Genomic DNA, 207,161 nt, shown 5'->3' with positions numbered 1-207,161 from the left:
GGATCTCGGTGGATTCAAACAGTGCTGAAATGTTTAGCCACAACATTAACTCAGACCTCCAAACTTCATGAAGCAGCTTATCTAAGCCTTACCTAACGAGGAGGAAAGTAAAAGCAGTAGTGGCATTAAGTAGGCCACTGGATTCATGGGTAAGTCCCCACTGGGTGGCAGCGGCTCCAGATTTGGCTCATGCAGAGGGAACTCTAAACGCTGCAGCATAACAAGCAGAGGTGTCAAGTAACAAAGAACAAATACTTTGTTACTGTACTTAAGTACACTTTTTAGGTATCTATACTTTACTCCATTACTTATTTTTCTTCCTAATTCTGACTTCTACTCATTACATTTTCACACAAGTATCTGTACTTTCTATTCCTTACATTTTTTAAACAAACATTACTCGTTACATTTGGCTTCGGTTTAATGTTTATAAATATTTATTTCACGTCATGTGCTCCATCCAAAGCAGATCATTGGCTCCATCCACATCCAGTGAAAACTAGTGTAATTGGATGAGTCATAGAATGCAAACACTCATTGGTTAGCTAAAGGAAATCATCAGAAGCAAGCAGGTGTTCTTAAACTGCAATCGTGAATTATCTATGCCATGCTACGATGTAGGATTCAGAAAAAGATGCTGAAATGTCTGAAAGGTCGGACACAGGCGAGAGCGTATCGGGAGATGGAGACCAACAAGACCTCCCTCATCCTTGGCCCTATCTCTAAGAATTTTTCTAAATAGTCCAAACATTGAGTTTTCTGTTCATATAGTGGCATCTGGCTGTTTTTTAAAGGTTACTTTATACTTTTAGTTTTTGGAGCTCATACTTTTTCACTTTTACTTGAGTAAAGAGGTCAAGTTGATACTTCAACTTTTACCAGAGTGTTTTTAAATTGCAGTATCTATACTTCTACTTAAGTATCAAATGCGTGTACTTTTGACACCACTGATAACAAGACATTATCATTTTATGCTCCCAACCTTGTAGGAACAGTTTGGAGGTGGTCCCCTCCTCGCAAAAACAAAGGTCCATAGGACATTGATGAGTAATTTGCTGTAGTGGAACGCAACAATCTTGTAAAAGACATAAAGACACGTTCAGAGTAGCATTCAGCAAACCCAACAACTTAATGTAATGGTGGGACAATAGTTTTACTGGCATCTTCTCCAAAACCAGAGTTTTTTTCACACTCAGGGCACAACATCTTTATGTTTCAGCAGTTTTTTCCTGGTTCAACACACTGGATTTGATTGGTTGTTGGGTCAGAGGCGCCGTATGGAGGGGAAAAGTTAGGAAGATTCTAAGGGCCCTTGACTGAGTGGGCCCTAAAAGAAGAAGATAAGATTTTTCCCGCTATATTTTTCAAATATAAAAAAAATCCATCAGTGAAATAAATTATCTTTGTGTTCTCCCTAATTTTTCAGCAGTAAACAACGAAACAAAGTATGAATATATTGAATATATACTATTTTTTTACCGTTGAAATATTATACTATTAAAAAATATCTATAAATTTCGATCATTCTCATGAGCAGCCTGAAGCAGCCACACCTAAACTACATGTATTGTCAATGTCATTACACGTAGGCTATACATGGATGAAAAAAAGGCTCTCAGGGGCAGCATAAAAATAATGTGTCCTTTAATAAAGTTATAGTGAAACCTAATAGAAATATATTTTCACAATCCAAAACCTATTTTATATTCATGTGTACATAGACACAGCTGTGCTTTTTGTTTTAAATTAGCTGTTTTAATAGAATGTAAATATAAAGTTTAAAGTTTTTTCACATAATGATAATTTTCCTTTGTGGAAATTTTACAATAGTACCCTGAGGTTGACCGTGATGCTTGTTGTGGAGACAGGCATTGTGTGCGTCAGGTCATAAAATCTCCTGTTGTGGAAACTTGATAATCTCAAGATGAACTCTGCTGCAGTTCTTTAAAGTTTTAGCCTTTATAATTTCCTTTGACTTTCTATCCTTTTAACTAAACATGATGAAACAAATGAGTATCTAGCAGTTATTTATTAGCTGCTTAGGCATATGCAACAACTATTGGCACTGTGTGTTCCCTAGATCCTTCAATTTGATTAATAAAACCTCAAATTGACTAACCTGACTAATGGAAACCTTCCGTTGAAGTAATTTTGGGAAGGGGCGAAAATACTGGTTAGCTGATTGGCCTATGTTGGTGATAGACGGGCCAAATAAACCAATCAGATCAACGAAGCATATGACGTACTAACAGAGCGATGACGAAGAGGAGCCAATTGATAGATCAAACTCTTGCCGAAACCACTCGGGAGAAGAGCAAAAACATCTTTTCCTCTGAGAAAAGCATCTAGTGCAGTGTTTTGCTCTTCTTTCATGGAACAAATACTCTGTAATTCCGATAAAACTTGCTCGATAGCCACACTAACGCTAGTTTCCTCGGCTGAAGCCGCCATGTTCTTTAGACTGAACTGTCGCGCTTCTCGTTGCGTCACATCTCAACCCGCCTCAAAGCCAACGCTGATTGGACGTTCGTTTGGTGAGCGGCTCCAAATTTTCTTCAACGGAGAGTCTCCAGACTGATTAGCGAGTGAAATCTTGAAAGCTCGGGAGATCAGGATGGTCTCACGAGGCTACAAATTGACAGCAGCCTATTATATATCTCATAATAGGATGTGTGAACCATAGTTCTGTCACTTGTGAGATCCTACTTAAAGAGCCATCAATTTTTCTTGGATGTATTTTGGCCTGTCACAAAATTCGAAGAAAGCTTTGCTTAATGAGATATAGGTCATAGTACCTTTTAGTTTTGTTATTTTATTAGGATATTCTTTTTTTGGACTCTTAAAATCAGATGTACTTTAATCTTAAGCAGGGAAAGTTTCCGATTTTCATTTTGCGGGGTGCTTAGCATCAGTGGTGGGCTTTGGACACATTTTGATCAAAACTAGTGCATTTTAATATGTATGCACTTGTCTAAACCATCGCAATACAATGTTGTCAATATAATGCATTGATGCTCCTTCACCTTCTCAGTATCTTTCTTCTACAAGGAAATTCCCTTTAACATCCAATTGAAACCATAGCTAGTCTGATAGGCAACAGAGGCCTCTTCTCTATTAGCTCTGCTGATAGAGAAGACCTTTTACCGTAGGTATTGCATTAACAGTAAATTCAATAAAAAAAATTAATTAAAATTTTATGAAATGTACACTGTAGTCCCGGAGGTCAGAGGACAGGCAGGAGATCAGAACCGAGCAGACGAAAGAAGGCAGGAAAATCCAGAGGACCGAAGAGGTAAGTCAATCAAAAACACTACGGTACACTAGAGAACTCTCACCAAAGCTCAATTAATCAGGCACTGATGACTGGCTGAAGGCTGTTTAAATAGAGGCTGAAGCAGGTGGATAAGAACGTAAATGAGAACTGGGCGGAGCTAGGCAGGTGAGTGAAATGAGTAATCAGGACAGTCATCAGCACCAAGATCATGACAGACCTCGATTTAAATAAATCATTTCGGGTCTGGGGTATGTGAAGTTTTTCTGTTTTTGGTATAAATGTTCAGTTTCATCGTGGAGCTGTGACATACGGAAGCAGAGAGTGGCCGCGTCCCTCCGATACTTTTTCACGGTGGTTTTCTCGATAACGAAAGCCGTTTTGTGGTGATAACGAGATGATTGGGGTGTGTTAAAACTGAAAACATGCTTCATCCTTCAATACCGCAACACCAGGAGAGGAGTTATAAGAGTAACAGTGGCAGTCTATGTGTTATTTGGTTGGTTTGATGATTTGCTTCCACATCTGACTCATAAGCCACTAGACCTGGGCCTCCGGCTCTCTCAGCTATAGAGGCTTCTTCTCTCAACATCCCACAAACTTCAGTCATGTTGGGCCGTTTTTACATTGAAGAAACAGTATAAACATGTGCACACATGCATATTAGAACAATGTATGCTGATCTGACAGCATATGCTTTTCTGAACAGCCTGTAACAGATATAAGTAGCAGTAACCCCTAAAATGACATCAAATTAAAGATTTTCATTTAAAAAACTGTTTTTTTCTTCTGTATTCCATGCAATCTAATCATCCACCATGAGCTGACAATGAGGAAACAAAAAACAGATTATTTGCACACACAAGGTACTGCGACTGCACACTATGGACACCGCAGGCATGGATGGACTGGGAATCCAGACTCATTCATCACACACACAGGTTTACAATAGGAAATAAGCCACATTTATTATATTTTCAAACCCAAAAGGTTAACATAATTTTTTCCTACAGAAAGTGATAGTAAAGACTGCTCCATGGGTGGTTCTACAGAAGGGCCAACAGGGGCCAGTGCCCCTATAGTACGTTGTTTATTTGAACCACAGTAATTTATATTTAATTAAACCAAAGCCAAGGGAGAGAATTTAGACATTTCCTATATCAGTTTGATTTTAAATTAAGTATACAAATGAAAATTTAACTATTTGGGCCCGGGCTAAAGTTCCCAAATTTTCCAGACCCTACAAACACCCCTGCACTATTTTACCATTATCTTGTGTTGTGCTGTGGGCAGCCACTGAGTAGATAAACCTAACAAATTAAAATTATTAAGTTTTCATTTAAAAGGGAATAAAAATTGTTACATTTTTTTTGCCAGTGCTAGACTGCATGCTTAAAGTCGTAGGGAAATCATATTTAAATGTAAAATCATTCTGGCTTAAACATGTATATAAATGTACTCCAAAATTAAAAAAAAAATGTATCTAAAAAAAAATCCTGTGTTAAAATCTGTTTGTGTTTTTTTTTTCGTTATCTTATGCAGGCTAGTTAGTTATACCTCACCTAAACACTCACCGCCCACTTTATTAGGTACACCCGTCCAACTGCTCGTTAACAGTTAATTTCTAAGCAGCCAATCACATGGCGGCAACTCAGTGCATTTAGGCATGTAGACATGGTCAAGACAATCTCCTGCAGTTCAAACCGAGCATCAGTATGGGGAAGAAAGGTGATTTGAGTGACTTTGAACGTGGCATGATTGTTGGTGCCAGAAGGGCTGGTCTGAGTATTTCAGAAACTGCTGATCTACTGGGATTTTCACGCACAACCATCTCTAGGGTTTACAGAGAATGGTCCGAAAAAGAAAAAACATCCAGTGAGCGGCAGTTCTGTGGGCGGAAATGCCTTGTTGATGCCAGAGGTCAGAGGAGAATGGCCAGACTGGTTCGAGCTGATAGAAGGGCAACAGTGACTCAAATAACCACCCGTTACAACCAAGGTGGGCAGAAGAGCATCTCTGAACGCACAGTACGTCGAACTTTGAGGCAGATGGGCTACAGCAGCAGAAGACCACACCGGGTGCCACTCCTTTCAGCTAAGAACAGGAAACTGAGGCTACAATTTGCACAAGCTCATCGAAATTGGACAATAGAAGATTGGAAAAACGTTGCCTGATCTGATGAGTCTCGATTTCTGCTGCGACATTCAGATGGTAGGGTCAGAATTTGCCGTCTACAATATGAAAGCATGAATCCATCCTGCCTTGTATCAACGGTTCAGGCTGGTGGTGGTGGTGTCATGGTGTGGGGAATATTTTCTTGGCACTCTTTGGGCCCCTTGGTACCAATTGAGCATCGTTGCAACGCCACAGCCTACCTGAGTATTGTTGCTGACCATGTCCATCCCTTTATGACCACAATGTACCCAACTTCTGATGGCTACTTTCAGCAGGGTAATGCGCCATGTCATAAAGCTGGAATCATCTCAGACTGGTTTCTTGAACATGACAATGAGTTCACTGTACTCAAATGGCCTCCACAGTCACCAGATCTCAATCCAATAGAGCATCTTTGGGATGTGGTGGAACGGGAGATTCGCATCATGGATGTGCAGCCGACAAATCTGCGGCAACTGTGTGACGCCATCATGTCAATATGGACCAAACTCCCTGAGGAATGCTTCCAGCACCTTGTTGAATCTATGCCACGAAGAATTGAGGCAGTTCTGAAGGCAAAAGGGGGTCCAACCCGTTACTAGCATGGGGTACCTAATAAAGTGGCCGGTGAGTGTATTTGGCCAATCAAATTTCAACGGTCATCTGTCAGTCACATTTTTTTTTGGTCATAGCATCTTGATTAGTTCAAAATCCCAGTAGAGGTTAAAATCTTTGTTCTAGGAATACACCCAATAGAATTTAAACAATCGCAGAGGACATAGGACTACAATGATAGATTAAGATAGATTGATAGATTAATGTCAATGCAACTGTTGATTGATGATGATGATGATGTTTATTGGATCGGATATATACTTACCTGTTGATGACCTTGCAGACACACAAGTCAAGTCAGTACTGATCAAGCGGTAACCATAGTGACCACTGAAGGTCCAGATTCACCTCAGCAAACAGTGGCAGCAGAGATGGCTGAAAATGAAGATGATATTGGTCCCATAATGGATTTTGCAATGGTATCCGCTCCTCAAGCAGTGTGGGATGTCTTACAGAAAATAAAATCCAGACAATATTGCTGAAAAGCATACTATTGTGATTCGGCAAGGATACTGTGTGATAAGAACATCTTAGATGCTGATATTTCATTCCGACGTGTGGTTGAGCATTATGAGGTTGAGGCTGGAGTGGAAAGTGGGATCATTGGAGATATTCTCACTGATTTCTGGAATTGCCATCTATCCTCTTCCGCTTATCTGTGGTCGGGTCGCGGGGGGGTAGCAGCTTTAGGGGAGGCTCAGACGTCCCTCTCCACAGCCACTTGGCCCAGCTCCTCCCAAGGAATTCCCAGGCCAGCCAAGAAACACAGTCCCTCCAGAGTGTCCAGGGTCTCCCTTTGGGTCTCCTCCAGGTTATGCCTGGGACATCTCACTAGGGAGGCGTCCAGAAGGCATCCTAACCAGATGCCGGAGCCACATCAACTGGCTCGGGCATCTGGAGAGAACAGAAGTAAGTTTCCAGTTTTTTCCAAAATATTTTGTGGGCGCGGCTTATAGTGAGTTTGACTCTATTGTCCGAAAAACACGGTATATTATTCCTGTTACTTCTTGCAAAAACTTTTTATTGGTATTTTTCACTTTTTTTTTTTTACATATACAGTGCAGATGAACATTTGCAGAAACCTTTTTTTTTATATTAAGATGAAATATGAACTGGTTGTGAAAGACTCCAAAGTGAGTTCAGATATTGATGATGACAGTTGAATGTTACACTGGAAAAAAATGGAAATCTACATAAGTCATTTTTGTCTTAAAATAAGTGCATTTGTTCTTGGATTTAAGAGGTAAAAGAGACATTTTGCTAGTTGAACAACAACATTTAAAATAAGAAAACACAATTGCATTGTCTCATTTAAGAGAATGTTATCTAATCATCTTATTTTCAGAGTAAAAATAATCATTCCATTGGCAAACTATCTCATTTACCTACCCAAATCAAGGGTCAATACACTTAATTTAAGGAATTTTATTTCTAGATCGTTTTCCCCAGTGTATTCTGTGCATAGTATATATGATCTCTCTCCAATCTTAAAAAATAGACAATCCAAACAAAATTTACATAAAATGTTTAAACTTTATTATTGCTACATGTGCACATTTCATTAGGAACACAATGCATATCTATAACAGAGCATGTGTGGTTGAGCACAGAGGATTTAAAGATCCCTTAATGTCAGCCAGTACGCATCAGGCTGGCTAAAAGATTATTAAAAATATCAGATTATTTCAATGATGGGATTTCTCACTGAACATGTCTATAAGCCAAGATATATTCCCTTTCATTTCCATGGGGTACGTTCGTAATCAAACGGTTTTCAGCTCCTATAAATAACACATTTATAAGGACTATTAACTTGTACTTAGGGCAACTAATCAAACGTCCATCTAGACCATCATCTTGAAATGCCGTCAGGCCTGGACATCAGGCCAATACCCAGGTTCTGCAAAGTTATGGTTTCTGAAAGGTTCTGTCCTTAAAGTAACCTGAATTTTCCCCAAATGGTTAAAAGCACGATACTGCAAGGCTTCCCCTCCCCCACCGATCAGTCGGCTGGCGGAGAGTTGGCTTCTAGAATTTTCTCTCCTATTTTTCAACAGAAAATTTCAGCTCTAGCTTTGGAAAAACAAAAAAAACTGATGGTCACAATAGATAAATGATCATTCAAAACTTTATCAAATACAGTTTGCTTGAATTCATTATGCAGTGCTTTTACCCAACGTTACCAAATGGTTTTGATTTCACAGCAGCCCATGCCTACAAACTTTATTAACAGTACATGCAGCTGTATTACTGCTTCCTACACTAGTTTTGTTCTCTAATGTCCAGCTTTACATTACGTTGGCCCTTTCAGAAACATTACAATGTGGATCTATTGACGTGACTCTTTACATACAATGAAAAAAAAAACACACCAAAAAGCAAAGAACATATTAAATACACAGAACTATGTTGTACAAAAAAGAAGCCATCTTTGTATATAAAAGATTTACAAAGTAAAGTCAAACAATCTCATGTTTTTCAAAGATTTGCTTGCAGATAAAAACAATCACATTATGTACAAGAAAAAGGCCTCGAGATTTTCATCAGCAACATATTCTGTCAAAAACGTTCCTCTTGTTTCACCTCAATAAATTCACTGTGGAAGGAAAACTGGGATAAAGGGGAAGTATTCTGGTTTATAAATTGAGCCACTCATACACGGACTGGCCTTTCCTCGCTGCTAAATGTACATTTCAGGGAATCGTTTTCAGATTCTGTGGATGACTGACTTTTCTTTAAACATCCTTCAAATAAAAATGGTCGAATCAGGTTCAACTTTTTCTTCAGGACACCAGTCATCTACGTATTTTACTCTGAGGGAATCTTCCCTGAAATGGTGATTTCACAAATATTTCAGCTTTTAAAGCTTAAAATAGAGGTTTGAAAACAAGAGGTTGAATGAGAGGAAAATGAGCAGCTCAGTATCTATTTTATTTTGCAATGTAAACAATGTCACTTCATGCATAAATAACAACCAAATAAATAAAGGTCAACAATAAAATGTGAGTGCAAATAAAAAAAAAAAAAAGATTGGGAGCCGTAAAGCAGACCACATTCAAAGCTCCATGGAAAAGACAAATGGAGGGATGGAGGACGGAAGCTGGAGGAAGCCCATTTCTTCTAAGATCATTAGTGAAGCATAACTATGAGCTTGAAACTCATAAGTTATTTTCATAGGATAACAAACTCCTAAATATTTGCCTCATTGTCTTTTTTATGTATTTTTAAAGACATTATGGAAATCAAAGTTATAATTTAAAAAGTTTGACACAGAAATGTCTTCAAAAGGGAACCTTTAAAAGTTTGGTTTGATATTACATGTAAAACCTGTTTATGTCAAATTACTTTAGTGGCCTGTCATTTATTAACAAAATAGCACACATTCTTTTTGTATTTATGTCCATTTGGGATGGGGGTGAACTTTGGCTGATGGACTTTGAAAGTGATCTCACCCACCTCACTGAAAGTGTGAAAATGGATCACTGGTAATGCTCTTTTCATTTATACTAAACAGGTATTTTTCTGTTTTTCAGTGACATGAAATCAGAACAATGAAGAATCCCAACGTTCTGGTTGGAGACCTCCAGTGTCGTAGCGCTCACCTCATGGTGTTCATCTGGTAAACTGTAATGCTCTGCCCTTATAAAATAAAACTTCACATTACATATGTTCATCTTTTTTTGGGGGGGTGATAAAATGTCCGATGTTACACCATATGCTGGTAGCCATCATATATTGTGACTAGGGGTCTTTTTTAGATTTTTCTCACCAGTTTCTGATGTACTAACTCTAATTTCACAGGACCCTTATCTAAAACATTTGAACTTAACAGACGAAAACGTCTCACCACCTGACATTTGATAACCCCCCAAAAAATTAAAAGGTATATGTAAGAAAATTGGGTATGGCAAGCCATTAAAAATGTTATAAGTACGTTTAAATATGCAGATTTACCATTATGGATGTCTCCAATGATATTTTGACTAATATTGTCATTAAGGCTGCTAAGATATTTCTTACTTCTACAACATGGAGCAGATAACAGCAGAATGAATGAAAACAGTAGAGATGAATTGATCCAATACCGGGATCGGATATTAGAAAAATAATAATAAATAACATAAAATCCTTTTATATTTTAGTTAATTTGTGCCTTTTCTTAATACTGTTTATGTCCATGCTAAAGCTTTCACTCACATGACGAGATATATGGTTAATTAATTCAACAGGATTGTGCATCTTAAGAAAACAGATTATTTAGGGATAAATGGGTCTTAATTCAAAGGTATTTCTTAAATCAATCTTCTCTTATTCCTAAAAAGAGAGAAAAGTGAAAGAAAAATAGAGGGAAGGAGAATGGAAAAGAAAGGCTCTGATTTTAAATTATGGACACTAGAAGTACCATTGACATGTTGTACCCATTACGTTTCACTGGATCATTAAATTTATGCAATGTTTTGTACTGCAGTACTTAAAGAAAATAAGTAAAAAAAGACATGAAGACATTCTCTAAACTGTTTTTAGAGATATCTGTGATCCAGTTTTGTCGAAGCAAAATTAGGTTGCAGTTATCATTAATGAATGCCCAGTCAAGCTATAAAATAATAAAACTGTTTTCCTTAGCAGGTGCGGTTTAGGTTCATCAAACCAGCACAATGAGATGAGCGCCATGACTCAGGGCAGGGGTGCAGCCCTACACTCTTGGACTCTCGGCAGGCGATCGGCCAGACAACTGTGATCGGTGCAATATCAGTCGGTGCAGACTGATGTCGTTTGGATTTAATGTGTCTGAATTTGTGTCACCAAGCAGCTTTACTGTTGAAATTGTTACCTGGAAGCTGTTCAGGGGTTTAAAAAAGAAAGTCAGAGAGAAAATCAAGGTGAGCGCTGTTAAACTGTTAAATTCGTCACTGTGATGGACTTCAGCGCCTCCTGTCTGATCACAGCTCAGCTTCGCAGAGTCAAAGCGACGAGCGGAAGATACTAGATTGAGGAGTTCCTTGTTGTATGAAGTTTGCTGTTGAGGTGTAAAAGTGGCTGTTATTTGTGCGTTGAAAGGAAGAACTGGTCATCAGCTGCTCTGAGGGAGGCCGTCGCTTGTGCGTAGACCACCTCCATCAGGTCACCGGAGCCTGCTCTGTGACATGAAGAGCAGAACCTTGCGAATGCCGCTGAGGCGATCCTTCAGGGAGGTGAGGGCGAGGAACGGCAGCTGAGCGCGGCCCTCTAAGGGGAGAACAGCCACTAACCACCAGCACCAGGAGGGGCCGTTAGGGCTAGCCTGCAGGGACAAGAGAAACAGCAGGTGATACGGAGGCTCTGACTGCGGCTCAGAGGGTCTAAAATGCTTCTGCTGTCGCCTCCTACCTGGAGTTCAGGGTCTTTCTTAGGCATTGGTCCAAAGTGTCCTTCGATGCGTTGCTTCTGTTCAGCTTTGAGAGAGTTGACCCAGACCAGAGCCTGGTCATACACCGCATCGTGTAGCGACTGCAGCTCCCGCTCTGCTATACCCTCCACCTGGAAATATGGATAAACACGCCTTAGAGCTTTAGCCTCCTCCGCTAGCTCTCTCTGAAGCCGTTCCCTCTTTGTTTGCACCCACCTTCACGTCCTCCAAGTACTCCACATCCGCCGTGGTGTAGCCGTCCCTCTCACGGTGCTGAATGATCTTAAACCTCCGTCTACCAATCGTGTCCACCACCGATCTGCCGTCTGAGAAGAATTTGACATTGCGGATCTCCAACAGACACCCATAGCCGGCGAACCTGCAGGGAAAAGTGAAGAGGTGTTACATTTCAAAGGGGAGCTAATATAATCCCTTTAAAACATTTAGGACGGGTCTATGAGCTATAGAGATAACATTCTAGGCTTGAAATCATTCTCAGATAATTTGATTTCTCTCCGTTTGAGCTTATTTATAATGAGGTAATGTAAATAACCCAAACCTACAGATCAGGATTAGGACCACTGGAAAAATAAAAAACAGTTAACTGATTTTTAAATATTATTCAAGTTTAATATATGAAAAAAGTCTGAATTCTGACTTTAATCTCAGAATTCTGCCTTTAATCTCAATATTATGACTTTTTTCTCTGAGATTAAAGTCAGAATTCTGACTTTAATCTCAGAATTCTGCCTTTAATCTCAATATTATGACTTTTTTCTCTGAGATTAAAGTCAGAATTCTGACTTTTTCCCCCATATTAAACTGAAATATTTAAAAATCAGTTAACTTAATTTTATTTCTTCAGTAGTACTAACTATCTTCCGTTGGAACCCTCTCAGTGTTTCAGGTGCATTTAATATAGAAGAAAATGTAGTTGTTAAAACTCAATCTGAAAAAGTGAAATCTCCAAAAATAAATAAAGCACTGATAATATAAAGACAGATAAATATATATTTTTTTCATGTACAACTTACATGAAAAAATAACATGAAAAATAAATACAAAAAACTAAATAAAAGACATACATTGGAAATGAACTATGAGAAAGAAAATGTGGAAAACAGCAAAGTTACTCTCGAAACTTTTTTTTTTTCATGAAAAAGTTTTATAAAGTTTATTGTGTTTTTAAGGATTGTGTTTTGTAAATTTCCATTTACGAAATGTATCCTTTGCCTGTAACAATAATGGAACAAAATTCACCCCATAGTTTCAGGTTGTTTCTCCTTTCTAGATCTATTTCTTTTTATATTTAGTAATTAAGATTATATTTAGGTTGTTCTAATTTTCAAACATATATCAATAAAAATCTGATAAAAAACAAAAAAAGACTTTAATTGTTTAAAATTGAAGGAAAGACCTCAATAGAGCTAATAACAGTGGGATTTTCAATGCAAGTTAGCATTGTGCTAATGAGTTGTTGTGAGTGCTTTTCAGGTGCAGTTAAGCGTGAGTGAATATATATAAGCACATAGCTCAGCATGTATATGATGCCAATTATAACTGATTTATTCAGATAATAATTATAGATTGAAGAGTTTGTAAAAAAGTTGTTTGTTATATTTTTGTTTGCATGCTACTGTTTTTTTTTTTTAAATAGAAACAAGCTGCTGTACTGCCTCGGCCACTAACCCTTTGAGGTCGTCTCCCAGACACATGCCGAAGCAGTTGGTCCCGGTCTCCATGCACCGGCGAATCATCAGCCTGTAGCAGGGCTCGAAGATGTGGAGCGGGCACGGCACAGTGGGAAAGGCCATGGTGCACACAAATATAGGCACGCTCTTGTTGAGGCTAAACAGAAACCAGGAGGGAAAATGAGCGCTAAGTTTATGAACGACTAAAGGAAAGCAGAGGGAACAGGAGCGGAGGGTGTCTAATAACTCACTTGGAGAGCTCAGCCATCTCCTCCTCGTGCATTTTTTGTCTTTCAAGGAACGCAGAGGAAAGATACTTGGATATGAGGTTCTCCATCAGTATCGTCTTACAGTACTGCCTTTGGACCAGGTACTGATACAGAAACAGGAGGAGAATGAATGAAGCATTAGCATCACAGGCTCCTTTTTTTAACTGAAACGTCCAGCTGTGATCAGACACGTACCTCAGACAGCTCTTCTTTGCACAGCGGACACATGGGGTTGTGGTCCAGACATCTCTCCAGGCACTGCAGGCAGAAAGTGTGCCCGCACGGCGTCGTTACCGGCTCATAGAACAGTCTGGACAGGAAACACAAAGACACACCATGAATCCCTGCGCATGATGACCATCAGATAGATTTATTGTCCAAAATGCCTTCATGTGTCCTTTTCTGCTTGAATTCTGCAAAATTTCCCACATTTCTTTAAATTACAACCACCAACTTCTACGTAATCCATAAAGATTATACGTCATAGGCTGTAAATAAACATGTGCTGTTGAACAGAAAACCCCTGTTGTTGTCAGAGTTCCTACAGCATAAGGCAAGTTAAATTAAAGACTTTTAAGTCTTTTTAATGCCACTTGAAATAAAAATTTAAGACCAAATTCACAAGAAACTTGCTTGCGACAACTTAACCCAAAGGTTTATTATAACATAAACCCCTGCACTAATGTTTCAAATTTTGAAAAGCTTCCCATACAGGAAGAAAGCTAAAAACACACAAATGACAGATATATTTTAGCAATTATTTAACTGAATTCACAAACTTTGTTTTAGCAGGGAACAAAACAATCAGGTTTAAAGCCACAACATAACCAGTGCTAAGTCTTTTTTTCAGCTATTTTTCTTTGTATGGTTTTCTTAATATGTTTGATTTGGTGATAAGTGGAGGCGTTGCAGAGACAAGGGTGGAACAAAACTAAGAAATACCGGCTGTTTCTTTGTGTTTGCACGCTTGGCATGTGTGACTCCACTGCTAAAATTCCCATTATCCGAGCTTGAATCTCTTCTTGCACAAAATCCACTGAGCCTCATGTATGTTCCCTGGTTTTAGCCATGGAGAAAACTCTTGGTTGGAGCCAATTTTGGTTACATTTACACTTGCTCATATTTTCCAGACAAAAAGTAAATGGCGCATCTCCCAAATGTCCTGGCTGCAACAACGCTTTTATTGGTTCCGCTATCGGGACAGAACCAATAATGGCAAGCTTTTTTTTTTTTTATAAAAAAAAAATTAAATTTTAATGTTTTATTTAGATTCTAAAAATAAATCGTAATAAAAATAATCCTTTTTATGAGGTGTTAAAATTAAGACCAACGAAAGACTGATTTAAGATATTTTTTAAATACCAATTAAGGCCATAGTTTTATTATGAAGAATTCAATGCCTTTTAAGACTTTTTAAGGACCTGTGAGAACCCTGGTTGTGGCCATTTATGCTAAATTTTAGTAATCTGTTCTTCTATCAATTGTCTTTTGGTACGTAAAATATATTTAAGTTCATTTAGTTGTTAGACCCTCCCATTAATTTGAGTGATTAAGAGCACACCAGGTTGTTGGGGGATGGTGTGGTAAATGTCTGATGTGGACTTGAGGTTTTGAAAAATTATTTTTTTTTACCACTTTTTTGGGAGCTTAAAACATAAAATTAAATTTGGTTTCTACTAAGTTCCAAGACATTTTTAGTCATTTTTTTCCTTTGCTTTTACATTTAGTCAAGCTGGAAGTGCTTGCAAAACCAAAAACCACCTATTACCACCCACCCATCACAATTTTCTGTGTGTGACAAAAAATATAACGGCTGACTCCAAGTCTCACCTCATACAGAGGGAACACTCCAGATCTGTTGGGTCCAAAAGGTCCCTGGACACAGATCCCAAGGAATCTACAAAGAGATATTGTTAGTCGGTGAGAAATATATGAATACTGTTAGCAGGAGCAGCATGGTTTAACTGGAGGGAGGGGCTCACCACATTTGACTTTCTTCTGGTGGCTGATTTCTACCTCCTCCTCCTGTTCCGAGCTCCTTCGTTTCCGTTTGAGGAGATGCGACCCGTCTGACCTCTCGGATGCCGAAGGAGGAGATTCTGCAGGCAGCGAGACTGAGCTCAGGGTCTAAACGCATAGAGGAGAAGAAGAAAGGAGTAAAAACAGGAGGCTGTAGAAACAACCAACTTTGCGTCAAGAGATCGACAGATGCTGGATTTATAAGGCCGATGCCGACACCGATTATCAGTCTGTCAGGTTGTTTTTAGGCTGATATTTCTTCTTTTCCCTCCATTTACATGATAAAAATGACATCAAAATAAAAAGAATAATGGATGTAAAATGGAGGGAGCAGCAGGGCATGGCTGCTGAATCCACTAATAAACTGACTAACACAAGCACATATCAGCCGTACAAGGAACAAAAACAAAACTCTAAAATCAGCTCCTAATATCAGCTGGTCGATGTATCGGACCATGTTTAGTTGTGTTGGTGTTGAAGCAGGAGCACCTTTACCTGGACAGGTTCACTGAAACCCTTTTTGATGTTTGCTCTGGAAGACAGGAAGTTGGAGCAATCAGAGATGTGTTGAGGAACCTGATCGCTGACTGGAGCCAGAAAGTCACTGAGAAGCTGCAGGAAGGCAGAGAGGAGTGTTAGAAGGACTCAACAGTTATGAAAAAAATGAATAATGCTGGATTATTTTCAGCTAGGATTATTGAATCCGAAGCCATGTTGGTGATCTTACCCTGTGAGCCTCAGCCTTGGCTAGTCTACAGTCGGGCTCTATGGACAGACAGATCAGGTACTCTCTCAGAGCATCCTCAGTCCTGCCCAATGACACCAAAGCCTGGGCCTTACGAACATGACCCTATCGCCACCGAAACACAAGATTAGCTTCTACACCAACTGTGAGCTACAAAAATACCCAAACAAATGAAACTGCATAAGAAAAGAGAGGATGACCTTACCTTGGACCAGAAGGGCATCAGTCTGCAGGCCATCTCAGCATCCCTCAGAGCCCGGTCATGGTGCTTCAGACTGGAGTGGATCTGAGAGCGGCCCCTGAACAGGATGTGGTCTGTGGGTGCTGAGAGACAAACAGCAGTCAGAAATGTTAGGAAACAAAAGCCCAGGCTTTGGACGGACCCAGAAATCCCACGTTCAATTCAAAAGGTAAATGTTGAGCAACATGTGCCGCAAACAGCAGAGCTCCTTGGAAGAAAACCTGTTCGCTGCAGCTGCAACGGCGAGTGCTTCTAAAGCGGCCGACCAGGGTTTGAATCCGGCCTGTGGTCCTTTCCCGCATATCTCTCCCCCTCTCTCCTTACCCCCTTTCCTGTCAGCCTACTGCCAGAAAAACGAGGCACTAGTGCCGAAAAAACTCAGAACCTCTTGGATCCAAGCACATTGCCCTAACCACTAGGCCACCACTCATCCGTTTATTTATTTCTTTATTTGAAATGCGTTTTAAATGTATTGTTCATTATTTAATGGATCATTTAATAATTTAATTGCAAAAGTATATCTAATATTCAAATAAACATAAACAAAATCTACATCTACATATTTCACGTTTATGTATTTTCTGCTGTATGTGACCCTCCATTTACCTCAGGGATAAATTTACAGTGATGGTGAAACCACCCTGTGACCCTACAGGGGGTTCTGACCCGCACTGTGGGAACCCCTGCTATTCTGCTCTCACATAGGATCAGCAGTTAATTATTTTTCATACATATGTGATCTTTTGTTTATGTCTTATATCTGAAACTACATTCTGCAGTCTTATCTGGTTACCAGTTATGTGACTTTCTAAAAAGAACTGATACCAGCTTCCACATCATGTTACAAAACCATGTGCCACTATCAAGGTCGCCCATACTGCAGGTTTCATAAGTATAAGAACTTATGCAAATGTAGCAGCCGGCCCCTCGGAGAATGAAAGCGAAGCCTTCCTGCAGCTGGTGGAGTGTGCTTGCATCTTAATTCACTCACACCGGTGAGATAAAGGACCTGAAGTGCTGGAAAGGTCCGGAGGCGAAGGGGATTATTTATACTAGCGGCTCCGTTCAAGTAGGACACAAGAACATATTGATTAGCAGCAAACTGCCTGCACAGACTTGTGCTAATTAGAACCAGGAGGCCACTAAATACCAGACTCGCCCAAAGCGCAGTGATAACAGCTCCATGCAGAAACAGAAAGCCGTCAGTAACCCACATCCAGTCCTGAACCATCCGGTTTCAGATGTTGTTAAGAATGTGTTTTTGTAAATGGAAATTTGAAATAAATTAAATCCAGAAATGAATAAGTGAAAATATTCTTAAGGAAAAAAGGCTTTTTAGAGTAAGTTTGCCGTTTTCCTAGAATTTGATTTTTCTAATTAAGATTTTTTCTCATTCAGATTGGAGTTTTTTCTCAAATTGCATTATTTTCAAATTGCGTTTTACAGACTGTTCTCAATTCTAGGGCTCGAGTTCTCTGGAGAGAGGAGCAAAGAGGCTTTTTTATTGGTCAAGTACGAGCGTGTGATTAGGGCTTGAAGTGGAGAGAACGTGATCTGTAGTTCTGAAACAATAGGATTAATCGATTATTAAAACAATCGTCAATTGATGAATCGTTAACTTGAGTATGACAGAGCAACGCCCTTAGAGTAGTGGTTACACCAAAATTGGGAATAGATATATAAATATTTAACATTTAAGATTTTTTTCTCCTTTGAATATACTCAGAAATCTAAAAGTTGAATAGTTTTAGTTTCACCTGGTTTAATTCAGTATAAAATCTTCTTTAAGGAACCTTTCGCTATCCGATTATTTTTTAATTGATTAATCGACAAAAATTATTGACAGATTAAACGATTGTCAAAATAATCGTTAGTTGCAGCCCTAGTGATCTGTGAAACGCAATTTTTGTGTAAAAATAAAATAAAATCTATAAATAAAAAATAAAAAAAAGTAAATGTGAAAAAGTTAAATGGAAAAATATAAATTTTTACATCCACAATACATTTTTTGTAGAAATTTTGATCTAAGAACACAGCAAAGGTTCTTTTCTGGATTGCATTTCTTTTTTTCAAATTTCAGTTTATAAAAGCTGGTAATTTTAGTCCACAGTAATCCAGAATAATGAAGCTAATCATAGAAGTTTATAATAGAGACCAAATAGTGCTAGTGAAAGATGTTGTTTTATTCATTATTAACACTAAACATGCAAATCTTTCTTTTTTTTGGAAAGTTTGCATCTGAGCAACACATATCATCCTTAACAAAATAAAGTTAATGCATGTAAAACTTTCCATTTGGAATCTAAAGTAACCTATTTGGGGAGACGACTGTTCATTTGGCGTTTGTGCCAGTCAACTCCTTTTAAATTATATAAAAACCTGTTGCATCCTACTGAAGACAATCACCAACATTCTGATCTACCAAAAATATTCATATTCATCTGGATCGGAACTGATTTAGCATGGTACCGATACTAAAGACGACCGTCTTTTACATCTTTTACTGATTTCTGGATTATCTGAACAATAAAAGAACATTGCCTTTGAAAAACTTAAAATATTGTCCAATTGTACTTTATTTGGGTCATTTATTTTGCATTTTTTTACACACCTAACTAGCATCTTTTATTATGTTGAGAAAGCATTTTGAGATTGAAAGAAGTTTTCACTTTAATAAAACATTTTTATGACTATGTTCTCATGCTTTTATATCGATAATATTGAAAATATTGTCAAGTATTGAATATTTTTCTGGGTATCGATGTCAAATTTTTAAACTTTAGTATAATGATAACCTGCATCTGTTTTAAGAAGGATGTATATGCTTTAGTGACAGGAAACCCAACGTTTCAGAGACATCATGTACGTTTTTTATGGAAATATCTTTCTTCTGTAGTTCAGCATTATTCATTTATAAGCCTGTAGCCTATTTTGTGTCACTGTTGTGTCACTGTTTGTGTCACTTTTGTGTCACTGTTCTGCGAACCTGCGCGTCCATCTTAAATGGGTCCAATCTAGTACAATCAAACGGTTAGTCAAGATGGATTATGAGGATGCTAAGAAGCTCAACTCAAGACCCCCAAAAAACCCACGTAAGATGAAAAAAGTAAAACAAAAGACCTGTCAAGCACAAACGTGAGCTATGAGAACCAGCAGAAGACTGTTGCAGTTCGTTTTTTGGCCAAAGGGGGCAGCATATTTAGAAAACATTTTGTTTTTGCTTAAACAGCCTCAAAAAGGAATCCTCACCTCCTAATTTAGTTACATTACAATTAAGGATGTAACCAAATAAGCAACCAATAAATTGACAACCCTGATAGATTTTTGGTGTTGTCACTATCCAGTAGGGGGCGCCGTTTTTATTCTTAAGCAGAGCCTCACTGGTATTTGCAACAGAATTAAAAGCAGAGCAGAACCATGAATGGATCCAGAGTCCGGTCCTGGATTATTTTACGTGTTTAATGGAGTCATGGATGCAGAATGGACTTTATCTGGTTCTGTTGGTAAATATAAACACTGGATAAGTTCCTTCAGTTTTAACCTAAATAGGCCCACTTAGCTGAGCTGCATGGAGGAGCAGCAGAACTTATCTGCTGTTCTTAGGAAGTGAGGATGTGATGATAGAAAGAAAGACAGTGGTTACACTTTGTTTTAATTATTTGTAATGTCACTAAGATTAAGTAACAATTTGTCGGACACTATGTCAGAGTGACATACTCTCTCTTTCAATGACAGTTCTACATTTGTTTCATTCCTTTTTTTCAGTAACCTATTAGGTTCCTTTTTATCTTACCAAGTTTAAGAAAGTGTAAGAAGACATACTTCAGTTCTTTTAACCAGTATTTAATATAGCTGACTAATTAAATTGTTAAAATATAATGTTTATCTTTTCAGTATATTATAAAAAAATATTTAGCACTTCATCTCATGGAGAGATCTACTTGAAGACTTGTGTTTTTAAGAAAATTGCTTCTTATCAATACATTCTTGGTCTAATTACAATCACAAACTTCAACTGTTTATTGCAATTCAAGTGGGAGATTAAAAGAGACTTCTAAAGAATGGAAATAAAAAATGCCTGGACTCTATTTGCAAATTTGATGACCCCAGAATGCAGCTAATTAGGCTGGATTATTTCAAAGCAACACCGTGCCAGAACTGACCCTCTCAAGTTACACAGGATATTTTTAAGAAGAGCAGCCTGCGCAGAGTATCGATACACACCAAGTGGATGATTGACCTGAATAATCACTTAATTTGTCACAAAGTAGGCTGATATGTGCTGTGGGGGTGCTTTTCCGGGAGAAAAACGTTTTAGAGGTTGGAAAAAACATGACTGGATAGGAGGTTCATCTTTCTGCTTCCTGTTCCAGCCTTTTTATCAAGACATGCAGCTATAATTAGAGGAAGAAGTGGGTCTCCTAAAAACGAGACCATTTTCAAAATCATTGCTGTAACGCAGTTTTTATTACTGCATATTTAAAAATACAATGTATCACAGAAAACTGAGTTAAAACACTGTATAGGTTGCAAATAATATGCCTGCATAAAACAGTATCTACTAACATGCTGACTGGAATGATGCATGCAATTAACCTCCCATTACCAAACCGGCTATCAGTTTACATAAGTTCACTGCTGGCAATTAAAGGAGGTCAGAGCAAGTTTCCGAGTCACAAAGGACCTTTGCATACAATAAACAGAGACTTGTTGATCTTTTAAATGTGTCACTAGGTTGTAGTTCAAACATAGCAACAACAACAAAAAGATATCTAGAAAGCAAAATAACCTAAAATGCATTTAAAAAAATTTTTTTTTTTACTTTTATAAAATGAAATCTGAGCCTCATAGGCCCCATAAAACTATGTTTACATGTATGGTTAATACAGCTATTACTTATTTGTGCACATTAATTAAGCTTTTGATAAAAATCCATTCGCTAAAATGCCATTAGAACGCTTTATTGAGTGTGTCTCAGCCCCCCTACAGTGTCCACCATATTGGATCGGTCCATTTGCTGCACATGTTCAGAAAGGTCCAAACAGACAGCAGCAAACCATTTGAAAACGAACCATACAAAGAGCAGTGTTGCCAACTTAGCGCATTAGTCACTATATTTAACGAATTTTTAGACCACTCTTGCACTTTAAATACAAAAAAGCGCTTAGTGCCAAATCTAGCGACTTTTTTTCTGCTACTGGAGACTTTGGCGACAACATATAAAAGCACTGAACTCTGCTCTCCAGAGCAAGTAGATTGGTAACCCCCGCCTCATATTATTTCATTCAAATAAAAATGGAGAACAGATAAGCAGATCATGGCTTGTCTACAGGGAAAAGAAAAACTATGTTATCTACTTTTATTGTCGCCTTTTTGGAAACACAGGAAGGCGCAATCAGCTAAGTGATAATGGGCTTAATGATTGGAAAAAAATCTTTCATTCCTTTTGGGACACTTAGCAGAGAACATTGCCAGAATTCTCAGAATTCTGAATTTAATCTCAGAATTCTGGCTTTAATCTCAGAATTCTGACAGCTAAAAAACACGTTAACATCAAGCCGTAGCCATGTCTGTTTTAAAGACTAAACTATCTCTCTTGTTTTAATCACCTTCTGGTCTTCCATTAATAAAATAGCATCACCGGGGACCCCTCGGGTACATAAAAAGTCACCTACTTCCATAATTTTCCACCAGTGTCTTACTGGCCCTCCCAAAAAACCTGCATCTTTGTCAGGGAAGCTGAGTGCTCCCACATCTCTTCATTCATGATGCCCATCTATAATAAGATCCAACATTCTGAGATTAAGTCAGAATTCTGAGGTTAAATTCAGAATTCTAAGAAAAAATTCAGAATTGTGAGAAAAAGTTAGAATTCTGAGATTAAATTAAGAATTCTGATTAAAAAAAAAGTTACAATTCTAAGATTAAAGTCAGAATTCTTAGATTAAAGTCAGAATTCTAACATGTTTCTCACATACTGAAATAAAAGTGAAAAATCAGTTAACTTTTTTTACTTTTTCAGTGGCCCTAATCCTCTTCCGTAGGTTGTTAATTTTCTTTATTCGGATGTTTAATTGTTTACCCCTGCTATAAATGTTTGCCTCCTGTCTCTGCCTGTGCTGGTGTGACCTGTAATGATACCCTTGACCTATATTTACTGTCTCATTGTTTCACGTTACACAATGAGCGGGGCGGGGCTACGCGCTTACGTCATATTTGGTCCACTAGCCTGTTATCCAACACACGGCGGCTCGCGCACAGATGGCTGAGAATCTGACACACTTTCCACAGTCCCTCTGTTTTATAACACAACCGCCGCTGAATGCGGTTATAAACTAGTAAAAACAACAACTTCACATTTTTGTTTTGTCAAACTTTTCTTTCACAAACACATTTAATGGCCCCTACCTGTCAGTATAGCTTGGTTGTACTTCTCCAGCGCAGCTTCCACCTTCCTCTCGGCGAACAGCCCGTTCCCCTCCCGCCTCAGCCGCTCGGCCTGCTGGTGGAAGGGGAACCACTTGGCCAGCAGGCTGCTGAGAACCACATTAACCCTGTAGGTCTGGAGGTCGGCCACCTTGGAGAGGTCCCTGCACTCCGTGCACATCACCGGCCGCTCCTCCCTCTCCAGGCATCTTTTACAGAAGCAGTGTCCGCAGGGTAAGGTCACCGGCTCGAACAGGAAGCTCAGACACATCCCGCAGGTGAAGTCCTCCAACCCCGGGCGGCAGCGCTCCTCCGCCGCCTTCCGAGAGCTGCCATGAATCCGGTCGTGTCTCCGGATACTGTCCGACAGGTAGTTTAGGAGCTGGGACAGGTGAGCGGGTTGGAGTTTATCTTTCTCGGAGGCTTGGCGGTACACCTCGAAAGCTTCTGCTATTTTGCCCCCAAAGGCCAGCGCGTCAGCCCGCTTCACCATCAGCTCCAGCCGGCTCTCCGGGTCTCCGGCACTCGCCAGCTGGCACTCGTAAATATCCGCCGCCAGCTCGAAGTTGTTCGCCTGGAAAGCTTCTGCTGCCAGATGCAGCATGCTGTCACACTGCGTCCCCATACCGGACTCATCTGTGGAACACAACTGCTGCTATGAATGAATCTACGAAACCTTCCGAGAACTAGAAAAAATGTTACGTAAAAAAAATGAGGTCACATGACCCCAGGCCGCTGATCTCATTGGATGAGTCTAGAAAAAAAAAACGGTTACAAAACAAACCCGCATGTAACAGTTTTTCTCTGTCGGGGCAGGTCCTCCAGGAGCCTGTCTGACCTGCATTTAGCAGGTCATCGCGCCTTATACTGAAACTAACCGATACATGACACTTATTTTATGTTATATATATAAACTTCACAAGTGACAGATATTGCAATGGCTGAATAGTATTTCTATTCTCATAAACACCAGAGGCGTAGCCAGAAAATCCTAATAGGGGTGGCCAGTGCCCCAAAGGCACCAGAACCTCAGGGTCAATCTACACTGAACCAACAGGAATGAGCACAACATCCATGTTTTCTAAATAAAATCAAACTATACTTTCCTGCAGCCTTTACTAACAAATAGACGGATATATTTAAACAACTTTGCTGTGTAAAGTATAGTGGACAAAATTCTTTCAGGTTTGAGTTCTGGGGCAAACATATTTTGTCATTACCTACTTTTATCAAAAATCTTTCTGCAAAAATGTGATATTTAAATCTACTATATCCACATTTAATGAATTTTTAAGTTATTATTAAAGTAGTTATTTATCTATGATTTTAATGAAGACTCCTAGATGACTTGCAGAGGTACATAATTTTATCTTTACCCCAAATGATTAAAGATTTTGTTCTGAAAAGAGCATTAATTCTGTATCTTTCATCCTTAATGTTTTTATATTGATGTGCCTAATTAACCAGTGTTTCTGTTGTCAAGTAGTTTTTAATATATTAAAAATGTATTACCGCTGCCACCATCTGTATTAGAGGGAAAAAATAATTGGGATGGCCACAGGGGTTGCCAATGATTGGCTAAAGGTGGCCATGGCCACCCCTTGCCCCATATCTAATTCTGCCCCTGATAAGCACTAGATGTGCAGTTTATCCACCCAGGAGCAGAACCGTTAATTTAGAAAAAGAGCTTGGAAGTGGTTTTATTATTTAGGATATTAAATTCGTAGGGAAATCATTTAAGTTCGTTGTTTAAAATAATAAACCTGAATAAGTTGGGAGTATACAATTATACTCCAGACAAAAAATAATAGCAGAAGGCTGTAGCACAGGGCTGGATTCAGTCGAGTCTGGGCCCCTGGGCCTCAGGTTCTTTTGGTGCCCTACCCATTCAGTTATTTCATGCATGTTAATAATAGTAACTTCACAGTTTGTTACACAGTAAAAATGATAGCTACAAGTTTAACTTGCTGTCATTCAGTACTGATTGTCCACTTATGCTCATGCCATTCTTTAGGGTAGCATTAGCAAACATTTAAAGTCGTAGGGAAGTCATATTTAAATGTCAAATCATTCTGGCTTAAACATGTTTATAATTGTACTCTTTATCAGACGATATCGTCCCAAAATGTAGAAAATGTCTGTTAAAAAAAAAAAAAACAAATCCTGCCTTTTTTCTGTTTTTCTGTTTTTTGTTTCATTATCCTATTCAGGCCAGTTAGTTATACCTCAGCCTGAACACCTAAATTCGGCCAATCATATATCAACAGTGATTTGTCAATCAAATGTTGGGTCTACGCTGTATTTTGACCATCCAATATTCAAATCAGGGCCCTCCTGAAACAAAATGTAATGGTGGTGTTCCCTGACCACAGTACATTTGTCCATAGGCTTGCTGTGTCCTATCCCATTCAATTGGTTAGGTAAAAATAAAAATAAAAATTTTAAAAAAAGGACATCCATGGATTTCTCTCAGTGTTGGCTTTCTTCTTACTTTCACCTGAGCTTTGCATCTCTGCAGCTCCTCCTAAGTTAAGATGAATTCCATGCCCTGGAAGGGTTGCAGGTGTACTTTAGCCTATTTACAGATGGATAGCTTAAAGAGTTTTCTGTGAGATGTTCAAATTGCAGGTTGTTCAGATACTGAAGATCAAAATAAAATGCTGCTAAAAGACTTCCATGCTACACTTCCAGAATAAAAACAAAAAAACATTATTATTACTATTTTTCCTACCTTTCGACAATCATGTTTTTAAGATAAACTGAAGGCTGTGGTGTAAAATCACTTAAAATGGGTATGAATACTTCTGCAAGTCACATTAGACCCCCAGTCTAAAACTATAAGTTATTCAAAAAATGTTCACTTGTAATCAGGAAATATTTTCCACCGTTTAATTGTTATGAATTGCACCATCTGTATAGAGGACACACATGCAGGATTGTGACTCAGACAGTGTAACATAAGGTGATGCAAAGGGGTAAAGCAGAGCCAAACATCAAGTTATCACCATGAGACAGGAGGTAGAGAATCACAGGTTTTATAACAAACGACTCAGCAGCACTGTGAAGTGTGGCCAGTCTTTGTTGCATAATTACTGAAAAGGACTCTGTGTGACATCTTACTTAACAAGCACAGTTTCCTGTGGAATTTTATAGGAGGTTCTGGCACAAGACTCCTTTATTGCAGCCGTAATTATTTTATCTTGATATTCCTCCACAAATGAATACAAGTCTGATTGTTAAACTGCCAAAATTCTACTTTAGTCTTTTTCTTCAATGTTTTATTCCAAATTTATCAGCAGCAATCCTTGTAGGAAATTGCTGGAAGTGCCTGTGAGTGTTATTTAAACCCCTCAATGCCTGAATTTATACCAAAATATTGATCTTTGGTGTTTCTGCTTTCAATCAGTAAAATAGATTATTTTTATTATGAACATTCCTGTTATAATAAGTGTGACTTTATTCATATGTCTCATACATGCCATGAATTAAGTCAAAAAACCAATTTTTGAACAAACACTGCTTTTTAAACATCGTCTTAGCGTATAAAAAATGATTTATCTGTGGAAAATTGACTCAATACACAGTTCCAGGAGCTGTTTGGTCGTTCTTTGCAAAAAGAAACAAAGTTAGGAATTGATCTACAATTTTTTTTATTAATAATTACTGTTTATATTTTTAAAATGCTTCAAATTTAGAAAAATATTGAAAAGGAAATTATTTTTGCTGCACTTTCCTTTGAGCTGCTATACCTTTTTATACAATAATTTAAGTTACTGTTACTCAGTGTTTTCAAATTCAGCTAAATATTGAAATTCCCTTTAGAATGGGGGCCAACAGGGGCCAGTGCCCCTGTAGAACTGGTATTTGCCTGTATTTGCCCTCTGTAACGGAGGCGTAACACTAAATACATTTCTTATCTTACATGCTATGGCACACAAACCGCAACTAATGTTCTATACTTAATTTTTTATTTTCAAAACAGCACAAACCTCATATATTATATTCTGGTTGCCTTTCACTAAGCAGTCTTCGAATGTTTGCAGGTAAACGTTTGCTTTTTTGCTTTGTGTAAAATCTGTTTGCAGATCCACCAAATCATGAATTTTCAGTATTTTTCAGTATTTGCTCAAGTGAATAGTTAATTAGTTGCATGATTGCATGAAGTTATTATTGGAATATTTTTTTCTTAGGTATAGTAAAAGAATTTAGTTTTACATTTTCTATAATTATACTCAAATTATACACATTACTATCTGTCCCAATCTTCATTTCTTAACTGCATAGTGAAGCTGACAAAATATGATCAAAATCAGAAATAACTTTGAGAATTATGATCAGATGTTCCCCATTCTTATAGTTTTAAAAGACATCAATAAGTCTGTATTTATTATTTTTCAGTGCATAGTCTATCTCAGATTTTTTTTTTTTTTGAGGATAGTGTTTAGTTCACACCTCTAACCATATAAAATCATATATTATTGTTTCCTCAGTTCAGAGACATGAATACAATTGTTTGTGTTATGCATAAATCATGTTTGCTGTATTCAGAATGGAACTGATATGAGGGTAATCATCCAAGGGGTGAAAAGCACTTACGAGGACAAAAAAGAAACCAATCTTAGCTCTGATCAGATAATTGAGGCTTTACAGCGTCAGTCTTGCAAAGTTTTTATTTTAATTACATTACTGAAATGTTAAACTCATGTAGTAGTGTCAGAATTAGAAACGGGTTACGGGTTAAATGGCCAAGTTGATGGGATTTCCCTTTGGATGCGGCTGACTGTCATAGCCCATATAATTAGCTTCTTCTTTAACCCATCAGCGGTATTTACAGCAGTCCCCAAATAAAGCCTGTTTGCTGAAGGGAGTTCAGGTGTGTGTGTGTGTGTGGATTACATTCCACCAGCACCCGTCTCAGTAACTCCGGGTAATATAGGTCAGCTGGTCTCGCCCGTGAACTCAATCCCACACACAGACACAACCGTTGAATCATATACAGACAACATGACACACATGGAGAAACAGACAGATTGACATATATTCCAAAGAGGACGCCTGCAGAATCTTATGCAAGCAAGCAACCACCCACACATACACACACACACACACACAATCATGCACTTTACACAGGAGATCCTAACCTAAACGTTGTACGCAGGGTAAACTGCTGCCACAGACTGGGTGGACTTTGTATACCAGGATGGGACGGCCAGTGACCATTACAAACGTTCAAACAGATATGTCTTTCATAAGGATTCTATGGAGAGAAATCTGTACCAATATCAATAAAAGCAAAGTACAAGGGAAATTATAGGAAAATGTGTAAAATGGAACAGAAAAAAAACTTTTTAATTAAAAAAAATGTTTTTGAGCAATTTATGTGTATTCAAAAGATTTATATTTATATTATATATCCCACATTAGATTTTATTTTCCTAATTTTATGTATGAAAAGGAACATTTTTTTTAGATTTTATTTTAATTTTACTTTTTGAAAATTATTTTCTGACTTTTTTGGGAGGGGGCTGATTTTAAAAATTGTGTTGTTTTTTTTCTTCAAATACTAATTTACAGATTTCACCCTTTATGCTTCTGAGTGGTAAGTGTGTGGGACCAATAGAAATGCTTTTGCCAACGTCCTCACAGGGCAGACTCATTTCTATTGGTCCACGGAAAGACCACCCAGAAATATAGACGGTGGAATCTGTAAAACAGGATCTAAAAAAAAATAAAAATAAAAAAATCATGAAATTCTGTTTCCCCAAAGAATTATACAAAATAAAATCTGACAAAATAACTTGAAAGAACCGAAAGTGATGAATTTGAAATTGGACAAAAATCTGGGGAAAAAAAATGAAATAAAAGAATAGAAGACAATTACATTTGGAAATAAAATCTGAAAAATTTTGGTGTGCAGAGTTAGACACCTTTCTTCTAGACTGGTAAGTAATGCTACCCTAAAAGTTAGCATCAGCATTAGTGGACAATCAGTACTGAATCACAGCGAGTTAAACTTGTAGCTATCCTCTTTACTGTGTATCAAACACAAATTACTATTATTAACATGCATGAAATAACTGAATGGGTAGGGCACCAAAAAAACCTGAAGCCCGGGTCCCCGGCTCAACTGAATCCAGCCCTGTGTTACAGCCTTCTGCTATTCCTGCAGAGGTAACAATTATTTTTTGTCTGGAGTATAATTTTATACTCCACAACTTATTCAGGTTTGTTATTTTAAACAATGAATTTAAATGTTTTAATTGATAAATTATTTTATTATTAGTGTGTTACTAGGGAAACAGCACATTTTTTTAATGTTTATACAGAAAAGAAATGGAAGGGAATTTAAAAATATGCAATTTTGAAAGTGATCCAAACAAGGGCAAATACATTTTTTTTTGTCTGGAGAATAATTCTATACTCCCAAACTTATTCAGGTTTATTATTTTAAACGATACAAACAGGTACAAATGTTCAGTCTCAGGCAGCATAGATATAGGTCTACAACATGGTTGGCGTCTTGATTTTGGCACAAATCTCTAAGAATATACAGGATGTCCATTAGAAGTTACTGCTTGAAAAAAAAGGAACATTTCCAATAACATTGTAGGCATTGCTCGCTACTTAAAATACAAGACAACAAAAAAAGCTGTATTATGTTGGATGCCAACACAATCAGAGCCCAAACTGAAGACGTGTGAAGACACCTGCTCCTCCTTCAGTATCTGAGAACAGCAACGGCTTGTTTGTCAGTCCTGGATCTTCAGAATGCTCCTTTTTTCTAAATCGTTCATTTCTTTTAAAATCAAAGCAACGTTGTAACGCAGCTCCTGGAATTTGGACACAGGAACCTGGTTATATGAGAAAAAAAGAAAAACAAATCATGAAACATGTCAGTGTGAACATGGAAAGGCTAAGCTGTTGTGTTTTATCTGTATTTCCTCTCATGTGTGCATTTTCCTGCAGAAAAAGTTATCTAACAGAGAACAGAAACAAGCTTTTGTATTTGTTTTTCCTTTCCAATCTGCTCTCAGGTCACTCCGGCTGACAGATCAATCCACTGAACGTGGAAGTCGGATGTTGTTGCTTCAAATCTTCTAATTCAGCTGTAATCTAATCTTCTTTTATAACCGCGGTGAGGTGCACAGCACATCTGCAGCAGGAGTGCTCCCCCCCATGCCTCCATCCCTGTTAGAAGCTTTCATATAGAGTCTACAGTCTGGCGCCCCCTGCTGACTAAGACCAAATACTACAACAACTCTTTCTGGAATTTTTGCATCTGACATAGGGAGTAACATTTGTTCAATTATTTAGAGCAGGCATCCCCAAACTCGGTCCTCGAGGGCTGCTGTCCTGCAGGTTTTAGAGGTTTCCTTGCTCCAGCACAGCTGATTTTAATTGAAAGCTAATTAACAGGCTTTTGCTCTACTGCAATCATTATAATCAGCTGTTTTAAAGCAGGGAAACCTCTAAAACCTGCAGAACAGCGGCCCTCGAGGACCGAGTTTGGGGATGCCTGATTTAGAGAAAGGTAAGTTAAAGAAAATGCTTTTAAGAATGTAACTTCTTTTAGAGTTTTTAGAGTAATTTCTAATGTATAATATTTGCAAAAATTCAACCAATATCTTTATAGTTTTTTTTTTTTTATTTCCAATTATTTCTGCCTTTTTTAGGATTTAAGTTTAAATATTTATTTTTTGATTTTTTTTTTTTCTTTAAAAATTTCCCTCTATTTCCTTTTTTTACTGTTTTAATTGTCTACTCTTCTAAGTGGAACAGCATTTCCCATTTAAACAATGTGTGATTTAAAAAAAAAAGTTTTAAAATAAAATAAAAACATTGAAGAAATAAACATTGAAAAGATCTAAAAAAATGGAACATAAAATTGAAAAATAAATATGCACAAATAGTAAGAACTGTTAAAATACAGATTGAGCATGTAAATGCACATTATAAATTATAAAATAAATATCAACATTTTATTTCAGAAACCTTCTTTCTTCAAATTTCCTTTTTTATGTTTCTTGTTTCAACAATATTGTGACAAATTTCTCTCCATATACACAGCATTAGCATTTTTTAGCATTTACTTCTGCTAATGAGTTTATATGGACCCATAAAACAAACCAATGCCAGAGATGCAGCAGGTGTTTTTTATCATTTTCTATAAGAAGCAGAACAGGGAGAATAATTTAGAGAAAAGAAGTGAATGGATGAATGATTAAGCTGCACTGAGCAAATGTTGCTTAGGTTATTATCCAGCTATGTATCAGCTGACACAGACAGACATACGTTTGTTGGCCCACAACCAGGTTTAACTTTAACTTACGGGCTAAATAAAGTGTACCGCAGAACCAATACTGCTCATAAAGACTTTATATTCATTCATACCCCTTAAAGTTTTGTGTAATTTTGTCTTTGCCTGCATAAAATTACACAGCAGAAAAACATAGAGGTCGGGTCCTCGGTTTCTTCAATGGCAGCTATGCTCATGGGTTTCCACAACTTAGGTTGTGGCCAAATACCAGTCCTGGTCAAAAGCTACGCTGCAGCATCCAAACCATCACGACTGAATAAGTAAGTCTCCATACATTCAGATACTAAAGTAGAGTAATAGTGAGAAAATGTGGCACTGATTCAAGCGAAGTATTACACTGGGACTCTGCCTTTTTCTTTGAGGCTTTAAATCTTTTTTCTACTACATACAGTAAAAAAAACGTGTTGCGGGTGATCTACAAAGATCGCTAAAGATGTGTTTGGAGCGGAACCAAACTGTGCAAACCGCTTTGGATCCTTTGAATCGATCAGATTGTGTGTTTGTATTGCTAGTTGAGAGTGGTCCTAAAAAAAAGATCTTCTAAACCGCATAATGCAGATAGGAGTTAAAATGACAAAAATCATTAAAAAATATATTTATAATATTAAATAGTATTAGTATACTACTTTACATATAAGCCTATATGTAAGTGCTACGAAAAAAGTAAAAAAATGGAATGTTAAAATAAAGTTTAATATGAAAAGGAAATATAAAAAATTAGAAAGTTGCTTTACTTGTTGGTTTTTATCTCCCACTTGCATAGATACTTTTTCTTTAGAAATACTGTTCTATTTTTGCAGCTTTGGTCTGTTTGAATAAAGAAACAAAAACTAACATGATATACCTTAATGAGCCGAATACAGTACGACCCTGATTATAAGATGACTCATTCTTTCCAGGACCAGTTTTTAGCAACAAAACAAAAAGACCAAAGAGATATATATATATATATATATATATATATATATATATATTCTAATAAACTATTTTATCTTGAAGTGCTGACAATTTCATTTGAATATTATTGCATTGAAACACTTGTGCAATTAAACAATAAAAAGTTTTTAAAAAACACAGTAATGACCCATTTTATTTAAATCTTGCTACCCTTTAACTTGAATGCAATCTGAATTTTGCTCACAGAATGTCTCAAAAACCTGCATCATGCTTTTACTCACATGCCTCGCTGCGCTCGCTGTCACTCCTACTCTCACCCTGCAGCTCTGAAATCTTTTCTTTTGCTGTTCGCATTTTTCTGGTCTTTTTGGACGCACCGTCTTATAACGTTGCACTCTGTAACTCTGTATTTCTTTGCTGCCTGACAGCTGTTTGATGCCTCGGCTGCTTTGACCACCATTATTTTAAAACTGCCATCATAACTCCGCCTCAAATGTGTGAAAACTTGTCTGAATTTTGATTCACTTCATTCTGGGCAGCAACTCTCCATTTCTAGCATCTTTGTCACTTCTTCTCTGTTGTGATAGAAAGATGACCCCGGCCATAGTGAGGTCACTGGCTTTGCAAAATAAAACTGCCGCCCTCTGCTGGTGCATTCGTGTCGCGACCCAGACAACTGTTTGCCTGCATAATTGGTTATGAGTAGTGTTGCACTGATGCCATTTTTAAGCCCCGATACCTGGATGTGCAGTATTGGCCGATACCATCTGTTTGAAATTGATGTGTGTGTATATATGAAAAACTGCATACTACCTGGATGTAAAATAATTGCCATCATGGCTTTGTCAAGCTGCTGCCTGCCTTTGTGAAGCAGGAAAAAGACTAATAAAAAAGTGAATCCGGTAGAACTTTTTATCGCCTACCTGGAATGGGTGACAATAGTTGAAGAAACTTTTGGCTCTCTAAATGGTATCGGTGCCCTATTTGTTGGTACTCACTGATACCGATATCAGCCTTTTAGTGCTGGATCGGGGCCCTGCCCCATACTGGTATCGGTGCAACACTAATAATAAGACAACCCCACAATTTCACATCGATTTTAACAAAAAAAATACGCCAATACGGTACTTTGGTGGTGAATTTGATATAGAAATAGTATCATTTAATTCAGTACCTCAAAGCGCTGAAAACTCCCATCTGACAGCTTCAGCTGCATGAGAACAGACGGCTGCAGGGCTCTGGCCAGTGAGCTGGGTGAACACAGAGACACAGCTTCCTGATTAAACCACTTTGTAACTTTGATTATGTCTGCAAATAACAAATATCTTGCACTGATTAGGAATATATATATATATATTTTTAAAAAATCAGTTATGTGAGAAGCTACTAGATGTCATCCCTTACGGACTGAGAGGGTTGGTTACCTTGTAGAAATAGAAACATCCACTCTCCATTTAAATTCCTCCATTGAAGGGAGGTGAGGGTCGCTCTGTGAGGAAGCTGCTTCAAGAGCTGCACGCCTGGATGTAGCACAGCACAGAAAACCGTGTTCTGACAGACTGGAAGGAACCTTAAGCGGTTTTAGATTTTAGAAATCTAACTTACCGATTTCCAAAAACCACACTGGAGAAATCTGTGATGAAGTCCTCTGGTATCCTAAATGAAAACAAGTTCTCAGAGTTTGTGAGGGAATCAATGCAGTTTGTAAAATTATTTACTGATGTTTAAAGGGACATTGTGTAAAAAATTTTCTTTTTTTACCACCTGAAATCTATGACTGCACTGCAAAAAACATCTAGAAATAAGTCGACATTTCTTAAATTGAGTGTATTTGCCTTTGATTTGATCAGGCAAATAAGAGGATCTGCCAATGGGATGAGTATTTCTACTCTTAAAATAAGATAATTATATAAAATGCAATTAAAATAAGACAATGCAATTATTTTTTTCCCCCCTATTTTAAATGTAAATTGTCTTATTCCATTGGCAAAGTGTCTCACTGTCCTCCTCAATTCGAGACAAAAATCACTTATTTTAAGAAAGAAATTACCTTTTTTCCAGTGTGCATTTACATTCGTGTTATTATTGGTGTATTATTACCTCCACTAATAATCTGATGCATTTTCATATGTGAAGAATTTTATATTAGTTTATACATAGGGCTGGTTATCCGTTTGTGACGCCCATTGACGTCTGGAAAGTACACAAGATAAAATACTACCAACATGCGGAATAATAACGTGTTTCCCACCTTGCTGCACTGCAAAAAAATTTTAATCGAAATAAGTAATTTTTTCTTAAAATAAGTGCATTTTTCGCTGCATTGGGGAGGTAAGAGAGACACTTTGCCAATGGAACGAGACAATTTACATTTAAAATAAGAAAAATGCATTGTCTTATTACAAATGCATATTATCTAATTATCTTATTTTAAGAGTAGAACTACTCATTCCATTGGCATATCATCCCATTAACCTACAAAAATGAAGGGTAAATACGCTTGATTTAAGGCCTGAAGGGTGTTGGAGCCATTTCATTTCATCTTATCCTACACTATATTGCCAAAAGTATTTGCTCACCTGCCTTGACTCACATATGAGCTTAAGTGACATCCCGTTCCTAATCCATAGGGTTCAATATGACGTCGGTCCACCCTTTGCAGCTAGAACAGCTTCAACTCTTCTGGGAAGGCTGTCCACAAGGTTTAGGAGTGTGTTTATGGGAATTTTTGACCATTCTTCCAGAAGCGCATTTGTGAGGTCGCACACTGATGTTGGACGAGAAGGCCTGGCTCTCAGTCTCCGCTCTAATTCATCCCAAAGGTGTTCTATCGGGTTGAGGTCAGGACTCTGTGCAGGCCAGTCAAGTTCATCCACACCAGACTCTGTCATCCATGTCTTTATGGACCTTGCTTTGTGCACTGGTGCACAGTCATGTTGGAAGAGGAAGGGGCCAGCTCCAAACTGTTCCCACAAAGTTGGGAGCATGGAATTGTCCAAAATGTCTTGGTATGCTGAAGCATTCAGAGTTCCTTTCACTGGAACTAAGGGGCCAAGCCCAGCTCCTGAAAAACAACCTCACACCATAATCCCCCCTCCACCAAACTTTACACTTGGCACAATGCAGTCAGACAAGTACCGTTCTCCTGGCAACCGCCAAACCCAGACCCGTCCATCAGATTGCCAGATGGAGAAGCGCGATTCGTCACTCCAGAGAACGCGTCTCCACTGCTCTAGAGTCCAGTGGCGGCGTGCTTTACACCACCGCATCCGACGCTTTGCATTGCACTTGGTGATGTATGGCTTGGATGCAGCTGCTCGACCATGGAAACCCATTCCATGAAGCTCTCTGCGCACTGTTCTTGAGCTAATCTGAAGGCCACATGAAGTTTGGAGGTCTGTAGTGATTGACTCTGCAGAAAGTTGGCGACCTCTTCGCACTATGCGCGTCAGCATCCGCTGACCCCGCTCCGTCAGTTTACGTGGCCTACCACTTCGTGGCTGAGTTGCTGTCGTTCCCAAACACTTCCATTTTCTTATAATACAGCTGACAGTTGACTGTGGAATATTTAGGAGCGAGGAAATTTCACGACTGGATTTGTTGCACAGGTGGCATCCTATCACAGTTCCACGCTGGAATTCACTGAGCTCCTGAGAGCGACCCATTCTTTCACAAATGTTTGTAAAAACAGTCTGCATGCCTAGGTGCTTGAATTTATACACCTGTGGCCATGGAAGTGATTGGAACACCTGATTCCAATAATTTGGATGGGTGAGCAAATACTTTTGGCAATATAGTGTATATTAACCTTGTTTGTCTTTGTATTTCTTTGTATTTCCTTTAGTAGACTCTTGTGAAAGTAACCCTTTGCAGGTACCAGGACCTGAATGTTCTTCATGTGTATAACTCAAGGTTGCTGCCCGCATGCAGAAATGTATGTGTATCAATATATCATGCTGCATCTTAACTCCCCACGCATTCCTTTAGCGTTCCAGCGTGATCCATTGTAACTAGGGACTCTGTATTTCCAATAAAGAGCGAGGAAGACAGCAGAGGGGCTTCAGAGTGGTGGGAGATTTTAACTGAGGACATCTCTGTCGGCTCTGCTCGCAAGTAAAAATAATCTAATGTCTCTTGTCCTTTTCCCCCAGGTTTTTTGATAAGTGTTTGGGTGTTTAAACCTAACAAAGAGCATTTGGAGATGTTACCCCTTAAACTGAAAGTCTGCCGCTCAATGCAGGACCATGCATACACAGCAGAGCCAGAAGAAGAAATGGTTTCACCATTGCCCAAAAAAATGAAAAAGAGAACTTACAAAGACAACTAAACCAGAAACATAAAAAAAGATAACAAGTATAAACAACCCTTCTCCAGGCTTAAGAAGCTAATTAAGGAAAAACACTTCAAAAGGGTCGTTGACAATGCCATGTTTCTCCTCCTCAAGCAAGTGAACTGTGCTGCCTAAATTAGCATAAAGCTAACTTTTTCTATTAGACAGTTTTGCTTGTAACCATAGAAAGCATAACATTAGAGTGCAGTGAGAACAACGTGCATCGTTTAACCTCGCACACAATCCCTCAACAGCGGTCTGCAGCTCACTAAACTCTAACAAAGGTCATATTGATGATTACTGTAACATTGTCTCTACTTTGGATAAAAGCGTGTGCTAAATGCATAAACACAAACTATGCGCGTCATCTCTACTCTCGCTTGGCTCCACAGTATTAACTGATATAATTTTGTTTACGGCTGCGCAAGACGCTTCTTCTCTGGGCTCATCCGCCACTGTCTTTGTTTATGCTTCTGACTGCACTGGATATCTAGAAATCATCTATCTAGAAAAAAGTAAACATTTCTTAAATTGAGTGTCTTTACCCTTAATTTGAGTAGGTAAATGAAATAGTTTGCCAATGGAATGAGTATTTTTTTTTACAGATAATTAGATTATATGTACTTGAAATTAGACAATGCAAATTCATCACCCAGGCCTACATGGAAGCTACTATTGCCGGAATACATGTTTGAGGCAGTGATTTGTTCCTTTAAGTGAAGTAACCCGATTTCTCCACTAGATGGCAGTAATTCTAACACAATGTCCCTTGAAAACAAGATTATAATCCTTACCTGAGCTCTCTCAGATCTTCCTTAAAGGTCTAAACAAAAAATAAAAAATAAACCAATAAGGTTCAGTTTTTTAACATTGGAAAGCTCTAAAGCTCTAAAATAAAAAAATAAATGCATTACATGACTATCCTCATTTTTGTGTCAAAGCTTTAATAATTGCCAAAGTATGGCAAATATTAAGCTGAAAGACGCACATACTTTATGTGTGTTTTTATTATGAGATGTGAGTCCTTAGTTGTGATGCATTTTGAATCAAACAAAAATGTTTAAAATATTTTTCAGGATTTTACCTGATAATTAGCTTTTATTTTGATTCCTGGTTAATACGCTCAATTGACACATTGATGCTTCCCAGAAGCAACAATGTGTCCCACCCAGGAAGCTTTTTCAATTCCAAAATTGAATTTTTTCCCATCCATTAAGCTTTTTCCAATTCAAAAAAAAAAAAAAAAAAAATCCCCCCAGGAAGCTTTTTCATTAAAAAAATGATTTTTTTTTTTTCCATCCAAGAAGCTCTTTCAACTTATTTTTTTTTTTTTTTTTTTTTTTCACCCAGGAAGCTTTTTCAAATAAAGAAAATTTCCATTTTTGAATTGAAAAAGCTTCCTGGATGGGAAGCAAAACATCTTCAAACTTGGAAACAATTTCCAATGGATGTTTTTACCTGTTTTTGGAGTGACTATGACCTGGATGACTAAGAATCCTCACCAAAAAACAGATATAAACTTGTTTTCTGTGACTAAATTGAAAGCACAGCAGCTCCATCTGCCTGCCTCAGAGGAACACTCACCTCCTGTTTGAGTGAGGACGCTGGGAGGCGGATGGCCTCTGAAAGCACCCTGTGCATCCCAGCGATGATGTGACTGAGCCTCTCCTGTGGGATGACACTGCTTTCAGCGATCGACTTCATGATCTCCCTGCAGTCTTTTCCCTCCAGTGCACTGACCACAGCTGCACAGAGAACAACACGAAGCTGATCTTTTCTTTTGTAAATAGAAATTACAAACTCAAAACTTGAACTTGTTTATCTTGCAAGAAATATTAACATAGCTGCGTAAAAGCTGCCCAAAGATCGTTTTTATAAAACAAATTGTTAGTTTTTTTTTTAAATTGTATTGTATTTACCTTTGAGAAGTTTTCTAAACAACTCTTGATCCACATCCTTCAGATTTTTCGACATCGACTCTATTTCTGGTGGTATTCTGCCCCCCAAGAAGCTAGTGTCTTTTACGTTGCTTAAAGACATGGCTAAATGAGTCGCTATCGGAGAAAAAATGCACAAAAGAGGCAAGATTGAAGGAGAAGAGAGTGCTTGTTTTCATTGACGTTAGAACTTCCGACTTTAGGTCACATGACATGTGACGGATGGCAGTTCTTTTCGCGTTGTCTAGAGTCTCGCGAGAACAGCTTAGTTGGAGACAGGAGGACAGAAGAAGAAGAAGGTAGCAGCAGGAGACGAGGAAGGACGTGGGAGGAACGTTGGTCGTTTGGTGCATGGCGCGTGTTTTGAAGCTGCTCTGCTTGTGGAGAAATGTCCTGGGCCGTGAGTAGTGAGGAAACAGGAAGCGATTCTTGTGGGATGGAAGAGGGAAATAGTGACAATGAAGGTTGGAAGATAGCAGCATCAAAAAATGAGAAAAAGCGGAAAAAACAGAGATCAGTTAAAGGGGAATCTAGTTCAGAACAATCCAGTGATGATCAATCCATACATTCCACAGCACAACAAAATGAATTCAAAGTCATATTCAAAGTCGTTAATCAGGCAGACTCTTTTACAAACTGGAATCCGGTTCACTTAACAAAAACCATCAATAAACTTGTTGGAGAAGTCAGAGGTGCCAGAATTCTGTACAGTGGAGACCTGCTAATTAACTGCAGAGACAGCGCCCAGCAAGGCAAAGCAATACGTATTAACAAAATTGACGGGATAAGAGTTCAGTGCAGCCTAATGGAGAACAAAAAGATCAGCAGGGGAGTCATTGGAGGAGTTCCTCTGAAAATTTCTGAAAAAGAGATTCTGGAAAACATAAGCGGTGCAAAAGTAAAAGAAGTAAAACGGTTAAAAACAACAAGAAACGGAGAAAGATCTGACAGTTTATCTGTACTAATTAAATTCGAGGAAGAGCAATTACCAAGCAAAGTATTCATCGGTTACATCAGTTACAATGTCAAAATCTACAATCCACCACCATTGAGATGTTTCAAATGTCAAAAATTCGGACACATTGCAGCAGTTTGTAAAGGGAAACAGAGGTGTGGAAGGTGTGCAGGAGAACATGAATATGGTAAATGTGGAAAAGAAGCTAAAATAAAATGCTGTAATTGTGGTGGAGAACATACTGCTGCTTATCGCGGCTGTGAAGCAAGCAAAAGGTCTGAAGAAATAAAAAAAATGAAATTTGAGCTTGGAATAACTTATGCTGAAGCTGCAAAAAGGATCCCATCTCAGTCAGAAAAACCCAAACCTACAGTTCAACACACGGCAAATTTCAAACCTCTAGAGAAATCTCCAAAAATTGATGAAGACTCACTAATTGTTAAAAAGACAAATTTTGTTCTTTTCATGGTGGAAGTGATTAATTGTACTGCTCAGACGACAAAAAAAACAGAAAAAATCAAAATAATAGTGAAGGCTGCAGAAAAATATCTGGATGTTAAAGATATGAACTGGGAGATGGTTGGAAGCATGATGGAAAGACCAATGGGACCATCAGAAACTGGCAGAGGTACGATGACCTAGAGTAAATTAAAATTATACGGGCAAATGTAATTTAGTATAATTTAGTATTATGTGGGTTTAAGTTACACAGGTTATTTTATTGTATTTTTTTTTTTTTTTTTTTTTTTTTTTTTTTTTTGGGGGGGGTGAATCGTTTCCTGTTTCCTTGCTTTACTCCATATCAGTTGGTGGCGGTAATGCACATTTCACAAGTTTGCCAACCGCCATAAAATCTCATAAGAAGAAGAAGAAGAACAGCTTAGTTCGTCAGAAAAGAAAGGATTAGCAAATGGAGGCTGTAGCCATGGTCGCTGTGTGAAAACTAAAGGTTTGTGCGCTGATGTTCGCTTTAGTTTTTACTTGAAACGTTTTCTTTTGTTACTTTTTTAAATATTTTTCATCATAAAAGTTTTTTAGCTACCGCTGTGTCGTTTGGTTACCGTTAGGTGAACAGTTGTTTCACTAGCATCCAGCTAGCGGTATTAGCTAATGTTATTGTTGTCACAGGCTAACGCTGTTTATCCTTAATGGTTCTACACTGTGATTAATTTGCCTATATAACTGTACTAACACGCCTTGTATTCACAGTATATTTAACGGATGAGTTATTTGGTGATTGCTAGTTCAGCTGTATTGAGCGATTTCCTGGCATCTCATTTCCAGTTTACTTGTTTTCAGTAATTCATTATATATAGATAAGTTGTTGATGATAATTTGACATGTAGGTGTTAATTTTTATCGATATTGTAAATTTTGTTCATAGCTTTATTTCTAAAGTTTAATTCGTCGTATTCTCTTTAATATTAAGAACCCGATTATTTTCCATTGGTTCAGTTTGTTTTTAACCAATGTATTTCTCTACTTTTTTTTAAGTGATAAGATTTTTAAATTGCAGGTTAAGTTTAATTTTGTAGACGTATTTGCTTGTTGTTACTCAGACACACGAATCGATACTTTTGCAGACGTGTCGATGCATCGGATCATCGGCTCTAGGATCGATGCATCGATAAAAAAAAGATAGATATTTACACCCCAAATAATAATTAATTAAAAGCAAGTATTTAATTAAACAAAATTGGTGCATTGAAATGTTAAAGTTAGAAATGTTCTCAACAGACCTTTCCTGTCAGTGTCCATTAGGACCGATACTTTGATACTAGTTTAAAGATGTGCTGCAGGTCCTTTTAACATTAGAATTAAAAAAATAAATGCATTACATGAATATCCTATTTTTGTGTCAATGCCTTAATAATAGTCAAAGTATGGCAAATATTAAGCAGGAAAACATGCATCCTTTAGCTGTATTTTTATTGTGAGATGTGAGTCCTACGTTGTGATGCATTTTGAATCAAATGAAAATTTAAAATCTTTTTCAGCATTTTACCAGATGATAATTTTACTGCTAGATGGCAGTAATTCTCACACAATATCCCTTTAAAACAAGATTATAATCCTTACCTGAGTTCTCTCAGACCTTCCTTAAAGATCTAAACTAAAACGATAAGTTTAGGTTTTTTTTACATTGGAAGGCTCAAATAAAAATGTTTAAAATCTTCTTCAGCATTTTGCCCAATGATTACCTATCATTTTTGATCCCAGGTTAATACGCTACATGTGCTAACACATTGATGCTTCCCAAAAATGACTTTTGAGCTGATTGAGCTGTAAAATTCCTGTGGTTTCAGTCATTCGCTGTTCTAATGGTTCCTTCCCATTGGTTGTTATAGTTATTTAGACTATTTGCAGATTTTGAGGGATCTTTTCCATGTTCCCTGCTTATTTCGTTTCTAGCAGCTATAATGATCACGCAGTTATTCCAAAAAAGAAAATTAAAGACAATTCGCTGGACTTTGTTTTCACATTTGAAGTAATTTAGCTTCCTAGCCAGGAAGCTTTTTCAATTAAAAATGCCAGGAATAGCGTTGATTTTTAGGTTTTTCTTTGTTTTGTTTTTTTAGATTTTGGTATTCTCCTGACATCTTGAATTGAAAAAGCAAAATGTCTTCAAACTTGGAAACTATTTCAAGTTGATTGTGTTTAATTTTCTTTTTTGGAATGACTATGACCTGCATGATTGAGAACCTTCACCAGCAATATACAGAAATGTTTGTTGCTCCATGTCAGTCACTAAATTTAACAGAAATTCACCATTTAAAGAAACAAGGGTAGTATTTATTTACTAGGCTTTAGCTTTGAAGCCAACAATAAATAGATAATGAGGCTATCCCTGTTTAGGATTATAAGCTAGACTTTAAGTTGTTTTTCTTTAATATCTAAAACAAAGTGTGTGTGTGTGGGGGGGGGGGGGGGGGGGGGTCACTTTTCTGGTAACTTTAGTTTATTCTTTGTCAGTATTTAATAACTTAACTCAGGTCTCTTAAGTTATTTTTCTTTAAAACAATTCTGTTATGGTTAAAAAAGTTGATTAAATAAAGATTTAATTGGAAGTCTGTGTTTGTGTTCTTTATTAAAATTAAATCATTTAGCAATATTATAAAAGTCCAGGCAGAGCTGCACATAAAATATGGTTTCAAATCTTTTCAATAATTATCGATATCGATCAATATGCATTTTTTTTATCGATAAGCTTTTTTTCTATATCACCCAGCCCTAATTATGACCTAATTCAATGCCAGAATCAAAAAAGAAAAATGTCTTGTAAAAAAAAAAAAAAAAAGTTACCTTGTGCCAAAATGCTGATTTGTTGTTTTGTTTTTCTCTCCTTCCTGTATCAGTTGTAGCGAGCACAGCAGCCATGTCTGAATCTCTGTATGAGAAGTTTCTGGCTCCAGAGGAGCCTTTCCCTCTCCTCTCCCAAAGAGCCAACCTCAGTGACGTAGGAACGCTGGATGTCAGCGAGTTCAGCTGTCAGCTCTCGTCATGTCACAGAACAGACCCTCTACACCGTTTCCACAGCAACAGGTAAGCAGGAAGTGTCTTTATGCATGTTTGGTATCTTGGTCTCCTACCTGTTATCTTACTTCCTTGTTAAAGCAGCTGTATGAGGAGGAAACTTCCAGTATGTGTGAATCAATATAAAACTTAATGATATATATGTCTTTGTTTATAGTTTAACTGTCTTTTCTACAACATGATGGAATAAATGGACCAGGTCTTAAGTTCCACTGTGTTAAAACCTTTTTTGCTCTTTCGCACTTGTATTGATATTGTTTATAAGTATGTGTTGCCTTTTTTTCTGTTCAGATGTTGGTAAACAATATATTGAGTTATAGTGTATTTAGGAATAATGGGTCTGAAAATACAGGGTGGTGAGGGGTTTGCTTCTGGATTATCCAGAGATGAGCCCAAAGCTTGATTTATGCTTGACGCGTCCACAAGGTCCCCATGGCCAGATTACGTCATTTAGGTCTTCCACGCCCCTCTGCACGGACCTAGGAAAATTTGTAACTACGCAGATCAAACCACGCAGAAAACATGGCCAGGTTTCGCAATTGTAAACATCTGGAGCCATTCCGTGATTTAGATCATAAATACCACAATTAACAGAAGATTGTGTAGAAATAGTCAATACACACTAAGTGTCAGATCAGCAAACCCCCTTTATCCTTTTAGGTTATCCCTTTAGCTTATCCCCGGCCAGAACGCGGAAAGGTGCACAGTGTATAAATGCTGTAGACGCTGTGACGGGCGGCTCATTTACCGCACGGATAATCCGTGCATCGAGCATAATGAGCTCTTAAGGGCAGATGTGCTTCCCTCAGTTCATGACGAAACAGGTTTCTGATGCTTGATGGTTCCCACTTGAAGCTAACATAGATTCCATTCTATAACTGAAGGTCATGTACTTTATCTTCATTTCAAGAATAATTGAGCTGCGAAAAGAACAGCCTTCATTTTACAACTCGGCTACTGAGCAGCGTAGTTCCTTGTTTACAGTGCATTTATCTTGAAATAAGAGGAGCAACTTTTCGTGCTATTATTTTCCCACTGGCTGTAAAGCCTGGTTAATCCCAGGAACAATTGGCTTTTAGTGGCAGTGGGAATAGCTCACTGATGCGTGACCTGCGTTAAAATCCCCTCTGCTCTGATTGGCATGCTGTGGAAACACGCCATACTATTGAGTGCTACGTACAAACGTCAACACACCGTGCCAGTCACTTATGATTTAAAAAAAAAACTGTTTTCATTCGATAAATGTGGTACAGCAAAAGTAAGAGCGTTTGGGACAGATAAGCGAGCGAAATGATACAGAACACTGACTAAGCACCAGGCTCCTTCTATGTTGCTCTCCATTGTTTACTTTCCTGATAACTGTCAGGAAAACACACATCAACACACATCAACAGGGGGGACAGAGGCCATGCAGCTCACCGGCGGGGGGTTAGAACCAGCTTCTATTGCCAAATGTCGATTGTTGGCGGTTTGATCCTTGTTTGAAAACCTGTCTGAAAATGATGTGCCATTAGGTTTTGTGGATATTCCTTTTAAAATCCACCGGCTCTCTGTGCAGGTGGAACCTCACATCCTGTGGGACGAGCGTTGCCAGCTCGGAGTGCAGCGAGGAGCTTTTCTCCTCTGTGTCTGTCGGCGATCAGGATGACTGCTATTCCCTGCTGGATGACCAAGAACTAACGTCCTTGGATTTGTTTCCGGAGGGCAGCGTTTGCAGTGACGTCTCCTCTTCCATCAGCACATACTGGGACTGGTCTGACAGTGAGTTTGAGTGGCAGGTGGGTTTTTTGGAGATTTCTTTAACATTTACCACTTGTTCCTTAGTTTGTCCTTAAGGTCTATGTGAAATTTTTTTTTTTTTTGTTCCAGTTGCCAGGAAGTGACATCGCCAGCGGGAGTGATGTCCTTTCTGACATAATTCCAAGTGTGCCAAGTTCACCGTGTCTGTTTTCCAAGAGGAAACCAAAGTCTCACCCTCATCGCAACCTGGATGAACTGCCTTGGAGTGCCATGACTAATGACGAACAAGTAGGCAACGCCTCAAAGTCTCCATATTGTCAGCCATTTGGAACAAAATAAAAATGTTTGTCTGTTGTCACGTCTAGGTGGAGTACATAGAGTACTTGAGTCGGAAGGTCAGCACAGAGATGGGCCTGAGAGAGCAGTTGGATATTATCAAGATAATCGATCCCTGCGCCCAGATCTCTCCCACCGACAGCGAGTTCATCATCGAGCTCAACTGTCTCACCGATGAGAAACTCAAACAGGTGAGCAACACCCTGAAATATATACAGATTACAGTGATCAAAAGCTTCTTCTTCTCACTTAGCTATCAATTAATGACTTAAAGGTCAAATAGAAAGGAATGCCTCTAGAGCAGTTTTATGGTGTGTTATGGTCGTTTATCCTTTCACGCTAAAAATGCTCCAAGTATTAAAAATTGCCAGAATTTTACAGTGTGCTGGGCGCCGCTAGGGATCCCCAGCTATGGCGTCAGTGTGGTCAAACATCCTCTCACAGCATCAGTTGGTTTTACATACCAGTGGCTTGTTTTCTCTGTTGTATAACTTTAAAAAAGTGCCTGATGGCAATAAAGCTGATTCAACTTTTTATTTTTTATGAATTATTTTATTTCATAAAACAACAACGATGTATTTAACAAGGTAGTTTTTTGTATTAAATACTGACTGAAATAACAGAAATTGATTTCTTACATATTAATAAACTCATTTATTAGATATAACAACTGGTTCCTATTAGGTCACTGAATATGAAATACTTGCGACTTCCAGTGAACAGAGATGTGAATCTATCATTGGAAGTTGTGCTAACATACCGTCAGACTATTTTCCACTTTGTTTCAGTAAAGTAGCTGGTAAGTGGGATTTAGCTCTGTTTTTAGTCTAATCCATCAATCAGTGCTGGGACAGACTTTCAGGTTTTAAACAGCTGGTTCTGGTTTTGGTTGCTCTTTGAGGAATGTTAAATCTAGGCTCCATGAAGTCATTAACTCACAAAAACCTTCTACTGTGCTAATTGCTATTATGTCTTTTCCTATCCTGTTAGAAATGTTTTACCTAAAGTCTCTCTTTTCTATCATCGCATTCTCACCTTTCAAACACAGTAGAGACGTTATGCTGCCACGCAGCGTGGCTAAATAGAAGCTACTTAAGAGAACCGTTGAAGTTAATCCAGTTTTTATATTTACAAGCAGAACCCCAGATAGTTCATTTTCCATCATTATGTCCATTAAACAATGCAAACAATCCCGGACCAGATTCTAGATCCATTCATGACGATTCTGCTCCAGCATGCCTCCTTCCACCCTGGTATCACTAGTCTTGCCTATTCTAGCGAGCCTTTGTTTAAGAATGGACAGTGGGGCCCTCTACTGGATGTCTGCAACATTACAACACAAATAAATGCCTTAAACAGATGTTATTAATTATTGGGATGGAATAGATTTTATTCCAATAAACAATAAATCCACAAATAATCGTATGTTTATTGTTTTCTTCTATACTTAACCTTCTCAGACATTCAAATACACTTTAAGTTTTTCTGTTTTCTTTAAATACTACAAAGTAGGTATGAAAATCAGGAAAAAACTAGATGTATCACAAAGATCTCCTATAATGAATTGCGGAAACAACCATGTAGCTCTGGTTTGAAACAAAACGAAGTGAGACGGATATAGTTTTCTTCCCCTGTGTGATGCTTTCAGGTGCGTAACTACATCAGGGAGCACAGCCCCAGGCTGAGAGCCAGCAGCACCAGAGAGGGCTGGAAGAGGAGCAGCCACAGCAGTGCCAGCACAGGTGGGGTCAGCGCAGTGAGCAGCAGCAACGCCAGCATGGTCAGCTCCGCCAGCTCCTCCACAGGCTCTACTGCCTCCAACTCTGTGGCAGGTGAGGCCCAGCCAGGACGTTTCTACTCTGATCGGAGTTCTTCCTACAATGCTCAATGCTACATCATTCCACACTCTGATTTGTTTACTCTTGACATATTTAACTGGACAATAATGTTTAAAAGCCTCTTATTTTGACCTAAAACAATCTTTACCAGCTAGTTGAATTTTTCCCAGATGTTCTGTTTCCTTTTTCCCCTTTGGGATGGGCGGTTCTGATTTATCTTGCTGTGTCTCAGGTGGTACAGCCTCAGCCTGCAGTGGAAGCAACATCAGCAGAGCCCACAGTGATGGAAACCTTTCGAGCGCCGCTGAACGGATCCGAGATTCTAAAGTAAGAAACTTTTGTTTTGTTAAGATGGATTATGTTGATTTTCTGTTGTTTTTCTGTCTCTCAGGAGAAGACGTTTTACTACCGTAATACATGAAATAACTAGAAAAACACCCTGAGAGTGCAAACCTCTGCCAAGCAGCAAATTGTATCGCATATTATGACTTCCACCTATAGCTACAACTGGCACATGATCTGAATCATTACCAAATTTAAATGAATTGTTACTTGGAATGAGGCACGACTCTGGCAAAAAAAAAAAAAAAAAAAAAAAATGATCCAGTCAGAGGTTTCAATTGATCCTGCTAAAAAACCAACAACTCTCCCTTTTCTTCAGTATAGTACAGCTGAGGCTGTAACTACTCACTGCTCCCACCCTCTGGTTTAGGGGGGAACTGCTTGTTTCACCAAATATGCCTATCTCTCAATGCAGGAGAATCTTTTAAAACTTCCTGTAACCAGATTATGATTTGGATTATCACCAACAACCTCCAATAAGAAAAAACAACCTCCTTGGCAGAAGTAATAATCTTCACCATTTTGGTGTGAAAAGTTAGCCGCCTATTTAGGTTTCATAATATTTCTTAGTTATAAAAAAGGAACAATACATTAAATGACATGCAGGAATTTCTTCTAGGAAACTATCTTTTTGGTATGACGGAGTATTAGGTCCAGGCTAGAGATTTTTTTTTATTTCGAGAATAAATTCGTAATATTATGAGGAGAACATGGTCACAGCGTTACGAGAATATGGTCACACCATTTTAATAAGGTCCAAACATTACGGGAATAAAGTTGCAGCGTTACGGGAATAAACCAATTGTAAAAGTAATATTAGGAGCATAAAGTTGAAAAATGTTTAGTTCAACCTTACAGTTTTTTCCATTTGGAAGGCCTCCTTGTCATCACTCTAATCTTTAGCTTCCTATCAGATCCAACTCTAAACTCTTTGCTAAATGTTTGTATTATTTCCTGCGAGAAAAAATGTGAAATTAAATTTAAACCTTAATCTGCTGAAGGTAATAAATGATTTGGTGTTCATTGTATGGAAAATGCTGGAACAATCTGGGAGTGTGACGTCTCCGTCTTGTTCAGCCCTGGTTTCCATGGAGTCGTCCATGTCCAGAACTCACCTCTCGTCTCTCCCTCCTCACTTTTCAGAAACGATCAAAGCAGCGTAAGCTCCAGCAGAAAGCCCTCCGCAAGCGGCAGCTGAAAGAGCAGCGGCAGGCCCGCAAAGAACGTCTGAGCGGCCTGTTTCTGAACGAGGAGGTCCTGTCGCTACGGGTGACGGAGGAGGACGATCACGCCGATGACCTGGACATCCTGATGTGACACCAGTGAACCAATCAGTGCTCCCTCTAGGCCTGCAAGCTCCTGCCCAGTCCGATGCTTTGGAGCCCGTAGGGTCTGCTGACGTACCCCAGGCTGCCTCTGCGCTCCTAAAGCGATTAGTCACAGCAGTGTGCTTGGCAGCATTTGCTTGTAGTGGCTATAACTTAGCTCGACATAATACTGAACATGCTAGTGCTTTACCTGTCTCCTGCTGCTACGTATCCCTGCTAATCGCTGTGATGCTTCGATCTCAGTGCAGCCTGCTTAGAACGAGAGGCTGGCAGGTCTGCGTCCGTTAAACTAAGATCGATCCTTTTATCTGTCAGCTGCTGCTACTAAAACCACCTCAGACAGGAGGACAGATCAGTCACTTTTTATTTTGGACAAAATATTTCCATTGTTTAAGAAAATCAGCTCTTCATTTCTCACACTCCTTTTTGCTTTGTTTGTGATTAGCTAACTAAATTTAAGTTGTTCTTAGAGGTGAGCTGGTCTGTCTTCCTATCTGCTGAGCGTTGTGGCCTCATTTCTCTAAGGCTTAGATGGAGCACTGAACCCCTGCATGTTTAAATCGCTGCCCCCACCAACACCCTTCAGGGGGCAGTAGTTATTAACCTGCTTCTCAGTTTATTTTAATGTATCCTTCACTAAAACGACTCGTCTCGGTTGTAAATAGTTGGTCTCATGTCCTGCTTAGTGGCGTCAGCTCAGTTCGCTCTCTGTTTATTCCTCCTGGGAAGTTTTTGGTTGTCGCAGCCGAAAGCCGCCATATTTGTTCTGTCTTATAATTCTTTTTATCACATTCTCAAACTCAGATCTTTGTTTCTGATCTGAGCTGATCTTTGGATTCTACAAAGTGCATCTGCTGTATGTTTTAAAGCTGCAAAATGATGTTACACCACAAAAAAAAACCTAACTCTAACAGGATTGTTTTAATTCTTTTGACATTTCTAGATATTTTTTGTTTTGTTTTTTCTCATTAAGCTGAGCTAAACCGCCGCAGTTAGCGCCACAAAGCCTGCTGCTTTTACATGTACTGTTCATAAAGAAATATATTAATGACAACAGTTATGTTTAAAAAAACAGGTTTATGTCTTCTGTAGCAATGAAATATTAAGATTCTATTTTGGAAATTTAAATAATTTTGAAACAAGTGTGATTAAAATAAAGTTTGTGTGAATAAGGTACCAAGAACTCCTGAAAATAAATGAATTTAAAAGTGACTTCTGTGTAAGAATTTTATTTCTAGGAGGATTTATTTACAGTGTGTAACCGACTGGAATTCAGACTATAAAAAAATCATGGAATTAAGGTGAACTCATCAAATATATCTGAATTTTAAGAATAGTACATGTTGGCTTTATTGCAGCATGATGGGCTGTTTTTGTTTTTTGGACATTCAAACCGATAAGAAGCTGGGCAGACATCGGACCGATTGACAGTCTGTCATGGGGACACATCCCCTGCTTAAGCTAACGGTCCTGTTTTGGACTAAGAGGATAACAAATATAAAACCATATTTTATATAAATAGTCATTTATATTACTCTGTAAGCTTCTCTTTGTTTCTTGTAAGTGCAGCGTACGTAAATTATTTGATGGCTGGAGAATCACCCAAATATACTACAGGATGAACAATTGTCCTGTTTGCTTTTCTTGTGCTCTATAACCCCATGACAAAAAAACCTATTTATTTTCCCATCTTCTAAACCTCAAAGTGTCTGTAAGCCTACTCCGTCGAAAAATACCTTTGCTATACAAAGAGAAGCTGATCTAATGTTTTATTTAATACAGAAGATGGCAAATTATTCAAGCAAATAAAATCAATTCAACATCACTAACAGAATAAGTTCAAATGGAAGCAAATACAGTAAAATAGTCGATGTTAAGCAGCAATAAAGATAAAGGCTATAAATTATGATTCCAGGAGCTTATGAGAGAAAAACCATCACAAACATTTAGCAAATGGGATGTGACCAATATAAAATAAAAACAACAAAACAAGTAAAATAGGAGCATTAAATCCAAATTTTCCAACAGAGATGATAATTTGACTGCACCTTTAGAGTTAACCAGTTTCAGATGCTTAGAATATAAGTAAAAATTCTATTCAGTTTATTTCTATAGCGCCAATTCACAACATGTCATCTCAAGGCACTTTACAGTTCACCTAGATCATACAGTCAAATTAATCCAGAGTTTTCTATCTAAGGAAAACCAGTTGATTGGATTGACTCCTTGACTTCAAGGCAATCCCTCACACTAAGCATGCTTGTAGCGACAGTGGAGAGGAAAAACTCCCTTTTAACAGGAAGAAATCTCCAGCAGAACCAGGCTCAGTGTGAGCGGCCATCTGCTGAGGCCGACTGGGGTTTAACTGTAAACCAGCTCCACAGGTGGCCCCCCGTCCAGGAGACATACACTATATTGCCAAAAGTATTTGCTCACCCATCCAAATTATTGGAATCAGGTGTTCCAATCACTTCCATGGCCACAGGTGTATAAATTCAAGCACCTAGGCATGCAGACTGTTTTTACAAACATTTGTGAAAGAATGGGTCGCTCTCAGGAGCTCAGTGAATTCCAGCGTGGAACTGTGATAGGATGCCACCTGTGCAACAAATCCAGTCGTGAAATTTCCTCGCTCCTAAATATTCCACAGTCAACTGTCAGCTGTATTATAAGAAAATGGAAGTGTTTGGGAACGACAGCAACTCAGCCACGAAGTGGTAGGCCACGTAAACTGACGGAGCGGGGTCAGCGGATGCTGACGCGCATAGTGCGAAGAGGTCGCCAACTTTCTGCAGAGTCAATCACTACAGACCTCCAAACTTCATGTGGCCTTCAGATTAGCTCAAGAACAGTGCGCAGAGAGCTTCATGGAATGGGTTTCCATGGTCGAGCAGCTGCATCCAAGCCATACATCACCAAGTGCAATGCAAAGCGTCGGATGCGGTGGTGTAAAGCACGCCGCCACTGGACTCTAGAGCAGTGGAGACGCGTTCTCTGGAGTGACGAATCGCGCTTCTCCATCTGGCAATCTGATGGACGGGTCTGGGTTTGGCGGTTGCCAGGAGAACGGTACTTGTCTGACTGCATTGTGCCAAGTGTAAAGTTTGGTGGAGGGGGGATTATGGTGTGGGGTTGTTTTTCAGGAGCTGGGCTTGGCCCCTTAGTTCCAGTGAAAGGAACTCTGAATGCTTCAGCATACCAAGACATTTTGGACAATTCCATGCTCCCAACTTTGTGGGAACAGTTTGGAGCTGGCCCCTTCCTCTTCCAACATGACTGTGCACCAGTGCACAAAGCAAGGTCCATAAAGACATGGATGACAGAGTCTGGTGTGGATGAACTTGACTGGCCTGCACAGAGTCCTGACCTCAACCCGATAGAACACCTTTGGGATGAATTAGAGCGGAGACTGAGAGCCAGGCCTTCTCGTCCAACATCAGTGTGCGACCTCACAAATGCGCTTCTGGAAGAATGGTCAAAAATTCCCATAAACACACTCCTAAACCTTGTGGACAGCCTTCCCAGAAGAGTTGAAGCTGTTCTAGCTGCAAAGGGTGGACCGACGTCATATTGAACCCTATGGATTAGGAACGGGATGTCACTTAAGCTCATATGTGAGTCAAGGCAGGTGAGCAAATACTTTTGGCAATATAGTGTATGTCCAGGCCATCTATCATTCCATTCATCTGGACTCACAGTCCAGTCTCCCCCAAACACCATCTTACATCAGGGATAAAGGATTTTAAGCTCCATTATGAGATTGGTTATACTTTCCAGAAACCCTTTGCTTTGAATTTTATTATTGTTTTTACAGACATAATAACTTTTACTTATTTTAATCTGTCTATTTTAAATATTTCTTATTTTGCTCTCTCTCCTGTAAACAGTTGCACAGCACGAAAATAATTTCTGATTCTTATTCATTCTCTGATTTTAAAAACCACAGTTACCCAGTTTTAGGCTCTATGTGTTAAAATGTCCAGATAGAAGTAGGAAGATTTATAATCACACGTATCCAACCATTGCAAGTAAATCACAGGTGTTTTGTTTGGATTTATTGATGCAAGAACGCAGAAACTGTATTGCTGCAGTTCTTTTGGGAGACTCTAGAGGGCAGCAGCGGCTCCTGGTGTCTATGTCAGAACTCCTTTCTCTACGGCTCTATCAGGAAGTGACGCAGTGTTTGTTTACAGCCGAGTCTTTTGGAGCTACGTCTACGGAGGTTTTATTTGTTTGCACCGCTGCTTCTCCATGGGGGGCCATGGGGTTGTGGGGAACCAGCCTGACTCCATAGACTACTCTGTGCATGAAGCCTGGAATGAAGCTACCAACGTTTACCTGCTGGTGATCCTGGTCAGCTTCGGCCTGCTCATCTACGCCAGGAAGTAAGCTCACACGACAAACTCACATTTTAATGGAGAAAATAGTTAAAGGCCTCCACAACCAGCACCAGTTTATTGCCCTTGGTTTTTTAATTCGACATTATGTAACACTTGTTATACGGCTGTACAATGGTAATCAGTTGGGGGTGTTTAAAATATATTAATAGGTTGTTTTTTTTATGTATTTTTATAATAACTGATTTTATACTTATTATGTTTAAGCTATAAATTCTACTTGTTTAGAAAAAATAAAAATAATAAGCACAATTCAATTTAGTTATAGCGCCAATTCACAACACGTCATCTCAAGGCACTTTACAGTTCAACCAGGTCATCCAGTCAGATTGATTCAGTTTTCTATTTAAGGAAAACCAGCTGAGTGCATCGACTCATTGACTTGAATGCAATCCCTCACACTAAGCATGCTTGTAGCAACAGTGGAGAGGAAAAACTCTCTTTTAACAGGAAGAAACCTCCAGCAGAACCAGGCTCAGTGTGACTGGGGTTCAAGGAGACAGAAGCAGAGATACTATGGCAAGCCGTTTTAACATAGATTCGGTTGTACCACCTTTACATTCAAGATATCTCAAATTGTTTTATGACTAGATATTTTAGAGATATAAGATATCTCTAATTATATTTTGACTAGTCAAAATACCTATTCAGGATATTTACAATTACATTCTGACTATTAGAAATGACGTCGGATTTACCATTAACTTGTATGGAGACGTCAATTTAAGATATCTACAATGAATTACTGACTATCTGAAATACACATTTCAGACATCTACGATTAAATTGTGACTAGTCATAAATTAATTTTAAGATATCTCGATTTTAGTTTTGACTTGTCATAATTCTAATTAAAGATATCTCAAATACCACCATAGTTCATAATATCTTAAATGTATTTTAGGACAGGAGATATGCAGTTTTGAATAGTGAAAACTCAATTATGGATATCTTGAAAGTAAATAATGACTAGACAAAACAAATTTAAAGATCTCTTGAATTGTAATTTTGACTATTCGAAATTCCTTTTAAGATATCTCTAAATGTATTAAAGATTTTTTGAGTTATTCAGCTTTTCCATTAAAGATATCTTAAATTGGCATTCTGACCAGTCAAAATGTGTAATGATCTTTTTAATGGGCTTCCAGGAGGATCATTGCTAAAAAATTCCTTACTGTCAGTTTAATCCAAAGGAGGAAAAGTTAAATCAGCGTGTGACACTTTAAATGACAAATCCGGTGTCGTAATTTGAGATATCTTGAAAGGAATTTTGAATAGGCAAAATGTAGTTTAAGATATCTTGAATTATTATTCTTCCTAATTAGAATGTAAATACACATATCTTAAATTACCATTCCGGATAGTCAAAATGGACGCAGAGAGATCACTGTGGGGGAAAAAAACTCTTTAATGAGAGAGAGACTATAAAACATGACCGCAGGTTTACCAAAATTAAATTTTAGACCAGAGAAATGACTCGGGTTACATACAGCCGACTTTAACAGGCGTTCGTCATCATCATCATCAGGAAGGGCCCCAAATTAGTTAAAAGAAGCTTTTTATAAATCTGTCACATCTTAAACATGTTTTAAACGATGAGACACCACTGTCTCCAGCCTAATCGACGTAATAAACATGTTCTAAGATCAAGGTCAATCAAATAGACACTACCAGAGCTTTTATCTGTTAAGAATGATCAACTCTGTCTGTTTGCTACCAGTTCATTTCCAGAACCTTCTTACTTACATGATGAGAATTACTTTTATCCTGGCTGAAGAAGTGTCTTAACTGCGAAGAGATCTTGGGGAAACATTAGCTTGACACAGGGGTGGGCAATTCAGAAACAGGGGTGAAATGTTTGAACATAAAGAGCCAATTTGTCAACTTTTTTTAGGATCTGGACTCTTCCATCAGCCCTTGTTTGAAATTTTAAATACCTAAACCAGTCAAAGCAGGACAGAAATATTCTACAAATGAGCCACCATAAAAAAATTGCTAAAAAGAACTTAAGACTCACTTTTTTCTTTTCTTCTAAAACATTTTTTACACTTTTCTGAACCGTTTGTCTGTGATCCAACCAGAAACAAGAGGAAGATCATGCGGATCTTCACGCTGCCTCCCACCGTGGGCAGCAGCCCTGAGCCTAACTTCTACGACAGCCTGCAGAAGGTCCGCCTGCGGCAGCAGCTGGAGATGTACTCTCTGGGTGAGCCGAGCGCAAACAGAGGGTTAGCTTAGATCACTGATACAGGAAGAGGACAGAGTCTCTGCTAAACCTTCACTGAACCTTTCAGCGTATTTTAGAGCCGCTTTAATGTATTTTAATGTGACTGATCTTTTTTCCACATTATTTCATGGCTTTTGAACAGCAATCATGTCTTTATTTAAAAACCAGCTTAGTGTTTTGATAGTTTTTTACATTTCTCATCATCTCTGTGATTTTTCTCAAAAGTTAGCATTGATCTGTGCATTAGCTTATAACATGTTAACCATGTTTTGTCTTTTAGAGTAGTGTTTCCCTAGCCTAGTAAACTAGCCCCACCCGCCAGCAGCCAAAATAATTTTTGCCTGCGAGTGGTCTAGCCTCCATCAATGCCCCCGGCCCTAAATCTCCAGGGCCAATCACAACTTAGAGGTGTGTTTCGAATTTCTGGATGCAAACCGGGCGGGGTTTTGAAAGCGTGACGACAAAACTGTGCGGCACTGGAGAAAACACAACAAGGAACTAAAGCTACCGTGCACAACTGTGTTAGAAAATGAAGCAGATAGATTTGCCGTCACAGGTCCTAATTATATACTGATAATGTCAACTTACCTCGGCTATATTCTGTGAAAGTGCGACAGATATCCTTGCCTGTGTTCTGGCGGAGCTTCTTCAAGTCTTTCAGTGTTTTCGAGGGAGTAGGCTCCCGAGCTCTCTTTTCAGCAGCTGTTGGTTCTGCGGGGGTTCCTGCTTCCACCTCATTTTCAATCCACCTCCAATAAATTGGCAGAATCTCTTTCCAGTCTATTCAACACCGTTGTACAAGCTCGACTGACTCGATTGTATTTCCCTGGTGTAATCAAAACGCTCACTCCAACTTTCTGTTGTCTGTCTGCCACTGACAACGGTTGATTTGAACTTTGGAAAAGATGTGTACAGTGGTGTAGTACACCGGCTACTCGCATGTCTTTTTTTGCCCAAACGACAACAATAGTCCAACTCCATGATCTCAACAACTTATCCACTGCGACATCACAGGCTTCCTGTCACGCTTTCTAGGTCACAGTCAGTTGCGCTCATTGGTCAGAGCAATGGCCAATAGGCACAGACATGGTTTAAAAAACAACGGGTTGTTCTCATCAACAATCTTCCAATGTCTCATTCATCAGGGCCAGACTAAATTACACATTTAATCTCACATTTAGTCTGGTTTATCAGGCTAGTGTTTCCTAAGTGCGGTTTTTTGCACCCCTAGTGGTCCGCGAGTGTATTGCAAGGGGTACAAGATAATATATTATTTCTTAAGACGGGCTTTGAATGTGCAATTTTTCAATAGTTGCACGCAGCTACAGCTCAAACTGAACGACGAAACTGCAGGGTTTAAAAGTTCACAGCTCGCGATGCATGTTCTCACGCTGTGTGGCCCGACGCTCAGATGCGATCTTACGACGGGCGACTGAAATTCAAACATTTTTTATTTTCTCCTCGTCGCGAGAGGCTGATCGCCAGGCTGAAAGGCGGCCTGATCCAAGGATTTTCGCACCACTGGAAAAACGATCTAGAAATAAATAGAAATTTCTTAGATTAAGTGTATTTACCCTTATTTTGTGTAGGTAAATGAGATGATTTGCCAATGGAACAACTATTTTTGCTCTTAAAACAAGATATTTAGATAAAATGCACTTGAAATAAAAGTGTGTTTTCTTATTTTAAATGTTAATTGTCTTGTTCCATTGGCAAGCCTTTCCTTTACCTTCTCAATTCAAGAACAAATGCACGTTTTTAAAGAATAAATTACTTATGGAGATTTAGATTTTTTCCAGTGTGCAGACTGGGCTCAAAGGAAAATATAGTACAGGGTACGCCCGGCTTTAGTTAGACAAATAAAATAGAGCTGGGATCGGTTTTGCTTTGTGAGGACCCAGTTGAAAAATTAAACAAGATTTTATCAACCAAAAAACTTAGTTTTTCTTTGAGTTCAACCTTCAGCTGTGACACACGTGAGAACCAAGCAGAGGAACATCCTGGATGTAAAGAACAGCCTGGGATCGGCTGTTTTTCACACTGAGCTATCGGAGCTCATCAAAGCAACTTGAAAACAAAATAAAACTATAAATAATAATAATATAAAATAATCTGGATATAATTTTTGTTCTGTATTTTATTCCCAATTCACCAGGTTTAAGTGTGATTATAAGGGAGTCACTCCAGTTTTATAAATACAGGTTTATAATAGGATTTTATTTTGTATGTATTTCGATTCCTAACTTACTTCCAGGAAACATATTTATGTTTTTTTTTTGAAGTGGAAAGAATAAAATTGCAAAACTTAAATGCTCAAATTAAAGATATAGATAATAGGATAAAACCCACAAGATTACATTAAAAAAATTATGATAATAATAAACAAAAACTTTACGAACATTAAACTGTCCAATTGTGGCTGGGACAAACGATCTTCTCTATCTCTTCTTCTGCTTCTCACAGAGGTCAGTCTCGAAATCTTTATTTCAGTTTTTGTACATTCAACATTTGGACAATCATCAATACTTTTAACTGAGGGAGGAACTTATGGTGAAACAAAATCCCGAAAGGGGAACAAAAGTCAAAAAAGGTTGGGAAACACTGTTTTAGAAAATAAGCGCAGATGTTTTATGATCCATTTGTTCTCTGTAGCCAGGAAGTTTGACCAGCAGCAGCAGCCAGAGAGCGTGCAGCTCTCCATGGAATGAGAGGAGGAGGTTTCACGCTTCCGAGGATCCGGAACAGATGGAGGCGGACTTCAGACGCTCCTCTTGAAGAGGTTTTCCCAACTTCCCGCCTGCACACACAGCTGGATGGATGAAGGGACTTTTGCAGAAGCTTCCAGCTGTGCAGCGTTTCTCCACCTTTTAGGAAAAACGGCTTTAAAAAAACGTTAAGAGGGAAAATCAGAAGGAATTTAACAGACCTGAATATTTCGTTTATTGTCAAAATATTAGAATTTAGTATTGGAATGATTGAAACTTTGCTGAGTAATTAACCTTTATTGCTATTATTTAATCAAGTGTCAGTTTTTGAATATCTTAGTTCTTGATGGTTGGACTGAAACGTCTCTAACAGGCTGGATGCTGGGAGGGAAAACAGTGATGCTGATATTCCAGTAGAGGAATGATGGGAAGCATGAAGAAAAGCACAGACAGAAACTATTAACACACATCTGTAACTGCTACTGTATAGAATAGATATAAAGGCATCATTTTGCTATTCAGGTCATGCATATCAAATACAAGGTGTTTTCTATTTCATTGTGTTTGCTGATAAATGTAAATGTTTAGCCAGGAAGGAAAAAAAAATATATCAGAATATTGTAAGTTTCCAAATCTAATTTACCCCAAAGTTCATTATTCATCCCAAAAATGTATATAAATTTGAGTAATAATTAGCTAAAAGACACATGGATCTTTATTATATTGATGGTAAACATCCTTATATAGGGAGATGGCTTCTGGATTGTCTATAACAACAAAATTGACTTAATAAAGATAAAATTCTACAAAATTTGGGACCCTTTTAATGAATATATTGCAACAAAGTATCTAAAAAAACACAATAAATGAAATGATTTATGAAATTTGGTCTCTTGAACTCTCCAAAAAAAATATATATATAGTAAAATCCAGCAAAATGTTTAGTTCTTTTTTTATGCATGTTCCAATCTGGAAATACAGCTTAAATATGAGTTGAATTGAGCCCTAAATGTGAATGCAGAAATACAGACCATGTTCTTTGTATTTACATGTTTAAATCGTATGGAATCCATTTTTCTAAAATGTTTGGAAATGTGCCGTCATCGATGGATGAATCCCACAGAATGAAGCTGATGTCAGATTTGGTTTATGGCAGTAATATTCCTGCATCATCAACCTTCTCTGCAGCTGAGATGTTGGACTTTCTCTCTGGATCATGTTTGCTGAGCTTTGCAGGTTTTTATTTGTGAATGTCTGCAGAGAATCTGTATCTGCTTCCCAGAGGAGGGATAGAAGTTCATCTGCACGCTCTTTAAACTCTGCTCTTTATTATGTGAATGTGGTTTAGACTCATGCATTAATAAAATGTTAATAATACTCTGCTTTACTGCTTTCTGGTGTCATTTTCTAAAGTTCTGCTTTATGTAGGAGGATTAAGGGTTGTTTAGTTTGTCGTGAAGGAAATAGGAAATCTCATGGTGTTTGACAGACATCAGCCGGTTATGTGCATTCCTTTCTTTTAAAAGTTAAACTCAATCCTGCTGCTTTCAAGAAAGAAAAGACACGATGCTCCAAATGTTTAGAATTGGGGACCAAATCAGAAGTGAGCTCCAACATTTCTGTCCCAATAGTGGATAAATAATCAACCAGAATTAAGGCAGGAGTTAGTTGATGGCAAATTCTCCTGCTTGGATGCACACGTTTGAGGATGTGTGTATATTTACAGCCAAATGTGGAGGAAAACCAAACAAAGTTAAACATTTGCATCCAGTTCCTGTTTTAAAAAATATTTGAAGCTATTAATTTGTTTTTAAGTTGTGAAAAAGAAGAGTATGATGATCAATTTGGTAATTAGGACATAATAAGTAGGACTCGGTTTTATTTTCCTTTGTATAGTCCAGTATTGACTCATACAAAAAAAAAAAACATAGATATATATATATATATATATATATATCCTCATGCACAAATATTTTGAGACAGTCAAAGCACTCAAAATGAATGTCATGAGTTCAGCTTGTTTATGATGGTTCAAATAAAGTATTACACATGATTAATACAAATATTTATAATTTTACTAATGCACTAAGTTAGGATTATTTCTTCTGACAATGTCCCCCATATCCAGTTCAAGTTAGTTCTGTGTGATTATATCCTTTACTGAATAGAAAATCAATTAGTTTTAATAATCTGATCAAATCTATAACAGAGTTAAGTCCTTGTAACAGTGACATCTAGTGGCCATTGCAGGTAAATGCTTTCTTTGCTACATTGCTGTCGGAAAGTTTTTTCCCCTTTGTGGATTTAGTTTTTTTTCTTCCATATTTGTGAACATTTTCAGTTTTCCATATTCCATATGAAACGAAGCAAAGGCTCATGTTTGCAGAGTAAAAAAATATCTGTAGGAAAGTTTCCCCGACTGAGACAAAGATGGAGTCCCAACTTTAACCAGTAGGGGTGCTAAACCTCAGTTACAGGTTTAGCACCCCCTGAAGGCAACAAGCAGCACTGCAGTGGAGCTAACTGAACCAGTCTCCAGTTCTGGTAGGGTGACCAGGTTTGGGTTTCTGAAAAGGAGGAAACTTTTTTGGAGGGGGCGGCTGCTGACTGGACCGGACCAGGCCCCAGCCAGGGGACAGAGCGACCAAAACCTGCATTAGAGCCGCCTTTGTCTAGGATACCGTCACCGGGTCGGGTTCGGTCGCTCAGTCCCCCGCTGGCTCCCTGTTTCGACTACGTGCTGCACTTTAGTCGACCAAAATCACACAGGATTTTGAAATTCCCCACAAACATTTTTTTTGTTCAGGTATGAAAAGTAGGACATGTCCAGGGAAAAGAGGGCGTCTGGTCGCTCTAGTTCTGGTTCTGATACCAGACCACTTTAGACCAGCAGATTAAGAAGTCATGGTGTTTCTGGTAAATTCAAGGCCACAAAATCCTACCAAAAACCAAAATATGCCTGATCCATGGGCGATTCTAGACTGGGGCCAACAGGAGTACCAACAAATAGGGCACAGATACCATTTTGAGAGCCAGAAGTTTCTTCAACTATTGTCACCCGTTCCAGTTAGGCAATAAAAAGTTCTACTGGGTTCACTTTATATTAGTCTTTTTCCTGCTTCACAAAGGAAGGCAGCAGCTTGACAAAACCATGATGGTAATTATTTTACATCCAAGTAGTATGCAGTTCTTCATATATAGACACACACATCAATTTCAAACAGATGGTTTCGGCCAATACTTCACAGCCAGGTATCGGGGCCAAAAGATGGCATCGGTGCAACTCTACTGAAGACATAATACTCAAAGGAATTCTAATGATAATATGCGCTGAAACAGAGATGGTTACTGATAGGTCCTTTACATTTAATTTCTTTTTCTTAACAAATTCTGTTTTACTTATTATCTAAAAATAATAAGGTGATAGCTTCAGTAGAATTGATATAGGATCCGTTTCCATCTGCTAAAATTCAAAGCAAATAAAAGCTTTATGTCAGATTTTATAGAAAACAGTAATTCTAACTTAAATTAAGTCAAAAATATGTAAAATTCCTAAATTCTGAATGTATATTGACCTAATAATAAATTAATTAAACCTAATTCAATAGAAATTTCACTTTATGCAGCTTAATATATTTGAATCCCTTGCCTTTTTTTTTTTCAATTTCATTCTTTTCTGTGCCCCCATGAAAACATGCTGGCCCCATCGTGGCCCCCGGTACATTTGGTCTAGAACCGCCACTGATCTGATCTGTTTGCCAACAACTGTTAGCTTAGTTAGCTCCACTGTTTAAGGGAAGCTCAGACTGCCATAAAGCAGTGCTATGGGTAACATGACTGTAACGGATCCACACCTCTCAAGTTACTTGAGTTTTTGATGAGAGCAGCCTGCATACAATCTGAATAATGTATACTGACGTGAAGAATTATTTAAAACATTTCAAATCATGCCACTACTGGGGTCTAAAGCTGCAGAAAAAGCTCATTAGAACGCTCAAACAGGGAAGGGGTGTCATGGTCAGGTCCTCAGCAGAAAGAGAAACAGACATTAAAACTTTTGCATTGGAACGATGAATAAATCCCTTTTCTATTTGACTGAAGTATCCAGGTGGAGGAGAAACGATCATAGAGAAATCACAGCCGATTCCTTTGAGCAGAATTTATTTTAAAGGAAACAGTTCGTCAGTGATCCATTGTTCCAGCTGCTTCCTTTGTTCGACCACACAGCAGCTTGACTCCTGTCTGCTTTGTGACAGGAAACGGACATCGTTTATATTCAAGAGGAAAAATTCTACCGAAAAATCTGGGCTTCTTTGAGCAACTTATTTCTTATAAATGGAAAACTTAACAAAAAAACAAACACATAAAATACTTTCCCTTACACTCATTTGTACATTATTGATAGCCTCTGCAGTGTAAACAATGCTCTGGTGCATGCACCTCTTTGGAAACGCCTCCTTGCATGAAATCGTTTCAACTTGGCAAGGCCGAAAAACTGGCAATATTTACAGAAATTTCCAGAGATGAAACGTGCAAACTGATCTCTTTTGTTTTCCTCAAGAGGAATCAGGAGCATCAAAGCTACTAGTTTGGATAAAAAACACAACGCAATTATATACAGACAAAGCTGGCAGCTAGCAGCAATAAAACAAGAGGCAACAGTAAACCCAGCTGTATTTGGTCATAGCAACAATATTTGCATATTTAAGTGGTTCAGCAAAGCGGAACGCTGATCTAAAAGGCATCGTGCTTCACTGAGGGATGCAGCCCCTCAGCTGCGGCTGTGGGGACAGACGTCCACGCTGTCAGTGGGTAACGTGGCGGCGTAGTCAGAGCTCCAGTCTCTCAGGAAGAGTTCCTCCGCTTGGCTCTGCAGAGTCTGCTGGCCCTCGTGAAGCTCGGCGCCTGTCTGGTTCACCACCAGGCCTACGCCTGCTGTGTGAGTGAAGTAGTTCTCAGACCAGTTGGATGTCCCTGTGAACAGAAACACCTTCAGTTTGGATTCTCCAACAGGTTTATTCTGGTTTTTTTCTCCATCTACCAGTTTAATAAACCTACCGATGTAGAGCGCTCTGTCTGTCACCATGTATTTGGCGTGATTGACACGTGCAAAGGCGATCTTCATCTGCTCCGCTGTTGAAGGCACCGTAAAGATTTTCTGCAAACAGAAACGGAGCTGAGGTAAACCTTCTGTTTCTCCTCTCGTTAGGAGCGTCTCGGCTGCGGAGCTGATCGTCGTCGTACCACGTCAACATTGCATTTCAGAGGAGGCCTGCTGAGCACCAGCAGGGACTGCAGGAAGGTGAACATGGAGGCTGGCGAGTGCTCCCAGCAGCTGACCATCAGTCTCACCTGCACCCCTCTGGTGCAGGCTGCAGCACGCAGGCTGGAGTCGATGGCGGGCCAGAACCTGAACCAACAAACGGAGATAAAGCTCCTCATTAGGATTAGGATTTCTGAAGGAGTGGAAAATCTATTATTTATTAAAATAAAAAAAAATTGCTGCTAAAAATTTTTCTTTATACCTGACTGGCTCTGTGTACTGAGACAGAGGGAGGTAGTCAATAACAGAGATGTGAATGAACCTCTGGGCGTCTTCGATGACGGACAGGATGGTAGAGAGGTCATCGGAGCGTCCACGCGCTGAGATCGGTGGCGGTGCGCTCTGCAGGAGGACAGAGTCGGCACGGTGTGTAAAAAGGGTCTGTAAATCTTTAAAAACTTGACTCGTTGGTGGGATGGCGAACTTACAGACAGGTAAACCTGGGCAGGGACTCCGTTAAGCTTCAGCTGCAGAGGGTTGTCGGCGCTGGACAGTGCAGAGAGCCGAGCGGGCCAAAATGGTGGGAGGGTTCCTCTGTTGGCGCCTCCGATGGTCCAGTACACCCCGAAGATCCGGAAGGCATCCTGAGCCAGGCAGCTGCAGTCCTCCACCGACAGACCCACCTCCTTCACCTACGGTGGCCAAAAAGCGTAGATCAGCGTGTGCAACTCCGACACAGACTGGTCTGAATCGGACACGAGGTGAGCTGAACTGGTATCGGGGGTCAGATAAGGTCACCAATACGATCACCGCATATAGACATGATTACTAGTATTTTCCTTTAAATAAGATTCCAATCAAATCTAGATCCTTCCTGTTTCTTTTTTTAACAAGTGGCTCTAAAAATTGCAGATACTTGGACAAAGTGGAAATCCTTGCCGGGACCCTGGTTCTGGGGGGGCTGTGCCTGAAAGGCCATTTATTTTGATCTGTACCATTTGAAAATTAAATTTCCATATCAAACAACTGATTTTATATTAAAAGCCAAAACACTGCAGAACCAGATATAAATATTCCCAAAGTACGCATTTAAAGCCTTTTTCAGCTTCAAAACTAAATGCTAAATGACAATTTGCTTATTATTATTGTTGAATATTAGAGATTTTGCAGAAATATTTTTATACATTGTTTAGATTTACTTATATATTTCTACCCCCTTTATAGAATAGAAAATCCCTTTATTGTCCCACAATGGGGAAATTCACAGCAGCAGAAATATAAATAATAATATAAAAACATAACAGGGAAGAGTTAAAATATAAACAAAATACTGTACTGTAAAGTGTTTTAACAATATCAAACTGTGCACCTGGAGAATAAATAACCAATATGCAGCTACGGACATTTTTACAGTAATGGATGTTTGAAAATAGCAGCAACATCAGAGATGTGCAAAATGACAGCAGGATGTTATTTAACTGACTATGGTTTCTATCATTACATTTGACATTTTATTTGTTCCTGCTCCCGGTGGTTGGAACCTTTATTCCACTCTGGATTCTGATGAGTGTAGTCTTTGTTCACTTTACAATAAAAAAATAAAAAATACAGTTTTGAAAAGTTTGGTATTCATTCTTTTCCTGCTTTGTGTGTCAACTGTCATGGTTGCTAAGCGACAGAGTATAGGTGGTAAAAGCCGCTGAAGGCTGGACCCGTTTGAAATCACAGCCAAAACTCTTCCAGTCTCCTTATTTTCAAGGCCTGCAAAGGATCCAGTCCAGGTAGATCGCGTCCTTGGAGGACGCAGTCCATGAATTCAAACACAGCCTCTGTACTCTTTGAGCCTCCCCTACAGGGTATCATAACAGACACAGTCGAATGCCTCTTTTAGGTCCACAAAACATGAGGGCAAACTCCCATGAGCCCTCATATGTAAATGTGTTCAAATGAGGTTTAAAAACATAAAGGTTCATGTGAAAATTCATAAGATTACATCAGAATTCATTGGTTTGATATTTTCATATTAGTTGAAAATAACTATGTTATGATTTATAGTAACGTTCACATGAAGTTAGATGTTCAAGTAATTTAATTTTATTTAGCTACTGACTCAATTGGTTTTGTCTCCTTTATAAAAACAGAATTATGGAACAAAAGTTGTAGCCTACAAAATAAGGAGTTGTGTTTTTTATGCTCCAATAAATGGTAAAGGGCATATAAACTAGCATATGGACCTATTTACAACAAAAAGAGCCGCAGCCTATAGGTAAGAGGTTAAAGTGGTTTGGTTATTTATGGAAGACATAAATCTGAGATAATTTACCAAACTAACCAGCTGAATGATCCAGCACAAAGTTTTGGTCCGACCAAAGGATGGGCAACTTAGTGTGATGGTATGTTTGGTTTATTATAGCATTTTGCATTAATTCCTTATAAAGAAAACATCCATAAAGCTCATCTGCCCTGCAGCAGTCATGCATCTAAACCTCTATGAAGTGGAACATTTCTGTTAGCCGCTGTACCTGACTGAGAGAGCGCCAGTCCATGTTAGCACTACCCAGGTAGAAGTGCTTCTGGTCCACCACCCACAGCTTGGTGTGAACGATGCCTCCAGTCACAGCGTTGAGGTCCACCTCTCTGACTTCAGCACCTTCCACACACAGCATGGCAGATTATTCTCCAGATCTCCACAGCTTGCCTCTACAGTGATGAAAACCTTACCTGTGGCAGTCAGTTCTGCTGTGTCCTGGGTTGATGTCTGAGGGGCGTTTACAGCAATCTGGAGTTTTACACCTTTGGATTCAAGCTCCTTCAGCTGCTCAAAGACGTTTCTCCCCTGTGAAATGAAAGACCACAGAAGCATGGAAACTCCCACTAACAGGTGAGGCATTAATGCCAGAAACCTGTTCATGCTGCTACGCTCACCTGTGAGTCTGAGGGGTCAGAGGATTGGACATCGCTGTCCCGTAGTGTGAAGTAAAAAGCAGCTATGTGGACGGAGCTGTTGGCCTTGTGCAGCAGATGCAGCCAGCTGTCTGCGATGCTCGGCCTGGATGGCGAAGAGGACGGATACAGACCCACAGGGATGCTCTCCACCAGCTGCACTCTGAACAATACAGAAGGACGTCTGCTTACACCTCAGGTTATCTTTCATCTATCCAAGAATCTCATAGAATATAAAGGCAAGATAACCATAAAAAAAACATATAAATAGGTGTCTAAATTTGTAAATCCAAGTCAAAAACGCACTTAAATTTCTAACATCCATTTGTTCCCGGTTGTCAACATACTCTTACTTAAATTTTTGATCCGTTTCTAAATATTTACTCATAGGTTTGTGATAAGTACACCCTGTCTACTTTTAAGGCTACAGTAGGCTTAAAACATTTTCATAAAGCTTATAGTCAGAGTGGCTCAGGTTATCCTGAGCTATCTATACAGTTATGCTGCTATAGGCTTAGAATCCTGGAGGACATAGGGACCCCTTTTCATCATTCTCTCTCTATTCTCCTATTTATAACTTTATGCTCTCTCTGCTTTTCTCATCATAGTAGCTCCATCTATTTTTTTTTAAATATTTTTTCACCTGTTTTGCTGTGACATCATCCTGGAGAGAAATATCAGCTGGGCGGCTGCCATCTACAACTTCGATTATAGATGTCAGAGGTGTTTTAGTACAGTTTCTATCCTAGACATAGTTATGAGCTCAGCCTTTACTGTCACTAACTGGATGCGCTCTTTCTTCCCTTTGATAAAATACTGGCTCAGAGCTCATTTGCTTAACCGTTTCTTTTCAAGATAGTGTCACCAATGGAGCTAGCTTACCTTTACTAGCATAGAAAGTAATTATAGATTAGTGCTTCTATGTTCCTTTTCTACATCAGCTTCTGAGTCCTTGAACCCCAGTGGGCCACTGGTTCTGCTAAAGATGACTTCTTGTTAAGAGTTTTTCCTCTCCACTGTTGCTGCAAGCATGCATGCACAGTGTGAAAGTCAGAGACACAATGAAAGCGAATGTCTTCTGCGCCACAAGCCAATCCAGGAAGAGTGGATTTTGTGAATTCAATGACTGGATGGAATCAGCTGCTTTTTGTTAGATAGAAAACTTTGAACCAATCAGACTTTATTGAATTGCCTCTAAACAGCCGTGAGGTGACGTGTTTCGAATTGGCGTGTTAGAAGTAAACTGAATACAAAGTTTTCTACTCATAACTCTCTGCTCATAGATTTTTTGATTTTTGCTCATTTGTGAGTTGTAATTGTATGTTTTAAAGTTATAATTTTGTTACTTATTACTTATATTTGTGTAACTTAACTTTTAGTCCCAGATATGAAAAATCTGAGGTCAAATCAATCAATGAGTTACAACAGGAAACAATCATTATTTACATTTAATTTACAAATTCAGACACCTACACATAGGCTTTTGTAAACAGTTATCTTACCCTACTAAAAACTGCTTAGAAATGTTGGGTCTTTTATTTATAGATCTAACTTGCCTGCAGTCTGAGGTACAGGGCTCTGGGAACAAGCCAAGGCCCTCCAGCCAGTGCAGCTCTAGCTGAGCCATGAGATGGGCAGATGTGGGGAGCCCGTAGCGCCAGACATGCAGACTGAGACCTCCCAGCAGCAGCACGAAGAAGAGAGTAAAACAGGAGCATATCGACTTCTGTCAAACAAAGAGAGAAAACAGCATGGAAGGGATCAGCATTCCACAGCTGTCCCTGCAGGGCGTGGTCAGATTCCTTCAAATATATCTGAGACAGCTCAATCTGCCAGGAAAGCATAGCTGATCTGTTCTGAAAGGGAACCGCTGGGTTAAAAAAATCTGTAATTTATTTTCTAGTTTGTGAATCCAGATGCTTGCAACCCTTCTTATTGTGGGAGTAGTTCAGATGGGAAGAGAAAGTCAAAATTAGCCACTTTCACAATGGGTGAAGTCGGAGGAGGATGTTTTTGACTTTCAGCAAATTTAATCTTCTCATGTAAGAAGCTGGATTTGGGAACTTTGGCAGCCTTCTGGAAACCTCGGGGTTACGGTAATTCATTGCAGGGTATCTCTATAAAACACTGCTGAGAGGAACTCACCTTTGTGGACTTGGCTGGTTTCCTGTTAGCCGTCTTATCCTGAGCCACAGGAGAAGTAGATTCATCCAGGTTAACCTTTTGCACCTTAGGATCTGGAAGCTCCGTCTGGCTTTCTAACTGAAGTTCTTCCACCTCCTCCGAGTCGTGGCCCTCTGATGCCTCACTTGCCAGGTCGTCTTCACATTCTGCTTCCGAAGAACATCCGCTGCCCCTCAGTTCAGCCGTTTCCGCGGGCTCCGTCGCCCAAGGCGGTTCTTCGTCAATAATGGCCTCTACCTGGCCAACCTCCGCCACGTTGGACGACTCTTCAGACTTCCCTCCGTCTCCGGTGGAGTTGAGGTTCACCCAAGTCTGCTTTTCTTCTGATAGGCTGAGAGAGCTTTCCTTTGGGAGGGAACTCAGAGGACCGTCTGCTGTGCTGCCTGCTTCGGTTTCTTTGGCGTCCTGCTCTAGTCTGAGAGGAGGTCTGGGGCTGGCGATCATGGGTCCCTCAGCAGACTCAGACAGACCCTTGCTTTTTGGAGCAGTTATTCCAGCTTGTTCCACATCGCTGGACACCGAGGGTGAGACCAAACTGATGCCTTGAATACGTACCGATGGCGGGGGGAGCGCCGTTCCTCTGACCTCAGGAAGTTTGGACTTTAAAACCTCCACATCTCCACCTTTCTCGGAAGGTAGAGCTGCATAAACGGTGGCGTCTTTTCTGGGAGCAGGAGGCTCTGGGGTCTGGCTCCCACCCCCGGGTCGTTTCTGGAAAGTCGGGATACGAGAGACGGGTTTCCCACCTTTCCGATTCATGTCTTCTTTCTCCTCGAGCTCTTTCTTGCTAGATCTTTCATCCATGTGGAGACGATCCAGGACGACGCTGCAATCCTTCAGTTCCTGGGAAGGGGAGTCGAGAGTTTGACTGTAAGGCTCTGAGTCCAAACATCACCAGGGTAAGACATTAACATTAACACAACAGCTTCACCGTCTTCCACTACTGCTGCTAGGCTTGCTCTGTGTGTGTTACCTGCTGTAACAGAGGAATCACTGGAATATGCACACACCCATTCAAATGAGCCCAGCGAAAAAGTCCTCCACCCTGTCAGTGTTCGTTTACCCACGTGACACTGCCGTGACTACGGGACCAATTCATTCAAAGTTCTCACAGGCATGAAAGCTGGCTCTGCTTCTGACTGTAACATTTCATAAATACACAGGATGCTCCATGGCAACCGCCACACACTGCTCCTACAGAGCGTCAGCCGTGTGAGGTCGGATTTCTGCACACCCGTCCTTCAACCGCCAGCCGGCATGGCTGTTTGAGCAGAATACCTACAGCTGGGAAAACAAAGGCAGGCAGAATATATGCAAAACATGAAAGAGGAAGAAACTCCCTCAGGTAATGCTGAAAGGATAAGTATGAGAGTATCAGTGAGCTAGGTTATTGGACCAGCTTTTGGAGCGTTAAAAAAAAAAAAAACTGTTTCCTTCATATCTTTCCTGGAGTTCATGAGAAACTGAAAGTATCACTAGAAGTATCACTAGAAAAACAAGGCTTGATTTGGTCCTCTCTATAAAGCCTCAGAGGCAACGCTATTCCTGACATTTTGAATTGAAAAAGCTTCCTGGATGGGAAGCGAAACGTCTTCAAACTTGGAAACAAAGTCCAGTGGATTGTTTTTTAACTTATTTTGGGCTAAAGAGTAGATCACCACTGCCCCCATGGAATGAAGGTAACGCTGGCTCCACCCGAATCAGGCAAATTATAGCTCCTCCTATATATTAACATGCATATATAATGCAGTTTTGGCCTAATTTCTATCCTTAAAGGGTGTTTCCTTTAACAGATTATAGGTGATGACTGGTGTTCCTATAGTTTATCATCATTAGTACTACAAGTAATAGTCATGTTATGGATAATGCAATATAAATTCGATGTAGAATAACTTAATTTTGTTCATTGAAAGGGTGGAATTAAATAAGCATTGTCTTCTTCCAGTCTTTTTAACAAAGACTTGTCTTTTTCAGTGGTGTCTTTCTCCTTTTGTTTTTTAATTATTGTCTTAAAAATGCATATTTAAGAGTAAGTATAATCCCTTTACTAATTAAATTAATTATTAATTCAATAATCAATTAATAGATATTAATTTATTGAGTTTTTTTCAGACCTAATCAATGTAACTACATCCAGTTACAATGAATACATGTTAACGATAAAATCCTTTTATCAGTTAATAATAAATATATTCTCTGAAACTATAGAAATAATTCTTGCATGTATTTTAAATAAGAAAAATGATACATGTTTATTTAGTAGGTATAAATAATCACTTAAGAGTTTATACACCTCAGCACTAGATCCTTTAAATTGGAAGGTATCTGTTCTAAGGGCTAAGCACCAAAACTGAAACCATCCAACAATCCCTGGTTTGGAGCTCATTTATGAAGTCCCACTTTTTCTCTTTCCATTAATCAAATCAAAAACTTGATTCTGAACAACTGCACGTCTTTGGGCCTAAAACTGGGGTTATTGTTTTTTCCTTTACAGAGCTGATAAATCCGCCAACAGGTGAGTGTCCGACTGACTGAGATCTGAAGTGAAGCAAAACAAAGCAGATAACTGGGCAAACACTGGGCTCCCTGAACAAAGGGCCGGCCTTCGCCGTTCAAAGGGAACATGAGCCGATGGAGACGGATAGCACAGCTCTGTTTGTACAGGTTTAAATAATAAAGATAAAATCTGTCTTTGAACCACAGTGCCTGCAGTTTACAGACAACAGGTAAATGTGAAAAGGAAACAGGGTTTTATAACTCAATGATGTTACAAATTTCAGAAATTGGCCCACACCAGCTCTATTAATACAGCTCTTAAAATGATTCAAAATAAATAGCTAATGCGGATTTATACAACACCAGTAGACCTCAATGGGTATAACAGGGATTATACGGTTTTGGAAAGAGGTAAAGGATAAAAAAATTATTTGCAAACAAAAAATTTTTGAGCCAAGGTTGTTAGTGTTTGGATTATACCCTGAAAAAAATATTTACACAAAAAATGAACGAGTGTTTATAAACTTAAAGGGGAACACAGGTTTTTTTTACATTGGGCCCTTGATTTTACGTTATTACATCATGTTCTACTCACCCATATTAGTATAGAAGATATTCCGTTAGGTAATATCCAAGTAACGTCTTCCTATGGGCAACGACTTGAAGGCACAAACTAAACTGTTCATAATTGATCATTTATGTTACGCCAGCATTCATAACATGTAGGCGAATCACTGTCCCTCAGACATCCACAGTTATATTTTTTAGATTTATATATTTTTTTTAAACAAGCGGCGCGTGTATGACGTCATCCGTCATATCTTTGGAACAGCTCCAAATGACACAAAACTAATATGGGTGAATAGAACATGATGTAATAACGTAAAATCAAGGGGCCAATGTAAAAAAAAACGGTGTTCCCCTTTAAGTTTGCTTAATGCAAAGAGATGTATACCGTATTAATGCTTTGGAAAAAGACTCACACACCAACTATAAACCAATGGCTGCAGCAGCGATCTGCCATCCCTCTGGAATAAATTATGTATGTCAAGAATTTGAATATCTCAGAAGACGGTGCAAGTGATTGAAGAACATGTGAACTGCAGTTCCCAAAGACAATTTATTTGAGGACTGTTAAATTTAATTCTCAGTATAAGAGGTGAAGTACGAAATGTGATGAGTTGCATTGGACCCAATATTGTGTGAGACAATCTGTTGTCTTTTTTTTTTGTATTTTATTTTGACTTGAACAGCAACACTGCTGTGGTCATGTTTTGTATATTGTTCAAGATGTTTGTTTGAACTGCTAAAGTTGTAAGAAACATATTTTGGGGGGGGGGGGGGGGGGGGATTTGAAGTGGTGATTTCAATTTTCTCTCTGAGAAATCAAACAAACTGAAAAACTGATTCAATAGATTAATATACCTCATGTATTAATGTGTTCTCGGTTTACAGAGCATAACTACAACCCAGTTCCTCTGAGCACTAGAAGACTACACCTGACGCAAGCGTTTTTTAACATATAATTATTGACATTCACCACAAAGATGTGGTGTTCCAGCAAATTTAATAGAAAGTTGAGCGGAAAGAAATAATTCTAGAGGAGAGGCACAAGTCTGTCTTTCTTTCAGTGAGAAATTTCCATTCAATGATTATTTGGGGTGCTGAACTTTTATTACTAGTTACTAAATGTAATTACTAATACATTGTATTTACATTTACAGTATAATTGAAAAGAATTTTAAATAAAAAAATAAATTTCCAAAAATCAAACTCGATTTTTGGGCTCTTTATCTGTTGATGTTTTGTCAGCTCAAAACGCAGCAAAAATGGCTTCAGTTCATGGATGTTACCGTTTAAATGGAGGCGAAACACACCTGACCAGCAACGATCACCTGAAGGCCACTATTAGAACAAGCTGGGTTCCTTAAAACCTCAGCAAAGCCAGATTCATTTGGCCACCATGCAGCACTGCATTGTTGCAGTACTTCATGCAAAATGAGTACTATTGCACAATATAATAATTATCATAACTTTCTTATACATAGTTTGTTTTCTATTAGAAATATTAGACAGCATTGGATTAATTTCCACTGTTATGCTGATGATACCCAGCTATATCTGTCTATAATCCAGATGAAACTAACCCATTACATAGATTACAGGCATGTCTGAAGACATTAGAACCTGGATGACTCTTAACTTTCTCCTTCTGAATGCAGACAAAATAGAAGTAGCCTTTTGTAATAGAGAGGCAGTAAACATCATTGCCTCACATCCAGAGTCTCCCCCCTCACAGATTAACAGCTGTAACTTGGCTGAAGTAAGAAGCTTTGCCTCGTTGCTTAAAAAATCCTGTTATCTGGATATTCTTGACTCCATTTATTTTTCAAGAAGTAGATTTAATAAATAAGAAAATACAAATAGTCTTTGGACCAGAGTCTTTTAAGAATAAGCTGATTAGTCAGTCACTTCATTTGGATGGGATTAAACTGATTTCAAAAATCTTGGTGTTACTTTTGATCTGGACCTGTCATTTAAATCCCATATCAAAGAGGTTTCTAGAATTTCCTTCTTTCATCCGAGGAATATTTCAAAAATTTGAAATATCCTGTCCAGAAGTGATGTTGAGAAACTAGTCCATGAATTTGTAACTTCAAGGCTGGACTATTGTAATTCTTTACTATCAGGAAGTCCACAAACTGTAGTTAAAAACCTTCAGCTGATCCAAAAAGCTGCAGCCAGAGTTCTGATGAAAATTAAAAAGAGAGATCATATCTCTTCTATCCTGGCTTCTCTTTATTGGCTTCCTGTTAAATCCAGAATAGAATTTAAAATCCTCCTTCTCACATATAAAGCCTTAAATGGCCAAGCTCCATCTGATATCAGAGATCTGATTGTTCCTTATGTTCCTAACAGAGCACTTCGCTCTCAGTCTGCAGGTTTACTAGTCGCTCCTAGAATTTCTAAAAGTAGAATGGGAGGCAGATCTTTTAGTTATCAGGCTCCTCTCCTGTGGAACCAAATACCATTTGAAGTCCATGAGGCAGACACTCTGTCTATTTTTAAGACTAAGCTTAAAACTTTCCTTTTTGATAAAGCGTATAGTTAGAGTGGCTCAGATTATGCTGAACTATATAGGTATGCTGCTATAAGCTTAGACTGCTGGAGGTCATAGGGACCCCTTTTTCATCATTCTACTATATCTATATCTTCTTCTAATATCTATAGTCTCCCATTCTGCAGTATTTGCTCATTGAACCCATAACTTTATGTTCCCACTGCTTTTTATCATCATAGTAGCTTCATCTGGTCTGTTCCAGTATGGCTGTGACATCATCACAGAGAGATATATCAGCTGTGCTGCTGCCATCAACACTGCTGCCAGTCCTGTTTCTCTCCTAGATATAGCGATGGGCTCAGCCTTTCCTGTGACTTAACTGGATGTGTTCTGTTTCTTGGACTTCACCACTGGCCCCGAGCTTGTCTGCTTAACTGTTTCTGTCCTAGACAGAGCCACCCTTTGGATCGTGTTAGTTAACTGTTACTTTTTCTAACACACACAAAAGAAAACTTATAGATCGGTGCTTTAAGTTCCTTTTCTACACCTGTTTCTTTCTCCCTATTACATTGAGCCTTGTTCTACTGGAGATTACTTCCTGTTAAAATAAAGTTTTTCCTCTGATGCTGCTGCATGCTTGCTCAATGTGAGGGATTGCTATAGAGTCAATGACAATGAAAGTGAAAAGTGCTGTCTCTGTAAAATGCTCTGAGATGACATGTTGTGAATTGATGCTATAGAAATAAAATTAACTGAACCGTAAGCTTTAAATCAGAATGAACTGAATAACACAACATGCAATTTTGACCTGGGTTTCTTAAGTACTTTCCTTATTTTTTTCAATGTACCTGCATATAGAGAAAGTAGCTGTTTTCACAGCTAAAGCTGTTCCACACAGCAGAACAATCAACTCTTTGGTTCAACATTAAAATCGGTTTAAACTCCAAACAGAATGCAGATAAAAACACTTCCGCTCTAACATTACTACATTTCCTGTTAATGACTACCAGCTGCTGCTGCAGAGCTACAGACCAGGTTACAAAGCCTGGATTGTTTCAGCGCAGGTCTCTGCAAATAAAAAGCCAGCTAACACCCAGACACTGCTCTGCTTTCCTCCCCATCTATCCCTTTAAAACAGCATCTCCCTGACAGCCATGGGAGCCAATCCTTTGCCCCCCCAGCGGCTCCTACCTTTGGATCAGCCTCTGCAGCGTCCTCTTCCAGCTCTGCCTCACGTTTCTCCATCAATGGCCTCGGGATGGCCTCAGGCTCAGACTCATCGGTTTCCTAGCAGAAAAAAACCGATGGATTATAATCTGTTAATGGGGAGGGGAAAAAAGCAGCCAATATACTCTATATTAGTCCACAGCGTTATACTTACAGCCTGGTGCTGCTTGAGACTAAGTCAATAATAAAAGTTAGTGCAAGCACTGATACAGTTATAAGGAAAAACTACCGCTTAACTTAAAAAAAACAACAACAAAAAAAACTCACCATATTACGGTACTGTACGGCTAATGAGTTTGGACTTTAGCAATTTACGCTAACCGCTTTACGTAAACTAAAGTGGAAAAAAAAAAGAATTTTAACGTAAATATTTAATTAATGTAGCGGGCATCAGTTAGATGAACATTACTCAAGTTAAAAAATAAATAAAAAAGCTAAGATAATGCCAAAGTAGCGGCTACTAACGTTGCTGTCGCTAGCGAGCTACGTGGCCGACAGTCCTCCTGTTTCTGTAGTTCTCAGCAGCGGAGGAAGAGGAGGCGGAAAGACTGAGTAATAAAAGTACCCACCTCGTAATCCCGTCTCTGCTGCGGGCGGGTCGGCGTCGCCTGTAACTCGATCCCACCCCGCCGGCCACCGAGGACCGACCGCCTGGACCGCAGTACCATCGGCATCCCTTTAATAACCTAGAAGCAGCTTAGCTAAATGAGATGCGTTAGCAGGTAGAGCTTAACGCAAACGGTCGGCAGTTTACAAGAAGGAGCCGACCTCGGCTAAAAGCGAATGCTAACTGAACTGCAGAGATAGGTCTAACGGCGCGAATAAAACACCGCTGCCTATGGGCCGTTGATACGACGTTCTCCCAGGTGGGATTTGAACGTCTCGTCCTTCAGATACATAAACAACAACTTGAAGTAACCGCGGATTCCTGCCAGCGCTGATTGGCGGTTAAAAGGAAGACTAGTTGACGCATTAACGTCCGATAAGGACGGCGCGTGGCCGCCATCTTGTGAGTGGCCAGGGCTGCGAACTTTTCACCCAACCTTTGGGTGAATTTTGAAATAATTTGGACATGTAGCCCTTGTCAGGGTTAGATGAGGACAGGTACAGCTATAGGTTGTAGGTTTTTAGAGAATTTAACTGAAACAAAGTTGTGAAATGTTGAATTTTTATAGCACAGTAAATGTTACTGAGTAACAATAACTGATCTGTAGTTATTCTAGAAAAATTTCACACAATATGCATTATTTTCTTTATACTGGTGACTTTCAGAGAACTGAATTAAAGAAGTAGGGTCCCCAATAAAATAATAATTAATAATACTTAATTGTAAACAAATAATTTCACAACTGTGTTTATTAATTATTCTCTGCAGTTCAAGTAACAACCAATGGGGAACTAATAAGTTATTATTTGATTACTGGCACTAAAACAGAACAGCTGAAATCGAATCCTGTGCAAACTACATTGTGTATGAATATTTGGTAATAGACTAAGGATTATTATCTTATTAGTTTTTTTTTTTTTTTTTTTTTTCCAATTGACAAAACAGTTAAACAATTCAAACCTTCTAGGAGGCTGTAGATTTTATAAAAACCCTCAATGACACAAGACAGTTCTTCTGTGGATGTTTGATTTTGATAGATGTGATGGAAATTAAGTTTTAAACATATTCAATGGACCAAAATAAGAATAAATGAATAAGATAAGTAATAATAAAATGAGAACATCCCTGTGGTTCCTCTTATATCAATCCTGGATAACTGAGCTGTTCTGCTCATCCTTTCTGAATGTGGTTGGTCTTTTGTTTGGGTGGCTGATCTTTTGAAAAATAAAATGCAAAGGTTCTTTTTCTTTTTGTGGAACTCCTATGGGTTTGTGAGGAATACCTGAAAGCTCTAAGAATGGAGTTTAGTTTAGTGTTGGTTTAATTAGTCCTAAAATCCAATGGGAGATTTAACTTGTGAGCAAAACATGGACTAAAACTGGGACTAAATCAAGTGGCTAAATTAGAAAGAACAAGTGGTAAAGCTCAGTTTAAAAAAGCACTATGTATAGAGAAAACAAACCTTTTGATTTGATCCTACTCTTCATTCCCCACAATAATAATTTAAGCTAAATGCTGTATATTTAATTCATATTTACTCAAGTGCTAGACTGTTTATAATCTTCATTAATTTACAAAGAGAATTACCTAGTCCAGATTTAAAAAAAAAAAGATTAAATTAAAATGACATACCTCGTAATAACTGCTCAGAAATCCTGGTATTTTTTTAATATCTGGCTCAGGTCCCTCACCTCTGCTGCTCTCAGAACACAACAGTGAAGATGCAAAAATAGGAATGGATCTGAACCTGGCATGTCTTTATGTGTTAGCACTAAGGTTGTGTTAAAAACGTGGACTGGATTTTATCACCATGGTATTTTTATTTATACATATTTATACATACTTTTATAATACAAAAGTACACACATTTGTTACATAGTAGAAGTATAGATAGTGCAGTTTAAAACACTCTGGTAAAAGTTGAAGTATCAAACTTGACCTCTTTACTCAAGTAAAAGTTGGAAAGGGGTGAGGGACATGATCAATAAAATGACAAGTATTAATCTGCCATTATCAGTAAAAATATTTGTTATGCACTTATACCCTCCTGAAATGCATTTGAAAAGAAAGGAATATACTTTCCTTGACATGTGTTTGCTACAAGCTAAGCATCTTATAGCTCTTTTTTGGAAAAACATTCAAGCACGAAATGTAAATGACTGGCTGAAAGAAATGGCAACTAACATGGTCATAGAATAAAAGAAGTTATATATTGAAAGGTAAATGTAAAAAATTGAGGAGATATGGTATCCATTCTTATTCTTTCTGGAAAAGGGTGGAGGTGGGATGTCAAGTGTAAGCCATACTGATACCAGCTGAGAAGCATTTTATTTATTTATTTACTTAGTTTTTTTTTATATATATATATATTTTTGTTTTTTCTGTTATATTGTTGTAATCTTAATTTGGAGTATGTTTGGATTTGTTTATAAATACTGTGCTGTACTATCCTTCAGTGTGTTAAAATCTAATAAAAATATTTTGGGAAAAAAAAAAGTGAAAACGTATGTGCTCCAAAAACTATTTAAAGTATAAAAGTATAAAGTAACCTTAAAAAACAGCCAGATACCACTATATGAATTGAAAGCTAAATTTTTCGACTATTTCTAAAAATTCTTTGAGATAGGGCCAAGGATGAGGGAGGTCTTAATGGTCTCCATCTCCCGATACGCTCTCGCCTGTGTCCAACCTTTCAGACATTTCAACATCTTTTTGTGAATCCTCCATTGTAGCATGGCATAGACAATTCATGTTTGCAGTTTGAAGAACACCTGCTTGCTTCTGATGATTTCCTTTAGCTAACCAATGAGTGTTTGCGTTATACGACTCATCCAATTAAACTAGTTTTCACTAGATGTGGATGGAGCCAATGATCTGCATTGAATGGCGCACATGACCTGAAATAAATATTTATAAACATTAAACTGAAGCCAAGAGTAATGAGTGACGTTTGTTTTAAAAATGTAAGGAATAGAAAGTACAGATACTTGTGTGAAAATGTAATGAGTAGAAGTCAGAAGTAGGAAGAAAAATAAGTAATGGAGTAAAGACTTAGACTTAGACTTAGACTTCTTTATTTGTCATTTTGTATGCACAGGGTGCATACAGAACGAAATTGCGTTACATACAGCTTATGAACGTTGCATTGATATTTCAAATGGCACGAGTTATAGAAAAATACAAAAAGTGCAGCAGTGGTCAAAGTGTGAACAGTGCAGAGGATAAGAGACAGTGTGCAAGTTGCAGTGGTTCAGTGCAAAATGGCATTTGTGCAAAAAATGCGTTGTTGAAAAATACAATGAGATGAACAATTTAAAGGGCTAAAAGTTAAAAGTTCAGCAGCATTTGATGCCCGATAATGTGCAATAGGTGCAGAGTTCGGATTGTGGATCAAAGGTTCAACAGTCTGATGGCAGTGGGGAAGAAGCTGTTGCACAACCTGGTGGATCTGCAGCGGATGCTGCGGAACCTCTTTCCAGAGGGCAGCAGGGAGAACAGTCCATGGTGGGGGTGTGAGGGGTCTTTGATGATATTACGGGCTCGGGACACACAGCGCTGTGATGAAATGTCCTTAATGGAGGGAAGAGGAGCCCCAATGATTCCTTCCGCTGTCCTCACCACCCTCCTCACATTCTTCCAGTCAGAAGCTCTGCAGCCTCCACACCACAGAGAGAGACAGCTGGTCAGAACGCTCTCTATGGTGCTTCTACTAAAGTATAGATACCTAAAAAGTGTACTTAAGTACTTAAGTGAAGACACTGAGATGCATGTGTCTCACACCCAATGGATGAGAGTTGACAATCCTGTAAAATGGAGGACTTCAACAGGGGGTGCACGGCTCCTAGGGGCTCCACAGAGGTACTGAATTGGGGTTGCGAAAGTTTTGGTTGATTAGACTTTTTCTTTATATTCCCCCTGCGATTTTTTCCACTAATTGAAATGTCTTTAAATACACATTAACATGAATTGAACACACTGTAATAAACAGATAAATGGAGGCAGAAGATGTCTTTCAGTCATCAATGCACACATTCAGCGACACACAGGAACTCTTTCAAGCTGGACACGGTTTTATTCACAACACCTGTCCCATCAACCAGGAATCTGAATCAGAAATACTTTAATAGTCACAGGGAGAAATTACTTTCATTACATTACTCCATCTGTAATAGAGTGACTATAGGACCAGTTTTATATAATTAGGGGGTCCCTGCTCCATCTTGCCATCAGTTTGGGGGTCGTTGGCCTGGAAAACATAGAAGACCCCTGCTCTAAAAGAAGGGTTTTATAGATGGTGATGAGAGCAAAATTGCAATAAATATGACAGAGTATTAGGGCCAGGCTAGAGATTAACATTTTTTTTTAATATTGAGAATAAAGTCGTAACATTACAAGAATAAAGTCATAATATTACGAGAATAAAGTCATCATACAACAACCTGTTTCAGAAAGAAAGCTTGGAGCACCGACCAGCAGATGACGGCCAACCAGCTCCACCAATCAGCAACCTGAGTTCACTTTGACATCCTGCCCAATTTGATGCTGATGCTAAAAGATTTCATTATTTGTCAAACCAGAACCAAAGTATGACTTCACATGATGCTCGACATTCCTCATTTTAGGGAAGAAAGAGCTTCTTGTGAGAGTTGTCATGAAATAGAACTTGTTTCTTGTAATTTTAGGACTTCTCGTAATAGAAGAAAAAAAAATCTCTAGCCTGGCCCTAATACTCCGTCATACAATAAATAAATAACTGAGGAAATAATGATTTAAATGGAGGCAGACTTATATGAATAACAATTACATGGGCCTCATAAAAAAAATCATTTTATTTTAAAAATAGAATATAATTGATTCACGATTTAATTAATTATTTCATGTTCCTGTGCTAAAGCATACCATGAATTTATTTATACTGTCCCTCATCCATCAAAGTCAAAGAGGCAGGACAAGGTGTGTGCCTCCATAGAAACCCTGACATTGGATTGGCTGCTTCTCACTTAGCAAGATAAGACAACTTGTTCAGATTTTGGACAAAGAAGACAGATGGTTTGAAAGTGGTGTGAAGGAAGCCATTCAAGTTAAGCAAGGAAAAAAAACAACCTTAAGCAGAGGGGGTGGACTCAGGTTTCAGCTCTCAAAAAACAATGCAACAATGCAGCGATAGAATTGTTTCCTTCCCGTTATCATCTCAACTCCCACCGCCATGAAGGGGACCAAAACATCTCACCTGGTTAGCCAGGCCAACAATGCCCCTAACGACTCCCCTTTCAGAGGCATAGACCAGTATCAGGTATTGCAGGCTAACCAAGATCTCAACGTCTCCCCCTTCCTAAGGGGCAAAGTCCGTATTCTGAGATTAAAGTCTGAATTCTTAGATTAAAGTCCCAATTCTGAGATTAAAGTCAGAATTCGGAAAAAAAAGCCAGAATTCTGAGATTAAAGTCCGAATTCTGAGATTAAAGTCAGAATTATGAGATTAAAGTCAGAATTTTAAGATTAAAGTCCATATTCTGAGATTAAAGTCCGAATTCTTAGATTAAAGTGGGAATTCTGAGATCAAAGTCAGAATTTTAAGATTTAAGTCCGAATTCTGAGATTAAAATCCGAATTCTGAGATTAAAGACAGAATTCTAAGATTAAAGTCAGAATTCTGAGATTGAAGTCAGAATTCTGAAAAAAAGTCAGAATTTTAGAAGAAAAAACCCCCCAGAATTCTTACTTTTTTCCCATATTGAACTGAAATAATATTTAAAAATCAGTTAACTTTTTTTTTTCAGTGTGTTGATCCTCTTCCGTTTATTTGCGCCCCCGTATAGGAAAGTTAATCTTTCTTTTTTGGTAATGTGTGTGCCACTCACAATATGGCGGCCACACTGTATCACCAAGGCTCCGCCCCCTCAGACGTTACACACGGAAACAATAGATTACCGTCGACAGCAGCTCATCCTTCAGCTCCATGTTCTCCTGAGGGGGAAAAACAGGTCTGTAATTGTCGTTAAATGAGAACCAACAGGTGAAATCCGTCTTATTTTACGATCCTTAGCGATGCACAATAGATATCCGGAAGTAAGAAGACGTAAAGTTTGTATTTGCAGCTTGTTTAATAAAATCCTGCCGAGCTTTGTTAGGTTGGACGAACAATCGGTTGTTTATGTTCCAAAGACCAGAGTAAAGTCTGTCCTATAGGATCACATGGTTCCCGAGGTGAAAAGTAATACACTGATAGGAGTCTGGCTTTTTATAAATGTTATAAATGGAGCTATAATACAGCCAAACAGAAACATAAAAACTGTTATATAATCCGGTTTGTTGAAACTGAAAGAAACATTATCCTTTCTTTGGCTACATTGATATTATTGTCCGATTAGTGCGAGTAAACAGTGACTGTTAGTCACACAGTGAACCTAAAGATTATAATGCTCATAAACTCAAATGTTATGTAGAAAATGTCATTTTACGGCAGCAGAATTACACCTGCTGGAAAATGACTGTATTTACTGTGATGCATTAATCCTTTTCTGCTTTGATCCTCATCAGTGATTGAGGAAATGGTTTGTTTATGTCAAACAGGTTTTTCATATTTTATAGCACTCTGTAAACTTGTAACATTTAAATGCGAATGGGAAGCAGGCAGAGTGTAAACAAGGGAACAAATATGATTTCAGATCAGTTGTAAAGTGGCTGACTTGCTTCTGCATGCTCTTCATTCCATCTGTGTCACAATGTTTTCAAACAGTTTTTTCCAATAACAAGCTCATCCAGCTTCATGTTGTTTTTGCTTCTTCTTCAATCATCTATGGTGTGTTGTTATTTTCCGCTCATCCCAAACCCAGACTGTTCCTCATGGTGTTGTTTTTATCAGACAGCCCTATAGTTGCCCTTCTGGGCCTCATATACTATCTGATCTAGGTTATGTACAGGAGGCTAATATTTCAGCAAGGTTGTTTTGTCCCCTTTTTTTCGTCCTAGTTGTTAAAAGCAGAGGGCAACTGATTTGTTTTAGCTGCATGACTCTGCTTTTCGTTTCCTTTCAGGTCAAATTCCAACTAGATTCAGCATATTGGTCAGTTGATAACCTGCCTTGCAAAATAGTTCAGTTTTACACCTTTTGTCCCATTTCAGCTACAAACAGACAAGTAGGGGATCATGAGCGGTTCTAGACGGGGGCCAACGGGGGCCAGTGCCCCTGTAGATCATGTCCTGCCCCCTGTTATGGCCGCTGTTCTAAAGACCTAATACAAAAATAAATTCTAATGATGATATGTGCTGGAACAGACATGGTTACTGATAGATCCTCTGGATCTATTTCATTTTTTATTTATTTTACAAATTCTGTTTAGGTAATTATTAAAAAACTAAGGTGATAGCTTCAGTGAAATTGAGATAGGATCCCAGTTTTCATTTGCTAAATGTTTTTTTTAAAACAAATGTAAAAAACAAAAAATAATACTCTAATTTTTACAGCAGAATTTATCAGTTTTTCTTGAGCTCTAATTCAGATTTTATAGAAAACTGTCATTCTAACTTAAATTAAGTCAAAAATATGTAAAATTCCTAAATTATGAATGTATATTTACCTATTAAGACATAGAATTATAAGTCTAATTGCATATAAATTTGACTTCATGCCGCTTAATATATTTGAATTTCTTGCAGGGTTTCCGCGGGTCATTAAAGATCATTAAAAGTCATGAAATTGTTATTTTTTTAAATGAAGGCCTTAATTGGCATTAAAATTAAATAAATGTGATTATCTTGGCATTTAAAATGCTTTAATAAAAAAAAAAAACGTATAAAAACATCTCCACCAGATATATTATATCAGATATAACTGGTTCCGTGTGATTGTGTCGGTCATAGCATCTTGATTCATATGTTGCAGCTAATTTAATTATAAAGGTGAAGTAAAGAGTTTATTAATGAGTATTAAATAGAGAAAATTACATTTATCTTGTAGTCTCTGTGGTAATGTGGATTTTCTTTGAGTTCATTTAAGAGGAACCTTTGATCCTGTTTCTGGTTGGCATCTTTACTTGCTCTTGTCTTGGACTCCGGTTATGCGGTCTTAACAACAATACTGCTAAAGGGCTTAAAGGCCCAAACAAAGCTGAGCCTCACCATCACTAATATTCATGTATTGCAGATATGAAAGTTTTAGTGTAAATGTTCTTATTAAATAATGCATTGAAGTAAAATCCCTTCTAGAGGACATATTTAGTGGTAAGAGGAGGTAAATTAATGAATTAAGGGAAATCCATCCTGGAAAGTTGTTGAAGTTGACTTTATCCAAGGTTTGCGAATCCTGATGATTATTATTAGATCTATTGCTAAGAAGAAGGGGTCATGCGTAAACCAGGTCCAGTATAAACATATGCCACACTTTAAAGGTTTTTTCTTTGAGAAGGTAAAATTTAAGTGATTCATTACGCTTTAACCATTAGTGTTTGATGAGCTTTAACCTGCTCCTACTGAACTGGACCATGTGAAGTCTAGACACATTGAAAATGTTATTCTGACAAATAGCTGCACCCATTCTGCCAAAGGAAATATGTTTAAAAAGCTCAGACTTCCTTCCAGCGGTTTCCCCTTCTCTGTGTCTCTGCTGACCCTCTATGTACGCTGCCCCTCCCCGCAGATCTCTGCAAACCGTCCAGAGGTTCTGTGCAACCATGGCTGCTGGTCAGTGATCCCCTCCCGCTGCTCTAATGGAGGCTCCAGTCACCGCTCCTCCTACTCCCAGCTCCTCTCCGACCACCCTCCGACCGGCCGTGGCTCCGTCCGTCCAGCTGGGTTTCACCATCCTCTACACCACCTTGTACGGGGGCCTTTTCCTGGTGGTCTACACGCAGCTATGGCTGCTTTTCATCTACAAACACAAGAGATGGAGCTACCAGAGCGTCTTTCTGTTCCTCTGCCTGCTCTGGGCGGGCCTGCGCACCACGCTCTTCTCCTTTTACTTCCGTAACACGGTGGAAGCCAATCACCTCCCTGCTGCAGCCTTCTGGCTGCTCTACTGCTTCCCTGTCTGCCTGCAGTTCTTCACCTTCAGCCTCATCAACCTTTACTTCACTCAGGTGAGGCGGGGAGGATCTGTTAGAACCGATAGGAGATAAAGTACTTCCTTTTGCCTCCAGTTTTCTGCTTCATCTCTGATGTTTCTGTTGTTGCTCAGGTTCTGCTGAAGATCAGGGATAATTACAGCTCAGCCAGCGACAGCAAACTGTAAGCCTTCCCCTTTCAGACACATTTAAATGAGACTCTGCAGCTGGGTTAATCCCTTTGTTTTACAGATGGGTGGCCCGCTTTGCTTACGGGGCCATAAGCTTCATCTTCCTCTCCATCAACGTGACATCCGCTGCTCTGGGAGAGCGAGGCAGCAGCGGAGAGAAGGGGAAGCGGACTTGGAAGCTGGTCTTGGTCCGAGTTATTGTCAACGACCTGCTCTTTATCCTGGAGGCGGTGCTGCTGGCCAGCGTGCTGCTGCTGCTGACCCGTCACTCACGCTCCTTCAGCCCCTATCTGATGAGCAAGGTACGGAAACCCCATCCGCCTTCCTTTACATCTATCCTTCTCAGTATCTGCCTCTTTCGTCCAGGTTTCATATTTTCCATTCATTGTCTGAATCTGCTTGTCATTCAGTCGCTGGGAGGCCGGCGGCCCCTAAAGTCGATTTTGAGTAAAGCAATTAAATTCGTAGGGAAATTATATTTAAATGTCAAATCATTCTGGCTTAAACTTGTATATAAATGTACTCTTTATCAGATGATATTGTCCCAAAGTTTAGAACATTTCTATTTTTTTTTTTAAATTCTGTCATTTCCTTTCCCATTGAGTTCCGTCCCCCAGTGTTCACGGGGATGGACGTCTGTGTCTTCAGCAGGCGTAGAGCTAACAGAGCTGGCAGCGTTGCGGGGCAAGGGCTCCAACATGTACGGCTGTAAGCCTTCTACACCAAACCAAGCTTCTGCCGCCCTGGCGTCCTCTTCCACAACAACTTCATCCCCGCTTTCCTCCTCTAAATAAAAAATGTATGATGGAGGAGACTCATCTACAACCTCCGACACTAAACTCTCCTCCTCTTGCATGTTTCCTCTGTCCATAGCGTTCCTTGACAGTGTCGTTTCTAAGTCACCAATTTAGTGCTACTTGGTCCCAATGGAATTTCCCATTGGGAACCTACTAGCACTAAGTTGCTAACTGGTTAGCAAGATGCTTCTGAGAAACCGGCCACAATCAAACTTGATTGTTTGATTGTGGCCGATTGTCATGCAACACCTCAATGTAACACGACGGTGGTCGAAGACCAATTTATTTACTTTATGAGTTTAAAAAATTGTTTTAACACGTTTTTAAGCGAAAAAAAAGTCAATTTCAAAATGTCATCTATGCAGCCCGTTCATCAGGATTATGATCCTACTAAACTATGCAGTTCTCTATTCGGAGGGCCAGACAAATCCATGCTGGGAGATTTATAAACTGGTTCTCTATAGTTCATAAAAAGTATTTTAGTTCAGCAATAACAATCAGCGCTCGCTCTTTTTTCCTTTTACTACATAACAATCCGTTCTTCAGGCGTTTGGTGTGAACGCACCATAATTTGTAGTCAGTCCTTTCCAGAGATTCCCATCACAACATGGAGGAAAAACAACAATTCCAAGAAAACAAACGTCACATAATGAATTCAAGCAAAGCGTCATTTTTTGCCCTGTGGGAGGAAGCTGAAGTACCTAGAAAGAGCGCAGACATTTATGGGGAGAACATGCAAACTGCTTGATGAAAGCCCTCAAGGTGGGATTCCAACCCTGGACCTCTGACATAAAAAGGGAGGAACCCAGAAGTGTATTTTTGTTCCCAGCTTTTCTACTGGGTTTCAGTTAGCCCAGTTAAACCAGCGGCGCAGTGTTTGTTTGTCGGAAATGGATCCTGAACACTTCAGCGTTTATCTATGACATGTCGTTTCATGGGGGTCATAATAGAAACGAGTTAGCGATGCGTTTTCTTCCACCAGGGGACCACAGTATGCCGCACAGCCACTCTGGGAGCCGCGGTGATCTTCCTGTTCTTCAGCCGCGCCTGCTACAACCTTACGGTCCTGTTCCTGTCTCAGATCTACAAGGTGGAATCCTTTGACTATGACTGGTACAACGTCTCTGACCAGGTGAGTTTCCAGCCGGCCTTCTGTCAGATCAGCATACCTCATCAGACCAGCATACCTATAGTCATGAGGCACGCGCAAGACCTCAGATTTGCATTTATCCCTTTAGTTTTGTATGAAAAATAGACTTAAAACTACCTCAATGGGCGTGTATCCCTTTAGTCCTGTAAAAAAAAAAAAAAAAAATTATTTACGCTTCAAAAAACACCAAAAAGTAAGTTATTAAATTGTTATTTTTTACATGACTAAAGGGATACACGCCCGTTGAGGTAATTTTAAGTCTATTTTTGGTACAAAACTAAAGGGATAAACGGGTATTGACTATGTGTATGCTGGTCTGACAGAACCCTGGATCCACTGGATGGATCGTTTTCATGCTGAATGCCAGGTGTGTTGATTGTGTGTTTTGAGTTTTAGGCGGATTTGCAAAGCGAACTTGGTGACAGAGAATACCTTGCCTTTGGTGCCATTCTCTTCATCTGGGAGCTGCTCCCCACCAGCCTCCTCATCCTGTTCTTCAGAGTCCGCCGGCCAGCTCAGGAGGTGAGCTCGGAGTCTCTCAGCTGCTTCGCCTTTTTTCATCACACTAACATTTATCAGCGTTAAACTGCAGCTCTGTCCTTCGCAGACCAGCAGCTTAGAAATCAACAACAGGGTTCTGCCTCGTCCATATTTCTTCGATGACCCTGAAGGCAGCGATGATGAAATTCCGGCTCCCTGGGCTCGCAGCTCAGAGCAGAACCAAAGGTAGAACCAGTACAAACACAGAGAACTTCACACCAAGACCAATGGCTGATAATCTTAGATACTATTGGAAGTTACTGGGTCATAACCATGGGTTCGTGTTAGCTATATTTTTATTTATTTATTTTATTTATTTTAATCTATGCTCTGGATTACCCACAATTCCAAGTCGTAGTGTAAAAAATAAAATAGCGCAACTCAGCCGTTTCAACGGTTGCGTATATTAACTGCCACATATGAAATCAAGATGCTATGACTGAAAAAATTAGATTGACAGATGACCGTTGATATATGATAACCAAGGCAAGGCAAGATGAGGCAAATTTATTTGTATAGCACAATTCAGTACAAAGACAATGCAAAGTGCTTTACACGATTAAAATACAGGAAAATAAAATGGAATCAAAGCAAGTAGGAAATAAATAAATAGATAAAATTAAAAATGCAGAAACAAAAAAGAACATTAAAAACAGCTAGACTAAAGACAATAAAAAAGTTGAACTAATGATGTTTTAGTTCAACTGTTTAACTAGAACAGTCGAAGGCAATCCTAAACAAATGTGTTTTTAGTCTTGATTTAAAGGAACTCAGGCTTTCTGCACTTTTACAGTTTTTTGGAAGTTTGTTCCAGATAAGTGGAGCAAAGGAACTAAATGCTGCTTCTCCATGTTTAGTTCTGGTTCTAGGTATGCAGAGCAGGCTTGAGCCAGAAGACCTGAGTGGTCTGGATTGGCCGAATTCAGTTGTTCAGGCTGACGTATAACTAACTGGCCTACATAAGATAACAATTAAAAAATAAAACATAGACTTAAAGATTTTAAGAAATAGAAATTTTCTAACTTTTGGGATAATATAGTCTGATAAAGAGTACATTTATATACATGTTTAGGCCAGAATGATTCGACATTTAAATATGACTTCCCTATGATTTTAAGGGGAGCTTAGATCTGCTGTGAAGTGGTGCCTTGACTCTGAGGCTTCTGAGTAAAGCAGCCTGCATGGAGCATCAACATGCACTAAGAGCTGAATTGTTGCTGTTGCTGTATTGCTTTAATGAAACTAAATCAACTTTGCTTATCTCTGACATTATTCCTTCAAAGCCAGTGCTAGCACTTTTACCACTGGAATTAGCAAAATAAAAGCACTTCCTGTTCTATTAAATTATTTACTCACTAGATGTTTTTTATGTTGCAGTTAATACTTTAAATGTGAACATTTTCAATGCTTAAAATTGAGAACAGAGGTTTTCAGATGTGCATTCAGAAAAAGGTTTACTACCAGTAATAATAAAAGTTGCCTGGCTGACTGTGAGGGAGGAGGAGCAACCTGTGCAAAGCTGCAGCCATGCGCGGTGAGCGGTGAGCTAGCCGACCTGGGTTTAATGAGAAAACACTGATTCTAGTTTGTTTGTTTGAGACTTGATTCAAAGTTTGGGTGAAAAATCTGAGGCTTGACTGTAAAAAGCCAACAGATAAAGAAATGTGCCTGAGCTAGAGTCCTGTTTTTAGTGTTTGTGCAAATATGCAGAGGTGTCAAGTAACTGTAAATGCTGTACTTCAGTAGCTCTTTTTGGTATCTCTACTTGAGTAATTGTTTTTCTGAAGGACATTTACTCTCTACATTTGAACACAGATCTCCAAATTTCTACACCTTATTCTCCAAACGGTCACAATCTTTATGTTTTGGCATCAATATGTCATAAAAGCAGCGAGAAAACTGGGAAAATCTAGAGCGTGAGTAGAATCTGTCCAGTTGGAGCAAAGTTTGTTTATAGAAAAACACAGATAGTGGTACAGATGAAGACACTGAGAAACACTGCAGACCAGGGATCAGAGTCTGAGAGTCATTCTCCATCCGTCCACCTCTTTTAGGTTTTAGTTCTGTTTGAGTTTTAATGAAATTTGCTACTTTAATGCTGTGAGCCAGAGCTCTAAGAAGTGTTCTGCTCACTATGCACTATGCCTGTTCATTTCAGTATCTTTTATCCTGTCTCAATTATTAATTTAGAACAAAACTAAACGGTATTTATATTGTTGTTCTTTTTAAAAACACAGAGAACAAAACCGTAAAAAAAAAACAAAATTTTTTGAACACAAAAATGTTTATTTTTAGGACTAGTTTCAATAAGCCTGTTTAACAATTACATTTAGGTTTATGAACTAAAAAAAAGTAAGTGCCAGTTTCAGCATTAATGCCTCTAAGGTTATTGTTTACCAAAAAAAAAAAAAAAGTTTCTTTTACTCTGTTTTTCAAGAATTTCACATAGAAGCACTTTTGTTATTTTTCTTAATATATTCGGGCAAGTTGGCGTTCCCTTTTATTACATCAACATTCATTTTTGTTCCTTCAAAATATCCATATTTATGAGCTTATCCATTTATTGTCCTGGATTCCAAAAACACTATTGGCTTGAAATGTTGATTTTCAGAGTATTTCACTGAAATATTACTCCAGTGTTTTATTGTCATTACATTGTCACAAGTGTCTTGCTCAGAGACCCAGTGTGGCAGTCTGGGGGAGTGGGTTTCGAACTCACGACCTCAGGATCCCAAGCTCTATGCCACCACTCCCCCATTTATATAGAGCATATTAACAACACATCTCATCTTAAGGCACTTTACATTGTAGAATCTTTACTTTCCTTTTAATTAAGTAAGGAATGGGAATATATTGTTAACTTTAAATGAATAAATAGAGTTAGAACAAATAACCAGCAAACATCTCTGCTTTAGGGTCTTTCTATTTAACTTTTAGTGCTCCTTTTGCCTCTGCAGCTGGTGCGGACCAGAGACGGCGCCCCTCCTGTTCGCCAACAACCCTGCAGACCAGAGCCACCAGCACCACTCTTTCTACTCCACCCCTCAGAACTGAGGCCGAACCTCACCAACCAAGCCGCCATCTCAGGGGCACCAGGACCGCGCGCGCAGCTGGCGGCAAGTTGTTCCTCCTGCTCCGTGGTTGAATTTGCACTGAAAACCTCAGGAAAGCTAAAAAAGATGCACCTTGTAGTATATTTTTTATAAAAGAGAACAGAAATGACTGTTTCTCAGACTTAAAGGGAACACTCTTATTGGGAGGATGACCCTAAAGCACAGAGCTCCATGAAGGTCAACCTAATGTTTGTTTATTTATTAGTATTACTCACTGTGAAGCTGACTCTTATAGTTCATACGATGTTTTTTTTAGCTTCAGTGGACTTAAAGCAACTCAATTCTTAACTGCTTTTTAGTCCAATCCCCTAAAGGCGAAACAGGAAGTGGACTACAATACAGAGGTTTTAGTCAAGGTTTGTTTTGCTTTTTATGCGTCTCCATCCTGCAGCTACCAATGTGTAGTTTCTGTTTCTGGGGAAGCATTTTTATTTTTTTTTTAAAGCAGTGGATTTTGTTTCTCCTTCTGTGAATCCATTTGTTTGACTGGATGATTTTATGCCCTGATAACTTACACAGCCTGCAGTCGACCAATAAACACATTGATGTAAACCTCGTCTTCCTGTTGCTAGGCAGATCTTTCTATGTAAGCAGGCTTATTGGGTTTAATTTAGTCTGTGGCAATAAATCTGGGATTAAATCTTGTTTTTAGTTCCAATCTGGTAGCGCTGCTTCATCTGACATTCCTGCACTCTTGATTATACCTCATGGTGCAATGAATGCACATTAATTGAAATGTTTTAAGTGAAACAACGGTGGCACTGACAGTAATTTACAATAAATGTAACTGACATTTATATTTTAGACTTTTCTAAAGCTCTCTGTAGCTGTCTTACAAAGCTTCTTCTATCCTACCATCACAAACGTCAACATGCAGGCCTGTGTTTATTGGTCAGATGAGACCTATTAAGCTTTTTTGGCAATAAACTTAATTTTGATGTGGAGGAAAAACTTTGTGTCCACTGCTAAATGGATTCTGGGGGGAGCAGAAAATAAAAGCTGTGAATTAAAGTGAAAGTGAGTCGTGTTTGGTTCTTTCCTTTAACTAGATTAATGAGAGAGTTTTAAAGAAATGAACAGTTTGCTGGTTTCATGGCCATCTCAAGCTCAGGATCTAAATCCTACAGAAAACCTGCAGGATGACTTAAAGGAAAACATCAGAAAGAACCCAGATATCTAGATGATCGGAAGTTTTCTTAGAAAAAAAAATAAAAAAATGTCTGGAGCAGCACATCTGGCTAGCTAAACTCAGATTATATGGAGGCACTACTTGTTTTGTCTTTTCCTTTCAGTGTTATCGTAAGTTAAATCCCTCTATTTATATATAGGATTCATTTAATAAACCAGATCTGCAGCAAACTCACCTGAAGACTGATTCCTCTGCCACTTAGAATCATTCAAGCATCAGGGCTCTGTGCTGCACTGAAGGGGAACATGTTTCTAACGGTCTGCATGGTCGAAGGAAAAGATGTGCACTCTGTGAAATGTTAAGCTAGGTTCTCAGCTGAAAGCATCTTTGAAGCTTAATTGGGTTCATAGAAAACATTTTCTAAATCAGTGCCTGGCACCATCATCGCTGTCTGAGCTTCACCAAATAAAGCTTGAAGATGATTTGAGGCAAAAAGAAGCTTTGCTAAAGTCAAATATCTGCTCTGTTGGACAGAAAGTTTTTTTTTTTTTTAACAGATTTCCTAAAATCTGAATCATAAACACTTTTTTATGCTGCTGGAGTTTTAAGATTCATTTTTTACCCATCTTAGTGTTTATTTTACATGATGACTCATCGTTGCTTTTTCTCAGCTTATTCGTTCCCCTTTCTTCATTCATCATGTTTTTCAATTTTAAAAATCCAGCAGTCGGGTGTGCAGGTGATGCAGTGGTTAGCGCGCAGGACCCATGTACAGAGGCCTTAGTTCTCCATGAGGGCGACCCGGGTTCGAATCCGACCTTTCCCTCTCTCTCATACCCCTTTCCTGTCAACCTACCATTTAAAAAACGAGCCACTAGTGCTGTAACAACAAAACAAAAAAACAGCAGTCCAGAGTATTGTGTTTTTCATGAATGCATGGAACAACCATGTGTTTTTACTCAATTTTTTTTTTTTAGATCTACAGACAGGTAGATAATCCAGGGCCAAAGGGTAAAAAGCCTGTATAGAGGTCAGTTCCAACCGTGTGCATTTCCAGCTCTAACACACAGATCACCTGGTAAACAGGAGGAAGGAAAACAGATAAGGGGTTTTTCCTCTCTGCGTTATCCACCTCTGGATCTACAGACCGTTTGATGTTGAAGAGCAACGAAGATTCACAAAATACTAAAGACATTTTTTTCTTCTTTTTTTTCTGGGGCTCCTTTTCTCTGTAACCTTTTGAAATCTTAAAGATTAAAGTGCATCCTAATAATATTGGTCCGGTATTTTAATGGAAAGTACTGTCTTTATCTGGGAGGGTTTTTTTGAAACCCTATTAAATTAAAGGATTAATATACAATTGCTTTCCTGCTTTAAAACAAACATGAAAGGAACAAAAAACATCAGTTTTTCCATTTAATGAACCTGAAAAAGGAATTATATAGAATACTCCTATGGTATGGTCAAAAGATTAAAGCAGTTATGAACTCACACCTTTGATTGCTGAGAAACCCTCTATATGCCTAAAGTTATAAGCCACTCTTACACTGTGCAATTATTTTCCCAATCTTTGCACGCAGCTACAGCTCACACTGTACGACAAAACCACAGGGTTTAATCGTACAGTGCGAGTTCACAGCTCACGATGCATGTTCTCACACTGCGCAACTGATGCGATCTAACTGCTAACACTATACGTCTAAAAACCACGTCGGACTCAGCTACGCAGTGAGATGGAGCTACTCGGACTCGTCTATCTGGAAGCCAAACGAGAAGAGGAGGAATGTGAAGCTCACTAGAGTGAAAAGCGCTGCCTGGGCAGTTTGTGCAATATTGTGCTGAAAGCCCTAAAAAGAAAAGGCAACGACATATTTGGACAAAGACATGGCTGAGCAAAACAAGATTAATTTCAAACTTGAATTTTCAATTTTGTCTGACTTTCCTCCGACCTTACGATTCCTAATTGGGAGGTGGTAGCGAGAGGTGCATCACTACTCGTTACACCCTGTACACTACACGATGCTTGTGCTGGCTGAAGGTCAGCTCGATCAAAAAATACTTGCACAACTGGAGAATGGGCCCGTAAAGGGCAAAAAAATTGTACAGTGTATGCCCGGCTTTAAACAAGATTCTCTGCAGGGTGTATGCAGTGCATAGAGAAGATCTTTCTTTAGTGCAAAAATTGGGAAAGCAGATAACGGTTCTTTGTTTTATCGCTTTGGTTCAAAAAAAGAAAAAAGAAAATACTGTTTTGTTTTTTTCCATTTTTGGTCTCAAACCAAAACACAGAACTGCCTGAATGTACGCTCCCCAGAAAGTCTACATAAAATAATGGTTTCAACCACAAAGAAGTGATTCAGAAATAATTCAGAAGTTTTAATTTAAACAGCCACACGTCACATCGCTGCAGCAGAAAGCCTGTAGAAAAAGGCCAACATCCGCGGTCTCAATGCTGGGAGCATTCATACCCACATGCTCCACGGCTGCTTCAGTCGCTTTATTCCGCAGCATGAACACATTCTCCTATTAAAACCTTTTATACAGTATATACAGTCTCCAATAAATCACTATGTTACAGTGTCAGCAGTGGAATCAGGGTCAGAACCCAGGGAAACGAGGAGCCGCTCGGCTTCACTTGAACTGAACATAGTGGGTTAGCTGATGACTCCCCTGCTGTGGGACGTGTTCTTTACGGCGAGTGGGGGCCACCTCCCCACTGAGGACGACTGGATTGAACCAAAGAGTTAAACAAGAGCAAAACTAGAGCTAAACGCAGACTCTCACACCGACCAATCACAGCCTCGACATGAGAGCTTTTCATGCCTCAACGTCCAAACGCCTGCAGAAGTCCGCTCTGGAGTTGATGAAATCAAAAAGAAAAAAAAAAAGAAGAAGAAGAAGCGCCTTCCGACAGCTTGAGTCCAACTCGACAGCGTGAGAAACCTGAGCCTGTGGAAGGCGAGAGGCACCGAAGCAGCCATGAGTTATCTTTGAGTTCCTGATGGTTCAGAGCGACATGTTGCCCCCCGCCGCATAATGAAAAACTAGCTATCTGGAGGAGGGGGGGGCGATGAGGATGACGGTGACGCTGTCTCTAGCTTGCGGAGGCGGCGGCGCCTCAGCTCAGCGGCGCTCGGCTCCCCGTTCTCGTCCTCCATCAGTTCTTCGTCCCAGTTTTCCTTTCTTTCCGACTCTGAAGTGGAGGAGGTGGAGTCGGCGGGCTGGGAGGAGACCGCGGCTCCACTCGCTGGATCCGCTGCAGGATAAAAGAAGAGCAGCGGTTAAGAAAGAGCTTCCATTCCTCCGCCCCACTTCAAACACCTCCTCTCTCGTTTTTAAACCAAAAGCAAATGTAATGGAGACTTGTATCAGTTACGCACAGGTGGAGGATTCCTTCTCTGTGGTCGAGCTCTGAGTGCTGCTGGCAGCTGCCTCCTGACTGGATCCTCCGGCTCCTGCAGCGCCGTCGCCCTCAGGCCCCGGAGGGCTGCGATGAAAGCAGCAGAACAAACACGTCAGCAGGTCACCAGATCGGCACCTCTCTACGTCTGCTGGTATAACTTACGTTAGCGTGGTGACTGTGCTAAGGTAGTGGTGGATGTTGAGCATAGCGGCGTCCAGCAGAGTGTGAATGTTCTGGAGACACTGCAGTCGGGCCTCCAGGCCCCGCCGCCCCTCAGCTTCCAGCTCCCTCAGCTCCTCTTCCGTCAGGCGAGACAGCGACGGAGGCGGGGGCGGCATCGACGACACTGGAGACGATCAGAAGAGAGGAGGAAACTTCACCTCAGCAGAACGGACAGATCATCACATACAGGTACATCTTAGAACAGCTGAGGATCAGGAAATATTCTTGGATACTTGTCACAACTTTTAGAAAGTTAAACTTACACAGATTATGTAGGCATATTTGAAGCTTTTACTTTTTTTTGGGTCATTTTCATAATTATGGATTAACAAAAATCCAATAATCAGTTGAGCGAATAAGCAGCATGTGGGTGTGTGGCTGTGCAGTATTGTATTTAAAACACTGTGGGGCTCATTTTCTGGAAAAAGAACACGTTGTGAGGACTGGCTGCTCTACAGTATGTGGGCCCAAAGCCTGGAGCCCATGAGGGGAATTGCTTTTCTTACGGAAGGTGTCATGTCTAAGACTAAAGGTGTGAACTTAATTTATGGTAGTAGGGAAACAGCTGTTCGAAGCATTGCATTTCCGAATTCTCCCGAATGGTGCACGACTTTACACGAGTGAATAAAGCGAATGTTTATTGAGGGGACGGGATTGTTGTGGATGGACAGCGGAAACATGCAAGAGGAGAGTTTTGTGTCGGAGGTCGTAAATGAGTCTCCTCAGTCATCCATTTTTTATTTAGAGGATGGAAAGCGGGACAAAGATGTTGTGGAAGCTCTACGCCTGCTGAAGACACAGACGTCTAGGGATGGGAATCGAAAACCGGTTCCTGTTCAGAACCGGTTCCGTGTGTTCCAATTCCACGGCACCATTTAGCAGCTCGCTTAACAACTCTCTTAACGGTTCCAGGCAGCACCAGAGCCTAGCGCTGGGCAGCACGACTTGCGTCACATTTTTTACGCAAGTTACTCACATGGCATTCAGTAAGCAAGTACAACGTGACCAGGCGTAAGTCTAGAAAAGCAAAAAATAAAAAAAATGGCGTCCCATCGGGTAAAGCGATAGAAAGTTTGGCTTCATTTTAAGGAAGAGAAAGATGGCAACAAGGTGCTTTGCAATTATTGAAAAAGTGGCAATAACATCCGCGGGAGGAAATACATCCAACATGCAGAAACCCCTGCTGACACAACATGGCATACATTTTAACTAATGCTGTGTTTTTGATGCTTCCAGACAGAAGCTAAAGTTACGACCAGCATGGAAGGCAACTCTGGTGGTAAGTAGCTAGTTTTATATCACTGGCTGTGCTTAATGTGGTTCCTGGTAAATCATATGCCATTTCTGCAAATAAACCAATTTCCTACCTCTCTTTGGGTTTATTAAGGGAGCCTTTCTCGTTAATCCAGCCCTTCATTGCTAGCATGTTTAATTAGAACTACTGGTAGCTGGAATTCTTACATGATTCTGGCTATTGAGATGGATGTAAGAAAACCTGCTGCGAAGTTGCTCCGCAGTTCAGGCAGCGAGAGAAAAGTGACGCTGTTTATTTAAATCAGGGGGAGATGAGTTTATTTCCTGAAATTGTACAGCAATGCTTTTTCATTAAACGGAATCGATAAGGAATCAAATAATTTCACAGAATCAATAAAGGAATCGGTATCGTGAAAATATAATCAATTCCCAATCCTACAGACGTCCATCCCCGTGAACACCGGGACGGAACTTAATGGGAAAGTAAATTATTCTTATTGCTTATTTCAACCGTTGCATATATTAGCTGCGACATATGAATCAAGATGCTATGACTGAAAAAATGTGATTGACAGATGAACGTTGATATATGATTGGCCGAACTAACTGGCCTGAATAAGATAATGGAAAATACAAAAAACAAGACAGATTTTAAGAAAGTTTTTTTTTTTTTTTAAATGGACATTTTTTAGATTTTGGGACAACATAGTCTGATAAAGAGTACATTTATATACATGTTTAAGCCAGAATGATTTGACATTTAAATATGATTTCCCTATGACCATAAGTTGGGGTTAGCCAAGAATCCATAATGTTTAGGTCAAAGGTCACAGTAAGAGTTTATAAATGAGTCAGAAGTAAATGGAAAGTCTCAGCAGGTGTTCTGCAGGTCTGTGGGTACGTCTGCATGTGAGTGGTTGACATCCTCCATGAGGAGAAGCTAAAGGAAATCCCAGCTAGAGGAGATGCTGTATTCAGGTAGATTACTAGAAACATGTGGGACGTGAAAAGTACAAAAGCAAAGAGAGGATTTTCAAACAAACGCCATTGAGGAATTTGGAAGAGCCTCAAAAAGAACGGATTGAGGCCGGAGTCGGTGCACCAAAAGCCGCTACGCTCTGATGAAGTCTACACACGACCATTTCTCAGCATCACGTTTAAGCAGTAAGGTCCCAGAATCTGGAGGAGGAGTGGAGAGCTCCAGAATCGAAATTACTCTCCGTTTGGTGAGGCGTTTCCAGTCTGAGATGGTTTGGGGAACCATCTACTCTACTGGTGTTGGTCCGATTTATTTTCTAAAGGCCAGAACATTTCAGACAAATCATGCTTCTTTCTGCTGATGAGCTGATTTTACTGCCATCAAACTGAACTCCATGGAGAATCTATGAGCCGTTGTCAGATGAGAAAAACCAGGCCCAACAAGGCAGATGATCTGAGGGCTGGTATTCAAGCTACCTGAGCTTCCATGATGCCTCCAGAAAGCCTGATCGTCTCTGTATGCCATGCCACATTTAGGCACTGAATGCATAGGAATGGACCTACTTTAAGTTGGATCTAATCCTCCAATAAAAGACTTAAACTGCTGCTTTAACTTAAACTGTCAAACATCTCCAGAAACTGGAGCCTACCAAAGGGTGGAGGCGGTGGCATCGGCAGCCATGGAGCGGCAGGGAAGGGCGGAGGCGGGAAGGAGAAAGGGAATCCTGGGATTGCAGACCCTGGAGCAGCTGTTGATGACGTAGCGCCGTCCGCAGCAGCTGACGCAGGCTCACTGGTGCCTTGTAAAAACAGATGCATTAGATGTTGAAAACATCAGCTGGGGAAAAACAAAATCCTCTCAGTTTGACTGTGTCCAGCGGCTGAGATAGATGGGGGCGTCCTTTACCAGCTGCCTGAGCCGCCTCTGCGTTGCTCTGTGGAGGGTCAGTTGCACCAGGAGCTGGAGGCGGAGCCGCGGCTGCAGGAGGAGGGACGGCAGGAAAAGGACCCCAGAAAGGGAAGATTCCTGGAGGGAAGGCTGGAAGCATGCCAGGAGCTACAGGAAGAGAGGAAACCATGTTTAATAAACACAGAGAGAGCTAAAAAATGGACGGAGTCTCAATTCATTCTAGTTTATGTGTTGAGAGAAGCATCAGTGCCGACAGCTAAACTCTGATGGTTGAAATGTCAGGAAGGGAAGCAGTGACCAGCAAAGGTGGATTTTACCTCTGCTTAAAATATAAACTATGGATGAAAAGCCAGAGCCATTTCCACAGAGTTAGAATAATAAAAAAAAAATCTAAATACAATAAACCAACAGGAAATCATCTGTGCTTCAGTCCTGCGCCTTTATGTTGACAAATCAGCGTGGAGCGTTCCCAGCTGGATATGTCTCCTTCTTTAGCTCGTTTCTTTCATAACCTTCCTAATTTTTAACCAGACTCCCAGAGAGCTAAAAAAAGCAGCCATTATATTAATGAAAAACAGAACATAAGGAAACTAAACCATCTCCATATTTGGCTCAGCTGTGCTTCTCAACCAGACGGCAGCAAAAATCCTCCAGATGTATTTAATTGTTAAAAAAGAAATGCAAAAAAGAGGCAGGAGGGATGCAGACGGCAGCGGCATGGAAGGAGATATTTAGGCAACATCTTGTTGTCCCTCGTGAAGAGAATTTGATTGTAAGAGCATTAGATAAAGATATACAATTAATAGTATATACTTCATAGTGCAGTCCAAATCTCACTACCCGATCCGTTCCGTAAGCACGATTCTTCCTGCGTATGCACAAACAGAACAACTTCCTGGTAGGCAATACTTTGTTTTTCTTACTTTATTATTATTTTGTCTTTTTTCCGGCGGGCTGTTCCTTTTGATTATTATTGTATTTGCGTAAATATTGCATATTCTAAAAACAAAAAAAGCAATACAGTTAAATAGCCTTTCGAACGTTACTTGGACTGCTCTGAGCATGTCCGATGATGACATCATGCAATGCAAATGGAAAGAATGTAAATCGTATCAGTTTCTTCCAGAAAAGTCTTTAATACTTTCTATATGACGTACTTTAGCATTCTTTAATGTTTTACGTATATAAATAAGTATTTTCAGTTCCGTTATTACGTATTTTTTTGGTGATCCGGATCTTATTATTCTGTTCGCACATGCTCAGGACGGATCGTGCTTCCGGGACAGATCGGGTTGTGACAGTTGGGCTACTCTATAAGCTTGGAACTCAACGCTAATGGAGACATTTTGAATTGAGAAAGCTTCCTGGATGGGAAGCGAAACGTCTTCAAACTTGGAAACGAAGTCCAGTGTATTGTTGTTTTTTTTTTTTTTTTACTTTTTTTGGAATGACTATGACATGGATGACTGAGAATCTTCATCAGCAACCTCCTAATATTTAAAACTCTACACATGGGAAGAGGGTTTGAAAGGCACGACGGAGTATTAGGGCCAGGCTACAGACTTATTTTTTTATTTTTTATGTCGAAAAAAGTTGTAAAATTATGAGAATAAAGTTGTAAGATTATGAGAATAAGGTCGTAACATTACTAGAATAAAGTCATCATATAAGAACCCATTTCAGAAAGAAAGCTTTGAGCTTTGACCAGCAGACGACGGTCCACCAGCTCCACCAATCAGCAACCTGAGTCCACTTTGTAATCCTGATGTGCTAAAAGATTTTATTATTTGTCAAACCAGAGCCAAAGTATAACTTCACATAATGCTCGACATTCCTCATTTAAGGGAAGAACGTGCTTGTTTCTCGTAATGTTACAACTTTATTCTCAATTATATTATGACTTTATTCTCGTAATTTAACGACTTTATTCTCATAATGTTCCGACGTTATTCTGGTAATTTAACGACGTTATTCTCGTAATTTAACGATTTTATTCTCATAATGTTACGACGTTATTCTCGTAATTTAACGATTTTATTCTCATAATGTTACGGCGTTATTCTCGTAATTTAACGACTTAATTCTCGTAATTTAACGATTTTATTCTCATAATGTTACAGCGTTATTCTCGTAATTTAACGACTTAATTCTCAGAATGTTACGGCGTTATTCTTGTAATTCAATTACTTTTTTCTTATAATGTTATGACTTTATTCTCATTATATTACGACTTTATTCTGGTAATTTAATGACTTAATTCTCATTATGTTCCGACGTTATTCTCGTAATTTAACGACTTTAATCTCATAATGTTACGGTGTTATTCTCGTAATTTCACGACATTATTCTTGTAATTTCACGACTTTATTCTCGAAATAGAAGAAAAATAATCCCTAGCCTGGCCCTAATACTCCGTCATGGAAAGGTTGACATCCTCGGAGGATAAAAATATTTTCAGGCTCATGTTGGTGGCTGGTTAGAAAACTATAACTAGGAATTCGCTGAAAACAGAGAGACCCCAACAATGAAAGATTGGGCTGAAGAAATGCCTAATATTTATATGATGGAAAGGCTAACGTTTTTCCCTTGGATTAGAATCTGGGTGCAATTTTTAATTCCAGTGAGATCAGATTTTGTCAAGTGCCAAAATAAAGGTGGAGAAAGGAATTCCCTGATTGTTTTGTTGTGAACGCAGCATTTAGCTTGCATTCTAGGCCTAACGCCTAGGCCGCCACTCCTCCTTCTGCCATGAGGCAACTTTGATAAGCGAATCTCACCATTTGCGGCCGGAGCAGCAGGAGCGTTGGCAGGTGCTGCAGGGGCCGGGGCTGGAGCCGGGGCCGCAGCCTGAGTCTGGTTGTTACTGGATGCTCTGAGGACGTCCATGCGGCAGGTGGGGCAGGTCTGCTGCCTCTGGAACCAGGAGCGCAGGCAGCTGTGGAGCAAATGGACAATACTGATTTCAGTGGGTAAACGAGCAGTGACCTTTAATCCAGGAGGCAGTTATATGAATCTTAACTGACCAATAATCAAACCAGGTTCGTTACGGAAGTTAGGAGCAATAATAGGGGAAGCATTGTCACCGATTCAAACTCTGCTTTTGCAATAATTAAATAAGCTAAAGAGAGCGTGCATATGAGGCAGGTCTGAAAGGTACTGGAGAGCGAGGCCGTAACAGGATATTTCAAATCCAAACCTGAACCTGTAGCAGAGAACTGCTGCTTAAACCGGAGGAATGTGCTTGTGTTTTTTCTGGTACCAATTAAAAGATGAGAAGCAGCTGCGGTCGGGCCAGTAAATATTTCTTTAACGCTATGAAAATGCAAAGCAGTAATCTAAAAAAGCTTTAAAGCATGGATTCAAATCTAAACATGATCACGGGGCGCAAAGGACCAAGGTCAGCAAGGATGTCAGGCATCAAAAGGTGTAAAGTTTACCTCCATCTTCTTAAGGGCTGGTTATCCTCCTGCAGCAGTGTGTCGCAGTGAGATTGTCGCAGATATTTTTGATTTATGCCCAGTTTTGAAGGGTGGTCTGCGCTATGTTATTCCACGCCACAACGCAAGAGGGACAATAACGAACTATCTGTGAGTCTAGATACGGCCGAGGCGGTGAGGAAGTGGGGGCAAGTTTGTGTGATAACGGAGGGACATGAGGGAGAAAAAGAGCGGGGATCCACGTGAGTAAGGGTTCCAGCGTTCTCATACACCTCGCTCTTCTAGCTGGTCCATCTTCACGAGTCGCTTTCCACAATGGCGGTCATATAAACAAAACAAGCCGGTAAGGTACCAAACAGGAAATACACATAGTAGAGCAGATATAGATTTGACCAATCAGAGGCCTCCTGTCTGCGGTTTTCTGAATATAAACCAGCCTTTACTGCTCAGGTGTTAGAAGTCTGTTGACTTCCATGACAGGTTTTCTTTGCCATTTTCTTTCTTAAGGGGCATAAAAATCTAACTATCATCTGCATAAAAGTAAAACGTTAAAACATGTTTCCTGAGAACTGCCTCCAATGAAAGTTGGTAAAGAGAAGACGAGGGGGCCAAGAAGGGGCTCTGAGGGACTCCACAACATAGACTCCAACAGGATCACAAAACGTGTTTGTGCCTTTGAGCTAAAGCCATGTCCATTTCTCCAGAATTACTCATTCTCGGTTTAAGTATAATAAAAGCGTTACAGAGAAAACACAAAATATTTGGGTTCAAACGTTCAACGCGTATACGTTACACTGCATCTACATTAGGTTACAGATCTAATATTAACGACGAATCAACAGGAAAATGACAGCAAGTGTCAAATCAATCAGCAGCTCCTTGTAGTTGTGAAAAGATGACAAAGTAAAATATGCTAATTCTAATCAGATGGTTAAGGCTTGGAGCGTGCTTTGACCACACTGTTTCCCAGTCCAACATCCAACATGTCTTTTTCTTTGTGGACTCACCTTGAGTGGAATATGTGATTACAGGGTAGCTTCTTGGCTCCGGTGACCATTTCCTCTCTGCAGATGATGCAAACATTGTCAGAGGCCTGCAGATCCTCAGGGGTAGCATCAGGATATCTGAATATGGGCACAAGTAACAGCAGAGAAGGACGGTATATGATAACATATCAGCCAAACATTGGCTTAACATCACAACACAAGACCATAGTGAAAATAATAAATAGAGTAGCCTGATCAGAGGGAGATCCCCCCTCCCCAAATGAAGGACCAACAGACTGCTGAACTTCCAGCTGGATCATCTAGATAAGCGGTCCTAAGTGGAATCCAACTAGACTATATAGTATACAGTATAAGTGATCTAAAAGCTGAAGCACTGCAGCTTTTGATTAATTTGGTAATGAATTTATCTGAAACAAGATCAATTATTCCTTAATAAACAAAACGTTTTTTGAAAAACTAAAAAAAAAAAAAAACAACAACATTGCAATTCAATTTAATGTTTATATAAAAGAAATACTGTTTCTCTAATTTATTCATTTGTTGACTATTGTTTTTTTGTTTTGTTTTTTTTATTAACAAAAGCAAAAATTGCTGAATGGGAGATTTTTGGAGCCAGGTGAAGCTAACACTAGGCCACTAGTTCTATATAAAGTATATTTAAAGACATCGATTTTTTTTGTCTTAAATGGAAAAGCCTTTAACATATTGTTTAAATTCAAATACAGAAGAATTTTAAAGACAGTGGGAACCCTGAGAATTAAAAGAATATCCAGCACCAAAGGAATAAACTGATGTTAGGTAATGGCGGCTGTGAGGAGAAAGGAAAAAAGTGATCTTTGGCTATATGAATCCATCTTTAGGAGATAATATCCATTCCATTCAGTGCATCAATAACTTCATGTATAAAGCTCATCCAGTCATTTAGAAGTCGAAGAAAAATCAATCAGGTGAAAACATAAAAACTTTGGGGAGTGGTGGCCTACTGGTTAGAGCTCCCCCACTCCCACAGCCTCCACTCTGGGTCCCTGAGCCCCTTAACCCCACACTGCTCCCCGGGTGCCGCACAATGGCAGCCCACTGCTCCCCAAGGGGATGGGTTAAATGCAGAGAGTGAATTTCTCCAGTGTGAGATTAATAAATTATTCAATAACATAAAAATAAAAATAAAAAATATTGGCTGCAACTGACTGTTATTTTGCAAATCGACTAATCTGTCGATTATTTCTTCTATTAATTGATAAAAAAATCGGATAGCCAAAGGTTCCATAAAATAGAATTTTTGCCAAATGAAACCAAGTAAAACTAAAACTTTCCACTTGAGTTCTGGGTAGAGCATATTGAGAGACAAAATTTTTTATCTGAAATGCAAAATGTTTACAGATTTTATTTTTTATTTTTTTTAATTTTGGTATAGTTACTGCTCTAAGTGGGTCACGCTATCAGCTAAATGCCAGTTTTACCTTCCCTATACTCCAGTTAACGTTTAATCGTTTGCTAAATTAGTTGACGGTTATTTCAATAATCAATTATTTCGATCGATCCGATTCTTTTTTTCCAGCCCTAGTTGGATGGTTAATCATCAGAATGCTGTTAAAACGATAGAAAATCAATATACTAAAATACTCACAGCGTGTTCATGTTGCGGATCGCTCTCCTCGACATGATAGCATCCGTTACAGCTTTCTTAAACTGCCTGAGAAGACAAGCAAACAAAAGGACACATTAGTTCGACGACTCATCATCATCCATGAATCAGGCTAAAGTGAAGGAACCAGCTATGTTGGCTCTTTCAATCAATCAAACAATCAATCAGTGCAACGGGCCAATCTACCGCCTGTCAGTCCAGGTAATCACTTTGGACGCTCACCTCATGGCCAGGTACATGGGTCGGATGGCGAACAGAGGGAAGGTGTGCACCTTTATCATAATCGTCATGAAAGCGATGTACAGGAGAACCTTGATGAAACCTGTTAATAAGACCAGCTTTGAATCAGTCGCCACGTAGACAGACGGTGTGTATATGAAGATCCTGAGGGTGGGAGCAGCACCTGTGAAGAGCTCAGTGTAGAGCATGTAGACGGCCTTGTTGTCCCAGGGGTTCTCACTCTGAAGGTCCACAGTATGCAGGATGTACTTGATGAAGGTGGTCAGGACCATGGTCATCAAGATGGCGTACTGAGGAGAACAAGCAGAGGCCAACTTTTTAGCTTTCAGAAATCGAGGCATATGAAATACTTGATTTGGCTTTTTTTTCTCTCGAACTGATATCGGCTGGCATGTGATTGCTTTAGCTGATGCATTAGTGCATTCAGCAGCTTGAAGTCACAGACAGCCTGAGCTGCTGCTCCCTCCATTCCTTTGAACTTTAACTAAGATTGAAGCTAAACTTCTCATGATGTCATTTTAATCATGTAAATGGAGAAAGAAAAAAAATTGGCTTTCAGAATCGGCAGCCCATATGATGGATCGGTGAAACAGAGGTCATCATAATCGGTATCAGTTGATCTCTGGCATCAAACAAATCTGAGCCTCAGCTCAGCTTCCTGCCATCAGTTCTGCTTGCATCTCTTTACGTTCCAGCTTCTGATTATTTTATCTAAAACTATCGGTCCGTTGAGCACGGATCTACGCGGCGAGGTACGGAGTTTGGAGGTATTCCAAACTTCTCTGAGTCAGGAATTTTCTAAAAAGGTTAGAAAAGTGCAATGAAAGGAGATAAAGTCGTAGGGAAATGGCTGTTCCAACCGTTGCATTTCTGAATTCTCCCGAGTGGTGCCCGACTTTACACGAGTGAATAAAGTGAAGATGTTGTGGAAGAGGACGCCAGGGCGGCAGAAGCTTGGTTTGGTGTAGGAGGCTTACAGCCGTACATGTTTGAGCCCTCGCCTCGCAACGCTGCCAGTTCTGTTAGCTCTACGCCTGCTGAAGACACAGACGTCCATCCCCGTGAACACTGAGACGGAACTCAATGGTAAAGGAAATTATTCTTATTTCAACCGTTGCATATATTGGCTGCGACATATGAATCAAAATGCTATGGCCCAAAAAAAGGTGATTGACAGATGACCCTTGGTATATTATTGGCTGAATTCAGGTGTTCAGGCTGATGTATAACTAACTGGCCTGTATAAAATAATGGAAAAAACCCCACAGATTTTAAGAGGATTTTAAAAAATATATAATTTTTCTAACTTTTGGGACAATATCATCTGATAGAGTACATTTATATACATTTTTAAGCCAGAATGATTTGACATTTAGATATGATTTCCCTGCGACTTTAAATACTATTAGGTTGTCAGATATAATAAAGCAGGAGGGGCTTTTATTTTGAAGAACTGCTCACATCTTTTAAATGATGCAAAATTGCCAGCCAATGAATTTAGATTTTTTTCTAAGGCAAAAAGACTTTTGTTTGCCACCCAGTGCCAAAGACCTACTGAAACTATAAACAGCTAAATAAACAAATCCTTTGTCAGACAATTCATTACTGGGTTGCATCAAACTGAGAGCAGTGGACTCAGTTCAGTTCAACACAAACACACATACCGTTATAGTTTTATATTCAATATGACATTAAATCATGAAATATAGAATGAATAATGACATTTCCTGCTAAATAGTTAAAATACATTGAAATGATTAAATACATTGTTTTATTCAAATAAAATAATTATTTCATTTTCCATCTATAAATAAAAACAGAGTTATGTAATTCTATGTTTTTATGTAGTCTAAAGTGTGTTGCATTTTAATTTTTGGGCTAACAGGCTGGAATGTTTGGGAACTAGCTGTAAAAATTTAAATATCAAATATAAATATCAATATAAAAAATGAAATAGTCAGAGAGCTGTTCTTAACGAATTTCTTTTTGTTTACACTTGTGTATACTAAATAAAATCTGTCTAAGTCTAAGATGAGACGTGGGCAGCAGTTATTCTTTATTGTTAAAATGGAAAACAATACTTTCAGTAATAAAAAAGATAATTTTTTTTATTCAAATGAACCAGGATGGGTTCAAGCAGTCTAGTGTTTCAAAAAGGAAGGATGGCAAACCTCAAACCCAAAGACGAGCTGGACCGAAGCCCCTCTGGTGATGATGCTGTGACAGGCGTGGTTAACGAACATGAAGTCCATGACAGCCAGGAGCCCGAGCAGAGCTGCAGAAAGAAAGGAATACAGGGGGGTAGAATTAGGGATTAGCTATTTTACAAAAATCATTAGTTAATCAAATTATTGGAATTCTAGTGTGATTTTCCTTTTACACTCAAAAAACGACAAAGCGTACGCCCTGTTTTTGGGATGTACAACTTTGGTACGCCCTAATTTTCCTGTGGAAACTTCACCCAAATATTCAAAATGTCACAAGCAGCCGATGCTGGAGTTGGAAAAATGTAACTTTTGCTGCTCGATGCGCCACATCAACCTATCAGAGAAGCTGATCTGGGAGCTGGCAGGGAGACAGACACAGCACTGCTGACGTAGAGCATAATGATCACTGCTCTAAATTGTTTAAGGCCTACATTAACTTAAAATGTCGAAACCTGCCGTCAATATATGCTTGCTTTAAATATTCTGGTGCCTGCAGTTTGTACCAAATACCTGAAGAAAGCTAACATCTACTTCCAGCCGAACCCAACAGTAGTACAGTAGCGCCCCATATGCACTTCATATGGGGCCCACCCAGATAATGTTGCTCAAACGACACTGTCAAGGAACGCTATGGACAGCGGAAACATACAAGAGGAGGAGAGTTTTGTGTCAGAGGTCGTGGATGAGTCTCCTCCATCATACATTTTTTATTTAGAGGGATGAAGATGTTGTGGAAGAGGATGCCAGGGCGGCAGAAGCTTGGTTTGGTGTAGAAGGCTTCCAGTTGTACATGTTTGAGCCCTTGCCTCGTAACGCTGCCAGTTCCGTTAGCTCTACGCCTGCTGAAGACACAGACGGCCATCCCCGTGAACACTGGGACGGAACTCAATGGGAAAGGAAATTATTACTATTTCTTATTTCAAACGTTGCGTATATTAGCTCCGACAGAAGAATCAAGATGCTATGACCGACAGATGACCGTTGATATATGATCGGCCGAATTTAGGTGTTCAGGCTGACGTATAACTAACTGGCCTGCATAAAATAACAAAAAAAACAACACAGATTTAAGACAGGATTTTTTTTTTATAAATATACATTTTCAAAATTTTGGCACAATATCATCTAATAAATACATGTTTATTTGACATTTAAATATGATTTCCCTACGTCTTTAAGGCATGATCGTAATCTTGATGAACTGAATGCACAAACGATGTTTTGAGGTGAACTTTCACACTTAAAAACATATTAAAACTACTTGATACCCACTAATCATAGCAAATATACCAAACCACTCTGCCACTGAATACAGGAGCAGCAGCAGCATCAGACGCATCTGGAAACACATAACTGGACATCTGACCTTTAAATGTAAAAGCATCAAAAATGAAGCAGCAGGTACATTTTTTGCTGCTCAAATCGCGGTGTGAACGTAGCACTACACTTTCTGATTCTTTGAATAAACCCATGAAACATAATATTTAATCTAAAAATGATCCCATGTCTTTTTAATATTTCCAATTCTAGTCAAGCACACATGCTTCCCATAATTAGGACAAAAGTAGTGTTGGAACAAAGACAAAAAGTTAGCTGCATTCCACCTCAAAATGCAGGAAATGGCTTTTCAGAGAGTCTAAATTTAAAAATTTTCCAGGGGAGGATACACAGGATGTGATACACCAAGCTGTACACCCTATGAAATATTCGTAGCTAAAAACCCGATGCAGACGTTTCTAGTCTTTCCTGGACTTTACTGTAACCTTTCTGTGAAAAAAATCTTGCTTCTACTATAATGCAAATATCTACCAACTTCAAGCATATAACCGCCACTTAAAGGACTGAAGGGAGAAATTTAGTGTCCAACTGCAACACTAATACAACATAGCATTTATCTAAATTGCAATTATAATAAAATGCAACTAATTGCCCAGCCCTAGATAGAATCCAGTAGATGGTAACCAGAGCAGGAAAGAAATGGGACTGACTGAACCCCGGGCAGCAGCTAATGTCAGAACTTCAACCTGTTTCTCTGATATAAGGACAGTTTTTGGCGGTAAACGTTACCAGGAACTGGATCGATTTCATTAGAGCGTTTAGAAAGCTGCCCTGGGGTCTATTTAGGAGCAGCTCACAGAGCGTGAAGCCAAAGATTTGCATAGTTTCATAAAATGTTTCCTGCCTAGAGCTTCATGGCGAAAAACTGAAACAACGCAAAAAAGAAGAGTTAATGTTGGACTCTTTACTTACACAATACTCTCAAGTGGAAAACCCACGATATGTTTGGACTCCTCTCCATCTGAACCGAAACAGAAGACATAAAGGCAACTCAGAAAACTGATTTTCACAAACATTTCTTTTATCGCTGCTGCCAAGGAAGCATTATATTGTGAATGTCAAACAGAACCATCTTAGTGAAACCGGAAGAGACTAAATGACACTGAAGCTTTATTACCTCAGGATGAAATGTTTACTTTACTACTGGAATTATAACTATATAACCATGCTGAGCATCTTTTGCACTCTAAAGAATACACTTTCATACGAGCAGTAAGATGTCGAAGGGGATTTTTAACTCACAAAGTCCACTCTATCCTCCGCCAGCCAGTGGAAGCACTTCAGGAAGAGCAGCAGGGTGAAGAGTGCGACGAAGCGAGGGGAGAAATCGTCCCTGAACACGGTAAAGGCCAGGCACGTTTCCGTCACCGCGTACCAGGAGCGCTCGATGAGGTGCTGCCAGAGGGAACGAGATCAGCATGCTTTTGTTTTTGTAATACAGCACCACATCAGCTTTACCAGAAAGGATTTTTGATGATCCCACCTCCATTTCGGCAGCCCTTAGCTGGCCAAAAAACACCTTTCTCATGAACTTTCCCAGCAGAAACACCAACACAAACGCTTGGATGTACAAAACCTGATGGGAGCAAAACAGAAAGAAAAACTGTCAAAGCTGCTTATGTGAACAAAAAGTAAAACAGGTTGAATAGAAAGCAGGCTGGTAGAAAGTCCCTTATTGCGCCGCCCTTACCGCCATACTTGGGCTGCTTTTGGTTAGGTACACAACAGTCGGGTAGAACTGATGTTTGAGCAGGTACGCATGGGCCACCACAGCCCCAGTCAGCGCCAGACTGGTGGCCGTCACCAAGGCTGCCCGCACCATCATGGACAGAGCTGCAGATGCTGGAGAGGAGGAGGAAACGGATGCAAGAAAATAAAGGAAGCCAGCCTGATTTATAGCCCAATATAATTTGATACATCACAACTTTTCAAAGAACTAATCATCTTGTTAAGTTCTGCTTTTTCAAAATGTGTTTATAGCATTTTTACTTTAATTTGCCAAAAGTCATTAAGGACATGTTTTAAATCCTAGCCAGTATTTGTCACCATTTCAGGATTTCTTTGAGGTCTAAGAGTTTGATCAACTCATATTTTCATAATAAAAGAAATCCCTGTAAACACATCATTTAACAACCTTCTTTTTTCTGTCACATAAATGTTAGATACGTATGTTTTGAGGATAAATGAGATAATCTAAAAACGTCTAATTTATGTTAATTTTAACACTACTGCTCTATCAAAGAGTCCAAAGCATGTAAATTTTGCTCTTTCATTGTCTCTTCAAAAACATAGAAATATTGTTAATCAGATCAGAAAAAGCTGAACAAAAAACAAAAACAAGATAGCTGTATCAGCCACAAAAATTTGTCTATGATCTTAATTAATTTCAGTTTAAAGCATTGATTTATTTTTTTTTAGAAAAAGAAAGATGAGCTGCCCATCACCAGTCACACCTGATCAGGGGGAAAACTAAATGATCCTGGTGTCTGGCCTCCATATTAATGCATTCATTTCTGATAACTGAGTAAAAAATCTAAGCCTCAACTACAACATGGTGAAACTTAAAGCACCAAGCAGGATTGAGATCCTGGGTTATTTTCATAAAACTACTGATCAAAACACTTGACCAAAGCGGCCAAAAAAAAGAACTTGAATTAAAAGACTTGACTAACACCATGCTTTTAAAAATAAGTTACCTAAAACCGCCTGAAGGAAATAGTTTCACTTTATGTGAAACACATTAAAACAGAAACCTAGCCACCTTATTTGACATAACATCTGCTGTGGGGATAAACACAACGTACGTTACTCTAATTTAGCAGTTATTTAATAAATATATCCTATTTAAAAGCCGGTTGACGTACTTAATATGTAAAAACTAATTTGTTTGGCAGCAGTTAATTAAGCATGAAGTAAACATCTTCAGCCAAATCAACTATTTTTTTAACTGTTTTTAAGGAAACATGTCAAACAAAGCTAACGTTTAAAGATTTAGATCCGCACATTTATTCATGTAATGCGCCCTTTAGAGTTATGGAGAGTTTATTAATAAACCGAAACTTTATACATGCTTCTGTTTGCGTTTTAGGTCCAAATTCTTGTGCAGATGAGATGGCAACCAGCTATGTGGCTTAGTTAGCCTGTTAGCTAGCGTTAGCTTCCGTCGGCTCCAGCTGTCAGGACTCACCGACTCGCGATACCCGAAGGAAAACTCGCTCCTCGGCTGATTCAGCTGCACCTCCTCGTCTATTAAACCCTCTTCGTTGTCTCCAGCTAATCCATTTCCAACATGCTACCGTACCCTCTCAATTATAACCCGTTAATTCCCCTCGCCCGTATTTGTCTGTCTACGTGTTTATCTTTGGCTTGCTCCTTAGGAGCCACCTCACATCCGGTTGTTACGGTGATTTAACGCAACGGCTTTTTGTTTTTCACGCAACAAGCATGCAGAATGTTTAACATCCAGCAGCTAAGTTCCAAATATGTGGGTAAAGGGCACGTTGAATATCTTTTACTTCAAATTAGCATTCGCTTTCCTATTTTTTGTACTTTTACTTGGGGTGACGTATTGCGCACCTTTGTTTTCTGGGTTTTACGGTAAATATAAACGTGGACCAATAGGAAGTGATCAGGATCTCACAGCCAAATGAGGCGCATTCAAGCACAGTGCCTTAGCAAATGAATATATTTTGTATAGGAATTAGAAACTGATTTTTATTTTTTTCACTTTATAGGGCACTCAGTGGAATTCTTTGAAAATCTAAATTTCAAGCCAATAGTGTTATTGGAATCCAGGACAAGACCTTATTACCTTTGTAACATTCAAAAATATGGATATTTGGATGGTAAAAATTAATCTCAATATAATAACAAGAAGTTGCCTGAATATATAAAGAGAAATAACAAAAGAGCGTCTATAAGAAATTCATGAAAAGTGAAAGAAACACATTTTCTTTGGTACAACATAACCTTAGAGGCGTTAATGCTGATACTAGCACTTACATTTTATAGTTTATAAACCTAAATATAATTGTTAACTAGGCTTATTAACTTTTTATCTTTTCAATTAGCGACTTACCTTTTTTTCTTGACTTTTTAACTTTTTTTTTTCAATTTAATTTACAGTAGGTAATATATCAATTAAGGGCTCATCTAATTGGTCAAATACAAGATGTACAGCCATGTAGCAGCATCTTTGCTGAATGCCTGGATATAGATCTTGCGCTTCTAGACCTCACTGAGGGAGGGGGTGCGTTTCCATTTGTAAGGGGTATGCCAGTGATCAAAAATGGTAACTTGCCCAATAAAGGGTTAAATGGGAAAGTTGAAAACATTCTGATTCCAGCTGCATCCTCTGATAACCTCACTCAGGATTTTCTAATCAAAAAATAAAACATAGGCCTGCTACAACCTTCATATAGTTTTATACTTGTCAAAGAATAAAGTAATATAATAATAATAATTTCCGTTATCATCACTTCGAAATAGGCTGTTTTTCTCCTGCCACCTCAAGATTGTCCATCATCTACATCTGGATGTGTCTTTGAAAACTTACTAAGGGAGTGTCTGCTTGATGAACAAATCTGAACAATCAAAATCTCTAAAGGAAAATTTTGCAATTATCTGTTACTAATCTGGAATATGTTGTGAAAATGTTGGGGAGTGGCCGCCTAGTGGTTAGGGCATAGAGCTTGGAATCCTGAGGTTCTGAGTTCGAACTCTGGGTCTCTGCATAAGACCCTTAACCCCACACTGCTCCCCAGGTGCCCCATGATGGCAGCCCATTGCTCTCCAAGGGGATGGTTAAATTCAGAGGTAAATTTCTCCAATTTGAGATCTAAAAGTTTTATTGTTATTAAATATTTTAGTAGCTGCAGGTCTTGGCAGGAGGGAGCCAGCAAAACCATCTCATCTGCAAAAAATATACTGGTCTATGTTGGACGCAGACCAGACCCCTGTCCTGTTGTTACAGAGCCAGAAAGGGCCATCGACTTCCTGCTGCCCTACAGGGCACCATGAGGGACAAAGTAAATTGGCCTCCTAAGATCCACAAAGGACATGTAAGTATGTGACAGGTTATGTCTAAGACCACCTCCTCTCTTGAGAGATGGGTTTCCCAGGTTAACACTGTTCAAGATAGACTCTGTTTATGCACCCTGATGCTCTCTCTCCGGTTCTTTTCCCTGAAAAGAGGTCACTCCAGACAGACTCTTTAAATAACAATTCATAACTTATATGTATTAAATAACCAGGAGACATGACAACAGACCATACAGAAGAGGATTAGGGCCACTGAAAAAATTTAAAAAGTTAACAAATGTTAAAATTTTATTTCAGTTTAATATGGGAAAAAAGTCAGAATTCCAAGATTAAAATCAGAATTCTGAGAAAAAAAGTCTGAAATCTGAAAAAAAGGTCAGAATTCTGACTTTTTTTCCCCATATTAAGCTGAAATAAAGTTAAAAATCAGTTAACTTTTTTTATTTTTTCAGTGGCCCTAATCCTCTTCCGTAAGACTCAGATCAGTGAAGTTGCTTAGAGTGTACAGAAGGCAGCTGCTCACCTCTGGGCTCTTCTCTCAGGAAGTGGCCCAGATAAACAGTTAAAAAGGCATTTTATACATCTCCAGTCTGCTGCATCATCTTATTTTACATGATACAGGTTGGCAGATGATTAGACATCCATGGTTCCAGCCTTATCAAAATATTAAAGTTTGTTCTTTGCTGAAGGACACTGCTCTCATTCCATTTCCAAATCATTGCCACGTGCAGAATGAAGATTATAACTGTATATCCGGACAGAGGAACTGTCCTAATTAGATTAAAACATCAGTTCTGACTCGCAATAGGCAGCCAATACCAAGGTGTAATAATCTGACACATCTTCAATGATAATTATCCCAACAACAAAGATGGCTTCCTTAACTCCTCTATCAAACCATCTGTCTTCCTTGGCCAGAATATAGACGTTGCTGTCCTCAGATGAGTGTCCTTTAGCTTCCAGGTGTAGGTGAACAGCTGAGTCCTGTCCTGAGGACTTGGCCCTCCTGTGTTGAGCCATGCGGCTGTGTATTGGATGCTTGGTATCTCCAATGTAAAGGTCTGTGCACTATTCACTACCCTGGATGGCGTGAAGCATGTTGTCGGCCTTGTGTCTGGGTGTCTTGTCTTTGGGGTGAACCAGTTTTTGTCTCAGGGTGTTCCCTGGTTTGATTTGCTCAGGGATCCGGTGATGGATGTTTTTCAGAGACTCCAGCAACATATGGAATGATGATGTTCCTTCTACTGTTTTTTCCCTCCCAGCAGGCCTCTTCAGGTTGGTATAAAAAAAAAAACAAGCTCATCTGGGATAACCACAGTTCTTCAGGGCTGTCCTCATATGTCCCTGTTCTCTCATCATCCCTGCAATGCATTTAGGGTAGTTAGCGCCATTTCTGTGGTGAAGAGACAGCGGCTCTGTTCGAAAACCTAGGACGCATCCTTAGAAGACCGGATTCGAAGGACGATTACGTCATTGCGCGGCGCCGAGGTCTGGTCGGATTCCAAGAGTCCTCGTTATGCGGCCTTAAAATGCGTCCTTCTTTTTGCCCGATTTGAAGGACGGGTCTGATGTATCCTCGGTATTCTTGGATATCCCAGGATTCATTGCGAGACCAAGCAAGCTGTGATCAGAGGAAAGGTTACTTGGCGCCGAACAGTGGTGAAAATTGGAAGTTCAGTTTAATATAATACAACTCTGTGAATAGTTCCGTCTGGAATGAATGAAAATAGTTGTTTTAATGGTTACTGAGTCAGATATGTGGCGGTAATATTTGGTTTATCTAAAGGTTTTTATCTGTTACTGTGTAAATGGGTTTGGCTGGAATTTAAGGACAGATTCTAATATATCTGCAGAGTGGGGACTATAAATCTGATAGGATTTTTTTCTTTTTATTGCTATTTTGCACAATATGCTTAACTTCGTATTTTTTGTTGTTGAATATTAGAGATTTTGCAGATATATTTTTTATAAATATATTGTTTAGATTTACTTATACCTTTCTACCCCTTTTATAGAATAGAATAGAAAATCCCTCTATTGTCCCACAATGGGAAAATTTACAGCAGCAGAAAGATTATTGAAAATGCTCACACAAATGATGACCTTAGAAAAATGTATAAGAATAACATAACAGGGAAGAGTTAAAATATAAACAATACAATACTGTAAAGTGTTTTAACAATATAAAACTGGGGAATAACTAACCAATATGCAGCTATGGACATTTTTACAGTAATGGATATTTGAAAATAGCAGCAACATCAGAGATGTGCAGAATGACAGCAGCATTTTATTTAACTGGCTAAGGTTTCTATCATTACATTTGATTTTATTTGTTCCTGCTACCGGTGGTTGGAACCTTTATTCCACTCTGGATTCTTGTGAGTGTAGTCTTTGTTCACTTCACAATAAAAAAGAAATAAATAAACAGTTTTGAAAACTTCTGTATTCATTCTTTTCCTGCTTTGTGTGTCAACGTTCACGGTTGCTAAGCAACAGAGCATACGGCGGTAAAACCCGCCGAAGGGTAGACCTGGTCGAATTCACAGCCTAAACTCTTCCGGTCTCCTTATTTTCAAGGACTTCGAAGGATCCAGTCTAGGTAGACCGCGTCCTTGGAGGACCCGTCCTAGGTTTTCGAACAGAGCCAGCAGCAACAAACGAAAGAAAACTAACAGAGAAGAAGCGTTCTAGTTGCTTCCTTTAGAAATAATGGGACACTGGTGCTGCTTCAAAGGATGCAATAGTAATTCTAAACAGAAAACAGCAGATGGTGCCTTACGGTTTTTCGTATTCCCCACTTGGAAAAAAAACCCGGTTTCCGCTCGGTTCTGATGACGCTTTGTTTGTGTTCTAGTGGGTTTCAAGCTTGACCATGACCTGGATGACTGAGAGTTTTCACAGATAACTTAAAGATGTACATTTATACAAAAAAATAAAATAAAAAGTGAAGTGAAAACTTTATACATGACTATTAGAGAATTACATTGGTTTCACTTCTTCTAGTTCCTATATGAATGCAGATTATTTGAAAGGGACATTTGATTATATTTCATATTTTATGGCGACATGAAGTGAGGCGGTGGGGTTGGTCTTGACTCTGTATTAATTAATTTTTTACTCAAAGATCTTTTGCACAGGCATGGATAGAGTCTCACTGACTGAGAGTACAGGGTCCAGGTCCAGAATTTGGTGGTGCAGCCCTGGTCAGGGGTAACTGGGGGGAAATGGGGGAGCTGCACAGACATTTTGGGGGGCAGTTGCTCAGGAGGGGGGGGGGGGGGGGGGGGGGCACTTTTTAGCGCACGTGTAACACTTAATTATAAAAAATAAATAAACGCATGTTGAATGAAATTTGACTTTTATTTGTAACATTCTCTAAACGTGAGTTTTCAATGGAAAAAAGTCACATCACCAACAGAACAGACTAAAGCATACTTCTTTCATCTGGCTCATCTCCCTGTTTTCCCTCATCGATCTGCTCTCCCTCATCCTGGTCTTTTTCTGTCTCTGTGTCTTCCCTGAACTCTTCCTCATCTCCTGTCCTGTTATATGTTGATGGTATAGAGCTTCCCTGCTGTGACTGGCTACAATATATTAATAATAACCATCATGACAATAATAATAATAATGATAATAATAATAATAATAATAATAATAGCTTTAACAAATATGCCACATTAGTTTAAATAATGGGCTATTAGGGCAACATGACTGGAAGTCTTGTCACGTGGATATGACTTATGGTAGCCTACAAAATAATAGCTATTTTAATACCTGCTGCACAAACCACTTAAAAATAAAATGTGAACAGCTTTTAAGATTTTTCAATATGATTAACCCTCCTTTCTTGGTATTGTGCTGCAATTACTAAATCAATATACAATTAAGACAATAAAGAGACCAAAATGTGTTAATTTATGTTGCCTAACAAAACCTATACAACAGAAAACGTTTGTCTTAACACATAGATTTGTACAGAAGAGGATTAGGGCCACTGAAAAAAAAAAAAGTTAACTGATTATTAAATTTTATTTCAGTTTAACATGGGAAAAAAGTCAGAATTCTGACTTTTTTATTGTCAGAATTCTGAGATTAAAGTCAGAATACTGAGCAAAAAGTCAGAATTCTCAGCAAAAAGTCAGAATGATGAGAAAAAAGTTAGAATTATGAGATTAAAGTCAGCATTCTGACTTTTTTCCCATACTAAACTGAAATAAAATTTAAAAATCAGTTAATTTTTTTTTTTTTCAGTGGCCCTAATCCTCTTCCATATTTGCAATTGCAAACTCTACCAAAATTATTTGTAGCCTATGTGGTCGTCCTCACGTTATCTGTCATTGACTTGGGCTACAGTGTAAAACTTTCAGAATCAGAATCAGGTTTATTGCCATTGTTAGTGAAGGAGTTCACAAACTAGGAATTTTTTATGGTACAATCGTGCAACATGAAACATATAATATGGAATAGGTAAATAAAATTATAAAAATATCTAAAAACTGTGGGTATACGTCATGCAATAAAATAGACTAATGTATACACTTAAGATAAAAAAATATGGATACAAAACATAAAAAGTAAAATAGCATCTTACAAGGAGACGACTAGTTTATCTGGTGACCAGTCGGCAAAATGCGTGTTTGGTGCTGCTGAATGAGACATTTTAATGCCCAACAAAATGATTCTGCTTGATCTGTATATTACCTGGCTAATGGGGCACGGGAGAAGCAGCCTGTCAGCGACCGTTCCTGCTATCTGAAAACTGCTATGATGCTGCGCATCTGGCATGCCCTGCGGGCGGCCGAGCGATTCACGTGACAAAGGAAGAGAGAGAGGCTGGTCGGGTGTGCGCAAGTAGGTCGGTCATTTCGGGGCATTGTTTCAGTCGTTTTTAATGGCTCAGGTTTTCAAAAGATCATTTCAAAACCGACCTCAGTAAAATCTTAATAATATTAATAATAGTAATTAAAAAAACGAGTTTCAAAAGGGCATTTTCTTTGATAGAGGGCAAACTTCCTAGTGCTTTAGCACCACCTAGTGTCTATGTGTGCACGCCCCTGCTTTCTAGTATAACTAATCATGGTGCGCCACAGAGGTAAAAAAAAAAGCCATTTTTTAGTCCCAGTCCAGCCCAGACCTCGGATCATCCCAGAAATTAAAACCCCTCTACAATGAAATGGCAATTCAAGGAGGGGCTCTAAATCTGGAGAGCTGAAGCCTCAGGTCATCAATGTAGTTGGATTTGTGTTTATTTTAACCTATTTAACACATTATAATGCTCTTAATTTTAATGTTATTGGTTATTTAAACTTTTGTGCATTGTTTCTTTTAAACAATCAAATTCATATGTTGATTTAGAGATATAAGAAACTATATTGAAATGTCTCTTACTAAAACAGGCTAGCATAGCTTTAGCTGGTGAAGCTTTAGCTGTCTGTTAGCTCCACTGTCTGAACTTCTAAATCTTTTTCTTTTTCAAGACATCCAAAAACAATCGTTCTTTTTTTTTTTTTTACCATAATCTGAATTTAAAATTAGCTGCAGGAAGCTACTGACATACAGTGATGCAGGCTACAGCATCTTTACTTGATGCGATTTAATACGTTCCAAAGAAACAAATATATAAACAAATATCTATTTTCCTTTTAAGCATAAAAAAAAAAAAGTTACTAGGTTAAAAAAAGAAAAAAAAAAATGTATCGCTGGGGTACTTTCAAAAGCAATATGACACCCATGGGCAGTATTGGGTGAAACTGCTAAAATCTGATGCGTTTGTCATGTTTAAATTGATACAGAAATACAGAAGCAAGATCTTCTCTGAAATTTGTGGGAAAAGTGGAAACAATTGTGTTTTTTTAAATGCAAAGATAAAGTGCTTTTAGCCTTTTATTCATTAGCATTAAAAACAGGAAACTATAAAAGCGCTGAAACAAAGTTCCTTTGAATCCACATAAAGTTTATCGCTGTTCGACTGTCCCAACTTAGCATTTTAAAGTCCTGCCTTCTTCCGTTATGTTCTTTATTATGTTGCAATGAAGCTTTCCCTCTGTTTGCCTATCATGTACAGGACTTTGAATCGTCTTCCTAATGAAACATGTGTATACTATATATATACATTTTTCTTCCTTTTCTAGAACAGAAGTTTCACTTGCAGCTGTTTACGGCTCAGCTTCATTTTCACGGCACTTGAAGGTCTCTGGCCTTTATTCATTCCTTTATTGTATGTAAAATAGTCTTTTCTATGTTTACAATGATCCTTCTCCACTTTTAGATGTTATTCCACTTTAAAAGGTTCCTTGTTAACTTATATGTAATTCAGAAATATTCAACTCCAAATACTTGTATTTTCTTCCCTGATTTTTATATACAAGATCAATATTTTATTAAGTAACTTTATGGATGTTATATCAGTATAAATAATTGGTTGATTGAACAGCAAAAACTAAAATACAATGGAATCACATTTTTATTTACTTGCTTGGAAGCTGTATTTGTGGATTAGATTGTCTCAAAAGCTTTTAGTATTTTAATCAGTCACATTAATTGAATTAGAATTAAGAACTTGAGGATGACGTGGTATATAAAAAAAAACAGTTTCTAATGAGTAAAACAATTAATAGTGTTACATCAAAAAGGGAATTAAACTTCACTGGAGCACAGAAGCAAAACAACTATTAAGAAATACCATTTTATTTTATTGAGCTAACAAAGTAAATTAACATAATGCCTTGGTACCCAAGCCAAAATTTAATATGCCTCCACAAAACCTATGAGTGCACAATATTGTTAATACAGTGAGTCTGGAAAAAAAAACAGCCACTCTTACTTAAACTTGCAAGTACAAACAAGCCTCAATAATGGTGGTGCTCACTCTGTGGTTTCACCATACCTACCTCTATGGCAACAGATGTAACATTAGCAATGTTAGCTTATGGCATGTTAATCTTGTTCAGTGATCTCCCATATCAAAAGAAAAAAAAACTATCACATTGGCATACAGAACTTTTTTAAAAGCAGTAGCTCAGTGTTCATTTCTAGCAGTAGAGACTAAAAAAAGCATTTGTTATATCAGAGTCTAACGGTAAACATGTTTGTTTCTATATCTTAACTGACACAGAAACGACAATGTAAGAAACAAGAAAAGTGTTTCAAAAAATTTCAAATTCTCTGGTAGAAAAAGCAGAGTGGGGAAACTGTTCTGCTCAATTATAAACTACAAATAAAGAAAAAAAAAAAACAAAAGACAAAAAGAAAAAAAAAAATAAAAAAAAAAAAAAAAAAGAATGAATGTAACCAATGTCTAATCATCCTCTGAAGGATTCAGACCTAAATTCTTCTACATTGCAGCATTGTCGAGCAGTAGTGTGTCCATGGTGGTGATGTAACTTGGGTTTTCCTCAAGATATTTTCTTGCAACATTTGTTTTTTTTTAATTACATATATGAACTGGATTCTAGCTGAGACTGTTGATCGTTTCCTGTGAGAGTTTTACATCCCTTCCAAAGGTAAGTGTAAACAGTTCAGCCTGTAAGACAGCTTTAAATTACAAATGATGGTAAAGGAGGGGAGGTTAAAAAGATAAAAACGATAATAGAAAACAGAAAGGTAGAAGGTCTTCTAAGCTCCCAGAAGTCTGTTATTAGGACACAGAGGAGATGGGGTTCAGAGGTGAACCCATCTGTGTCAGCACTTTATCCAGCCACTGGAGAGGCCCGTGCAGGTGCACCTCGATCCAGCAGGGGGTGCTGGTCACATCCTGTCGGTGATACTCTGCTCCCCAGCCCTGAGGAAAAAAACAAAACAAAACAAACAAATCATTAGGAATGATAACTCAGAAGTGTTAAATGTTCCATAATGATAGCAGGTGAAGGCATCCCCACCTTGACAAAGCTCATCCTTATAGTGCACATCTTGGTGAGCTCGTACACGGCCTCAAAGCCGTGATTCACCGAGTGAGTCAGGAGCTGAGCAAACTCCTGGTTGTTAAAAATCTTCAGGCTGCATCCACTTGGGATCTTACACACGGTGGTGGGATGGAAGCCGTGGTGGTAATTACAGTTACGGCTCTGGACAAAGATGCTGGTGTCGCTCAGACACTCTGCGTACACCTCTCCTCCCACGTAGTACAGGTGCACACCTGGTGAGATGGAAACATGGGCTTAATGACCGCGGGTAGAAAAAGGGACGTGGCCGATTCGAACGAACGCTCGCACCTTTGCCGATGTGCCTGCGGGTGTTCTCGATGGTGGAATTACGGTTGACGTTGGACAGCAGTCCGAGGCAGAAGCGGTTCTTGTTGTTGGAGGGGTCGGTGAAGCCGTCCACTAGCACGCTGGTGGACGAGGCGTGGTAGGCCTCTCCGACGCGGTTGTTTAGTTCATAGTAGACAATAGAGCACCAGTGGCTCGGCTCCTCATATTCCACTGGTTGAACATCTTGAAACAAAGGGGACCAGATTAGCTTTTAGCAAAACACCACACTAAAATCTTTACATGCTTAAGAAATACTGGCCGAAATCTATGTTAATAATTATGGCTTAAAGTTTAGAAAAAAAAACAACAAAAAACATAATCTTAAATAACATAAATTATCCATCTGGGCAACAGGAAGAACCTGAACATAGAAATGTTGGGGTCTACTACACTACCACAGGAAAGACAAAGCGAAGAGATGGATGCTGCAGAAGTTAGTTGTTTCAAAGGAAAGTTGAGTGGAAGGAAAAAGTGCTGAAGCAACATGTACAAGGAATAAAAGGACTGTGCAGTAAATCCCATGCAAGTCTCTGTAAGAGTAAAATTCAAGGTTTTATCTGGTTTAATCCAGACTGACATAAACAGGACGTGGCCTACAGCTGCTGCACTTCATGAGCTTTGGCACTCCTGTACCCGATACGATATATTTAAAAAAAAGAAAATGAGTCTAATAATAATAACATTACAATAATGTTGTATAAAATGAAGAACATCACCCTAAGAACCAACAGAGCGTCTTCAGTCAGACACCTCTTAATATTAGCTGTAAACCGATAGAGGAGATCCTTCTTAACTTCAGCTATTAACATAACTGGTTGAAGGAATCACTATAATGCTATTAAGTATATAGTAGTCTATTAAGTATATCCATAAGTATATTTTTAGTTTAATTGAAGGATTTGATGGATATGTCATCGCTGGCCTGAATATTATAGGCCCAACCTGAATCCTAAACAGAACTTAATTTTGTTAAATGGAAACTGGATGAAGATGAGAGACAACAAAACTGAACAATCCAGACAAGCATTTGTCTTCGATTAAAAGAACCCGGGTTTCCCCAAAACCATGCCGAGACACTAAATGCAAGGCCCTGCAAAAACAGACCTAAACAACTCAAGACATTAACTTCAGCAGGAATATAATATGATCTACCAATGGAAAGAGTATTTCCCGTGCCTTTGAAATTAAATGACGGAGCTTTTTTGATGGTTTTATCATATTGAAAAAGTGTCTTATCTATCTATTCTGAGAGAAAAAAAAGTCAGAATTCTGAGGAAAAAAAAGTCTGAATTCTGAGAAAAAAAAGAGTCAGAATTCTGAGAAAAAAAAAGTCAGAATTCTGACTTTTTCCCATATTAAACGGAAACAAAATTGAAAAATCAGTTAACAATTTTTTTTTTTTCAGTGGCCCTAATCCTCTTCCGTAGGACACTGTTAGAAAAAACAAAACTTAATATTGTGTTTAAACAACAACAACAAAATTTTTTTAACTAAGAACAGAAGTGAACTAAAGAGAAAACTGCACGGCGGTGCCGTTACTTCCCACCTCTAGGTATGCCGCTGCTCGTTTCCATGGACTGGCTGTCCTGACCCAGCTTCTCCTCGGGGGGCATGTAGGCCGGGGGCGGGGTGTCAGCTGAGACATGAAAAGCAGTTAGCAATGGATGAGACCAGTTGTTGCTGCTTCTGGCAAATGGTCTCTCTAACACACACACCCACACACACCAACACACACGCATACACACAGAGATGTCCCTAGACAATCATCACAGGAGCTGTACCCCGGAAATGGTGTTAGATTACACATACGCCTCACTTCTAAACCACATGCTAACCCATTCCCGACAGAGATGCAGCGAGGCATCCGAGTCTTTCTGAAGCCAACAGGAGAAACTATCATTGTTCATGCAAACATGGATGCTAAATCACTGCAGCACCAAACAAGTTGTTACAGGAGTTCTTTGTGAACCTTCTTAAGACAGCAGGCATCCAGTGTGTTTAGCTAAACATACATCTTAAATTATACAATGTTTAAGCAGGTTAGCTCTACATCCTCTGATCTTATACATTCATGATGAAAAAAAGGGCTTCCTGACGGACATAGCTGATGCTTTTACTGCAGACAGATGCCTTGGCTCTGATGGGCAGTGCTTAGCTGGCACTTCCTTTGTTCTCACAAAGCGAGGTGGTTTGATTTGGATAAAACTCTTCATCTGGTTGGACTAGTTGCTTCCAAACCCCTGTGTTTGAGGTTAAAATCTAATTATAGCTCAGGTTGACAAAGAATATCATTACATTACATTTGGTTTGAAGGATATAGGTTTAAAAAATTATATAATGAGAGGATGAGAACATTTTATTTATATTAAAACCAGTAGCTGTGTTTACATTCAAAGCAAACTTTTCACACAAAAAAGAAAATGCAAATCAGGTGAGTTTCCATCCACTGGAGCGAATTAACCAGGCGATGCAGACGGTAATGTCACACGTTAGGATTAATCAAGAAGAGAAGGTTTTAATAAATTTGGTGCGATCAGGAGTTTTTTTTACTCCATAATTTCAGCTAGTATTAGTGATGCTTCATGCCAACATGGAGAAGGAAATGCGATTCTAATGCTGACATTAAGAAGGCCGGACAGAGAAACAGCTGATCAGTCATGTGAGAGAAATGTTTGCTAATGGAGCTTCTTCATAAATATGTTTCACTCTCCTCTTTAACAAATTTACTCTTTCAGATATGTCAGACACCACATTAAGAGAACTTTAAAACCTTTGTTTTTTTTGGGCAAAATCTAGTAGTTTGGTTCAAATTCATCTACCTGTTCTGATGTTATGATTAAAAACAAATAGATTTTTTTTCCTGTATATAAACAATTGGAACTCCTGAGATACATTTGTGAATCTTTTCTGGTTGCATAAGAGAAGAGTGACAGCCCAGGAAAACAATGGTTTGGCAGACTTCCCAGGGTCGAGTACAGGAGTGTGCTTGGAGTACCTGGGAGTTGGAATGGACTGGAAGGCCCCGAGCTGGCTGGAGAGTTTGGATAGGTACCGCTGCTGGCTGGAGAAGAAGGATATGGAGAATTTGGAGAAATGGGGAAAGATCCTCCTCCTCCTCCGTTGCTGTTGCCGCTGTGTGGTTGCGGGAAGGAGTCTGGAAAGGTGGCGTTCCCGGGCATGTGTGGCTCGTTATGGGTGAGGTTACGAAACTGTACAAGCAAGCTGTGCTGTGGGTTGAATTCGCTGTGCCTCGGTACCAGGACAGGTGGCAGGACTGGGTGGGAGAAAACAGGGAAATGTGTTGAAAACAGAAAAACATACATGCAAAATATTAAGCTGAATGCATATTTCTCCAAGTAAACATTAATAAAAAGTTTAAAGATATACGCACACTTTCCCCTTTTCAATCTCCAATTAGAAAGCAACGATTTGCATCGAATAGAAAGTCACAACTAAACATTGCTTTAGGTTTAAACACATTTTTATCAATGGTGAACAAACACAAATGCAGAAAATACAAGTCATTATCCACCAAATCAAATTTGGGAGAACAGAAACAAAGGCAGCTTGTTTATTCAGCCAACCTCTTAAAGCACAAAAAAAAAAAAAAAAAATTGTTGCAGGGTATATAAAGGTAATCTTACACTGAATTTAAAACCTTCTTAATACCATGACAGCGTTTCTAATACCAACAAAACTGTGAGCTTCAACCCTGAGATCAGAAGGTGAGGTGATGGAAAAGTGGAGGAAATTAGATAAAATGTTTGTAATATAATAGAAAAAGCCATGCTAGCAATTAGCACGGTAGATGGAGAAGGCTTTTGTAAGTTAATGCACTACACACAGGCCAGTTTAAATATTCCTCCTAGCAAACAGAACCATACATCTAAAAGCTATGACAGCAGCACCAAGTCTCTCCCAGCTCTCAATGTTAGATTACAAGAAAACAGAGCTACATCACAGTTAGCCTCAATTTCATTGAAACAAAGCGGTAAATAGTGTGACAGTATGAGAGCGGCATACCCTGTGTGCTAATAATAGTTTTATATCTTTTTCCATTAGAAATGATAAGAGTTTAACATATTTTAATTAATCTTTTATACATTCAGTGACCCAATAGGTTCCTGTTTTTTGCCATACAGTGAACCCTCGTTTATCGCGGGGGTTACGTTCCAAAAAGAACCCGCGATAGGTGAAATCCGTGAAGTAGAAACCTTTTAAATACAAAGTACAGTAGGACAAATAGTGACTGACATGTACAGTACAGTATTTCACTGCTGTTCTGACGGAGCCGATGCATCCTGACTCTGCTCTGTGGCGTTTTTTTCTAAAGCCTGCGGTGCAGGTGTGTTTTTTGGAGAGAAGAACACAGATATCGGTAGTTGTTGTCGCTCTTTTTTCTTCTGGGCCAAAAGATCCTTATAAACCGACATGCCACCATTAATATGTTTGACAATAAAGTTTAACAATGCATGATGCAAGACCGTGAAAAGTGGACCGCATTATAGCGAGGGTTCATTGTACATGGGTTTAACTGTGCTTTATATGGACATGAACTGGGCTCTCAACAGCTCTTGCACTTGTACTGAATATATAGGTGTACATCTTTTACTGATAAAATATCAGTACAATTATTGCTGGCTGAACATTTGTGTTACTTGGACAAGATTTACGTTATTAAAGTTGTAGGGAAATGACTGTTCCAACCGTTGCATTTCTGAATTCTCCTGAGTGGTGGCCGACTTCACACGAGTGAATAAAGTAGGGCTGCAACAAAGAATCGATAAAATCTTGACTGAAACGGGGGAAGAAGAAAAAAATACGGCAGAGCGAGTCAGCGCTGCAGGTGCAGTGTTGCCAACTCAGCGGGTTTTCAGACCCCTCCAGCGACTTTTTTTCAAAAAAGCGACTAGCGACAAATCTGTCGACTTTTTACGGTGTCACTGGCGGCTTCTGGAGACTCTTACGTGAAAGCATGTATCGTTCCTACTCTGCCGTGGGGCGCCTCCCCCCGCTCCCGCAGGAGTCCCTCTCAGCGCTGCAGTTAGAGCCGCAGGATGTTTCAGCGTCCAGACTGCAAATGAAGCGTGCATGCGCCGGGATTGACGGCGCAAATTGATCACAATTAAAATAGCCTGCGCTTTGTAAAGCGAAAAAAGTGATAACATGCAACTTTTGTCAAAACAAATTAACATGGCACGGAACCACCATGTTTGTTTGGTTTTAAAGTGGGGAAACGTAACGTTAGTTTCTCAGGTAGCTCATCTGATGCTTTCCTTACCGTGTTAGTAGGTTACAGACAGTGATAAGGTTAGCTACTTATTTTACTTTTAATTTCATTTGAATTAGCTTAAGCAGCGTTTATATTTTCTTTATAAATAAATTAACTTGCAAATTATGAGGGCAAGGCTTTTAAAGTTTAAATCTTCTGGCAAAAATAAAGTAAAGAAGATCCTGCAATTTATGGAAGTAAAGCAGAATAAAATCCAGCAAGATCAGTAATATGTCAATTAATTATATGCCACATTCCCATGTAAATATCTGTCTTTGGAGGATGTGTTTTTTAGCACCGCTAGTTCTCTCATTTTTATTCCAAATACAATTTATAATTTGAATCACAGGGCTATTTTTATCTCTATGGTTCAGTATTTTCTCAAGTAGCAACTTTAACTGCTAAGCTTTCCTGTCTTAAAAGGCAGAACTCTTCTAGTCTAAAAAAACCTCATTTGTTGAAATGGGGGGGCCTATTGTTTGAGCCCCTTAGGGGCTTTTAAAAACAAAAAATTCTTTTTTGCGCTTTATGAAACAAAGTAGCCTATATTTTGTGGATGTACAGCTACATTTCTCATGTAAGTTTGCGTAGTTTTAACACAAGCATTTATTTTTCATATTGCACCAGTACAGTTAATGAGCAACCTGTACTTGTGTGCTTGTTTGTTCTGTCTAAAATGTTTATTTTGGAATAAAGAGTATAAAATATAAAAAATATTTTTTGTCCGATTCATCGATTAATCGAAAAAATAATCGGCCGATTCATCGATTTTTAAAATAATCATTAGTTGCAGCCCTAGAATAAAGTGAATGTGCTCTGTCGATTATCAAGGGGGCGGGATTGTTGTGGCCGAAGGTTCGCAAGCATGTTTGGTTGTGGCCGGTTTGTCGGAAGCATCTTGCTAACCAGTTAGCAACTTAGTGCTAGTAGGTTCCCAATGGGAAATTCCATTGGGACCAAGTAGCACTAAATTGGTGACTTAGAAACAACACTGTCAAAAAACGCTATGGACCGTGGAAACATGCAAGAGGAGGAGAGTTTAGTGTCGGAGGTCGTGGATGAGTTTCCTTCGACATACATCTTTTATTTAGAGGAGGAAAGTAGGGACGAAGTTGTTGAGGAAGAGGACGCCAGGGCGGCAGAAGCTTGGTTTGGTGTAGAAGGCTTACAGCCGTACATGTGTGAGCCCTTGCCTCACAACCAGTTGTTCTGTTCTGTTTAAGCCAGAATTATTTGACATTTAAATATGACTCATCTACGACTTTAATATTCAAGTTTAAATTTTTTTACAATACGTTTATTGTTGGCTAAATATTTGTTACTTAAAAGTACCCATTTTAAAATACATTCATGTTTTTAATGCTTCAATTAAAATCGTCAAATATGACTAAAAAAAGAAATCATGACAGATTAGCCATATCGCCCAGCCCTAAAACCAACACAGCCAGAACAATAAATTATTAAAACATAATGAGATGAGATGACTCAGTCTCTGAGAAGATACACTTATCCATTAATCATTAGTTGGCCAATAAATTCAATCAACTTTAGATTGATTAATTAGGCAATAACTTTTTTCCCCATTTGCAATGTTAGTAAATAGGTTAGAGTTTACATTTAGCTACAGTTTTGTTGAATTATTTCTCAATAGCAAAACAAAAGCTTATACATATCTTTATAAAGACTAAATTTATTATTCTGGAACATTGTTTGCAAAATGTTTATTTTCACTGAGTTATAAACAAAACCGAAAAACGCCTCTAGGACATAAATGAGGAGGAACAGCTCTACCATATTTAAAAATAAATACAGAAATAAATAAAATTGACCCTCTAAGGCACACCCCTTACTCATTTGCATTATGAGGCAGAAATGCACACAAAATGTAAAAAAACGACGGGCAGAAATAAATAGCATTAAGAAATAAATAGGGTAAAAAAATTACAAAGGAAAAATAAAACAGACAAAAATATTATAGCAAATAAATAAAATATAAGTATACTTAAAAAATAAGTAATTAGTAATAAATGAAGTTGAAGATTATAACGTACAATAAATAAATAAATAATGTAATCATTACAAAGGCGAATAAATAAAGAAGCCAATTAAAAGAGATACATTTATGTGTCACTGCATAATTCAATGTCTACCCACATTTATTTGTTTATTGTATTTTTGGGGGCAATTATTTGTATGCGTATTTATTTATTTCTGTATATATTTTTAAATATGGTAGAGCTGGTCCTTCACACACAAAGCCTATTGAAAGTTTTTAAAGAAATTCCATTTTCTATCAATCAATCAATCTAACTATTAAATTTTTTGAGGACTTCTTTCTTTTAATTCATTTTTTAGAAGATAACTCAAAATTAATAATCCGACATTAAATTCATGACGATATATATAAAAATCATTCAAAGTAGCCTTTAGGCCAACTACTTGCCTTGTAGAGTTTTATAAATAGAGGTAATAGAATACCCGAAGAATCGTTTTAAGCCCTAAATCTTCTTCAAACATAAACACATCAAACCGATTGCTGCCACGCTGGAATGCTAGCAGTGTGTTGAAGTAACTTGAAAAACGAAGAAGAGTTAAAAGCTATTTGTTTTTTAGCATCAGAAGTGTTTAAAACAAAGGCTTCAGAAGACTGAAGCCATTTTAAAAGCTACAGGAAAAGTTGCTGTCATTCTGCCCATCACTGAGTCAGAGAGACATAAGGCAGATGAAAGCATGGATGGAGAAATGTTAAGTTGTTCCGCTTTTCTAAGGTTTGAGCTGTCTGGTCTGGATTTAGAAACATAGGAACATCTCAAAGCAAGGGTAAGGATCAACATCTGTTTAGGCAATACAAGTAAAGCATAGTTTTTTAAAGAAACAATTTTTTGTTTGTTATGTTTCTGTTTAAGACAGTAAAATGCTGCTTAATTACAACTAGTCTCGGTGTGATATCACCCAGATTTATTACCGTTCGCTCAAAGAAGGCGAGAAAATCTTAAAAAAATGGTCTTTAAAAGAAATCAAAATCAGCTCAAGTATGTTTGACTGGTTAAAACTTAGCATAAATCCTCCCAGCTTGGCCAGAAACTTGCTTCAACATGTTAGAAACCTACTACCTGTATGCCCTATAACATTCAGTTTAATAGGAATATTGGAAGTGATGACAGTGTATAAATGCCATAGTGGGATAATGAACTAGTCAGTGTTCAAGACCAGATCAAGACTATTATGCACACAGCTTCTATTCCAAAATGTAAAGAAAGCAGTTAAATAGTGATTATAAATTGAAATATGATTTGTCTCCTTTCCATTGAAGACCCATCCCCATATAAGCCCTTCAGGAAGCTCTTGCTGAAATGCTGTCAGTGTGCAGCCTCTCCTGACCGACACGCGATCCACATCCGTGAACAAGTCAATAAAGGGCTGGCATTCTGAAACAAGCCTGGTGTCGGAAAGGCTGTCCTGTCAGGGTCACTCTTTACTATATTTATTGGCTGTGTGAATGACATTAGGAGGCAAGCAGGGAGGTTTGAGCAGAGAGAGTGCTGGGAGTTAAGCCTGAGTGGTTTATGCATTTAGAGAGCCGCTTTCTGATGCCACACCCAAACTGGAGTGCCTGGGCTATATAATCTAATAAGACTCCTAGAGCTAGTGATATTGATTTTCTGTGAAATGGAAGAGGCGGGTTGGACAGGCCTGCATGATCACTGCCTGCTGACCTTTGTGGATTTGTTTACAGGCTCTTCCAGCTTTAAAGCATCTGCACAGCTTAGAAAGCAATTTATCAAGGATTTTATTCCAAATACAATAACAAAAACAACTAAACCCTGATTTTTAAGTAAGAACTAAATAAATGAAATAAAAATACAAAACTCCTTACTACTGATAGTCTATTTCGATTGCCAAACAGATGTGCAGGAATAAGGGACTTGGAATGAATAACTTTAATTCAGATAATCCAGTAAAACTACTAATTTAACCATCTGTATCATATTAAATTATATATATATTTTACACGGCAAAATCCTTAATTATCTTTACTGTTGCCAGCCTGAAGCCAGGTCCCGAATTCCTCATTTTCCAGCCACTTTTGTTGAAATTTGCCATTTCCCAATTCTCTAGCCTTTTCTCCACCTCAAGCTTCTTTTCCAAACATATGAATGAATATCTTTAATTCAGATAATCCAGTAAAACTACTAATTTAACATTATGTATCATGTTAAATTATATATAAAATTAAATACTAGATAATATGTATATTTCAGTGCTTATGACTGAAGAGGCTATTTAATCATACTCCTTCCTCCTAAAGCCATTAAAAACATTTTCCTGATTCCTACCTAACCTAGTAGTCCATAATGTTCTAAAAGCATCTTCAATTAATCTAATTTGCATTTACATGCCTTAATATTAGACGTTATCACAATGTATGCTTTTTTAAGGCAGAGTGTGTTTTCTTTTTTTTCTTTTTTCTTTTTTACACCAGTTTAACCGATCCCTCATATGTGCTTACGTTTTTTTAAGGGGACTGATATTGGTGTTTGTGCTTCCATTTACAAAACGCAATCGGTTAATAATCGGATACCAAAAGGTTCCTTAAAGACGATGTTTTACAGAATTAAACCAGGTGAAAGTAAAACTTTTCCACTTGAATACTGGGTAGAGCATATTGAATATATGAAATTATATGAAATGCAAAATAGAGTTAATGAATAACGGGAGTTAACGAGTCATCGATTACTAAATTAGTTGATATGTATTTCAATAATTGATTAATCACAATCCGATTAAGTGGTTCAGCCCTTAATAGAACACCACTTTTTATTTGATTTGGCACAATCACCTCCTCTCCTTAGTGTTAAACAAGCACCACAAATCACAGATATCCCTACTTTGTTTCTGTTAAAAAAAAGGCTCTAAGGAAAAGAAAAAGCACCAAATTCCAGACTGGTTGAAAAAAAATTTTACATTCTGGATTGTTCCGCAGCTTTAAAATAAAGACAATTCTAACTTGGGAATTAAATTAACTGATACGAGCTTGGAGTATCCCAAACATTAAAAATGGTTGTGTTCTTTAGGGAGGAAAAAAAACAGACACACTGGCTATGGTCATGAGGGATTCTGCTTCTTCTTTCATCAAATTACATATATATTAAAAAAAGTAACCATTATTTATAATCGTTAGATGATTGATGGGATCAATTCACTTACTCGATGACATGCATCCCAACTTAACAGATTTAATAATATTCTTAAAAGCATGAGGTTAACCAGTATAGGTGTTTATGACCAATTCTGATACTGATCAGTTTAACTGACCCCCAGTATGTTGCTTTTTCTTCCTCCATTCACATGATAAACCTGACACCCTTATCCCAAATTTAACAAATCATTATTTAAAATGAAAGAAGAAAAAAGAAAAAACTAACAACACTATAGCGCGTTAAGGAATTAATGACCGCATTCCAAAAAAACTTTTTTTTTTTTTTATTATAAACAGAAGAGATGGTCCAGTTGATGTGCTGGACTTTCTCCTCTTAACATTAGCTTTTATTTACAGGAAGGAATTCAGTTCTTTATTGGTCTTATTTCAAGAGAACTGACAGTTTGTGACCAAAACAGGACTGTATCGCAAAGGTACAAAATTAAATTATATTATTTCACTTTTAAAGCTTTTAAGACGCTTCTGCACTTCCATTATGATTTTGTTTCGGGGTTTTTTTTTTTTTTTTTCCAAATTTTTTATTCCATATTTTTTTTATCACAACACAAAAAAAGGTAGGTCCGATTAGACTGTTAATGTGAGGTCTAGTTTACCATGGGGGCCAGGGGGACTTATGCATGTATGTAGTATATTCATAGGTACATACATGTTTGCTTTAATGCTGAGGAGGGAGGGGGCAATTTATTAAGTTGGTTCAAGTAGTTTAAGAGACACAAAAAGACCCAAATGATTGATATTGTATATACTGATGTATTGCAATGGTAAATAATAAAAAATTAATCCTTAAAGTCGTAGGGAAGCCACTGTTCCAACCATTGCATTTCTGAATTCTCCCGAGTGGTGCACGACTTTACACGAGTGAATAAAGTAAATGCGATTGGTCGTTTATCAAGGGGGCGGGATTGTTGTGGCAGAATTAGACATAAAAAGGATGGACTACAAATACCAATGAATGAGTCTCTAGTTTTAGATTTCCTCCACAGAAACTTGGTTTTCCCTTCCTCATCCAAGCGGCCGGAACACATTTAGAATTTTAAATAGCAGACGTGTTCTTCTTCAGTATCCTCAATATGAATCTGACTCTGCTGAGCTGATCCTTACAATTCAGTGTTATTTTAAATCTGTGACTTCTTAACCAAGCTGAATGGGACGTCTAAAATCGCCTTTGCCTTTCAGGACCCCTTCCCTGATAACCTCGAGTAAAAAATCCCATCTAGCTCAGATTCACACGATTGAAAATAGTTAAACATTTTTTTGATCAGAGAGACGTTAAAGGATGAAGCCAGAGGAATACAGAGAGGTAAAAAAAAACCAACAACATTAAATTAAAAGGAAGAATACTTTTTACGACATGTTTAGGCATGCCTGTGGTTAAATCAGACAGCAAGAGAGAAAGAGAGAGAGAGAGTGACACTTAGCTGATAAAAGGTAACAAGAGTAAAGCAGAGATTTAATATATCAGGGCTTTCAGTAGCAGTTGGTTCTAATGGGTTTTTATAATTTGGAAGTAGAGCTGCACAAAGTGTCCACTTACAACCCAAATATGAACATTAGTGCAATACTGCATGCAAAAGAGTGTGAAAGATATATATAAAAAAAAAAAAAAAAAAAAAAAACTACCCCTAATGGCCACCCCGGAGTGTATTTTGAGTGAGACACTAAAATTCACGTTGGGAAGATTAAGTAACATTGAAGAGTCAGTAATACTTCTAGATTAACTGGATTTCTTTCCTACAGTTTTTTTACCTACAGTATTGTAATTGCCCATTCTCATATTGGCAGTTATAGGAGGCTAGTTGGCAGATTTTTGGAAATGGATTTTAGCATCGCCTGGAAATACGAGTAACATTAGCTTAGCCAACCGAGCCAAGACAATGGGGGAAGATTGAAATCATGGTATAATGACAATTTTGGCTTTCCTTTAAAAGAGTAAAACCCTGTTTACAGCATCTGCTCTCTCACTCAAACTGTGAAGCTGCCTCTGATCCAAATATAAACAACTGGAGATCGACTAACGGAAGAAAGGCTGGCAAACAGAAGCAAAATTGTGATCTTGTAGTTTCCTATATTGTATTTTTTTAAACCCAAATCTGAATTGGATATTTTAATGGGTAGACTGATGCGTTTCAAAGACCAGACACAAAAGCGGGCCATACAATTCTGAAGATTCGCTTCTTTCAGGTCTAAAAAGGAATAGTTGCTTCACTTTGTTGCTATTTTGTGAGAGACTTTCACACAGTACACTTGGTAGTTGAAAAATAAAATCATTTGGACTAAAATAACCTACCAGGACTCTCCACTCGCTTGTAGTGATAAGGGTTGATGCAGACCTCCTTCTGTTTGGAGCCAAATGGGTACTCGCACACCTCCAGAGGTTTTAGCTCATGGTGGGACTGCAGGTCCGGCCAGCGCCACACTCTGCAGTAGATGACATGAGGGAGGCCTTTCCTGTGGGAAACCTGGAGCCGACCGTCCAGCGATCTTGGAATGGTAACACATTTGCTGGGTTGTCCCGGACAGCTCAGGGCTTTCTCCAGGTCCTCCATGGCGCCCTTCTTCTTCTTCAGTTTCTTCACAAGCGCATCCACTGCCTTCTCTGCCCATTTCTCCTCCTCATCCCCTTGCTTCCAGCCGAGCAGCCGTTTGACTGCAGGACTGGTAAAAGAGAACAGACTTGACATTGAAGTCATGCTGCCAGCTATGAAATAGTTGGAAAGGAGGTTCTTTGGGATTTTTTGGTCAGTCCCGGTTTGTCCTAGGCGATTAAAAAGCTCCTCGCCTTTGATCTCTTAACAGCAAAAATACTCTTAAAAAGTCTGGATGAGCGATGAACAACGGCTTGAGGGCATGAATACAAGTGTACCAGAGAACAGGAGGCCAGCAGAGATGATGGGTGGGGCAAACGGAGAGGAGGCTTTAGCCTTGTCTGACCAAGGACAGGAAGCAAGGGAGGAACGGGAGTCAGCAAGCAGGACGCAGCTGCTCCTGGTCAGGAAGGGCCCTCCAGCAAGCTGTCCGGAGAAGGGTCAACACCGATGATGGGAAGAGGTGGGGGTGCAAATGGAGGGAGCTGAGATCAGAACGTAGCAGCAGGTCTCACCAGCAAACGTCTGACACACGATTTAAAAGGAAGCCAACATTGCTCTTCTGGAGGCTGCCTTCCCACAAAATGTAGCGTTAGTCTTCTGATCCTCCACGCTTCTGCAGATACAGGAGAAGACAGAAAAAAAAGAAAAGAAACAAAGATCAAGAACATTTATTTTAATGAAACTACAAAATTAATCATGAATGCCTTTTATAATATATAAAAAACGAGAGAAGCCTGACATTATTTAGATTTCGATTCCTTTGCAAACTTGTTTTTTCATGCGCTACTGAATCCCTCAACATTCCATACTTAAACTACAGCTTCAGCAGAGATGCTTGGACTCTAAATGCCTTGTCAAACTCTGCGATTATATATTTCGCCCTTCACTCAATATGATGCACATCCATCAAACAGGGGTCAAACACATGTCGCCTACGGCAGCGAAGGCAGCTGTTGGGGGCCTGTGAAACTAGGTTGGTCTGAAAGGATGTGACCACAAGGGCCGTTTCCCCCTCCATCTCTCCCTTCCAGACCACAGCTGTCCGACAGCGGTGCACCCGCTGCCACCGCTCATTGTTCTGTGCGTACATGAAAGCAAAAGGAAACTAAAGGAGGGAGGACACGAGCTGGAAACAAATACATCATCAGCCTGCAAATGTTGTGAATTTATTTTTGCATTCACAAGGTCGCGGCAATGCAGGATTTATAGGTCAGCTGTTTCTAAAGTGAAAGATCAATTTGCTCCGACTGAAGAGAACCATATTTATATGAGGCGTCAGCTATGTATATCTATTTTATATTTCTAAATGTTTATATTTTGAGAATTTTGTATTAAATACCTAGGTTATTCTTTCAACAAACAGCATGATATGGACCCATTACTGTAGGTAACGATTTACTCCAATCACTTGATTAGTTTACGACTATTTCAATAACCATTTAATAAGATGATTCCCTACAACCCTTTACAAATTAACATGTCAATTAGAAATCAATATGGATAATTAGAAAATTTTCAAATGCACAAGTCAATAGGTTCGCAGGTGAGCCTTAACTGCTGACTGGTAGTTTGACTAGTGAAAAAATTTTCATGAAAACATCCAAACTCCCAACATTTTCTGCCTATGAGATCACCAACACAGTAGGTACTTTTGTTTGAGTCAGATAAAAGTTAAAAACGTTTGCCTTGTTCGATTCAGATAAAAACAGAGGCTTTGAGTCAAAAAAAGTTAAACGCAAACACTTTGGTAAATGAAGGTGAGTAATTTGCAAATTCTCCATTTCCTGTCTGAAAATTTAACCTTTTCCAAAGATGTGATTGCTTTGGTAACTTTCTCTACAAACTTTGCATTAACTTTTCTGAAGCCACAAAAGTTAAGGTAAAAATATCTTCATAAATTGGTCAAAATCGCAATGTATGAAAGCTAGAAAAAGATTCAAGATTTCTGTATTTGTCACTCAGCCTGGAGTGGCTGCAACCTGACTTGGGCATTGCTCATTTTCTTATTCAAAAAATGACATAAATCCTACATGTTAAGGTCGCAGCATATGGTAAAATAAGTACTTGTTTCTTTATTTTTCCAGATGTAAAATTGTACATCTTATCAAATAACCTGGAGCACATGATTCCCCCTGATGTATTATAGCCCTGAGAACAAGCAGAACATATTAAAAGTGGAATTGGTAGGTGAGACTTGAAAATGAAATCAGTGTTGGCAAGTTTACAGTTAACCATGATAGCTTATCATATTTTAACCATCAAAGGCAAGAGATCAAATCAGCCTTAAACACATTTGCATGGACGGATTATGAAACACATGGTTGGGAAAATACTTTCCTACTCATCACCTAATTCTTTGTCACCACCACGCAAGATGAATCATGGAATTTATCAGGATTTTTGAGCAACTCGAAAGTTACAAGTTACATATCAGTGTGTTTGTGTTTAGTCACATGATCGACAGTTCTAGAAACATATATAAACTCAAACATTGCAAGAGATCAAACCAAAGCGCGAGTTAAGTGGCCAAGCAGATCCTATAGAAAGCAAATCATCCCAGATCTATAAGGCCGCAATGCAGCTTCCTTACAGAACGGACAAGAAAAAAAAAAGATGGCAAGCTTAAACCTTAAAGGCCCATTCATTCCACCTTATGATCAAGAGAGTTTGAAGTTCTGGTGAAGATTAACCTTTAGGGAAATGACAACTTGGAACAACGGATCGGTGAAGCGCTTTCCCACCCAGACACAGGGAGCAGGAGACCTCGGAAAGCGCCGTGTAACGTTACACAAACCCCCAAACTGTAGTAAGGTTAGCCTACAGCGCTACCGGGGCTTTACACAACTACTATTCCATAAAATACTCCAAATTCTGCGTAGAGAGTACCATTGGGAATCCCACCACTAGGAAAAAGATAACTAGCCTAGCTTTTTCTGTTCTTTTTTAAGACGGAACAGAAACTGTTTAGCGTAAAGGTAATGTCAGACGCTCAACAAAAAGTAACCATGACTACTTAATAACGTACAATATTTATATACATTGTCTTAAAAACAACCCCTGCTAAAAATAAGTTTTTTAACCGTGTCTATGCAGCCTAAGATACTTCTTCCTGTCCTGTTTTACTCCAAACGAGAAACTTTTCAAACTTCTAATAAGTGACGCAAGGCTAATCTGTGCTAGCCGTTAGCCTAGCCCTCCCTGGTGGGACCGACTGAGCGTTCCGCACAAGACTGATGGAGCTCTATACGTTTCACTTTCAACCTTCTAAGTCAATGGTAGAAGCGTGAATTAGCAACATACCTTTACGTTGAGGTCATAATCCATACCTATTGTCGTTTTTTGTTGTGAATATTTAACCCACAAACCCAACTTTGCTACTTATAATTTCGCTTCGGTTAACCTGAACCTCCTCTGCTTCTCCTCGCGCCGAGTCCTATCCTCCAGATCCAGGCGTAACACCACACGTATCATTCCGCCGCAGCGAAAGAAAAAAAAAAATAGTTCGTATCTTAATGTGGCGTAACGCTCCTAAAAAATATCTAAATTCCGAACAACACTGACATATACCATTAAATTGATCAATTTTATATTATCTACCCATAATATGATATTTATGGGCGTTTTTGATAACATTTACATGTTTCATCTTGCGCATGATCCAGAGTGCTCTAACTCAACAAACGTTCCCCCCCCCAGTTACATTTAAAAAGGAAGTTTGGTGAAAATGGTTTAAAACACGATCTCAAGAAACAATTATATGGGGAAGTATTAGGGATGTCACTGTAGTGTCAGTTATTTTTGCATGTTTCCGTGTTGTATGTACAGTCTTACGGTGGTCGTGCTGAGGCTCTGGGACGTCTCTCTCGCAGAAGTTGCTGGCTCCACTCAGTCTGGAGTTCTGTGGTTTGCTGTGTTGTTGCCCTTTGTTGTCGCTTGTTCGAGACTTCAACAATTCCCGCGTCACTAATTCGTTTAATTTTAATTAATCCATCAAGCTCCTTCAGATTAGCATCCGTTTTCGCAGGCGAAAACTCTTCTCACGGAGTGTGTACTGTTAGGAATGCGGACTCTCCAATCAGTCCGTGCAGTGCTGAAGATCAGCCACTAGTGGGCGACATTCAACCTATGACTGAAGGGAATCATTTGTTTGCATCTAATGGGTCTTCTACAGAATTAGGGCCACTGAAAAAACAATAAAACTTCACTGATTTTAAAATTTTATTTCAGTAAAATCTGAAAAAAAATTAAGAATTCTGAATTTAATCTAAAAATTCTGACTTTAATCTCAGAATTCTGACTTTTTTCTCAGAATTCTCACTTTAATCTCAGAAATCTGACTTTAATCTCAGAAATCTGACTTTAATCTCAGAAGTCTGTCCTTAATCTTAGAATTCTGACTTTTTTTTCTCAGAATTCTGACTTTAATCTCAGAATTTTGGATCTTAATGTAGATGGGAACCATGAAGGAAGAGAAGTGGGAGCACTCAGATTCACTGGCAAAGATGTGAGTTGTTTGGGAGCGCCAGTGACACAATGGTGAAAAATGACGAAATTAGGCAACTTTCTACATGCCCGAGGGGTCCCCTGTGATGCTATTTCATTAATGGAAATGCAAAAGGTCATTAAAACAAGAGAGCTAGTCTCTAAAACAGACATGGCAACGACTTGATGGTGACACGTTTGTTAACTTTCAGAATTCTGTCAGGATTCTGAGATTAAAGTCAGAATTCTTAGTTTTTTCCCATATTAAACTGAAATAATATTAAAAAATCAGGTAACTTTTTATATTTTTTCAGTGGCCCTAATCCTCTTCCATAGTCTTCTACTCAAAATGCACCTCATTAAAATCTGCTGTAAATTCATAAACATAGCCAATCAAAGACTGTATGCAGACACGAGCGGAATTTGATATTTGGGCCCAATTCCAGACCAGTGGCGGTTCTAGACCAAATAGGGGAAGTTTGTTTTTATGGAGGATAAGAAGAGCATAAACCAAAAAAAAAAAAAAAAACCAAAAAAAAAACAAAAAAAAAAAACATGGGAATAGTTTATCATTTAAAATATATTGAGAGAGCCAGTGGCCACTTGTGATTCTGCAATGAAAGAAGTGAAATTTACACCTACTTTAGTTGAATAGAATTTTGGATTTTATTTCAATTGAACATTTTTATTTTTGGATTGAAACAGCTCATTTAATTTTTTCCAAAGTTTAAACAGTCCCTTACTATGGAAAAAAGTAACGAAAAAAACTAGTTGCTAAATAAATATTGACTGAACCATAGAAAAAAGCTATTATTTGGAATATTAGTTTACTGTGCATTTATAACTCAGAAAAAATACATCTTTTTGACTTATTCTATATTAAACTCACCAGTTGTAAACAAATCAGAATTAGAAATTAAGTAAAACTGATTAATTCAACTTTAACAGCAGTCCTTTTTGCTTTAAGAATAACATTAAGCGGATGAAAACTATGATTAAATCTCAATACGACTGAAGCATTCGCCTTTGGAAATAACTAAAACAGAATTGTAAAAAAAAAAAAATATATATATATATATATATATATATATAAAGAAAAGGTAATTCTTAAAACCTAAGTGTTACAAAACTCTTGAAGCGAATTTAATTGCAGTATTTAAATGTTGAGAGCCCTTTCATGGTCCAGGGGACAGCACCTTACATTTCCTATGCCTTGGGCTTGCTATAAATAATAAGGCATCCATAACATTGTATCACAATAAATAATTATATAGAAACATTTATGTTTGCAATTTTAAAATCAGCAATGCCTCATGAAAGCAATCATTGAATGAAAAGCGAAAGTTGCACTAATTCAACATTGTCTTCTTTTGTAATAACACTGTATTATAAACATATTTGCAATCCAAAGTTACCCACCCGATCTAAACAAATTACTTTACCATGAAACTAAACTTGAAACTCAAATGTCTTGTTTGTCTTTGTAAATTCGGCCAATAAAGTTGATATATTTGCATTTATTTATCCAGTGTCATTGAAGGACAATGCACAATCCTTGCTCTTGTTTCAGCCCCTGTTCCCTTTCTAGCACTGATCAACCTTTTGCATATAGTAACTTTTATTATCCAGCATGATTATTTTTAAACTAGTTAGAAAATAATTAGCAGAAAATATATTTTATGAATACAAATATAGAGCTCCCTAAAATGTATCCAAACCTTTATTGGAATAGCAACATACCACCTGTCTATAAAAACTATGTTGGAAAGAATCAGGAGTTTTTATGGCATAATTTGTTTCCGCAAACTATTCATATCAGATTATTTTAGGTGTTCAATATCTATCAATTAGGCTTGGTGTAACTGTATCTTTTGTCTGGGACTTGGCAGGTTCTGAGTTCACTTCCTTTCAACTTTTTTAATTTTTAACCATAACTAAAACTTTCACACCAAAAACAATTAATAATAAAGAAAAATGAATACATCCACAGAAAATCTAGAGTGGATCAAAATAAAAGTCTTGATTTTACAGACAATTTTTTTTACTGCATGTAAATAATTATTTTTGATGGGTCCAAAATATTTAAATATTTACTTCTGGTTATGAAGCCAATGTCCACATGAAACAATTCTGCACCATTTGAAAGTCATGAAGACAGAGCCCAGACATTGATAGATAAAGATATGGTAGAGATTAGAAATTGATTGTTCTCTGCTTTGGCTACATTCCTCTTATTCCAGCAAAATAAACAAATAAGTAAATACAGGTGGACATCTGTCCAGCCTTTGAGCTTTGGTTCAGACTTAAAGTGGTCTAGCAGCTACACAGAGCCTATTTCCATATGCACAGGTAGTTGTTATTGCTAACCATTAACAGGCCTGCTAACCAGCTGGTAAACTGTTACAAAACAGGGCAAGGGTCAGTGTGCCACTATTAGAGGGGAGGAGTTAAACCTGTAGCTTTCATCTTTAAGCCTGATTTTTGCGCGTTACCAAACCGGCGGTGGCTGCCCAAATGCTCTCATATTTCATTTCTAATGTTGAGGCTGTAATATCGTAGAAATTGTTTTTTCATAAATACTATCAAATTAAAAGCACTTCAAACACATAGGATGTCATTTGAGCAGTGGTGTCAAAAGTACACACATTTGTTACTTAAGTAGAAGTATAGATACTGCAGTTTAAAACACTCTGGTAAAAGTTGAAGTATGAACTTGACCTCTTTACTCAAGTAAAAGTGAAAAAGTATGTGCTCCAAAAACTACTTAAAGTATAAAAGTAAAAGATGCTGAGATGTCTGAAAGGTTGTGTCCAACCTTTCAGACATTTCAGCATCTTTTTCTGAATCCTACATTGTAGCATGGCATAGACAATTCACGTTTGCAGTTTGAAGAACACCTGCTTGCTTCTGATGATTTCCTTTAGCTAACCAATGAGTGTTTGCGTTCTATGACTCATCCAATGACACTAGTTTTCACTAGATGTGGATGGAGCCAATGATCTGCATTGGATGGCGTACATGATGTGAAATAAATATTTATGAACATAAAACAGAAGCCAAGAGTAATGAGTAACGTTTGTTTTTTAAAATATAAGGAATAGAAAGTACAGATAGTTGTGTGAAAATGTAATGAGTAGAAGGCAGAAGTAGGAAGAAATAAATAATGGATTAAAGTATAAATACCTAAAAAGTCTACTTAAGTAACAAAGTATTTGTAGTTTGTTACTTGACACCTCTGCATTTGAAGGTCTATCAAACATGGCGGACCCTTCCGAAGAAAAGAAAATGAGGTCACAGATATGTCTTTGATATGCCTCCCATGGCTGGTATTCTTGGAAACCAAAGAGTTGTTCCTTTCCAATACGCCTTTACTCATTTTCTTATTTTGACATTGTTATTATTTGGCAATTTTGTGCATAACATCCGCTGTTCATGGAAATTACCGTAGGAGTCCTGATGGACCAGAACCCCCCTTATTTTTTATTTTTTTTAGGTTAAAAGCACTTTGGTTAAATTGTGCCAGAATGACAACTCTGCCTGGCAACATGGCCCCAAGAAAGATAAATAAGACCCGAGGTGGCTTGCTCAGTGGCGCAGGGGGTAGCACTGCTGCCTTGCAGCAAGAAGGGTTTGATACCCAGCCTGTGGTCTTTCTGCATGGAGTTTGCATGTCTGCGTTCTCTCTTGGTACTCTGCATCCTCCCACAGTCCAAAAACATGACTGTTAGGTTAATTGGCTTCTCTAAATTCTACTTAGCTGTGAGTGTGTGCATGAATGGTTGGTTGTACTTGTGTTGCCCTGCGATGGACTGGCAACCTGTCCAGGGTTTACCCCGCCTCTCGCCCATAGACAGCTGGAGATAGGCACCCTTGTGACCCTACCCTCGTGAAACCATCCTGATCTCGCGAGCTTTCAAGATTTCACTCGCTTATCAGTCTGGAGACTCTCCATCGAAGAAAATTTGGAGCCGTTCACCAAACGAACGTCCAATCAGCGTTGGCTTTGAGGCGGGTTGAGGTGTGACGCAACGAGAAGCGCGACAGTTCAGTCTAAAGCAGCAGTCCCCAACCACCGGGCCGCGGACCGGTACCGGTCCGTGGGTCATTTGGTACCGGGCCACACAAAAAAATTATATATATAGGCTATTTATATATATATATATATATATATATATATATATATATATATATATATATATATATATATATATATATATATATATATATATATATATATATATATATATAATTTATCGACGATCAGAGTCTGAGTGATGTTTTATTTTGAAAAATATAAAAAAATTGCGGTATTCTCTTCCAATTACATCAGTCGCTGCTTCTGTGCCTCTTGACACAGGTTAATTCAGTTCAAGACTCACTCTATCTATAACATCCTATCTTTGTGAAGGGGGATTTTCTGCGGTTACAGGGACCAAAACAAAACTACGGCCCAGACTGGACACCAGGAGCATACTTCGTGTGTCATTGTCTCCGATTACGCCTAGATGGGACCGGCTTGTTGTTTTATTTTTATGCTGTTCGTATTTGATTTTATGGTTGGGTAAATACGATCAAGTAAAAAACAGTCCGCTGACGACCCCCCCCTGATTTGTTTATTTGGCCTGTCTATCAGCAACATAGGCCAATCAGCTAACCAGTATTTTCACCCCTTCCCAAAATTACTTCAACCAAAGGTTTCCAGATGGATATGCGGAGCAAATCCATCTGGCGGAGTCAGGTTATTGTGACCCCACTTGGGATTAAGTAGAAAATTGATGGATGGATGATCTGAGGTGTCTCCTCTTATGTTTACATTTTATCACTGCTGCACTTTAAAAATGGAAATGTCTTTAGAGCTGTACTGAATGCAGTTTCTTTTTGTATGCATTCTGTGTGTACAAAAGAACAATAAAGTCTGTCTAAGTCTGAAGTCATAGATTTTCAGTGGAACTTTCACAATGTTGTTGGCCTTTTATTTAAAAAATAAAGAACTTCATTCAAGTCTTAAGGTATTGTATTTTTTCTTTTCTTAATCACAAATAAATCAGAACTATAACAGCTGTTACAGTGGTTCCAATATAAAATGTGAATTTCTTACCTTTCACACCAGTACCTTCAGGTTGCATTTAGATCTGCTAATCGTGAAGCTTTTGTTGATGTATTGCTTTGGAAATCATCTAGGCTTGATGTGTTAAACCATAAACACACATGGAATTTAAATACATTTAAATCGAATGTAGTTTTACATCAAGATTCAAGCCCTTAAAACAAAGTAACGGTAGATTTAAGCATCTCTGCCTGGAAAGACCTGATCTCAGAACGATCTCACTTCAATTGTTCAGCTCATTATTAAACTAAGTATCGTCTCCCATGGCAGCTGTTCCTTTTTGACTGTCTCCAATGCCTCATTCAGCCTCTATCCTTATCTTTCTTTGGTTAAATCACTTAAATAATGGCTTTCTAAGTGGGCAGTTTGCTGAAAGAATGGAAGAGCAGCTTTCTTTCACTGGTTTTAATGAATCACACGGCCAACCTGAGCAGACTTGGCCTTTTAGAAATAAATAACCTTCCAGAGATGGAAGCTGACACAAGGTATTTACATTTCAAAAGGTGCTGCATGCATAGTAAGGAATTAGCTGCGTGCATTAGCATGCAGAAACTCAGTGATCAATGACAGATATTCTGTAAAAACAGTGAACATTACAATACTTAACTGTCATTTATTCTGTTATTTTTATACACTTTAAAGGTTCACATTTGTGTGACCATTTTTCGCATAATCTTTTGCTGCTGCAACATCACAAATTTCCAATTGTGGGACAATAAAAATAAAGTTCTATTCTATTCTATTCTATATGAAGCAAAGCAAAACCTTTTATACAAGACTATCCTATTTTGCTAAAGTATTCACGCTGCTTAATGAGTTTAGCCTTATTTAATGTTACTGTTTCTAATCTCATGTGATAGACAGACCGCCTTAAAGTATATCATCATCATCATCATCATCATCATCATCATCATCATCATCAGTTGTAGTTTTAAAGTTAAAGAAAATAATCAGATTTTCAAGATTTTACATAATTTTACATAAATCAGATAATTCAGACAGAAGCCTGGTTCACAGATTTTCTACTGGATCTAAAAAAGATCCATTCTAACACGTTAATGCTCTTTGACACTAGCCTTCCTAGCTCTGGCTGGGGAACCTGCACCCCAGATTCAAATCACTTTTATTGAAGCATTGCTCTGTATTCAGCTCCTTTAATCTCCGCCATCAACTCTGACCAGGTTCTCCTTCCATACACAAGAAAAGCATCCCCACAGCATGATGCTGCCATCACTGTGGTTCACTTCATGTTTTAAATGCATGCCAAACACTTAGATCGTAGCTTATCTGACTAGAGATAAGATTAGTTCTCTCTGATCTCTGCAGCACCTCCAGGAGCTGCCATCAGGCTCTTAGCAGGTCCTTTGATAAATCAGGTTCTTATGTAGGCTAATACTGTTTTAAACTTTTCAGACACAATCATTAACATCTATATTTTGGAAATTGATTTATCAAATAAATTGATTAAGTTAACACAGATTTAATATCTCACAGGCATGCTCCCCCCTCTGTCAGTTAGATTACTGTAACTAAAGTGCTAAACAAGTTGCAAATTCATTCTCCAGCTTGTTTTTTTCAACAAGTCATTAATAAAAGCCATTCAAATATCTAGAGTTTATTTGTATTACTGTTGCAGGACAAGAACACATTTTATAAATGGAAATTTGACAAAAAAAAAGTAAACCATACATTAAACTTTGGAAATTGTCCCAATTAATAAAATGATCTCACAGTAATTTTGGTGCCTTTTAAAAAAATGTTTTTATATATTTTTTTAAAACTTTTTTTAGAATGAGATTCATGGATTTCTTTCTTTTCAAATTGCTTTTCACAGATTACAGTCTATTTACCTTTATCCCACTATAAATGCCATAAAAATGTCAAATTCATTAATGTTTAATTCATCCAGGGTCCAAACCAAAGACATCGTCTCCAGTCTCCCTCCAATATTTGACCAGTTTCATTTCGCCTACCAATGAAACCGATGCACTGAGGACTCCATCTCTGCTGCTCTACACCTGAGCCTGGCACACCTGGAGGAGAAGAACACCCACGTGCGGATGCTGTTCCTGGACTTCAGTTCAGCTTTCAACACCACAGCATCTGATTGGTAAACTGGAACAGCTAGGATTCAATACACCCCTCTGCTATTGGCTGCTAGACTTCCTCACCAACAGACTTCAATCAGGACAGAATACCTCTGATGTCATCAGGCATCTAGGCACAGGTTCCCCTCAGGGCTGGGTCCTGAGCCCCCTGCCATTCACCCTGAAGACACATGACTGCGCCCCCAGGTTCACCATCAATCACATCGTGAAGTTTGCAGACGACACCACGGTGGTAGGCCTCAGCAGAGATGACAGCGACCTGGACTACAGAGAGGAGGTGGAACAGCTGGTGGACTGGTGCAGAGATAACAGCCTGATCCTGAACGTGGAGAAGATGAAGGGGATCATCTTGGACTTCAGGAAGAACCGTCCTAACCACGCTCCACTGGTCATCAACAGCTCAGCTGTAGAGGTGGTCAGCAGCACCAAATTCCTGGGGGTGCACATCACAGACACCCTCACCTGGAATGTAAACACCACCTCACTGGTCAGAAGGGCACAGAACCGCATGTACTTCCTGTGGAGGATGAGGAGAGCCCACCTGCCCCCACCCCTCCTCATCACCTTCGCCAGAAGCACCATAGAGAGCATTCTGACCAGCTGTCTCACTGTGTGGTGTGGAGGCTGCAGCGCCTCAGACTGGAAGAAGGTGAGAAGAGTGGTGAGAACAGGAGAGAAGATCATCGGGGCTCCTCTTCCCTCCATTAAAGACATTTCATCCCAGCGCTATGTGTCCCGAGCCCGTAACATCATCAATGACTCCTCACACCCCCAACATGGACTGTTCTCCCTGCTGCCCTCTGGAAAGAGGTTTTGCAGCATTGGATGCAGGTCCAGCAGATTCCACAACAGTTTCTTCCCCACTGCCATTAGACTGCTGAAGGTTATATAAAATGGGTTATTTTATTGTATTTATTATATTCTATTGTATAAAAAATCCCTGAAATGTTAAAACTGTAAATATACAGTCATACACTATATTGCCAAAAGTATTTGCTCACCCATCCAAATTATTGGAATCAGGTGTTCCAATCACTTCCATGGCCACAGGTGTATAAATTCAAGCACCTAGGCATGCAGACTGTTTTTACAAACATTTGTGAAAGAATGGGTCGCTCTCAGGAGCTCAGTGAATTCCAGCGTGGAACTGTGATAGGATGCCACCTGTGCAACAAATCCAGTCGTGAAATTTCCTCGCTCCTAAATATTCCACAGTCAACTGTCAGCTGTATTATAAGAAAATGGAAGTGTTTGGGAACGACAGCAACTCAGCCACGAAGTGGTAGGCCACGTAAACTGACGGAGCGGGGTCAGCGGATGCTGACGCGCATAGTGCGAAGAGGTCGCCAACTTTCTGCAGAGTCAATCACTACAGACCTCCAAACTTCATGTGGCCTTCAGATTAGCTCAAGAACAGTGCGCAGAGAGCTTCATGGAATGGGTTTCCATGGTCGAGCAGCTGCATCCAAGCCATACATCACCAAGTGCAATGCAAAGCGTCGGATGCGGTGGTGTAAAGCACGCCGCCACTGGACTCTAGAGCAGTGGAGACGCGTTCTCTGGAGTGACGAATCGCGCTTCTCCATCTGGCAATCTGATGGACGGGTCTGGGTTTGGCGGTTGCCAGGAGAACGGTACTTGTCTGACTGCATTGTGCCAAGTGTAAAGTTTGTTGGAGGGGGGATTATGGTGTGGGGTTGTTTTTCAGGAGCTGGGCTTGGCCCCTTAGTTCCAGTGAAAGGAACTCTGAATGCTTCAGCATACCAAGACATTTTGGACAATTCCATGCTCCCAACTTTGTGGGAACAGTTTGGAGCTGGCCCCTTCCTCTTCCAACATGACTGTGCACCAGTGCACAAAGCAAGGTCCATAAAGACATGGATGACAGAGTCTGGTGTGGATGAACTTGACTGGCCTGCACAGAGTCCTGACCTCAACCCGATAGAACACCTTTGGGATGAATTAGAGCGGAGACTGAGAGCCAGGCCTTCTCGTCCAACATCAGTGTGCGACCTCACAAATGCGCTTCTGGAAGAATGGTCAAAAATTCCCATAAACACACTCCTAAACCTTGTGGACAGCCTTCCCAGAAGAGTTGAAGCTGTTCTAGCTGCAAAGGGTGGACCGACGTCATATTGAACCCTATGGATTAGGAACGGGATGTCACTTAAGCTCATATGTGAGTCAAGGCAGGTGAGCAAATACTTTTGGCAATATAGTGTATGTTTATATTACTATTTTTATGTATTTTTTAATGTTTTCAAGGCTGTACTTAAACAAAATGAAATAGTCTAGAGAACTGTTCATAACAAAATTCTGAATTTCTTTTTGTTTACACTTGTGTATACAACATGACAAAATAAATCTGTCTAAGTCTAAAAAGAAGTAATAACTGAGAGAAAACCAGAGTGTACATCTACCAGGTGGAGACAGTCCATAACGTTAAAATCGATTTGGAGGTCCTGGTCTTTCTGCTGGACAGGTGAGTTAACCATCCATTGATCCTCCCACTGATCATTTATGTGCTACTAAGACCTCACTATACCGTCTCATGGAGTAATGCGCCACCCTCCGGTGTGTATGTGTAACTACAACTCAAACTAATTTATTATCCATAGTCAGTCTTTCTCTTAAAACCAAACAAATAATAATGTGAATACACATTAGTGTGTCACAATTACACAATAATAATGTTTTTGCTCAAATAATAAAGCAGTGTCAATAAACATTTCATTCGTAAAAATGTAAATCCAAACTGTAATTCTGATAAATGAACAATTTATTCACAGGAAAACATATATTTAATTAGAAGAAGACTTTTCTATGCTTCATGTTTTGAGGCTTATTTGGTCTTTTATGGTGCAAACACTCAGTCATTGTTTTTTTCTGGGATCCTTTTATTAAATCCTAAAAAAAAATGATAATACAAAGAATCCTCTGACTCTCATTTCTTTTCCCTCAGTCCTTCAGCCATATCTGTTGATGTTTTGTTTTTGTTTTTTTCATAATGTCCTTTCTCAAATCTTTTTACAGGGATGCCAACTTTTCAGCAAACCTTGGAGTGAGATTTTGGAATAGTTTAGATAGGCCACTCTTATCAGGGTTATGTTGAAAATCTCTGAGGATAGGTGCAGTTATCAGGTTTTCAGAGGATTTAACTGAAACAAAGTGGCAAAAGGTGGAATTTTTTTAAGAACAGTAAAAGTTACTGAATAACAATAAGTTATCTGTAGTTATGTGTACAGTTTTATATACATTATTTTTTATATTCTGGGGATTTTTAGAGAATTGAGCTAAAGCAGAATGGGCACTACTAAAATAATTGCATCTCAAATATACTGTAAACTAAGAATTTCACAACTGTGTTTATTAATTATTCTATGCAGTTCAAGTAAAATAAACAATGGGGAGCTAATGAGCAATCGCTGGATTACTGGCACTAATAAAGAAACCAGTGCAATCAAATCCCGTGAAAACTACTCTGTGTATGAATATTTGGTAATAGGCTGAGGATAAACAAATCTTATCTCATTATCTTATTAGTTTTTCTTACAATTGACAAAACAGCTAAATAATTCGGACCTTCTAGGTCGGCTGCAACGAACCGTTATTTTGCAAATAGACTAAACTGTTGATTATTTATTCAATTGATTAATAATTGGATAGCCAAAGGTTCCTTAAAAAAGATTTTTTTTTACAAAATTAAACCATGTGAAGCTAAATCTTTTCCACTTGGGGAATATAGAGCATAAAGAAAGATGACATTTTTGTTTTATTTTAAATATAAATTGTTTACATATTTATAAAATATAAAATGTTTACATATTTGTTTTGCAATTTTTTAAGATTATGTTTTAGAATTTCTTTATTCCTGTTAAGGGTGAATGGATTACAAAATTAGTGGATTTTCAATCAGCATTTTGTTTTAAATTCTGACTTTAATCTCAGAATTCTGACTTTAATCTCAAAATTTTGACTTTAATCTCAGAATTCAACTTTTTTTTCTGAGAATTCTGACATTTTTCTCAGTATTCTGACTTTAATCTTGGAATTCTGACTTTTTTCCCTAAGATTTCTGACTTTTTTCTCAGTATTCTGACTTTAATCTCTGAATTTTGACTTTAATCTCAGAATTCTGACTTTAATCTCTCTTAATGTAGATGGTTACAGTGAAGGAAGCGATGTTACTGGCCCTCTCACACAACTCACATCTTTGTCAGCTTCACTGACAAAGATGTGAGTTGTGTGAGAGGGCCAGTAACACATTGGTGCAAAATAATGGAATAAGGCGATATTATAGCAGAATATCACCAGTGATACTGATAAAAAAAGAAAACACGAGCGTTTGCTTCAGGGCAGGTTGCTGACAGCAGTGTCTACTCCTTTCTCTGAAAGCCAACATCTCTTTGTTCATTTCAACACGTTCATTAAAAAAAATCTCTCATGTTCTCATCCCATTGAAAACTGTTGTCAGCCATATACTTGTAATAAAAATAAAATAGATATTGGAGGGTACGTGTAAACATTAAGGTCTATATCCAGTAGGAAAACAATTTTTTCCTATGTCAAATTTAGTACTTAAGTCTATATTTGTTTTTTGTATTAACTTATAATTTCTCTATGTTGTACTATCCTTAATAATCAGTCTTTGTTCTAACATCAAGTGTTTTATTTCATCCCATATTGCCAGAATTGGTATCCCCATCAACTCTACACATCCAACATAGGAATATACACAGTCTTAAGATTATGATCAGACACTAGGCTTGAACTACATCAGCCATAGAGTTTGCTGTAGATTTTATCAGGCTGTCTGTCTCTGCTTTAATTTGTCCCTCTTCTCTAAATTGGACACAGAGTCCCAGCTTTTTCATTTTTGGCTTATAAACATATTTTATGATGACAAATCACTCCTGAAACTTTGGAGGTGACAGACCTTTATTTTGTAAAGTTACAAGGAGGAACTGATTAAAGCAGCCTGTTATTCCCTGCTTTAATCTGAACAGGTTTTGGGGGCTTTAACAGAGTAGGTAGACGCTCCAGTTCTCCTCTAGGTGGCATGGTTGGACTCTCCCAACAGGTTGGTTTAGATAATGTAACAGGGTGTCAGAATACATCAAATCTTGGACGCCCACTTACTCCATGGGTAATCTGAACAAACCCAGTAATGGCGTCAGGAATGTGCCTCTTCCATCTCCCGTCTCCAGATGGTTCAAAATGCTGCGGCAAGTATGATGAGTACAGCTCCCCTATTTCAGCTTCACTGCACTGGCTGCTCATATATTTCAGAGTTAATTTCATTATTTTATTTGCTTTTAAATCCCTGAATGGTCTCACCCCATCATACCTCTGTGAGCTTCTACATCTTTATAGACCTACTCGTTCTCTCAGGTCAGCTGCTCCTGATAGAGCCTAAAACTAAGCGGAAGCTCAGAGGGGGACGAGGTTTCGCTGTTGCAGCTCCAAAGCTCTGGAGCGGCCTGCCTCAGCACATCAGACAGGCCTCTTCTTTGACTGGTTTTAAATCCTTTTTTTGGCTTTAGACACCTAGCAAGACAGATGGCTTTATTTTATATTTTCGTCTTGAACCAATTTTAATGCTTTTATTGTTTAAATGTTACTTTTTACCCATGTTGGATCCGTTTTGTCTCCAGTGATGTTTTATTTCTTTTTCTGTACAGCACTTTGGTCAGCTGTGGTTATTTTTTTAAGTGCTTAACAAATAATCCTGGCAGAAACGGCTAGCTTGTTCATTAGTGAAACAGCAAAAACGAAGGGTCCTGCTGGTATAAAATAAAAGTGATTAATTACATTAATCTTTTTCATTAGTTAAAATCATTCTGACGAATTGAATTCAAACTGAAATGAATTGATAGTTAAATTGTTACATCTACTCGTTTCACGGGACATTTATGCACTCATGATGTATTTTGGCAGCACATCGCAAGGATTGTAAAAAACATAGAACATATAAACATAATATTTTACAAACTACCTTTGAAAACAACACTAGAAACAAGCATTTAAAATAATGCATTTTATTTTCTTCTTCAAGCTCATTGTGACAAGGAATGTTGAATTATACACACACACATATATATATATATATATAGATTTTTTTTTGTAAAGAATTTACATGATTAAACAAATTTCAAACAGTAATCACAACAAAACATATCGAACAGTGTTAAAAATTACCCTTTAAAAAAAAAAAATAAGTATCCCATGGTGCACCTCCTCCAAATCCTTTTTCCTCCATCTATACCATCCAGCTGCAACCTATGAGCTTTTGATTTGATTGAACCAAAGTGATCGGAGTGAAAACCACTTTGAGACATGCAGACATTATTAGAAGAATCAGATTAATTCCAGTTTACAGTTCAGAGCAACCCGTACACAAATTAATTGAACTTTACATCTCCTACAAGGTTTCTCAATCACTGTGGCATTAAATGTTCATAAACCTGCTCATTCCTTTGGATATTTCACATCACCTTAAAGAGAGCAGATGGAGAAGAACAGAGATGAATCAACCCAAGGCTGTTTAACAGTTCATTAAATGCTTGTTTCCCCCTGATGTGGGCTTCAATAACCTAAAATGAGCTGAACATACAGATGGTTTTCATCTGTAAATGTTCCCACATTTATAAAATGTGACCTGTGGCTGACTGATTGGATGTCAGAGCCTCTTTGCTAGCAGTGCATGCTAACATGCTGTGCTTATGAACGCTCACACACGATGTCAAATGTCTGACATTATTGATCTTTTCATAAGTTTTAATCGTTTTCATGTTCCCTATGTGGACATTTTCAAAGTTTAAGAACAAACAGAACACATCTGGGATATGGAGGGTGATGCCAGAATATAAAAAAAACAAACAACTGAAAAAATGTGTCAGTCGTTAATTGAAGCACACCATGAATTCATTTAAACTGCCACACGTCCATTAAAGTCAATGAGGCGGGACTAGGACGGCCTCCATAGAAACCCTTACGTCTGATTGGATGCTTCTCACCGAGCAACATAAGACAACTTCCTGCTTTCTTTTCTGTCCAATGTCAATATTTTCACTGCAAAAGCTGTAAATTACTTTTTTTTTCAAACACTGTGCCGTTTATTTTCAACACAATGGATAAGTAACTCCTGCCTCTTTATGCAGTTGGGTTGAGAACGTGAACCGGTGATACTCTAGTCCCGCCTCTTTGACTTTGATGGATGTGTGACAGTTTAAATGAATATAAAATAGGAAGTATAATCTGCATTTATTTCCAGTCTTAATAAATTACTGAAGCATTTAAATAATTATTTCATGAGTTATTTATGCTATTCTGCCAATCATCACCCTCCATATATGGGAGCAGTAGAAACAGGCGAGGGAGGAGTAGACGACTTTTCACAGCTTATTAGCGAACCAGGATCTTCAAACTTTAAATGAATTCATGGTGGGCTTATTGTGTATATAAGCACTATTGTAGCAAGCTAGCAATGGGTAGCATTAACTTATCTTTTGGGCTGGTTATCATCCCGCAGCAGTGTGTCACAGTGAGCTTGTGGGAGATATTTTTGATTCATGCCCAAATTTGAAGCATGGTCTGCGCTATGTTATTCCAAGCCACAACGCAAAAGGGACAATCAGGAACTAGCTGAGGAAGTGGCGGCAAGTTTATGTGACAACGGAGGGACATGAGGGACAAAAAGCGGGGATCCAGGTGGAAAAAGGGTCCCAGCGTTCTCGCTCACCTCACTCTTCTACCTGGTCCAACTTTACGAGTCGTTTTCCACAATGGCGGTCATGCAAATAAAACAAGCCAGTAAGGTACTAAACAGGAAATACGCATAGGGTGGATGTAGATTTGACCAATCAGAGGCCTCCTGTCTGCGGTCACCTACAATTTAGGAGAGGTGCAGCAGAGTGTCTGCGGAAGGGGCGAGGGCATATCTGTGTTCACTGCGACACACACGCAGACGACCTGGTTGCTGAGTATAAATCAGCATTTAAGGCTGATTTATACTCAGTTGTAGCTACTATCCCTCTGTATGATTATATATGGCTTCTCTCTATCTTGTACATCTCCAGGTTGCTTCATCTAGTCATCTAAGGCTTTTCTTTTACCGAGTCTGACAATAGCCACAAACGGAGGAGGCTGTCGTTGTGATGACTTTATGTTAGACTGTAGAGCCGCCTTGCTATCAAAGATCCCGATCCTAATGAGAGAATACTGCCTTCTAAAGGAGAAAAATTAATCAATCCAGAGTGAACTGAACTAACCTGTCTAGATAAGTTACCAACACTAAAGAGGCAAATGTGTCTGATCAGGTCAGGGTCACAACTGGCTAACAACTGTTAGCTTAGTTAGCTCTGGTGTTTAAGGGGATCTCAGACTGCTGTAAAGCAGCGCTCTGGGTCACATGACTCATTCAGGGACAGATCTGACCCTTTAAAGTTAGATAGGAACGTTTATGAGGAGAGTATCCTGGATGGAGCATCGATACACACCAAGACCTGCAAGATTACCTGATAATTCATCTATCAAATTAAGGCTAATATTTGGGTATAAAGTTACACAGTGTTGCTTTAACAAGTGAGAAAAGCATCCCAGAAACTGGACAAGAAAGCGACATTTAGATGTCTGGAAATAAAAAAGGAAAAATAATTAATAAAAAAAGCCATCTATCACGTACACTGTTTAAAGGGACAACCATTTATCTATTTGGGAAAAGCTGGAATAACAGAATTTATAATTATCTCTTCTCTTCAAAATCAGTAGTTGCTGTAGTGCAATACTGCACTGCCTTTAGAGAAAGAGAAAATGCCCAATGATGTCTTGACTGCAAACGTTTCAAAGTGACGGATTTGCTAAATTAAAGCTCTAACTTTCGAGGTCTTTTTATACAAGCACACTTTCTGCATCATGTTGCTTGTGTGACGGTTTAAAAAAAAAACTTAGCAGGAAGACGATGGCTAATCTTAACTGAGTCATTCTAAGGTACAATCTCTAGATTCCTGATAGTGCTACGTTCATCTGTTCAGACAATTACACGCATTTCTGAACATCTTGGGAAGAGAGCGGATTCTGTGCCTTAAAGGCTAACATTTCTTTTCGTACCAAAGTGCATGCCTCGACTCCAAGCTGAAAACAATGATGATACGGGCCAAAGCTGGTTGGATAGTCTGATTGCCAGAAAAGTTTCTCAGAAATCAAGGAGCCCTCCCCCCCAAAAGATACACCGAAAACAGAAACACCCTCTGGTTTGACTGAATTAATTCAGTAGAAGTATTTGGCCTCAGTGGCTGTTGTTATATTTTGATGGAGCCTGGAAATCAACTGTGAAATCAACAGTGTCACGCATTGTGGGAATAATAAAAGATTATCTTTGGTCATCTGCCAGAAAGGGAAAGCGTAGATACAACCAGTTGTTCCAGATATAAAATAACCCTCTGCTACATCAAGACCCATTACAAAATGGCCGAAAGGCGACGAAGCAAATGTCTTTGAGAAATGAGAAGTTGAGCAGGAAGCAGGGAGGGAAGGTGGCGTACAAACGAATAAAGGTTCTGTCATCAGGAATGAAACGATGAAAGGAGGACACCAGAAATCCTATGAACCAAAATTTAAAATGTAAACTGGTAATTTAATTAAAAACATTTGGGCAAATTAGAAAAGTCTTAAGACCTTTCATAAAGAGTGGTAATCTGATTTCAATTGTATTCCTACAATATCTGCTACTCTCAAAACTCAGAGATCAAAACTTAAAAACTAGCAAAAAGATCCTCGAGTCAGTCGCTTCTTTTTCTGCTTTTTAATATTTCCTCCACGTAAATATCTATTTGCTAAACCAACGCTGTGAAAAAAGGCATTTTTTCCATCTAAGCTTGGTTAGTTTTTACAGTTATGTTTATAATACAATCTGATTTTAGTCCCCTCAGCCAAGCACGGATCATCAAAAAAAGAATCGTAACCAAATAATGATTCAAACGGTAAACAAAGTCCAGTTCCAAAGCTGAATGTCAGACAGTTTAGCAGATGAAGGCACTGAAAACATGTATTTGATCAAATCTTCTTTAAACTGACGGTGGATCCATTCCTCATTTCTCCAGCATCACAGATTCATTACAGATTATGAAGACGTACATTTCTGATTGATGAGGCAAAAAGCTGGTGAGGCGAAGACAAACGTCCCCTTTGGTGCTGGACACTATCTGTCCTGGTTGTCTGCTCTGAGGCCAGAGTCCGAGGCGTCTTCTGAGGGAGTGTCTAAGACAGGATTGACAAACCCTTCAAACTCAGCGTCTGCGCTGTCCTCTGGGTGAGTACTCACAAAGTCGTTCTCCCACTCCAGAGCGTTGGAGTCCTCGGAGGCCGAGGTGGGCCCACTGTTCACCTGTTTGCTGCCCGGTCTCAGAGCCGCCCGCAAGATGTCCTCCTCTGTGCGAGAACGCTCCCAGGCCGGCAGTGCCCGGTTGATCCCTGTGAAGGAAGGACAATTTTTTTTTTTACTCAAGCGCCTTTTGGAACAATTCTTAAGGTTTAATATACACATTTAATTTGCCCTTGAATCAAAAATCAAGGAAGTTAAGTAGCACAGACCAAAAAAAAATTCATCATTTACTTCAAGTGAATGAAACTTTTCACATTGCTCCAGCTAATAACCAAAAAATAATCTTCCCATCTGCCACTTGCCTTATTAACAATGCCAGTTCCCTAAAGCAGGCTTCCCCAACCTCGGTCCTCAAGGCCCCCTGTCCTGCAGGTTTTAGAGGTTTCCTTGCTCCAGCACAGCTGATTTTAATTGAAAGCTGATTAACAGGCTTTTGGTCTACAGCAATCATTATAATCAGCTGTGCTAAAGCAGGGAAACCTCTAAAACCTGCAGGACAGCAGGCCTCGAGGACCGAGATTGGGGATGCCTGCCCTAAAGGACACGTAAAGGAATTTCCAGGAACTAATTTCCTTAATTTGAATTTGAGGAATCAGTTATATTAAAAAGGTATAGTGAAGGATTCACGACTTTTTTAAAAGACCCACAGTTTCAACTTTAAAAAATAATTGCGGGCGTGCAGGTGACGCAGTGGTTAGTATGCATGACCTGTGTGAGAGGCTTTCGTCCTCAATGCAGCCAACCCGGGTTTGAATCCGACCTGTGGTCCTTTTCCGCATGTCTCGCCCCCTATCTCATACCCCCCTTCCTGTCAGTCTACTTTTGCCTACTAATTGCACATGCACAACCCTGTAGCCACTCCTGAAAGGGAACGCCTATTATAGCAAGCGAGATCATGCAAAAGCTAATTTCTCCTTGTGCACGCTCTGTTTAAAAGTTGCTGTTTGCATCACTTATACAAGCTTACTTTCAAAAAGAAGATTTCCAATTTTTCCACGATGTCAGACCCGCCGCCGGTACGTGAAAATGGGGATGAGCATGAAGGAAAGCCTTACATAAAGATATCACCAGAATGACTGACAATTACGAGAAACTCTAATTTAGATGATCCAACTGCAAAAAGAACATCCTCCATTATACCTTTAAATTCAAGGACCATGTGCAGCAACAATTACCTCCTGCTACCGCTTATCATATCATCTGTAGCTATGTCTACAGGGACAGAGGTCCTCTAAATAAACAGCTGATCAGCAGATGTGTCCTGTAAACATCACGGTCAGAACATTCTGATCAGATTATGCAGAATTTGAATGAAATCTCAATAAGTTGTTGCTGATTTTGCACAGTTTCTACCTTAGTTACTCAAATAACATGCTGTCATTTTGCAGATCTCTGGTTTTGCTGCTATTTCCCTATATCCACCAATGTAAAAATGTCCACAGCTGTATATTGATTATTTAGTCTTCGGGTGACAGCACAGTATTTATATTTGCAAAAATACTATACAGTACAGTATTTTAGTTATTTTTAAACTCTGTCGCTTATTCTGTTATTTTTATAAGCTTTTAATGTCCACATTGTGTGATCACTTTTGCTGCTGTAACATCACAAATTGCCCATTGTGGAACAATGAGAGTGATCAGCCACAATCTTCCCTGCACGCCTGTACAACTCCAGGAATCTGAGGTGTGAAGGGAAGATGGTGGCCGATCCCTCACCCCCCTCCACAAACTATTTCAGTCACTTCCCTCTTGCAGGAGACTGCGGTCCATCAGGACCAAAACCTCACGCAACAAGAACAGTTTCTCCCCATCCGCCACCAGGCTTATAAACAAGGCCCAGAGACCCGGTAACAATGACGCTGCCTCTCCCCCGTTCAGGACCTAGAAGCTACACCAACGTAGCATCTCCAGACCTTCTTAATGCACAACCTACTGTGTATATAGTATATAGCTATATACTATACATTGTATATAGTATATTGTGCGTTTATATTGTATATAACTATATCAGCCTGCATTGTGTATACATACATATATACATACATATAGATAGACAAATGCAGACAAAAATTTGATATATATATATATATATATATATATATATATAGAATATCTATATATAGAATATATATATATAACCCATCTGCACCATCAAAGCCAAGTCAAATTCCCTGTAAGTGCAAACCTATAAAAAATATAAAACTGATTCTGATTCTAAAGGGATTTTCTATTCTACTCGAATTGTAATCCAACTGAGGGGTTGGTTTATGGCAACTGATAATTTGCTCAGCATGCATATAAACACTTGTTTTTCTGTGACAGCTGCTAGTATCCAGAAGCCTCCTTAAGATCAGATATAATCCAGGGCTCAAACTGTTGTCAATCATTTTAAGGTGTTTCCTATGACTTATCTTTATTCATTTCTTTGAATTATTTCTTACCTTGATGTTGTGTCCCTGTTTGCATTTGTTATAAACAGGATTTTTCCTTTTCCGTGGTGTTCTGTTAGGAGGTTCTGGGGAGGATTCATTGCTGTAGATATGTTTAATCAATATATTTTTTTCATCATTTGGCTTTTTGATAGTTCTGTGGTATTGCCAGCAGATGGCGCCACTTTTCTTTGAGCCCAGTGCTGGAATTCTATTAAGGCTTCAAAAGGATCTAAACTCAATCATGATGGATGCTTTGTTATATAACCTTATTTTATCATGATTAAATTTTTATTTTTGGGTCTTTCTGTACAGATGAGTAATTTGACTCTGTACCTTAAATGTATAACTTTAGTAATTAGGATTTGTGTGCACTTCCATTGAGAATTTTCTCCCGGCAACATCTCTGAATATGTTAAATTTGCCCATGTGGGAAAATAATATAGTAACTGGCTCAGGGAGACCAGACAGGGCATTTCTCCCCCTATAGTTTATATCAGAATAAAAAAATATTACCATATTAAAAATAAGCAGATTAAGATACAATGAAGAAAAAGTTGTTATAACGACAACCAGAAATCCCCATAATTAAGGGAAGAGGTCCCTGAACTTTTAAAAGTAATGTTTGAATATAATGTCTGGTAATTTAGACTACCTTGTTTGCACCACACAGATTTATCTCAGTAAATCTAATATTAACAAAACATCACTGACAGAATTTTATGAGAATTCTATCAAATATAAGCAGCAGATTAAAAATCTCTCACCTTCCTCATCCTCCCACTCCAAATCAAGTGAGGTCCCATCATCGTTGGTGGAGCGGGTCTTAGTGGTGAAATCCCAGCTGTACTCGGTGTTGGGAGTCAATGCGTTTGTTTCAGAGGGAAGTCCTGCAAACGCACAGGCAACACTTAATTGCTGCGTTTCTTTTCTGAAATCCACTCAGTCTTGAAACAGAGATCCAAACTTTTCTTTGCACATTCGGAGTTTGAATCGATTGAAACATGTCACTCACTGTTGCTTCTGAAGGCATCTGACTGAGCTTTAACATTCTGGAGGTAGACGTCGAAATCCTCCCCAGAGTTTTGCCTGTAAAATGGGAGGTAGACAATTACCATGAGATGACAGGAAGCAACAGACAATTAGCTGTTAATGGAAATGTCTGTGTAGAAGTCCGGCTTTGTAAACGTGGATCAATAATGTTGATAAATGTAGGATTTAAAAAAAATTCTTAATATCTACTCATACAGATAAATGACATCACATTTTTTATATGTGAGAATACAAGGTTAGAAATCATTTGCAGAAACCTTTACAAAAATTCAAGTACAACTCTACAACCAATGATGAAGCTGTTACACTCCCCACCAGCCGGTGGCGGTAGAGTACCTAAAGCCGGACTTCCACAGTGCGATTTTTTGCCCTTTTCGGGCCGACTTTCCACTTGCTCGAAAATTTTTTCGATCGGGCTGACTTTCAGCCTGATCGTGCGTCATGTGGTATACAGGGGCTAACGACGGGCGATCAGCCTCTCATGACCACTTCCCAATCAGGAATCGTGAGAAAATATAACATGTTTGATTTTAAATCGATAGTAGTCACATTTGTTCAGCCATGTCTTTGTCCAAATACGTCGTCGTCTTTTCTTTTTAGGGCTTGAAGCACAAAATTGCACAAATTGCCAAGGCAGTTCGTTTCTCTCTAGAGAGCTTCATATTCCTCTTCTACTGGTTTGGCTTCGGAATAGACGAATCTGAGTAGCGCCATCTCACTGCAGAGCTGAGTCTGACATGGTTTTTAGACGTACAGTGAGAACATACATCGTGAGCTGTAAACTCAGACTGTACGATGAAACCGCAGGGTTTCGTGGTACAGTCTGAGAACTTTCTGTCTGAGAACTTTCAATGGAACATGATGCTCGTTTCACAACCCGATCCGTCTCATCCGTACCATCAGCTCATTTGCACCTGCGCAACCATATATACATCAGTGTTTTCATAAATAATGTAATTATGGTACTAAAAGTACTTATGTTTATCCTTAACTCACTAAAGAATGCTAATACAGATCTTTAAAACAGGTTTTCTTACTTTTCTGAGAGAATTTTGATGCTTTTTACAGTCCAGCAAAACCAAATGACTAAACCATGTTTATCTGCATTTTAGTTGTTTCTTTCTTTAGGTTACACACTATATACTGTAATGTTAACAAGAAAGGAAAAAATAAAACTCAAAGAGTATAGCGTTGATCCCAGTGGCCCAGACGACTGATAATCTAAAGGGTTTTAATACATTTATTTTTCTCAGGAAATACATTATTAACACATTATAGTTTGGTACACTTACTATTTTTCGGGAGGGAAAAACGTAATTTATTAATACTATTATTACTAATAAATAATTATCATCTAACTTACAAAATAAAAAGCGCAAATGAGCTGATGGTATGGATCGGGTTGTGACACGTTGAAAGCAATATTTAGCAAGATATTTGATTGATGGTTTTGTTGTTTTCCTCTTCTTGTTTAATGTTAGTTGGAACAACCTTCAGGTGCATTACTGCCACCAACTAGTAAGCAGTCACACAGCTTCACCTCGGTTCTTTTAGATCTATATATGAAAAATGAGGATTTGAACTCGGAAAATTGAGTTCTGTACCTTTAAATGTGAGTTTTGTAGTTGCATTTTTGCAAATCTGTAACTTGTAATCTCACAGACGAAAGATCTAATGTTACATGTATGTATAAAAAAAAATGTTAATCCCTTTATTAAAATTAACTCTGCATTTCACTCATCCCAGTGGGCTGCCATTGTGCAGTGCCCAGGGAGCAGAGATGGGTTAAAGTCTTGCTTAGGAACCCAGAGTCCAGGCTGTGGGGATCAAACCGGGTACTTGCAACCTTCTCAGAGCACAAGCGCACTTCTCTAACCATTGGCCATCACTCCCCTATTGTATATAAGGTGACAGTGAGGAGTTTAAACAAATCTTAAATTTATTGTCTTAAGTGTTTAAATTTAGAAACTTATGTATATGTTTTCATTGACAGTTACCCTATTCCCAAACCTGTTAAGGCCTAAACCTAAACCTGTAACTTTCAAAGCTGAATCGGCTGATATGCAGAGCAGAGTTTACCAGCTTTTGGGTTCAAGTCCCACTCATTCCCACAGACTGCCACTCTGGGTCCCTAAGCAAGACCCTTAACCCCCCACTGCTCCCCGGGTGCTGCACAATGGCAGCCCACTGCTCCCCAAGGGGATGGGTTAAAATACAGGAAGTTAATTTCTCCGTTGTGGGAAAATAAAATGATTTACATTTTTTTTGGCCAGGATACACATAGTATAACTCTTTTTTTTTTTGAGTAACACCAAACGTGAAGAGTGTGAAACTGTAGAGCACAGTCTCTTATTTCAATGTCACAATAAATTGCCCTTTTAAAAGTCTTTTAAAAGTCCATTATTGCTATGGAGGATTATTGTCAAATAATTCCCTTTTAATGTCTATTTTACCCCCAGATCCTCTGCTGAACCTTGTGATCACACTGCACTTGATCTTGCCCTCAGTGTGCTAGCTTTCTAGGAAGCAGCAGAACTTCAGTAACTCACTTTCTCTGCTGTGTTTCAGCGCTGGAGCCGTCAGCTTTCCCCCGTGTCCTCTGGGCGGACAGCTGCAAACGCAAAACAACACAAATACCTCACTGCTGGCGGAATAAAAGCAGGATTCATCAGTCTGAATAGGCTTCAGAATGTGGGTGTTCTGGAGGGAACATGTGAGCAGAGCCAGAGAATAAAAAGCAGAACACTTCACACTGATGCTTTTCCACTCAGTTTCATTCTTGCAAACAAGTTGAACAACTTCAGACTAGGAAAAAGTAAGGAAAGCAATAAAAAGAACAGGAAAAATGCAGCTTTAGCAGTCCTAAACGAATGGAAAGGAAACCATGGAGCTGCAGTTCCTCGCTGCTAATTAGGGATGCACGCTATATGCACATTAATGTCAGTATCAGATGGATCTGGATCTGTCCAAAGACTAATGCTGGGCCAATATGAAGTATTTTTCATTTCCATTTAAATGCTGCTGGTTTTGTTTCAGGAAGAAGGGAGTCAGGGAGGGGGGACCGGTCATGTGACAGAGGTTGTGATGCAGTGTGGGCTATAAGCTGAAGAAGGACTGGATGTCAGCACTGTCGTTGGCCTTTCATGATGTCAAAAGGTTAGAGATATACCGTATTTTCCGGAATATAAGCCGCTACTTTCCCCCACGCTTATAAGAAGGCACAGTTTTTCTGTGCATTTTTCCTAACCACCAAAGGGGGAAGACAAAAAAAAAAGAATAACGGGCTAATTTTCATTTACCAAAAGAACATGCTAGCAGCAGGCATGATGTAAAACAAATGTTCCCTATTCACACATTTTGACATTTATTTGCTGCATTAAAGCTGCTGAACCAATGAAGAGACTGGGCTCAACTCCTGCAGAGATGAAATAAAGAACTGATGAAGCGCCATGTTTCAGTAGAAGTTCCTACTGCTGCGAGCAACAAGCTAACGGAAGCTAGCATTCTTCTTCTTCCGTAGTGCAGGTGTTATATGTAGAGCTCCCCCTACAGGTTTGGTGGGAGACAGTTGAACTTATAGCCCGTTGCACATCATATTATGTACGTTTCCAGGTTTTTCAAAAAAACTTAGTGGGCACGGCTTATAGTGAGGTGCGCTCTATAGTCCAGAAAATACGGTTTATATCTGTAAATTAAATTTTATTATCAGCCATGACAGTTGATATCGGCCTAGATTTTCATATAGTTGCATCTCTATTGCTGCACAAATGAAAGCGAAAAGTTTTTTAATCTGGAAAAAATAGGAAGTCAACTATTTATCCATCTAATACCGACTTTTTAAAAAGATAGGTAAGATTTAAATACTGCAAACAGGCAAATAACTAGCCTTTAACCGTAGCTGCTTTGTGTAATAACAGGGTTTATACAGGAATGAGAAACTCTAATTTAATGCTTTTTAATGTTCTTAGAACAAATTTTACTAAGTACCCATGGCTATATATATAACACAGCAAAATCCTTCGTCATCTTTACCATCGACAGGCTGCAGTCATGGGCAGAAATCCTCGTTTTTCAGGCACTTTTGTTGAAATGTGCACTTTCCCCATTCTCTAGCTTTGGCTTTACAATCAACCAGAAGCAGTTCCGCGCAAACACACAGGGCCAGTTATATCTAATATTATATATCTGAAGCAATTGTTTTTTTGTTTTAAATAAAGCCTTTTAGATGCCACAATAATCACATTTAATTAATTTTAATGCCAATTAAGGCCTTAATTGAAAAAATTATAATTTAATGACTTAATGTTTTTTAATGACCCACGGAAACCCTGAATAACCAAGCTGATGAGGACAAAACACAAACAGCAAAAACATAAACAAAAAGGAGGAGGACTTTAATGGCCCTCATAGAGGGACGCCAGGTTAGAGGAGATTGGTAAGGTAAGCTAGCAGAAGGGAGCGCTCAGTACCGCCTCACCTCCTTCATTTTTCGTTCACGAGCCAGCCTGGCGGCCTCGCGCTGGGCAGCATTTCTAGCCTCCTCTTCTAGCCTTAACTTCTCCTCTTGTTCCTCTAACTGAACAGAAATAAACAAATTAAAAACAAAACAGAAAGTTACAAAACAGAAAATAAAGCAATGCTGCAAATGAAAAGAAGCCAAAACGGGACTAAAGGCATGAAATCAAATAATGGGAGCTGGAATATAAAAAAAACAAAAAACAAAGAACTAAAATGTCTCACCTCTGCTTGCAGCTTTTGGTCGATCAGGACTTGTTTGTCTGAGATAGCGGCGTAGCGGTGCTCTTTGAGGTGACTCAGTTCATCTTCATTGATGGGCCTAAATATAAAACAGGACGACAATGATGCCTTTAAATAAGGAGGACAGCTGCTGAGCCGTTAGGTTCAACCCTGAATTCTTACCTGGGGCACGGCTGTGGGCTCTCAGCCTGCAATGCAGCAAACAATACATTTAGTTAGTTTTTATAAAACAGAGTAAAAACAAATTATCTGCTCCAATTCATGTCGTTATTTTTCTTTATCATAAAATAAGGATCACATTTATGGGGTGATTTTTGGTCTATTATTGGATGCAAAGAACAGGTTCTATAAATAAAAAGAAAAAAAAGTTTTGAGGCTAATTTTGCTGACTTCTCACATTTGATGTTCTTTTTAAAATGTCATTTTTCCAATTTTATTTTTCAAAGTAAATTTAATAGAATTTTCCTGTTTAGTTTTCACGGATCACATTCTTTCCACTGGAGTATGAAGCAAAGACAAATTTCTACTTGTCCGTATCGTCATTAGCATTATTTTGATTAGTCAAGAGCAATTGTTTGGATTGGAGGTGAAGTAATCTGTAAAACGCAACTTAAAAGAACTCAATCTGAAGAAAAAAAAATATATAGAAAATACAAAAGGTAGATTTGAAACTATGAAATCTAAAGAAATTGTAAAAAAAAATTTGGAAAGAGAAAATGGATAAATAAAATCAAAGGAAACAGCATAAGACGTAAGACATAAGACGTTTTTTGATGTTTAATTTCTGGATTGCAATTTCATCTAACATTCATTAAAATTTTAAAAATGGAAAAAGAATTTGCTTGTTTCTTGCAACAATAATGGAACAAAAATCACTCCATATCCAATAAGGAGGTCTGATGATGATGCGAAAGTAAAAAGTCTTCTCAGGCATCCTGTCTGTCCTGCTTTCAGTGACGTCTCCCCATGTAGCTTTAACTCTCATACATAAACATCTAAAGGTAGAGTATTATTCCACAATGCAAACCTGCCATTACTATCACAAAACACACACACACAAAAAACTGTGGCAAAGTTGAAAAACTTTACACTCTTAAAATAAAGTGTAACACAAATTAGATTTTTTTTTTTTTTTTAGCAGTTTTTCTCCTGCTTTACAGTCCAGGCAGTTGCCATCAGACATCTGAGCTCTACAGAAGAATGTCAAGAAGAAAAAGACAAGTCACATGAAGGTGGACACAGCAAGCAATGAAACCATCTGGGACGCATGAAAACCTCTGAGTGACTGAAAACACTGCAGGTCATTCTGAAGCACGGCTGTTAGGAATATTGACATAGTTCTGCACAGTATACATACTAAAGACAAGTGTTATCCTCTTTTTGCTAATATTAATTTGAGATTTCTGGATTATTTACACCTTAAAATAAAAGAACCTCCTCCAAGCCTAAATCTTTGTCAAATTGAGTTAAAATTGGGTTTTTTATATGCACGCTTATAGGGGCTAACCAACTTGGTCAGCCTCTATTTTGGAAAATCGATGATCAGCCGATAACTGGATGTGAAACCAATCGATTGATCTCATCTAGCTCTGCACAGGTCTAAAAATCCCCCACAGGTAATGCTCTGAACTTTGCATTTATTTTTCAGAGCACCACCTAATGGACAGTAAAAGAGAATGGAGATCCTGAAGGTGTGTTATAATCTTATAACAACTGATGGTGTCAGTTATAAACTAAGAGAAATTGACATCAGTCAAAATGGGCTTTTTAAAGATCAGTGTTCGGCTGTGGTCCTGTTGAGAAAGTATGTTCCAACATTAAAACGTTAGTAAAACGATTTCTTTATGACTTTAATCAATTGGTCATTTTTTACTCTCCATGGCAAGAAAATATGGTATGCAGTATTGAATATTTTCCAGGGTATCGTTATCATTCAAATTTCCTCATCAGGACAACTTTACCCTGACAGGGTCGGAGTTGATGGGAAGAAACATGGAGCTAAATCAGAGAAAACCCGGAAACGATGCCTGTTTTCAAGCCTGAACATAAAGCCAGGTATGAATGCATGCAAGAAAACACATTTCATTAAACAATGCGTGATATTATTTAAGTCCAAACATCCATGTTATCTTCATGCCAGCATGGTAAAAAAAAACAGTAAATCATGTCAAAGACTCCACATCACACTGATAACACCAAACCAGGAATACTGCATATTTGCATCATATATATTACTTCCATAACAATGTGTTTCTTTGCACCATGGTTTTTTTCTCCCACACTGTTTACATTTGATCACTGCTGCATTTTATGGATTGGAAATGTTCATTTACTGTCTGGCAAGCTGTACTTGACGAAATCTTTGTTTTGTATACACCCTATGTGTACAAAATGACAATAAAAGTTGTTTAAGTCTAAAACATCTGGTCACCTCTAGTTAACATCCCAGCATAATATTGTGCTAGACTGAGCTAGTATAAAGTCCAGTCCTAAATCCGACAGAGAATCTACAGCCTTAAATGGATCCCTATCCGATCGGCCCGGAGAAATAAAGGGAAAAAGATTTTATTCCATGGAAGTTCAAAGCTAGCAGAGACCTAAACCAAAACACCCAAAGTTGGAACTGAAAAGGAGTAAATTAAGGCTGAATTAATTAATTGGATTAATCGATTATTGAAATAATAATCAACTAATTTATTCATTAATTTATTCATTAAATTGATTATAGAGACTGTAAAACATGCCTTTAGCTGACAGAGCGGCCCTCTTAAAGCATTATTATACCAAAATTGTAAAAAAAAATATAAACATTTAGTATTTAAGATAAAAAAACATTTTAATTTGTCAATATGATCTGTTCAGAACTCCTCAAGTGGAAAGGTTTTAATTTCCCCTAGTTTAATTTTTTTTTTTAAATCATCTTTAGGGAACTTTTGGCTATCCGATTATTAATTGAAAAAATAATCAACAGATTAATCAATTTGCTAAATAATCGCTTGTTGCAGCCCTAGAGTCAATACTACAAACCTTTCTGTTAATTATACGTAAAACACATTTATTGATATTTCTCCAAACTTTTTCCTCCGAAAATAAATAAAAGTTGGTTAGGGAGGCAAACTATGTTAAAAAGGTTGGAAAGGGAAGGAAATTCTTCTGGGAAATCACATTATCAGATACTAAGAACTAAATCGAAACAAACAAAAAGAAAATCAACTCACCTCATCGCTCTCTACCAGATTTTCAAACTAGAAGAATAAAAGAAACAATAAAAGTAAAGTTACATGAAATATTTACGACTGAAAGGAATCAGCGACACTGACAGGTCCTACCTCTATTGTATAATGCTCTCCAGTAGCAGTACTTCTGAAGTATTTTGACCTGAAACACATTTAGAGACAACATCAATTCAATTCAGTTTATTTATATAGTACCAATTCACAACACATGTCATCTCAAGGCACTCTACAGTTCAACAGATCATCCAGTCAAATATATTAAAAGTTTTCTATCTAAGGAAAACCAGATGATTGCATCGACTCATTGATTCAAATGCAATCCCTCACACTAAGCATGCTTGTAGCGACAGTGGAGAGGAAAAACTCCCTTTTAACAGGAAGAAACCTCCAACAGAACCAGGCTCAGTGTGAGCGGCCATCTGCCGAGGCGACTGGGGTTCAAGGAGACAGAAGCAGAGATACAAAAAGCAGCTGTAAAAGGCTGCCCTGTCCAGGACATCATAGAGTTATTTTGTTTATCTTAGGTCTTTAATACATTTGGATAAAGTAACATTGACTAAACATTTCTTCCATTACTCCAGTGAGATGTCTTCATTATGAGGTGATGAGATCTTCAGGTAGAGGCTTCCTAGCAGACTGTGCAACAGTGGAATATTAATAAAAATACAGTAATGAAGGACTGGCTGGAGGGGAGGGAGGGCAGGTTACTCCCAGAAGGTTGACAGTTATGGTGTTTGCTTTAGAGGTGAAATAAAGGGAAAAGTATGATCCAGACTGAAGGAAATAAAGCACCTTCAAATCCATCTGAGGGGAACCTTCTGATCCCCACTGTGTACTCAAGCTGTCAACAATAGGGTGGGGTCTTTATTCCTCCAGAGACCGACCGACTGGCTGCAGGTTGAGACCCAAAACATTCACTGACCCGTTTAAATAAACATCTGATCCAATCAGGCCACTACTGTAAAGCCTTCATCCACATTCTGCGGTGTCACTTATCGGGCTCAGCTATCAGTGGGCCGGCCGGATACAGCGGGTCAGCTTCCAGCCTAGTTAGCTCAGCCTGCTAACGGCTCCTTCACCTACCCGCCTCCTCTCTGGATCCTGTTAGCTTCCTTCCTGAAGAGGCCCACGCAGAAAGCCCAGCAGTTCCCCATCTCATTGTCAGCGATCCCCGCTCTCTGGCTGCTCTGCTGAAAGCTGCATCACAGAGACATCATCATCATCACAATCATCTTCATCATCTCCAGTCCTTAGATCAGACCACTTCCTGGTCGTTCTTCTTCTTCTTATGGGATTTTATGGCGGTTGGCAGACTTGTGAATTGTGCATTACCGCCACCAACTGATATGGAGTAAAGCAAGAAAACAGGAAACGATTCACCCCCCCAAAAAAAAAAAAAAAAAAAAAAAAAAAAAAAAAAAAAAAAAAAAAAAAAAAACCTGTGTAACTTAAACCAACATAATACTAAATCACATTTGCCCATATAATTTTAATTTACTCTAGGTCATCTTAACTCTGCCAGTTTCTGATGGTCCCATCGGTCCTCCCATCATACTTCCAACCATCTCCCAGTTCAAATCTTTAATGTCCAGATATTTTTCTGCAGCCTTCACTATTATTTTGATTTTTTCCGTTTTTTTTGTTGTCTGTGCAGTACAATTAATAACTTCTACCATGAAAAGAACAAAATTTGTCTTTTTAACAATAAGTGAGTCTTCATCAATTTTTAGAGATTTCTCTAGAGGTTTGGAATTTGCTGTGTGTTGAACTGTAGGTTTGGGTTTTTCTGACTGAGATGGGATCCTTTTTGCAGCTTCAGCGTAGGTTATTCCGAGCTCAAATTTCATTTTTTTAATTTCCTCAGACCTTTTGCTTGCTTCACAGCCGCGATAGGCAGCAGTATGTTCTCCACCACAATTACAGCATTTTATTTTAGCTTCTTTTCCACATTTTCCGTACTCATGTTCTCCTGCACACCTTCCACACCTCTGTTTCCCTTTACAAACTGCTGCAATGTGACCGAATTTTTGGCATTTGAAACATCTCAATGGTGGAGGATTGTAGATTTTGACATTATAGCTTATGTAACCGATGAATACTTTGCTTGGTAATTGCTCTTCTTCGAATTTAATTAGCACAGATAAACTGTCAGATCTTTCTCCGTTTCTTGTTGTTTTTAACCGTTTTACTTCTTTTACTTTTGCACCTCTTATGTTTTCCAGAATCTCTTTTTCAGAAATTTTTAGAGGAACTCCTCCAATGACTCCCCTGCTGAACTTTTTGTTCTCCATTAAGCTGCACTGAACTCTTATCCCGTCAATTTTGTTGATCCGTATTGCTTTGCCTTGCTGGGCGCTGTCTCTGCAGATAATTAGCAGGTCTCCACTGTACAGAATTCTGGCACCTCTGACTTCTCCGACAAGTTTATTGATGGTTTTTGTTAAGTGAACCGGATTCCAATTTGTAAAAGAGTCTGCCTGATTAACGACTTTGAATATGACTTTGAATTCATTTTGTTGTGCTGTGGAATGTATGGAATGATCATCACTGGATTGTTCTGAACTAGATTCCCCTTGAACTGATCTCTGTTTTTTCCGCTTTTTCTCATTTTTTGATGTTGCTATCTTCCAACCTTCATTGTCACTATTTCCCTCTTCCATCCCACAAGAAGTCGGTCCTCCTCCTTTTTCTTCTTCTTTTGAGGTTTTATGGCGGTTGTCAAACTAGTTTTAAAGCTAAGTTAAATAAAGACCAAAGAAACAGGAAAAAAGACCCCCCCCCCCACACACACAAAATAAATAAATAAACAATTTTTTAATGCTTTATTGGGAATTCCATGTAACATTACAGAATTAATCAAACATCAAGCATAGATATACAACAATTGGTGAAACATTGGACAATTATAGGTGAAAGAATAACTTTAAGAAAGACAAGACATATAAGGTAAAAAATGATAAATAAATAAATAAATAAATAAATAGAATAAACAAATAAATAAAATAAACATAAAATAATAGCTAGGGGTTTCATTTTCCTCAACATAACAAATAACAATTATTTCCTCGTCCTTCTTCTTCTCTGGCTGCTATGCTATGGCCAGACAGGATACAGCGCCATCTACTGTCCCAGAAAGGTTATTTCCTCTCCTTTCCATTCATTTTCTTCTTCTTGGCATTATTAGCGGTGGCATCATCTTAGGGGTTTGGTTTGATGAACAAATGCCATGGAATATACACATTCAAAAAGTTTTAGACAAATGGAAGAAAGTATTAAATATTATGAGATGCTTAGTTGGTAAGGAGTGGGGAGCACATACAATAGCACTAAATAATATAAATACAGGATGAATTAGATCAGTAACAGATTATGGAAGCACTGTTTATAGACAAATCAACAGAAACTGGATCGCATTCAGTATGAAGCATTAAGATTATGTACAGGAGCAATTAAAACTACTCCAACAGCAGCCTTATTGGTAGAAATGGCAGAAATCCCACTTGCATTTAGAAGACAGCAAATAACATTAAATTATTGGGCTAATTTAAAAGGTCATAGAAAGGATCATCCAACTCTGCAGGTAATTCAACGTTGTTGGGAAAAAGAAGCAAAAGATATAAGAAGTTTTGGCTGGATTGTGCAGGAAAAAAAATAACAGAATTCAAAATAGATCAGATTAATATAAGCCAAAAAGTTCCATTGTCAGTTATAAAACCATGGATGATTCCAGATGTTAATGTAGATTTTACTTTGTTGAAAGAAGAAAGGATAAGGAATTCATATTAAACTCATATATAGTACAGGAATATATGAACAAATATTATAGTTATGTAAAAATTTATACAGATGGTTCTAAAAATATAACAAATCAAATAGGAGTAGCTTTCATATTACCAGAATTCAATGTTAAAATTAAGAAAAGAACAAGTGATGGACTTTCAGTTTATACAGGATAAATTATTTCACTATTATTAGCTATTCAATGGGTTGAAGAATTTAAGCCATTACGATCAGTTATTTAATCAGATTCTAATTTATCCTCAATTAGTTTGCAGTTTAATCACTCAGAAAGCAAGCCAGATATTTTAATAGCAATTCAACAGACACTACATAGAATAAATATGATGGGTTTAATAATACATCTTGTATGGATACCAGCACATTATGGGGTTAAAGGAAATGAGCAGGTAGATAAGGCAGCAAAAGAAGCTGTTAGAAATTTGTCAGTGGATTTAATTATTCATTTTATTAAATCGTTAAAATGATAATCAAGCAGAAAATAAAGTATAAATTGGCAAAAGGAATGGGAGAAAGGAAAAAAAAGGACGTTGGAGAAATAAGAAGAACAGGAAACACAAGAAGAGAAGAAACAATTATTTCTCGATTGAGATTTGGTCACACTGGATTAAACAGTACTCCGTTTATCTTAGGCAAACATAGGGATGGTAAATGTGAATATTGTTGGGTAGATGAAACAATTGAACACGTACTGTAATAAATATGAGGAGGAGAGACAGCAATTAATTCAAAATCTTTTAAAAAAAAATTTAATTTAAGTAATGTAAAAGTGAAATTAGATTTATTTGAATTATTCAGAAGTTATTCAGACAGTAACATTTAAAGAATAATATTTCGATATCTAAAAATAACACATTTGTATAATAGAATTTAGCTCCTGAGAGTCATTCTGGTCCACACTCCATTCCAGTAGAAGGTGGAAATGCATCAATCTGCTGTTTGCCAACCGCCAAAAAAAATATTTAAAGAAGAAGACAATGTTTATCACCATCTACTGTGCTGGAGTGTGAAATAAATTCATAGCTAATTCATATTTCTGTAAATAAACTCTTCCCTTAGAAATATTTTTTATTTCATGTTTCATTCATGTTTTTCCTTTTTTTTTTTATAACAGTGTCCTGTCAGGCAATGTGGCAATAAGAATAATTGTCTTGATGCCAAAAAGAGCCCAAAAGATTTTACTTTCACATTCATACTTTCATTCATGTTTTTCCAGCGAAATCTTTAGTGAAAAATGAGTCCAATTAAATATAGCTAGTTATAATAACAGGCGGTTTAGGACAGGGACTCCGACCCCTGTTATGGCTCCTTTTCTAAAATCTGACGCTACAAAAAATTTAGATAAGTATAAGTGAATTTTTCTTAATAAAAGGTTATTTTACTTTAAATTAAGCATATAGGTAAAGCTATTTGCCAATAAAAAATATAATTTTGCATTTCAAATGAGAATTTTTTTTCCCCAATATGTCATTTTAAGTGCGTAATATGTCATTACTTAGTTTAACGGCAAAATTACTCATTCCTTCGGCAGATAATCGTATTAATCTGCTTAAATTATCAATGAATACACTTAAGTAAAGACATATTTAAGGTCAAATCTTATTTCTTTATCGATGAACTGTCCAATAGAATTGTAAAAAAACAAATGGACCCTTTTATAAAGTTTCATATGGAAGAACAAGTCTACTATTTAAAAAGGGATAAACTCTGTAACCAGAATGCAGATTATGGGTTAAAGGTCCTCTTGACTTTTGCTACCAATAATATTGATAATATCTATAGAAATACATTGGATATCACCAACAATAAAAAAGAAAATAAACTTACTGAATACAATCCCAAAATATATATTCAACCAAACTGGAGGACTGGATTTTCTGTTGAATGTAAAAGTAGAAAACTATCAGACTATCAGATAACATAAAATAAAAAGTCCTGCTGGTCTCAATAAACCAAAGTTTGTAAGACAAAACCAGTTAGTGTACACATTCTGTTATATAATCACCAAATACAGATGATCCAAAGTATAATTTGTTGTTACTTTTATTTATTCAGTCATTTATCAAACAGCATCATCAGGAAAATTATCGACAGACAGAAGAACAATGCCTGTATTCGTGTACGCCCTTCACATCAAACAACAACCCATTTACAATATAAGATAGGACACAATAAAAAAAACAAAAACATAACACTACTGTTAGGATTCCAGTTTGTGGGGCTTGTTTATGTTCTTTTGCAGTTTCACTGTGCACCCACTAGATGGTGCCATTGTCCTCTGCTGGTCTGGAGGGTATTCCTGTTCTTCTCACCTCAAACCTGCAGCCTATTGGTTTATCAGTCCCTGAGGAGTATTTAACTAGCAGACTGTCTTCAGTGTCTTCAGAGCTCCTCAGTCCTAACCTTATTTTGTCTTTGATTCTCCGGCAGGATTTTCCAGATCCTCTGGATAAGCTAGCCCTTCAAGTCTGGAAGGGAAACTCTCGTCACACTGAGAAAAGGAGACAGGTCTCCTCATCTGAACGCTGAGTCCTTCAGGAACCAAAAGTTAGTCTGCTAAGTTGCTCCTCAGGATTCCCATAGTCTGCCTGTCCGCCCTCCAACAAACCAAGCCATCTACAGACCAAGCCTCCACAAACGGGATCTCAGAAAACCTCCCCAACTACCACAGTAAGTCCAAGAAACCTAGTATTCAGACCTTTGGCCAGTTTTCCCACAGTCCTTGAACTCTGATGTCCTCCTAGAGCTTCCGCTTCCGGTTCACCAGACCACTGGAACCGTCCCCAAGCTGGAGAACTGTTTTACCTATCTGTGTACAGCAGACATGGGCAATGTGGAGTCAACAAGTCATCTCCATGTCATGTATTTAATCTACCCAGCCAATTAACCAGGTGAGTCCAATCTGCACAGGTTAACTCACGGTGAAGATTGGACTCACCTGCTTAAGTAGCTGGGTAGAACAAATACATGACATGGAGATGACTTGTTGACTCCACATTGCACATGTCTGGTGTACAGTTCCTGACAATAAACTGTTAAATCTTTTTAGGTCTCTGTGAAGTGCTTCTGCATGTTGGTCAAACAAATTAGACCCATCATGACAACTACTGAAATACACACAACTGATAAGCAGAGCTATGAAATGAGAAAAACAAAACAAAAACAAATCATCCCAGATTCAGCTTAACATATAAACATATATAACTTGTAGCCCTCAAATATCGCCTCTTATCTATTTTTGAAAAGCAAATAATGAATTATATTAGATCTATACCTGCGGCATTCCTCAACTCCAACAGAATTACACCTCGTACAGTACATAAGGAGAGCGGACATAAGGAGAGCGGAGCACCAGCGTGCCACTTACTGGTAAGGAGGAAATAAAGTTTTATCTATCAAATTAAACTTTATTTCTAAATGACCTTAATATATTTAAGTTAAAACTACTTTCCATAATTAAAAATATTACCAATGGCCATCCAACATAGACTATACATAATAACACTCGTACCCACCCTTCACAAACATACACAGGGAGCACACAGCCAGACCAACAGAGATATTGGCAGACTGAAGAAAAGCTCTTAACAAGGCTGAGAATAGATGAACCAAATTAAGAAACCAGCACCAGGGCAGCGGATCAACTACAGCCACCAGGGGGCCGGCCCCAGGGCCCAGGGGAGGCAGGCACCTCCATCTCAGAGGAAACACTAGAAGACACACTGATGATGAATGTAATGGAATAGTTGTTAATTTTTAAAAGAGAAGAAAGGAGAGTGAATAAATATGTCAATGAAAGTAACACATTAAAGGTATTGTGGAAGATCTTTTAAAAGACCTGCTCTCTCCACTTAAAAAATAATGCGTGGGCAAGAGTGTGCACGAGCCCATTACTCCTCGTGCACGCCCTTGTTCAAAATGTGCTGTTCTCTGTGTCCACATACAGCGGGGATTATATAGTGGACTTTCTAGCAAACTCAGTTAACTGACCGTTCAGACAGATAATCACTGCTTTTTGCTCCCCGTTGGTCACATAACTCCTCCTCCACTACGCGGTGCCTGCGCCATCCTTATTATTAGTCGCCACTGTCGGATAGCGACAGCCTATGGTGACAGTGGGCCGCTTTGACAGCAGATCTCATAATACTTTGAGAGGAGAGCTCTCCGTGCAAAGAATTCTGCCCCTTGTGAGGTCTTTCTTTTCTTCTCATACACTTCTTAGACACTTTTTCTCTGACAACCCTCGGACATTTTTAAAGAACTGTGGTAAAAAGGTGAGCTTCAATGACTAAAACCGTAGCTCACCACAGATATACTGCTGAAAGTGCACATTTGCACAAAAAGATAGCGAACGGAACAAGTACGTAGGACGGCCTTATGTAAACCTGAATCATTGACAATTAGGACGACCCATTATTTAAATGATCCACCTGGAAATAAAAGATCTTCCTCCATACCTTTAATATGAAACCTCTGTAAATTCAAATATTAGATATTAAACTGCTTGAGTCTGACAAAACCTCAGGATCATTTTCTAAAGGAAATCCCTTTCCTGTCTCTGTAGAAAAAGTTCCTCTGCATCTCTTTGTCTTTCTTTTGTTACTCCGTGTCGTCAGATGTGGAGAGGAATTCACTGAAGTCATCCTCCGCCGCTGCCTCGACCACTTTGGGGACCTCAGCTCTCCTGACAGCAGGCATGTATCTTGGCATCAGCTTCTTCCCCCTCTATGAAATGTGTAAAAACATCGTTAGGAACTTTAGTTTGATAAATGTTTGTAAGGTTTGTCAAAAGGTAGATTTCATATGACAGCAATAATTTTTTTGATTATTGGAAAATGAAGAAGTTTAGATATTATTCCGATATAAGGACATACTCTCTTATTGGAGTCAGCCAAGGATCTCTCCAGATACCTCCTCATCCGTTCCTTTTGTTTCTCTCTCTGCTCCATCAGCTTTTCCTCACGCATCCTGCATCATCGGGTGAGAAAAAAAGGGTCTAAAAAAAAAAACCCTGTGACTGCATGTTGAATTACATTTAGGGCTGCAACTTAAGATTGTTGCAAATCAATTTGTCGATTATTTTTTGATTATAAACTCATAATCGGACAGCCAAAGTATCCTTAAAGAACAGATTTTTGCTAAATGAAACCAGGTGAATCTAAAACTTTTCAACTTGAGGAGTTCTGGATAGAGCATATTGACAGATTAAGATTTTTATCTTCAATGCAAAATATTTGCGGCTGGTCAGTGGAACAGAGAAACCAAACAACCTTTTCACAGACGCATGGCCCAAAACAGAAGATCAACCTCCTCGGGAGAAGACTCTGCGGTCCATCTACACCTTATGGACAAAGGACATTCTTTTGAGGACCAGAATGTTCACATTTTGGAAAAAGAAAATAGGTGGTTTGAGAGGAAGGAAGCCATCTATGTTGAGAAAAAACAACCTTTAAACAGAGGGGGTGGAATCAGGTTTCAGATTTAAAAAACCATAAAATGCAGCGATAGAGTTAATCCCTTCCCTACGGTGGCTGAGAAGTGCAAAACACATTTACAATTAAAAAACACATTAACAAATAAAAAACAAAATAACATTTGAAGAAACAAAATTATATTTTGTGAAACAAATGTATTTTTGAAAAAAAAGTTTAAATTTTTAAAAACAAATTTACATTTTAGCAAACAAATTTACATTAACAAATAAACAAAATAACATTTGAAGAAACAAAATTATATTTTATGAAACAAATGTATTTTTGAAAAAAAAAGTTTAAATTTTTAAAAACACATTTACAATTCAAAAACACATTAACAAATAAAAAACAAAATAACATTTGAAGAAACAAAATTATATTTTATGAAACAATTTATTTTTGAAAAAAAAAGTTAAAATTTTTAAAAACACATTTACATTTAAGGAAACAAATTCACATTTTAAATAAGTTAGATTTTAGGTGAGAGAAAGTTTCATTTTAGAGAAAAAAAATACATTATAGGGAAACAAATTTACATCTAAAAAAAAATTGACCGTTCGGAAACACTTGTACAAGTGCAAAGACAAAACTGCAAGTGGCAAAACACATTTACATAGCCAAAAACAAATTAACAGAAGACGGCTACACGGAAAGGGAATGTCCCAGTGGCCGGATGTGACGTCACGATTACCCTGACTTGTAGTACAAACAGCTCAATCTGTAGTCCTCCTGCTTCACATGAAAAGTCAGCGGCGATTTTAGATGGAAAGAATTGCACTGAAGCTGTTTTTCTTAAGTTTACGCTAACCGAACAATGTTTTCAGCCAATTTACACCATTTTGTTCTTCGTGCGGACGGTCTCTGGAACTTTTACGGGACACGGACCAGGTGGCAGGACCAAGCAGCAGGGTATGGGTCATTGCAGGCAAAATAAGCCAGACGACCTCCATTCCAAAGGGGTGGAGCCCTTCTTCCGTTTCAATTTGCACGCTTTCAAAAACAAAAACAAGGTTTTGTTGGGCAACTGTATAAAACCTCAAACGCAACGCTATTCCTGACATTTTGAATTGAAAAAGCTTCCTGGATGGGAAGCGGAACATCTTCAAACTTGGAAACAAAGTCCAGTGGATTGTTTTTAGTTTTCTTTTTTGGAATGACTATAACCTGGATGACTGAGAATCTTCACCAGCGAACAGTGGGTAGCACTGCTGCCTTGCAGCCAGAAGGTTCCGGGTTTGACTCCCAGCCCAGGGTCTTTCTGCACGGAGTTTGAATGTTCTCCCTGAGCATGTGTAGGTTCTCTTCGGGTACCCCGGCTTCTTCAAAAAGTTAAAAAGCGTGACTGTTGGTGAAAAATACGGTTAGCTGTATGAAGCTCTCACCCGTACCTGAACGGTTGGCTGGCAAGCCCTCACCCGTTCTACTGATGCTGATTAGCTAAAATTCAGACACACTGCAGCTGTCCAGTAAGAGACAGATTCCAAAAGGTTGAGTGTTGGATTTTTATGTAGAAGAAGTTTCCAAAATACAGTTAGGTGTGGTTCTGCAACAAATAATAAACATATACATAGCCGATTACTTAACAACTACCAGTTTTAACATATATAAACACAAGCCATGCATCTAAATGCAGATAGAAAAAATATATAGAAGTTTACAACTATCACAATATTAATAAACTGAGAGAACGGCTCTGAAAATGCCATCAATGGGCGCTACATACAGAAGCTAACAAGTTCATTTAACTCTATTTTTAGCATTAACCTCGACTAGCACAACACCACAGTAAGCTAATATAACAGTTTAGCTAGCAAGAACGTGGCTATAGTTAGTACCATCAATATATTCATTTTACATTACACTAAACCTCAGTAACATTACACAGAACTATCCTAAAACTATTTACTCACTTTATAATTCACGCACAGCTCTTTCAGAAACTTCTACCGTTACAGCTGTCTGTGTAACCATCTAGCGATCTGCGATTGTAAACTCGAACGGCAGTTGCTGTGGGCGGTCCTAGAAAGTTCTAACTGGAATGCGATTGGCTGGCTGTGAGGATGACTGACAGCTAAATTAACCAATAAAGAACAACAAAACTATATCAATGGGACTGGCCTTTTTAACAGCCGCCCCCAGATTTCTTATGGAAATCTGCACATCAACATAAAAGGCCCAATAATTAGGAGAGATCCTAGTCAGGCAGCAACGGGAGGCGAATGACCCTCGCCGCTGGACGCATGTAGTTGCGGTCTCCAACTCGCACTCTCACAGTCCTGACTCGTTCATCCGGGCCAGGGAGGACCTCTGAAACCTTTCCCACCGGCCAAAAGGCTCGAGGCAGCTGTGGATCCACAATCATGACCGGGGTGCCAACCTGGAGGTTAGGCGTTTCTGTGTGCCATTTCTGACGTGCTTGGAGACCAGGTAGGTAATACTTCAGAAAATGTCTCCAGAAATGGTCCGCCAACAGCTGACTGTGTCTCCATCTCCGCCGGCTCAACATCTCCGACTCCGGATACACGACTTGTGGGAGGGAGGCATCTAGCCGCCCCATAAGGAGAGAATTTGGGGTTATGGGGTCCGGGTCCGAGATGTCTGAGGAGATGTAGCCAAGCGGTTTTGAATTGAGGATCCCTTCAATATCGATGAGGACTGTCCTCAGGACCTCTTCTGTCACCGACTGAGCCCCTAGAGTGACCTGCAAAGCTTGCTTGAGGGAGCGGATCTCTCGTTCCCAGCAACCACCAAAGTGTGGAGCACTTGGAGGATTGAAGGCGAAGTGGATTTGTTGGCTGGCAAGTTGGGTTTGCACTTCAGGCTGTAGAGCTGCGAACGCTTCCTTCAACTCTCTTTCGCCCCCTTTGAAGTTTGTCCCTTGATCGGACAATAACTCCATCGGTTTCCCTCGCCGAGACACAAATCTTCGAAGAGCCATTAAGAACGAGTCAGCATCTATGCTGCTGAGAAGATCAATGTAGACTGCACGCGTGGTCATACACTTAAAGAGAATGCCCCATCTCTTTTCACTCCTGCGGCCGATTTTAACCTCGTAGGGGCCAAAGCAGTCTACTCCGGTGGTGTAAAACGCAGGCTTGTGGAGCCGTAGTCTAGCCGGGGGCAGATCCGCCATTCTTGGAATCTGGGGGGTTCCACACCATTTCCGACAGTCAACACACTCTCGCTGATGACGACGTATGGCCTCTCTACCACGGATGACCCAATATTTGCGCCGAACTTCGGCGAATACTCTCTCCGGGCCAGGGTGAAATAGCTTCTCGTCAAAATCTTTGATGATCAACTTTGTGATCCAGTGCCGGGGGTCAAGCACAATAGGATGTATAGCATCCTGATCTAGCAGGGTGCTGTGCCGCAGACAACCCCCCACTCTGATTAACTGATTGGTATTATGGAACTCTGGAGCAAGAGAGACCAGGCGACTACAGCTGGGTACCACCTTTCCTGCCTTCAAGTGTGCCACATCTGTGGGGAAACAATCTTGCTGCACTCGCTGGAGAAGGGATGTCTCTGCTTCCTTGAAGTCGCTGGCGGAGGGGCTCCCTTCTGCTGGTTCGTGAATGGAGCGTGCCGTAGCCTCCAGGAGCTTGCCAAAGGTGGTGAATTGACTAGCTTCTGGGATGTGTGAGACTGGCGCTGCAGTGGTGAGGCCACAAACTAGAGTTTGTCGGAGCTCATCTCCTTCTGCAGATGTAGTGACTGGTTTCTTAGGCCACTGCTCAGAGGTCCCTTGAAGGAAAGATGGGCCTTGGTACCACCGACTCTTTGTACCTAACTCCACTAGAGTTTTCTCTCGAGTAATGTCATCAGCGGGATTACTTGATGTGTCCACATAGCGCCATGCTTCACGGTCTGTGAGGTCTTGGATCTCTGCCACCCTCGTGCCAACAAACACCTTGAACCTGCATGAATCTGATTGAAGCCACATAAGGACTGTAGTGGAGTCAGACCAGAAGGTGGTATGGCGGATGGGCATAGAGAGCTCCGTCCAGAGCACCTTAGCCAACTGCGCTCCACTAAGGGCAGCACATAGCTCCAAGCGTGGGATTGACTGCTGCTTCCTTGGTGCTACTCTTGATCTGGCAGCCAGGAACGCCACCTCAACTTTACTGCAGGGGTCCTCTGTCCGGAGATAGGCCACTGCGCCATAGGCCTTTTCCGACGCATCGCAAAACACATGGATATCTCTGACACTGGTGATGGAATCCATCTCCCAACTGCTGTAGCACCTGGGTAGGGAAATCTGCTGCAGGTCTGGTAGCTCACTCTCCCACCTTCTCCAAGATGCGAGAAGATCTTCAGGCAACTGGGGGTCATCCCAGTCCCTCTTCTTACCCCAGAGCTGCTGGACTATCATCTTGGCCCTGGTAGTGTATGGGACGATATAACCCAGTGGGTCATACTGGCTGGCCAAGACCTTGTAGATTGTGCGCATGGTGACTTGGGGGCAGCCAAGACAGCGGGACTTGTATATCAGGGTGTCAGACTGGCAGTGCCAGTGAAGCCCGAGTGCTGATTCTTGATTGTCTGTCTTCCCTTGAGCGATCCAGAGTTCGGCGTTGTCTGACCTTGCCTCGGGTGGAAGGTGGCGGATCACTGAAGGGACGTTACTCGCCCATTGACGCAGGTCAAACCCTCCTTCAGCTAGAAGGTGTCGAAGCTGGTCCACAAGAGCCTTGGCCTCCTCCTCAGAAGCCAGACTCATCATGCAGTTGTCCACGTAGAACGACTTCTCGACTGCTTCCCTGGCGGCGTCCCCTGCGTGGTGGCTATTCCTGGCATGTTGTTGAAGGGCGAATGTTGCACAGCAGGGACTGGATGTTGTGCCAAACGGGAGGACACGCCACTCATAAACACTTGGCAGTTCTTTGCGGTTCAGATCTCTCCATAGGAATCTAAGCAGTGGTCTATCTTCAGGGAGAAGCCTCACCTGATGAAACATCCCACGGATATCGCTACTGATGCCAACTGAATGTTCTCGGAACCTGAGGAGAACTGCGAGGAGAGAGGGACTCAGTGTTGGCCCAGGGAGGAGGAGCTCATTGAGGTTATGACCTCTGAACTGAAAAGAACAATTGAACACCATGCGGTTCTTGCCGTTATGTTGCACCATATGGTGGGGGACGTACCAGCTAGTAGCTGTGACCTCTTCAGCACCAGGTGCCAGTTTGACCACATAGCCAGCTTGTTCCAGCTTCTGGATTTCAGCTTTATAGGCTTGGGCTTGATCTGGTGCCTTTGCAAGCCTCTTTTCGATGCTCCTTAGCTGCGGAAGCACCACCTCTTTTGGCGCTCGCAGTTGAGGCATTTTTTTGACATGCAAGAGCGGGGTGGCGTACCGGTGAACCCCGTCTACTTCAACTCTCACAGTCTTGGCCTCGAGGAGGTTGATGGCCTCTTGGTCTTGACGTGATCTTACACTAGTCTTCTCACTGCGCCACGGCAGCACGTCCATCTGCCACAGTCTTTCCACCTGACTGTACAGGTCCACAGATGAGGGAAAGGTAGAAGTGAAAAGGCACTGCTGTTCAGTGAAGTCGTGCCTCAGTTCCTGTACAGGGCCCTGCAGGGTCCATCCAAGGCGTGTTCTAATGGCGGCTGGCCCTTCGGACGGCCCAAGACGAACTGGTTCCACTGGTGTTATCAGATGGGGGTAATCCGATCCAATAAGTAACAAAAATTGGAACAACCGTTGAGCGTGTGGTTCCCGCTATCACAATACGGACAGTACATTTTCACTTTATCTCTTTTAGCAGGAGCCCTTTTCTGTGCACCTGGTGGCTCTGTCTCAGTACCCAGGAGTACCATGGTTGTCCGAGCTGCAGGCTTGACCTCCTTTCGTTGGTCACGGCTTCTGGCTGGGAGCTCCCTTCTTGAGCTACCTTGTGTTATCCTCCTGTACCTGGATCTCGAATTCCAGCCAGTCTGCCAGATCAAGCAGAGTGGGAATGGGAGTCCGGTGTGGATGGATAAAATGGCGGAAGTTAGACCTTAGGTCATGTGGGAGTTTCCCTAGCAGTCTTGAGACATGTGAACCACACTCAAGTTCCACTTCACCTTTCCTCCCCAGCTGCTCCAACAGACCCACCAGTGAACGCACTCGCAGAGCGAACAGCCTGAAAGCCTTGATGTCACCACTGGTGATATTTGAACCATCCATCAGCTCAGCGATTCGCTGTAGAGCTAACTGGTGTGGCTGCCCGTACTGCTTGTCAAGAGCGGCCATCGTGTCAGAATAGGGGGACCTTGAGTTGCAGTAGGAGTCGGCAACCAATAGAGCTTCTTCCAATTTGAGATGGTCCATGAGAATCTGGAATTTGAACCTCTCATTTGCATCTTCAGGGAGGAGATTTTCCAGGGTTATTTTCATCCGGGAGAACTCTCTGGGATTTGGATGAGTGAAGTCTGGTATGGTTGGCGTAGGTCCCTTATACAGCCTCAAATGGCTGGTTGGTGAGGGTGGACTCTGCTTACTCTGGTGCGAGCGCCGATGGTAGGAAGGCAATAATGAGCTCTCCTGCTGGTAAGACCGATGAGAGTCTCGGCGGTGAGTGGAGTCTCGCGGTCTAGGCGTCTCCTGCCTATACCTGTCTGCACTGGACGAGCGTGAACAGAAAGTGTCTTGGTCAGTGTGAGACGACCGATCCTTTGCTGGCCCCTGTGGTCCAGCCTCTGGGCCAGGGCTGCCTGAGTGTGCTGGGTTAGCAGTGGGTCTCCTGGTTCGTGGGGCTGGAATAGGTCGGGTTGGTTCTGTCTGTTCTCTCTCCTTACTTCGCCGAGGTGCTGGGATTGGTCGTGTGGTGGAGGAAGACCGGGAGAGGTAGGACGGCTCCACTCTTTCATATCTAGGCTGGTGCTGATGGTCCGAATGGTCGATATCCATTCTCGCCATTCCTAACAGCAGGGCGTCTTGCCGACGACGGAGGTATTCGATTTCTTGCCTCATTTCTTCCTTAGTAGTTTCCCAACTGTCCTTTACCACCCACCTTGGTGGTGAATAGGAGGCTTGACTTACAGGAGGTGAGGATGTATGGGCTGCTGAGTATCGCCACACCTCATCGTCCGCTACATAGCGGCTTTGTATGTATGGTGGTGACGAACGCCTCATGGAGCCTAGGTCTCGGTCACCATGGGCGGTGGCATAAGATGCTCGTAGCTCAGGGCCCCTGGCACATTCCTCTTCATCTGAATTATCCAACATCTTATTCTGCAGCGAGTCTGAATCCGGCTCGAAGGACCATGAAAAATACGGTTAGCTGTATGAAGCTCTCACCCGTACCTGAACGGTTGGCTGGCAAGCCCTCACCCGTTCTACTGATGCTGATTAGCTAAAATTCAGACACACTGCAGCTGTCCAGTAAGAGACAGATTCCAAAAGGTTGAGTGTTGGATTTTTATGTAGAAGAAGTTTCCAAAATACAGTTAGGTGTGGTTCTGCATCAAATAATAAACATATACATAGCCGATTACTTAACAACTACCAGTTTTAACATATATAAACACAAGCCATGCATCTAAATGCAGATAGAAAAAATATATAGAAGTTTACAACTATCACAATATTAATAAACTGAGAGAACGGCTCTGAAAATGCCATCAATGGGCGCTACATACAGAAGCTAACAAGTTCATTTAACTCTATTTTTAGCATTAGCCTCGACTAGCACAACACCACAGTAAGCTAATATAACAGTTTAGCTAGCAAGAACGTGGCTATAGTTAGTACCATCAATATATTCATTTTACATTACACTAAACCTCAGTAACATTACACAGAACTATCCTAAAACTATTTACTCACTTTATAATTCACACACAGCTCTTTCAGAAACTTCTACCGTTACAGCTGTCTGTGTAACCATCTAGCGATCTGCGATTGTAAACTCGAACGGCAGTTGCTGTGGGCGGTCCTAGAAAGTTCTAACTGGAATGCGGTTGGCTGGCTGTGAGGATGACTGACAGCTAAATTAACCAATAAAGAACAACAAAACTATATCAACGGGACTGGCCTTTTAACAGTTGGATAATTAGCTTCTCTAAATCCTCCTTAGGTGTGAGTGTGTGGGTGAATGGTGGATTTTTTTTTTTTTCTTTTCAATTTTGGTATATTCACTGCTATAAGTGGGTGGCTCTGTCAGCTAAAGGCATGTTTTAGAGTCTTCACACCCCATTTACCGATCCGTCGATTACTAAATTAGTTGAGGATAATTTAAACAATCGATTAATCTGATTAATAGTTTCAGTTCTAATTATGTTTAAACATCTGTATTCCTACTGGTACGGATCATATTTGCTCAGGGATACCTGTTCCTCTTCTCGCTGTCCTTCACCTTCTTAACAATCGCCAGTTGTTTTGCAGGCAGGCTTTCCAGATTCTGCAGCAGCGATGAGAGGAAGTTCTCGATGTCTGCCAACTTCTCCAAGGTGCTGAGGTCAGTCGTCCCGTTTCCCACGCAGCTGGCATGAACGTCTGTCACCTTTTCACCCAGTGCTTTCAAAGTTTCATCCTGTAAATCAAACACAACAAAGGATTCACTTAGAGACAAACGAGCAGCTCTAGATCTGGACTTTTTAACTGCAGGCTATTTATTGTGAAGTAGAAACGACCGTGGAAGGTTTGGTTGAAAGAGATCAGATAGGGGTAAAACACACCATGATGGCACCGAGACCTCAGTGGCGGTTCTAGAACAAATGTACCAGGGGGCCAGGAGGGGACCAGCATTGTTTTCATGGGGTGTCGTGCCAAGGTAGTTATTGCTGCGAAAATTTAGATCCCCTGGTCGGGAGCGCACCTGCAGTAGAAAGAGCTGACTGACTTCATTCTGCCTCAATTCCAATGTACTGAACGTGAAATTTGAAAGGTTTTATGTTTATGAAAGATGAGCTTTTCTGTTTTATTCTTCCCTTCACATGTTATAGCAAAATATCACCAGTGATACTGATTAAAAAACACATAAAACACGAGCGGTCGTGTCGCTGACAGCAGTGTCTACTCCTTTCTCTGACAGCCAACAGCTCCTTGTTCATTTCAACACGTTCCTTAAAAAAGTGTCTCATTGTGTTACCTTGTCTAAATGTTCTCATCCGATTGAAAACGGTTGTCAACCATATACTTGTAATAAAAATGAAATAGAAAATGGAGGGTACGTGTAAACAAAGACTATATCCAGATGGAAAACTACTTTTTCCTATGTCAAATTTAGTACTTAAATCTATATTTGTGTTTTATATTAACATACAATTTCTCTATGTTGTACTATCCTTAATAAACAGTCTTTTTTCTAATATCAAGCGTTTTATTTCATCCCATATTGCCAGAATTGGTATCCCCATAAACTCTACACATCCAGCATAGGAATATATATATATATACAGTCTTAAGATTATGATCAGACACTAGGCTTGAACTTATTCAACCACAGTGTTTGCTGTAGATTTTATCAGGCTGTCTGTTTCAGCTTTAATTTGTCCCTCTTGTCTAAATTGGACACAAAGAGTCCCAGCTTTTTCATTTTTGGCTTATAAACATATTTTATGATGACAAATCACTCCTGAAACTTTGGAGGTTATAAACCTTTGTTTTGTAAAGTTACAAGGGGGAACAGATTATACCAGGTGGCCTGCTTTAATCTGTTCCCCCTTGCAACTAAGCCAAGAGTGAACTCCTCTGTTTTTAATCATCTGTGTCATACATACTTATTTTTATCAAAAACAATCATTCCCTCTGCTCATTCCCAGAGGTGGGAAATAACTTAAATACTTAGTACTTGAGTAGCTTTTTACAGTATCTGCACTTTAATTGAGCATTTATTTGTTTGAGGAAATCCAACTTTTGCTCTCCACATCTGAACACAAATATCTGTACGTTCTTCTTACTTTAAACTGGCCGTCCAGTTGGAGCCAGGTGCTGATATTTTGCCCAATATTAGTGTTTTTTTTATTGCTTCGGTATAAGCTGACATGAATATGCATTGGCTGATTGATCAGTGCACTCAGCAGCCATGAGCCGCATACATTGGCTTTCCCTCCATTTGCTCTCCATTGTTGTTTTGTTTAGTAGAAAATGTTTCTTTTTTAGGTTAATTGAGACTTCAATCAGTGTGTCATTTTTATCATGTAAATGAAGAAAGAAAAAAAAAAGCTAATAGCAGCTTTATAAAATGGCCCAAAAATATCGGCAGAACATATCTGGGATCGGTTAGAATGATGTCAGAATAATCGTATCAGCCCTAAAAACATTATAGGGGGATCTTTATACAGGAGCCGTTGAAAATATTGTAAATGATGGCTCAGATTCTGAGATGCATTTTCCATCTATTCCCCCTTTATTAGATTAAAATTAAGATGCTGAGGTTATAAGTTCTAAAAGTTTTAATTGGAATGCCATTTGATGCTTTAATGCTTTGATTCCTGTTCAGTTTAATCTATGTTATCCTACCTGAAATTTTAATTTAGAAAAATTTTGTATCAAGGCTAAATCTATTTTATTTGTACATTTAAACATATAAAGGAACTTGTGTTTTTTACTTTTACTTAACTGAAGGATTTCATTCAGTAGTTTTACTGAAGTCATTTAAAAGGAATATCTGTACTTTTACTTAAGATCGTCCTTTTGACATTTGTGCTTCTTTCCCCCTCAGAAAGGCTGACATTGATGCCATAGAACGGAGTCTTCCCTCTTTTGTTTTTTTTACTTATTTTTCATGCTGCATGGCACTATTACTCTGAAATATGCACTAGTGAGCTGCAGTCTGGATGTAATTATTTAATACGAATAGGGTTAATTGCGTGTATCAGTCATTCTTACTTTGTCCTGTGAGCTCAGTTTAAGATGAAGCTGAATCATGTGTTCCAGCTTGGCGCCTCTCTTCTTCTCTCTGTGGATTCTCTGGTTCAGCTCTTTTATCTGAAGGGCTATCTGCTGCTCCTCCTCTTCTCTACAGACACACACAGTAAGTTTGAAATAAAAGTGAAAAAGTGCTGTATAAAAAAAAAACTATGGAAACGGGATGAAAAAACAAACAAAAACAATATAAAAACAGAAAGATGAGTCAGTGTTACTAAATGTTAAAAGCCAATCTGAATAAATGGGTTTTAAGCCTAGCCTTAAAAACGTGAGTAGTGGTAAGAACAGGGGCGGTGCCAGGAACTTTAGGTCCCCTGAAAAGATATCCTACTGGGCCCTCTGATAGCCGACCATCAGGCTGGTGGAAAAGTTTTATACCATCAAAAATAAAATATTCCTTTTTAATCATATGTTCGGTTAACACCCCCATATTTGTAAAAAGAAAAAAAAAAGTCGACACTTAGAGGAATGAAATTAATTTAGATCCACTTATTTGCTGCAAGACTGAAACTCCACACATCCAAAGCCCACGACTGTCTTAATCATTTGGACATAAAATTCTCCTAAGAATAATTACCTCAAAATACAAAACATAAGTACAAATCAACCTCTCCTATTAAAGTGAAATGTTATTGTCTGTGGCAAAAAACAACAAATCTTAGTAAAAAAAAAAAAAAAAAAAACATCAAAAAGATAATGGCCAATTGCATTTTTATGATTTATTTCAAATATCATAATCTTTTGAACGAGATGCAAAAATCTGGAAGAGGACTCTGGACCTAGATCTGTAGTACACATCATATACTCTATTCTATTCTATTCTATTCTATTCTATTCTATTCTATTCTATTCTATTCTATTCTATTCTATTCTATTCTAATTGATATTTTATGATTTTCATTTCTAAAAGGTAAAAAAAAAAATTCCACCGGACTTAGTTTCCAAGTTTGAAGATGTTTCGCTTCCCATCCAGGAAGCTTTTTCCCAATTCAAAATGTCAGAATTAGCGTTTAGTTTGAGGTAGTGATGGGTCCAGCAACACCAATGCGTCGGTGCATGCGTCGAGCCCATTGAGCAAAACACTTCATCGGTACTTGTGTCGTTTCAAGAAAGTCATGTGATGTATATAGGAGTTGTTTCTAACTGACAAAATAAACTGTGTTTAAAAAGGTATCTGTTGACATGATGCATCTGCTAAAAAAAGTCATCTTTTGCGGTTTATCATTAAAGTCGTAGGGAAGCGGTTGTTCCAATGGTTGTGGCCGGTTTGTCGCAAGCATCTTGCTAACCAGTTAGCAACTTAGTGCTAGTAGGTTCCCAATGGAAATTCCATTGGGACCAAGTAGCACTAAATTGGTGACTTAGAAACGACACTATCAAGGAACGCTATGGACAGAGGAAACGTGCAAGAAGAGGAGAGTTTAGTGTTGAAGGTCGTGGATGAGTCTCCTCCATCATATATTTTTTATTTAGAGGAGGAAAGCGGGACGAAGATGTTGTGGAAGGGGACTCCAGGGCGGCAGAAGCTTGGTTTGGTGTAGAAGGCTTCCAGCCGTACATGTTTGAGTCCTTGCCTCGCAATGCTGCCAGTTCTGTTAGCTCTACGCCTGCTGAAGACACAGACGTCTATCCCCATGAACACTGGGACGGAACTCCATGGGAAAGGAAATGATTCTTATTTCAACCGGTGCGTATATTAGCTGCAAGATATGAATCAAGATGCTATGACCGAAAAAATTAGATTGACAGATGACCGTTGATATAAGATTGGCTGAATTTAGGTGTTCAGGCTGACCTATAACTAACTGCTGGCCTGCATAAGATAACGGAAAAAAAAAAAAAACCAGACAACTTCAGAGGAAAACTCACACGTAGAGCCAGGAAAAGACAATCCAGCACTGAGGAACTGCACAGGGAGAGTTTATATAGGAGACAGATTAAAGACTGGACTAATGAGCTGACAAGGAACAGGTGTGGATGGAAGCATCTAGAAGGAAGCCAAGGGGAAAGGAAACAAACAAAAGGGGGGAACTGAGAGTAACCCAAGAACAAAACACTGCAAGAAAACAACTATAAATACAAAGAAACTAAAAATAAACTTAAATAGGGGGCAGAACCCTGACAACATGCAAATTGAACCTGAAGAACGGGTCCGCCGTCGTTTGGCTTCTTTTTTAGCCTGCAATACTTAATACTGGTCTATTCCTCTCATCATTTCGTTGAGAAATGTTTCCAAAACCAATAAATTGTAACTAAAATGGATTGTATGTTTATTACTGAGTGACATGCTATTTGGTCAGTATTATAGTTGTATTAGGGGCCTTTCTGGGGCCCTCTCACTCTCCTCTTTTCAGCGTCCTTTGGTGTGAATGTCAGGAGGTAACTTGTGCCACAGTCAGTGACTGAGAAGGTATGATCCCTCAGTGTTTATACGTAGCTCTGATGACTTCTAAAAAGAGCTGGTCTGTTGAACTAAAGGTTATAGTTGGACTCAGAATGCTTACAAGTTCAGGCAGGTACGGAGGAGCAACAGAATTAAGGGCTCTAAAATAACAAGCAGCTACATTTTGAAATCAATCCTAAAAAAAGCTGGAAGCCAATGAAGAGAAAAGAAGGACTGGGATGATGTGCCTTCACCTGGGAATGTTGGTAAAGAGTGAGCCGCAGCATTTTGAACCAATTGAGGACAGTTAGTGAATGACATAAAGACACTGACACAGGTCGAGTAACAATATTTTATTCTGGAGCTTGTAAACGTGAGAAGAGCTTTCTCATGATCAATATGAATAAAAAAAGTTTTACCTTTGGTAACCTTACACCTAAATCACCAAAAAGCATAATTAAATCAGCTATTACTCTTTAACCCTTTGGAAGGATCCAACCTGCACTATGAAATCATTGTAATATTGGACAGTGGCGGAGGCTGCAGGTTAGGAGGCACTTAACCCATTAGAGAACGCTAGCCCTGACTACACTGCTTGTCAAATGTCAAACTTCTGTCAAAGATGACTCCAAGGTTCTTTAAAGCTGCTTTAGATTTAGAAGGTAGGAAATGAAAAACAGAATGGTTGAAATGGAGCACTGCTTACATCTGCCTCCTGGTCGTCTCCATGGTTTGACGGTGCTCCTTCAGCATGTCCTCCACCCTGGCAGAGTTTTTAATCAGGAACAGGTTCTGCTCCGTCAGCTTTGTCATCAGATCCAGTAGCTGCTGGGGATCTGTGAAGTACAGCTCTGGCTCATCCTGAACGGAGGTGAAACATCAAAGTGAATAATAAATTCTTTAATTCATACTGAAAAAAAATAAAAAACAATAAAAATCAGGTAAAGGGAAACTGACCTCTGAGCTGACACAATCCTGTCTACAGTTTGTCTCCCTAAAATGTAAAAGAAAGAGTTTAAATGTATACTTTTAATGTAGTTTTGTGACAGAATACCAGAATTATATAATATTAGTACTGTAATAATATCAATCCATGTTACATTAACTTGTCTTCATGTTTTAAAAATATTTTTTATAAATTAATCCACATCCATTTTACCACAAGGGGGCGCTGCACAGAAACAAAATTTGGATTTTTCTCTCATTGTATAACTGCAGACAGTGAATTTAGTAATTAACACTTTTCTGATTGTTATGATTGTAATTCTAGCAGCAAAATGTAAAAGTTTTCATATCTTCAAATTTAGTTGTGTAGTTTTCATTACTATAATAAAATCTTTCCAGACCAATGACCCGCAGGCTGGCTGAAAGTCCTGTCCTGTTGCCAGAGGTGAGTAGAGTGCCCCCAAAATTTAATTTAAGCAAGAGTATTATTTAAAGAGTTTATCCCGAGTGATCTCTTTTCAGTATCACTACGCAGATGTCACCCAGGTGTACATCACCATGTTTCCAGGTGTATATAAAAGATTCCAGCTCTGGGTAAATGCAGAGAAGAAATCAATGGATATGTAGGAAAAAAATTTCTTCAAGGAAATCAAAATGAAGCTGAAGAAATCATTTTTGGATCAAAGGAAGAGTTTAAAAGTTAGCACACAGCTTCATTTAATACAGCTGAATACCAACACTGTCTGTTTAAGCTGTAAAACCAGATTTAGTCAAACTTTCTTTACCGTTAATAATCAGTTCTTAGTTCTCTTCTTCTCTCACTATGCCATGGCAATGTGCATTTCTCTCTGTTTTCCAATAATGATTAATTCATGTACAGCATCTAGTGATGTCACTGACACGTGCTACACAAATGAACCTGCCTTGCCTTGGTAATGACACATTTCTTTTCAATGTTTCATTTTAATTTAGATTTTTCCATTTTATGTTTGAGACTGCGTAGAACCTTCTTGCCTGGAACTGTACATATGTACAGTAGAAGAAAATACCCCAAATATTACAAAGTCGACATTTGACCTAAAACCATGGGGATAGAGACCTAAATTTTTTCTGCCATCATAAAAACTGTATAGGACAAAAAAGGAGGTTAAAAAAAAACAAACAAAAAAACACGCTTCAATAATCACTGTTAAAGAATGGTAGATTTTTTAAGTGTCTTGATGCTGTAGTAAATCATATTAATGTACTGTGTATAAAGCAGTTGCTGGTATTGACCTTGTGTATTTTACTTAAAAGAATCAGAGATTTTTTTCTACCTTTTGTAAAAAGAAAATGCCTGCAGCTCTTTGCTAATACTCCAACGTAAACGTTCAGTACATTTAAGGGACACTAACTGAAGACAGAGATGGCTCTTGTGTGCACTAAAGGTAAATGTTTGCTGTCCTTACTGTCGTCTTTCCAGAGCAAATTTAGAACTGTCAATCCTGGTTAGAACGGGAAGATGTTTGTCACCAGCAAGAAGGTGTGAAGAGGTTTGAAACTGACTGGGATTCAAGCTTAAAGCTGAGCTATATACAGTAGTTGTGAAAGCTGAAATTTGACGCCTCCCACTCCCACTCTGTTCATGCAGTTCATAAACTAAACAGCTTCTCCACAGGCAATCCACGTCCTCAGGACACTCAGCTGTGCACCTACACCTCAAGGATAATGACGTTTGTTTAAGGGCCAAAATGTTCATATGTATGCAGAATAGATAGATGGTTATACATGTAGGTCTTCAACATGGGGTCCACGACCCCTAGGGTGTCCACGGAGGTACTGCATGGGGTTGCGAAAGTTTTGGTTGATAAGACTTTTTTTTTACATCCCCCCCTGCAATTTTTACCACTTTACTGAAATGTCTTTAAATCCACATTAAAATAAATTCAACACACTGTAGTAAACAGATAAATGGAGGCAGAGGATGTCTTTCAGTCATCAATGCACACATTCAGTGATACACAGAAGCTCTTTCAAGCTGGGCACTGTTTCATTCACAACACCTGTCCCATCAACCAGGAATCAGAATCAGTAATACTTTAATAATCCCAGGACGCAAACACTTTTGTTACATTACTCCATCTGTCATAGAGTGACTATAGGACCAGTTTGATAGAACACGATTTCATACAATATATATAATTAGAGAGTCCACGCTACATCTTGCCATCAGTTTGGGGGTCCTTGGCCTGAAAAACGTTAAAGACCGCCGTTATAGAAGGTATAGGTCAAAAATGAAAAAAACCTTTAGAAAAGCAACAAGCAAAATTTTACCTCTGGTGGGGCTATTAAGAATTATCTGTATACAAGATGTGTGACGAACAGCCAGGCATCTCTCTACCTAATCTCCAGCCTCCTAACCCCCCTTCCCATCCTGTTTTTCACGCGTTACCTCATATGCACATATTAGGTCAAACACACACAACAAAACAGCAAGCATGTCTAGTGAAGAAGTAACCATAACTTTATAATGCTGGTAGCAAGAGAACTTAATTTGTCAGTAACTAAATATGTAATTAACAAAGTCTTTCACTATTAGAATGGTAAATATTCCTAGCTAAAGGTGAAAGTAGGCTGTTTAAGAGCTCAATTACCTGAGTATACCCTTTGCACAATGTGAGGCACTCTGAGCACGAGTAGCACTAGGGGCAGTAGACCTGTCACAATTGTGACCAACTTAGTGACTTTGTTGCTATATTTAGCTAATTTTAAAACCCCTTTACTGCGTTTCTACAAAACAGCAACTAATGATTAATCTAGCAACCCTGTGTTGGTGGTAACTTTGGAGACAACGCAAAAGCACAGATAACTCTGCGTTTAGTGTCTTTAGCGAGCAACTGCTGTGAGCCCCTCCCTCTTCCACAACACTGACAGGCAATCAAACTTAGCAGGGAACCGTTTCCGTACTCAGAGAGGAAAAGCATCGAAAATAAAATAAAATACTTAGTGCTTTATTTGATTTGAAAGTATTGCACTAAAATAGATCCACTCTGCATTTACTTAAAACAGCACTCATTCACGGGTATTTTTTAATCCACACATCAGTTGGGTTGTCTTTTGATTATACTGCAGTAAATATACTGCAGTGTATGATTATTTACTAATAATCAGAAAGTGATTATTACATGGAAAACATGAGCCATCTATTTCTGAAACCCCTGTGCTATAATGTTCTGATGTGAAAGCTGTGTTTCTTACAGTGAGTCACTTTGAGCAGATGGTAACCTGGACACTCTGACAGGGCTCTGATTTCTCCCAGAGCTGGACAGCGTACTTTCCAAACCTGTGGAAACATAAACAAAAAAAAAAACACTTACCGGTACCAAAAGAATTATCCCTCTCTCCAGAAATAGTCTGCCTGGTTGCTTTAATCTCAATGGCTTGCTCATACAAATACCGATTTCAGAAGGTTCCTTGTTTTGGATTTGCTGTCTGTCTTTCATAAGCAAAGCTTTTGTCTTTGGGGCCTTGGTCTTCTGCTCTTCCTGCCACTCTGGGGGAGAAATCCCGAACAGGAAGTCTCTGTATTTCTGGTAGTCTCTCAGAGCTTCTTCATACTTGTCTAGTTCACTGGGAAGTCATAAGAAAAGCACAACATGGCCCTCTGTTTGTGGTTTTGCACTTTTACATCCATGCAGTAGATCATGTGATTTAATGCCCAGTAAAAGTTAAACTCCAGGATCCTGCTCACATTTGATCACTTTCTAACCACAAACTTTAATGTGTTTAATCAGGATTACAGCAATAAATTTAAGAAAAAATTTTAAGTAAAGTAAAGGAAAAATAGTACATGGACTCCCTTTTTTGTTGTAAATAAAAGCCCAGAAATGGTTGGCTATTTAAATGAGATGGTGGAAGCATCATGCTGTGGGAATGCTTTTCTACATCTAGGACAGAGTAGATGCTAATAGTTGATTTGAGGAGCTGTGTTTCCATCCAATCCTCATAAGAAAGCTTTTGAAAAGCGGCAAATAATATGATTAGAATTAGTTTCTTTCGATTGGAGCAAATTAACCAGACAATGCAAAGCATAAGGTCGTCATACATTTAGGTTAGACTAGTCTTTAGTAAAGAGGAAGTAGAGGTAGCAAGCTAGCACAGACAACAGATCCGTAATGAAGCCAAGTTATAAAGTGTGTGTTCCAATCAAGTAAGGTGATCTAAACTTGTTCATGTCCAATCCGATATTCTTATTAAATCTAAAGATCTTGATACTTTTCCGATGCTTTGACGTCATCATCATTTCTGTGGATTTTTTAAGCTACTGTCCCAAACTCCTCTCTATATGCAAGTATGACTGTCATGATTGCAGCCCCATTAGCTGATCTAATTACTCACTTCATTCACCTGCCGTTGCCTCCCCGCTTTCTAATTATCTATATGTTTCAGCCCAGCTATCAGGGCCAGATCATTATTTGTGTATTCTTAGTTTATTCATCTTATGTTTTCGTGTCAGTAATTTATATTTGTTTCATGAGACTTAAGTTCCCCGTTAATGTCCCGAGTCTTGGAGACCAGTGGATTGAGAGGGTTTGGTGTTTGTCTCCTGTCTCCCGGTCATGTCCCGGCTCTTCTTCACTGAGCCCTCAGGGTTTTGGCTCGGAACTTTGGGAAGGTCAGTTTTAATTCCTTTAAGCCTGGCTCCAGGGCTTGAGACCAGTTTAAAGTTCTGCATTTATCCTGGTATCAAGTCTTGTCCATGTTCCTCTCTACAACTGAGCCTGCCTGTCTTCATCTGCGCGTTTCTGTCTGAGCACGCTGCTGGACTCATAGAACTCTGAACCTGCCTGAATGCTCTGATGATTCCTGGAACCCTGGATCTGTCTGTTCCTGGTTGGATCCGAAACTCTGGTTCGGGCTACGGACTCCTGGATCTGAAATGTCCGTTTCAATAAACTGTCAATAAACGTTTTGAATCTTCCCTTTGTCTGATTTGCCCTAAATACTGGCTCTATCTGTCCCGTTTATGACAATGACATGTATGTTAGTACACATGGATCATGTCACAGATGACTGCTTGAAATCAGTCTAAGATCAGAAAAGGAAGTAATAAAAAACGTAAATTGTAAGAAAATTTTATCCTGAAAACAAACATGCATCTGTAAAGGTTTTAAACTAAAAAGATGGCCATAATGGGTTAAACTCTTCTGGTATTCAAGACATTCTTCAACTAATTTATTTTGCTTTAGAAATAGACTAAATAGATCTGCCTCTATGGATTGTGCCAACTTTCAAAATCCCTGATCCGGAATTTTCTCTTTCTAAAGTGAAATTTCAAGATTCTCATAAAATTGAAATAGATGGAAACATGACTATTGTGACACGTCAAAACATGAGAGTGTTCAAGGAGTGTGAATACTTTAGCATGGTGCTACCTTTGAATGGTCCCCATTTCAGCAGTTAGCTTCCTGATGGCAGTGTTCTTCTCCTGTTTGGATTTTTCCTCCTGTTCAAAGCTGAAACGATTGAAACGCTGGTCGGTTAGAACATGGATTCAGATGAGGCTGAAGTGCAGTGCGGCTGATCGCTCACAGCGTTCTGGCTTCAATGGACCTCCTCTCGTTCTCCTTCAGAAACTCCTCAAACTTCTGATTGTCTCTCTCCATGAGCTTTTCGAATTGTTTCAGCTTTCTTTCCTCTTTTGCAATGACCTTGTCCATCCTCTGTATCTCAGACCTTTTAGTCATCAGGGATATCTAATAATAATGGAATAATGAGAGAGTTTCATAACTTGCCTTGATCATTTCTTAGTATTTTGGAGATGGCAGCAAATCTTTGTTTTCAGATATTTTCTCTCAGAAAAGTCTCAATTTTTGCCTTCGTCGAGACCTCCAGTTCTACTGAGAGAAAACTACTCATGAACTTTACTTCCAACATTTGTCATCTCATTCATATGAAATCCTAAATCTAAACATGTAGATCTCAAACACAAATGTTTTGTCGTTTGGCATCAAGACTACATAGACCCTGACTGTCCTCCCTCTCACCTCCAAGACCGCTTGCTGCCGTTCCATCAGGATCAGGTCGTACTTGCTTTGTTTTGTGAATCTTTCTGTTGGAAGAGGAAACACAGCTGAATTCTGCTTGAATGGATGACATTAGCTCCCACATAGTGGTGGCTAGTCTTCCTGTTGTAAAATGACAGCTTATAAATCACATCAATATACGATAAAATGCACTACAGTTCATTTTATTTAGCTAATGTTTAAAATTCAATGTTATTTTTTAAGTTATTAAAACAGAAACAACATCCAACAGTGAAAGGAAAAAAAACGGGGCAAAGTCTGAAGAGCAATCAGACAAAGGGTCGGGTCAGAGGTCAGGAGGAGATGTTGCTGTCTTTCGGTTCATCATTGTCAGGTGTTGGTTTGTTATGACAATGGTTGCCTGGGGAACAAGAAGCTGAACAAGTTATGAATGAGTTATTAACAGGAAGTGAACTCCTCTCATCTCTGATGATAAACTCAATATAAGCAAAAAAAAACTATGAGAGACGCTGCAGAGCTGGAGAGTCTGAACATCAGCTGCCTCTGCTTTGATGGCGCAGGTGCGTGACGCATGATAATTCACGTAAAATTACAAAAAACAAGTTCACAATCATGTTCAGTCATCTTGCTAAGTAATCTTTTTTTCTAGTTTAAAAGATCGTTCATTCTGTGTCAAATATGTAATGGAAGTGTTACGGCTGCAGTGGGTTTCTCCACTTTTCCTTGCCGGGTTCTGGATGCCGGCCTTCTGCATGTTGGGATCCTGAGGCTTTGCCCACCAGAGGGCGCCGAGGATCCTCTTCTGTTTTATGTTTTTCTGTTAGGGACTGGGGTTACTGTTGGGATCTGGAGATCTACCATCTGTCTCCAGCAGAGAGCGCTGTGGGCAGTGTTGGGCAAGCTACTTGTCCAGTGTAGTGAGCTAAGCTATCAGCTACTCAACAATAAATTAAGCTTCACTACACAAAAGCTACCACCTAAAGAATTATAGCAAGCTAAGTTACACTATAATGTGTTAAAAGTAGCTTAACTACATCAGAAGCTACTTAACGTTTTACCAACCTAATATCAATTCAAAATGAGTCTGACACACTGGTTAAAACATTTATTAAAGATCAGCCAATGACATATCACAGTGTAAACATTGCTTTATGATAAGCATATTAAAATAAAAACTAAAGTAATTACTAGTAGACAAACTAGTAAACAATCTGTTGTTATTAGAGCCAAATTAAAGGTACTGTGTAGTGTTCTACACACTGAGACATGGCTATGAGTTTGCATTCAATGGACATCTCTAGGGAAAACAAAACCCTACAAAAGACCTCAATTAAACAGTTGATTCAAGTAACAAACAAAACTGTTTTCAAAAGAAGGTGAAAAAATAAAGAAGCTATTTAAGAGATACATATATATATGTCTCACCATTTAATTTAATTTCTACCTACATATTTATTCATTGTATTTTTGGAGGCAATTAATTGAATGCTTATTTGTTTATTTATTGAGCATTTATTTATTTATGTATTTATTTTATATACGGTAGAGCTGTTCCTCCATAAAAAATCTTATCTGTGCACAGCCTAAAAACAGATTTATGTAAACATCCTGTCAGGTAAACTAGGCCATGAAAACACTACTGCTCTCTAATTAGAGTATCTTAGTGGCACAAATGGGAGAATTATCCTGCCATAATGCAAGAGCACATCATTTCAATTTGAGAAAAGAATTTCATCTTCTTGCTCTCAAAACTTATAATGCTCACACTCAAAACATGCGCTCTCTCTCAAATATTTTCTCTTCTCTCTTTGTTTCTTCTCTCAGATTTAATCCTTCTTGCACAGATATTTTCTCCTCTCGCTTGCCTCCTTCTCTTCGCGCACAAACCGCGCTCTGTTACGCTCGCAAACCCGTAGGCTCTGCTTGCGGATTTGTTTTGCTCTCTCAGACTGCAGTTGGATCGTTGCCTAGCAACCTTTCCAGCCAATAGAACGACAGCCTCGGAAAGGGTGCGCTTGTTTAACCCTACTGAGTGTGCCTGTGCTACTACGCCACTTATAAGAGCGTCAGCTGAAACTGCTATTTACAGTAGTTTTGTGGCTGATTGTTGTTTCAAAATAGAAAACCTGGTTTCATTTCTTAGTTTTGCCCTGGATTTTGTAGCGTTTGTGGACGCTACGTCGCTACTTGATCAAAACAATAACGTCGCTACAGGAAAGTTACTTGATAAATAAAGCAGTGACGCTACGGTCAAGCTGATTAACTGATCCAGAGTTGATTTAGTTAAAAACTAAATTTCCTTTAAGTGGATTTATAATCCCAGGATAAAGATACTGAAATAAAATCAGGGATTTTAAAAGTAGGGTTATGCTAGTCCACTTTTTGTACAACTTCATTTCTCATAAACTCTAAATTTACCTCCTCTCATCCTGCTAATTTTCTGATCATGTGGGCTTGGTGTTTGTTTGCGGCCAGCTGTTTTGGTCTGAGTTTGCTTCACACTCTTCTTCTCCCCACTCTCCTCCTCCACTTCTCCCACCACCTCATTCTTCTTCTTGGCCAGCGCTCTCACAGCGTGGGTTGCCTTTTCTTCAATTGGCAGTGCCAGAAATTTCTGCATCTCCTGAGCATCAAAAAGAAAGACGGGGTGAGGAGACAAGGGGCCTGCCTTCAACCTGACTGAATCCAGCTTTGCTGCAAAGATTGCAGCGCAGCTTCACTGCAGAGAAAACATTTTCAAACACATCCGCCAAGAAGCAAACAGACCTCTCTTCGTTCCGCCGGTTCCTCAGCGCTCAGTGCAAAAACTGTGCAGCTGTTCAGCATTTTGTATGGACTCTGTGGTGTCCTCCTCCTCATTTCTGTAAAAAGTAAAAAAAAAAAACAGAGCACATAAGTTCAGCGGTGCCATTATATTATTTCTACTCTCCAGATTTTTTCCCCAGTTTATATCTGATTTTTGTAATTTGGCAGCATTATCAGCCTCTGAAACCACAGCACTAATTGCTCATTTAGCTGAAAACACAAAATGTAGAGTAGTACAGTGGCTGCGCTGATACTGTATGTGTGAAAGCTTGGCATCTTATCAGAAATGTACGAGGATGAGGTGAAGGCATCTCTATTTCTGTTGGAGCTACATCAGGTCATCTTTTAGCTCTGCAGTGGGTTTTAAAAAGATACAAGAAAAAAAAAAGCATAGACAAGAAGTTCTCTTATTAGAAAAAAATTTAAATCAGCTCTGTTAAAGAGATTGCAATGTAAATTGTTGTCGACAATAAAGAAGTTTGATTGATTGATCGACTGAGAGACATGCTTTTATTCAAAGTGTTGTTTGGTTTTGGCTTTTTATGATTGAACTATTTTAGTTTATTTATTTGCTGGGATCAGTAAAGTATTTTTTATTTACATGTGCTTTTTATACTTAATGTGTTTTATCCTTTTTGTCTTCATAAATGACACCGTTTTGTGTGTCACTGTTAATTATTGCTCTGTAGCCCACGTTAACAGAACAATAAACATTTGCCAGTTTCCTAAAACAAATGTATATGGTCAAATGAAACAATTTTAAAGAGAACCATTCATTTTGGAATTAATTACTTTTTTTTTCATATACGAACTTGTGGTTTCCTGTCAGTGTGATGCCGTAGGATTTGTATAGGGATTCCCAGGCTTTTCCTTAGGTAGTTCACTTCCGTATTTCTGCAAGTCAGTTTGCATATTGGCTAAATATTTAGCTAGCACCAGGCTAGCTAAGTATTTAACTAGCTTGGTGTTGGCTAAATATTTTGTTTGTTAAATAAATATTTAATTTGGAGCTAAACATTAATTTAACAAACTATATATTAATTATGGAGCTAAATATTTATTTCAATTTAGTGTACAAGGAAAAACGTTGGTGCAATAAGTTGCACTTGCAATAGAAATCAGCTTTTACAGGATTGTGAAATAAGAAGAGTCCGAGCATCAGGGGCCACCTACAAAGGTGAACCCAGGACACGGGGTCCAACTGTCAAATTCCTTAATTCAATTCAGTTTATTTCTATAGCGCCAATTCACAACACATCATCTCAAGGCACTTTACAGTTCACCAGTTCATACAGTTAAATTGATTCAAAGTTTTCTATCTAAGGAAAACCAGTTGATTGCATCGACTCATTGACTTAAAGGCAATCTCTCACACTAAGCAGTGGAGAGGAAAAACTCCCTTTTAACAGGTAGAAACCTCCAGCAGAACCAGGCTCAGTGTGAGCGGCCATCTGCCGAGGCCGACTGGGGTTCAAGGAGACAGAAACAGAGATAGAAAAAGCAGCTGTAAAAGATGGCCCCGTCCAGGAAACACAGCCAGGTAGACGAGCTCCGAGTCAGCTCCCATGTCAGAGGATTAAGAGAGCACATCCAGCCAGTCACAGTCAGAGAAACAGGACTACACTGGAAAACAGGCCGATCTCCACCATCTATAAACAAAGGTGTTGATGGCAGCAGCACATGATGGTGTATTTCAAAACTAAAGATTTAATTTGCAAGCTAAATATTAATTTAACAATTTAAGATTTTTATAAATGAATGAATGACATAGTGAAAAAATTAATTGGGGGAAAAAATAAAGTCATTATGTTGCTCTTAAAACACGCTAAATAACCATAAATATTGCTCCTAATTTTTGCTGCTTAACTTTAGGCGACCCATATTAGACAGAACAATTAAAACAACCAGAAAATGCAAATTTTAAAAAGAAAAATTCCAGGCTGTAAAACTCTCCAAACCATTTTCTTTTTTAACGTAGAGCTTATAAAACCAGCACCATTACTCACTGCTTGCTGTATATTAACTTGGCCTCTAAACCAAACGGTAGGTTAAAGTTAATGTAAACAATATGGCGAACTAAAACTACGCCTGAAAGTATATCTGTGTCAAAAAAGTAACTGTAACTGATATAATTGCAACTAGTTACTACCCACCTCCAAATCTGAGTGTCTGTTTATCGTTTTTTATTCCCCCCCGCCAGACGAGAGCAGATGCATTTAGAAGCGTCGAGTAGGCTTGTGTTCTGTTGTCATGGTAACTGATGCCTTTAAGGTCCCTTTGGAATTCTGTCCACTGGCGTCAGTGTTTCGCGTAACTTTTCAGTTTTGAGTTTTAAACGAGTTAGACATGCTTCAAAACGAAAGACCTATTGATATCGTTACTTGCGACCAATAACTGCAACAATAAACGCTTTTACACTTCTTCTTCTTCAAAAAAAATTGCTAAAACTTTAAGACAGAAATTAATAAAGTTTCTGTTTACATCAAAAGGATTTCCTTCTGTCCGTCCAGTAAATTGCTTTAGAAAATAGTTTATGCTTTAAAAAAATAATTTAATGTCAGATAAGGCTAACAAGCTGAAGTCAGCTTAAAAATAAATTTATCTTGGTAGAAAAGGTTAATAAAAGCCATTTTAAACGATAGCCTATTTTAGTTTGTTGCAAATAAGAGCACAACTCACCATTTAAAAAAGAAAAACAAAAAAGGAAAATGAAGAAATTCATCACCTGGAATTTTTGTGTACTGTTACCATAGCAACTGGTGCGTTCAAAACATCTGGAATTTTATCAATTATCTCCATATCTGACACACTAACTTGCATGAAAAATAATTAACAGCATAACACAAAGCGAATGGAGAAAAAAAATAGTTATTGTTAACCTTTTGTTTAAGTACATATGTATAAAAATCTAACATTTAAGGTTCCCATTTGAATATAATGTTTATTTTCCACTAGATGGCATCCATCTGTCACACATTCACATGCAACAAATATAATCTCCTTAGTGTATACAGAGATAGCATTTTTTTTCAGGAATATTCCAGATTAAAAGCCACATAGACTCACAGGCATGTTATTTATGTAAGTAGAATATAAAACAGCTCCTGCTTCTTTCAAAGTGTTGATCACCAACACTTCTCTTAGTCTATGCTCTGCCAGTGAATATACTTAGAACACCATACTGTACCTTGCATCCCACGCATCCACACATGACCCCGCGCATCTCTGCTCAACACAGCAGCCCACACACTACAGTTGCTTGTAGGAAATCCCACTGTCAGATTGTTGGGTTAAAGCCGCGGTTCTCAAAGTGTGTGGCGCGACCCACTGGTGGGGAATTGAGACGTGACAGGTGGGGCGCGCCAAGTTCCGGTGTGTGTGTGTGTGTGTGTGTGTGTGTGTGTGTGTGTGTGACTATAAATGTAGAATGTGTGAGAGCAAACTGTCCTTATAGCTGTATGTTGCCGCTTTTTAGACCAATCAAACCCACAAAGTAATCATTACTAGCCTACATGCAGTCTAATTAAAAGAACATTAGATATGAGAAAAATTTCCCCTGGAACTGAAGTGCCAAAATAATGATTGACGTGACGTCGGCATATTATTTGTAACAGAATAAACTTTCGCGCCCCAGTGTTGCCAACTCAGCGACTTTGTCGCTATATTTCAGACCCCTCCAGCGACTCTTTTTCAAAAAAACAAATCTAGCGCCTTTTGGAGACTCTTACGTGAAAGCACGTATCGTTCCTTTTCTTGTCCTCCAGCGGCAGGTGCTGCCGTGGGGCGCCTCCCCCGTCCCAACCCCGTTCTCCCCCGCTATTGCAGGAGTCCCTATCAGCGCTGCAGTCAGAGCAGAGACACAGCATGTTTAACTTTTGCGTCCAGACTGCAAATAAAGCGCACATGCGCCGGGATTGACGGCGCAGGTTGATCATAAATAACTGAATTTGAAATATTTTATCTTAAATAAATAACGGCGTTTGATTCACACAGCCACATGTTCATGTTTCTGGTTAGGAGTGGAGAGCGAGTATCCACTCATCGGGCAGAGAGCTGTGTGCATTCTTCTTCCCTTTGCCACATCATATCTCTGTGAGATGGGCTTTTCAGCTGCTGCTTCAATGAAAACAAAATACAGATCTCAGCAGAACATTGAGCATGACTTGAGAGTGGCAGTATCAAGCCTGCAACCCCGTTTTGAGAAACTGTGCAATGCAAAACAGGCTCATTGCAGCCACTAATGCAGGGATAAATAGACCTGTCTTGCCAGATGGATTTCACTTCTTTTCTTTTATTAACAGATTGCAGAGTGGCACTTTAATTTTTTCTATCTTTGAGCTTGATACAAATTTTGACACAGCTGCATTTTTATTTTCTTTATTTTTGAGCTTGCTGTTATTTGATGTAGATTTGTATTTAGATACTACTTGTTACTTCAATAAAATTGGAACATTTTAAGATTGTTGAATATTTCATTAGCATTGTGTTGGGGCGATGGGGACAGGCGGGGCTTGAAAATTCCCCCTTGTCCAAAGTGGGGAATGACAGAAAAAGTTTGAGAACCACTGGGTTAAAGTATCACTCACTCACACACGGGTGAGCGTTGGCCCATGCAGCAGCAAAGGCCACGTTGTGTAAGAAAACATTTGAATGAAAGAAACTGAATGTGCCAGAAAATTTCTCTTCACAAATCATGCTTCCCTTCTCACAATTCCTGCCACAGGGATATACAACAATGTTTGGTTTTTCAAGTACTTTAGTGACTTTAAAGTATACACTTTTTTTTTAAGCATTATTGGTTCTGCAACAAAGATAACTGACCATCTATGAAAATGATATAAAAGGGACTTGTGTCTGTTATAGCAATGCGTCAGCTGTTTGAGGATAACAGATTGTTCTTTCTCTGCTCACGCAGCCCAGGCATGGTGGATATTTGGGATTATATAAAATGCAAACAATCGCCAAAAAAAAAACATGTTTTTCTAGAATCAATTATCTGCCTTCCAACTCCTGCGATATTTAAAAACTAAAATGACAGGAGAAACATAGGAATGGATTATTGTGAGTGATCAGAGGAGTTATTGAGAAGGTGACAGGCTTTGCCACTTCTCCTGCTCAGGTCTTGCTCTCAGTTTAAAGCAGGTTGAAGGGAGGAGAATAAATCTGATCTGCTGTCAGGAAAAAAAAATAAGAGCAGAGTCAGAGCCGCCCTGTTGTCAAGCAGAGAGCTTTTCAAACTCAGACAGCGTTTGTAAAGCAGCAGCACTGTTTGTCACATTTCCCTTAACTTTTGATCACATTATGCAACTATGTTGTATGAAAGTTATGAAAGCAATCCAAGTTAAATACTCATACTAATCATGAATTAACTTATTATCCTGCTGTTGCTTCTCTAAAAAGTATCAGAGGTAAAAATGACTTTTAACAAGATTTCTTTTTCAAAGGATGTTAACATTGCAGAGAAAAAATCTGAAATCTCCTAATCATATGAGACTGTGGCATTACCGTGTAACCAAAGAGATTATTGGAGATTTTATTGCATTACATCATTCCTGAAGCTGACATAGCAAAGTTTTTAGTCGTCTACATACAGGCAGGTTGATTCTAAGATTTTTTTTACTGAAACCTGTACCAGTGGTGGAGAGGATGGATCTCCCACCTTCAGTATAAAGGTTATTATCTGTTTTATATCTGATTTGGATATTTGAATATGCCATTCAGTTGTGTAGGTATCATAGACTTAGACTCAGCTTTACTTATCCATTGTGATTACTCCTTCAGGCGACAAATACGGCCTTAAATATTATAAAATCCTTCATCGGATTTTACAATATACAAAAGTTTTAAAAACACTGAGTCCCCCCCTTAAAAAAACTAAATAAAAACTGATGCAAGCTGATCTACTGATGTTAGTAAAAACTATAGCAGGAAACTGACTTTTGACTGAATCTGGTGTTTAAGGTTAGATGGAGCTGAAAGCAGTTACTGGAGAAATAATTGATGGTTCATACAGACACTATGACCGATATCCTATACAGCACCGGGAAAATTTAAGTTTATCCAAAACAAAAAAAATGAACCTGGATAATTATGCTGAACAAAAAAAGAAACTGGAAAAAAAGATCTGCATCTGAAAAAAGAAGACAAGAAAAAACATTTTGAAACTGGAAAAATAAATGATGCAAGTGAAAAAATATGTCCAACTATAAATAAAGTGCAATATCACTTTTCATGTTTATTTATTTATTTTATTTTATTTTTTGCATTAGCAGATTTTATTTTTTTCTGTTAGAAAACTTAAAGCTTACTTTTTGGTTGGGGTGGTCCACCATCATACTTCAGGTTTAATTTCCTTTCTTTCTAACAAACTATATGGCCCCACCTTAGCACAATATTCTTAGATCCACAATCCCATTTACTTCAGGAGTTATTCTCCTTCAGGAGTCTGTACTTTCTCCTTGTATTCGAGTAATATTTTTTACAAGTATTTAAACTCTTAGTTGAGCAAAATTTCTGGCCTCGCTACCCTACATGAGTAACTTCATTCAATAAAATATGTCTCAGTTACATTTATGTTAATAAAACTTTTGTTTCTTCACAAGATTTGTTTTATTGTTTTTTTTTTTTAATTATCTAATTAGCTCCTTGAGGACATTTCTGGGTAAATTAAACACAGTAATTTTGTCATTGGATATGCTTTGCTCTTTAAAATTAAACTATATGTGTGTTTGTATATATATGTATATGTACATAGCAGCCTCATTTTATATCTTTATGCTGCATTTTATTCTTTTATTTTGTCTTTTATTATTTTTTGCCATGTTCAGCACTTTGTTTTCAGCTGTTAGCTGTTT

The 207,161-nt window shown here is 38.9% G+C and overlaps 10 protein-coding genes across 16 annotated transcripts; 3 read left to right on the top strand and 7 right to left on the bottom strand.

Moving 5' to 3' along the window:
• Window positions 1-10,378: 10,378 nt before the first annotated feature.
• LOC119797275 (LON peptidase N-terminal domain and RING finger protein 3-like) lies at window positions 10,379-23,513 on the bottom strand. The gene is made up of 12 exons (XM_038306290.1): window positions 22,800-23,513; window positions 16,356-16,474; window positions 16,133-16,255; window positions 15,901-16,017; window positions 15,369-15,513; window positions 15,217-15,283; window positions 13,582-13,696; window positions 13,369-13,490; window positions 13,116-13,274; window positions 11,643-11,805; window positions 11,408-11,557; window positions 10,379-11,321 (listed from the first exon to the last, which is right to left on the bottom strand). Exons 1-12 carry the CDS (start codon window positions 23,440-23,442, stop codon window positions 11,163-11,165), a joined length of 2,082 nt encoding a protein of 693 aa, XP_038162218.1. The 5' UTR covers window positions 23,443-23,513; the 3' UTR covers window positions 10,379-11,162.
• A 5,693-nt stretch (window positions 23,514-29,206) lies between these two features.
• Window positions 29,207-38,522, bottom strand: commd5 (COMM domain containing 5). The gene is made up of 7 exons (XM_038306266.1): window positions 38,281-38,522; window positions 37,946-38,106; window positions 37,156-37,184; window positions 33,637-33,687; window positions 33,456-33,551; window positions 33,206-33,281; window positions 29,207-29,668 (listed from the first exon to the last, which is right to left on the bottom strand). Exons 1-7 carry the CDS (start codon window positions 38,399-38,401, stop codon window positions 29,567-29,569), a joined length of 636 nt encoding a protein of 211 aa, XP_038162194.1. The 5' UTR covers window positions 38,402-38,522; the 3' UTR covers window positions 29,207-29,566.
• A 1,609-nt stretch (window positions 38,523-40,131) lies between these two features.
• Window positions 40,132-49,583, top strand: fam199x (family with sequence similarity 199, X-linked). Its single transcript, XM_038306281.1, has 8 exons — window positions 40,132-40,202; window positions 42,610-42,796; window positions 44,346-44,565; window positions 44,657-44,815; window positions 44,893-45,054; window positions 46,512-46,695; window positions 46,934-47,028; window positions 48,187-49,583. The coding sequence occupies exons 2-8, from the start codon at window positions 42,630-42,632 to the stop codon at window positions 48,358-48,360; spliced, it is 1,161 nt and encodes a 386-aa protein (XP_038162209.1). The 5' UTR covers window positions 40,132-40,202; window positions 42,610-42,629; the 3' UTR covers window positions 48,361-49,583.
• Window positions 49,584-52,522: 2,939 nt separating this feature from the next.
• Window positions 52,523-59,082, top strand: smim19 (small integral membrane protein 19). Its single transcript, XM_038306291.1, has 3 exons — window positions 52,523-52,756; window positions 54,850-54,974; window positions 57,648-59,082. The coding sequence occupies exons 1-3, from the start codon at window positions 52,623-52,625 to the stop codon at window positions 57,701-57,703; spliced, it is 315 nt and encodes a 104-aa protein (XP_038162219.1). The 5' UTR covers window positions 52,523-52,622; the 3' UTR covers window positions 57,704-59,082.
• A 2,762-nt stretch (window positions 59,083-61,844) lies between these two features.
• pld7 (phospholipase D family, member 7) lies at window positions 61,845-75,699 on the bottom strand. 4 transcript variants are annotated; one of them, XM_038306285.1, is made up of 13 exons: window positions 75,340-75,356; window positions 75,142-75,208; window positions 74,839-74,934; window positions 68,052-68,933; window positions 67,463-67,632; window positions 65,889-66,069; window positions 65,685-65,799; window positions 65,486-65,613; window positions 63,452-63,655; window positions 63,226-63,365; window positions 62,945-63,110; window positions 62,759-62,858; window positions 61,845-62,674 (listed from the first exon to the last, which is right to left on the bottom strand). In XM_038306285.1, the coding sequence occupies exons 2-13, from the start codon at window positions 75,142-75,144 to the stop codon at window positions 62,472-62,474; spliced, it is 2,388 nt and encodes a 795-aa protein (XP_038162213.1). In that variant the 5' UTR covers window positions 75,145-75,208; window positions 75,340-75,356; the 3' UTR covers window positions 61,845-62,471. The 4 variants fall into 4 exon arrangements, with proteins under 4 accessions (XP_038162213.1, XP_038162212.1, XP_038162215.1 ...); XM_038306284.1 differs by lacking the exons at window positions 75,142-75,208; window positions 75,340-75,356 and adding an exon at window positions 75,444-75,699; XM_038306287.1 differs by lacking the exon at window positions 75,142-75,208 and having other exon boundaries at window positions 75,340-75,358.
• Window positions 75,700-81,369: 5,670 nt separating this feature from the next.
• Window positions 81,370-90,806, top strand: gpr137 (G protein-coupled receptor 137). Its single transcript, XM_038306292.1, has 8 exons — window positions 81,370-81,465; window positions 84,120-84,558; window positions 84,657-84,706; window positions 84,775-85,015; window positions 86,493-86,642; window positions 87,057-87,182; window positions 87,268-87,386; window positions 90,158-90,806. Exons 2-8 carry the CDS (start codon window positions 84,190-84,192, stop codon window positions 90,252-90,254), a joined length of 1,152 nt encoding a protein of 383 aa, XP_038162220.1. The 5' UTR covers window positions 81,370-81,465; window positions 84,120-84,189; the 3' UTR covers window positions 90,255-90,806.
• Window positions 90,807-94,336: 3,530 nt separating this feature from the next.
• syvn1 (synovial apoptosis inhibitor 1, synoviolin) lies at window positions 94,337-111,470 on the bottom strand. Its single transcript, XM_038306289.1, has 16 exons — window positions 111,271-111,470; window positions 109,774-109,925; window positions 109,567-109,659; window positions 109,326-109,478; window positions 108,996-109,044; window positions 106,710-106,813; window positions 104,702-104,828; window positions 104,521-104,620; window positions 104,281-104,346; window positions 102,654-102,770; window positions 100,987-101,144; window positions 98,207-98,356; window positions 97,950-98,099; window positions 95,008-95,191; window positions 94,823-94,929; window positions 94,337-94,698 (listed from the first exon to the last, which is right to left on the bottom strand). Exons 2-16 carry the CDS (start codon window positions 109,906-109,908, stop codon window positions 94,487-94,489), a joined length of 1,905 nt encoding a protein of 634 aa, XP_038162217.1. The 5' UTR covers window positions 109,909-109,925; window positions 111,271-111,470; the 3' UTR covers window positions 94,337-94,486.
• A 9,035-nt stretch (window positions 111,471-120,505) lies between these two features.
• smad5 (SMAD family member 5) lies at window positions 120,506-138,556 on the bottom strand. 3 transcript variants are annotated; one of them, XM_038306279.1, is made up of 7 exons: window positions 138,280-138,556; window positions 134,156-135,069; window positions 124,371-124,649; window positions 122,922-123,011; window positions 121,337-121,558; window positions 121,004-121,260; window positions 120,506-120,906 (listed from the first exon to the last, which is right to left on the bottom strand). In XM_038306279.1, the coding sequence occupies exons 2-7, from the start codon at window positions 134,556-134,558 to the stop codon at window positions 120,763-120,765; spliced, it is 1,395 nt and encodes a 464-aa protein (XP_038162207.1). In that variant the 5' UTR covers window positions 134,559-135,069; window positions 138,280-138,556; the 3' UTR covers window positions 120,506-120,762. The 3 variants fall into 3 exon arrangements, with proteins under 3 accessions (XP_038162207.1, XP_038162206.1, XP_038162205.1); XM_038306278.1 differs by having other exon boundaries at window positions 138,288-138,556; XM_038306277.1 differs by lacking the exon at window positions 138,280-138,556 and adding an exon at window positions 137,757-137,904.
• Window positions 138,557-155,498: 16,942 nt separating this feature from the next.
• Window positions 155,499-169,293, bottom strand: ap1ar (adaptor related protein complex 1 associated regulatory protein). 2 transcript variants are annotated; one of them, XM_038306282.1, is made up of 10 exons: window positions 169,096-169,293; window positions 168,106-168,154; window positions 167,995-168,021; window positions 164,939-164,964; window positions 164,759-164,855; window positions 164,496-164,594; window positions 162,568-162,629; window positions 159,981-160,054; window positions 159,733-159,855; window positions 155,499-156,623 (listed from the first exon to the last, which is right to left on the bottom strand). In XM_038306282.1, the coding sequence occupies exons 1-10, from the start codon at window positions 169,164-169,166 to the stop codon at window positions 156,352-156,354; spliced, it is 900 nt and encodes a 299-aa protein (XP_038162210.1). In that variant the 5' UTR covers window positions 169,167-169,293; the 3' UTR covers window positions 155,499-156,351. The 2 variants fall into 2 exon arrangements, with proteins under 2 accessions (XP_038162210.1, XP_038162211.1); XM_038306283.1 differs by lacking the exon at window positions 164,496-164,594.
• A 6,510-nt stretch (window positions 169,294-175,803) lies between these two features.
• Window positions 175,804-203,545, bottom strand: cfap100 (cilia and flagella associated protein 100). The gene is made up of 14 exons (XM_038306293.1): window positions 203,495-203,545; window positions 200,269-200,363; window positions 199,921-200,125; window positions 197,503-197,567; window positions 197,048-197,211; window positions 196,891-196,971; window positions 194,913-195,085; window positions 194,714-194,798; window positions 191,489-191,525; window positions 191,238-191,392; window positions 188,110-188,239; window positions 185,607-185,809; window positions 176,685-176,778; window positions 175,804-176,535 (listed from the first exon to the last, which is right to left on the bottom strand). The coding sequence occupies exons 1-14, from the start codon at window positions 203,508-203,510 to the stop codon at window positions 176,410-176,412; spliced, it is 1,629 nt and encodes a 542-aa protein (XP_038162221.1). The 5' UTR covers window positions 203,511-203,545; the 3' UTR covers window positions 175,804-176,409.
• Window positions 203,546-207,161: the final 3,616 nt, after the last annotated feature.

Source organism: Cyprinodon tularosa, unplaced genomic scaffold, assembly GCF_016077235.1.
Source record: "Cyprinodon tularosa strain WSP-4 unplaced genomic scaffold, ASM1607723v1 ctg578, whole genome shotgun sequence".
In the NCBI taxonomy this organism is placed as follows: Eukaryota; Metazoa; Chordata; class Actinopteri; order Cyprinodontiformes; family Cyprinodontidae; genus Cyprinodon; species Cyprinodon tularosa.
This window is presented reverse-complemented; position numbering and strand designations above follow the sequence as displayed.

Coding starts and splice junctions, on each gene's coding strand:
- syvn1 (XM_038306289.1), bottom strand. CDS start 109,908: ATGATGGTGCGGGCAGCCTTGGTGACGGCCACCAGTCTGGCGCTGACT. Junction 109,045..109,325: donor CGGAGGATAGAGTGGACTTT/GTGAGTTAAAAA, acceptor GTTTCGGTTCAG/ATGGAGAGGAGTCCAAACAT. Junction 94,930..95,007: donor AGCACAGTCACCACGCTAAC/GTAAGTTATACC, acceptor CTTTCATCGCAG/CCCTCCGGGGCCTGAGGGCG.
- gpr137 (XM_038306292.1), top strand. CDS start 84,190: ATGGAGGCTCCAGTCACCGCTCCTCCTACTCCCAGCTCCTCTCCGACC. Junction 84,707..84,774: donor TCAGCCAGCGACAGCAAACT/GTAAGCCTTCCC, acceptor TTTGTTTTACAG/ATGGGTGGCCCGCTTTGCTT. Junction 87,183..87,267: donor TCCGCCGGCCAGCTCAGGAG/GTGAGCTCGGAG, acceptor TGTCCTTCGCAG/ACCAGCAGCTTAGAAATCAA.
- smad5 (XM_038306279.1), bottom strand. CDS start 134,558: ATGACTTCAATGTCAAGTCTGTTCTCTTTTACCAGTCCTGCAGTCAAA. Junction 124,650..134,155: donor CAAGCGAGTGGAGAGTCCTG/GTAGGTTATTTT, acceptor TCTCCCACCCAG/TCCTGCCACCTGTCCTGGTA. Junction 123,012..124,370: donor CAGTCCATTCCAACTCCCAG/GTACTCCAAGCA, acceptor TTCATGTCTCAG/CTGACACCCCGCCCCCGGCC.
- ap1ar (XM_038306282.1), bottom strand. CDS start 169,166: ATGGGGAACTGCTGGGCTTTCTGCGTGGGCCTCTTCAGGAAGGAAGCT. Junction 164,595..164,758: donor ACCAAAAGCTGCAAGCAGAG/GTGAGACATTTT, acceptor ATTTCTGTTCAG/TTAGAGGAACAAGAGGAGAA. Junction 159,856..159,980: donor AGATGCCTTCAGAAGCAACA/GTGAGTGACATG, acceptor GTGCGTTTGCAG/GACTTCCCTCTGAAACAAAC.
- commd5 (XM_038306266.1), bottom strand. CDS start 38,401: ATGTCTTTAAGCAACGTAAAAGACACTAGCTTCTTGGGGGGCAGAATA. Junction 37,185..37,945: donor CGTCCTCACTCAAACAGGAG/GTGAGTGTTCCT, acceptor TTTTTTGTTTAG/ACCTTTAAGGAAGATCTGAG. Junction 33,688..37,155: donor GAAGATCTGAGAGAGCTCAG/GTAAGGATTATA, acceptor GTTTTCATTTAG/GATACCAGAGGACTTCATCA.
- cfap100 (XM_038306293.1), bottom strand. Junction 195,086..196,890: donor GAAATGGGGACCATTCAAAG/GTAGCACCATGC, acceptor ATGACTTCCCAG/TGAACTAGACAAGTATGAAG. Junction 194,799..194,912: donor CAAGGAACCTTCTGAAATCG/GTATTTGTATGA, acceptor ATGTTTCCACAG/GTTTGGAAAGTACGCTGTCC.
- LOC119797275 (XM_038306290.1), bottom strand. CDS start 23,442: ATGGGGACGCAGTGTGACAGCATGCTGCATCTGGCAGCAGAAGCTTTC. Junction 13,697..15,216: donor GAGTGTTCCCTCTGTATGAG/GTGAGACTTGGA, acceptor TTTCCTGTCCAG/ACTGTTCTATGAGCCGGTAA. Junction 11,558..11,642: donor AGTACTTGGAGGACGTGAAG/GTGGGTGCAAAC, acceptor CCATATTTCCAG/GTGGAGGGTATAGCAGAGCG.
- pld7 (XM_038306284.1), bottom strand. CDS start 75,548: ATGCCGATGGTACTGCGGTCCAGGCGGTCGGTCCTCGGTGGCCGGCGG. Junction 63,111..63,225: donor CAGTACACAGAGCCAGTCAG/GTATAAAGAAAA, acceptor TTGTTGGTTCAG/GTTCTGGCCCGCCATCGACT. Junction 62,859..62,944: donor TGAAATGCAATGTTGACGTG/GTACGACGACGA, acceptor TTCTGTTTGCAG/AAAATCTTTACGGTGCCTTC.
- smim19 (XM_038306291.1), top strand. CDS start 52,623: ATGGGGGGCCATGGGGTTGTGGGGAACCAGCCTGACTCCATAGACTAC. Junction 52,757..54,849: donor CTGCTCATCTACGCCAGGAA/GTAAGCTCACAC, acceptor TGATCCAACCAG/AAACAAGAGGAAGATCATGC. Junction 54,975..57,647: donor GCTGGAGATGTACTCTCTGG/GTGAGCCGAGCG, acceptor TGTTCTCTGTAG/CCAGGAAGTTTGACCAGCAG.
- fam199x (XM_038306281.1), top strand. CDS start 42,630: ATGTCTGAATCTCTGTATGAGAAGTTTCTGGCTCCAGAGGAGCCTTTC. Junction 42,797..44,345: donor CACCGTTTCCACAGCAACAG/GTAAGCAGGAAG, acceptor CTCTCTGTGCAG/GTGGAACCTCACATCCTGTG. Junction 44,816..44,892: donor CCATGACTAATGACGAACAA/GTAGGCAACGCC, acceptor TGTCACGTCTAG/GTGGAGTACATAGAGTACTT.